Genomic DNA, 288,358 nt, shown 5'->3' with positions numbered 1-288,358 from the left:
TCTCAAATTCAGTGTTCAAAGCCTTAAGCCTAGGAGTACTTATATTCCTTTTTTTAAAAACTAAATCAAACACAGAACTGTAGATTCAGAGATTAAGAAGCCGAATAGAATAAATAATTCATCAGATTTAGCTAATAATTTTTCTATTTTATCTCTGAACTGAATCCCTGCTCAGGCCTGGAAGCAAATTGCTTCAGAGATTATGAGAAAGGAAATCTAGTTAGTAATATGGAATTGGACCAAACGTAGACTATGATGTCAAAAGGAGTTTTTCTTCAGAATCAATAGGTGATGAAAGACATAAAAATCATCCAGAGATTTATTTGATTGAAACCATATGCTTCCTTACCAAGGCAGCTTTATAGTAAAACTAGTCAAATTTTATACGGTCAGTGCTCAAAGCATGCCTTTTTCACCACAGAAGTAACTGCCTTTCAGTTTCCAAAATATAGCATGTTTATACTATTTCTTAAAATTTTGAATTGGTGATACATTCACATTGTTCAATATGAAAGCTATATTAGTGAAAATTCTTCCTACCATGGCTGTCTCTCACCAAGGTACAACTTTTATGAGTATCCTGTATATCCTCTCAGAGTTTCAAATAAAAGTATCCTTTCAGAGTTATCAGATATACTACCAAATGTAAAATAGATAGTTAGTGGGAAGCAGCCGCATAGCACAGGGAGATCAGCTCAGTGCTTTGTGACCACCTAGAGGGTGGGATAGGGAGGGTGGGAGGAAGACACAAGAGGGAGGAGATATGGGGATATATGTATATGTGTAGCTGATTCACTCTGTTATAAAGCAGAAATTAACACACCATTGTAAAGCAATTATACTCCATTAAGATGTTAAATAAATTAATTAAATTAAATTAAATGCTATTCCATAAAATGTAAAAAAAAAAAAGGTGAATATGAATATACAGTCTTGTTTTTTCTGCCTTTTACAAACCAAAAATTATATTTTTTTCAGTTCTTCACCTTGCTTTCATCAATAAACACATATCGTGATAATCTTTTCATACCAACAGCATTTTCATATATATGTGAATAAGTTTGGGGGAAAAATTAGTCTCTTATGAGTCATCTAATTTCCACTGTTCCTCAGAATACTTCTCCTTTATTTCCTGTGTTTTATATTTGTGCTTTTTCTTATTCTTGATAAAGTTAGATTGTGGTTTATCTGTTTTATGATTTATTGAAATAACACCAATAAGCACATATGTTGTATATACGTATGTATACATACATACATATATGTATATACCTATGTCTGTAAGGGTGTGTGTTGTGTGTATACATGATTTTGATGGGAATTAAACTATAAATTAATTTGGAAAACTGACTTCTTTATAATTTCAATCTTCTCATCCAAGAACAAAGACCTGATCCTTAATTTGCCAAATCTTCTGTTTTGTCACTTAGTAAAGTTTTTTTTTTTTTATATTTGTTCCTCACTTTTCTTATTTAAAATTTTAAGTTTTTTGGAGACTTTGACTAGAAGTCTAAAAGTTGAATGAATTTTTTAATATTTAGAATGACTCAAAACATCATTTATTTTTCTTTTCCTTTGTTTTTGCAAAACTCATCTGTTAAGTGAAAATGTTTTGGAGTCTACCAGGTTGTCTTTAGAGCCATATTTCACCATTTCCTAGCTGTATCCCTTGGGGCAAGTTATTTAACCTCTGTGGGCTTCATTTTCCTCATCTGTAACATAAGAATGCTTATAATAATAGTACCTATATCATACTTAACTGAGTAATAGATATAATGGGCTAGTAATATTACCTGGTATAATATGCACATGAAAATGCTGCTGCTACTGCTGATGCATTAGAACAGTAAGTTGACTTGATAACCCTGGCAAGGGATAGGCAAGGGAGGTGAGTGTATGTTTGCGTGTGTTTCAATAAACAACTGCTTAAGCAAATTTTATTTACTTCCTTTTAATTGTCTTAAATCTTGCTTATTATGATCAGTTATCCTGTTGCTCAGGCCAAAGATGAAGAATGCATCCCTGATTTATCTTTCTCACATACCTCACAACTCACCAGCAAGTCCTGTGGTTCCTCCTTTAAAATGTAACCCAATTCAGACCTCTGTGCACCATCCCCACTGCTAACGCCATGTTCCAAACCATCATCTCTGCCATGGTCTGTTTCAACAAGTCTTCCTGCTTCATCTCTTGCCCTTATAGAATCTGTTCATATAGCAGTCAAATGGTCTCCTTAAACTTAAATTAGATATCATCATTCCTCACCCAAAACTTTCTAATGGCTTTCCATCAAGTGAAACCCATATTATTTACCATGGCTTAAAGTAACCCTATGATCTGACTTCTGCCTCTATCTCCAACACAGCCAGCCATTCACTTCCTCCTCAATCCTACTCAGCCACATTGGCTTTCCTGCTGTTTCTTGAACAGTCTTGCTAATTCCTGCTACAAAACTTTGAACTTGCTGCTTCTTTTATCTTGAAATCTATCCCTTTGGATCCAATATATAGACAGTTTCCTCACTATTTTCAGATTTTGGCTTAAATGTAAGGTTGCAGATTAGAAAATAAAACTGCAAGATTCCCAGTTAAATCTGAGTTTCAGATAAACAATGAATTTTATACTCTAATTATGTCCCAAGTATTGCATGGGACATACTTATACTAAAATATTATTTGCCATTTATCTGAAGTTCAAATGTAATTGGTCATCCTGTATTTGATCTGCCAACCTTACTATTAGCTCTTCAGAGAGGTCCTCCTGGTACTCTCTGTCAAATAGACCCTTTTCTTCTTCTGTTGCTCTCTAATTTCCTACCCTACCTTGTTTTTCTTCATAACACTTATCACTCCCTGAAATATTACTTAATTGTTTAATTGTAATGTTTATGGAAAAATCTTTCTATCTAAAAATGTAGATTTCATAAGGACAAAATATTTCTCTTTTATTAAACCCTATTCCCAATGCCCAGCATGTAATTGATGCTAAAATATATGTATTGAATGGTTGAATGAAAGGCACACAGTTATGTTAAAATGAACATAACCTGTTTCTTCCTTACATTTTTTTAACTTTATTTTTTGGTCACGCCGCATGTGGGATCTTAGTTCTCCGACCAGGGATTGAACCCGTGCCCCTGCACTGGAAGCTCGGAGTCTTAACCACTGGACTGCCAGGGAAGTCCCTGTTTCTTACATTTTTTAAAAATATAGAATATCCTAGAGGACTACGAAGCTACTTCCATCATACTGTCTCAGACAATTTAAAAATAGATGAGACTCTTCTGTTTCTCAGGATACCTTCTCAAACAGATCACAACAAGAGGTTATTTTTTCCACTATATGTTATCCTTATGCAACATTCAGACTCTTAGATGATTAAAAAAATTAAAATTTAAATCAGAACATTAATTTATGGCTATAAAAATTAAAGCTCAACATACTAATCTTACACATAGAAAAACTGAGTCTCAGAAATATAAAATAATTTTCCCAAAGCCATGAAATTAATGTAAGTTAACATATTTGTTTGTATAGTTTACTACCTATTTTCTCCCCACTAGGTTATAGCTTCCTGAAAACAGAAACTTTATTTGGTTGACTAATTGCTTACATTCCTTGAAGAGTGCTTGACATATAGTAGGTACTCAATTAATATTGGTGGTTGTATGATGAGTCAATGAACTAAAAACTAGCTCTTGTGACTAGATCAGCCAAGTGATCTCCCCATAAGATATGGCAAACTGTTTTATTTAACCATGATGGACATTGACTGAATTACATCAATTCTTCCATTTAAAAAAACTAAAGAAAAATTCATTTACCATATTATAAAGAAACACCAAATTGTCAACATTTAATTAAGTCATAATATCCATGTATAAAAAGAGAACCCTGCCTTTAGAAAGTGTTAATTGACTCAAACTTCACAGAATGATACATGAGAAACTTAAAGCTTTAAATTTTCTTTAAGTTGTCCAAGAGTACATTTACAAGATAGAACACTCTAAATTATCCCTACTAATGAGAGTCGTTGGAATATATCAAATAATAACTGTCTTTCGTGGATATCAATGGTTGTAAAACTTGTTCTCACTGTTCTGTTAAAAGAACAACTACATTCCAAAAGGATTTGGTGACAGAAGAGGATTTACAGAAAAACAGAAAAACAGAAAAAATATTATTACCTTCAAAGATAAGCCCTGTGTCCAGAAGTATAAGTCAGAGGATTTCTGAGTGGACTGTAGTCTTATGAGTCACAGAGGGAGAATGTGGTATACCTAAATGCTTATAGGACCTGAAGGATAAATGAATAAAACAGGATAGCATTAGAATACATGTCCTATCTGAAATGTGCAATGTCTACTCACCAGGAAAAAATCACGGCCCCAGTATTGCCAGATCTTTCAATTTTTCAAAAGAAGCCAAAATTACTGATTTTTTAATAATGTGAAATATGTTGTTTTATAAATATCATACAAGGCAAACAAAATTGAGGGTCAGACTCAATATGTATGTCAAAGATAAAATAAACAAACAGAAGAAAGAAGTTGGAAGTCATGAATAATATAAAAAGAAAAATAATCACTTAAAAAATCTAATTAACATAAGTGGAAAGATAAGAAAAGTATTACGTCCATAAAAAGGAACAAGATGCTATTAAAAATTTTTTTAACATGAAAGAGCTTTTGAAATGAAAAATATTCAAAAAATGTAAAATTAATCATATGGGAAAAATTAATTAAATGAATGGAGGATAAGGTCAAAATAATCTTTCAGACATTATAATAAAAAGGCAATAGGAAAAAAGATAAAAGAATTAGAAGATTATTCAAAGATGTCTTTCTTCCATATTACTAGAGTTTCAGAAAAAGACAAAAGTGAAAATGGAACAGAAGATATTATCAAATAAATAATACATGATAATTTCCCAAAAGTGTTGGAAATGGGTTTCCAGTTTGAAAGGACCACCGAATGCCCAAGAGAATAAATTCTAAAAGATCTACATATCAATGTAAAATTTTAGAAGACAAGGAATTAAGAGAAGATCCTTAGATCTTCAAAAGAACTTCAGTCGCCCTTCATAGAGTTACAGGGCATAAACAGTGAAACAGATATCAGAATGATATCAGGTTTTTCAACTATAATCCTAGATCCTAAAATGCCTTCAAAATTCTGAGGAAAACTGATTTTCAGCCTATAATTCTAAACCAAGTCAAAATATCATGGTGGTAAAATAGTCATTTTCACACAAGCAAAGATTTAAAAATTCACTTTCCATGCTATTTTAAGAAAGAAGAATATATGTGATCCAAGAAACAGGAGATCCAACAAGAAGAAAGCAAGTAGAAATTCCAAGACAACAAGTGTCCTGGAGAGCAAATCAGTTCAGACTGGAGCAGAAGAAGAAAGGTTATGGGAGAAGGAGGTCTGAGGTACAGATGTGAGGAATGAAAAGAGTTTAGGTTTTACTAGAGTAGGGGTTTTGTTTTGCTAGACAACTAAGTTATCAAGAGAGAGACAGAGAGAAGAGTTGAGGTTCGGGGGTTATTTACAAGGAAGTTTTGATAATTATGAATCATAGAATCTTCAAAGGCAGAATAGAACTGAAGACCAGAAGTTGTCATACAAAGAAAATTTTTTAATTTTGTTTCTAGAATCCTCAACAACTCTCTCTCATAAATTCCAAATTGATTCTCTATTACCCTATTGGCATATCTATGTGGGTACTCTGTAGGTACCTTAGGCAACACTTCCAAGAAAGGAAATATGTTTACAGTCCAGAATCCTGCAAGTTATGATTCTTATCCTCCAACCAGAACATACTAAATATTTCCAAAGTATATTATTTCTCCCTTATCTTCCCAGATATTGCCTTAGTTGAGGTTTTCATCAATTCTCTACTGATCTCTTATAATAGCCTCCCACCTTTTCCCCCCTACTCCTAATTTCTCAATCCTTCACTATATCTCTACATTGATTTTATTATTCTCCAACAAAAATCCTTTAAGAGTTTTTTTGTTCCCATAGAATAATGTTCATCATATCTGGCAAAGTATTTAAACAGAATTTCAATCTATTTTTGAAGCTTCATTTCCAGTTGTTCTAATCACCCTAAAAGGTTTGACAATACCTAATATACTCTTTCTCAGCTCCATATCTAACTAAAATACCCCAAATGTGAAAAGGATTGAGAAAATGATTTGGAAAATGATTTATTCATTCTTAGCTAAAAAGAGCCAATTCTTTTGATTCACGTATTAAATAATTGAAATAATGGTTATTTGACCAGTGTCAGCACACGTATTCCTCACAGTAACTATGGATTTTGGAATTATTATTGTCATTTTACAAAGAAAATTATTCTCATGAAAGTTAATTGGTTTGATCAAGACAGTAAAACAATTAATGATACAGAACCCATGTTATCCAAAACTCCACGTGAATTAAAAGCCCATGTTTCACAGGTGGCAGAATCTTGTATATGGAAAATACTAAGGAATTCACTAATAAATGAATTCAGGAAAGTTGCAGGATAAATCAATATACAAAAATCAATTGTATTTCTATACACTCATAATAAACAATCCAAAAATGAAATTCAGAAAACACTTCTATTTTCAACAACATCAAAAAGAATAAAATATTCAGGAATAAATTTAACAGAAAGAGTGCCAAATTTATACACTGGATATAAAAAACATTATTGAAATTGATTAAAGAAGATCTAGATGAATGGAGAAGCCTGTCCATGTTCATGAAAAGACAGTAATATTAAGAGGACAATACTCCTCAAATTTATCTACAGATTCAGTGCAATCCCTACCAAAATCCTGACTGCCTTTTTTGCAGAAATTGAAAAGATGATACTAAAATTCATATGGAAAAGCAAATGACTCAGAATAGCCAAAACAATTTTGAAAAAAAAAACCCCTTCACACTTCAAGTTTTCAAAACTTACTATAAAGTAGTATCAGGACAGTATAATACCAGTATAAGTTTAGACATAGATCAATGGAATGGAATTGAGTATTCAGATAAATCCTCCTTTATTTATGACCAATTGATTTTCAGTAAGGATGCCAAGACAATTCAATCGGGAAATAATAGTGTTCTGAATAAATGGTCCTGGTACACTACCACATGCAAAATAATGAATAACTCTTACCTCATACATGTACAAAAATTAACTCAAAATTGATCAAAGACCTAAGTGTAAGAGCTAAAACTATAAAACACTTAGAAGAAAACATAAGCAAAATCATCATGGCCTTGGATTAGACAATGGTTTCTTAGATATGACACCAAAGGCACAAGCAACAAAAGAAAAATAAATTAGACTTTATCAAACTTTAAAAATTTTGTGAGTTGAAAGACACTATTGAAAAAGTAAAAAGACAATCCACAGAATCAGAGAATATTTGCAAATCATATATCTGATTAGCAATGTGTATTCAAAATATACGAAAAACTCTTACAACTCAATAATAAAAAAAACATTTTATAACCCAATTTAAAATTTAGCAAAGAATTTGAATATTTTCCAAAGAATATTTACAAATGGCCAATAAATACATGAAAAGATGCTCAATATGATTAGTCATTTAAAAAATGCAACTCAAAACCACAATGAGATATCACTTCACATCTGCTAGGATGACTGTAAAAAAAAAAAAAAAGATAGAAATAACAAGTGTCCATAGGATGTGGAGAAGTTGGAACCCTCATACATTTCTGGTGGGAATGTAAAATGATAGGGCTACTTGGAAAAACAGTTTGGCAATTCCTCAGAAAGTTAAACATAGAGTTACCATATGGCCCAGCATTTCCATTCCTAGGTGTATACCAGAGAGAATCAAAAACATATATCTTCACAAAAACTTGTACACAATGTTCATAACAACATTATTCATAATGGTCAAAGGCGGAAATAACCCAAATGTCTATCAATAGGAGAATGGATACACAAAATGTGGTATATCCACATACTTGAATATTATTTGCCAATTGAAGCAAATGAAATACTGATAATCCTACAACATGGATGACTCTTGAAAACATTATGCTAAGTGAAAGAGGCCATACAAAAAAAGGCCACATATTGTACAATTCCATTTATATGAACTGTCCGAATAGCAAATCCATGGAGACAAAAAGTAGATTAGTGGTTGTCAGAGGTTTTCAAGGTGGGGATGAGGAATGGGGAGTGATTTGCAATATATTAATATAAAATATATAAAATATAATATATTAATATAAATGGTTCTTTTGGGGATGATAAAAATGATAAATGATAAAAACCTTACCATTATCTGGAAATTAGATAATGGTAATGGTTTTACAAATTTGAGAATATACTAAAAACAAGTAAATTTTATACTTTAATAAAGTGAATTATATGGTGTATGAATTATATCTCAATTGGAAAGGAAATGATTCACTTGGTTCAGGGGATGAAAATCATCTTTGCTTTACCAGATGAGCCCAAAATTTAAAACTGCAAACTTTGTTGAGCCCAAAAACTGCAACTTTGTTGGAGATTACTAAAGGGGTATGAATCTGGGAAAGAAAATATTTTTTAACATCTGACTTCAACCAAAACAAACAAAAATTGGCCTCTATTCAAAGTTCAGAGGTGCACAAAGCACATCCATGAGAGAATGGAGCACTAGGAAACAAGGCAGGTGTTTTGCATGGTTGGAGTATAGGATACAAATGTGGGGGGGGGCAATACTTGAGGAAAGACATGGAAGTGAGTGAATGGTCTTTCATGAAAGGACAAGGAATTTAGTTGTTTTTTTTAACATAGACCAAGTAGTTCCAAAAACTAGCATTACTTAAGAATCACAGGAGAATTATGGTTTTCTCCGGGTATATGCCTAGGAGTGGGATTGCTGGGTCATATGGTAGCTCTATTTTTAGTTTCCTAAGTAACCTCCATACTGTTCTCCATAGTGGCTGTACAAATTTACATTCCCACCAACAGTGTAGGAGGGTTCCATTTTCTCCTCATCCTCTCCAGCACTTATTGTTTGTAAATTTTTTAATGATGGCCATTATAACTTGTGTGAGGTGATACCTCATTGTAGTTTTGACTTGCACTTCTCTAATAATTAGTGATGCTGAGCATATTTCATGTGCTTTTTGGCCATCTGTATGTCTTCTTTAGAGAAATGTCTATTTAGATCTTCTGCCCATTTTTTGATTGGGTCATTTGTTTTTTGATATTGAGCTGCATGAGCAGTTTGTATATTCTGGAGATTAATCCCTTGTCCATTGTTTCATTTGCAAATATTCTCTCCCATTCTGAGGGTTGTCTTTTTGTTTTGTTTACAGTTTCCTTTGCTGGGCAAAAGCTTTTAAGTTTAATTAGATCCCATTTGTTTTTTTGTTTTTATTTTCATTACTCTAGGAGGTGGATCAAAAAAGACCTTGCTGCGATTTATGCCAAAGAGTGTTCGAAAAGATACATACACCCCAATGTTCATTGCAGCACTATTTACAATAGCCAGGACATGGAAGCAACCTAAATGTCCATAACAGAGGAATGGATAAAGAAGATGTGGTACATATATACAATGGAGTATTACTCAGCCATAAAAAAGAACAAAATAATGCCATCTGCTGCAACATGGATGGACCTAGAGATTGTCATACTGAGTGAAGTAAGTCAGACAGAGAAAGACAAATATCATATGATGTTGCTTATATGTGGAATCTAAAAAAATGGTACAAATGAACTTATTTATAAAACAGAAGTAGAGTCACAGATGTAGAAAACAAACTTATGGTTACCAGCGGAAGTGGGGGAGAGATAAATTGGGAGATTGGGATTGACATATACACACTACTATATACAAAACAGATAACTAATAAGGACCTACTATATAGCACAGGGAACTCTACTCAATATTCTGTAATGGCCTATATGAGAAAAGAATCTAAAAAAGAGTGGATATATGTATATGTATACTGATTCACTTTGCTGTACAACTGAAACTAACACAACATTGTAAATCAACTATACTCCAATTTAAAAATTTTTTAAAAAAAGAATCATATGAGAAACTTTTGAACATAGTCCACTTTCCTCAATACTATCACTTCAGAGCTGCTAATCCTATATACCTCATAGAGGCCAGGAATCCATAGTTAAAATCTCCCCAGGTGATTCTAATGTATAGGCAGGTTTCAGAAATGCTTTTAGGCAATGGCTGCTTTGAGAAGATAGGTGATGAAGAAGTCCTGAATTAAAGCTGTGGCAATGAAGGTGTAAAGGAAGGGAAAGATTAGAGGAACTTTTAGAGACCTAGTAAAATTCATTCCACAAATTCATTTATTTCAACAATTTTTATAAAGTATGTACTCTGTATGAAACGCAGTGCCTAAAATGTTAAAATCAATCCTCTTCAAGCCTTTATTCTATTTAACAAAATACAGCACGTATGGAAGCGTAAGAATTTAAGTGATAACACTAAGCGAGATAAGTGGTTGATGTTGATATCATTTGTTGAGAGAGGGAATTAAATAATAGCATCAGCAAACCTTTATGTGCCAGGTAAAGACTTTACACATATTCATTCATTTACTTTCACAGTAACCATATCTGTGTCATCACCCTCATTTTAGAAATGTGGAACTGTGCCACGGTGAAGGGAGGGAAGCCCACTACCTCAAGTGTGACAGCTGAGGAATGGGGAAGGAGGCAAGATTTGAACCAAGTAGTCTGGCTCGAGAGAGAGGCTAGAGTGAAGTCAATGCTTTATTCAACCAAAGCCTGATTTTTATTGAATTACCTATCTTTCCTTGACTTCCATCTCCAGGTCCTGCCATATTTATTCTAGAGCAGACATTCTTTGCTTGGGGTCTACAGATGAGTTTCCGGAGGTCCACGAATCCTTGGCATGGTATGGAAATTTTTCATGTGTATGCCTAGTTACATTCTTCTTGGAGAGAGAATCTGTAACTTCAGTAAAATGATATATGTCAAAAAAAAAAAAAAAAAGATTAAAAATCTCAGGGGCATTCCCTGGTGATCCAGTGGTTAGGACTCGGCACTTTCACTGCAGGGGTCCAGGATTTGATCACTGGTCAGGGAAATAAAATCCCGCAAGCCATGCAGCTCAGCCAAAAAAAAAAAAAGACAAAACAAAACAAAAAAATCTCTCTTCTGACACTCATTTAACTCATGTCATCACATGTATGATGAAGTCTGTAGTAGAAAACTTTCTGTGCAAACACATATGATCATGATGCTTTAGAGTAGAATTCTCTCCTTCCCCACTCTCAGACACACTGCTGGGTACCAATCAGCTAGAAGTCTCCTTGCACACTGTTTCCAACCTCAGTGCTACAACTGGGTCCACCTTAATACAGGAGGGGAAAGCTTGGATCTGTTCCTTTATCATGTACTAAAGTTTTGCTTGTCTCTAAACAAATTATTATAAAATTTCATTAATTAACTAATTTATTGGATGTGCCTGAATGTGACTTTTCTGATCCCCTCTGGTCACACCTCCCACACTCACATTGCTCTCTGGCACAGTTCCAACTGACTTCAAAGAGGGCTCTCCCCCTGAATGAGCACCAGGCTTAAGGAAGCAGCATTAGTTGGTCCTTGAGTATTTCAGTGGTGTCGGCTTTTCCCAGGAGAGACATGTTCCTTCCGATAATAGCCCAGTCTTCCAAGGCAAATCTCTAATTTCAGAACATGACCAGTTAAGTTTAATTTTTAAAGAGAATTTCTCAGCAGTTATTCAAAAGCAGCATCTATTATTTGCTGCATGTCTTGGGAGTTCGGAAAAAGAAAGGAAGAGAAAGACGACAGCAGTCCTGGTACTTAGAGCATGTTTTTTAAAATGTAGTTCCTGGACCTCCTGCATTAGAATAGCTCAGGATGCTTGTTGAAAATTGCTGATTCCTGGGCCTCATACAAGTGCTCTGAACCAGACTGTTCCAGGAATCTGTACTGTTAACAGGCACTCCAGGTGATTCTTACGCAATCTTAAGGTGACTAAGATGGCTGGGAATGTCTGAAGCTAGTGCTTCACAGTGAAGTACGAAAAACATGGGACTCCATATCACATTGCTAGAGATTATTCAGCCAGACTGCTAGTTCCCCTTAGCTCCAATACAACCTTGGGGGCAGAGGGAATGATGCAGACAGGAGGCATGCGCTGAGGTGTCCCCTGTTGCCACATGCCTTTCAGAGTCACTGACTAAATCCTGCTTTGAAGCAAAGGCTGGAGAGTGCCAGCTTACACTTTTTCACACTCCTGCCTTCCTTGCAGTAGGTTTGGCAGTAGAAGCTATTCAAACCAAGAGACTCCATTGGAACAACATTATTTCAAGAGCTTATGGAGAAAAAAAGGTTTCAGGGCATAGAGATGAAAGAAAGAACTGTTTGTAAATCCTCTTCCTTGCACCACTTCACTCACTGTTATTTACCTTGGACTGAACACAAAAATGAAAGTGAACAGGAGAGATGCAGACAATTTGGACAGTTAAGTAACGTGGAAATATCCTCTCCTATTTTCCCCAATTGCCAAATATTATTTTGATCTCCTTAGTTTTCAGTCAATTTCTCAGAAACTCTTCTAAAGCAATCTTTTCGGTCATCCGACTCTCAGAGACTTAACCTCCTGCTTACCTCCAGAGGCCCCCATATCTTGCTCAACTCCAGAACCACCCACAATCCCCATTTTAATAACCCATCCCAATGTGCCCAATTTCCCACAGTGTCAGCCTTTAGTCTCTCTTCATCCCCAATGAACAGCTGTCTCTGAGTCTTCCTTTGTTCTTGAATCTTCTGCAGCAATTAAAGAGGGAACTAAAGAGCCATTTTGCGTATGGAATAGTACTGATCAGGGGCAGGCAAGCCAGAAGAGAGTGCTTACTTTTCTCTAACTTGCTTTGATAGAGCTGCCATAGAGCTGCATATGTTAGTCACAGCCTCTTAATAATAACCAAAATAAACTCTAATTAAAAAATAGCTAACTTCGGCTGTGTGTTCACCATGTGGCCAGCATTCTGTTAACTCCCTTAAATGCAGTGTGCCATTTAATCCTCTCAAGAATCCAGTGAGCTGGACTCTATTATCATCTTCATTTTAGAGATGAGAAAGCTGAGACTCAAAAAGGTAAAGTATGATCTCTAAAGGTCATACAAATATTTATTGATAAAGCTATTATTCAAATTCAGGACTGCTTGATTCCATGGTGAACACACATTAACAGGATTGGGTCACTTTTGTATCAGATAGTATAGTTTTGCCTTCAAATAACAAAAAAACCTTAGATGAGATGGGTTAACTATTTCAAATAACAAGAAGACTGGACTTAACATGTTTCCAGGGTTAGTTAAATCATGAGCTCTCCAATGACAGGGCTCTGGGTTATATTATCTGAGATGTTTTGGCTTTTCTCCTCATGATCATAAGATGGCTGCCATGGTGCCAAATATCATCTCTTCATATGACAACATCCAAAGACAGAAAAGAAATGGGGAGAGTGCTCTTCCTACCTGTGTCTATTTTTATCAGGAAGAAAAATGTTCCCCAGAATACCCCAGCAAACACCCTTTCCTAAGTCATGAGTCAGAACTGGGTCACATGCCCCATCTCCACCCCAATCAATCACCGGCAAAGGACTACTCTGCCTTGTTTAGTCTAACCATAATTCAGCCCATGGAGCCTGAGAAGGAACCCACCTACCCTGAGGACATTGCCACGCACCTGAATTCTGGAACAAAATCAGGATCAGTTAATAGGGAAGAGCAGGGTATAGGCTGTTGTGTAGACAACCAACAGTGTCTCCTACACATTATCATTGAACTTTGTGCTTCACCTCTCCTCGATTTTCCAGGATTTCCTTCACCTACCCAGACTGCTGACTCTCCAGTGCCAGTATGAAAATACATCATATATTCTGTACTATTGTAACCAATGAGGAGAAAAAAATTTAAGTATGAAAATTTTAGTGTATTTTAATCAGGTAGAAAATGTGAGTCAAATGATAAATATATTTATCATCCATATTTTTAGGTTAAGGGGAATATCAGAAGTGACCTTGCCAATCTCTTCCATTTTGTACACTAGGAAACTTGGTCCTGGATGGAATGAGGCTGCTTGTTCATGGTCATGCATCTCCTTAATGCTTCAAGAGGGTTTCTGCCCCACCAAACCAGATAAGAGTGGGGATAGGAGGAGGGTGTAAGAGAAACGGGTGGGGGCAGCAGTGAAGGAGGAGAGTAACAATCTGGAGTGTCTGGGAGTCCCAGGAGGGGAGTGGGGAGAGAACTTCCATCTGGGGGCCAATGAAACTGGGTTGCGTGGACTCAGTGTTTACTTCCCCTTGAGTGTAGACCTTCCTCTCACCAACCTGTGGATAATTTGCCAGCAAATAGCACTCAACACTTTGAACCTCCACCATTCCCAATTTAGTGTTGCTAGCTAATTTATTACTAAATCCTGCAGGGTAAGCAATTTTGTTTTCTGCCAAACTCATCTCAAGAAAAATAAAGCTATGTTGGAGATTCCATTACTTGAGTCTCCTTTGGTTGCAAGTGAGTAAAACTCATATTTCAATCGCATGTTCAGCAATCAGGCTCAGGTAACCAAAAATATCGGCAGGATTCTCACTCACTATCATTTATCTCTTCTCTGTATACCAGCCTCCTTATCTCATACTGCTGATGAACTTGGTAAGAACCTCACAGCTTCATCAGCAGAGGGAGACTACCTTCTCTAGGTCCAACTTCAAAACTCTCCAGGCCTAGTGAGAATCATGGGCACACTCATCCACCAGGAAAAAAAAAAAAAAATACAAGAAGTTGGAGAGGACCTAGGTTGTGCAAGACCTCAGCAGCTTCCATTCCACTCCTGGGGACCTTCTTAGTAAGGATAGTAGGTGGGGTGCTGAGCAAATAAAGTAGGGCTGAAAAAAAAGTCAAACTACCTTTCAACTTACAGCATTAAAAGTATTGTCCACTACAGGCTTGTATTTGGGAGAAAATGAGGAGAGGGTTCCATTCAGTAACTATTTCTTTAATTTCATGGGACTATGACAGTTTTTCAGGGCTTCAAAATATATAAGTATATATAAATAGATATCAGATTACATTAACCAATTGATAACAAATCTGATATAGAGAACCAAATATAACAAATGTAAAATTAGAACAATAAAATCTTATGAGTCTTTTCATTTCAGCATAGACATGTCACATTTTAAAGTTGTGACATTCACAAGATGAACTTTGAATTCCTATAGGATGTCAACAGTAACTTAAATAAATATAAGTAGTTGTATTTATATAAGTTGCATTTAGATGAGTTGCATTTGACATAATCTTCCAGGATTTTGAATATGGATATACACTTAACAATTTATCATTATAAATTTTAAAATTTGTTTTTGTAATTATTAGAAATCCTGACTCAAAATAACAAACCAAAAGAAAGTGTTTATCATAAATAGCCATGAGTCCTAGAGGTAGTGGCAGCTCTAGCCTTGAGTGGTTTAAATTTTTCCTGACTGGTTTGGACTTTGACTGAAATAGAAATAAATTTCCCTTCCTCCTCTACTTCATGCTACCTGTATAACAGTTTAATCTCTATATTTCCCATTTGTTTACTATTTACATGGGTATATCTAAATTTTTACATATCTTTATACTGAAAATGAAACAGAAAGGGCTATTTCTTTTTACAGTCATAGATCATACATTATTGGCTAAGGTTCTTAGTAACTGAAAATGGTATCAAATATAGCTTGTTTAAGCAAAAGGGGATTTATTAGGGAGCATTAAATACTGTACAGAATTTCTGGCAAAGCCACAGAGACAGATTTGTATTATATGCAGCCCAAAATAAAGGGAGCCAGGAGAAAGGCTCGTCTACACTGCAGACTATTCTAGCAGAAAGTCTACAGCTGAGACTACACAACTGGGCAGCCAGAACACTGGGACTTGATACTTGAACCTATACCAGAGCTGCTCCAAAAGAGCCAAATGTCTCCAACATCATGCATTAGAGAAGAGCTGACCTTCCCACATACCTGAGCCTGTGTCTCACCTTGCTCTTCCTTATCTCATTATGTCAGCCCAGGAGAACCTTGCCACATCTGGAACTTAAGCTTCACAGGAGCTTGGAAAGTACAGTTTCTGCCTTCCCAGTCTCAGAAGTGCACAGAGGCATGCCAAAAGAAAGTCAGAATCGAACTTAAACAAGCCAACCCAAAGTACTTGCCTCACATTTTGTACAATTTGTTGGCAATTTTCTCTTTCTGCTTAACAACATGACGTTTTTCTAAGTCAGTACACATAGATCTATGTGATGGTTAATTTTATATGTCAACTTAGCTAGGCTAGAGTACCCAGTTGTTTAATCAAACACCACTAATCAAGATGTTGCTGTGAAAGATGTTGCTGTGAAAGTATTTTGTACATCTACAATCAGTTGACTTTAAGTAAAGGCTATTACTCTTGATATTGTGGGTGGGACTCATCCAATCAGTTAAAGATTTTAAAGCAAAAATGACAAGTATCTATTATAACAAATAAACTCCAAAATCTCAGGTGCATAACCCAATAAATTATTTCTTGATGGTGTAAATGCGACCCAGATCAGGCAGCTCTCCTCCATGTTGTAACTAGGCCATCTGGGACACATGGCCTCCAAGGCCCACTCGGCAGAGGGAGAGAAGGATGGGAGGAGTCACACCTCTCCTAGCTGCCTCTATGGACTGTCCTTTTGCGTATATCCATTGGCCAGAGGTAGCCATGTGGTCCCAAGCTAATGCAAGGGAGTTTAGGAAATGTAGAAGAGAATATGGGTATTTGAAAGCACTAACAGTTTCTACCAAACAACCTTTCATTGCTAAAGGACATTTAACTAAACCATGTTAAACGCATGTTTCTTTTTTAAAAATTGTTAACAGGAAGGAAGTAAGGGAGGAAGGGAGGGTCGGAGGAAGGAAGGAAAGAAGAGATATCCTTCCCAGTTTAATTATTTTATTCCTATAGGATATATTTCTAAGTGGAATTATGGGACAAACTATATTCACATTTTAAACTTAATAGATACTTGAAAAGTAATGTCTGAAAATATGTAGTTTTACTTCTACCAACAGTAAGTAGAAAAGCACTTGTTTTTGCACACCCTCATCATCACTAGATGTTACTAATATTTTTAAAGTTTTCCATTCTGATGATGATACTTTCAAGGTCTAAATTTTTCTATTATTTAGTTTTAACATGTCTTCATATACTTATTATTTATATTTCCCCTTCTCAAATTGCCTATACATACAAGTTGCCCATTTCTGTTTGATGATATGACTTTTTCTTATTTTTAGGGAATAGCTTTATTTTATAGTAATTAATCCTCTGTGTATTATTTTGTTGCAGATACATTCTTGCTGTCCTGTGTCTTTGTTTTGTTTGTTAATTCTTGCAATCCAAACTTTTTTATCTGCTCAAATCCAGTACATTTTTTCTTTATGACATGTCCTGTCTTATTTAGGATATACAATCGAAACCAAAGTTATAGAAAAATAGTCCATTATAGTTTCTTCAGATCCATTATATTTTATTTTTCTAGTTTTTTCATTAGTCTGTAATTTATCTTTGTATCATATGAGTTGAATATCAACTTTATTTTCTTCCAAATCAATGGTTAAAAAATAGTTTAAAACTTTTATCAAATAAGTCATTCTTTCCTCTACATAATGGAATAGAATCTCTAATATATATTCAGTTCCCATACATACTCAAGCTTATTTTGGACTCTCTGTTCAACTTTGTTGCTTTGCTTGCTTTTTGCTTTTCTCAGTCAGTGCATTTATTGAAAATTTTAAGATCTGGGATAGGACAAGTCCTCTTTTATTACATGCAGTTTTCAATATTTTCTTAGCAAAGTTATACATGATTCTTTAATATAGTCCTGGACATCTGTACTTGCCTCTCCAGAATCACTTGCCTCTTTATCTTGGGAGACTGGCGTCTGTGGATTGCCTCACCCTGAATCTCTTGCCTCTTGTTTCCATTTGAGTTTGGCTATGAGAGGCACCAACGGATATGACATTCATTCACTCAGCTCCTTCCCAGCAGGGCTATGGTCCACGATCTTCCGTCCTCAGTGGGCCATAGTTCTCACTGGGTGGTCCTCTCCTACAGCTAGAGTTGGAACTCTCTGTTCTCGACTCCCTCCCCTTTCCATTTGTTTAGGACTCAGGATGGTGATATGAGTCCCGGGGGCCTTCACCATCTCCTGTAGTTTTTCAGTTCACCCTACCAAAACCTCTGTAAATCATCTCTTAATTAAACTTTCCTCAATTACTCCATTTGAATGTGCCATCTGCTTTCTGCCAGAAAGCTAATGATATACAAAGGAACTGTGGAATTGAACACAGGAGATAGCATTGGGACTATTATTAGAAACATGTTAACCGCAAATACTAATTTAGGAAGGATTTATATGTTTTTTAGTAAATCTTCCCCTCAGGAACATCATCACTCTTTATTTGTCCTTCAATGAATGTTTTTATTTAAACAATTTTTTAACATTCTAGTTTGTTAGTTTATTCCTAACGAGTTTATGATTAATGCTGCTATTGAGATTAGCATATTTTTAAAATTTCCATTCTAACAGGTTTCTGTTACTATAAAGGAAAGTCATTAAATTGTATCTTTATCATGTATCCAGGTAACTTACTGTATCCTCTTATTATTGATAACAGTCTTTTTTCTGACTTTTCTGAATTTTCTAGGTATGCAAATTATATGAAAATCATGGTAATTTTATTTCTTGTTTTGAAATACTGATACCACTTACTTTATTCCCATGTTATGTTACATGAACTAGAAACACAAGATAAAATTGAAAATAGTGATTTATAGGAAGCATCCTTCCCTTGTATTTTATTTTAACATCAATGACTTTACTATTTTATCATTCATTAGAATGTTTTCTTTCTTTTTTTTTTTTTTTTTGGAAAACAGTACCTCCCATTTTTATTCCCAATTTATTTTTCCCAATTTATTTTTACTTTAAATCAGTTATTTTAATTAAATTATTTCACAGAATCTATTGATAATGAGAGCATTTTCTCCTCTAATTTAATATTACAAATTGTATAGCTAGATCTTAATTTTGAAACATTCTTGCATTCCTGGAATAAACTACTTGGCCCACAGCATATTATTATTATTATTTTAAAACACTGCTGCAATTCTATTTATAGTTGGGATATTTATGTCTATATTCACAGGTGACCTAGACTAAATTTTGTACTATCCTTTCAAGTTTTTGTGTGAGGGATTATGTTCTCTTTATAAAATAAATTTTTAAAGCTGTTTTTTCCCATGCTCTAGAAAAGTCTGAATACATAGAAAAATGCCTGGTTTTTTGAAGGTTAATTAGAACTTAACTATAAAACCAGCCAAACCTTATATATTTTAATGTTAGATTGTTAATAATCTTTTACACACACAACACAAAAACGGGTCTGTTCAAATACTTTATCTCTTCCTGCATAAATTTTTTTATTTTATAGATTGCTAAAATCACTTATTTCTCCATTTGCTTTTGCTTTTATTTAGTGTTTCATTCTAGTTTTTAGTTATTATTTTGTTTTTAATCCTTTATTTTAGATTAACTTTATAAATTTTATTATTTTATTGGGTTTTCTTTATTTTTTCTTAAGTTGAACACTTAAATATATATATGTTGCCTCTCTTTTGCTAAAAATAAAAACTTTTAGGTTATATATTGTTATATTTATGCTATAGCCTATCGATTTTGATAATGTGTTATTTCTACCAACTTCTAGATTATAATTTCACTTTTGTTTTTCTAATTGATCCAGATATTTTAAAACTTTAATTTCAACTGAAATTGTTTTAAGACTTGGTTAAACTTTATTTTAGTTACCTCATTTTTGTGGTGTTGTTTTTGTTTATTTTTGTTTGTATCCAAATAATGAGACCTTTAAATAGCCACATTTTGGAATTTTTAAGATTTATTTTTGTTGTCAAGTACATGATAATTTTGTTTTAATTTTTACATTTTTGTCTGAAATCTTTTTAATTTTATCACATTTAATGTAATGTATCAAACTCTGAAAGAGGGATACTAAAATCCCATTCTTTCAACTCTTTTTAATCGAGTTCTCCTTGAATACTCTGCCATTATCAAGTTATTTTCTCTCAGCTCTAAATCTACCCTTCATTAGCCTATTTGTGATGCTGGAGCTTGAACAAGTTGTTTTTGTGCTCTATTTATTTTGTTTTGCATTTCAATTGCCCCCTACCAATAGTTTGGATATAGTAATATGTTTCTCTATTTGCTTGAATAGTTCATCAGCCTGTATTTTCAACAGTCATATTAAAACCCATATTTCTCTGCTGTTTTATTAAAATTAGTAGTACTTTTACCATTCTCCACAATGGCAGAACCTTAAGAATATTTTACTGTCTCACTCATTCATACCATTTCCATATCCTAGATTCTTCTGAACTCTGTACTTCAGAAATGTAATTCCGTATTATTTTTCACTTTTTTCCTTGGAGTATGCCTCTTCTCAGTGTACTTATTCATCAGTGATATTACAATTTGCAATCACTTTATCCTCATCCACTTAGGGTTACCTACATATTTTACTAGATTCATTGCTCACTACTATTTATTATATTTTTTATTTTCTGTTTGCTTTAGATCTCTATTAACATTTACTATCATTTATGCTGGAGTACATCCTTGAGTAATTTTGAATGAGAACATGAGTAGAATACTTTGAGTTCCTACATACCCAAAAAAGTCACAGATGTAGAGAATGGACTTGAGGACACAGGGAGGGGGAAGAGTAAGCTGGGACAAAGTGAGAGAGTGGCATGGACATATATACACTACCAAATGTAAAACAGATAGCTATTGGGAAGCAGCCACATGGCACAGGGAGATCAGCTTGGTGCTTTGTGACCACCTAGAGGGGTGGAATAGGGAGGGTGGGAGGGAGATGCAAGAGGGAGGCGATATGGGGAAATATGTATATGTATAGCTGATTCACTTTGTTATACAGCAGAAACTAACACACCATTGTAAAGCAATTATACTCCAATAAAGATGTTAAAAAAAAAAAAAGTCCTTTTTTGTCCTCATATGAATAACTTTTCCAAGAGTAGGATTTTTATACAACAGTGCTTTCTCTCTCAAAACTGTATAACCATTATTGCACTAGCTTCTGGTGTGGCCTATAAGAAGTCAAAGTCAAACACTCCTTTTCCATTATATTTGAACTTCTTTTAATCTGTTTGAAAAATGTATATATTTTTTCTCTTTCCACAGACACCAGAAATTTCACGAAGATATGTCTAGATGTATGCCTGTTTCATCACTCCTGCCTGACATTTGGTAAGCCCTTTTGATCTTTCTTCAGATCAGGGCGCTGAAGATTATTGCTTTGATCATTGATTCTACCTCCATCTGCTCCTGGAATGCTGGTTATTTGCATATTATTTCCCCTGGGACTGTCCTCCATGTCTCATATATTTTCAGTCAGGATTTCCATTTCTTAGTGTTTCTCCTTTGTGTTGAAAGGTTGTTCTTCCATTTTAAACTTCTGATCACAAACTCCCTTTTCAGCAGTATTAATTCTGTGTTTCACTTTTAATGGTGCAACCTCTCCATCAGAGCCTCCAGTTTCCATTTTTCAGCTTTGTCTCCTTCTTGAGCTTTCTTTGCCTGCTCCCATCAGAAAGTGAGTCTCCTCAGCGTGAGATTTCACCTCAGCAATTCAGCATTAGCGCATGGTCAGGCAGTGAAACATATGATGATTTTTCTCCACCAGCAGATAGGAGGTGACAGAGCTAAATCAAGTCCTCTCCACTGAGGCTTAGCCAAGAGGTTTCTTCAGTATAGAGAACTATCCTCTCCCAGCTAAATGGAAAAGTGGTAATCCTACTCTACCTGGATGTTTCTCTCAGACAACTAGTGTCAGCAGGAAAAGTATTTCTTCCACGGATGCATGAAGCAAGACGACAGGTCATTCTTCTCCCTGTGTTAACTTAGGTGTTCCATCTTAGCCATGAGTCAGATTCTCACCATGGGCTTTTCCAAAGAGGCAGAGCCACATTGTAATGACTGGGTCCTTGGTCATCTCAGCATTGACAATAGTGGTGTCCTGACCATGCATCTTCTCGTCAATAAATCTGAGGCCTCATATGTAACATTTGGGATCTCCTCTGTGTTTTCCAGTTCTATGCTAGGCTTCACCTAGTAGTTCAGTGCCCCAGTAGGAGGAAGGTCATGATGAATATGCTCAGGCCATTCCCCATGTTAATGCTAATCTTTGTTGTGTTTGGAAGGATCTATTTCTTACTACAAAGGAATTATTTTTGTAAGAAATTCAAACATTTGAGAAATATACAATGTACTAGGGGAATATTGCTATAATCCCACATCCCCATTCCACTCCATGCCACCCCAGCCCCAAATCACAATTAACAATTTGGTATGATCTTTCTTCAGGTTCTCTTTCTGTGTATATACTGATATAATAAGTATAAAATTTATAGTCAAAATTCTAAACAAATTTCCTTCATTTTTATAATCAATTTATACCTGTCTCTGAAATCCTAGCTACCTAATATGAACATTTTACTCCAATCAATTTCAGTATTTCCCTCAACCCAATACAATGATTTCTTTTTTTTTTTTTTAATATGGTTACTGGTTTCTCAGGAAGCCCAAGGAACTTTTTTATTTTTTATAAATTTATTTATTTATTTTTGGCTGTGTCGGGTCTTCGTTGCTGTGCGTGGGCTTTCTTTAGTTGCGGTGAGCGGGGGCTACTCTTCGTTGCGGTGCACAGGCGTTTCATTGCGGCAGCTTCTCTTGTTTTGGAGCACTGGTTCTAGGCACGCAGGCTTCAGTAGTTGTGGCACACGGGCTCAGTAGTTGTGGCTCACGGGCTCTAGAGCGCAGGCTCAGTAGTTGTGGCACACGGGCTTAGTTGTTCCATGGCATGTGGGATCTTCCAGGACCAGGGATCGAACCCGTGTCCTCTGCATTGGCAGGCGGATTCTTAACCACTGCGCCACCAGGGAAGTCCCTACAATGATTTCTTAACAGATTTAGGTTTGTGATACAGTCACATCCTAGCTTAACATTAATCCCCAGGTTTTTCTTTATATCCACTCGCTCTCTGACATATCTGTATTCTTATGGGCTTGCTAGCCTACTTCCCAATAGGGTTAGTAAGTGCATTAGTCAGGCTTCTCCAGAGGGACAGAACAAAGAGTCTATATATATATATATATATATATATATATATATATATATATATATGAATAGTTATTATAGGAATTGGCTCAAGCAGTTATGGAGGCTGAGAAATCCCAGATCTGCTGTCTGCAAGCTGGAGAATTAGGAAAGCTGGTGGTATGATTCAGTCTAAGTCTGAAGGCCTAAGAACCGGGCAGGGGGCAGGGACAGGGGTGATTATGTTGGTCTTGATCTGAATCTAAAAGTCCAAGAACCACGAAGGCTGATGTTTGAGATAGGAGAAGATGGATGTCTCAGCTCGAGCACAGAAACTGAATTCAACTTTCCTTCATCTTTTTGTTCTATTCGGGCCCTCAACAGATTGGATGATGCCTATTCACATTGGGGAGAACTATCTGCTTTACCAGTTCAAATACTAATCTCTTCCAGAAATACCTTCACAGACTCACTCAGAAATAATGTTTTACCAGCTATCTGGGTATCCTTTAGCCCAGTCAAATGGACACATAAAATTAACCATCTCAGTAAGAAAAAAAGAGATCATTTTTTGACTTGGGTCCTTGTTAAGCAACTTGGGCCATTGTTAGGTCATTGTTGGGACACTATGGATACGCCCTTCCCATCTGTTCCCATGTCCTAGAGCTTCCTCAGCTTTCAGCTCAGCTGGTGTTCCCTGGAGGAGGGCTTCTTAGAGATTTCCACCACAAATTCTGACTGTCTATGACTTGGGGTATCTACTCCTCACCACTGCTATGGGACTGTGATTTTCCCCTCACCTTATGTTTCTTCAAATACTTGGCAGGCATCCTGGTCCTGCCTCTCCACTACTTCTATACCCCACTCAAGCAGTGTGGCTCTCTCCACTCCTTTCAGAATCCAGAGAAAATGCTCCCTTATCTCCCCCTTCTCTTACCTCCACAGGCCATACAGCCATTTCTTCTGTTCTTTCATAACTTTGGTCTGTGAGAACTTCAACTAGCTTCCCACTTGAAGAATTATACAGATTCTCCTATGCTTAGATATTTAAGTCTTCTCAAATAACAAAGGAAAATCTGGTTTCCTTCTCTCCCTTATCCCATTGTGTGTGTGTGTGTGTGTGTGTGTGTGTGTGTGTGTGTGTGTGTGTGTGTGTGTTGGGGGAATGGAAGACAAGAAAAAGCAACCCACTAAACACTCCATTTTATCTCAGTTCCTCTTTATTTTGCCAAATTCAGCCATCCTTTTTTCAAGTGTTACAAATGCACCTTTCCTTTCATACTAGGAAAGAAGAGCAAAACTAGCAATTGTCATAAAAAATTATTGCTATCAAAGTATTAGTCTACCACAAATTAAAAGCTCACATGGCGGGGCTTTCCTGGTGGCGCAGTGGTTGAGAATCTGCCTGCCAATGCAGGGGACACGGGTTCGAGCCCTGGTCTGGGAAGATCCCACATGCCGCGGAGCAACTAGGCCCGTGAGACACAGTTGCTGAGCCTGCGCGTCTGGAGCCTGTGCTCCGCAACAAGAGAGGCCGCGATAGTGAGAGGCCCGCGCACCGCGATGAAGAGTGGCCCCCACTTGCCGCAACTAGAGAAAGCCCTCGCACAGAAACGAAGACCCAACACAGCCATAAATAAATAAATAAATAAATAAATAAATAAATAAAAATTTTAAAAACCTCACATGGCAATAAAGTATATCAACATTTTATTGTTGAACACCCAGATGCGCTGGTCTCCTGTGGATATTAGCATTTTCCTTCATTCACCTTAAACCAAATATTGCATGGGACATACTCATACTGAAAACTTGTTCATCATTTATCTGAAATTCAGATTTACCTGAGCATCCTGTATTTTATATGGCATCTCTCCACCAATCCCTTTGAAAAGGGCTCGTCAGCCTCTTGACCTGTCTACCTTCTCAATAATCAGTACATTACCCCACAGGATAAAACATCCCCAAATGCCAGATGTTCTTTCCCTACGTTTCTGTCCTCCTCAGGTTTCTGGTTTGGTAATTCATCATTAGATTGTACCTTTGTTTGTTTTCAGTACCTTTAAGCACATTTTTTAAATATATATATTTTTTGTCTGTTATCTAGTTGAGTTCAGTGAGAGAGCTGACATGAACTGCCCACCGTATCTGGAAACAAAAGCCCCCTTATTTATTTTTGACCCTGTCCTGTACTGTGGTCCACAAGGTGCTGAACGGTTGCTGCCCAGGTGAAAGCAGGTGGTTTAGTTTTGACCAAAATCACCATCCTGGAAGCAAAGTAAGGTGTGGGCCCCATCCACAGCTCAGGACTGGCTATGGAAGTCTTCTAACTGGGGGAGGTAACTCCCAGGACCTACTTGGTGTGCCTGTCAATCTCAAAGGGGTGATCACCTCTGGACTACTTTTCAGCAACTCAAGTGAGCTCTGAAGCTTCAAAGACCAAACCCATTACACAGTTTTGATGCCCAGAATAATCAGTAACACCTCTCACTCTCTCTCTCTGTCCTTCTCTCACAGTGTTTCATTAATAGTGAGAATTTGAGGACTCCTTCATTTTCTGGGAAAGCACAAATTTTTCCAATAAAGCTCTGATCTGCTCTAACCAGACCTAAATCTCCAAGTCACACCCATATACTTAGACAAATGACTCCATACAGAGTCCTACTGATATATGATATAGTTAAGGTGGGCAGTCTCCCACTTTATCATATATACTTGAAGAAAGGATAGGCATTCAGCCTCAGAAACAAAGGAATACGATGTTATAAAGCCATGTCTAACTTCCAAAGTTGCAGCCTGTAGAATTCTATCTAATGCCCATGGACTGGTAACACTCCAGGGGTATGTTTTAACCACAACTTATTTACAAAAGAGAGAACTTATTGCACGTACTATGTTGCAATTGCATTTAATATCACTATGAAATCCTCCTATGTAAGAACATATAGTCCTTCCTATCTTATTCCTTTTTAATATGCACAGTGTTCAATTGCATTGATATGTCATGGTTTATTTGATATTATTTTAAAATTCAAAATTAACAAAGATTTTCTTACGGTCTTGTAGAAAAAGAGTCTTATTATATATATTTAATTTAATAGAGTGGTATGAATGAGAAAATGGCACTTTGTTAGCCTCCAAAATTAATATCTGGGCATAGTTCAGAATTGGTAGCTCAGAGGCAGCTTTATCAGCATTCATCCTGAAATAACATATTGGCCATATTGCAAACCTGCAGAGGCTACATGGGTCTGGGGGGCTTGTGAATTACTTATTATCGCTTACCTTGTCCCTAGTCAGCCCCCTCCACATTCCCTGTAGCAGCTGTTCTAAGATGTTATGATCCCTTTTAAGCTTGCTTTCCCAGCTCTTCACCGTAAGTCATAATACTGCCTCGTGTTCCACAGAGAAAATTGAAATATTTGAGTGGAATTCTTCTCACCTTTCTATACTACAACCTCTGACTGACCTAAAACATTCTCATCCTGCCTTCTAGCATCTTGCCTCATGCAACGATATTTCTCTTCTCCACCTGGACTCCACGAGATGGTCAGATGCCTTGTGAGTACCCAAATAGCAATGCATTCAGCATTTAGGGGATTAAACCACATGAACGTGTAACATGTGTGCCTGACCTAAGAGGTATGAAATAGAAGAAAACTGAACATTGAAAGGAGAAAGGAGATAAAATGTGCAATATATTAAAGCTTGGTATTAAATATGAAGCTTCATGATATTGTAGATTAAAATAAAGTTACAGAACAGTACATTGGGTAAAAATTCAAGCATAGCACTCTCAATGCCTATTAATACTTAGCATAACATTCCTGACAAAGTTGTATGACATTGGCAGTAATCTTACAAATCTGAGACAATTGGAGTTGTCAGCAAGAAAATCCCAAATTTCAAATTCTCATTTAGCCTGAATCAGATTAATAAGCATATAAATTTTATATTATTTGGGATTAAAATAATTTTTGTAGGATTGAAAATAAATGGGTCCTAGAGAGAAGGGAAAATGTAGAAACATAAACTTGGAAAGAATCATTATTTTCAAATACATCAAAAATCATTTTTAAAAAATTTTGCCAATGTGTATCACTCCTTTTTATTATAAATCAATTTTATGGTCTCATAATAATTGTTTCATGTTCCCTTTTGGCCATTAGCTACTCCCTAATGACTGTCAATGGTCATTATTATGCTATTGCAGGAAAAATATCTCCTTTTTATAACTACTTGTTTCAATTTACTAAAGAGTATTTCTCCTTTTAAATTGACGTGGAATATTTTTAAATGACATTGATTATCCAAATAAGGCACAGGTAAACATTTTGTAAATTTTAGCCAAACATATGATTACAAAATCATGTGTATTTTTGAATATACAGACTATATATTACAATCTTTATATATGAAAAGACTGGATTTCATGAAAGCATCAAGTATTTAATACCTAGAAAGTTCCATCAAACAGGTAAAATTATGAATTATAGAAAAATTGAGCAAAGGGTATTAAAATAAATAAAGTTTTAACTTTATTCAGTGACTGTCTAGGCAAAATGTAGTTGTGTACTTAGGAACTTGAACAGTTTCTAAGAAATCTCTTTGGGAACTTCCCTGGCGGTCCAGTGGCTAAGACTCCACACTTCCACTGCAGGGGGCACAGGTTCGATCCCTGGTTGGGGAAATAAGATCCCATGCCACTCTTCGGGGCCAAAAAATAACAACAAAAACAAACAAACAAACAAACAAAAGAAATCTCTTTGTAGATTCTTAGGGAACCTTTGTGAGGAGTCATTTGAGCTTAGTGTTCAAGAAACAGAACTTTGTAGTTAGTCCAACCTGGATTCTAATCCAAGTTAGAGCACTATATAATCTTCTGTGGATTACCTGAATCACTTAATTTACTTCTGCAAGCCTAAGTTTTCTCATACATAAACAGGGATGAGAATACCGATATCATAGCATTGGCGTTGATAAAATGAAATAAACACATATATGCCACATAGCTTCACATATAATTCCTTTAATAAAGAGTAGTTATTATGGTTAGTATCATAAATTATCATTTAAAACTAACGTTATTCCTATATACTTCATTTACATGTGTTCCAACATATTTAAAAATTTGTTTAAATTAAAGGAAGCTCTTGAAATATTAAACATGCTTATACTTGCTTCATTTGCTAAATGTAAAATGTATATTTTAGCCCTATCCCACCTGGATGATGAAAATTTATAAATTTATTCATTTATTTTTATTTTGGATTTTTATGTAAAAATCCTGCACTGTAGATGCAGAGAGCTCTGGAAGCCCCAGAAGTTAGCAACAGAAGGTAAGAGGAGCTGGAGGAAGAATAGGAGCACCCTAGAATAGCACAAGCCATGCCAAGGCTGAAGGAACATTCATTTGGAGGCAATTATGTTTCCTCTCATTTTGTTTTACTTTTTCATGCTGCCATCCCTGGAAGTATAAAGAGCTAATAAGGCTTTCTAAATGGCTGGTGCTGGTAAGTAGTCAAATATTTAGAAGCCAAGGGTCTTTAATCACCTAAGTGCTTTACAATGAATACTGATGTGACAACGGTTCATATTTAATTGATTCCAAAGTGACTTTACGCTAAGTAATGGTTCACTAAAGAACTTGAAAACGTAGCTACTTTCAATTAAAAAGTATACATCCTTTTTGTCAGAGTTGTTACCAGATGTGGCAGAGCAAGTCACCAGGTCACAGAGACTCTGTGGACAGAAATAGTAAATAGCAGCATGTGTGTGTGCACTTGTGCACCTGTGGGAGGAAAGATGGAGGAGGAGGGACTTGCAATAATTTTAAATTTGTCTTATAAATATAAGTGAATTTCCCTTAAAGAGCTCTAAAGACACAGCTAGTAGACCTGATCAAAATACAGCGTTTTGAGAAGGAATACAAGAACACCAGAGCAAGCTAAGTTTACCAATTGCCAGTACTGGAAATACATGTTTTTTTGCAGCTAAATATATCTCAACAAGGCTTGTGTAGATCTCTAATTTTGCTAGAAATCACATCTGTATGTCAAATATTCATAAATATTTCTTCAACTATTAGAACTTTTTTTATTATTTTAAGAGCTAATGTAAATCTAAGAAGCTCGATGAGCATTAATGTATAAAATTACCACCTGCTCACATAGACTTATCACTGCAATCATTATTCTAACTAGAAGCATGCTAGAATAGTTTGAAAGCCAGAAGAGGGTAATCAGTGATTTAAATCACTGGTCTTATTACCTATTAACAGAAGTCACCAAGAGAAGTTGATTTTTAGGAGAATCAGAACAGCTGGAAAGAAAGATAAGGGGGAAGGGAACTTGCAGTGAAAGCCTATTTTCACTGAGCCCTTCTGTGAAGTTTAATGAGAAGAATGATGTATTTATTCTTTAAAGACATTTTAATTCTGCTTTCATAAAGGAAGAGAGCATTTACAATGACATCCCTTTAACAAACACTGTTTATTTATGATAAATATTAAGTTCAGCCAGTGTTGCTAAGAAATCATCCACATCGGTGATGCATTACTATTGCACTAAGCAAAGTTAAGAGATTTAATTTTCTTGGATAATAATGGATTTAAATTATCTTGAATCACATACCTGTTGTATGTTTCTCATCTAAGTATTGCTTTGATAATTACAGTAAGGAAATTTCTCCTCTCACCTCCCCACACACATATAAACCAAACACAGACAGAAGAACGTGTATGTACACCCCAGAAGCACACTACCATAGCTACAAAGTTTGGTTTGCTGTTTACATATGAATAGAGTAGTTTTTGAAATGCATTATTCTAAAAAAGACAATGCATGATACCAAGATGGCAATCATATATTTTGAGGACCAACTGCATAAAAAAAAAGTGCTCACTTTCTTTAGTCTTATTACATTTTCTAACTATACAGAAAAAAAATAAATAGGTATGAGACAGCTGGAACTGATAAAGTCAGTTTCTCTGTTAAGAAAAATGTTTTTATTTCATTCAGTCCAATATATGAGTTTCATGCACTTAAAATGTACTTGACAATACAGTAGTCTCCCTTTACCTGTGGGGTCTGTGTTCCAAGACCCCCAGTGGATGCCTGAAACCAAGGATAGTACTGAACCGTATAGATGCTATGTTTTTTCCTATACATACATAATTATGACAAAGTTGATTTTATGCATTATGCACAGTAAGAGATTAACAAAAATAGGTAATAATAAAATAGAACAATTATAACAATATACTGTAATAAAAGTTATACCAATGTAGTTTCTCTCTCTCTTATTGCACAAATTTAACTCCTGTTCTGTCTTAACTAAGCACATGTCACACACTGTGGCGGTAACTTTTGAAGTGTGACAGCAAAACTAGCATGAATTTCTTTTTCCTTCTTCACAATTTCACAAATGGAAGATTCGTTCGTACCGCAGATCTTAGCAACCTCACCACACAATTTTTTTTCCTTATTAATTCGAGAACTTGAAACTTTTAACTTAAAGGAAGCACTTTACAGTTTCTTTGGCATATCCAAATTGCCAGCATCACTATTCTTGTGTTCTGAGGCCATTATTAAAGTAAAATAAGAGTGACTTGAACACAAGAACTGCTATAACACGGCAATAATCTGATAACTCAGATGGCCATTGAGTGACTAATGGGCAGGAAATGCTGGACAAAGGGATGATTTATGTCCCAGGTGGGACTGAGTGGGACAGTGAGAGATTTCATCACTCTACTCAGAATGGCCACAATTTAAAGCTTACAAATTGTTTATTTCCGGAATTTCTATGTCATATTTTTCAGACCACAGCTGACCATGGGTAACTGAAACCACGGATAAGGAGGGACTGCTGTTTTCTCACTGGTGCACAGGGTACTAAAGATCTCAGCCTTTAAGAGCCCCATAAAAAAAATGTAATAATTGAAGCACAATAGAAAACACAGTATTCAGGCACCAAAATAATCCCAAATGCCTTACAATTAGAAATAAGAAAGGTTACCATGAAAACTGAGTATGTTAGAACTCTTTAAGGAAAGGGCTGGCTTCAAACAGTGCCGTGAAGAAGATTTAGGATTAAAAAGTCAGAAAGAAAAGATGACATACTTCCTTCCCTTAAAATTACTCTTTGTAAGATATTTTCCATTTCTCATCAAACTTATATTCACAATATCAGTATCAACTAGAAATAATATACCCTTGACATCTGAAAGAGATACACCAGAGAAGTTTCTAATTCTCAATTCACAAATGCTGCACTATCATAAAAATTTTCCCATGAAATAAAACTGATTAAACATTTTAAGTTGCCCCTTCTGACCCTTAATAAGATTTACTATATACGAGAAAACTCTGGGAGATACTTCTGGGGGCAAGAAGAGTACCTAGACTCTCTTCTTAGAACGCAGAGAATGGAGTATAGTGACACCAGTGAGATGACAAATAGCTGGCCTTTGAGGGTGATGGACAGTTCAGGAAAATCTCTACTTCCTGAGGGTTTACTACATAACTCAAGGTGAGGAAACTTTTGTGCACCCCTGAATCACATCTAGAGCTTTTTGAACATACAAATGCTGTGACTCTCTCCTGTATATTTTAAGGAACACCAAGACATCTGCAGTTTTTGTTTCCTTTAGGATTCTGATGTACACCTCTTACTGGAACCACCTACTAGAAAACATACCAGCCCAAAATGTCTCATTAAGTCATATTAAAAATCTGTAACTCCACTCCCAACATGTCAGAATTTCCTTCTGTAAATATTTCTGAAACATAGAGAAATAAAGTTTAATGTTTACATTGAAATAGTAACTTGATTATCAAAAAAGGACAATAAAAAAAGCAAATGCTAACCAGAGAAGATGAGTATATATAAAATGCCAGAAACCTCAGAGTTATGACGTCTTGGTGAAAAACATGATTTCAGTCTTTAAGAATTATTTTGGGTATACTCTGACGCAGTGTTGGAGAAAAATGTTGTATTTTAGAAAGATAATGCAGCTTTATATTTCCATTTATTCATCATCTATAATCATACAGTGAACAAAACCTGCTTACAGAAGAACCTTCCAAAAGAATAATTTGGGGAAAATTGTAAGTTTATTTCTTTATCCTAATCTCTTTTAAGGAACCAAATTGTTGCTCCTTACATAATATTATACAAATTGACCTGTTAAATGCCCAGCTCCTGCCAATCTTAATGACACTCATTTTCCCTCTATGTTTACCCTCCAGAAAATTTCTTTATAAAAAATACACCGCTGGGCTTCCCTGGTGGCGCAGTGGTTGAGAATCTGCCTGCCAATGCAGGGGACACGGGTTCGAGCCCTGGTCTGGGAGGATCCCACGTGCCGCGGAGCAACTGGGCCCGTGAGCCACAACTACTGAGCCTGCGCATCTGGAGCCTGTGCTCCCAACAAGAGAGGCCGCGATAGTGAGAGGCCCGCGCACCGCGATGAAGAGTGGCCCCCGCTCGCCGCAACTAGAGAAAGCCCTCGCACAGAAACGAAGACCCAACACACCCAAAAATAAAAATAAATAAATTTATTTAAAAAAAATATATATATATATATACTGCTGATTCTCTGAAAAACAAAAATCTTTTTCATTGGAAATATCAGTGCAAGACACTTCCCCAAAAGCCATATATTTTACTAAAAAATAAAAGATATATTTTCTTGGAAGGGAATATTGAATATTTAAATATGTCAATTATTCAAATATTAATGGATGACATTAATAAAAATTCACAAACATCTCAAGCATTTTTTATTAAATTGATATATTAGTTTCCTATGGCTGCTGTAATAAGTTACCACTTGATGGTTTAAAAGAACACACATTTATTCTCATACAATTCTGGAGGTAGAAGTCCACAATAAGTTTCACTGCACTGAAATCAAGGTGTAGGAAAGGCCATGCTCCCTTGGGAAGGCCTAGGGGAGAATCCTCTTCCTTGCATTTCCAGCTTCTAGACCTGCATTCTTTGTCTTCCTTGGTTCATGGCCTCTTGCTCCATCTTCAAGGCCAGCAGATAGAATCTTCAAATCTCTCTTTGCTCCGTCTTCACATGGCTTTCTTCTCTGTAGTTAAATTCCCCTCTGTCTCCCACTTTTAAAGACTCTCATGATTACATCTAGACTTGTCTAGATAATTCAGGAAATTTTTCTCATCTCAAGGGCCTTAATTTAATTATATCTGTAAGGACTCCTTTTCCATGCAAAGTAACATTCACTGGTTATAGGGATTAGGACCTTGATACCTTTGAGGGCCATTATTCAACCTACCATAACTGACAATATGGTTATTTATTCATTGGAAGTATAATATAAACAAGTAATAGAAGGTGAAAAAAATTTTGGAAAAGGAGAGTAAGGAGGGGAAAATTTTCTTACTAGATACTAAATTACAATTTAAACCTACAGTAAGTACAGAAAAAAACAGCACCAGTGTAGGTATCCAGCTAGCCTTCTTGTATACATGCGAACAGAATATGTGATAAAACATCATCAGCCAATGAAGAGGAAACTGATTATTCAGAAAATATGGTTATTTTTCTTTTAAAAAAAAGACAAATTAGAATATATCATGTGACATCACACCCCAGGATAGAAGGTCTAAAGAGCTAAAATCATAAATGAAAAAAATTAAAATATATTTTGAGAAAATAATAGATATTTAACTGATCTTGTCATAGGTAAGGACCTTCTAAATATGAAGAGTGAAAAAAGAACATAAAGGTAAAGTTCAGTCAACTTGAGTGTGTAAAAATTTTTAAAGCATATCTATCAAAAATATAAACAAAATTAAAAATCAAGCAAGAAATTGGAAAAATATTTGCAATAATAATGTAGACAACTGGTTAATATTCTTAATATAAAATTGGCTGTATTAATAAGAAAAACATAAAGCTAAAATGGAAGAATGAATAAAAAGCCCATTTCTAGAGAAGAAATACAAATGTCTAATAAACATGAAAACCTGATTACTCCTGAGTAATCAAATAAATACACGTTAAAATAAGGAAATGCTATTTCTTGCCTGTAAAATTGCCTTATTTATGAAGATTAACATTCAGTGGTGCTCACAGTATGTAAAACAGGTGTTCTCAAACACTGTCACAGGATATAAATCATTATAATCTCTACAGAAAGAAACTTAGCACAAAGGTTTAAATAGAGACTTAAGTACAAACATAGCAATGTTTCTTAAAATAGTTTTTAAAAAGTGAAAAGAACATGTACAATAAAACAAAAGTGAACAAATAGGCCAGTGTTATCCATGTGACCAAATAAAACACAAACATTAAAAACTTATGTTATAAGCATATTTTAATCACCGGAAATTATCCACAGCAAAATGCTAAGTTATTAAAGCAGAATGAAAAATTAGATATACATATATTCAAACACAAACCTACACTATATACAGTTCTCAGAATATTGCTGGGAAAATCTTATGTGGACAAGTGAATCAAATCAGTCAGTAATAAAAACGTAATAAACTGCGATATTGGCTATGAAGAAGCAGAGACTAGTAATAGGAGATAATTGGAGGATAAGGGGGGTGGTCTCCTTAGATGGGGTAGGCATGAAAGGCCTCTGTGAGATGGTGACATTTAACCTGAGACCAGAAAGGAGGAAAGAAGAATGGAAGGAAGGAAGGAAGGAAGGACCCAACAAAGAGCCTGTTAGGCAGCATTCTGGACTGAGGGACCAGCCTCTGCAAAGGCTCTGTGGAAGGGAAAGAGCTTAGCAGTTTCAAAGCTCTGAAAAAAGAGGCTAATAGGGTTGGGAGGTAGAGGGTAACAGGCAGAGAGGCTTGGGCTGTGGTTGGTGGAGAATATAAGTGCTCAGATGGTAGTCACAGTGGTGCTTATACCTAATGTTTATGTCCCCAGTTATTTATTTATTTAATATGCCATACTTGTAAATATCTGTATTCTTCAATTACAATTATGACTAATAGTTTCATCCTGATGTAAAAAAAAAAATCTCATTTAATTATTATTATTTCCCCTTTTAAAAGTGAGGAAACTGAGGCTTTGAGAGTACCTTGGCCAAAATCATACAGTTAGTGAGAGGCAGAGTGGGATTTGAACTGGGGCCACTGCACTCAGAGCCTGCACTGTTAGCCATTCTTTTATACTGCTTTTCTGGAATATTATTAATTAGCACATAATTTACAAATTGGGAATTCATGATAAAAAGGGATAAGTACTTGTCTTGGCACAGCTGTTTACTAATTATGTAATCTCAAACTAACATTTTTCTAGGCCTCACTTTTTTCATCTCTAATATAGGGCCAATTACACAGTCCTTCCTACTTTATAAGAAAATAATAATAGACAAATCTATTTAATTCTTCTTTGTAAGCTGTGTGTAGGACCTATGATATTCCTCTAAATGAAACCAGATCTATTCAGTGTCCAGTCACTATATGAAAAAGCTCACAGATGAAACAACATACATGAATGACATAAAAATTCAAGAAATAAGTTAGTAATAATAACTCTAAAACTTGTTTCAAATTACAGAGCTCCATTAAATCAATTGTAACATTTCTGTTATTACCACATTATATGACTATAATGAAGATAATAAATACCTGGCATTTACAGGGTTTCTCTCATCTAAATATTCCCATTGAGCTCAATCAACATTATGTGCAAATTGATTATGAGCTCTATACAGGTGAGAGAGAGCAGGCAGTGTAAATCACACTAACACTGCGGCTCTCTCTTCTTTCCACCAGCTCTTTTACCCAAGCTTACTAACTGGTGCAAGAACAAGACCCAAATGCTTTTAAAGATAATGAAAATGGAAGATAATTCCAAGAAGCCTCTTATCAATGGTCCACAGTCTAGCAAAAGGACTTAGAAAATAGGGGGAATAATTTGATAATATAGGTCTCATCACTTGCATTTAAATGCTTAAGGTGGGGCTATACTTTTAGAAGAGTGGTCAGCTTTATAAATCATCTGAATATGAGAGAAAAACACAGAAACTTTCTTTGTGACAGATTATGGCTATGCTGTTATAGGTATGTCTCCTGGCACTTTCCCAAACAACAAGAATCAGATGCTCCACTCTCATGCCTTCGTGGTTTTATTTCCCAAAGGGAAGAGTCCAATTCTCACTTCTTAATCTCAATAAAATACTACATAAATTCCCAATAATGGTCAATAACCACTTAATAACATTAGCAATTACTCAATGTGCTGGGCCGTGCTGCCCGATGCAGCAGCCACTGGCCACAAGTGGCTACTGGGAACTTGAACATAGCTACGAGACTGAGAAACTAAATTTTTAATTTTATTTCATTTTAATGAATATAAATTTAAACTTTAGAACTTCTAAAATTTTAATTATGTTTGGAACAACCCGGATATGTGAATCTACTTTTTCAGCAGTGAATTATATGAAATCTAAGTACACGGCAAGTATTTCTAATAAAAATTTAGCATACAGATTGAGATGTGCCGAAAACAAATAATACACACAAGATTTGAAAGACTTAGAAAAAAAGAATATAACATATCTGAATAATAATTTTTATACTGATTATGAGTTGAAATGATAATGTTTTAGATATGTTGGGGTAAATAAAATGTTCTTTACACATGCTTCAATTTATTTTTATTGTGACCATTAGAACAATTTTAAAGTATCTATGAAATCTACATTATGTTTCTATTGGACAGCTGTTGTGGGAATCTGAATATCTATTTGTACCTCTCTGCATTTCCCCTTAATGGCAGGAGTCACTGAGATAATTCAAAGAGCTGAATGAAAAAGCACAAAATATTTCTAATGTTGACTTCAAGAGTGGAATGAAGTCCTAGACTTTCATTACTTTCCCACTCTTTAAGCACAGTTAAGTCCATCCCTTCAGCTTCTGGACCTTGACCTTCTCCATCTCTTGGCCCTTTCCCAGCCTCCATCAACTTCCTCAGCTACCCTCACTAGCATTTCACATTCCTAGCTCTTTGCTCACATACCTAGCTCTAGGAATTTCACATTCCTAGCTCTTTGCTCATGAGTCCTGATAACCCACTTATAAGCACACCATTGAATGTCCCACAGAAACTGTTGAAAACATTTTTCAGTTCTTTCCAAGTTCCCAAACCCTTACCCACATCAACAGTTTGAGAGAAATTCAAAGCCAATGGTTCCCTTAGCTCCCGCTCCCTTCCTTTCAACCTCAAAATTTTCCTAAATCATCCCTTTGTATCTTCTTTCCATTTGTTCTGCTTCATTCCAAATCCAATAGCTTTCTCTTTACCCATATTTTTGACTGAACCTTCTAAGTAGCCTGGCTTAATCAGCCATCTCCCTTTGGTCTCTCATAACTTCCACTTCTCCCCAACTGTTGATTACCTCTCCTCCATCCCCTTCAGATGGATAAGCCCCAACCCTCCTGGACTCTGAGTCAGAGCAGGGAGAGTGCCCTAAGCAGGCTTTTGTGGCTTCTCTGAGCCAGATCCCCTGTCCAGGCTGCCTGGAGAGTCCCATGTCCCCATCCTTTGGTTCAAGGTTTACTCCAGTCAGTAATGCTGATGAGTAAAACAGTGAGTAACCTGGTTCACAATTATATAATGTCTAATTTAATACTGATTTAGACTAAAATCAGAGAGTGAGGTGACAGGCCTGCAATACCAGATCATCTCAGAATACCAGCTTGGATTTATGTACTTTGGCAAAATTCCAGACCACTCCCTCCTTTGTTCTCTCTTTACTCCATCTAGGCTCCTACCCAGGACTTCCTCCAAGTTCCTGCGCTGGAGCAAAATCAGGCCACACTTCCTGTCATTATCATGTCATCATAGTCTGGGGAGTGGCTAGTGCCCAGGCTCCCTTGTTCATCCCTCCTTAGTTCTTCCTTGGAGATAACCCTATTGTTAGTTGGTTCCCCTCCAAATGTGTGCACACCATATGTGACCAAAATCACTGTGATCAAAACTGCTTAAGAGGGGCTTCCCTGGTGGCGCAGTGGTTGAGAATCTTCCTGCCAATGCAGGGGACACGGGTTCGAGCCCTGGTCTGGGAAGATCCCACATGCCACGGAGCAACTAGGCCCGTGAGTCACAATTACTGAGCCTGCGCGTCTGGAGCCTGTGCTCCACAACAAGAGAGGCCGCGATAGTGAGAGGCCCGCGCACTGCGATGAAGAGTGGCCCCCGCTTGCCGCAACTAGAGAAAGCCCTCGCACAGAAACAAAGACCCAACACAGCCATAAATAAATAAAACAAATACTTAAAAAAAAAAAAAAAACTGCTGAAGAGCCAAATATCCCTTTCCTGCAGAGCTCTCTGATACCCCCTGGTATTAAATTGACCTATTTTCCACTGTTCTTATCCTTTGGTCTGTTTTCTGGCAGAGGCCTACTTTCATTTGCTTCTATCTACGTATTTCTACAACATGATTAGAATTAACTTTAAGTGTAGCTTATTCCCTGTGATGATTCTTTCATTCCTTCTCCTTCACCTACAAACACATTCAAAGCATATTCCAAGAATCAGCCCTCTTCCTTTTCCTCCTCAAGCTCCTATTCCATCTCTTCCCTTTTATGAACTCCTCAACGTCTTGCAGTCTGAGTTCCACCCCTCCCTGTTTCCTCTAGGGAAATTACGTTTTTAGATCATTCATATCTGCCTGATTAGCAAATTCAAATCTTCACATTCTTCATCTACTCATTCTGTCTGCTTTTCATAACTCCGTCTCCTGGCTTCCCTGGTAGGGTATTTTCCTGGTTTCATGATTGGGCTTAGTCAGCATCTTTTCTTCAGCCAGAGTCTCCACGGGTATTTGTAAGGATCTGAGGCTCTTTGCCTTCCACTCTCCATGACTTATGTAGTAATGATTCCCAAATAAGCTCTCCATTCCTGATTCAGATTATGCATCTTTAATCACCTGTGGGAACCCCTTTCATGGAAAACCTACAGGCATTTGAAATTTAATATATGCACCACTAAAGGTACCATCTTTCCCCACTAGTTCTTCCTCTCTACCCCCAAGTTTCCTTTATCCGTTATATTCTTTATCTCAATAAATAGAATCACTATCTCCCCAGTATTTTAAGCTCAAGACTTCGTAGACATCTTCGAGTACTTTATCCTTCTATTTAAATATTTTCTTTCTCTATCCCATCCAAGGGGTATCAAATCCTGTCAGTTGGTTCTTGAGGTATCTCTCACCCTCAGTCCTTCAATCTGGTCTCCTTGACATTGCCTGAGGTCTAGTCATCATTAAAGCTTGTCAGGAGCATTCCAACAGTTTTCTAAGTGTTTTTTCCTCTTGTCTTGTCACCAAAATTAACTCCAAACCCAAGCCTTATCATATCATTCCCCTTCTCAAAACATTCAGTGGCCCCCAGCTGCACATAAAATCAAATCAAGTATCCTGTATGAAACTGGTTGTAGCAAATTTTCCATGTTACATCTTATATGCCACCCCCGTTGTAACTGGTGCTGTGGTCACACATGCAATTCACTGCATCACAAACATTTTCTACAATTTCCTGACTCTGTGCCTTTCCCATGATGTCCCCTGAGCCTTCAATACTCTGACCTCATTTCCCCCTATTGAATTTCTGCACAGTCTTTAGGCAGTGCTTCCTCTATCAGGTCTGCTAGGGATCCCTTCAGACAAAACCAACCTCTCCCCCCTCTATTTGCTATTACACTTTCTACCTCGACTCTAATTCTTACCATAGGCTGCAGTGTTTCTTCTCCTTGTGATGGTCTCTTCACTAAAATGTGAGTTACTAGAAGCAGAAATCATGCCTCATTCTACTTCATTTCCCTTATACTTTTCAGAGTAGGTAGATGCACAGTAAATGTTTACTCAGTTGTTGGAACAGAAGATACTAGATTATAACAAAAGGCAACCTTTCCTTAGAAATTATAAAATTCTAAGAAGAGCTCTAATATTTGCCATACTAGTCAGGTGTCTTTACTTAAGGCTAAACAGACACTCAGGAGTCCTGAGTGTGGCATAACTCTTAGAGATTAAAATTGCTTTCCATTGAAGGAAACTACAGTCGGCCCTCCATATCTGCAGGGTCTGCAACTGTGGATTCAAACAACTGCAGATCAAAAATATTTTTTTTTAATTCCAGAAAGTTACAAAAAGCAAAACTTGAACTTGCTGCGCAATGGTAATTACTTACATAGCATTTACAATGTATTCAAAACTATTTGCATAGCATTTGCACTGTATTAGGTATTATAAGTAATCTAGAGATGATTTAAAGTATAAAGTATAGAGGAGGATGTGCATAGGTTATATGCAAATACTATGCCACCTTATATAAGGGACTTGAGCATCTCAGATTTTGATATCTGTGGGGGGTCCCGGAACCAATTCCCAGGGATACTGAGGGATGAATGTATTTAGCTTTTCCCTTTCCAATTCTTTCTATTCTTTCATGAAATGAAATTGTATAAAATCTCCAAAAATAAGATTGAAAAATGAGAATCTGTATGCTTCCTATAGCTGAACTCACAGGGGTTTTCCTTCAGATAACTGCTCAGTTTCTTTCATATTTTGTCCTTTTACATACTCATTCAGTCAACAAATATCCACTAAGGATACTACATGAAATGAGTTATGCGCAACATTTTAATTAAAAGAAAACAATTATAGACTCAGGTGAGAGTTACTAAGGAAGCTTCCATGGAACTGAACCTTGGAGGAGGGATCTTCTATGAGCAGATACATGGTAGATAGGGAAACTGTATAGCACTTTCCAAGTTGGAAGAAGGAAAGAGAAACAGTGAGCCAAGGCACACAAACAATTGCGACATATATTACTGAGGAGTGGAAACAATCAAGGTGAGCAGTCTAACTAGAAGAGATGGTTTAACCTATAATCAAAATTTTCAAGAGGTATTAGTCACTAACTCCTTCCAATGAAATCAGATGAAGGGGCATAATATGTAAAATAAACAAAACTACTACAGTAAAAAGTGGAGGGGAGTGAAAGATGGGAGCCCTGCCTGCTGAGTTGCCTCTTGACAACACCCTCCCCACAGTCCCAGAGTTCCCTCCCTGGAGTTCCTCCCAGTAAATGTGGAAAATTACTAGCCAAGTGAAAAACAGACAATAAGATCAAATAGAATGGAGACCAAGTTATGGAGCACGATGTTACCTGATCTCAACGCACACTTATTAATTGAGGCTTCTTTCTCACAGTGTATAGCCCACTGCACATGTAGGTCCTTTATAATTTGGAAGCTAAATAAATCATTTTTTATGTCCACATGCTAGTTCCATGCTTGGCACATAACTGGTGTCGAAAAATATTTTAGAAATTTTGAAACGAACTGACAAATTGATGGCTAAGTTAGTGCCAGCCTCCGCTGAAATAAACAATGTCTTCCCAAAGGCTTTGTCAGTAGTTCTCGGCAACCCAGTTTATCCCCACCCACTTCCAGCAGAGAATTAAGTTTTGAACATAAATGCACAGCCTCAGGCTAAACCAGCCTTAACCGGAAGACTTCATTGTGACTCCATCTATATCAGAGCTTAAGATTGCATATCCAAAGCCTTCATGATGATTCTTAAAAGAAAAGAAACATCCCAAAGCAGACTTCTTTCTCATTGCCTTAATTAATAATTCACAGACTTCCTTAAGGTGCAGAGGCTTGTGCCGGCTATTTTGCAGATCTCAGAGGAAATGCAGATCCTTTATTTAGAGTGAGTAATACTAAAAGGCACAATGTGGTCCAAGGTTCAGCCAAAATCTTATCACATGCAAATAACCTTAGTGCATGGAAAAGACATCTGGGAATGGGCTTGAAAGGATGACAATGGGCTGTTTTCTATTATGTTCTTGTAACCTGTTGGCCCATAGACATACAAACACTTGTGTTCTTTTAACATGGGGATAATACAAGTAGAGAAACATCACGATTAAGGGAGCATTAATGCATATGGACAGGGCCAATTAAAAACAACAGATTCTGTATTTCATCCAAATAGAAAAACTGAAAAACCTCTTGGGTTTATAGGATAGGGGGAAATAAAAGCAGTAGTTTGATTATTTTTGATTGAAGATATTTTTTTAATTGCCATTATTTTTAAGATCCCTGAATCTTCCCCTAAGCAGCTGTTACCTCCCTATATGTTCCTTAAGTGTGAGAAGAAAAAGAAAACACTATGCGTCTAAAATGACAGCTTTCTCTTTCTTCCCTCATTTTATCTTTTGCATTATATCTAATTGCCAGTTAGAGTTCTCCGACTATGTATCTCATAAGCCCCTAACTTTTGATTTCTGACTAATAAATCTCATTATTCTCTAGGACAAAGAATTTATTCAACACTTTTTTATGAGGCATCTAGTTGGTTCCAGACAGTGTGTTAGTTGCTGAGGATGTACTGATTTAAAATAAATGAATACAGAAATAAATGAACAAACATGCAAACCCCTCCTCAAACTTAGAACCTACTGTGGGAAACAGACATCAATCAAATAATCATAAAAACAAATGTAACGTTACAACTTTCACATAAGATATATGGTATCATGCAAGGATAACAGGAGAACCCACCTGTTTGGTGAGCTCAGGGGAATCTTCCCTAATGTATATCTTTTGTGCTTACAGTGGAAGGATGCATGGGAACAAACTAGGCAAAGGAAGTGGGGTGAAGTGGAGCTTGGTGGGGATGAAGATCAGAATTAGCAGAAGAAATGGAACGTCATAAAAAGTGTTTTCAAGATTCTCAATAGGACCAGTGGGGTTAGTGCAGAGAGTACAGAGGCATGATTCCAGATGAGCCTGAAGAAGTAAGTAGGGGACAGCCATACAAAATATTGTAGGTCATGACAAAAATATCTGGTTTTATCTAAACACAATGTGAAACTATTAGGAAGTTTCCACCAAGTTTTGGGGATGATTTGACGTGATCAGATTTGTTTTTGGAAAAGATAGCTGTGGTTGCATTATTTAGGAGGCAAGAGAGCTTTGAGGGAATCTAGAGGTAATAGATTGGACTAGGGTAGCAGCTATGAAGATGGGAGTGGATAAAGTGGAAAGATATGTAAAAGGAAAATCTGCAAAAGAGATTGCTGATAAGAGCTAAGGGAGAGAAAGGTGTCAAAGAGGGCTAAAGATTCTGCTTTGTAAAAGTAGATGGATGGGGGGGTGGAGTCAAGACGGGCATACTAGGAGGACAGGGGATTTGCATCTCCACACAACTAGGGCACCTACGAGGCACCGGTGGGGGACCACAGACACCTAAGGGGATGGGAGGAACCCCCAGCTAGCGGGCAGGATGTGAGGCTTGGGGGGGTGAGGGGGGAGGAGAAGTGGAGGCGGGATGGGACTGGTGCCCCTGAGGGGTGGCTGGGGGAGGGGAAGAGATCCCACGCCCAAAGGGGGAAATTGGAGAACCACTGGGAGGGCAGAGGATCAAAAGGGAGCATGGCCAACTTTCTCCTGCCCACTTGGACCCCCAGGAACCTGTTGAGATCTCAGGCCTGATCCTCTGCCCACCTAGGTCCCCTGAAGCCACACGGGTCCTGAGGAAGTGGGAGGGAGGGAAGGGGGAGCAAAAGTAAAGGTGGGACCTATGGGACCGGCACCCCTGAGGGGTGGCTGGGGGAGGGGAGTTCCTACACCCAGAGGGACCCACCCATGGTTAGGAGTCCAGCGGTGACAGGGGAGACCCTGGAGGAGACCCTGGGAAGGGTCCCGAAGGAATGGAAGGGAACATGGCCAGTGCTTTCCCTGTCCACTTAGGTACCAGGGAGACTACTGGGCTCCTGGGTCTAATCCTCTGCCCTCAGAAACTCCCTCCTGCCATGCAGGCCCAAGCCCTGCCCCTACACCCCCACCCAGGGCCCCACCTCTACACTCAGAGACCCCCCCCAACAATGCGCTGGGCTTAAAGCCCATCCACACACCCTCACTCAGGGCCCTACTTCCAAACTTCGGAACCACACACTACAGACACCCTTCTTTCCACCTGATGCCTCTCCCCTTCCCCGCAGGTCCTAAGCAGAGGCCCCGCCCCACACTTGAACGTCGCCCCGCCTAGGCCCCGCCCCCAGGGCCTTTTCTGGCTACATGGGTCCTAAGCCTAGGCCCCACCCCATGCTCAAATATCACCCACCCACCTGCCTAGCTCCCACCCCACCCAACCCGCCCCCAGCCTAAGGACCACCCCCTGCCTAAATTCCGCCCCCATAGCCAAGGCTTTTTTTTTTCCCCCTTTTCTTTTTCCCTCTTTTAGACTGGGGTTCTGTTTTACCTTGTTGATTCATTGTTGTTGATTCTTTTATATTTTTGTTTTTCCTAATAAATCTCTTATTTTTCTAATTTTATTTTATTCTTTATACTTCGTCAGTGATCTCTCCTTCTGGCTTGTTCCCTCCCCATCCCCCTTTTTTTTCTTTTTTCTGTCTTGCTTTTATTTTACCTGGTTGCAGTTTTTCCTAATATATTTTTTACCTTTCATTTTGTTTATCCTTTGATATTTTACTGCTCCTTTTTTTCTTTCTTTCTTCCCTCTTTTTTTTTTTTTTTCATGCCACGAAGCTTGTGGGATCTGGGTTTCCAGGCCGGAGGTCAGGCCCAAGATCCTGTGGTGGGAGCTCCGAGTCCAAACCACTGGACTAAGAGAAAACCTCAAACCCCAGGGAATATCAAATGGAGTGAGGCCTCCTGGAGGTCCTCATCTCAGCACCAAGACCAGGCTCTATCCAACTGCCTGCAAACTACAGTGCTGGACGTCTCAGGTCAAACAACCACTAAGACAGGAATACAGCACCACCCATCAAAAAATAAAATGAAATGACAAAAGCATTTCTTACAGATGAAGGAGCAAGGTAAAAACGTACAAGACCAAATAAATGAGGACGAATAGGCAACCTACTTGAAAAAGAATTCAGAGTAATGATAGTAAAGATGATCCAAAATCTCGGAAACAGAATGAGAAAAATACAAGAAACATTTAACAAGGATCTAAAAGAACGAAAGAGCAAACAAACAGTGATTAACAAAACAATGACTGAAATTAAAATACTCTAGAAGAAATCAATAACAGAATAACTGAGGCAGAAGAATGGATAAGTGAGCTGGAACGTAAAATGGTGGAAATAACTGCCAGGGGGCAGAACAAAGGAAAAAGAATGAAAAGAATTGAGGAGAGTCTCACAGACCTCTGGGACAACATTAAATGTACCAACATCACAATTACAGGGGTCCCAGAAGAAGAAGAGAAAAAGAAGGAGTCTGAGAAAATACTTTAAGAGATTATAGTCAAAAACTTGCCTAACATGGGAAATGAAATGGTCAATCAAATCCAGGAAGCACAGAGAGTACCATACAGGATAAACCCAAAGAGAAACACACCAAGACACATATTAATCAAACTATCCAAAATTAAATAAAAAGAAAAAATATTAAAAGCAGAAACGGAAAAGCAGCAAATAACATACAAGGGACTCCCCATAAGGTTAACAGCTGATCTATCAACAGAAACACTGCAAGCCAGAAAGGAGTGGCAGGACATATTTAAAGTAATGAAAGGGAAAAACCTACAACCAAAATGACTCTACCCAGCAAGGATATCATTCAGATTCAATGGAGAAATTAAAACCTTTACAAACAAGCAAAAGCTAAGAGAATACAGCACCACAAAACCATCTTTACAACAAATGCTAAAGGAACTTCTCCAGACAGGAAACACAAGAGAAGGAAAACATCTACAATAACAAACCCAAAACAATTAAGAAAATGGTAATAGGAACATACATATTGCTAATTACCTTAAATGCAAATGGATTAAATGCTCCAACCAAAAGACATAGAGTTGCTGAATGGATACAAAAACAAGACCCGTGCATATGCTGTCTACAAGAAACCCACTTCAGACCTACATACAGACTGAAATACAGACTGAAAGTGAGGGGATGGAGAAAAATATTCCACGCAAATGGAAATGAAAAGAAAGCTGCAGTAGCAATTCTCATATCAGACAAAAGAGACTTTAAAATAAAGACTATTACAAGAGACAAAGAAGGACACTAAATAATGATCAAGGGATCAATCCAAGAAGAAGATATAACAATTGTAAATATTTATGCACCCAACATAGGAGCACCTCAATACATACGGCAAATGTTAACAGCCATAAAAGGGGAAATGGACAGTAACACAATCATAGTAGGGGACTTTAACACCTCAGTTTCACCAATGGACAGATCATCCAAAATGAAAATAAATATGGAAACACAAGCTTTAAATGACACATTAAACAAGATGGACTTAACTGATATTTGTAGGACATTCCATCCAAAAACAACAGAATACACTTTCTTCCCAAGTGCTCATAGAACATTCTCCAGAATAGACCATAACTTGGGACACAAATCAAGCCTTGGTAAATTTAAGAAAATTGAAATCGTATCAAGTATCTTTTCCGACCACAATGCTATGACACTAGATATCAATTACAGGAAAAAATCTGTAAAAAATACAAACACGTGGAGGCTAAACAATACGCTACTAAAAACCAAGAGATCACTGAAGAAATCAAAGAGGTAATCAAAAAATACCTAGAAACAAATGACAATGAAAACACGACGACCCAAAACTTTGAGATGCAGCAAAAGCTGTTCTAAGAGGGAAGTTTATAGCAATACAATCCTACCTTAAGAAACAAGAAACATCTCAAATAAACAACCTAACTTTACACCTAAAGTAATTAGAGAAAGGAGAACAAAAAAACCCAAAGTTTGCAGAAGGAAAGAAATCTTAAAAATCAGATCAGAAATACATGAAAAAGAAATGAAGGAAACGATAGCAAAGATCAATAAAACTAAAAACTGGATCTTTGAGAAGATAAACAAAATTGATAAACCATTAGCCAGACTCATCAGAAAAAAAGGGAGAAGACTCAGGCCAACAGAATTAGAAATGTAAAAGAAGAAGTAACAACTGTCACTGCAGAAATACAAAGGATCATGAGAGATCACTACAAGAAACTATATGCCAATAAAATGGACAACCTGGAAGAAATGGACAAATTCTTAGAAAAGCACAACCTTCCGAGATTGAACCAGGAAGAAACAGAAAATATGAACAGACGAATCACAAATAATGAAATTGAAACTGTGATTAAAAATCTTCCAGCAAACAAAAGCCCAGGACCAGATGGCTTCACAGGCGAATTCTACCAAACATTTACAGAAAAGCTAACACCTATCCTCAAACTCTTCCAAAATATAGCAGAGGAAGGAACACTCCCAAGCTTATTCTACAAGGCCACCATCACCTTGATACCAAAACGAGACAAAGATGTCACAAAGAAAGAAAGCTACAGGCCAATATCTCTGATGAATACAGATGCAAAAATCCTCAGCAAAATACTAGCAAACAGAAACCAACAGCACATTAAAAGGATCATACACCATGATCAAGTGGGGTTTATCCCAGGAATGCAAGGATTCTTCAATATACGCAATCAATCAATGTGATACACCATATTAATAAATTGAAGGATAAAAATCATACAATAATCCCAATAGATGCAGAAAAATCTTTTGACAAGATTCAGCAGCCATTTATGATAAAAACTCTCCAGAAAGTAGGCATTGAGGGAACCTACCTCAACATAATAAAGGCCATATATGACAAACCTAGAGCCAACATCATTCTCAATGGTGAAAAACTGAAACCATTTCCACTAAGATCAGGAACAAGACAAGGTTGCCCACTCTCACCACTATTATTCAACATAGTTTGGGAAGTTTTAGCCACAGCAATCAGAGAAGAAAAAGAGGTAAAAGGAATCCAAATCAGAAAAGAAGAAGTAAAACTGTCACTGTTTGCAGATGACATGATACTATACATAGAGAATCCTAAAGATGCCACCAGAAAACTACGAGAGCTAATCAATGAATCTGTTAGAGTAGCAGGATATAAAATTAATGCACAGAAATCTCTTGCATTCCTATACACTAATGATGAAAAATCTGAAAGAGAAATTAAGGAAACATTCCCATTTACCACTGCAACAAAAAGAATAAAATACCTAGGAATAAACCTACCTAAGGAGACAAAAGACCTGTATGCAGAAAACTACAAGACACTGATGAAAGAAATTAAAGGTGATAAAAACAGATGGAGAGATATACCATGTTCTTGGATTGGAAGAATCAACATTGTGAAAATGACTCTACTACCCAAAGCAATTTACAGACTCAATGCAATCCCTATCAAACTACCACTGGCATTTTTCACAGAACTAGAACAAAAAATTTCACAACCTGTATGGAAACACAAAAGACCCTGAATAGCCAAAGCAATCTTGAGAAATAAAAACGGAGCTGGAGGAATCAGGCTCCCTGACTTAAGACTATACTACAAAGCTACAGTAATCAAGACAGTATGGTACTGACACAAAAACAGAAATATAGATCAATGGAACAGGAGAGAAAGCCCAGAGATAAACCCATGCAAATATGGTCACCTTATCTTTGATAAAGGTGGCAAGAATATACAGTGGAGAAAAGACAGCCTCTTCAATAAGTGGTGCTGAGAAAACTGTAAACATTTTACAGCTACATGTAAAAGAATGAAATTAGAACACTTCCTAACACCATACACACAAAAAAACTCAAAATGAATTAAAGACCTAAATGTAAGGCCAGACACTATAAAACTCTTAGAGCAAAACATAGGCATAACACTCTATCACATAAATCACAGCAAGATCCTTTTTGACCCACCTCCTAGAGAAATGGAAATAAAAACAAAAATAAACAAATGGGACCTAAGGAAACTTAAAAGCTTTTGCACAGCAAAGGAAACCATAAACAAGGCGAAAAGACAACCTTCAGAATGCAAGAAAATACTTGCAAAGGAAGCAACTGATAAAGGATTAATCTCCAAAATATACAAGCACCTCCTGCAGCTCAATATCAAAAAAACAAACAACCCAATCAAAAAATGGGCAGAAGACCTAAATAGACATTTGTCCAAAGAAGATATACAGATTGCCAACAAACACATGAAAAGATGCTCAACATCACTAATCATTAGAGGTATGCAAATCAAAACTACAATGAGATACAGAGTGAAGTAAGTCAGAAAGAGAAAAACAAATATCGTATATTAACACATGTATGTGGAACCTAGAAAAATGGTACAGATGAACCGGTTTGCAGGGCAGAAGTTGAGACACAGATGTAGAGAACAAACATATGGACACCAAGGGGGGAAAGACTCGGGGGGGTAGGGATGTTGGTGTGCTGAATTGGGCAATTGGGATTGACATGTATACACTGATGTGTATAAAATTGATGACTAATAAGAACCTGCTGTATAAAAAAATAAATTAAAGTCAAAAATTAAAAAAAAAAACTACAATGAGGTATCACCTCACACCAGTCAGAATGGCCAACATCAAAAAATCTACAAACAATAAATGCTGGAGAGGGTGTGGAGAAAAGGGAACCCTCCTGCACTGTTGGTGGGAATGTAAACTCGTACAACCACTATGGAGAACATTATGGAGGTTCCTTACAAAACTAAACATAGAACTACCATATCATCCAGCAATCCCACTCCTGCGCATATACCCTGAGAAAACCATAATTCAAAAAGAGTCATGTACCACCATGTTCACTGCAGCACTCTTTATAACAGCCAGGACATGGAAGCAACGTAAGTGTCCATCGACAGATGAATGGATAAAGAAGATGTGGCACATATATACAATGGAATATTTCTCAGCCATAAAAAGAAACAAAATTGAATTATTTGCAGTGAGGTGGATGGACCTAGAGTCTGTCATACAGAGTGAAGTAAGTCAGAAAGAGAAATACAAATACCATATGCTAACACATATATATGGCATCTAAAAAAAAAAAATGGTTCTGACGAACCTAGGGGCAGGACAGGAATAAAGACACAGACGTCAAGAATGGACTTGAGGACACGGGGAGGGGGAAGGGAAAGCTGGGAGGAAGTGAGAGAGTGGCATTGACATATATACACTACCAAATATAAAATAGATAGCTAGTGGGAAGCAGCTGCATGGCACAGGGAGATCAGCTTGGTCCTTTGCTACCACCTAGAGGGGTGGGATAGGGAGGGTGGGAGGGAGATGCAAGAGGGAGGGGATATGTGGATATACGTATGCATACAGCTGATTCACCTTATTAACTAACACAACACTGTAAAGCAATTATACTCCAATAAAGATGTTAAAAAAAAGAAAAAAACGTAGATGGATGTCAACAGTGAGATTACCACTGCACACCTACTAGAATGGCTAAAATTCAATATATGGCAACACCAAAAGCTAGAAAGAATGTGGAGCAACAGGAACTCTCATTTATTGCTGATAGGAATGCAAATGACACAGCCACTTTGGCAGACAGTTTGGCAGTTTCTAGCAAAGCTAAACCTAGTCTTAACATTAGATCTAGCAACTGTGTTCCTAGGTATTTATCCAAATGAGTTGAACAATTATGTCCACATAGAAACCTGCACACTAATATTTATAATTTTATAAGCTTTATTTATAATTACCGAAACTAGAAGCAACCAAGCTGTCCTTCAATAGGTGAATGGCTAAACAAACTGTGGTACTTCCATACAACAGAATATTATTTTAACAATAAAAAGAAATGATCTATCAAGCTACAAAAAAGACATGAGGGAACCTTAAATGCATATTGCTGAGTGAAAGAAGCCAATCCAAAAAAGCAACATACTTTTCATATCTTTCATCCCCATTATATGACATTCTGGAAAAGGTTAAGACTATGGAGACAGTAAAAAGATTAAATCAGTGGTTGCGGGAGGTGGGAAGGAGGAGACGGGATGGAGGGATACATAAGCAGAGCATAGGGAATTTTCAGGGCAGTGTAAGTATTCCGTATGATACCGCAACGGCGGATACATGGTATCATACATTTAGCAAAACCCGTGGATTTATACAATACAAAGAGTCAACCCTAATGTAAACTATGAAATTTAGTTAATAATAATGTATCGATATTAGTTCATCAGCTGTAACAAATGTAACACATCATTGCAATATATTAGTAACAGGATAAACTGAGGGCAGGAGAAAAGGGAATATGTGGGAACTCTCTGTATTTTTCTGTTCAGTTTTTCCTTAAATCAAACACTGCTCTAAGAAATAAAGTCTACTAATATTTTTAAAACGTCAAATACATTTTTAAAAAGGGAATGGGCAATAATGATATCTATTTAAACATGAATGACTGGAAAAGAGTGAGGTTTGGGAAAAGATTATTTTGGTTTTAGATATGTAGAGTTTAAAGTACCTGTGGAATACCTAAAGGATATGTCAAGGAATAGATGAAGATACAGGTCTTTAGTTCAGAGGAGAAGTCTAACCTGGAGATACAAATGTTAATCATTTGCAAAATAGGCAGTAATTTATGTTAAAAGCAACAGTGGACTCTCCCAGATGAGATTATACTAAAGCATTGGATGCTTCAGCTTCTATCCATGCTTTGGCGCTGGCTACTAAAAACATTCAGACAAGAAAGGAAATAAATGAGAATGGTTGCGTTTTGTATTAGGGTTTTTTGTTTGTTTGCCTGCTAGCTTGCTTTGTTTCTTGTTTGATTTTGTAATATGTGGATGCTAGAGAAGTTTTGGAAGTAAGGGTCTCAGAGAACTGGCCAAAAAATAAAGAGCAGATGATAGTGGGGACCAGAAATGTCTTTTTTGGGTTAAGTAAAAGTCATAGAGGAGAGAGAAACAAGGTGGTAAAGGCCAGTAAGAGAAATAGTTGCCCTCTCTTCTGATAAAATTAAATAGAATGTTGGTGATTTATTTAAAACCAGAGTGGGCAAGCAGTGACTACTGTGTTATCTATGAATTCTTAGAATGAAAAAAAAAAACATTGAGAGTTCTATAAGCCAGTGGGGAGTTAGACTCAGTGATAGTAGAAAGGAGAGCAAGAAGGTTAACTGGTATAGATTTCAGTGGATATTCCTACGCTAAGATTTATTACATATATGAAGGCTAGCCCTGAAATAGTTGTGCTACATGTTCCTTTGAGGATGTATTCAGTTAGACTTCTGAGGGGAACAGAAGTCAGTGCACATAAAGGGATCTTTGGAAATTTGGGAAGATGGGCAGCCTGGAAACATAAACACATTGCACCTCCTAGTCTGACATACCAGCTTAAGAGGGCTTACATAATCACTTCAAGGTGAGGTGAGTTAAGCTTAAAGTCTCTGATTTCCAGGAATTCTCAAGTATCTAGATGCAGACTATAGCACTTGTATCTTATATCTAAGTTTTTAATATGAGAATAAAATATTAATATAACTCTTGGTAAGAGTATGCCGAGTATTTCACATATTCCTAGGTATACTAATAAAGGGACTATGACACTCTGGGAAAGCCCATAAAATAAATTATCTGGGCAAAAAAATTATATATACATAATCATTGAGACAGCCACCTCTGGTAATAGCATACTAAGTAATTCAAACCAACTTTCCCACTTGGAATAGTTGAAAAAAATAGACATCAGAGAGGTAATGAAATAGTGAACCATGAGGACTTGACATGGGAGAGTACAGACACCCAGGAAAGTGAATCCAGCTTTTAAAGCTCCTTTTCTTTGGTAACACTTGTCAACTTCAGAGAACATGGCTGAGAAGGTGAGAAGTGTTTAGATCATCCTTGGGGGCTAAAGGGATAGAGATCAGAAACTGTAACCTACTAATGGAAGCCCTGGTCATTCTTCCTTCCTTTGGATTGGAACCACAAAAGGGTTACAACTAGGAGTAAGAGTGAACTAGAAGGAGAAAGTAGACAGGTCTTCACAGGGACTACAGCTCAGTTTCAAATCATTTTAATCTCTAACGCTGGATTAAAATGTTCCTAAATTGGCAGTACCCTCAGGTATTCAGCAGCAGCAAACTATAAATCCTTCTCTGGAAGGAGATAACATTATCTTAGGTCACACATTATTTCTACAAACAATTTTGCAAATATAATGTCTGGTATATAATCATAAATGACAAGCCATCTGAGGATGAAGAGATAGGACACCATGAACAAAAACAACAGAAAAAACAGAGAACAGAAAAAGACCCACAAGAGCTCAATATACTCAAATCATCATAGACAGACTTTTAAAAAACTACACTTACTGTGTTCAAGACATAAAAGACTAGATTTAAAATTTTAGTGTAAAATTTAAAACTATTGAAAGAGCACCAAATGTAAATTTTAGAACTGAAAAAAAAATAACCAAAATAAGGAATCAATGCATGGGTTTAATAGCCAGATTAAACATAGCTGAAGAGATAATTGGTTAACTAGAACATAGATCAGGAAAAAAAATACTTCAAAGGAAATATAAAGAGAGCAGAGCACTTAAAAAATAAAAAAAGAAATAGACATACAGCATATAATTATAAGGTCTAATGTACATATATTTGGAGTGGCAGAGAAGAGAGGGTGAGACAGAAGAAGCAGTGAAGAGATTATAGCTGAAATTTTTCCAAAAATAATGAAAAACATAAAGTCACAGAATCAAGAAACACTGAGAACTTCAAGCAAGATAAAATAATAAAATAAAAATAAATATAGACAATCATATCAAAATTACTGAATACCAAAAAGTAAATCTTAAAAACAGCTTAAAAGAGATGAAAGAACAAGAAAGAGAGACAGACAGAGAGACAAAGAGATTATCTTGTAAGGAGCAACAATTAGAGTACCCACTGACTCCTCAACAAAAACTATAAAATTCAGAAGACATAGAATATCTTCAAAATGCTGGGCAGGGAGAACTTAGATAATGTAAAATTCTAGTCCAAGTGAAAATATTAAGGTTACCATAAATAGAATTTAGACAAACAAATATGAATTTATCTTCATCAAACCCACACTATAATAAATACCAAAGATATTTTATAGGCAGAAAAATAATGATCCCATATGGAAGATCAGAGATGGAAAAAGGAAAAAGAAATATTAAAGTAACAAGTTTTCAGGAAAATATAAATTCATATTGACTAACTAAATCAGTATTAATAATGCCTTGAGATTAAAATATAAAATGAAATAAAACACAAGAAAACGATAACATATAAGTTGGAAGAGGATAGAGAAAATTAAAGTGTTCCAGTGCATTTTCTGGGTAAAGGTGCCAAATAACATGCCATTGATAAATTAAGGATGCATACTATACTCTCTACGTAACCACTGAGAGGATGGTAAAAGAATGTACATCTTACAAGCACACAGAAGAAAAATAATAGAGTATATAAATAAATAAGAAAGAAAAGGAAAAATAACATAGAACACTAAGATTGCGAATTGAGACCAAAATACATCAGTGATTACCTTGTGAATGAACTAATGTTCCAATTCAAAGACATATATTGCCAGATTGCATTTTAAAATAACTTTATATGTTGTTCATAAATCAAAAAGGATATAGTCAACTTGAAAGCAAAGAATAGAAGATCTTGAAAACACTAACTGAAAGAAAGCAGGGGTCACTACATTAATGTCAAAGCAAATTTTAAAGAAAAAAAGCATTCCTGGCGAGAAGGAAGTACATATCATAAAGATAAAATATTAGATTTACCAAGAAGATACAAAAATTTTATACTTTTGCCCTTAATAAAGTAGCTGCAAACTTTTAAAGCAAAATCTTCACAGGAGTAAAAGAAGAAATAAACAACCACAATCACATTAGAAGTCTTTTAAAACACATTTCTCTCAGTAATTGTTATAAGACGCAGACAAAAATTCAGTAAGAATATAAAATATCTCAATAGCACAATTAATTTTACGTATTGAATATACAGAGAACAATTTACCCAACAATTGCAGAGTAAACATCCTTAAAAACACACAGAACATTTATAAAATGTAACCATATTCTGGGTAATAAGCAAGCATCAACAAATTTCAATAAATTAAATTTGTGTAGTATATGGTCTCTGACAACAATGCCATTTAGCTAGAAATTAATAACAAGAAGATAACTAGAAAATCATCATAGCCTGAAATTCTAAAATATAGTTCCAAATAACCCATGGTGATAAAACTATCATCATTTTCATTAGAAAAATATTTTGAAATGAATGGTAATGACAAATACACTATATATCAAAACCTGCATAATATAACTAATTGTTAGTGTAGAGAATAATTTAGAGCTTTAAATGTATATATTAAATGGAGTAAAAAATATGAATAAATCTCACACAAAATATATATTGAAAAATCCTAAACAAGATATATGCAAATTAAATTCAGTAATATTTTAAAAAGAAAATAACATACCAGACCAAACTGCTTTATTTTAGGAACTCAACAGAACTTAACATTCAAACTGCTATTAGCGTAACTCAAACATCTACAGAATCAAAGACAGAAATCACATGATGGTCTCAATCACTGCAGAAAACGGTTTGATAACATTCAGTATCCATTCATGATAAAAATGTATATAGCAAATTAGGAATAGAAGGGAGCATCCCTAATCTGATAAATCATGTCTGTTAAAAAAAAAAAAACCCTCAGCAAGCATCATATTTAATCATGAAATGTTAAGAATCTTTTCACTAAGACTGCTAATACCATGCCTATTAAACATTCTACAGGGGTTTTGTGTCATTCAGATTCCTGACAGGAAACAGAGCAAATGCAAGCAGTTTAACTGAACAGAGGTGAATAAAGAGGTGTCAGCAGGGAGAGGGGAACCAAAAAGGAATGGTGAAGGCTCAGATATGGAAACAGTGGCGCCCCATCACCATCCTGAGCCAGAATAACAAAGGGAGCAAACAGTGATGGGGGCATTGAATGGGGGGGAGGGGCGGTCACAAGTTTCCTTTCTGGAATTCTGTCAATGTTCTACTTCTTGCACTGTGTGGGGTTCCATGGATGGCTGCTTTGTGACAAATTCATTGACGCATACGTTTTTGCTCTTCACACAATAAGGTTAAATAATTAAAATAAAATTGCTGATGCAGATGTTGCATCTACATGCCAGTGAAAGCCAGTGGATGTGACAAGCAGAGAAAAATGATTAGAATGAAGATAATTATATATTCACAAACAAGTTAATTCAAGCAATTATAAGGTGAGCCATGGAAGCAATTTCCTAGGACTTCTTAAGGAACCAAAAAAAATTTTAAAAGAAAAAAAATGTCACGAAAGTGAAAACAAAAGAAGTTTTGATTTATCCCTTAAGATCTTATTCACAGTTTTAATTCTTCCCTCTCCCTCAGGAGTGTTTAAGTGTACTCCCCTGAAGCCCATGGATTTTGCAGCAGAATTTCAAAGGCTGAGACAGGATTTAAGAGAAAGACTCAGTGGCAGGGTTTGGGGATGACCCTCTGCCTAATTTTAAGCAGAGTAGATCTGCTTTCATCGGTCCAAATATATGAGGTTTCTCTATAAGATTAGATTCGAAGAAAGAAATTATTCTTTAAAAAAAAAAAAAAGCACCAATTTTGTGAATAAGTACACCAAGCCCCAAGGATGGAGTAACTAACTAACCCAAGGTTATTATAAAGAAATATTAGCAGAGTCATTTATAACTAAACCAGGTCTTTTGAATCCCAGCACATGCTAGTTCTATTGATCTTACAGAAAAACTTGAACGAACTTTTTGGTCAACCCAATAGAACCAGCATGTGCTGAGATTCAAAAGACCGATACTACAAGACAGATCACTCATAATGTTCTCTCAGGGTATGAAAGTCATCCTGAAATGAAATAAACCAACAAGGGAAACAAAAAACCATTCTGTTAATTACCATGACTTGTGCCTATTTTAGTATGCTACACTTTTTGTCAGGAAGATCTCCACAGTTTTACCTCATCAAGTCTATAGCGATTGCCTGTGTTCCCACAACTTGATCCCTAATCTCCCTAAACCTGTTGGACCTCCAGGAAGCCCAACTAGCCAGCTGAAATTTGCTGATCATTCCTCTCTGACTCAGAAACTAAAGAAACGAAATACTATCCTATTCTACGGACTTTTGGAAAGATCAACCACATAATCAAATAGCTGAATACCATATACAGACGGTTCCTGACTTACCATGGTTCAATTTATGATTTTTCAACTTTATGATGGTGCAAAAGTGATATGTGTTCAGTAAAAACCATCCTTTGAATTTTGATCTTTTCCCTCGGCTAGCGGTGTGCAGTAGGATGCTGTCTGGTGATGCTGGGCAGTGGCAGGAAGGCACAGCTCCCAGTCAGCCTCGTGATCATGGGGGTGAACAACGGATTCTCTGTGGTGCACTGTGTTTGAGCACGTTTAAGGTAGGCTAGACTATGCTATGACGATGTAGGTTAAGTGTATCAAATGCATGTTCAACTTATATTTTCAACTTACGATAGGTTTAGTTGGACATAACCCCATTAAGTCGAGGAGCATCTGTAATTAAATCGTTAAAAAAGCATGTGGAGGCATTTACAATTTAAAAGGTAAGAAACATCTATGAACTAAATAACAGCTTGTGAAAGTGTACATTGTAACAGAATAACTAAATATATTGCACCTCTATAGTTTTCTGGTAGCAAATAGTTTGCTGAAAAACACTATCATATATGTAATGGTCCAAAGAGGCCAGCCTAATATACATTTCCACTTTGTTGAAAGGGAAGGTCAATGGATTGATATTTTAACGCCAACTGCTGATGGATGAGAGCTTGTTGCCTAAAGCATGGCTAGATAACAAAATCAAACTCATAGAAATCAATATTTTAAACACAGTTGCTAACACAACCCATCCACCTATTCTTTCTGGCAGATCTGTACACAGACATATTTGTTGCCATTTACATTCTAAGATTTACCAATGGGAATGTTAGGGAGATGGCATTTTAAGAATATATAAACACAACAGCTCATGTTTACCATCAGATAGTTAAAGCACCCTTTACACAAATTCCACGGAAGCTAACTCATGTTAGGACCTGTCATAGACACTCTTAGCTCATAAATCAGTATCTATTTCCTTCTTCTTTCTTAAGACCCTTTTGTTCAGGGCAGGAATGTGACTGGGTCCATGCGAGAGCCGGCTTTCCCAGCCTCCTTAAGAGACTGGGTTGACTATTCTAAAAGGGGACATGAGCAAAGATATACTGGTGTGGCCTCTGGGAAGGCACAGACACCCCTGATAAAGGGGATAAATACTCTTAGCAAGGTTCTTTCCCCTTCTTATTGCATTTAAAAACAAGAAATTGCTAGAATTGGAGTAGTTTACAACTACAAGGCAACAAGCATTAGGAGACCAAGGGAAGGAATTCCATAGCTGCCTACCTCCAGACCATTTGTTATATAAGAAAAACAGATTCATAAGTTTAAGCTTGTGTAAGTTGAACATGCCATTACTTATAGCTGATATCATTGCTAACTAAAAGGCTTTTATAATTTTATTTTTATCTGATAGAAATATTTCTAAACTATGACATTTCCTCCCTTATTAAAAATAATAGGTTAGATTTTTTTACATTTGTTCCTTAATGACTCAGCATCACATTAAGATGTGAGGTTAAGTTTTTTCTAAATCATACCAGCCAGAAAATAACATTTCTACTGTCACATCCTGTGCTGGGACTAGGGTAAGGCAAATGAGGTACTCACCTTGGCTGCAAAATTTAAGGAAGGATCAAAAAATTCAGTAATCCAGATAAATAATATTTTAATAAAATATCTTTAAAAATCAAAGTTAATGAATAAAATCCATGATGAACAAAATATCAAATTTTTTCTAAAAAATCAGAAGCAATATTACTAATTTTTCCTTTTTTCTCAGCCTCCAACATGGCTCAGCACAGCACTGTTCTCCCACTACTACCATTTATTTCTTAATAGAACAAATATCTTTTCTTCCCTTGAACCAAAAGAAGTGAAGATTAAGAGAGAAACTAAAGACCAAGTTCTTTAAGTCAGTGATTTTAACACCTTGTACCTCTCCTCTGATGTGCACAGTCTTAGTGACAGCTTTTTCCCCTTTCTGCTGTTATTTAGAAGTCTTTGTTCATTTACATAAGGAATTCTGGTTGTGCTTCCAGATGGATTTAGTCACCATAATTCTCTACTCCATGGAATAATTTATTAATTCAGTGGTGTCCTAATCAGACTCCCCCAAATTCATGAAGTTATCTAAATATAAATATGCTTTTAAAACCCACAAATATTTACAAATATTTTTGGAATGACAATCACTTAAGATTTTGCTTTGGTTCAGTAAATACTTATTGAGCACTTACAGTCATCAGGTGCTGCAGGCTTTGAGGATGCAAAAATTGAGGGGAAAAAAGATCCTTATGTTGTTTACAATATTTTAAACACTCATTTCTCAATTGCCTCTGGGACTGAAAGGTAAAACTGTCTTATGATTAAATATCAGGTGAACTGACGATGGAATAGCTAATATATCCAAACCAAAGAGAACTTTTGCAGTAAATGTGGAGTTTACACCACGGTTAGTTAAGTCTTCTAACAGTCCAATGGAATAGCAACTGAGAGCAGGTGCAAATGTGGAACAAATGTCTGGAAGGATAATGATGGAGCATGGTGTCTGGGTATTCTCCAATCCATCAGTAATAAAAATTGACTGGATTAAAGCTTTTGTAGGAAGGAGGTTCAGAGAACAAAGCCATTTTCCTTTCTGTCCCTAAGCAAGCCCATCCAGTTCAGAAAGGGCAGAGTCAAGCTCTATGTATCAGATGTAGGCCTTTTCATGACACCAATCAGTGAGATAAGAGGCTCTTTATGTTCCCTGTAGGATATCAATGGAATTAGTGATGAGAGGCAACATGCATCAGGGAAAACTCATTATGACTCTTCCGCTTTTCAATTATCTAAGAGTCTCCCTCTGTGATAAAGGAATCATCAAAGACTGAGGACTTGAGTGATTTTAAATGTTTTTTTTTTTAAGTCATAAAGAATGGTAGGTTCCATAAAGTTGAATCTCACTGAAGATGAGTCGCTTGTCTGTATCGCTGACAAGCCTGTTTTCCTGTCAGTGGAATCAGAGGATCACATTTCTCTGGCTCTGAAATGGTAAACGCAGGCAGAGCAAAAATAATCACCACCTGGATTTCAAATGCGGGTAAACGCTGTATTGGAATCCCCAGAGAAGGCTCAGCTAATGTTCTGTAGATTGGAAAGAGCTGTACAATCATTAATTTAATTTAGAAGCAGCCTGATAATATGGAAAAGCATGGACTTTGGTGTCTGAAGACCTATTTTTTTGTTCTGTTTTGTTTTGGGATTTCTCCCCCACTGCCCTACTTCTTATCTTCCTGCCTACCTTCCTGCCCTTCATTATTTTTCCCAAAAGACCAAGGAATTTTTAAAGAGCTAGTTTACTTCATCCTAGAAGCCCTGTAGGGATTGTGTCCATGGTATCCAGACAATGCCTCTTTCATCTTCACCTATTATTTCAGATTTTTCCAGTCCATCCATTATCAACACCCATTAAGAAGTTTACATATCTATTTTAATGGTGCCTCAATTCTCCAATTAACTATGATTCCCCAATTTTTATAGTCAATTAGGATTATATCAAGAACCTATTGTGCACACTGCAGTGATGAGAGCACCTAAGAAAGCTGCTGACCGTGGTCCTAAACCTGCATATAGACTTGTATGTGTTTGGCCTATACCATGTTTTACTAAAAATCAAGTAACTTACCTTTTTTTTTTTAAGTCAGGAGATTAAACAAAATTTAAGCTTCTACCTTCTTGAGAAATTGGACAGTGTGGCAAGACTAGGACTGTATTCCTATATTCCTACATGGCAACACTGCCTGGGGCTGAGGAGGAGCTGCTGGCTTTAGAGGTGCAAGCTATTCAGTTTGCCACAGTTGCCCCCGTCACGTTGTATTCATTTATATTACAGCTGGATGACTTTAGAATTGGAGTTCATACCACTTAAGGTTGATAAATCATTGGAACTACTGTAAAAGGGTACTAGGAACTAATACATTTATAATCGCCAAACCACTAAGAGGGAATAATAACCAAAATGGTAATTATAACAAACAACTATGACAACACGATTACTAAATGTCTTACATAGGTTAATTCATTTAATCTTCACACAACTCTTCGAACAAAGTATTAATATGATCCCCATTTTTCAGATAAGGAAACTGGGGCACAGAGAGGTTGAGTGACTTGCCTGGTTATGCAGCAAATAAGTGGCATTGCTGGAATAAAGTGAGATAACTGTGAAGCTGCTCTGAAAAAAATGGAATGCTATGCAAATTTAAAATGTATTATCATCGTTATTATTGATGTTATAACATATCTGTTCCATCAATTTATCCAGCAGGAAGACACAATTCTTGTTACAAGAAAAACTAAGATTGCCAGGTAGATGCCTACTACTAAATTTCTTCCTATGATTGAATAAAGGAAGATATACAAACAGAAAAAATGAGAATTATGGAAAAAGGAATAACTTTGGAAGGAAATAAAAATATAATTATGATAATAGATTCGAACTGTTAGATTGTTGATTTAACCTTAAAACTTAAAGTTATCACATTAATTGTAATTTTCAATTTACTCAGTTTTTGCTTTGTTTCTAAAATAAAGCTGAACATTTTCTGAAACCTGACAATAGTTCTTTCCAAGCTATTCTGATGTCGACATAATGGTTGATGGTAAATTAATACCAATACATCCAGCCCTTATGCTTAGCTCACTACCTTTCCCTGGGTCTTAAAGTCTTTTTACTCCTGCTGCAGCATAAGGCCATTTTTCAACAACAACAAAAAAGTTAAAAAAGCAATATGTATGATTTCTTCAAGTAAAATCTCCTCCTTCCCCATTTGCATTCCTTGGTTACTGACTTATTTGATATCCCAAAAGCCATATAGTAAAAGCAGAATCTGGATGATAGTAACGGATGTAATACTTCAGTGTCTACATGTTACTAATGACTGACAGTATTTCACTTTACAGTTTGTGAATTTCTTTCACATTTTCTCTTTTAATCTTCACAATAGCCCTGTAAGATATTAATGCCCGAGTGATTGGTAACCTCTCAACAATATAAATGTGACTTATCTTGACATAGAGTATTATGGGCATATTAAAAAAAAGGGCATCAGCTGTGAATTTCTGAATTATTTAGATTGTTATTATGATTTCATTACTTGGATTCAGAAGGGACTTTATGGATCCTCTGGACCAACTACTTCATTTTCCAGCGAGGAAACCAATTCCCAGTGAGTTAGTGGCAGAGCCGGGGCAAGAAACACAGTGTCCTGATTCCCATTTCAGATTTCTTTACACTCTAACATACCTTATCTTCTGAAAATAAAAAGGTAAAATAACATACCATTTCCCTCTGTTTGAAAAATAGGTCCTATTTACAGAGATAGGCTGTAAGGGAACAATTTTAAACAACAATGAAATATAATGAGGACAGCAATATGGATGAAAAGCAAATTTTTTTTTCTTTGGTAGAAGAGATGGGGATTGGGAGGAGGTAATAACCCCCATTACACAGACTGTAGTTTTCAATAAAGGAATCTCACTCCTGAAAGGGCAAGTCACACTGAATATCCATTTAGTAGGTTACCACACAGATTTTTAATTGTCACAGTTTATTAACATTGCTCATTCAGCTATTCAGTCATGTTCTCCTTGAGAGCAGAAGGGCAATTCCACTGGATAGTCTCCATGTTCAATGTCATTAACCATTACTTACTGGAATTTACACAATGTTGAGTAGTATCTGGTATGTGCAGATCCAGAATAAATAGAGTGAAGTAAGTCAGAAAGAGAAAAACAAATATCGTATGCTAACACACATATATGGAATCTAAAAAAAAAAAAAAAACAAATGGTTCTGAAGAACCTAGGGGCAGGACAGGAATAAAGACACAGACGTAGAGAATGGACTTGAGGACACAGGGAGGGGGAAGGGTAAGCTGGAACAAAGTGAGAGTGGCATGGACATATATACACTACCAAATATAAAATAGATAGCTAGTAGGAAGCAGCTGCATAGCACAGGGAGATCAGCTCGGTGCTTTGTGACTACCTAGAGGGGTGGGATAGGGAGGGTAGGGGGGAGACACAAGAGGGAGAAGATATGGGAGTATATGTATATGTATAGCTGATTCACTTTGTTATAAAGCAGAAACTAACACACCATCGTAAAGCAATTACACTCCAATAAAGATGTTAAAAATAAATAAATATATGTTATATATATTCCAAAAACAACCAGAATAAACAGTGCCTCTGCCACCAATCAGCTAGCATTCTAGCCTCTTAACTTTAGAGTTGCAGCATGGATGGACTGCTTGTGCTCCCCAAAACAACCTCTCCACCTGTACCTGTATCTCATCTCCTCTCACTTATTTCTCAGCAATGCTCCAACGATTGTCCCTCTCTCTCCTGAATCATCAATTTCTTCTTCTCTGCTGGTTAGCTTCCAACAACCTACAAAGATGCTGCAAATTTTTCCACCTTAAACACTAAAAATTCATTTTGATCCCACATCTTTCCCCAACTGTCATTATATTTCCGCTCTGTTTCATAGAAAAACTAGGAAGGTATGTTGATATTCACCTTCTCCATTTCATTTCCTCCCTTCTCTATTGAACCATCGCCAACCAGGCTGCTCTATCACAGCTGCTAATTACCTACCCATTGCTAAATCCAACGGCCAGTTCTCAATCTTCATTTTCCTTTAGTCCTCAGCAATATTTGACTCAATTGATAATTCCTCCATCTTGAAACACATGCTTCACATGGCATCACTCTTTTGGTTCTCCTCCTTTTCCTCTGGTCACTTTTTCTCAGTCTCTTTGCTGGATTTTTCTCATATCCTGATCTTTTAGTAGGGTCCCTGCACAGAGTCATCTGAGTATTTCATGTCTTTACTTATCCTCTCGTCCTTAATGATCCCATTCATTTTATGCATCATCTATATAATTCTCAAATTTATATATCTAGCCCAGGTTTCTGATTTCTCTATGAAATCCAGAATCTTACATTCAATCTTTACTTAATACTCGTTTCTTCTCTTGATGTTTGATGAGCATCTCAGAATTAACTGGTCAAAAGTCTAACTCCTTATTCTCAGACCCTAACAAAATTTGACACCTCTCACACACTCTTCTCCATCTCTGTAAATGATCACTCAATCTTTTTGGCCACACTGGTTCCTCACTTGTTCCTGACCACCCTTTATAGCAATTACACCCCTTCCCTGAAAATACCTATTCTCCTTCCCAGCTTAATTTTTCTCTTAGGTACTTATCACTGCCTGTCATATAGACACTAGAATGTAAACTTCTGAGGGAAGCAAGTTTGTCTGTTTTGCCCACTGCTACACCTGACAGCCTGGAACTCTGCCTATCTTATAGCAGGGACATAAATATCTGTAGAGTGAAAACTATCATTCAAAAATAAACATCCCTCAAGACACAGTTCTTGGAATCCACCATCACTTCTTAACTTCTCATAAGATCCTGAGTCCTTCATTTCCTCTCTGCTTCATCCACTCCAGCCACTCAAACCAATGGCCACAACTTGAACCCTGTCATCACTCAAGACATATACCACCTCAGAAACCTCTAGCATCCTGTCCTCTACTCATAATCTCCTCTTCCTGTAGAGATGTTGTGCCTTCATCCCCTTTACAACTTCTGAAGTATTGGCCCAGACATGGACCTTCAGTTCCTTGGTCCTCCGAGTGTTACCAGTAGGCCATCCTTCCTGGCCTCACTTCCTTTTTCAGCCTAGCTGCATGGCCATTCCCATGAACAGATCTTAAAACCCAAAAGAACGGTTCAATCCCCTTGCATTACTGAAATTTCTTGTTGTTTATGGCCTTTAACCAGAGAAGTTTCTGATTTAAAACAATACTCCTCCAAACCTAAGCAGCCCAGCATGAGCTCAGTCTCTAGTTCAGACTGCCTGGGTTCAATTAATATTGGTTTTAACACAATGGGCAAATTTCTTAGCCTCAAAGCCTTTGTTTCCTCACTGAAATAGCAGTTATGTTTATTTCAGAGGCTACCTATGAAGATGAAATAAGCTAATCTAAGTAAAGTGCTTATCACAATGAAGTATTACTATTGTTATTATATCCAAATTGTTGGGCACAGCAAAAGAATATCATAAAACCACCACACATATTAGGGCACCTACAAAGTGTGAGCCCTCCAGTCTTGCTCAGCAATGTATTTATTGATCCTTAGTTATCTGCCCCTCTCATTTTGTTAACCCTTTTTCCAAATCACCACCCTTCCCTCAAGCACTTGACCTCAAAAGTACCCATGTATTTACCCACATTTTCCTCCTCCTTCCGTCTCGAGGATGAAGAATCATCATTTTATTCCAGGACAACTTGTATGTCTTTGCTGTTGACCCACTCTGATCAATTACTCCTTCTCTCTCCTAATCTTCAGTCTCTTCTTCATTACTGATACTATTCCTCAGCTTATTAAAATAATCATGCATATCCTTCCTATAGGCTTTTTTTAAAATTCCCTTTACTCTGTGATTCCATTTACATACTGTCCTTGTGATCTCATTCTTTTCAGCCAAGCTTCTTGAAAGAGTAGTGGCATATCACGTTATCAATTCTTGATTCCCTACTAAATTTTTAATTGTTTAAACTTATATTTTGAGTGTTTCCCATAAATAATATTCTGAACACATGATTTAAAGGTTACATAAAATTTTCCAAATTTCCATATTGTTTTGAAATTACTCACACAATAGAGATATTTTTTGGTGTAACAAACTACTAATTATTTCCCTTGATAAGGACAGTGGAGTCAGTGATTATAGTTTTTCTAGTCTCATTTTGGTGACTTCTTTTCACTTGAAAATTTTTACTTTTATTTTCTACTTTAATTTCAACGAAATAAGGCCAGCTATTTTCTTTTGCATTTTTGTCACAGTATTATTTCTACCCACTTTAGCTATTTATTGAGTATTTGTTTAGTTTAACAAATTAGTTTATAAATAAATGTGGAATCTAGAAAAATGGTACAGATGAACCAATTTGCAAGGCAGGAATATTGACGCAGATGTAGAGAACGGACGTGTGGACACAGAGGGGGAAAGGGAGGGTGGGATGAATTGGGAGATTAGGTTTGTCATAAATACACTACCATGTGTAAAATAGTTAGCTAGTGGAAAGCTGCGGTATAACACAGGGACCTCAGCTCAGTACTCTGTGATGACCTAGATGGGTGGGATGGGGCGTGGGGGAGGGAGGTCCAAGAGGGAGGGGATAAATGTACACATGTGGCTGATTCACTTCATTGTACAACAGAAACTAACACAACATTGTAAAGCAATTATACTCCAATAAAAAAAAAAAAGAAATCCTAATTAGGAAGCCCTTATGAACAGATTCAAATAAAACTTGTGAAGATTTATAATACATTTGATTTTTGTTTATTGGCAATGCTGTTCTGTGGGACTGTATTTCATTAAACAAAAGAACTCCAAGACAGTCATCATGAAGATTCCTTTTTGGGCAGCTATGGAGTACTAAACCCATCAGTCAATTTAGCCAAGTCAAACTCATCAAGTAGTTAATTGGCACAATGAAAAAAGATTGATTGATTTCCCACCTTCTCAATAAGTTAATTTTTCTTTGCAAAATCACCTTTTAAAGAGTGCTTTCTGAAGCTTCAGACATTGGCTTCAGACTGTTCATCATTCAACAGTTTCTAAGTTAGAAGTGGAGGCTACAAGAGACTCTTTTGGCAGGAAGGGAAATTACTTGGAGGAGTGGAGTGTGCCAGTCAATTTGTCACATGCTTTCTCATTAAGGACTTCAGAGATAAGGGTCAGTCTTTGAGCTGGGAACAAATTCTAAATACACACATTCCTATTAAATGGTTTCACAAAAAGCTATATTCCAAACCATTGGGAACTTTGAAGATAAGGATACACACATTGCCAAGTTCCTATCAACTGAGCTGCCATTGTTATTAATTACTGTAATAATGGCTCACACACAAGAGGCATTATCTGATATGCATTGACTCAGTGCATCATCCACCACAAAGGGAGAAACTACAATAATAACAGATGTTGGGAAAATGTAGAAGTCCCTTTCATCAAATGACTTTTACAATGAATAATTAAAATTTTATTCAGTCCAGTTCAGTCCAATTGATTTAGGTCTGAAGTTTTTTCCTTAGCTAAAATGACTGTTCAACATTGTTAAAATTCATTAGATCAAACTTCTGTATATTTCTAAGAAGGAGTCCATGGGAAATGCAAAGATGCACAAATCAGGGCTCCATCCTCTAAGTATTTAATAGTCAATAGGGAAGCTACTTATAAATGCCATGATACAATGTAGTATATGATTGACTTGAGAAGTAGAGAGCAACTTTGTGGATTAGAAGAAGATGGGATCTCTTTCAGCTGAGGAAACCAAGGAAAGCCAAAGATGTCTTACTGGATGGTTAGAACTTCAGGATAGATTGTTAGAACTGCAAGAGGAAAGTGCATTCAAGTGAGAACAACTTTGAGCATAAGGTCCTTTTTGTGCATATTTAGCAGGTGGTGAGTAGACCAATTTTCCTGGAGGACAGATTTGTTTAACTGAGTGGGAAATGAAAATGGAGAGGTAATTTTGGAATATATAAGGTAAAAGAAACTAGAACTAGTGAATTGGTGGTAAAAATCGAAATAAAACTCTATTTTCACACATGTGAAAGACAATTCTCAAACTTGTAGTATGTTCCCAAGCCAATGTAAAACCAAAGTGTTCATAGTCATTCCACAATTTTGTAGATTTTTCCATCTTGATATTTTTCTGTCTTCCTTTGCCTTTGAGTTAATACTATCACAATTACTTCCTAAACATTTTATGTCCTAGATTCAGGTTATACTCACATGCACACTTGTTTTTTGTTTCTTTGTTTTTAAAATAAGTGTTTCTTTTTAGGCTTGTTTTAGATTTACAGAAAAGTTTGCAAAGATAGTACAGAAAGTTCCCACATACACAGCAACCAGTTTCCTCTAACGTTAAGATCTTATGTTAGTGTGGTACGTTTGTCACAACAAATGTCACAACTAATACTAACTCATTATTACTAACTGAAGTCCATACATTTTTCAGATTTATTTAGTTTTAACCTAATATCATTTTTCTATTCTAGAATCCCATCCAGGGCACCACATTATATTTAGCTGTCATGTCTACTTAGGCTCCTCTATGTTGTGACAGTTTCTCAGACTTTGCTTGTTTTCGATGACTTCAAGGAGTAGTAGTCAGACATTTTGTACAATAGAATGTCCCTCAATTTATGTCTGTCTGACAGTTTTCTCATGATTAGACTGGGGTTATGAGTTTTGGAAAGAAAGAGCACAGAAGTAAAGTGCCATTTTTATCACATCATATCAAAGGTACATACTATCCACTATTGACATTAAGCTTGATCACATGGCTGAGGTAGTGTTTCTCACATTTCCGTACTGTAAAGTTCTTGCTCTTCACCTGTTTTCATACCATATACTTTGGAAGGAAGTCACTATGTTTAGATCATGCTTAAGAGATCGTTGGGAGAGGGGACAGAGTTATGCTTTACCTTTTTAAGAGTAAAGTAGCTAAACAAATTATTTGGAATTCTGCAGAGGAGATTTGTCTATTTCCCCTCAATTATTTATTCAATCAAATCTTTATATCAGAATAGACTCATGGCTACTCATTTTATATTTTGGATTATAATCCAATACTATTTATTTATTTTGTTGCTCAAATTGTTCCAATTTTAGCCATTTGGGAGCTCTTTTGGTTGGTTCTTGCACACCTTTGAAATACTCCCATCAGATTTTTTTATGAGCACTTTTTTACTTTTTGGCACTACAGTGTGGTCCAAGCTCATCTTGTGTATTCACTGCACCTGCCCTAGACTTAGCCATTTCTCCAAGAAGCCCTGATTCCTTTTACTGGAGAATGTTATTAGAAATCAATATATGGACCCTGGGTGTGCTCATTGCTACTGGGGTGTCATTGCTTCCAGGCCCTCTCAGCAAACAGAGCTTAGAAATATATGTATATATACTAACCCATGTATACACACATATCTATAATTATTTCTATATTTAGCCACCTGTATTTATATTAAACTGAACATGAGTCCATATTGATGAATCCCCCTATAAACCAGTACTAAATGATTTATTCTAGCCTTCTCCTTCTGCATATCTATAACCTCCTACTCCATCAGTAGCTCCCACAATCCATACATTCATTTACGAGTTTGTTCAGTACTAGTATATATGCATAGTGACTGTTTTAATTTGCAGTTCCCTAACAACAAATGATGTTGGGCATTTTCTCATACACTTATTTTCCATCTATATATCATCTTAGCTGAGGTGTCTATTCAGATCTTTGCCCATTTTTCCTTGGGTTGTTTGTTTTCTTTTTGTTCAGTTGCTAAAGTTTTTTTGTGTGTGTTCTGGATATGTATGTTCTGGATATTCTGGATATTTATCAAATATATGATTTGCAAATATTTTCTCCCAGTCACTTGTCTTTTCTTCTCTTAACAGTGTTTTGCAGACTTCACTTGTTTTTAAAACTTTGAGTTTAATAACTCAACACCAGTGAATTCAGCCTTGTTGTTGTACTGGTCTAAGTGTAAAATTACTCTTTGTTCACATCTTTCAATCACCAAATTTTTAAAAGTCTGTTCAGATGGAGTTAGTGTCTTAACAATATCTTTAACTCAGATTGGTTCAAAATTCAGGGAAGTGAGGACTTCATTGTGGAAGACTACAATATTCTGTGATTCCCCAGCAATGTCCCCATTCCTTTCCTCCTACTGCTCATTTGGGAGTACATTAAAGCAGAAAACTTGCTTTTTCTGAGGATCATCTCCAACCACAATTCCATCAAAGAAAAACAAGAAGCCAGTGAAGTGAAAAAAAAATAGATTCCAGGACTTCCCTGGTGGCGCAGTGGTTAAGAATCTGCCTGCCAGTGCAGGGAACACACGTTCGAGCCCTGGTCCGGGAAGATTCCACATGCTGCGGAGCAACTAAGCCCGTGTGCCACAACTACTGAGCCTGCGCTCTAGAGCCTGCAAGCCGCAAGGACTGAAACCCGCGCGCCTAGAGCCCGAGCTCCGCAACAAGAGAAGCCACCGCAATGAGAAGCCCGCGCACCGCAACGAAGAGTAGCCCCCGCTCACCGCAACTAGAGAAAAGCCCGCGCGCAGCAACGAAGACCCAATGCAACCAAAAATAATAAATAAATAAATAGATAGATTCCATACCATTTGAAATGATTCCACTAATTTTATGTCGTGGTAAACATCAATTTATTCAGCAGTAGATTTCAATTATGTTTCTAATTTGCAAATGTTGCCCTCCAGTAGATCTCAAATTAGAGGGCTAAGCACTAAGGAAAGGCAAGACGATGACATTACAATCAGAAATTCTTCTAAAATATTCAGTTAACTATTTGGAAAAGTAGTAAATGGTTCACCTTATTTATTGGTAAAAGGCATATATGAAATTTCATTTAGATTGGATTCATAACTGTGTTTCTTAGACTGGTTATGATCTATTTTTAATTTGGGGGATATCTGGTTATATCTGGATCTGCTCTGGGATGGTTGGGATTTGGATAAGTTTGAAGACTGCCATGGAAAAGTAACTGTTTGACTACTCTAAAAGATACTAGAGGAAAGTGCCTAATTTTTATTATAATGGGATTTGTTGTTTGCAATAGAACACTAGAAATAAGAAAGTCATTTCTATCATATTCCTAGCATTATGAGATGATACACAAAAGAGATCCTTGTCTAATCTTTTTTTTTCCAGATTCCCCTATCACCTTTTGTAACTTCCCTAATCCCAAAGAAATGTGAGAGTCAGACAGACCTGTGTTTACAGTCACAGTCTAATTTAGACAATGTGTAAATCTTTCCCTAAGCCTTCATTTCTACCACTGAAAAGAAATATGGAAAATGCATGCCTTTTAGGGTTATTGCGAGAGCTAACTGAAATAATAAAGATGAAATTTGCACAGCCCTTAACACAAAGTTAGCTTCTCCTCTTTTGTATGTTGAATTTCTTTCCTTTGAAATATACTCAACATAAGCCTTCTTAGTCCATACAGGATGCCAGAGTCATGAACTTAGCATTCCTTTTCATTTCTTTGTTAAGAATACCCTACGTCATGCACACAGAATGTCCAGCTGCTCCCTTGCCCACACTCTCCATGTGCCCAACCTTGAGGTTAGAGCTCTTTCACCAGGTGTTCCCACCCCCTCAACTGCCCTCTCTACAAGCCCCAGTGCACATGAAGGACAGAACACATTCTGGTCTCATCTGAATGTTCATTTGCATCATTGTTTCCATGAAGGCAGGGATTGTCTCCCATATACCTCAGATCATCTAACAACTTCACAATAGGTTCTTGGAAAATGTTTAGGAATGAATGAAAGGCAGGAAAGGAGACAGGAAGAGAAAAGGGGAAGGAAGGGGGAAGGAAGGAAGGGAAGGTTGTAGCTAGAAGACAGACATGAAAAGCCTTTTCTCTCTTTTACAAGCACCTACCTGGAGAATAAAGCAGACTCATGTTTCTTGATTAAGTCAGCAGAGATTTTAAGAAATCTGGAGCACATTAGTGTAGTGTATAGTGTAGTGCACACAAGTCCTGTACTGCTGTCTCTGCTCTACATAAATGCTTCCTCCTCATTTGTCTTGTTATCTCCCTAAGTGAGATTTGAAGGCAAAACTTTGAAGGCTTCAGGTTTTTTAAGCCCTCAAATTTCATCTACCATTCCTCGAATCCAAAGATCCTTAGGTTCTTTTACACCCTCCCTTATAAAACCTGTAAATGATCTCATAAGCATCACTTATGCATGTGGCTGCAATGAAACAATACAGCCTTCACTCCACCCAGGCAAGTTTGTTTTTGCCAGATCTTTAACTTTCATGAAGTCCTACTGAATAAAATTTAAATGCCAGAGAAAAGTTTTTCAAAATTGCAGACATTTGGGGACCTTGCTGGAAAACTCCCCCTTGAGCCTGAAATCTTATTTTTCCCAAGCCAATGCTGAAGTTCAGGCATTGTGGGGGTTGGTAGATTAAGTAAGATCCCAAAATTGATTTTACCATCAGAAAGCTCAGGGCTTAAAGAGGGCTCTTCGGGATGAAATGGGGCCAAAGGACCATCTATGTGCTGGAGCTACTGGGCATCACGTCTTCAAGAGGCATCTTGTTTCACACCATGAGGTTCTTGGACCTGAGCCACCTCACCAAAAAACAAACCTCCTGGAACACCTTGCTTCCTGTATACTCCCTGCCCTTGACCTTCTTTCCCTGTTTGACCTCAGTTCCATTGCACCCTGTAATCTCCTTCCCAACTCTCTTTTGGCATGTGAAAAGAATTTGTTCTGGAAGTTCCCCTAAGCAAGTAAAACGTCATTAACACTTTGGAATGCATTTTATTCATTCAAAAAGTATTTATTGAATACACACCAAAGGCTAGCACTGTGGAACGTAAGAAGAGCTTAGATATAATTCCTGTTTTTGGAATACTTGTATTCATAAAAGATCTTGCAATTAAATGGAGATTTTTTTTTTCATTTAGTAGTTCATTACTTTTCTTGATAAAGGCATTTTCTATTTCCCATGTGTTATTTATGTGGGACAACAAAAAAGGATTTTCTCTTTCCTCTATCTTTTGTCAAATGTTTGCTTTGTTCAAAGCTAGTACAATGCCATTTTAGTTAAATCACATTTGCTTCTATACAATATAACTGTCATGTCAAAGTTATTGTATTATTACAGAAGTTAGTAAACATAAACAAAATTTTGTTTTCAGACTAAAATGACATAAAACTCATTTCCATTTTATCTTTCTACTTTCCCTAAGAAAGTATGGATCTCCCAACAAAGCACTACGTTCTGAGTGGGGGAACCCTTAATTTTTCTCGCCATATTGCCTGTCTCTCCCTTCCCTATACACAAGGACAGATACATGCCAAAGGCAGACACAGAGGCCTATCTGGAATCAAAGGCAATCCAGTTGTGGACACTTTCACAGGAAACCTCAAGGTTCAGGACCATGTATGTCTTCTGCTCCTTCTCCAGAGATAGTGAGTGATATGGGGATGACACACAGTGTGAAATCCCTAGAAATGGAGAAGCTGTGCATCGCTTAATCATCACACTCTAGATGCCATGGCTTCTTTTCAATGAACTTTTTTCTAGAACATGGAATTGCATGGTTGCATTGTGGGAGGGGTACAGTGCTAGGTGTTCACTAGGGTATGTATTATCCTGCTATTGATGGGCTCACACCAAGTACATGATGTGATATCCTCCCAATACCAACTTGACCCTTCATGCTAGAGTCTTCTCTAACCCAAAGCTTATATATTTCAGAAAGCAATTCATCTATGGGCATTTGCTATGTAAACATTAAAAAGTACTGAAAACAACTCCCCTTCCCCAGTCTGTAGATCTACATTGTGTTTGAAATAAAACCTAAAAATTTAGTTCAGCAGGATCTTTATTGGATTGGTCAGCATTGTCTAAAATAAATGTTTCTCTTATCAATTTTTCAGTGAACTTGTCAAAACCAAATAAAGGGATTTTCAGTGATCTTCATTCTGTGTGTAAACACAGTGTTATTTATTCACCAACGAAAACTGTTTCATGAAAACCAAATTATTACTGTGCCAACTCATTTTTTCAAAGCTCTCTTTGGGTCCATAAAAGTTTTTGCAGTGCATTTTGTTTTTAGAAAGATGACAATGATTCTTTCCTGCAGGTGATATGGACGTCACAGACTCTGATCTATGTGACTACCAGGAGACATAAAGCACAGTTTGACTGTTCCCGGCCACCTCTAACTCCCACCAATATTGCAACTATAACCAAACATAATCAAATCATTTGGAGTGTGAAGACCCAGAGGATTGTGAAGGGCTCTGTAGGGGGTATGAGGGCTCTTCTGATTCTCTCAGATTGACTGGGGAGCTGCCTCATCTTAATGCCTGTAATTTCAACTGAAACGGCTCCAAGAGGAGAGAAATGGGATATTAAGAGGCAGATGACCTTTGAATCTATTTACACCTCTGGGCAAACACAGCAGTGAGGCTGAGAGGAGCTGTGAAGGCTATTCTTTAATAGGAATCTTGTGTCACTTGCACCTGCTTAAAAGAGAGGAAGAGCCACAGGAAAGTTTTCACAAAGTTGGCCTTCTATCTTCCAGACCAACTCTGCCCCGAAACAGACAAACAAAAGATTGTTTACTTGGCTCTGTTTTCTTCCATTTTTCAAGAACAAAATCTTCCTATCCTCTTGTTGTATTATTGTCTCCAGTAATTAGACCCAGTATCTGAGGCCTGTCGAGAGCACTGTGCTAGTTAGCCATCAAGTCACTTTGATTAAATTCAATAAATAAGGCAGTAAACATGGTTTATGGCTTATTAAAAGTACAATTGATTGCATACTAAAATATTCAGAGACCTCTGAATAAATCAACTAGTTAGCAAATTCAATATTTTCACACAGGGCAAATTTATCCTTTAAGTACACTGCAAAACTAAAAACTCTCTCCTTGAAGTTTTAATATGTTCAGCCCTATGGGATAAGAGCCAAAGACTTAAAGAGGAATTCAGAGGCATTTCTCATTCATGTAAGACTAACTTATTCCAGTTTAAAATAGCTACATCTTTACTCTTAAAACTTTCTTACAATGAGAGATTCAAAAACCCCATTAACCTATTCCTATGTCTCTTAAAAACAATTAATATATTCTTCTTATTTAACTTGAATCCTTTCTCATGTAATTGTCTGTAACCTTTGAAAATGAAGGGAGTTTGAGCCAGGACAAATGAAAATGAAAATGCTGTGTATCGATTTAGCCCTCTATTTCTGCAGTGCCTGTTCTTTTACATAAAGCCCTCCACCTCTCCACTGGAATGACTCTTGCTAAGGTCACCCATGACCTGATTACTGTCATTCACCATAGCTGCTTTTAAAGCCTCATCTGATTTGATGTCACTGCAGAATTTAACCACCTCACCACACCTCCTTACCCAGCTTCCCCATACCACTCTACATTTGCTTCTCTGATAGTTTCTTCTTATTTCCTACTGCCTCTACTGTCTTCTATTCCTACTGAACTCAGGTGTCAGTCCTGTCTTCTCTGATTTTCTTAGGTGATCTCACTACCTCCATTGGCTTCATCAGTCAAGTGACATTAACTCTTAGATCAGTACCTTGGACTTTAATTTCTCTTCTAAGATCCACACAGCCTTCCTGCTACCTACTGGAAGTATGAAAAGCCTAACAACTCTCTCACACCTAACGAGTTCATTTTCCCCTCCAAACCCACTATGTCTTGATTAGTGGCATCACCTTCTGCCTAGGTGCCCAAGCCAAGGACCCAGAAGTCACTTTTGGCATCTTCTACTTCCTCACCCTCCACATTAACTGGTAACAGATTACACCAATTCTGCTTCTAAAATGCCTCTCAATATATCAACTCTTCTCTTTCCACTGCCAATGGTGTAGCACAGGCCTTTAGAGTCTCTCACTTGGTCTACTTTAATAGCTGATCATCCCATCATCATTCTTATGCTCATTCACACTCATTGCATTTCTACCTCAGAGATCAGTTAAAAGTAAAAATTCACTTTGCAGAACAAATACAGAACAGAGAAAATCTCTTTGATGGCTCGCTTTTGCCTACAGATACAAATTCAACCAACCTGTTGAGTACATCAGACTCGTTAGACATTCTAGTGGGTCTAAAGAGCATCACATTGGAAGTTAGGAAAATTAGGTTCTCATCCCATATATAGGTCCATAAAGTTTCTCTCGGGTCCTAAATTTCACCATCTGTAAATGTGAGTGTTGCATTATTAGATTATTTCTCAGGATCTTTCAATTTCTGGCAACTTTTTCAGGACAGTTAAATATAATAAGATAATGTCAAAAGACCAGTTAGGCTGCTTTGGGATATCATTACAGACATTACAGACAGCTTAATTCTTATTTTAGTTCTATTAATTAACAAGTGTCTATTTGAGGGGCGTCATCTTTTCTGTGTCAGGCAATTAGAGAGACAGATAGGAACAAGAATCAGTTCTGCTCCCTTAGGAATGTTCAATCTAGTTGTGAAAAAAAATAGTAGATTGGATAAAAGTGGAAAACACACATAAATCCATATCATTTAAGTAAATTACTGAATAAAGAAATAAATGAGGATAACAGATAATTCTCTCACGCAGGAGAATTTCAAATTCCTTCATACTTACCCTCAAGGAGGTAGGCATAGCTCTCCACCCCTTAAGTGTGGGCTATACACAGTGACTTCCTTCCAAAGAGTACAGTATGAAAAGATGAGGCTGAAAAGAGTAACTTTACAGTGGAGAAACCTGACAAACACTATCTCAAACAGATTATCAGGGTCAACATCAAGTGATAAGTCATGTTGACACTGTGTTGTCATGATGTGATGAAAAATGGTACTTAATCTTTGTGGTCTTCCTCTCAGAAGCCCATAACCCTAGACTAACCACAAGTGAAAGAGAAGACAAACCAAAATTGAGGGTCATTCTACAAAATACCTGACAGGTACTCCTCAAAGTCCTCAAGGTCATAAAAAGCAAGGAAAGTCTGAGAAACCATCAGAGTCAAGAGGAGCCTAAGCAGACATGATGAGTGTATGTAATGTGGTATCTTGGGTGGGATTTTAGAACAGAAAAAGGACATTAGATAAAAACTAAAGACATCTGAATAAAGTATGGACTTTTACTAATAATTATCTATTGCTATCATTTCATTAAGTGTGACAAATGTAACATATTAATGTAAGATATCAATAATAGCAGAAACTGGGTGCTGGTATACGGTCTTTCTGAACTGTCTTCTCAATTTTTCTGTAGATCTAAAAGGAAAAGCTTATTTTAAAAACAGACTATTCATTCATTCACTCATTCAACAGACATTTATTAAATGCTCACATTGTTCCAGCCACTATGCCAGGCACTGAGAACCCAAAGATGAATAATGCACATGGAAGACCCTACACAATTTAAACTGCTGACTGAGTGCAATGGTAATTCAGAGGAACCTGAAGTTTCTCCTGGCTGGCTGCTGCAGGAGAATGTTGGAGATGAAGGAGTTGAAAGCAGGCTACATCTACTTTACAATATATGGCTGAGTTTTACTCATGCCTACAAGGCAGTGAAATTTCCCTGGGAGCAGAGAAGTAATAAAAATAGAATAATCACCAGAACAAAATCTGCACAGATCATGCAAGTGGGAAAACAATATCAAGCATCCCTATTGGAACTGCTCAGCAGCTGGGGTATGACTCAGCTGATGAATGATTTAGATCAGTCAGCTGCCTACCTGCAATGCCCAGCACGGAGTCCCTGTGCATAAGTGGCTGGGTTGGTAAGTCAGTCAGTGGAAGTTGAGAGACAGTGTTCCTCACGTCCCCAGTGAAGGCCTTTCAACTCATAATATACCCATAGTATAGTATTGCCTGAATAGTACTACAGAACAAAATCATGTTTGTCACTCTCTCCAAACATGGTAAGGCAATTAGATAAGTATCATGTTTGCAGCTAATGAGAGCAGCTTTGCAAGTGAGGGGCTCACCCACTATATGCCCAGGGTTCCTTATTATTCAGTAGAAGACATGAGATAAGAACCTACTTTTCCTAGCTCCACTGTGATGCTCTCTAGATAAAATCACTTGTTGTATTTCTTCCCCTTTCTTATCAACACCAGCCTGTCCACAACTGAGCTCATCCTAGACACTGAGGCAAGATCAGATGTGTGCACAAAAAAATATCGAAGAATTAGTAAAGCTAGGAGGATTTGCCCTCCAGGTACACTGGGATGTCAGAGTTTGAAAACAGGAAGAAGGGCAGACCATGTATGATCAGCCTGAAGAGGTGAGTAAGAGGGTCATCCACCAGCCCAACATACTTGGCTGAGTGTGGGTGAGCTTGGACTCCACAAAGTTTGGCATCAAAATCTAAGTCAATTCAATTTGATGCACAAAGTTCAAAGGCTCAAACATAGGTTCCAAGCAATTTTTGAAGACAGTTGGGATGAAAGCATCATCATTCAGTGCAGGGCAGACAGGAGGTGGAGATCAATTCACTGAGCTCTGGATTAGGTGATGCTGAGGACAGAGGTCAGGCTCCTCACTGAGACAATCACTAGAGAAAGTAAGAGCTCCAGCTAAGCAAACTAGAGCTGAACCAGGCTTCCAATCCCTGCAGGGGAACTGAGATACTAAACCAAAACCTGAGTCCGGACCAACAAGCCCGGGCTTAGGGAAAGGCTGAGACCCCATGAAGTTTTAGCTGTGAGCTTATATCGATCACACTGAACACCAGTCTGAATAAACATATCTAACTTAGACCCTACTCACTGCTGGAGAATGAGACTCCCCAGGTGAACTTTGGTGTGTTCAGCACCAGATCAGATGCTGGGGAGGGCTGAGCCTAAGCAAAGGAGCTGTCTCTGTCCACAGCTGGGCAGGGCTAGAGAGGTCAGGTTCTGCCAAGCAGGGTCCATAGCCACACAAGAGAAGGGTGGGTACAAAGCAGAAACAGCGAGTTAGATTAGAGAGTTTCTGTGGCCACCCCAACTATAATTATTCCTAAGTACCCACTCACATGGAAGAGATCTACATGAAATGAATATACAGTAAGATTTGGGCAAACAAAGATATAAGCTAGCTTTCCAAATAATGTGTCCTGGGTCTTTCTTGCTAAAGGACAGGATCATCTTCAAAACATTCATCTTGTAAGGAGGGAAGAGGGAAAACTGATCCTCTCATCATATAAAAGGAACTATAGAAAACTGGGATAGGATACACAGTTGCACTCTAATTTTGCAAACCTAGCCTTGTTGTTTAGAACACTTGTTTAAAACAAAAATTGCCCTCAAGAAAGAAAGAGATTTTCCAACCATATATCTTATAGATTGTATCCTGTGTTAAAGTATCAAATGAATCCAAACAATCTGAGGGCTCATTCAGTCCTTTTAAAATCAAGCCAGTCAAATTATTTTTCAGGGTCTCAGAGTGATTTATCCAGGAGGAATATTCTCTTGAGTGAAAGTAAAATGTTCACCCCTGTGTCTAATTAGGTTTTCCAGGGCACCCAGCAGACAGTGGCAAGAGTCACGCTGTGAAAGTGACTCATTTTCTAGCAAGTGAGGTCACGCTGTGAAAGTCACATCATTTTTTGGCAAGTGAGGAGTGTAACTGGCCAACCCAGAGAGTGACCTTGTTCCCACAAGTTCTAAAATCTTCAGCAGACAATATCCATTTTATGCCCTAAAGGAAAATTCCCTGTTATGTATGACTGCGGTGGCTGTGTGATCAAAGGGATGGAGAGGCTGCTGGTAGTGCAAGACAAGCATGAGCAAGACATTCCTTCTTCATCAGTCCCCCTGGGTGAGGGGCAATGATGGCAGCTGCCAGCACATGTCCCTTCTACTGAAAGTGCCTGGGAGGTACAGGGGGGACACAGGTGACAGCAGCTTTCACCTCAAAACAGACCAGTTGTGAACTCTGTCCTAAGGTACCCTGGATGAGTCGCTTAGCATCTAAAGTTCTTTCTCTTCTTTTCTTTCACTGTGAAAGACAATTTTTTTTTTATTAATTCATCTCAAAGATCAAAGATTTGTGTGGTGCTAGTGGGGACACTGAGGACGGCAAATGCCCTACTGCTGATTCCCTCCATCCTACTCCCCAGTGTATAGTCATCAACTGTGTTCACATTTCCCAAAAGGAGTGCTTCCTGGAAAGGGGTTGGAGAGGAATGATTTCCTGAGAGCGGCTAAAATAATTCGAGGCACATGGATTTATCCCAGAAGAACATCTGCTTTACAGATCCTCAAAGTGGTACATAAGAATAGAAAGCTAGAGAGTCTTTGAAAGTAAGCATACAAACTCTCAATAGGATCAAGAAGATGATGAGACTCAAGCAGCCATAGCTTGGGTGTGGGTGGTTTTTCGTTTGTTTGTTTGGTTTGGTTTGGTTTTTTCTCAATGGATCTGGAGAGTAAATATGAAAGCTAATGTATTCTTCAACAAAGGAAACATTTACTGATTTACCTGCTGCTTAAAACATAGTTTTGTAGCTCTCCAGTTACGTGTGAATATTGCATGTTTACTTCTTTCCCCTCTGATCTTTAAGAACTAGAGCTCCTCTAAGGGAGAGATTAAGATGTTTCTGATTCTGAGGAATATATGCCAGCTCCCCAGCTAGGGACCCTGAAAGAACACACTAACCATTAGCTCAGTAACAGCATATCCCTTGCAATTGTTGTCCCCCAGAAATTAAAGACTTATATGCCCTCATGAACATACGAAGCCTTGGATTTTATTTCCTTGTACTAGGATTTTTGGATATGGGAAAAACTAACATTTATTTCAAAAGAATGTTTAATTCCAATGTTCACATAACAACTAATAAACATAATAATTTTGACATAAGCAAATATGATTTTTACTTTGAAAGAGGTCTTAAAAGCCACAGGAATGAATTAATGCAAGTTCTTAGAATATGTAATAGAGCTGTGGATAATATGCATTTTCATAAATTTGTATTACAGCATGTCCTTTTTCTTTAACCTATTTATATTCTCATTTCCTCAGTAGTTCACTCTAGAGAGATCAGTTAGCAAATCTCATCTTCTAAAATTAAATTTCCGTTTCCATCTCTTTAAGGGAAGAAGATTGTGAATAATATAGATATTAATTTTCAAATTTGTTGATTTCTAGCAGAATGAAATGCAGAGAGGATCTTAATTTTCACATAATTGATTTTTAAACCACCCATTTCTACAAATAATTCTTCGAGAAAAGATTCATTGCAATTATATGGAAATAATACTGACTCATCAGCATAAAAATATGGTGTATACCATATTTTGCACTCTTACATAAGTGTTATTCTCTTCAAGATAAAAAATTTTAAAACTACAGGTTCGATACACAATTGTAGAGTCAAATAACTATGATCCAATGAACACAGACTCAGAGCTCTACATTGTGCTTTAGGAGGATGGGTTGTTGATCATGGGGCTTTTTTTCCTAGCCAGAGTTCACATTAAGAAAGTAGCATGAGAGGGGCTTCCCTGGTGGCGCAGTGGTTGAGAATCTGCCTGCCAATGCAGGGGACACGGGTTCGAGCCCTGGTCCGGGAGGATCCCACATGCCGCGGAGCAACTCGGCCCGTGAGCCACAATTACTGAGCTTGCGCGTCTGGAGCCTGTGCTCCGCAACAAGAGAGACCGCGATAGTGAGAGGCCCGCACACCGCGATGAAGAGTGGCCCCCGCACCACGATGAAGAGTGGTCGCCGCTTGCCACAACTAGAGAAAGCCCTCGCACAGAAACGAAGACCCAACAAAGCCATACATACATACATACATACATACATACATACATACATACATACATAAAAAGAATGTAAGCAGACAAGAATAGCATTAAAAAAAAAAAAAAAAAGCATGAGAAAGGAAGTGTATTCTATTATGAAGAATAATAGGATACCTCTTGAAATATCATATTTACTCTAAGACACTGGTTTTTGATTTGTGACAATGGAGATGAAAAGTGCTTTGGACGAGGATTCGGGAGAAGTAACTTGATGAAGTATAGGGAAGATCAAATTGGCAATATACGTTAGCCCCTTGCTGAATCCACTTTATGTTTGTACTGCATTTTTCAGCTTGTTAAGGAAAATAACTAAAGAGTGAATTTTATCATTAATCACATATGCAAAACTATGGAATATCTGCTAAAATATTTCAAAAGAATGTACATCTAATCTTCTAAATGCTGATTTGGCAGGGCGGGGGCGGGGGTGGAATTTTTGCCCAGTTGGTCTAGAAAAAGTAGTGTCCTTCTGCTACTCACTAACTATGTGAAAAAGGCGGGGGGAAGTTTTGGACCTGGAAGAGACAGGATCAGGAGAGGGGAGTCTTCCCTGGGTTGCTGTAGGACCAGTCTCCTTTTAAACTGAAAAGCTAATGTTTCTCTTCAATGCATGTAGTGGCCTTTTTTGGATCATCCACATTTTAAGCCTGCCCCTCCTCGGTAACCCTCCAAGCTTTAAAGTAATGTCTTTTTTCTGATTCTTTCTACCTGTAAGCACTGTTGTGGATTTCCAGTGTAACAGTAAAGGATCTGATGTATCTTCTTCCATTAAGAGCTACAAATTGGTTTCTTGGTTCATCAGTGGTAACTAGCTTTAAAAAAAAAAAAAAAAAAAAGGACTCCCTAAATCTAAAGAAATATCACTGGGATTCCAAGCACTATGGAGGTGAGATGTGTCTTCATGGAAGTGTTGATGGGGGATGAAGTTTCAGAGGAATATTAGCTTCCACTTTTGGTATTTCCCATCCACCCCAAGTAGATGGCAGCCTATTTTACTTACACTCAACACTGACCCTCAATGCCACCTTGCTATGACCCTGGAACAAGAATTTCCCCCAAAACAACTAGAATTTTCTTTTACCATTTGCTAACTACTTTTTAGGACTTCTGAGGCACACGTCCACAGTTAGCTATTTAAGTAACTATAGAGAACAGAATACTAATCTTTTCATAAGAAGAACCAAATTATTCCTATTACCAACTGCATGACCTTGGGGAGTTACTTAAATCCTTCTGAGTCACAGCATTTCCTCCTATAAAATCCTTAAAATAATACCTACCTCGTAGGTTATATGTACTATAGCATCTGTGAGATGGGAGGTCATTAGGCATATACAATGACCTTGTCTAAAGCAAAGAAGGCAAATTGATTTCAACTTAAGTAACACATCCAGTTAAGCTATAGTGACTAACTGTAATGCTTAGAAGGAGTGTGGGACCATATCCAGGTTCAAACAGGAAAGAATGATCTGGTTGATTAGTGATGTCTATCATGAGAGCCAAGTGCAGCAGTGGAAGTAGGAACAACACATAAATGACTTCCCTGATATAAGGTATTATTTATTACTTAACTTTCAAGAGAACATCTTGGGTGTCATCACTTTCCTCCATGAAGCCTTGACTGATTGAACCTAACCAATCTGCTCCCTTAATTTGAAGGAGAAGTCAGTTCTGTAAATTTACCCACTCAATGAGAAGTTATTTGAATAAAAACATCAATCAATAAGTACAAACAGCACTATACATCATTATCCTTCTTATTCTTCAAAGGGAGATAGTCTACCATAAAGCCACACAGATCAAAGACATCCAGCAAAACTCTTTTCTTAAAATGAGAAAAACATTTTAATACTTTTATCTGTGGGGTTTTTTGTTATTTATGAGGAGAGGGCAACATCTGACACTGTTTTCCTTTTTTCATAATCAATGTGACTATTTGATTCAAAAGAAGGATTCAAGTGCAGTAATGATGCTATAGAAATAAAGAAGGAAGTTTCAAATTAAAGAAGAATGGAGTGGAAATTGTAAGGAAATGCAGATCAAAGTGATTGGGTTGAGGGGCGAAGAAGGGACAAAAGAAATGGCAGATAAGAGCAGGAAGACCAAAGACAGGGCGAAGAGCAGTTAGAAGGAAGGAAGTCAGAGGAAAGTATGTTTTCATTTATACTACTCCGGAAGGATATTTTAAAAGGAACATGATGTCACTTCCATGTCAGTAGAGCAAAGATATTTCATAAAACATAGCTGTACTCCTTTTACCATCAGGACCAGATCACTGCCCCCTACAGATTTAATTTTTCTTCTTTCTTTTTTCATTTTTTATTTTTTAGCATGAGTTTCACAGAGAAATGCTGAAGTGATTTTGTTTAAAAAGAATCATGGCTTACTTAGAACACCCTTAAGAAGATTCCCAGGATAAAAATAAACTAATCCAAACTTACTTTCATGATATGTGTCACATGAAGATATTTACTTCCAACTTAAGTTCAGTCTCTGAAATATATGCATCATATAGTGGGGAATCAGTGCCACTTCTGATCTCACACTTTTAAGCACCATAAATCTTTAATTTTTTTAATGAGCATCCAAGCAATGATGACATCCCTGACACAGAAGCAACGTCACTTTAACATATTGCTTTCCTTCATGAATTTGCAAATCTGAACATAACGCTTCTGGATCTCATTAAAGATATAAAAGGAATTTCCATTTACTTTTATTTTTATCTTCATTTCCATTTCAATATTCCAGCCTTAAATTTATACAGTGATGTATGTCAATTATTTCTCAATAAAACTGGAAAAAATTTTGGAATTTTCTTGAATTATAAAATTTTACTTAGAAAAGTATAGATGTGTGTTTTCCATGCACCAAAGAACGGATCCCCACCATACTTTGTAAGATTACATCCCCCAAATGGATCTCCATAGAGGAAGCCTTCCAGACGCGATGCATATGCTTATGTTTGCACACACCCAGCCTAAGTCCTCGGTCTGCCTCCCAAAATGTGATCCAATACAGAGCACAGTTCCTTAGAGCACCTTGCAGCCAACTCTGGCCTCAACTAATAAAAAGTTTTACTGGGTTAATTCATTTTCTCAGAGTGGGATCTGACATAACCCATGATATGGATTACGTAATGGGTCTAAAAACATTTATATGAACATATGACTTGTGAAACAATGCAAATGTTCATAGTAGGTGAATGCCTGAGGAAACATGTGTATCCATGAACTGGAATACTACACAGCCATGACAGGTTGTATTCAAAAGTGTTTTTAAAGATATAATCATAATAAATGAAAAAGTCAGAATTAAAAATTGCATATATATATATATATATATATATATATATATATATATATACACATATACATACAGTGAGGAAAAATAAAATTAGGACCAAAAAGTACCAAAAAGATATAATACCAATAACTGAGACTGAGTGGCTTGATTACAGATGATTTTTTCTTCTATTTTTCTATTTATTTTCAACATCTGCTTTAATAAGATTATGCTATTTTAATAGAGTATGCTCGTATTTTAAAGTATTTAACAAGAAGGCTGATTTTACTTTTTTTCATCTTTTACTTTTTTTCAAATGAGAGAGGACAAAGGCAAAGCATAGCAGTGTTAAAAAAAAAAATAGGAAGCAGAGATTTGAGTTGGGGACCTGGGATTAGGTATGGAAACTACTGTAAAGAGGTAAGAAATCAACAAGGCACAGTTGTAGGTTTATTGTTAGAGGTCAAATTTACAAACTGGGACTGGTCCACTTAGAAAAGGAAAGAGGAACAGAAACTCAGATTTAAAGCCAGAAAAAAGGAGACAGGGATAGGCAGCAATACGCTGACATATCATGGGCCATCTCATGTGTAACTACTGGAGTTCCCCATACTCTCTGACTCTGGAGTGAACTAAGCACCACCCAAGACCTATAGCCACAGAGGGGGTTAGCACCATAGCCTACCCTCACCTCCTTGAGGAAGGACATCTGGCAGCAGGGCCATGTTACAGTTATTACGGGATTCAAGTCATGGGACAGCCATACCTGAATCTCATCCCTCACTTTATCATGCAGTGGAAGCCTGACTGCTCTCAGCCCTCACTCAATCCAACTTAGATGTGAGGGTGCCTCCAGGTCAAAGTGGAAGGAATAGAGGAAAGGGCAATTGAACCAAAGTAACAATTACAAAGCACAACAGTTATTTTGACTGTATCTAGAAGCTAGATACAATCTGGGTATGAAGACCAGAAGGGAGTTAACTTTTCTGTAGTGAGTGGTATGGTGGTCCATAACATTAACCTATTCTATTAGCTCATTCCATCAATTTCTTATTCAATATAAATTCTTTGAGAGCCTACTTTGGGCAGAGCACCATCTCAGACACTGAGGATGCAGCAGTGAATAAAAGAGGAAGTTCTCATACTTGTGCAGTTTACAGTCTCAACTGGGAAAGATGATTTTAATAATAATAATAAACTAGATAACTAGAGCATTTTGGGTGTTGATAAGGGTATGAAGACAATAAAATAGGATGGCATGACCAGGAAGTCTACTTCAGACAGTCAGAAAAGTACTCTTTGAAGAGGTTACATCTGAGCTGAGGCATAATGACACTAAAGCCAGCAAAGGGAAGCTATACCTTTAGAGCACAATCTCACATAAAGCCAGAACCTGCAGAAAGCAACACCTTCATGAAAGGAGATAAACTAGGAAAGAAATCTCTGGTGAAGGAGACAGTGAAAACACTTGGCATCTCATCTTGTCTCTGAATGGAGGAGAGGGAGAGGTAGAACTGTCCACCTGGGAATTTATAATTATGAGCCTAAACTCACATGGTTACAGCCAGAATTTACACTACTCACATGGGGGAGGGATGTGGAGCCTAAAAATTAGTTTAGAATGAGTGTTTACTTCTCATAAGCAAATGAAAATCCTCTTTAGAGGAAAACATCTTAAAACTTGTCCTCAAAAGAATTTCCACAAATTATGCTCCATAAAATATGTGCTCATAATTAAAAAAAAGAAACAGACCCAGAAAGACTGCAAATATTAGAAGTATCAAATGTTTAGCCTAAAATAATTATGTTTAATATGGTTACAGAAATAAGAGTATTTGTCTAAATATTAAAAAGAGACAGGAGACTGTGAAAATAATGAGATATACTTGGGTAAGAATTAAATAGAGTTCATAGAAAAAATTTTTTTTAAATTTTAATAATGAAATTAGAAAGTCAACTATTGGATTAAACAGCAGATGAGACACAATTGGGAAAACACATGTAAAAGACTTTGCTGGACTAAATGCAAAGTACTTGATAAAGTTAGAGGTCTATAGATTATGCATATAAAGCCAGCTGCCCCTAATTACTGCCAATGGAGTGTTAGAGAAAAGAGAGGTGACCCTATCAAGCATTCTCTCAGGGCAGAAATTCTCCCTTCAGCCTTCTACTCAGAGACAAGTGTGAGCTCCAAGAAAGAAGGACCCAGTGTAACTTATTCACCAGCGGATCTACAGAATTTGAAATAATCCTTGGTAAGGGCTCAATACACATGTGTTAACTGACTTAATGAATGAATAATGGTGTATCTAATAATAGTTGGTAGAAATCCTGCAATGCTATTTGGAGGTGTTAGTCGAACTCTGGGTCTACACAACTCTAAAGAATCTGAAAAAATAAATACAAAATTCAGTTCATTAGAAAATATTTTGTGCCCAGTGCCAAATGCCCAGATGTTGCCATCTAAAGAGAGATTTGAGTTTCTGTACAACATTGGATGGTTGGCAATGGTTCTCTCTTAGCATCCTCTTATTTGGATGTTGTGCTGACAAAACCCAAGCAATACTCCCATCTCTACAATCTCTGTTCCATTCTCTATTCTCCCTGAACATTTTGAGATAGTGAATTTAAAACTTTAAAATGCCAGCCAATGAGGTGCTGATGTAGTCTTCAGAATTTCAAAACTCTTTATTAATCCTCGCAGATTATCCCAAGCTTATCTTTAATGCAGTATATCAATTGAGGAAGTGGCAGGGGAAAAACATAAGTAAATAATTTTCACTGCTGAATCTCTTTCAGCCTGTGCCACATTGCATATCACATGTGTATTCTCCCCTGTCCACAATGACTTTTTTCTGGCTCTCAGGCAGATGTGATTCCATCAATGAAAAAGTCAGCTGAAAAAGCAGCCATTTCATCTACAAGGCAATCTACAAATCCACAGATATTATGCCATCCTCACAGGATCAAATTCAAACTGGGCATTTCATCTACGAGGCCATCTACAAGTTGTGAAACAGACAATATGGTGGCTCCACGCACACGTCTCACTGGGGTCTCTGTGCTGCTCCTTTTAAGCAGGGTCATTTCTGTTCGCAGGAGTGAAATAGATTTTCTAAAACGGATGGAAGCCTAGCAAAACAAGATAATGACTAGAATCTGCCAGTCAGCTATAATCTTTATACCCTGAAAGCCTAATTGAACTAGAAAACTCAGAGCAATAATCAGAAGTCACATGTGAATGACAAGCTTGTAACTAAATTACTAAAAGGTTAGTATTGCTATAAGCTTTCATCTCCAGTTATAAAAGCCTATGCAAGAAACCTACACAATGTCTCATCCTTTTCTAGATACTATAGGCAGGAGAATGTTCTCTTTCCTGCATAGCATGTTTTGGAAGAAAGAACAGATATTCTAGAATCCAAGTGATAGTTCTTCAAAGACCTCTGAGGTTGAAACCAGTTCCTGCAGAATGTTTACTAAATTCTAATCCCTCACTCATCTCCAGCCCAGTTGCCTTATGCAGTTTGCAATTTGATTGCAAGTGAAGCGAAGCCTCAGTACATTTGTATTTGGCTCACAGACACTTATTTTTAATAACAATTATAATCACAAACCCTGTGTGAACAAAAACCCTATGCCAACATGTGGCACTTTGTTATCAGAAAATGCCTGCAGGCTTAAGGGTAAAATATCCCCTCTTGAAAGCGACAGATAAGGGCAGTGGGGAGATCTCTCAACCAGCTTCCCAGTGTTAGATTACGAAGCAAATAAGAGACCTAGTTTGCAAGCACAAGTTTCCAAGCATCTCTCATAGCTCATCTCTCACAAAGTTCCATCATGTGGTATAAGAATGTGCCATTTGAAATATAAATGACTCCATAGGTGCATGCAAAGGTATATACATATTGGAGATAAGTTGACCAGATAAGCAGATGCATGCCTTATTTCTGATGGCACTTACGCTTGTATTGCAGCAAGTTCTTGAGGCAAATGTATTCAAAGACTTGAAAATTGCTTAGATGCAATAGATATTGGGTCCTGATAACAAAGGGAACAGCTTATTACTAAACTCTACTGGGCCTAAAATTATGCTGGAAAGAGATACAAATACGTATGAGATTCATAAAGCTGTATTAAGAGAACTCTTGTGTATATCTGAACAACAAGCATGACAAATGTTGAGTCCCAAGTTTGCCAGAAAATAAATTATTATAGACAGAGGACCATGTACGACATGGCAGAGATGCACAAAATTTTCTACAAATACCTTTAACCATGAAGGATTATCTCCATCCCTGACACCTCCTCAACCAGTGCAATATGTTCCACTGGAATTGATACAGTGTTCTAAAATTCCTTAAACCTGCCTCAGCACCCTCGAGGTTGGCATGGGTAAGATTCATTTTCTTAAGGTATACAGAGTACTTAGGGAAAGTGGAAAAGGGGGCATGGCTTGGGATTTGGCAGCATGATACTAAAGTAATGGAAAAGGAGGAGCAAATTCTGTCAATCATCTATGTATTGGATATATTCTAGAAAACCCAAACCTCTAGACATTCAGACACTTTTTTTTCATTATGAAGGCAAAAGATCCAGTCTCTAGTCCTGAATTTGTTATTTTGGAGAGGCATAAACCCAGAGCTAAATTAAAGCCTGGAAATACATTTCAAAAATCATAGACGAAGAATTTGCAACTATTTTTCTCTACATTAAAAATCGTGGCTAGGTTCTAAGCTCATAGAAGTGAGTGACTTCACTCAGTATATTATTCACCTCTGAAGAGAAAAAAAGTGACTATTTTAGCATCATCTATAGTTTCACGCTTGAGACATCACCTAAGGTATATTCATGAACCAGAAAAGGCCTTATTACTGTTATACAATTCCATTTTGGCATCTACTCAACCACGAAAGCAGTTTCATTTTTATGCGAAATATGCCAGATGGCATATGCATTGCATGGTTAAAACAAACATGCAGAACTCAATTCTGCTGCAGGCACTTTACTGGAGGGAACATTTGGTCATGTGGTTATATTATCAGCACATGGTGCTTTAAAAGTAACCGAAGCCCTAAGTTAGGAGATGCCTTTGTTAGTGTTTTGTTTTTGTTTTTTTAAATTTGATTTGGCAAGGGAGGGGTGTAGCTGGGGGAGCTTTTGAGAATCACTCTGCTGATAACTGAAACTGCCAATTGGTGGTGATGTCTGAAGTCTGGCCCAAGCAAAGCTTTTGAAGAACTCAGATTGCTATTAAAAAAATTCTATATCAGCTAATGCAGATAGAAAGAGCTGGAAAAGACACAGCAGATCATCTCAGGATGGAGAATGAAGTCTCTTGAGTATTCAATTAAATCACATAGGATTAAGTGCTGGGAGAGTTCTCTGAATACAGTTATTGAAACAAAAGGAGATGGAGATTCAAATATAACTTCCTTAACAGAAAAATAAATGTTAAAATAATGATATTGTGATCTTTACAAGTGATACCAACATTAATAGTATACAACATGAGGGTCACATATGTATGTGAAAGAAATAGACCCTGCATGTGAGAGAATTCAATTAAAGTGAGCAAATACTGACCACCTTCCTTGCATTATGTTGGGTGAAATGGGAGATACATGACCTCAATTATAATCTTAGTTGAAGGAATCAAATTTTAAATGCATAAAACAGAGCTAAAATTGAACAGTGTATTGCCAAAATGTGAAATAATTGGGGTAATCTCAGCAACTCTATCCAAATAAGTTGTAACAAATCCTTATGGAGATTTGAGGCAAGGCTTGCCTCTCTCACTATCAGCCCCCTTTTGCCAAACCTTGGAATAGGGTCAGAGAGGATCTGGTCTTTGTCCTTAGATCAAAGGTTACCATTCTTTGGAGCTAAACTTTGAGCTTACCTGTCCTGGCTCATCTGTCCTAAATTCATGTCCAATATGCCCACATCTCTGCCTACTTATTAAGAACTCAAGTCTTGCTTGTGCCTTACCAGTTGCACATTCCCTGTAGAGGACTATTGTTTCAAATTGTCACTAGTCATTCCCACACTGTAAAAACAGGATTCAGGTCCCACCCTATGGGTAAGGGAGCCCAAGAGCACCTGGAGCTTCAAAGAGCTGGGAAGATGGACCATAAATAAGAAAAAGGAGGACGCGATAAACAGGATAGGGCAACTAAAAACAAACATCACTCAGATCCTCGTTGCCCAGGGCAGTCTTCTACTCTGTCCCAACAACTAATCAAGAACCTACTGAGTAAAATCACCAGTGAGGAAATATCTTAGCCCCAGAACCACGTGGCTGAAAAGAACATCAGAGATCATCTGGCTATTTTGATTTTTTATAGTCAAGAGAAACTCACTCAAAGATGTGAGCTTGAGTCCCAGGTGGTCTTCCTAATGTCACATGATGCTTCCTGGGACAGATCTGTGCTGAAAGCTGGTGGGGGATGCCTTTCCTGATGGAGGAAAGAAAGAAAAAAGGTAAACTTGGCAGCTCTACTAATGAATCAGTTCTCTTTTTTTCTGGCTTTTTATTAATCCCACATTTGGTACAAATACAATACTGGCTAATTTTCTAATGGGACACATGTGAACATCTCCTAAACCAGCCTGTAGCCTTTCAACAGGGCCAGGACAAGGTGAGGTAGGAGAGACGCCTGACACAATCCTGAGAGTGTCTCCTTGCATTTTGCACCCTTACCGCCTCACTCATCTCACTTTAGACCCAGCCCTGCATTTCAACAACTCCAACAATGTTGACTGTGTTGCCTGATTTATTTATAATACAGGTCAAGATAGAGAATCAGGGAGCCTGTTATTCAGATAATGAGCCAAAAAAAATAGACACTTATAAAATGAATGGCTAACTGAATTCATGATCTTTTCCTGCATAATGATTACATTAGCAAAACACAGATGGAGCACCTATAACTATGAAATACATATAGTTAATGTTAGTGTGTTAAAGGATTCCAAACCCAAAATAATCACAATATCTTCAGCAGACTGATTTTAGATGTGTCCAGACATCAGTATCTCTCCTATGGGTTTTTTTTTGTTTTTTGGTGGTTTTTTTTGGCTACGTTGGGTCTTCATTGCTGCACGCGGGCTTTCTCTAGTTGCAGCAAGCAGGGGCTACTCTTCGTTGCTGTGCATGGACTTCTCATTGAAGTGGCTTCCCTTGTTGCGGACCACAGGCTCTAGGTGCACGGGCTTCAGTAGTTGTGTCATGCAGGCTCAGTATCTGTGACTTGCGGGCTCAGTAGTTGTGGCTCGTGGGCTCTAGAGCGCAGGCTCAGTAGTTGTTGCGCATGGGCTTGGCTGCTCCGCGGCATGTGGGATCTTCCCAGACCAGGGCTCAAACCCATGTCCCCTGCATTGGCAGGTGGATTCTTAACCACTGCACCACCAGGGAAGTCCCCTCTCCTATGGGTTTTTAATTTAATTCAAAATACAATTTGCTCTCTGAGTTATAGAAGTTGTAATTGTCTTAAAAAAGAGAAAAGCTGCTCAGTGTTATTGCCACATGACAAATGGAGGAGTGTAATAAGTAAGTGGGAGAACTGGCATAAATAAGTAGGACACATGTCACATATGATCATTTGCTAGAACATGCAGTTTTTCAGCTTTTGAAATACAGACTAGATTAAAATGCACCTTCTCTTTTGGATAAATAATGGTGTTTATATTAGGGCACTTAACTCTGCCAGCACCAAGGGCTGATCAGTGGTACCCATCTTATGTTACAATGAAATGATGCTCAGGCTGAGACTGTCGGGTCTAATGCTTGGCACAGTAAGTACAGCCCATCTGATGGACAATTCTGAGTCTCTCAAGAGCTTGCATGACTATGAGAAGTCAGAGAGGACAGTAACGGTGAGAAGTCAGAACTTACTTTATTGCACTATTGGAAACCCAAGGCAAACCCAAACCAGCTTAAACGTCAAAGAGAAGCTGATTGGCTCAAGAAATCCAACTTCCAGTTGAATCATCATAAAAACAAAAGGTCAAGGATGTAAATAAGCCTCAGGAAGAACTAGGGCTAGGACCCAGGTGATGAATCTTTCTCTCTCTCTTTCTCTCTCACTCTCTCTCTCTCCCTCCCTCCCTTTCTCTTTCTCCCTTTTCTTTGTGTTCTTCTCATTCTGGATTCCTTCTCTCCCCCACAGACCACCTTTCTCCAAATAGTAAGAAATTTAGCCAGGAGGACAGAGTCAGGTGAGAAAAAGACTGCCCCTGCAACAGCCATATGGAATCACATGGAGAAGAGAGTAGACAAGAGAGGGTGTTGTTCCATACACAAAAATAAACTCAAAATGGATTAGAGACCTACATGTAAGACCAGACACTATGAAACTCTTAGAGGAAAACATAGGAAGAACACTCTTTGACATAAATCACAGCAAGATATTTTTTGATCCACCTCCTACAGTAATTGAAATAAAAACAAAAATAAACAAATGGGACCTAATGAAACTTAAAAGTTTTTGCAAAGCAAAGGAAACTACAAACAAGATGAAAAGACAGCCCTCAGAATGGGAGAAAATATTTGCAAATGAATCAATGGACAAGGATGAATCTCCAAAACATATAAACAGCTCATGTAGCTCAATATTAAAAAAAACAAACAACCCAATCAAAAAATGGGCAGAAGACCTAAATAGACATTTCTCCAAAGAAGACATACAGATGGCTAAGAAGTACATGAAAAGCTGCTCAACATCACTAATTATTAGAGAAATGCAAATCAAAACTACAATGAGATATCACCTCACACCAGTTAGAATGGGCATCATCAGAAAATCTACAAACAACAAGTTCTGGAGAGGGTGTGGAGAAAAGGGAACCCTCTTGCACTGTGGGTGGGAATGTAAATTGATACAGCCACCATGGAGAACAGTGTGGAAGTTCCTTAAAAAAATAAAAATAGAATTACCATATGACCCAGCAATCCCACTACTGGGCATATACCCAGAGAAAACCACAATTCAAAAAGACACATGCACCCCAATGTTCATTGCAGCACTATTTACAATAGCCAGGTCATGGAAGCAACCTAAATGCCCATCGACAGAAGAATGGAGAAAGAAGATGTGGTACATATATACAATGGAATATTACTCAGCCATAAAAAGGAACGAAATTGGGTCATTTGTAGAGACGTGGATGGATCTAGAGACTGTCATACAGAGTGAAGTAAGTCAGAAAGAGAAAAACAAATATCGTATATTAATGCATATACATGGAACCTAGAAAAATGGTACAGATGAACTGGTTTGCAGGGCAGAAATAGAGACACAGATGTAGAGAACAAACGTATGGGGAGTGGTGGTGGTGGGATGAACTGGGAGATTGGGATTGACATGTATACACTAATATGTATAAAATGGATAACTAATAAGAACCTGCTGTATAAAAAATAAATAAAATAAAATTTAAATGATAAAACAGACACAATGCACAGTCAGGAAGATTAATTCAATATGTGAAACAATAAAAAAAAAAAAGAGAGGGGGTTGCTGAAGAGACAATTCCATAGATGTCCTTTCAGCATTCACTCTAAATGTCACCTAGCACCAAAGACCGCTTTACCCCTTAAAGAGGAGGACAACCCCAACAGATGTGTATTAAAGACACAGCATTCCCTTATTTTATATAATTTAAAAGTTAGAGGGAAAAGAATGAGGACATTTGAACCACTTTTAGAGACAACACAACACACCTGTGTTTATATGGCCTTTCTTTCTTGACTTGGTGAGCCTCACTTTATCTTGTCAGGAGGGCAAAGCAGGAACAGGGACAGGTTGGGTCACTGATCTCTGCTTGGCCACAATTCTGGAAAGATAGACTAGGAGAGAGAGTGTGGAGCCCCCTTGGTCACACCATCCAGAGAAGCGTCATTCATGCTTCAACAACCAGTACAGGAATCAGCATTTGAGACAGTCTTGTGCTGTTGTTGTTGTTTCTGTTGTTTTGTTTTGGGAAGTGAAAGAGCAGAAGAGACCTATTGTGTGGATCTCAACGTAATGAAATTTCCTAGAACAGTGTTCAACAGATATTTCCTGCCCTCATTTGAAGAAGTTTCCTGACCTGCAGGAGTTTGTATCAGTCAGCAATTCTCTGAAAAGGTGGAAGAGAAAAGTTGACTCTATTTTCCTGATTGTAGTAATAATAGCAATAATAATAAAACAGCCATAGCAACATCAAAACAAGTATTATTACTTTTATATAAAAACAGCTTAACATTTGTTAAGAGTTTGCAATAGACAGGTACAGCTCTAGAAGTTTTATGTGCATACGGTCACTCCACTTTCATTATAAAATAACGATGAGAATCCAGTTTCCAAATGAGGTATGTATTCTTAAGACCCTTAAAATCCAGCAAGGCTCATTTACTAAAATTAAGTATGCCAATTAACCCAACAGTTGGACAGGTGATAGACGTTTAAAATCTGGTATTTAAACAAATGAGACTCCCTATACTAGATCACAACTCCTAGAAACTCTGTTACCAAATGTTGTCATTGGAAAGAAGGCAACTATTTCTTTGCTCTCTCAAAAACTTTAGGGATTTCTGGAGTGGTAGTGATAGTCGAGTGGTAGCAACTTATAGGAATAAATTCATCAATTTTGTCATGAGGTATTCTTGACAAATGCACCAGTCTGTAGCTAATATCACATAAAATGAAAAAAAAATGCTGACTTAATCCCATTCCCATAGAATCTATCAATACTTTTTGATAAAGAGAGTAAGTTCTCTTTGCATTCCTTTCCAATCTGGAAAATGAGTCTTGCCCTGTTGGGTCCTTTATGGATTTAAAAACGTAATTCAATAATACTTATTTTGCATCCATATGGATATATCCCCTTAATGACATGACCAAATAAATGCTTCATTTAAATTTGACTACACTTTGCCTGTAGCTGCTCTTAAGATTTTTTCCCCCTGAATTAATAAAACATACAAAATGCAGATGGTAGCATATGGTACCTTCCATGGGAACATTTCATTTAAATTATTGAGAATTCTGCAATCTGATTCCACTTTAATGAACACATGAAAAGTACCTCTTACATTATAAATGTGTAAATAGCCAGATTAAGTATTTTCATATGCTTTGCTGATTTTTCCAATACCTTCAGGAGTTATAATAAATATTTTATGTTTAATCAAAGGATATGATACATGCTATTTATCATCTATTAAGCATCTGCTTAAATATTTCTAAAATATCAATGGGAGTGACAATCTACATCCAGCTATTGCAAACAGCCTGATCTGACATTTAATACATTCCAGTGCCATTGCACATTCACAGAACTTATTAATCAAACAATCCATTAAGACATCATCCTCTAAATCTCAAGATTGACCTATACATAGGAAAGAGGGGAATGTAAATTATACAAACCTCCTGGGAGACAATTTGAAAATATTCATTAACATCCTTAAAATTGTTTACAACTTTTTGACCTAGAAATTCTACTTCTGGGAATTCATCTTAAGGAAGCAAATAAATATGTGAAAGAATTTATGTTTATCACAGCGTGATTTATATCAGTATAGTTAGCATGCCCCAGCTTATGATTTTATAATAAGGTAAAATATTCACTAAATACTCAATGGCAATCATATGCCATTTTGTCCTTAGTTGCCTAAACCAGAAATAAGCTGACCTCAGATTTTCATTCTATTGTTTCTGAGGAAAAAAAAAAAGTTTTATCTGGGAAAATATTCTTGTACACTTTAAAAAAGAAGGCAGGTTATAAAGTCCTATGTACGTACAGGATTATGCCATTCAGTGCATGGGGGGAAAAACTGTCTATATATATATATATATATATACACCAAAATGTTGATAGTGGTTACCACTGGATGGTTAGATTACAAATGATTTTTATTTTCTTTTTAACACTTATTCTGCAATTTCCAAATTTCCAACACAAGTGATTATTTTTATTTTCTAACCAATTGATACAGTACATATTATAAAAGCTATCAAGGTCCTAAGCATGGGTGCCGCTCAGCCTCCCACTGATGATGATCACCTCCTCCTCCAGAATATTCTCGCTTCTAAGGGCTCAGTTTTCTGCTTGCCTATGAAAGTTCCTGGGAAGCCTCTGACACCTGCTTCTTGTGCTGTGCAAAGCCCCTCAGTTGCAATATTGTGACATGCTCACAAATTCCACTCACATCCCTCCTACTCGTTCATTTTATGAATGAAAACACAGATGAGATTGCTGGCAAGGGTCACAAAGGCATATCATCTAAGGTGGAATTTGCACATGTGTCATTTAGTTACTGACCCTGTTCATTCAGGAGTCCAAATTTGCAGATTCCATTTCTCTCCATAGTGGAAAGCTCCACAAATCAAAAATGGAGGCTTTGAAAGGACTGGGGTCAGGACAAACCCATATATCTAGTATCCTATCCGCACATCTACCTGTATGTACAAGGAGCAGCTCAAACTAACTTTGTAGAAACTCTTCCAATAGCACCTTATTGCCTACTGAATCATGTTCAGACCCCTTACTCTGGCATTTCAGATCTTCTGTGCTCTGTCCTCAAAACTATTTCTGCCCATATTGCTTTCTATTTCCAGACATATAATTTCCTTTTTATCCAAACATTTTCATTCACAATAATTTAAATGTATAATGTGTTTTTCAATTTTTATGCATTTGTTTATGCTGTTCCCTGTTCCGTTTATACTTAAAATTCCCTGCTCTGTATGGATTATGCCTACCCATCAAATAGTGCATCTTAATTTTCCCTGCATCTATATCAGACCGACTAGCCTAATGTAATTTCTGGTTCTGCCCTAACCCAGACCGGGGAAAGCAATACATTGCCTAAATTCTTTTTAAACTTTTCAAGTTTTAAAATACGTTTCTTCATTTGCTAGAAAAGCAATGCTTGCATATTAATACTGACATTATACTAACACAAACAAACATTTGAGTGTAAACTGTGCTATAACATCAATAGATTCCAAGACAGAAAAGATAGGATTTGAGAAGGGAGAATGGGCAGGTAAATTCTCCTATCTACTTAATTACGGAACACTCACGTAAAATTTCCTTTGGCTGCCTCCATTAATATAGCAATGATTTTCATGCCACTTTAACAGGGCAATTTCATCGACTTGGCAAAGCAAAAAGAAAAATAAAATATCATTAATCCCTTTGATTTGATTTCTCTCTGCTTTCATTTTTAGCTTATTAGATTTTATGCATTTCTAAGTGCTACCAAAATATAATGGTATAAAAATATAAATAAACCAATCAGAGGAAGGCAGGTTGTGGTCAGATGATGAGTATCATGCTATGAAGTTCACAATGTATCCTACAGGCAAAGGGGATCCTCGTGAGTATTTCAGGCAGGAGACTAACGTTATCATATTTGTTTCTTAGAAAGTTACCTGGTCAATAAAGGAAGGTGGATTAGTATTGAAAGAGGGGTGAGGTATAAGGAGCTATAGCAACAATCAGACAAATACTGAACTAAGATACTGAGATGTTGGGAACAAAGGGGTAAAGATGGAGACTAGAGGTCAGATTGTAAAGTGTTTTTGAAAGGCAGCATGTTGATGGCTTGAATTTAGGGAGTGATGCCCTGTGTATATTGTAAGAAATTAGATTTCAAGGAATCTTTTTGAAAGCAAACATTTATTAGAATTTTTCATGGTGTGTGTCTGTTACCGCATATGGAAAAGCAGTAGATACAAACCACAGCTAGATCATTCTTAATGCCAGGAGAGAAAGTGAGCCCTACAAATTGTTCCCTTGACTCTGAATCTGCCCGTCTGTAAATTTGAAATAATGAAGAAGCAAAAACAAAGTCTCCTCCAGACATGAAAAATTGGTAGAAATGTTTTCCTAATAGAAACAATATCAATACACAAAAAGAGGAAAATATAAAGCAGAGAGTTAAGGATATAGTTAAATCCAAACGCCTAATGTTGAGTTGCTAAAATAGAGGAGAGTCACTGGAATTTATCCTGAAAGGAAGCTTTCGGAGTGTTTGTCAGTTCCTCCAATAGCAGTTTATCACAACATAGGCCGACAGATCACACCATATTTTTAACATTAACTTATCCACAGCTCCAGACTCAGGTGCTGCAAAGAGTCCAAAGTCCGTAGATGTGGTAAACAGGTTTAGCTGCCCAGGTTTTCTCAGCCTTGCAGATTATCTCCCAGGCCTTTGATTCATTCTCAGGACGTGCAGAGGAGAGGAAAAGGAATTGCCAGAGCCGGTTTCTTGGTAAGCCCCTTTCTATACAAATAAGATAGTAATTGTCAAAAAATTGAAGGCTGGGCACTTTAATTTTCTGCCATCTGTAATCGTATGCAAGCTGTGGCAAAGCCAGAAATGAAATCAAGGTACTAAGGCATCTAATATGTCATTTCTTATGTCATTTTTTTGGACTATGGATCTGGAGAAAATAAGCTGTTTGCAACAGGGTAATTTAGTTATATGATGCACTCATGCAAAATCCCATTTTAAGTGACAAGGCATCATTATGGAGTAACCACATGATATGGATAGGGGCTGGCACAGATTCCAGTGAACAGCCACACTCCTTTATTTGAGCTGTTACATCATGAATCGGAATGGACCAAAATGAAGATGTACCCTCTTTAAGAGTAGAAACTCCATGCTGACATGAGAGCAGAGAGCTGCTCAGGCGAGCTGACAGTTTCTGCAGGACATGATGGGGCCATCAAGTTTCCACTAGATGGGAATTTCTGATGGAACAAAATATATCTAGAACAATAACTAAACAAATATTCCCCCCAATAATGCCTTTAAAACGTATGAAAGTTCTGTAGAATAATCATTAAGTCTAGAGACACAGGAAAAAAGAATGTTCAAGTTTATGTGGGTTAGCAAAATTATGCAAGATATAGTGCAATTTAACTGTTTATCTAATAATGAGTAAGCCTAGTGCATTGGGTCAAACATACATAAAAAGGATAGGTAGAACTACTCTAGGCTCAAACTGGACCTGGAAAATTACCTGTTCAATGTTATTAGTAACTCCAATTATTTAAGGAAGAAATTCTAAGCATGTAGTTTCTCAGGGAAGCAGCAAGAGGCAGCGGAATAAACACACGCTTAAGAGACAGATGCAAGTTCAAATCCTGCCTTTACCACTTAGCAGCAATGTGACTTCACTGATTGTAAATTTTGGGTAATACTACTGGCTTCATTGGCTAGAGTACAGGTAACAGGTGAGAAACACCTGACATAATTCATGCTAACTTATGTCTCCCTTCCTTCCCCTTTTCCCTCTGAAGTCAAGGCTCTTTCAGCCTCCAAAGGGATCAATTATGGCAGCAGTTAGTCCTGAGCACAGCTGTGTTATCAGGCATCCCACACAGTTCCTTGTTCATTTCATTCAAGCCACCTTCATTGCAGCTTCCTTCCATTTTCTGACTCTTTAGAGACGAATATATGTGTCTGCCTGGAATACAAATGGCTTGAGTCATGCTTGTGTCCTGGGCCTGACAACTAAGATAAAAGTTTCATGGAGAAGTGGGTTGTTCTCAAGCAACAGCACAGAAAATACAACCCCTTAAATTGGCTTAATTTTACCATTTTCAAAAATTGTTGAAAATTCTTCCTCCTCTGTTTCATTTCTTAAAGGCTTGATAAAACAAAAACCTCTTGTTAGTCTCCTAATCCATACTTGCACAGAAGAAATCTAGATGGATTTCTTTAGGATATATTTTGGCTATTGAGCTCTACAATGATTTCATTAAAATATTAGGCATGAAAGAAATATCAATGGTGGACTCTCCCAGAGAGAAGCAAAGTTCTGCTCGCCTCTGCAGTCTGCGCTCCAATATGATACTAAGGTTATGCCTGATTTGGGGGAATGAAAACAACCACACTCAGGCACAAGGCACAAAGGAAGGGTATCTCCCTCCCCAGTTCCTCCTCCCACAAATTCCTGATACCTGGGGGGCCCAGGAGATGGCAGACAGGTGATCAGGGAGCTCTTTGCTCAAGTGCTCATTGAGGCCGCTTCATCCTATAACTGAGATCTCCTCTTTTACTGGCACAGAGAGTGTTTATCTTAGCCTCAGCTAAAAAAAAAAAGAGCTTCATTTTATCTAGTTAACTCTTCTGGTCCCCTGATTCTGCAGGAGGGAAGCCAAAGGAAAATTTTCTCCCTTTCTTGGTCACAGATATTAACAATAAAAGAAACAATAAATTAATAGACTCTGTTAGATATGCTTCCTGAGATTAAGTGTGAACATGGTGAGTGTATTTGTTCTTTGCTCCAAGGTGGTTTCTTCCTCCTATATTTTGAATATTGGAACAGAATAATAGAGTATGCCCACAACTTGTGTTCATGGCTCTGATGAAGGTATGATATATCACAAAAGGAGGAAAATTTACTTCCACAGTTCAAAGTATAAGACAAAAGTGTCTGTACAGGGGGAGAAGCACAGGTGAAAGGAGAGGAAGAAAGGAAGTCATAGCATATGAAACATTGCAAATGCTCAACAAATATTAACTGATTCTGTCGTCATTGTCGTGGTCATTGTTGGACTGTCATCATTTCCAAGGGCAAATATTGGATAAACTGGATGGGTGGAAGTCAAAACGAAATGGATAGAGAAGATAAATAAACAAATGTAAGGAATGATTTTTAGAAAAATTTTAAAAGGTAGAGAAGGAATAAACAAGTAAGGGAACATAAAGAAATAGAAATTAGGAATGCTTTGGAACTTTATTAGATAGGTATATATAGATCACTGTCAGCCACAAAGCCTAAAGTGCTTTAGAAGAACGTGTACTGCATAAATAAGAGGTTTTTCTTTTTTTTTTTCCCTAAAAGGACCAAAAACACAGAAAATTCACAGGGTGCATGAAAATTCAGCCTATCATTCTAAATGGACCTCTCCCAGGACGCCTTTCTCATTTTTTTCTGAGCTGTACAAAACACATTTAAGTACAGGATTTCAAGTATGCTGACTTTTAAAGAAGAATGTTACTTCAAGAGTTCTTCAGGGACAAGAAACAGAACCTGGGTGCTTTCTATCTTCTTCTGAACACTCTTCTTTCACTGTCACAAACATACGGTGACCATTTTTCAGACACTACAGTTTCATATCCATTGTAGCTGACATCTAGAAGAGAATCAAACACTTTAAGAGTCTTTTCTGAGGCTTTGGTTGACAGTCTAACTGTGAAACTTTCCAACAACATCTTAGGTTTCTCAGAATTTATTCATAATTGTCCATGCCTAATATTTTTAACTACAATCTTATTATAATAAAGTGTCAACAACTGTATGAAATTGAGCCTTTAGTTTCAATTGCCAGATCAGCCCTCCATTTTCTCTCACCACATGCCTCAGTCCCACTGTCATGTTAATAGCAGGCCTTGAGTCTGTAGGGACCATTTCAACACATATTTGAAATTCACCCAGTTATGGAATGCCAAGAGTGTCTTACTGTCCAAGGTGTACCCACCATTTCACTGAACCATTTTCAAACAACTTCAAGGTTATTGTCAGCTAGTGTGCTGCTTATTGTTCAGTAAATTAGTTCTTTCTTATACATGAATCAATTCAACTCCCTAAACAGACGGGAAGGTCCATACTTGTTCATCTGCTGGCTTCTAGTGAGAAAACATACACACAACATTGGCAGATTGGCACACTGGTGAATTTAATTGTGGCCACAATACAGGTTCAGGTCATTCATGTGGATAATGCCTCACTACATGCTAAAGAGTCATTATCTGTTTGGAGAATGAAACCCACCAACTCACTAAAGCTTCATTATTAAGGTACTGACAGTGTTCTAGACCATGTGGTATGTATTTTATTCTCAGAAACAGCACAAGGAAGCAAGTACTATCACTTGGCACAATTTGCAGATGAGGAAACTGTTGCTGAGAGACTGAAGGCATTTCGAAGCCCACACAGCTAGCTGGTGGCAGTCACATTGAATCCAGGTCTTTCTGTCTCCAGAGCCATGCTCAGAAATACTCTTCACTGACTTAGTGCACATAATCATACCCGGAAGGCTTGTTAAAGCCACAGAATTCCACTCACAGAGATTCCAATTCTGATCCAGAAAGTCTGGAATGAGGCTCAGATCTCCACATATTAAAAAGCACCCCCTCTCTCCAGGTGATTCTAATGTGGGTGGTCTGTGGATCACCCTTTAGGAGAAGCACTGGAATCCTTGCAGTGTCCCCCTGGTTCTGCTCTGTGGCCTACTGCATATTTTAAAGATGATAGCAGCAGTATCACCGACACATGCTCCTTTCTTTCCATATTCCCACCAGGAGGGTGGAATTTATTTCTCTATCCTCTTGAATCTAGTAGGCCTTGTGTCTGTTTGACCAATAGAATACAGAACTGACTCTGTGCCATGTGCAGGTATAACCCTTAAGTAGGAATTATTTGCTTCCTGCCTCTTTAAACCAAGAGACTACCCTGACATCACCATGCTGTAAGAAGTCCAAGTCACGTGGAAAGACTCTGAAGGATGAGACACCATGTAATGAAAGAGAGAGACAGAAAGAAGTTGAGAATGAGAGAGAGGTGCTAAGGCACACCAGACATGAGTGAAGATGCCACCTTGGAAGTGGAGCCTCCAGCCCCTGCCACCCTAGTGGACAACACACTCAGCAGAGATAAACCATATAGCAGAGTCCTTCCTGAATTCCTGACCCACAAAGTCATGAGCAAAATAAATGCTTATGTCAAGCCCTAAGTTTTAGACTCGTTTGTTACAGAGTAGTAGAAAACTGAAATATACTACCATACAAAACTATAATTATATATATAATTATAAAATTATATATATAAAATAAAGCATTGAAACCCTTATGCAGAAAGGAGTTCTAACCAAAACTCAATGTAATTGAGTAAAGTTTCTTTTCCTGTAATTATCCGAGAATTTTCTTGAATTCTCATTTTTACTTTGAATGTGTAAACATGGCCATACCATTCTTACTCTGTGGGAAAATTTTTATTATTGTTTACATATTTTAAACTTTAAAATATTTTATATAGTGAAATTATTGATACATTTTCTTTAATTTTGTATTTCCCCTTACCTTTATTTTATTTTCCAGCTTTATTGAGGTATACTTGACAAATAAAAATTGTATATATTTAAGGTATACAATGTGATGTTCTAATATATGTATATATTGTGAAATGATTACCACATCAAGTTATTAACACATGCATCACCTCACAAAGTTATCATTTTTGTGTGTGTGACATGAGAATACTTAAGATCTACCCTCTTAGCAAATTTCAAGTATACAATACAGTATTATTAGTTACCATGCTGTACATTAGATCTTCCTTACATTTAGAACAACTCCCAAATTGTGCTGTCTTCTGCAAAAGCAATGTGAAGAAAGGCACACACAAAGATCTACATTCCACTTTTTTGCACCTGATTCACCTGTTCAGAGATAAAAGTCAGTCTGGGTTATTCACTGGATTTGTATGTGTTCTTCCTCTAGAGAGCCAAATTGGGACTGAAAGGCTTCATTTTCATAAGTTCCCAGATGAACACAAATCCAGAGTGAAATTTAACAGACTTTTAACTTGCATAAGCAATTGTTAAGTTTTCAGCACTATCCATTTCTGTGCTAGAGATAAGACATTTTATCCTTTTAACCTCATGCCTAGACACTCTGCACAGAAAATCCTGTTTTGATGATGAAGATTGATGCATATACCAAATCATTGAGTAACTACACTCATTCCCATCTGCTAGGAAGGCACGGTACCACATAAGGGTGCCTGGCCAGGACTTTGGAGGCATAACAATCAACCGAAGATGGGATCAAACATAAACCATGCTGATTGCAACAATGGTTCTGCCCAGTCTGACTTTCTGTTTAGCTCTGGGCAAAATGCTTCAATGGAAATCTTTATGGCCATCATATGTGAACATAATCAATTATAAAAGCTTAGTGTTTTGGACAACCTGATGGAAGCTGTATCTAACTTTCCTAAAATCGTTCACCATGTGTTGAAGACCTTCCTCTTCACTCTCAGGGCCACCTTGCTATCATCAAACTTGGAACACAATCTTTCCCTCAACATAAATTGGAGTTCTGCTTCATCCTAACCCACAAATGCCCCCTACTTGGCTTTTTTGTTGCTGTTGTTTATTCTTGAGTTTTTTACAGAATCTGTGTCAAACCCATCTCACATCCCTCAAATATTCATCTCTACTTTCTATCCAACTCCCTCACCCAGTCTCATGGTTTAGCAATAGGCTGTAGCTGATTACCTCTCTCCAGAATTCAGACTCAGATACCCAACTATTTGTGGGGCACCTCCACCTGGACACCTAAGTCTTAACACATCAAACTGAATTAACTATCTTCAGCCCACCGTTTCCCATTTTAATGAATGGCAATAACACCCATCCACTTCCGCAAATCCACTCCCTTGCTCCAATCTAGTTACCAAGTCTCCCCATGTTTAGCTCCTCAAACGTCGCAAATTTAACCCCTTGTTAGTACAACAATGTAGCCCCTTACCAAAACCTTTGTTCAAGTGTTCATTGCCTTTCACTTTAACTACTGAAAAAGCTTTTCAGCCCTCTATACAGTAGCCCATCAAAAATGATAATAATCAACATTTATCGAGTGTTACCATGAGTCAGGCATTTTCCAGGGTTCTTATGTGTATAAATTCATTTAAACATTTGGTAGGTGTTTTTATGATACCTTATTTTAAAGGTAAAGAATCAAGGCAGAGAGATCAAGTTGCTTTCCCAATATCACATCTAAATAGAACAGAACCAGAACAGGAATTCAAGCATCCTGACTTCTTAGCCCAAGCTCTTAACCACTCCATTCCATTACCTAAATACGACCTTCATCTGTTTCAAGTGGCTGCCAGTCAGTTATAGACTTAAAACCAGGCTCCCCAAAAAAGCACTCAGAGCACTTTAATGTAATCCCACCTCCTGCTTTCTTGCATCTTCAGCCTTTCCCCTTTTACTTGTCTCTGATTTCTGTGTGCAGATCTACTGTATGTAGATTCTACCACTCTAGAAAAGATTTTTCTGTCAAACCTGCCACCCTTCCAGGTTCCTGGTATTAGAGACCAAGATGCAGGCTCTTGATGTTCCCCTTGCTATAGTGGGGGTTGCTGCTCCATGACCTTTCCCCTGAAGAGAGCTAGGGAATGAATCTGTGTACACAAACACACACACACACTTACACCAAATATGGACAGCTTGTAAGAGAATATTGGCTGCGAAAGGAAGAAGAGATAACAAAAAATGATTGATAAAAACAATACAATTGGCTTCCCTGGTGGCGCAGTGGTTGAGAATCTGCCTGCCAATGCAGGGGACACGGGTTCGAACCCTGGTCTGGGAAGATCCCACATGCCGCGGAGCAACTGGGCCCGTGAGCCACAACTACTGAGCCTGTGCGTCTGGAGCCTGTGCTCCACAACAAGAGAGGCCGCGATAGTGAGAGGCCCGCGCACCGCGATGAAGAGTGGCCCCCGCTTGCCGCAACTGGGGAAGGCCCTCACACAGAAACGAAGACCTAACACAGCCAAAATTAAATAAATAAATTAAAAAAAAAAAAATACAATTGTTTTCTCCCAATTGGGAGATTGGGATTGACATATATACACTAATATGTATAAAATGGATAACTAATAAGAACCTGCTGTATAAAAAAATAAAATAAAATTTAAAAATTAAAAAAAAAAACAATACAATTATTTCTTTTCCTTTTCCCTTACCCTTCCTAATAACTCAATCCTAAAGCCATTGGGTGGGGCAAAGCAAGAGAGCTGTCCACATGGATGGCTGGCCTGGTTTGGATGTCAGACGCCAAATAGGATGAACAAAGAGCGTGTCCACACTGGGGAAAGCCCGGTTTGAGATGTCACATATTTGATCAGTCTTCCTGTGTGTAACCAATAGACCAGCACCATGGCCATCTTCTCCTCTCTATGACACCCTCCTCATATGCCAGATCACTCTGTGTTCCTACACCACATGCTGAGCCTTCCCCAGTGTAGACACTCTGCTCCTCCTGCTTGGGCTCTGATCCCCCTCATAAGCCACTTCTCTGTGTGGACAGCATGTTCACCCTGCCATGCTGTGACGCTTATACCAGACTGCCCCCATTAATGGATGCCCTTCTCACCTCATTTGGTTCTAGCACCTCACACCAGGACTTCTTTCCCTGCCCCCTCACGTAGATACAATCCTCACCCAACTTGGACTTTCAAATTCCAGCCAGAACACCCTCATATACTGACACTGTGATGTTAATTTTATGTATCAACTTGACTGGGCCATGGGGTGCCTGGATACTTGTTTAAACGTTATTTCTGTGTGTGTCTGTGACGGAGTTTCTGGATGAGATTAATATTTGAATTCATTTATTGAGTAAAGCAGATTGCTCTTCTCTGTGTGGGTGGGCCTCACCAATTTGTTGAAGGCCTGAATAGAATAAAAGGCTGAGTAAGAAAGAATTCTTGCTCTCTGCCTCACTGTCTTCGAGCTGGAACATAAGACTTCTCCTGGATGTGCATTCAAACTTGGCCTGGAACTTACACCATTGGCTCTTCCAGTTGTTAGGTCTTTGGACTCAGATTGGAACTTACACCAATTGGCTCTCCTGGGTCTCCAGCTTGCCAATTGCATGTCTTGGACTTCTCAGTCTCCATAATCACAAGCCAATTCCTTATAGTAAATATTTCTCAGCTGTTTTATCTACCTATCTATCTCCTATTGATTTGGTTTTTCCGGAGAATCCAGACTAAGATGCCCACTTAACCTTGCTCAGTTTCCAATAGCCCATGCAGCCCACTTTTCAGCAAAGTCGTCCTGTTCAGCCCCATCTTCCCCCTTGTACTTAGGACATCAAACTGGGTCCCCACACACACACAGTGTGGATGCACTCCTCACCCTGCCTGGGCTCCAGCATCTCCCACCAGCCATCCACGCATGTGGACAACTCTCATGCTTTACCCCACCCAATGCCTTTAAAAATGATTTATTCAGGAAGGAAAACGGGAAAAGAAAATGAAAGTGTTGTAGTATTATTTTTATTGATCTTATTTTTTGTTATCTCTTCTTCCATTCACAGCCAATATTCTTACAAGTGGTTCATATTTGCTGTCTACATTTTCTCAACCCACTCCCATCTGGCTTCAGCCTTCATCACTTTCTGATGCTACTAGGTCATCAGTGACTTTCTTATTTCTAAATCTAAGAGAGTTTTTCAGTCTTCATGCTGCTTGATCTGTTTGAGGCATTTGACACTTTGACCTCTGAAAATAGTCTATTCCCTCAGCCTTCATGGCACAGCACTCCTGTGATATTCCTCTTCTCTCACTGGCTACTTCTCCTTTACAGTCTCCTCTTCCTCTGCCTAGTGCTTGAACGTTGGCACTGCCCAAGGCTCAGGCCCAAGCGTTCTGCTCTTCTCACTCATCACACTCCCACATCTCAGTACTGCTTTGGCTCTGGTTGTCATCTACATGCTATTATTTTAGAAATCATCTCTCTGCAAGCCTGACTCTGAGCTCCAAACACATACACCCCACTGTCAACCATACATTCATTCAACTCAGTAATATTTATTGAGTACCTACTGTGCACTATGTGCACTGATGTAGGTCTTAACATCTTCATTCAGGTGTCTGAGGCACCTAACACTCAGCACACAGAGAGAATGCAATTATCTTCACCTCTCCTCCATGGTCTCTGCATACATCCAGGGTTCTTTATCTCAGGAATTGGCATGAGCATCTTCCTCTCGTCCAGAGCCAGAATCAACTGACCCTCAACTCCTCATCCTCACACCCAGTCGTTTACTAAGTCCAACTGATTCTACCTCTTATCTATCTCTTAAGTCTGCCCAATTCTCTACATTTCCACTAACGTTCTAGACCTGACCTGACCACCATCATTACTGTACTACAGCCTCCTAACTGGCCTCCCTGACTAAAGACCTGCCCCTTCACACACACGAGCTTTCTATTTACTCTCCACGTGGTAGCCAGAATATTCTTTCTCTAATGCAAATCTAATCACGTCACTCCCCAGATGTTAACTGTTTCATGGGAGTTCCTTTTGCCTTTGAGATAAAGAGGAAACTCTCTAACATGGCTTCAGAGCCATCCATGATCTGGCCTGCTCTGCTCTTCAGCCTCACTTCTGCTGTTTCTGCACACGGAACCTTCTCTGCAGGCTCCAAATGGAGCCTGGAGCCTGGAGACTGGCTTATAACCTCCCCCAACGCCTGCTACCTACACCTAGAAATACCTCTGCTATTGCCTCTTGCTTGACTTACTTCTAACTCATCCTTCAGGTGTCAGTGGGAATGTTACCTCCTCAAAGAAGCTCTCCCTGAGGCATAGACATGGCTAAGTCGTCTGTCCCCTGGAACACCCCTGTCATATCACACACATCATGCTACTCCCCTGCAACCACTCATTAAAAAGTCGGTGTTCCTTAACAGGCTGAATGTTCCATGAGATCAGGGATCCTATCTATTTACACCATCTATGCTTCACACAGCAACAAGCACACAGCAGGAGCTCAATAAATATTTGTTCAATGGATGAATGATTTATTGGTGCTATAACAATAAACTAGATCCTATTAGGTTTATCCTTTTACAATCTGGAAACATCATGAACTGCTTTTAATGTTTTCAATTGTTACATTCATTACTATGTGATGCTATATGATGTAACAGTTGAGGAGAGAGTCCAAAGGATGCCTGCCTTGTTTCAAATCCAGCCTCTCCCCTTATTCACTGCATGCTTTGGGCAGCCACTACCTTCCCTGTACCTCTCTTTCTCCATCTGTCGTATGCTGTGTTGAGGATGAGTCAATATGTATAAATCTCTTAGAATGGCACCTGACACAACTTACAGAAATACTACGTAAGACTTATTATTATTTTGTGATATTTTTATTTAAACAAGAACCCTGCGGTTATAAAATCCCTTGATCATTAGGGAGAGATTCCAAAGATAAGGAATTTCAAGTACAATGGAAACATCAAGTGTGGACCATATTGTTTAAAAGCTTATTAAAAAATTATGTGGCACAGTGTTTAATGCATAAATAAAGATATTTAAATTTTTTAATGACCAAAACAAAATGAAAAGTAACATATAGAAAAATGGTTAAAAATGTTTGTAATGGAACAGAGATTTAATGATTTGTATTTTTTTTAATTATGACAAAAATCTAGTTTTAAAATACAGAAGCTTGCCCACAAAGAGGTTTTTTTTAAAAAAAAAAACAATCTGTAAATAATACATAGAAATACAAAGAAAAGTATTTGGAAAATAACATGTATTTCTAAAAAGAGAATCAAGATTTTTTTAAATGATAGAAAATGCATTTTCCAAACTAAAACTAAGCATTATTTACAAGCCCATGCAGCAAAGCTACTCGATTAATGGGAGAATTAGCATGGAAGACATTCTCCCTTATTTCCAGAAGATACAAGGGAAGTCTGGATTAGAAACCAGATTTCACTCCCCCTAGGCTAAATCAATACATAATTTCTGCCAGCATCCAAAATATGGCACAGATTCAGAACCTGGCAAGATATTAATTAAGGAAGGGAATGACTAAAACTAAAATCACTGTATCATCTAAGGGTGAAGATGAGTCCTTTGATGACACAGAATCAACTCAAAACCCAAGGATTCCCCCACTTACTAAATGTGGATGTTGTGAGAGTGACCCAATTATCTACATCTCAATTTTCTCATCTGTAATTTGGGTATAAAAACATACTTACCTCAAGGGATTTTGTGCATAAGTTAGTTAATATCTGTAATGTGCTACACAATGCTTAGCTCATAATAAACCCTCAAAAAAATGTTCACTATTACTGTATTTTATCCCACTGATGTCCACTGCACCCTAAGTGGTGCTTTCCTATATACTTGTAATCATGTACATCATTTGTGGAATTGTTTAACATTTGGATTTATCTGTATTTACATCAGGAAGGAGTTTCAGCATTAGAGTTAACAAACCTGAGAATCAATTCTAGCTGCTTCATGTACAGGTAGTGAAACTTTAAGTGGACAGTTGTAAATTCCTTGGCTTCAGTTTCCTCATCTTTAAGATGGAATAAGACCTACATTGCTGGGTTGTAATAAAGGTTAAGTGAAATAATCTGTGCAAAGCACCAGACACAAAATGATGTTTCATAAACAGCAACAATCTTATAGGAACTAAAGAGAGAGGAGACAAGTGTTCTACTGATCACTTACTGGTATATATTAAAATGGAAATTCAGGTGAAGAAAGAATATTTCTAATTGATACCAGTTCACCAGCAGACAAAAAATCCCTGATGAATTGATTCTAGGTTGTCATTCCCAGTGACTTGAGATAACCTTGTGTGTTAATTAGAAAATATTTTAATACTTGAAAAAACAGGCATTTGTGTATTTCAGCAGCATAGAAAAGAAGCCCTACTTGGTACGATTTGCCATAATGATATATTTATCAAAAGCAGTTCACTTTATCTGCTGCAAAATACTCTTTGATGTCATTAACCTACAGAAATAATTATAGGCAACTCTTTGCTAGCTGTCACAAGGGCCAAGATTGCTGGTCTGGGTTTTCCACTGACCTCTGCTGTTGAAGCCATTTGACACAACGCACACCAAATCGCCGTGTGGATGACAGGCTCTTGGTGCTCCAGCCAGGCGTCAGGGCTGTGCCTCTGAGGTGGGAGAGCCAAGTCCAGGACAGTGGTCCACAAGAGACCTCTCCGCTACACGTAATATCAAATGGCGAAAATCTCCCTGAGATCTCCATCTTAATGCCAAGACCCAGATCCACTCAACGACCAGCAAGCTACAGTGCTGGACACCCTATGCCAACCAACTAGCAAGACTGGAACACAACCCCATCCATTAGAAGAGATGCTGCCTAAGATCATAATAAGGCCACAGACAACCCAAAACACACCACCAGATGTGGACATGCCCACCAGAAAGACAAGGTCCAGCCTTATCCACCAGAACACAGGCACTAGTCCCCTCCACCAGGAAGCCTACACAACCCACTGAACAAACCTTACCCACTGGGGGCAGACACCAAAAACAACGGGAAATACGAACCTGCAGCCTGCAAAAAGAAGACCCCAAACACAGTAAGTTAAGCAAAATGAGAAGACAGAGAAACATACAGCAGAAGAAGGACCAAAACAAAAACCCACCAGACCTAACAAATGAAGAGGAAATAGGCAGTCTACCTGAAAAAGAATTTAGAATAATGATAGTAAAGATGATCCAAAATCTTGGAAATAAAATGGAGAAAATACAAGAAACATTTAACAAGGACCTAGAAGAACTAAAGAGCAAACAAACAGTGATGAACAACACAATAAATGAAATTAAAAATTCTCTAGAAGGGATCAATAGCAGAATAACTGAGGCAGAAGAATGGATAAGTGACCTGGAAGATAAAATACTGGAAATAACTACTGCAGAGCAGAATAAAGAAACAAGAATGAAAAGAACTGAGGACAGTCTCAGAGACTTCTGGGACAACATTAAACGCACCAACATTCGAATTATAGGGGTCCTAGAAGAAGAAGGGAAAAAGAAAGGGACTGAGAAAATATTTGAAGAGATTATAGTTGAAAACTTCCCTAACATGGAAAAGGATGTAGTCAATCAAGTCCAGGAAGCACAGAGAGTCCCATACAGGATAAATCCAAGGAGAAACATGCCAAGACACATATTAATCAAACTATCAAAAACAAAATACAAAGAAAAAATATTAAAAGCAGTAAGGGAAAAACAACAAATAACACTCAAGGGAATCCCCATAAGGTAAACAGCTGATCTTTCAGCAGAAACTCTGTAAACCAGAAGGGACTGGCAGGACATGTTTAAAGTGATGAAGGAGAAAAACCTACAACCAAGATTACTCTACCCAGCAAGGATCTCATTCAGATTTGACAGAGAAATTAAAACCTTTACACACAAGCAAAAGCTAAGAGAATTCAGCACCACCAAACCGGCTTTAAAACAAATGCTAAAGGAACTTCTCTAGGCAGGAAACACAAGAGAAGGAAAACCTACAATAACAAACCCAAAACAATTAAGAAAATGGTAATAGGAACATACATATCGATAATTACCTTAAATGTAAATGGATTAAATGCTCCAACTAAAAGACACAGACTGGCTGAATGGATCCATAAACAAGACCGTATATATGCTGTCTATAAGAAACCCACTTGAGACCTAGAGACACATACAGACTGAAAGTGAGGGGATGGAGAAAAATATTCCATGCAAATGGAAATCAAAAGAAAGCTCGAGTAGCAATTCTCATATCAGACAAAATAGACTTTAAAACAAAGACTATTACAAGAGACAAAGAAGGACACTACATAATGATCAAGGGATCAATCCAAGAACAAGATATAACAATTGTAAATATTTATGCACCCAACATAGGAGCACCTCAGTACATAAGGCAAATACTAACAGCCATAAAAGGGGAAATAGACAGTAACACAATCATCGTAGGGGACTTTAACACCCCACTTTCACCAATGGACAGATCATCCAAAATGAAAATAAATAAGGAAACACAAGCTTTAAATGATACATTAAACAAGATGGACTTAATTGATATTTATAGGACATTCCATCCAAAAAAAACAGAATACACATTCTTCTCAAGTGCTCACAGAACATTCTCCAGGATAGATCATATCTTGGGTCACAAATCAAGCCTTGGTAAATTTAAGAAAACTGAAATCATATCAAGTATCTTTTCTGACCACAGCGCTATAAGACTAGATATCAATTACAGGGGAAAATCTGTAAAAAATACAAACACATGGAGGCTAAACAATACACTACTTAATAACCAACCGATCAGTGAAGAAATCAAAGAGGAAATCAAAAAATACCTAGAAACAAATGACAATGAAAACACGACGACCCCAAATTTACGGGATGCAGCAAAAGCAGTTCTAAGAGGGAAGTTTATAGCAATACAATCCTACCACAAGAAACAAGAAACATCTCAAATAAACAACCTAACCTTACACCTAAAGCAATTAGACAAAGAAGAACAAAAAAACCCAAAGTTAGCAGAAGGAAAGAAATCATAAAGATCAGATCAGAAATAAATGAAAAAGAAATGAAGGAAACAATAGCAAAAATCAATGAAACTAAAAGCTGGTTCTTTGAGAAGATAACCAAAATTGATAAACCATTAGCCAGACTTATCAACAAAAAAAGGGAGAAGACTCAAGTCAATAGAATTAGAAATGAAAAAGGAGAAGTAACAACTGACACTGCAGAAATACAAAGGATCATGAGAGATTACTACAGGCAACTCTATGCCAATAAAATGGACAACCTGGAAGAAATGGACAAATTCTTACAAATGCACAACCTTCCAAGACTGAACCAAGAAGAAATAGAAAATATGAACAGACCAATCACAAGCACTGAAATTGAAACTGTGATTAAAAATCTTCCAACAAACAAAAGCCCAGGACCAGATGGCTTCACAGGCGAATTCTATCAAATATTTAGAGAAGAGCTAACATCTATCATCCTTCTCAAACTCTTCCAAAATATAGCAGAGAGAGGAACACTCCCAAACTCATTCTACGAGGCCACCATCACCCTGATACCAAAACCAGACAAAGATGTCACAGAGAAAGAAAACTACAGGCCAATATCACTGATGAACATAGATGCAAAAATCCTCAACAAAATACTAGCAAACAGAATCCAATAGCAGATTAAAAGGATCATACACCATGATCAAGTGGGGTTTATCTCAGGAATGCAAGGATTCTTCAATATATGCAAATCAATCAATGTGATACACCATGTTAAAAAATTGAAGGAGAAATACCATATGATCATCTCAATAGATGCAGAGAAAGCTTTCAACAAAATTCAACACCCATTTATATAAAAACCCTCCAGAAAGTAGGCATAGAGGGAACTTACCTCAACATAATAAAGACCATATATGACAAACCCACAGCCAACATCGTCCTCAATGGTGAAAAACTGAAACCATTTCCACTAAGATAAGGAACAAGACAAGTTTTCCCACACTCACCACTATTACTCAACATAGTTTGGAAGTTTTAGCCACAGCAATCAGAGATGAAAAAGAAATAAAAGGAATCCAAATGGAAAAGAAGAAGTAAAGCTGTCACTGTTTGTAGATGACATGATACTATACATAGAGAATCCTAAAGATGCTACCAGAAAACTACTAGAGCGAATCAATGAATTTGGTGAAGTAGCAAGATACAAAATTAATGCACAGAAATCTCTTGCATTCCTATACACTAATGATGAATAATCTGAAAGTGAAATTAAGAAAACACTCCCATTTACCACTGCAACAAAAAGAATAAAAATATCTAGGAATAAACCTACCTGAGGAGACAGAAGACCTGTATGCAGAAAATTATAAGATACTGATGAAAGAAATTAAAGATGATACAGACATATGGAGAGATATACCATGTTCTTGGATTGGAAGAATCAACATTGTGAAAATGACTATATTACCCAAAGCAATCTACAGATTCAATTCAATCCCTATCAAACTACCACTGGCATTTTTCACAGAACTAGAACAAAAAATTTCACAATTTGTAGGGAAACACAAAAGACCCCTATTACCCAAAGCAATCTTGAGAAAGAAAAACGGAGCTGGAGGAATCAGGCTCCCTGACTTAAGACTATACTACAAAGCTACAGTAATCAAGACAGTATGGTACTGGCACAAAAACAAAAATATGGATCAATGGAACAGGATCGAAAGCCCAGAGATAAACCCACGCACATATGGTCACCTTATCTTTGATAAAGGAGGCAAGAATATACCGTGGAGAAAAGACAGCCTCTTCAGTAAGTGGTGCTGGGAAAACTGGACAGCTACATGTAAAAGAATGAAATTAGAACACTCCCTAACACCATACACACAAATAAACTCAAAATGGATTCGAGACCTAAATGTAAGACCGGACACTATAAAACTCTTAGAGGAAAACATAGGAAGAACACTCTTTGACATAAATCACAGCAAGACCCGTTTTGACCTACCTCCTAGAGAAATGGAAATAAAAACAAAAATAAACAAATGGGACCTAATGAAACTTCAAAGCTTTTGCACAGCAAAGGAAACCATAAACAAGATGAAAAGACAACCCTCAGAATGGGAGAAAATATTTGCAAATGAAGCAACTGACAAAGGATTAATCTCCAAAATTTACAAGTAGCTCATGCAGCTCAATAACAAAAAAACAAACAACCTAATCCAAAAATGGGCAAAAGACCTAAATAGACATTTCTCCAAAGAAGATATACAGATTGCCAACAAACACATGAAAGAATGTTCAACATCATTAATCATTAGAGAAATGCAAATCAAAACTACAATGAGATATCATCTCACACCTGTCAGAATAGCCATCATCCAAAAATCTACAAACAATAGATGCTGGAGAGGGTGTGGAGAAAAGGGAACCCTCTTGCACTGTCGGTCGCAATGTAAATTGATACAGCCACTATGGAGAACAGTATGGATGCTCCTTAAAAAAAAAAGAACAGAACTACCATATGACCCAGCAATCCCATTACTGGGCACATACCCTGAGAAAACCATAATTCAACAAGAGTCATGTAGCACAATGTTCATTGCAGCTCTGTTTACAATAGCCAGGACATGGAAGCAACCTAAGTGTCCATCAACAGATGAATGGATAAAGAAGAAGCGGCACATATATACAATGGAATATTACTCAGCCATAAAAAAGAAATGAAATTGAGTTATTTGTAGTGAGGTGGATGGACCTAGAGTCTGTCATACAGAGTGAAATAAGTCAGAAAGAGAAAAACAAATACCGTATGCTAACACATATATATGGAATCTAAAAAAGAAAAAAAAAATGGTCATGAAGAACCTAGAGGCAAGACGGGAATAAAGACACAGACCTACTAGAGAATGGACTTGAGGATACAGGGAGGGGGAAGGGTAAGCTGGGACAAAGTGAGAGAGTGGCATGGACATATATACACTACCAAACGTAAAATAGATAGCTAGTGGGAAGCAGCCGCATAGCACAGGGAGATCAGCTTGGTGCTTTGTGACCATCTAGAGGGGTGGGAAGGAGGGAGACGCAAGAGGGAAGAGATATGGGGACATATGTATATGTATAACTGATTCACTTTGTTATAAAGCAGAAACTAACACACCATTGTAAAGCAATTATATTCCAATAAAGATGTTAAAAAATTAAAAAACAAAAAATGGAAAAAAAAAGAAATAATTATAGGAAAGTAATACAAGACTATCCAAAGTGTAAGGTAACAAAGGGCTTTCCTTCACTCCTGAAGACTACATCAATTAATGCAGCAAACGTCAGTCCTCCGGCATCTAGGAAGTAAGTAATCAGAGAGCACCTGACACAAAGGCATTCAAAAATTCTTCTCATCATTTACATTAATCACATTAATATTGATGCATAGAAAGAAGACACAGGGCAATTATTTAATAATGCAACTTTTCTGCAAATCTACAAAATCCATAGATCTAAAAATCTAAGTGATATTATAAACATAATCAATGTGTTCCTTGTTGACTCTGAAGGAGATAGTTTGGGTTTAAGAAGAAAAATATTGTACTTGGATTCAGGCCACCCAATTTCAAAACTCCAGTCTGCCACTTAGAGCTGAATGAACACTGCAGCTCACCAGTCTTCCCAGGTCTCAATTTCCTCCCCATAGAATGAGAATGCAATGACCTCAGCATGTTGTGAAGATTACATGAGAAAAAGTATATTCATTACTGGGTCAAAATAGAAGCTACAATTAGTTGAATATTAGTTCAATGAATTATTAATGAATCAAAGATTACTTTTAACAAAATAATAATAATTACAATAGTTAACATTGTTTATTTACTATGTACCAGCTGCTGTACTAAACATTTTAAATTAATTATTTCATTTTTTTCTTACCATATGATCTAGCAATCCCACTTCTGGGTATATATTCAAAGGAATTAAAATCAGGATCTCAGAGAAATATCTGCACTTCCATGTTCACTGCAAAACTATTTCACACTAACCAGGATATGGAAACAACCTAAATGTTCATCAACAAATGCATGGATAAATAAAATATGGCATAAATATACAATAGAATATTATTCAGCCTTTAAAAAGAAGGAAATTCTGCCATATGCAACAACCTGGGTGAACCTGGAGGACATTATGCTAAGTGAAATAAACCAGTCACAGAAGACATACACTGCATGATTCCACTTAAATGAGGTATCTAAAATAGTCAAACTCATAGAAACAGAGAGTAGAATGGTGGTTGCCAGAGGCTATGGGGAGAGAGAAAAGGGGAATCTCTGTTCAATGGGTATAACATTTCACACATACAAGATGAATAAGTTCTAGAGATTCTTTGTACGGCATAGCATCTAAAGTCAACAATACCGTATTGTGCACTTAAAAGTTTGTTAAAAAGGTAGATCTCATGCTAAGCGTTCTTAACACAACAAAAAGAAAAAAATAAAAAGACCTATGAGGAAAGTTTTATTATTATCCCTTTTCTCATTTGAGAACTAGGTTTAGAGAGGTTAAGTAAACAGTCTAAGTTTACATAGAATATAAGTGCCCAAACCAGGGTAAGACAAGTTTTTCTCACACCAAAGCCTGTATGTCTCCAAATGATCAATTTTCATATTATTTATTAACAGCAGAACACTTTATTCAAACAAAATATGTGTAGAGAGCCCAGATACATATAACAGATAAAAACTGAGCCACCTGGATTTGATCAGGGACTGAGAACTTTACCCTCATGGTGGCCTTAGAAACACCTCACAGGAACCCTAGGACTCAACAAAACACAGCATGAAAGTCTTTGCTACAATGATCACATCTTCTTCACATTTATGATTGTGACAGTTTGCAACCCACTGAAAGGTCTATGACAAGTAATAATTTGTCATGTTCTAAGGTATTAATTTGAATCTTGCATTGCAAAACTGTCAGGAACAAGTCATTTAGCTGGTAAGTGAGCTTTTTAGAAGCATGAGAATATGTTCAGGTTATACATGATTTATGATACACATATGATCTGGGAGAAAGCCAGGTACCTGGGCAAACATTTCCATGCTCATGAATCAGGGGACACCTGAAGAATTGGGACATACTATTGGCAAAATATCTAGATTCTACAGTACCTGATTACTGCAAACTGACAAAGTATGTCTTTGATTTTACTGTAAGGAATGTCACATTACGCAGCATGGTACTCCTTAACATTTCCTAGGGTTGCCGGATTTACCAAATAAAAATACAAAATACCCAGTTTAATTGGAATTTCAGATAAACAACGAATGCCTTTCTTTTTATAAATATGTTCCAGATATTTCATGGCTCAATACTAAAAAAGTATTCGTTGTCAGTTCCTTAAAATATTTTTTATTTTATATGCTTACTTAGGCAGCCAGATTATTAATAGTTGATAATAACATAGTCCATACACACAGACTTTTTGAATAAATTGGTTCAGGCAAATGGCAAGACAAGATAAAACATAAATTATAAATTATACATAAGTGAAGAATAAAATATAATAATTAAGAATAAAATTGTGCAGACAGATTAGCACATGACACACAGTTGAGAAAATAATTGGTGTCCCAGAAGATAGATGTTAAGAAATTATCCACAAAGAGTTGGGAAATATGAAAGAGGAGTTAAAAGACCTAAGGGGCAGATGAAAATGTTCTATGCTTATTTAATCAGAGTTCCAGAAGGATAGAACATAAATAATAATAAAGAAGCAATATTTGAAGGCATAATAGCTGATAGTTTTTCAGAGCTGATGGGAGATATCAATAATTAGATGGAACAACTCACATACTCACAAGAAGGGTAAATGGAAAGAATTCATACCAGTGTTATATCAGACATATAGTACTGAAACTACAGAACACCCAAGACATTATCATACCATCTTGGAATATATTATAGTAAAAAAAATGTAAATTTTGATTTGAGTCACAGGTGAATTCTAGGACTTAGAAAAATAAAACTTCCGAAGAAGGGAAAATTATAATTTTGTGGCTAGAAAACCAAAAATTGAAAATATTTACCAAACTGGAATATTGCTAATTTTTTTTAAGCATCACTCCAATCACAAAGAACATAATTGAAAAGAAAAGGGTAAGATATTTAAAAGGAAAACATATCAGTGAAGATTAAGAACTCCTTCATGAACTCAGAGTTTAAAACATGTAGTTTTATATAAATGAGCAGACACCTGGCCCTTTAGAAAGGCTGATTTCTTTACAAAGATTTATTTTTTTGTTAGACTTGAGTGAGTTTCTCATATCCCAACGGTAAAATAATTTCTAATTATCCCCATAATCAACATGAAAACATTGAAAAGCTTGCTGATTTTTCACCTAGTTTTGAAAGAAGGACTGGAAAAGCATGGGTTCTTGAAGAATATTACTTGCTCCACAACTAAATATATTTTTATTCTTTGTGGCATGTAGCTTTGAGATTGCTTTTGTTTTCCTTTTTTTCCCTAAAACCAAAAGCATTCTCATATTTCCTTTTTTTGCATATAAGTACTTTGTTTCTTACCACCACACGACTCTGTCTTTAAAGCTTAGAAATAATACGGTTTTGAGGTAAATTTTCCTACAAAGTGAAGGCAGGTACAGAGATGGAATAATGAGGATGGGAGTATGTTTACATCAACAGGCATTTACTCAGCTTCAGTCATGTGAAAGGTTCAGTGTTAAACACAGGAAGGCAGACAAAAATATACAACCCCCATAAATCAATCCTGCAATAGCTGAGCCATTGGTAAATTTACTTCACTGGTTTACATTTTTGGATCCTACCTTCACCTCTGATGGAAAATGATTATGTGCAACATTCACATGAAATTCTTTTCTGTACTGTGTAAAAGTGCTATCAGTGACATTGTCTGTTTCATTGCTCCATGTTCCTTTTGGGGACCCCCATATAAAACATCTTCCAGAATTTAGTATCAAGAAATATTAAGTGCCTAAATGTCCAACAATAGGGAAATGTGTAAGTAAATTATGGCATTTTCACATGACAGAGTATCATACAGGCATTAAAATGATAACTTTGAAGACTATAGAAATAGGGAAAATGTTTATGACGTTAAGTGAATAAATCAATACAAAATGACACTTACACTGTGATTGCAGATATATAAAATATATATTCAAACAGGATAAGAAAGAACATTCAAAGGTAATTTAAGAGTGGAATTATAGGTGCCTTTTTCCCCTCTTTCAAAATACAGGCTTAGAGTGGTGCAAAATATATATATACATATATATTGGTGGAAAACTTTGTCTTCATGAAGTTTGGTGTTTATTTCTTGTGATTCTCTTTTTACCTTGGGAGCAAGGAAGCTCAGAGCTGCATGTCATATTCAAAAACTAGTATTATATTAGCACTTATGGCTGACATATTTTTTCTTTTTTGAAGCTTTGACTATATTCCATTTTATTTCCTTTTTAGGGCTGAAAATGAAAAAAAATAAACACATTCGACATCCTTATCTTCAAATAGCTTGTAATATGCTTAGATATACATTTTATGTAGTTAGAGATGCTAAGAAATGCACTATGATTTGATTGAGGTCATGTTCTACTTGGAAGAATACCACTGAGGAGGGGGTACTCCCTTCAGTGCATCGTATCAGGGACTACACGATGTTGATAAACATTACTGGAGATCACTTGGCTAAGGTGGTTTTTCCAGATTTCTCCACTCTAAAGTTACTAGTTTTCCCTTTTAAATAATAAATATTTAGAGGAAGACATACTTTGAGATGTTATAAATATTCTGTTTCTCCTCAAACTTTCATTCACTGATTTTTTGCACCCATCAGTGGAACTTGACTGTAGCAATTTTTATTGTGATTTTTATTGTATTCTAATGGTGACTTTTCTACTTCCCTCATTTCTTCAACATTTATTATTTGGAATTGTTCTAAAAGGACAATTTATCACTCTTCCCTTTATATATTTATTCAGTTATTTATTTGTATCAGTATAGACTCATGGATATTTACTTCATTCTCTGGGTTATAATCCAATACTATCATTATTTATTTCATTGCTCAAATTATTACAAATTTGGCCAAAAGGAGCTCTTTTGGCTCTTGTGCCCTTCTGAAATGAAACTAATTATTTTTTTTCACTTCTTTGCTTTTTGACACCTCAAAATGCTCCATGATCATCCTGTATTTTCCTTGCTTCAGTCCCGAAATGGACCACTTTTCTAAGGAACCTTGACTTCTTTTATTGAAGAATGGTATTTAAAAACCAGTATCTGAACATTAGCATTAAGTACACTGTTACTGGGGTGTCATGGCTTCTAGTTACTCTCAGCAAACTAAGCTTCTCAGGGATATGGTCATCTCAGTGCTTCTGCTCCTCCCCTGGCGTAGTTACGGGCCCAACATATCTCTTATTTCTGCCCCTCCCCTAATGGCATAGTGTTTTTACCTAGTTCCCTTCCCCCAGCTGCAATGGGTTCTCACTAGTGTACTATAAACAACTCTGTTTTTTGCCCTTCCCCATACAGATTAAAGTTTTCATTCCCTAGTAAAATTTGGTGAGAGGGGTCCAGGTTGAATCCTGGGGCCATTCTTCAGCAGCTCCTGTTTACCCCACCATATTAGGACACTTTCTTAGGATTCTCTCCAACCTTTTCTGCAAGTGCTTAGTAGGTTTGTGGAGAAAAGATTGCGGGTTCATCCGATTTCTGCGGCCCCTAGGGGCTTCACATTCTCTCACAGTGTGAACTTGGCCTCTACCAATCCTCTATTTCCCTAGTGGAACTCTTCTAACCAGTGTCCACTTGTGTCTATACCAGGTAAGTGCCCATGTCTTGTCTCTCCCTGTCGTGGCCTCTCTCTCCTTATATGTTGAGCCAGGTGACCGATTCTTTAACAGGTTCAAAAAAGTCACGGACTTAAAATTTGTGTAGTTTTTGTTTTTCATTGTAAGAATGTGAGAGATGCTCTTTCTAGCTCTTTACATTTCTGAGTGGGAACTAGAAGAGTTTTATTTGTGAAATCAGCCCTGGCTTACTTATCCAATCTTATCTCAATACAACTGATCTCTCATTTTTTAGACATTTAACACATATTACTTCATAATATATGTTATCTCCTTTTTAATGTCTGAAATACTCCCCATCTGAATTGTCAGCTTTGTAGAAGTTAAAAGTTTTCATGGATTAATGGAAAGAGCATGAACTTTAGAGACAGCAAAAAACAAACTAAAATCCTACTTCTATGACCTATGTGGCCATGAACAAGATAGTATGTGAGCCTCAGTTTCCTCTTCCATAAAATGTAGACAATACTCAACTAAAATACTGACTGAGAATTAAATGAGATGGTGTGCATAAGCCCGTGAAATATGTAAGCTTTCAGAAGATGTTGGTTTTTCCCATTTTCTCCTCTTTGATCTGAGTATCTCACAGAATCTCTAGATAAGCAATGAATATGGAGCAGCAACAAAACTTAATATATTCAGTTGAAGTGTTCCAGTCTTGTTTCCTTTTAATTCTCACAATACATTACAAACCAACTTTTAGTGCTCCGATACAAACCAGAATAAATTCACCAGCAAACACTATGAAAAACCATAAAGCTCAGAAAACAACCATGCCCTTTTTTCCTCCTAGAAAAACATAATATCTTAATGAAGGACCAAGGAACTTAAAATTCTGGCTGGTAGGATATTCCTTTTGAGGAGGAACTAGGACAAGTTAACAACTTCTTTCATCAAGTTTGAGAAATGAAAGTGTTGGCCTAATTATGTCTAACCTGTGGGTTAGGGCATAGAAGGGCTCAGTTAAAGTGAAGACGTTTTCCAGAAGAAATGTCAACTTTAATTCATGAACATCTTAGCAAAAATTCTAAAGAGATTAACCCTAGTTCTGAGACACTACAACAAACACATAGAGGTATGCTTTTGGAGGAAAATAGTAGTCCAAAGCCAGCACATAGGGGAAATAGCTCATCAAGAACTGGGCTCCTGAGGAAGGTGAGGTTGAAAGGGAAGAGATCCCTGGAGAAAGGGAACAAAGGGACTTGGCAAGCAAACACACAATGCCCACTCCACAAATCCACTCCACAATGTTGCAGAGAACAAGCATAGAGAATGCCCTCCTGAAAGCTGTTGCTGAGAATCTCCAATAATTCAAGTTCTAAGGGAAGTATCTTAGTCTATTTGGGTGCTATATAAAAAACATCAGAGACACGGTAGTTTATAAACAACAGAAATTTATTGTTCATGGTTCTGGAGGTTGGAAGTCCAAGATCAGGGGGTACCAGCAATGGTTGGGTAGGGATCCTCCCCCGGGTCACACACTCTCATTGTGTCCTCAGATGGCAGAAGGGGTTAGGGATCTCTCTGGAGTCTCTTTTATAAGGCACTACTCCCATTCATGAGGGTTTCACTTAAGCACCTCCCAAAGGCCCCATCTGCTAATACCATCACCTTTGGGGGTTAGGATTTCAACATGAATTTTGGTGGTATACAAACATTCAGGTCATAGCAGAAAGGGAAAAATTTTTTTTTTAGTTATATTTGCTGACTGCAAAGCAAAAACTACACTCATGTAGGACAGGATAGAACCAGTTGAGAATAGGTTTGTCTGTTTTAATTTGGATCATAGACTTATGATTTATAAATGCCACACAAATGGTTTGGGAGAATGACTGAGTCCACAGTGCAGAAGGAGGGGCATGAAATGTTGAGTGTTCACTTATTAAAAGTGTGATTGCACATAACCAGCACCTACGCTGAGGTTCTCATATCAATTTCTAATCTTCCTTCACTACATAATTGGAGGAAACCTCTTAGCCCAGAAAGCTAAGAGAAGATGTCTTTGTTCTGGTCTCTTCCACCTAGGTTTATTTTCTTCTTGCCTTTATTGTTCCAATTCTCTTCCCAAGGTCCCATCATTTCCATGGTTTTATTCCACAACAGCTGGGACTGAAAAGGTTTTTATGTTTCCATCATGGCACATGAAAAATTCTCAGTCTTTCTTCATTCACTTATTTTCAGGTCTAAGATACAATTAACAATAATGCTAAGTGGAATGGCTCCCTTCAATAGAATCTTTAAAATTCATGCTTCCAATTACTTGAGAACACAGGAATGGCAGCTTTTTCTATGTGCCTAGTCCTACAGCTTTCTCTCTCTGATCTTGGCATTCTGAATTCTAGCCAGCTGTTTCAGAGTTAGTGATCAGCAATATGTCCACCATATCATTTATTTTAGTCAGAGGAGTAACTCTCTGATTCAAGTGTGAACTGAAAATAGATTCCTTGTGGGAAAGAACCAATAGACAGCTATCAAACATTACTAAACATACTCCTGAATATAGTGGGATTCAAGAGTTTACCATCTCATAACCACATAAAGATAGGGCTTGAAAAAAATTAAATTGCCACCCTTCCCATGAGGCAAGAGACTCTGTGGAAACCTTCACCAATCTTCAGACACCCCAACAATTAGGTAGGACTTAGTTACTCCATAGTTCAGGTAGAAATAGTTTCTTTGCCACAGTGAGATGCTAGGAAAAATACATTTTGGTTAAATCCTCTATAACAGTGCTTCTCCAATTGCAGGTTAAAAACCCAATCATTAGTGAGTTCTGAAATCATTTTAGTGGTTTGTAACCAGCATTTTCTTTTTTAAATAGAGTGGAATGGAAGAGAAAAAGAGAAGAGAGGAAAGGAAAGGAGACAATGCACATGTATGGGTAGCTATTACTTCATGAACATTTTACTTCAGTTATAAAGAATAGCCAAGCACTTCCCTCTTTTATTCAGTAAGCATACTTTAAGCAACTTCTCTAGACAGTTTAACGCACATACAGATACAGCCTAGGTCTGAGTTCTGTATTCATTCATATTTCACAAGGCAATATTTCCTGCTTTCCTCCTGCCTGTAAATACCTTTCCTATGAATACTGTGGGTCCCAAAGTTCAGCAAGGTCTGATTATATCACATGGCCAGATCCAAATTCAAAGTCAAGTTTTCCAAATCTATCCATGGCAGCTAAATATCTTGAGCCATTGTCTCAGCTCAGGGCTGGCATGTATTGAATGGAAAAAGAAAAAGCAAACAAAACAGAGAAGTTAGTTAAAAAGAAATGCCCACTACTTATACTATCACACAATGAAAATTCACCATCTCTGTTGAACAACATTTTGGGTTCTTTTTCAAAGCAGGAGAAAACTCTAAAGGAAGCAAGATGAAAAAGTGAATACAAATTACTTGGAGTTGGGCAAAGAGTGTAAATAGACTGACAAAAACAGCCAAGCACTGTCAGTGACACGAACTACAGAGATCCCTGGAGGGGCCTGGCTCTCAGTCAGGGATAATTAACATCCATGGGCCCCTGAGAGCTCCACCTCATGCTGGCTGCCTTACAGACCCACCCAACACAGAGTGCAGTCTTTCCATTCATCCAACAAAACCAGAGCAGACAGCAATCTCTGTCCAAGGATCAGCGACCCCTGAAATTGGGTCATGTCATCTCCCTATTTGAAGCCCTCAGTGTCTCTCTAATGCTCTGAGAGGGGGAAAAAAATCCAAATTCCTTAACGTGGTCTACAGGCTCAACTTATAATGACCCTGAAATAGCTTTTCAGCCTTGCCTCCTTCTAACATCTATGATCAACTCCAACGAACTTCTTTTCCAGGAGTTCTCTTAAGAGCAGGCCTTTGCACATGCTATGCATTCTACCTGAACCACATTTCCTTCCCACTTCATCTGCCAATTCCTATTCATCCTTCAGTTCTTAACTCACGGGTCACTTCCTCTGTGAAACCTTCATTGCCCTGTTCCCTCCCCAGCCTGTGATGCTTGCCCCTTCTCTGGGTCCCCATGGAACCCTGTACTTCCCAATCATAATGCTTTTCAAACTAAAGCCTAGTCATCTGTACTCTGTCCTATGCCCACAGCCCCACAGCCCATAGGGTACAGACACCATGACAGCAACTAAGTCTCTCTAGTTCACAGTGCTTCCTTCTTGATCTTCAGTTCGCATTCATCCCCAGCACCTGATTCAGTGACAGGCAATAAAAAACATTTTATGATCTTTGTTGCCACCATAGCTGTGTTCTCAATGTGTCTTGAACTCTATGTCTCCTCTGGGGCTTGTTTCCCACTCACTACAGGTATAACTTCTTTTTTGCATAAATGTTCTCATCTGTGAAATGAGGGTTAGGGTTGGGAATTATATAAAATAATGAATGGAAAACCCCCAGTGCAGTTCCTGGCACCTAGGCATTTAATTTATGGTAATTATTTTACCCCTGACTCTGTTCTCTCATGCCTGTGTAGTGACACCTGTCTCACCTAATTGCAACCGCTCCCTTGCCCATCCCCTTCACCTGTCTGTGGAGAACACCTGGGCACTGAGAGCTAAAGGCTCCAATTGATGCAATTTCCCCTTTATTATCCCTACAGACTGGGGTAAAATTCTGAGAGCCAAGTTTAGCTAGGATCTTTGGAAACCACTCCCCAAAATACCGTATGGATCGCTGGATTTTCAATACCTTCAGCCTCCTTACTGAGTCCCTTCCTGGAGCTGCTGATAACATTTTGGCCAGAAGCTGCTGTAGGTAGAAAAATCTCCCTACTGGCCAACTCACTGGGGCTAACTGTCCCAGACAGACACCTTCAGTGAACACCTATTGTGATGCCCAAGACCTTCTGCAGAGGACTCTGTTGTGGGTTCTGGCCCCCAACCTGTCACATAGTATCTGGTGACTTTGGGCAAATCCCTTGACATCTCTCCACCTCAGTTTCTTCATCAGTAAAATGAGAAAGATTGAATAGATCATGTCCATTATTTGCAGCTAATATATTATTTGATTCTATGATTCTGTGTTTAGGGTATACAGTTTACCCTTGAACAACCTGAGGAATAAGGACAGCAACCCTCCACACAGTAAAAAATGTCTGTATAATTTATAGTCAGCCCTTCATATACATGGTTCTATGGATTCAACCAATGGCAGATCATGCAGTACTGTAGTATTTACTATTGAAAAAAAATCCTTGTGTAAGTGGACCAGCACAGTTCAAACCTGTGTTTCCAGGGTCAACTGTATTTCAGTCTGGATCACAAAAGGTAACAGATGGCATGTTCAAAGTGGATAGTTAAGGAGAACTTAATAAAAGGACTGTTTACAAAGGTGTGGGCAGGATATAGAGAAACCACAAAGGATAATGTAGAGCAACCCCAAGACTGGTAACAACAGAAAACCACAACCATCCATGAAGTTTCCAGAATCCAGAGAGAAAGATGTGTGGAGAGGACCACTTAACAGGAGTATTGGCCTTTGCAGAGGAGATAACACAGGGAGGGACCTAAAAGAATATTCACTCTGCCCCACTCCATCTCCCACTGATGCCTTTCATGGACCAACCAACTGGAATCCAGAGGACAAGGGAGCTCACTGATGCAACTCTTACAGGTCAGCCTCACTGACCACAAAGCAGGGTGTAGAAGGATAGAGAGGGAATCCAAAGGGGCAAACAGAAAATGTCCAGCCCGCATGATGCTGATGACATTTAGATAGAACCTGAAATCAGAGAGCCTTTTTGTACACGATGAATCATAGCTATGCAGACAGAAACATTTTTATTGTCTAACAGAGTTTTGCTGGTCCCTTGACATTCTGGTTAGTGTAAATCATCTGCAGTCCTTTAAAGAAATGGCACTGTTACCACCAGCTCTATCAAACATTAAGACCAAAGCCACAGGTTAGTGAAATCTGAAAAAAGTTTTATGCTACTGGACACCGTTTCTGGAAAATAACTTATGGCAACATAAAATATTTAATGTCACCTAATAACCTATGTGCCTTATTTTAAAAATACTTTTGATTAGATGATCTACAGAGTATCCTTTTGAGAGCAGTCTAAATTATTATTATCCAATTCTTATGTAGATTTATAATTAACAACTATGATCTGACCATGAATATGACTTTGCCATCTGGTATCTTTACCCTGAATTTGATCATGAATAATACATAGCCATCTGACAGTTGAATCCAATCCATTATGCGGCCATACATGATGCAGATTCATCCATAGTGTGCTAATCTGCATTCTCCATCATTTTCCTCTAATTCCTCCCCAAAGCTTTTTCATTGAGTTGCAGGCACCCAGGGAACAATCTACCTACACACCAGGCCATATGGGATGCACTACATATTCTCCAGTGTCCTGGGCCTGATCCTAATTGTCACCAGCCAAGCCAAAATGTGTCACTCCAAACATGGGCAGGGGCGCTGTTGGGCATTCATAAGGTGCTTAATGGGGCTTTCAGTACAGTGTTGCTGATAGTGTGTGTTTTAATTAGACTTCTAAGTGCACGTTTATTTTTCCCACTAGACCAGTCTTACATGCAGGTGAAAGAGACAGCCGTGCGACTGTAGGTGTCAGACAGTAGCTGGTGAGCATGATCACCTTAAAAGAAGTGAAGTGTGAGCATTTAAAATTATACTCCAAATAAAATGTCACCCACCTGACCTCATCACCTGGCCTTCTCCTGCTTATACCTGCATTTCATCTCCTGCAAATTGGTACTTGTCTCTTTCTTCTTCTTTAGCTACACCCTTCTGGATTGGTGGAGACTGCTGAAATCCTACTTCACATGCCATTCAATTTCATATGTTTATGGTACACAGTGCTCATCAAAATGAAAAACATTTCTTGGCCTAATTTGGCTAGCAGGCCATGAGGTTATAAATTTTGTTTTATGTGGTTACTGAGATATTTCTCTCCATCAATCTTGACCCTGGGGCACTCTTAGTAAGTGGAGCCCAGAACACTTGCAATTCACAGCCATGATCCATTCCCCTTAACAATTAGTTCTATACTCCCTATAAAATTCCAACTACTATGGTTGGAAGTAGAGAAGTTTGGAGGGTAATTTAGTGTTGGTAGAAATCTATGAGTTAAATTTTTAGGTGCTGACTTTGAAGTGACAGTAGGCTCATGACCTTTATATTTGAAAATAGCATCACCTGAACTTGAAAGTGACCACAATCTATATGCATAAATGTGATGGAAAAGTTCTAAATGGTGAACAACATACTGTGTGCTCATCAAAGATGGCCTTTGATTTTTTTTTTTTTTTGACTGCAACTATGAGTAGCAGATCCTGTAGTTCCACTTTAATTGAACCTCCTTATTTCAGTATAGCCAGAGTCATTATAGAAAAGCCATTGCATTTGTTGCGAAGGCTGTGGTCCTATTCTATTTGCACGAATTCCCCTGCTCTGTGCTTATGACCACATCGTTCCTTCACAGCCAGCTGATGGGGAATGACCTGACTTGAAGCTATAGAGCAAGCAAACTACAAGTCAGCCAGTGACCCACAAATCCAAGTGGCCTAAGGGTTTGCCTATCAGGGAAGGAGCCATGCAACAAACTGATCAGATACCCAGTCTTGGGGAGTTTGAAAGGGAGATGTAGAGATATGGCAGTTAGTGATGCAGGAAGAATCTGAGAGAGGGCAGTAAACAGAAGCCAAGGGCAGGCAGAAGCCATAATGTCAGAAGAATGACACAAGCAGCTGAGCTGAGACAGTTTGATTCACCCCCTGGTGGATGATCAGAAACTGAGAATGGGCACATACTGCTTGATGAAGGGATAATATAGCCACAGTGCTGAGCTGCATGCATCCCGAATGACCTTGCAGCGTTAGAGGGGAGAGTGCTGGTTAAATCCCTGATTTACTATTTCCTGTTCTCTAACCCCTAATAGTACTTGAGATTACAATCCTGTAAAAAGGCCTATTTAACCATGTCATTTCTGATATAAATTGCAAAAGTTAATCAACTTAAAAATAGAACAGTATCTATTTCTAAATCATTTAATTAAATCTTGTTAATGACCCAGAATGATACATCCCTATAATTCTTATATTTGTTTTGTTCTCACCATTTGGAATCTACTCTCTCTGCCCCCTACGTATGTAGTTAGTGCTTCTAAATGGGAGCACTATTAAACTTTTGAGAGGGACAATTCTTCATTGAGTAGGTCTCTGGTGTTCATCTCAAGGCAATGCCTAACGTGACCCTCCCACCTCCCCACTGTACCATTTAAAAATCAACCTACACCTTTCCAAATGTCCGCTAGGGGGTAGTACTGGTTGGTTAAAAGCGACTGAGCTAAGCCTTCCCATTCTTCAAGGGGCAGCTCAAATTCAACCTTCTCTTAATTCTTTGATTATTCCAGACTGTATTGATTTCTGTACCTTCTTTGAATCCCAACTGCACTTGAGTCAGTAACGCATATTGACTTCTTAATTGTGTTTTAATTGCTTCATGTTGGTTTCTCATCTCAGTTTGATCATAAAGTCTTTAAGAGCAGCAAAAAGTCTAAGAAGTTTTTTGTATCCCACACAGTGGGACACAAAAAACTAACATAGTGCTGAGTACCTAATGAATTCTGGCTGTCTCCTCACCATCTACTCTCTGGTGACCTCTTCAGCTATGTTTCCTACCACATCTCCACCCTCACTCCAGCCCTTTTCCCCCTAGCAATTAAAAGAAGCTAATCTTTAGAGCTCCCTGAACATACCCTATTGGTTCACCATTATGCCTCTATATATGCTGTACTTTTTGCATAAATAATGTATACAAGTGCCCTCCTTGTAGGTGAAATCCTATCCAATCTTCAAGTTCCAGTGTCTCCGGTTAATTACTCCCTTCTCTGTAGTTTGTATGAACTTCTATTGATGTATCACTTCTCTGTTTACCTGTTTCTTGCTCTTAAAAGGGACAGGAAATGTGTCTAATTCATTTCCCTAACACTTAGCATGATTGGTATTCAGTAGAAGCTGAATAAATGTTGGTTGATTATACTTGGTTATACCATATTTTTAATATTTATAAGCATGAGCTGCACTGTGGGGAATGGAGAAGAATGTTAGTCATTAAATGGGAGCAGCCATTACCTTTTCCTGCACTGTAGCTTGTTTTTTGCCAAATAACTCTAAAGGAATAGACTATATGTGTCTCACTACTGTTCAGAGCTTGATTCCATCTTACATATATTAGACAGTTTCATTAAAGCACCTGAAACAGTCAACTTGGTTATGCCTTGTTTAATTTCTCTCATTTGGTGTGCTCCCTTTTACAGTTGTGCCAATGAAATACTCAAGACTCTACATCAGCTGTTATCAGCAAGAAATGAACTCAAGCTGAACAGTCGACTGGGAGGCAAAAGAAAATAACAGTCTGCATTTTATTAGAATAGATTGTTTTATTTCTATTTAACATTTGACTGAGAGAAGCTTCCTCCATTACTTACCTATGGTAAAGAACAATAATATTCATGTAAGTATAAAAAGCATTACGCAAATCGTCATCATCGTCATATGGGAAACCCTGTCAGCTAATACACTCTCAAAGAAAGACGCATTTGTGGATATAAATGAATCAACAAGACTAATGGATTCAGAGCTGCCTTTAAAATATAGGCCTGGTAAGAGAATGTGGAGATCAGCTATGATTTCTATTCAGCTCCACTGATAACTGATGGAGTTCTGGTTGGTGAGAAGAAGGCAAAGAGCCTTATTCAATGCTAATGGACCAAAGACCCTAGTCCAACTAGGTGTTGCTAAGGCTTTCACCAGGAAGTGAAAGAGCTGTTGCCTCAGTGTCACTCTGTGAGACCTCTTCTTATCAGGGACCATCAGGTGGGTCAAAGTAGACACTAAGAGACTCACAGGGACACTAAGAGAACAAAGAAACCACAGTCTCAACATCAAGGAGAAATGGAATGAATAATGGAAAGGTGAAGAAGTTGAATTGCAGTCCATTTCCTTCTTTATATTTCTACTAGGTTTGTAGCAACTAAATGTATTGTTGAAAAGGTCTCCAACTTAATAAGACATTTTGTTATAGGATACCTGGAAATGGCTGCACAAATGTATGAAATGGACTGGTGATAGAAATCCATTAGAAGAGACAAGTCTGCCTTTGGCAGTGCTGTTTAATATAAACATTTCTATACTAACTACTTCTTATACATTGTATTTGTTTTATATTTGACCTTGGAGGTATGGGACAGGTAAAAGGTCCTCGGTCTCCTCTTTTGTAAAATGCAAATATTTCCCTTCCAAAGATGTAGTGTGAAATAGAAATAATAAATGTAATATACTACTAGGCACAGAGGAAGGGTACAGTCAATGGTCAACATTATTATTATATAAGTTCGGGGTTGAAGCAACACAGAGTACCATGGTCTCACCAGATTAACATACCATTTAACTAAATATTTTGATCATGCAAAGAGTTACTAAAGGGAATAAAATAAACAATTTAAATCCTTTTTCCAAAGGACAAACCCTAAAATTACAGACAGAAAAGCCCATTTTACCTCAGGCTGACTCACTCAAGAACTGCAGCTCTTCAGAAATTCAGGGGCATAAATTACAATTCCCTGGTGCCCTGAGAAATATTTTATAATAAACCTTTGCCACTCAGCCGACTGCTTCTAGATATTCCTTCTCTCATCCTTCTCAGGGGCTTTCCCTCTCCTCTTCTCAGGGAGGAAAGCACCAGAGTATAATGGAAAGAGCTTGAGCTTTGCTATTAGATCGATGGAGGTTTCAATTCAGATTCTGCCAATTGTTGGCCGTGAAACTTTTACAGTTTAAGTAATTTATTGAGTCTCATTCTACTCATCTACAAGCCAGGAATAATGAAATTTACCTTCTAAGACTGTGGGCAGCATGTTGAGGAGGAAAGGGCAGGGTGTTTTTGTGTGTGCGTGTGTATATGCTGTGTGTGTATGTTTTGTGTGTGTGTATGTTGTGTGTGTGTGTGTGTGTGGTGTGTGTGTACGTTGTGTGTATGTTGTGTGTGTGTGTGTGTGTGTGTGTAGTGTATGGGGGGATTGTAGATAATGGATTAGGAATTAACCAGAAAATTTAAGATTAATAGTCTTAGGATGTGTTACATAAATGTATTATTGTGTTATTACTGCATCTATGACTGAATTCTCCCCTCTCTTCACAAAAAAAGGTCCCAGGAATAACGTGGGACAAGAGTATTGGATTAAGAGTAATAAACCCTTCATTTTGAGGCAGGTACTGTTTATTCTGTCTGAAATATTTGGCTATTTGATTTGTCTCTGCACTTTATTTTCCTCTTCCAAGTGCATTGGTAAATTGAGATGATCTAAAATATCTTTTCTACTCTTGACATTCTGTCTCTTATCATTGTTAACTTTGCTTCCCCACTCCTGCTATCATCTCATTTTTTTAGTTTTATTTATTTTAGCTATCATAATTAATTTTATATTTACAGAAAATTTCAAAAATAATAGAGTTTCCATACACCCTTCACTAAGATTCCTCTATTGTTAACATTTTGCATACCCACAGTACATTTATCCAAACTAGGAAATTAAGATGGTATAATACTATTAACTAAACTATAGGTTTTATTCAGATTTTTCTAGCTTATTCACTAATGTCATTTTTGTTTTCCAGGATCCAATCCAGGATCACATATTACATTTAGTTATCCTATCTTCTTGATCTCTTCCATCTGTGACAATTTCTCATTCTCCCCTTATCTTACACAACTCTGACACTTTTGAGGAGTAATGGTCAGGTATTTTTGTAGAATGTCTCTCAGTTGAGGTTTGTCTGCTTTTTTCTCATGATTATATTGGGGTAATAGATGTGGGGTGAGGGGGAACACAACAGAGGTGAAGTGCCCTTCTCATTACATCATTTCAGGGGAACATGACATTACTGATGATGTTAACACCTTGATCACTTGGTTAAGGTGGTATCTGTCAGATTTCTCTGCTGAAAAGTTATGATTTTTTTTCCTTTAAATACTTTATTCCTTAGGAACAAGTTAATTAGCCCAGCCTACAGTGAAGAGAAGGGGAATAAAACTTCCCTTCCTGGACAAAGCTCTATTAAAGAATTTATAGTCACCCAATTTTAAGCTATTTGGGTGGAGCTCTCAGACAGGAAGCAGAAACCCTCCAAATGCCTAGAGGCAATATCCAAATACATTACCCTGGGTTCCTTAATCGTCTGCCATGACAAAATAAATGTTTGACTTCAATCACCCAACCTATAAATACTCTTGGTACTTGATCAAATCACAGCTATGCCATATGCCTACCAGTAACAATACAGGAACAATTATTTTGAGTAGTTGTGATAGTAGACCATGGTTTATACTTAAGAGCATGAATATCCCTTTATCTCAGCACCAACTTTACAAATGGAATAATCACCATACAAGAAAAAAGCAATGCTATATAATCATGTTGTTTAAGATAAGGATATGTCTCTGACTGTATGGAGTATGGGGAGACAGCTCTGTGTTCACAAAACCCTGCTTTATTTTTGGCTTTTCCTCCCTGATACATGGGGAGATCAAACTTTCCATTCCACTATAGTTAGATGAGACCGCAAATTCCAGACCTGGCCTCTTAAAAACCTCCTGTGTGCTCCATCCATGCTGTCTTTCCTCCTTTCTGCCAGCTGGAGTTAGGGGTTGCACTGGAAGCCTCTGAAGCCTTATGGGATGCAGCCGGCACTAGATAGATGGAATCTGGGTCACTAAATTGTTGCATGGACTACAGCCAGCCCCTACCAACCCCTGCTAGACTGTGAAATAAATGACAAATGAAATTCTGTTGTGTTAACCCACTGGGATTTGGGGCTTATTTGTTATAGCCATCAGGTTCTCCTGATCAACACAGACATGAAGTCCCCAGAGGGCAGGATTTATTTCCATTAAATTGTTTGTCTAGGGTCTAGCACAGTCTCACATGCAGATGGGAAACTGAATGCTTTTGAAGATGGAGAAGAAGAGAATGAAAAATGGCATGGAGCTACAGGGCGGAAGTTAATTTGCAAGAATAGTACAACTAAATGCACCTGGTTTCCTACAAAGTTGTGACAAAGATTACCTGCAAAAATAAAGGGGTGGGGTGATAAAATTCTACCAGAAATGGTGGCAGAAGCAATAGGCTTGAAAACAGCCCAGATTAAGTGAAAGTTCCCAAGAGGTTTCTGGTTCACAATTTTAAGCCAATATAAGAACAATTATTCAAAGTATTCTGGAAACTAGACCACAGTGTACATTAGTAGCACAGAAATCCTTTTATCTCAGCACCAACTTTACTAATAGAAAGTTAGATGGGAAATAAAGCATAATCAAACTTAGTGAAAAATAAATAGGGGTACTTGATCAGGTTTCTATAGCTTTCTAAGAAATTGCCTCTCTGGTAATTGTAAAGGAATGAATTCCAGCATGTCTATCACTTATCAAGAATTGGTGCTTTTCCACTGCAATATATCCCCCAAAAGCCCCATTCTGCTATATTAACAATAGGACCTCAATTTTTATGATCAAACCTCAACATTTTATAACTCACTGAGTATATTCTTTTCCATACTTTCAGTGTATAGTGAGACTTATTTATGGAAAATCTATTTCTGTGAAGTTTCATGTGTGGACAACACAGAGATCCCTCCCAGCTTCCCTCTCCCCTTGTCTACTCAAGGGAGTCCCAAAGACACAAGCTTCCTGCTCTGGCCTTAAAAACTCATGGAGAATTTACTCAGCAAAGAAAATGGATTTGCCCATAACTTCTGGACCTACCAACTAAAATTCTCACATTTAGTAGCTCTGCATCTTACAACCACTGAGTGAGTAGTCTTTGGTGGGCCTGAGGAGAAATGTTACCATATTCACTATGGCAAGTTATGTAAGAAAGTCTGTGGCTTCCTGCCTTCTCTGGTCTGGCACCCAGGGGATGGGTAAGAAACGTTGAGCTTTACGGCCTAGAACATAGCTCACTGATTATCGAGAAGGGCTCATCTTCATCCACGTGTTTGTAGTCATTTTAAGGATGAAAAGGCAAAACACAGAGGATAGGTATAAATAAGGAAGGACTAACTCCTCCACAAGAGGTAATTTAATAATCAGTTCATTAATTTAGTAGCTGCCATACACAAATTTAGGGATGACTAACCTCACATGTGAACTCCCTCTGAGAATTAACATATTAACTTCGGTAAAATGAATTCAGGTTCACTGCAACAAGCTGGGAACAAATTTTAATAAATTAACCCACCTCATATCCCCCAATTCCTGACATTTAGGGCTGGGTTCTAATACCTGGATAGATAATAAAACTACCCAGACATGATTGGAATTCACCTCAAATTTTCTCTGAGGAAATCAGTCTTTTATCCTAGCTTTGCCTTTAACAGAGTAAGCGTGATGAAAATGCCCTCTTTGGAGTACTTTTTAACGGAATCTAATTATGCTGCCTACTTTGAGGATTCTGCTATTTTCTATTGGGTGTTTCTATTTTATTTTTTTCCTGGGTGTGAGGGATGTTACTCCTTAGTATTCCTCCTACAGAGCAAGTCCTCCTCAACCCCATCCCTCTCTTGTGTATATAAGAAATCATTAGCACAGCACTTCAGCTTTCTAGTGGGTTTAGTTTTGCCCAGGGATTAACCATTTGACTGTCAACATAGAGTGACTATATACTTTATCTTCCAAATTGGGACACTTGTTAAAGCACTCTTATTGATTACACCTTGACAGCCGGCATAAACCATAGCTATCTTGGACAAACTAGGACATATGATAACACTATTTGGGAATTGAAAACAGAGCAACGTGCTCCTGTGTCTCAGATACTATAAAATCTCCCACAGGACATTCATTTCTCTCAGAGGACTGACAAAATAGGCCCATTGATGCTGCATCAGCTGGAGGCGATATAGTGGTTGAGCACAAGGGCTCTGGCCTTCCTCCACTTCCTGCTCCCCATCTTTGAATGATAACTTACCGTCTTGCAACTGTAGAACCAGACCACCTGGGCTCAAATCCCAGCACTTCCCTTTTAGAAACATGCACCTTTGCAAAGACCCTTCTGGGTCTCAGTTTCCTCATCTATAAAATGATGATAATATTTGAAAATGATTCATAAGTTTCTATAGAATAAAATGACTTAATAGTTATAATTATGAGAGGGTCTGGTACATCATAAGCACTCAATTATCTGTTGGCTGTTTTAATAATAACCCTTTTCCTTCATGAGAATATACCCCCAGGAGCTCCGCCTTCCAGCCTTGCCTACTTGTTAATACTTGGCCATCCTATTTGCGTGTCATACATCTTTCTATCTAAGCACCCTTGGCTATTGTGACTGGTTTTTTTTATGCCCTGGTGATTGCCTAGGCATTTTTGTCCCCCCATTGTTCTTTATATGCTGGTTCCTTTTCATTGTCAGTATTTTCATAAGGTTGCCTCCGGCCAAATGCATTGAGGACCCTTTTCACTATTCAGAGTCACTTCCATACAACAGAGTGTTAAAGAGCAGACAAAATGAATCTGCAACTTCACTTTTACTGACACATTGCTCTGTCTCCATATCTTCTTGGGAGTTTGATGTCAGGCATTGGTTTCTCTTCTATTACTGCCTGAAGGTTACAAAAGAATGCATCTTGAGAATCATCATTAGTATCTTCTGCTAGAATATGCACGGGTCTCTGTGACAATTTAATAAATCTTGTATGAAAACTGACATGGAGCCACCTTTTGTTAAAGAAATTGTAGGAAAAGGGTATTTACCAGGTCTCATAAGGAACATGACCTTCATTCTTCCTGTGTATTGTGTCCTTGGATAAGGCATCTCACCCCGTCTGAAAGCAGAAAAAAACCTGCCCTAATCTCTTAGCAGGTTTTAGTAACTGTGAAGTTGAAATTATTTATATGAACCTTTATTAGAGGAAGAAAAGAAACAAACATGTTGTGCTGTGCTCATAAGCATTTGGTGTATTTACATTAACTGATTAAGATAGTTAGACTTAATTTCAATATCTTATTCTTAACTTCACAGGAATGGGAGGGAGGATAGAGGAGAAAGATCCCCACATCCATAGACCACATCCTGTCCTTGTGACCATGGTTACCACCATCTTATTGTCATCAACACTAACAATTACTGAACATTTGTTCTGATTCTGACATTTCACATGTCTATTCTCATTTAATCATCAAAATCATACAATCAGAGAGGTTCTGTCAGTAGTGTCACAGTACAGGCCACAGTAGAAGGAAAGAGAGGTGTATTAACGTTAAATGACTTTGCCAGTGTCAGTGAACTGGAGCATAAAACCATTAGGCTGGATCCAACACTCACCTTAACTGCTAGGTTATTATATCTGTGTCTTTCTGAGGGAAGGTATGAATTCATTGTGTCTGGGAAAAGTCCTCAAAGCACATGTTTACCAACAGTGAGTCAATAGAAACATTTTGAATTCATGGAGAGAGCACCATGTAAATATACACAAGGCTACGTCACCAAAGTGAGCTATTGGTGAGAATCCTACTATGATATATGTGCTCTGCAAGGCAGACATCTTGGAATTGGTAAGTTTAACCAGCTGGTAACCATCATCTCTCTTAAAGCTGTTTTATTCTTCTGTCCAGTGAAGCATATGCCAGAGTTCAAGACTAAGAATACTTCTTCACAAAAGTGGACCTTGCAGTTGTTTCTTTGATGAATGACTGCCATGTCAGAGAGACCACACTACCTGAGTGTTCTAGAGAGGGTCACTGCCCTTGTGCCTTAAATGTTTTATGATTGATTACATCTGTACTATAACCCTATTGAGGGAATTTTCTAAGGAGCAGATGGTATGTTCTGGAAGTTTCCATCTAAGAATAAGCATAAAAATAATTATAGTAATTAACATTTAAAGCACTTAATAGATCCTAAGTATTTTACATGTATTAATTTACTTAATTCTCATAATAACTATAAGAAATAGTGGCATTTTTAGTGCTTTCTTATAATTAAGGAAATTGAAAGGTAGTCAATCTTTCTAATTGATGGAGCCTGGATGTCTTAGGGGAAAAAAATCTCAGCAATAAACTCAGTGTCCTTGGTGCCAAGGACCAGGCAGGGCTAGGTCAGTACTGGAAATATGAACCAAGGCTGTACTAGCTGCCTTCTATTGAGCATTTACTATCCCCTGGCCTCATGCTAAACCCAATACTAACAGTATCTTATTTCATACCCACATCAATGCTTCCTGGTAGGCATTGTCATTCCTGTTTTACAGATAGGAAATCAATATTCACAGAGGTTATTTGCCTGTTGTCACACAATGATTACTGACACGATCAATGTTTGAACACAAGTTTTTTTTTTAATCTCTGTGTTTTAACCTCCATGACCTAGAGCAAATCCTTGTTTAGATAAAATTTTCCTCTGCCATTTGAACTTTATCCATTTTTCTTTAATCTTCTGAATATAATTCCTAATTTTTCAAAACTTATTGTTATGCTTAGTTTTCCCTCTCAGTGTTTAAACTGATCAACATCCATGTCTCCCAAACAAGGCAAAAACTTGAGCACACTTTTCCTTAAACACGCTTTGCTCTAGCCTTGGTGGTGTATCATCTAGAGTATTAATTCTTCGTCATTAAAATTATAAATTTTTTTAAATCATTGCTTCGTTAGACATTATAAACGTGATCTACTTCTTTGCAAATTTTTATTTCCCATTCTCATTTATCCCTCCATATTGATTTTTCCTTTTGCAGAGCACCTCTTGGGAGCATTTCAAAGATGATCTTTGAGTGGGAAACTGTTTAAACTTTGTAAGGCAAAGAATTTCTTTACTAAAATGGTAGTTTATCTGGATATAAAATTCTAAGCTCAAATTTCTTTGCCTTTAAAACTTTGAAGACATTATCCATTGCTGCTGTTAAGAACCCTGCCATCAGCCAGCACTTGCTCAGGTCTTTTCTTACTCTCTGGAATCTTTAAAATTATTCTTTCTGTCTTTATGTTCTTCAGTTAAACTATTAGCTGTCTGGCTATTGATTTTAGTTTTCTTATCTGTTCTGTTCAGCACTCCATTAGCCTTTTTATCCTGAGCTTTTATATCTTTCTTTAATTCTGGGAAATTTTTGTTCATATTTCCTCTTCTCTGTTGGTTCCTTTCTCACCTTCTGGGAATTCTCTTTTATAGATTTTGACACTTTTATTCCTGTGTTTCATGACTCTCAACATTTTTCATGGATTCCATCTCTTCCTGATGTCTTCTGGGAAAGTTCTGTGACACAACCTTTTGGTTCACTAGTTTGTACTTCAGCTGTACCCATTCTGTGATTCCAACTGTCTCACTAGTTGGTTGGGTTTTTTTTCAATCCCAACAGTTATGTTTTAATACCCCGAATTTTAAATTACTTCTTTTTCCTGCTCTGTGATTTCAAAAGCTTCCCTTATCCTTCTGTAAGAATATTTATTAAGACCATTTTAAAGTCATATTCTGTTTCATTAGCTCTGCTTCCTCTGGAAAGGCTTTTAATTTCCGTTCTCTTTCTCATTTGGAGCTTATGTTTCTCTAATATCTAATCTTTTTTCCCTGAGAGCACACTCTTTATTCCTTTAAGGGCAGTGGCCCCGGCCCCAGCCCCACTCTTCAGGGAGTGGAGAAAAATTCTACCTTGGGGCAGAAAAATTCTAGTGCTGCAGTCTATGCTCACCATTCCAGCCCCCCTACCTGAGTTCCCTGCTTGCTCCTAATCTTAGGGGACCTGTGCCCTGGGCACTGCTCTCAGTAGCAGTGGGGCAGTACCCTTGGCTATAATTGCCAAGTGCAGGAAGATTGGGGAGGAATGAAGGGCACACAGAAACTCCAGCTTGTCCACCCGTTCCCCTAGCCATTAGCTCTCCACCCCAGAAAACCACTGCCTGATCCCCATCCCCACAGGCTCCTGTTCACCTGGGCTGTGTGAGCAGGGGTGGTAAACTGCTGTGACCCACACATACTGAACTTCCAGTTTCAGACCCACCTGGAAAAAAATGTGGGGGAAAGAAAAGAGACAGAATTATAAAGTTTTCTCCCATCCATCCTTCTTTCTGTTTCCTGACTCTGCTCTCCCTCCAAAAACGAGACCAATCCCCTCTTCCCCTATAAGCAAATTTCAATTTTGTATCTGTTACTGAGACCCATCACTGTCTCTATGTCTCTATGGTCATGGCCGTCTTCATGGATGATGGTCCTGTGTAACTGCACAGGACCCCATGTTCAGAAGGGTCTCCCACATGATTCAATGCTCTGCTGTCACCATCTTGAAATTCTGAATTCTTTTTAAACAAGAGGCCCAGCGTTTTCAGCTTGCACGGGGCCCCACAAACCATGTAGCCAGTGCTGCTTGTGCCATCTCCACATCTGGCTTCAACATTGGGGTCAGATCACCAAGTCGTCCCAAACTAAGAAAAGCCAGATTTCTAGGCAACTCATTCCCACAGTTCTCTGCACATGGTCTTGTCCTGACTATACCTTGAGATTTAATAAAATTTCAATAAATTACTTTCGATGGGGAAGAGTGATGGTTCAGACCAGCATCTCATGTCTGCTATGGTAACTACAAAGAAGCAGGGCCTGTATAAATCTGCTCAAAACTTCAGAGAAGCTGGAGAGTCTGAACGTTATGTAGGTGGATTCTCACCTAGTAAATGTCCAGCACCCCCCTTTTTTACGCAGATCTGAATTTGGGAAACATAAACTTTGGTAGGAAAAACCTCATAGTTTGTTTTAACTTGAAAGATCTATAGATGCACGCAAAATCATGCACATGCCTCTAGAAACACGTTTTTCTTGGAATAAGGTCTATGGCTTCACAAGATTATCAAAGACATCCAGGAAAAGAAAAGGTTAAAAGTTACTACTAGATGGGTTCCGTGAGAGAGAGAGAATTCAGCTCCTTCTACACACACATACATACACATACAGCATAGCACATAAACGATTTCTCACTTGAGACTATACTCCCTCATTCTGAAGGTATGAATTACAAGTAATCACTAATTATTGATGAGGACTATTTGAGTTAAGAATATGCTTCATATTGTGTGATCTTAACGTCAATTTGAAAAAGGATCAGCAGACAAACAAATCCTGCTCAAAATGATCCAATCCCTATTAACCTTTTTTACCAGATTTACTTTCTGAATGCAAAATTCTAAATAATAATTTTTTTTTAATTTGCCCAATAGCATGGGGACAATGATAAAAATAACAATTTATTGTGCCAGTTTTCACTTATGCTAATTATACTCTGTTGGAGATGTCTATTACCAAACATTTCTTTAAAGTAAGGAAAGTACGTACACTTTTACTGTCACTGAATCCACTGTTGCACCTTGCAAATCAGCCTTCCCCACCCACCCAGCCCCAGCACAGTTCCACCTAAGCATCAGAAAGTCCCTACCACTTCAGTTAATTGCCTGCTTTCAACAAAGAGAAAAAATACAATGTGTGGCTCATATTTTTCTAGCCCACCTTGATAATTACCAGAATTGAAAGTTAGAGGTGTACAGTGATTGGCAATCTGATGCATTCATTCCCTAGCAATAGAGCCAATACAGAGCTTAGTAAAAGCTCAAAAGAAAGGAACAATAAACAATAGCTGACATTGATGGTGTGCTATTTTCCTGAAAATGTAAGTTCTTTACAGATACTCTCAAAACAACCCTACGCCTAAGAAGCTATCATCACCCCATTTGAGGAAACTGAGGCACAGAGAAAAAAAATTATTTGACCATAATCAAAAAACTAGTCAGTAGAGGAGCCGGGGACTTGACGCAGCAGATTGATTCTAGCAGTCAATACTGACAACCACTACGTGAATCAGAGCTCCTGGTGAGCATGACAACACCAGAGTTGCCACACATCTAGTTAATAGAATTCCAATGAATAGCAAATAAATTAGATCATGTAGTTAGTCTGTGTCAACTTATCATGGGAGAACATGGAGTCCTCTATAGGATTTTTTTTTAATTTTATTTATTTTTGGCTGCGTTGGGTCTTCGTTGCTGCGCGAGGGCTTTCTCTAGTTGCGGCAAGTGGGGGCTACTCTTCGTTGTGGTGCGCAGGCTTCTCATTGCAGTGGCTTCTCCTGTTGTGCAGCACAGGCTCTAGGCATGCAGGCTTCAGTAGTTGTAGCACGCAGACTCAGTAGTTGTGGCTTGCGGGTTCTAGAGCTCAGGCTCAGTAATTGTGGCACACAGGCTTAGCTGCTCCGCAGCATGTGGGATCTTCCTGGACCAGGGCTCAAACTCGTGCCCCTGCATTGGCAGGCGGATTCCTAACCACTGCGCCATCAGGGAAGCCCTTCTATAGGATTTTTGAAATAATGAAAATATCCTACAGAGCCCTGGGAGGTCTGCGAGGAGTTCAGGGAAAGGCAGGTTGAGGAAGAACAGATCTACTTCTTTCCACATGAGCAGGGCCCTCATCTCTGTGCCCCTGAGCTCAGAGGCAGAGTCCAACTCACAGCTGGGACTGAATAAACATTCACTGAATTGAACTAAATTAAGTATAACCTTGCACAAGTCAGGTTTCTAAACCTGAAAATGAAGAGGTGGATCTAGATTCGTAGTTTTCAACCCTGCCTGTACATGAGCATCACCCAGGGAGCTTGTCAAAAGCACTGATGTTCCAACTCCACCCTAGAGATTTTGGTCTGAAATAGGTTCCAAGCTTTGCTTCTCTCTCTCTCTCTCTCAATCTCTCTCTCTCTCTTGCTCTCTCTCTCTCTCTGTCTCTTTCGGTCTCTCTCTTTCTCCTTCTCACCTGCAATGATTCTAATGTAAAGCTGGAGTTGAAAACCATAGACCAGTGTTTCTCAAAAGTTTGCTGTCTGGACCAGCAGAATCAGTCTGTAACCAACTCAAGATCACACTGAAAATGGCCCTCCTCCATCTTACAGAGAGGTGCAGAGAGATGAGGAATACTTCACATATTTCCCCAGAACAATAGCCAGATTCATTAGCATATTTAATTTCTTATAAACCCTTTGACACAGACATTACAGTTGGTCCAAGTGCTACTGCCTGGTGGAAATCCCTGACCTAATTTCTCAAACCCCTTGCCATCTACTTCAACCAAATCCCCTGAGAGAAGGAGTTGATCAATCTGCTTAAACTGACTAGTTAAATGGCAGCTATTCTTTTTTCCCCTTCTTTACTTCCGGAGGCTTCTCTAGCAGCATCGCAACTGTCATCTCTAAAGACTCTTATGTAAGGAAAAATTAGAAAAGGGAGCTTCTAGTTGAAGTTAATGGAGAAAAGCTTAATTTCCTTTTCATCTGATTAGATACTCAGATTTGAAAATCTATAAATGTTTCCAGGTCTGCCGGCTCCAAAATACTTTTTAAAGGTCATTTACATAATCCTGTCAAGAATGCCATATGGGTAGTGGATCAAAGGCATAATCATTACTCCTGCGACTTTCATCCTGTCCTGAGATTAGCTTCCTTAGCATGTTTTGGGAGCTAATGGACACTTTCCTTTAAACCTAACACAGTGCTGGTAATGTTTTTCTCTGTGGATTTGGAATTTTAATTCAAGGATTATGCAACCACTTTTTAAGAAGCACTTTACTTTGAGGATAAAGTGCCTGTCTTAGGTTAAGCAGTTTCCTTTTCAGCTATTTTGCCAACAAGAAGAGATAAAGCTTTCAAGATCAAAAATGTGGGTATCTTCCATGTCACTGTGCCTTTCTGATGATATTGACTCAGATGGGATCCTCAGTCCCATTTCTGAACTAGTCCTTACGGAAGGTTTTAAATGTTTTTGAGAACAAACAAGTCTCTGGTGTCGTATTTGCATTTATGATATTTTTGCCCTTTGTGAAGAAAGAGAGAAACAGTCACCACAGTGGAGAGAAAAGAAGTATCTTTAAATCCATAAATGTATGTATAGATAAGAATGTGTTGCTGCGGAGCAACTAAGCCCATGCACCACAACTACTGAGCCTGCATGCCACAACTACTGAAGCCCGTGCACCTAGAGCCTGTGCTCCACAACAAGAGAAGCCACCGCAATGAGAAGCCCACGCACCACAACGAAGAGCAACCCCCGCTCGCCGCAACTAGAGAAAGCCCACGTGCAGCAACGAAGACCCAACGCAGCCATAAATAAATAAATAAATAAATTTATGAAAAAAAAAAAGAATGTGTCTGTGTGTATATTATGTGTCAGGAAGACAGTACAGCCTCACGATTGGAATCAGAGAAACCTGGGCACATGTTCAGGTTTTGTCACCTACCAGTTGTATGATTTTGGGTAGGTTATTTAACCCCTCATCAGTTTTGCTTCCTTGTCAGTAAAAATGATAGTAATAATAATAACTTCATGAACCGTCATCAGTATTAAATAAGTCATATAAAGTCCTTATTGTTGTGCTGCAATAAGTAATTTCTCAATCAGGTTTGTTAAAAGGATGGTAGTGGTGGTGGTTGTACCTGTGGGTTTTCTATGTCCCATAGTGGTACCATGTACCCCATGTACCACTATAAATCAGACTTCCCTTGATTTATTCATCTAATGATGGTGATACCTATTCACACTTATCTGGTGGTATGCTGATAAATAAATTTAACAACTGGCTCTTGGTCAGGGAGTGGAGTGGGGGGGGGAAACCCTGATTTGTAGCACTCCCTTGGTGTAAATACTACCCCCATGGCCAATTTCAATCTACCAACACAGAGTGATGTGACTGAACAATAAGCTGGGAAGAGATGCACAGGACTGGCTTTCGGGCACTGGCTCCAGCTCACGGCTGCAGTTATCAAACAGCTCTTGGAAACAGCGGCAAGGGATCACTCAGTGTGACACAGATTGCTGTCTCTCAGAAGAAGCTAAATGGTTCACAGGGATTGTGTCTATGTTTGCATTATACATGAAGTAGCTGAATAGAATATCTGACAACAATGGCTAAGGCTCACTTGGGAGTGTCTTGTTTGACAGAAGAACTGTATGATATTAGAGCAGGAAGGGAGCAAAGATATCATCCAGCCCCTGGTGCAATTCCTAATTTTGAAAAGGAAACTTGAACACCAAAGATTACGAAATTAGGCAATCACCCACCTTCCTCCTGCTGTTTTCTAATTAGTGCTAGGATTAGAAAGCACATCTCCTTGACTCCTGTCCTCATTCTGCTACTCCTGCCAGCAAAACTTATGCAGTCTCAGGCCATTCAGCAGTAAAACTCAATGACAGAGGCAGAATCTGTACTTACTTGCTGCAATTCATCTTTCTATTCACTTGAAAGAAACACAATGCAAAAATAATTTTTTTAATAAATCAAGATTTTTCCCAAATGCTCACATATTGACTTAGCTCCAAGACTGGCCTTGGCACTGCCCTATAGTTCAAGTAGACTTAAAGAGAAGCTCTAGGTATAAACAGAATGGAGTCCTCTTTAAAGATAAGCACACATAGAAGGGTCTTACAGGGAAGACCAAACTATGATAAGACTCCAATGTATTGATATTCTTTTTTAAAAATTAACTTGTTTTAATTCCACAAATATTACAGCATCTTTTTATGCCAGGCACCACTTTTCTAGATGCTGCAGATACAGATGGATAGGTAAAGCTGTTGCCTTCATGAACTTGCTTTCTGGGTTTGGGTGGGTGTGGAGAGTGAGAAGAACAGAAAATGACTAACAATACATCTTACAGTTGCAGCAGCAAATAAATGCTCTAAAAAAGAAAGAGAGAGAATCAAATTAAGGAGAAAGCACTGGCAGGAGGTGGGAAGTCTGCTATTTGATATAGAGGTCAGAAAAAAAAAAACGGCCTTTCTGACGAAATGACCTTCTTGGAAAGATCTGAAAGAAATGAGGATCTGGGGGAAAAGCATTCCTGTGAGGGAAAAAGTTAAGCATGATGGCCCAAAACAAGTTTGTTGTGTTTGAGGAGCATGAGAGGGGCTGAGGAAAGGATAGTAAAAAATGAGAATCATGAAGGACTAGCATCGTCATGGAAATTTGTTTTCGATTTTCTTCTAATTATGATGGGAAGCCTTAAATGGTTTTAAGCAAAGAAAGTGACTTGATTAAATTTTTTAAAAGATCATTCTAGCCACTGTATGAATACCAGACTTTAAAGCTAAGGGTAGAAGCAGGAAGGTAATTTGACCAGCTACAGCAGAGGTCCAGTTGAGAAATGATGGTGTCTTGGACAGTTGTTGTGGAGATGGTGAAAAGTGGTTGAATTCAGGATAGATTTTGGAGTATTGTTAGCAGGGAAAGTGGTTGAATTCAGCATAGATTTTGGAGTATTGTTAGCAGGGCTTTCTGGCAAACCAGATGTGGGGTATTAGTGAAAAGGAGGACTCAAAGATGACTCCTTATTCTTAGGCCTGAGTCCCCTTAGTTTATCATGCCTCTATTAATTGGATGAGGAAAACTGAGGAAGGGGTAGTTTATAAGAGGGCAAAAGTGCAGAGTACTTTTTTGGACATGCTAAGTTTGCAATGACTACTAAATATCTAAAGAAAGGAGGAATTTGAGTCTAGAAATATTAATTGTAACATCATTAGCATTTAATTGACATTTAAAGCCAAAGGATTTGTGAGACAATTATATATAGAATACAGAGAAGAGGTCTGAGGAACAAGTCCTGGGACTCTCCAATGTTTAGAGGTCTGGAAAAGAGGAAGGTCCAGCAAAGAGCCTGACAGAGATTATCCAGGGAGGCAGAACAATCAGGATACTGTGTAACCTAGAAGCCAAGTGAAGAAAGGGTTTCCAGAAGAATGGAGTAATTACTGATGTGAAAGTCTGCTGGAATTTTAATAAGTAGAGAACTCCGAACTGACCAATGGATTTTAATAGATGGAGGTCACCGGTAAAAGTGCCAAGAACAGTTTTGGTGCAGGAGTGGGGAAGAAAGCCTGACTGAAATGAATTTAAGAGGAGATGTGACGATAAGAAGTGACGATAGCAAATATTGACCACTCTATTAAGGAAGTGAACTTTTTTTTAAAGATGGAAAGTATTTCAACATGTTTGTGTGTGATGTAAGTAATCCAGTAGAGGGTTTCATGTTGAGGAAAGATATAACCACAGGAGCAATACCCTTGAGTTGATGAGGGTACATGGATCCAGCGTACCAGGTGGGACGTAGATAATAGCAGTAATAGTCCATCCACTGTGGCAGGAGGAAGACAGAACACATGTGGCAAAAATGTGGGTGGGTTGGAAAATGAGGTAAGGAAAAATGTTGAAGCTCTCTATCAATAGCTTCTATTTCTATAATTGAAATAAGATGCAAGATCATCAGCTAAGAGAGAATGAGTCAAGGAGTATGGGGGTTGGATAAGAGAGAATAACTCTGTGAGTATGGTGGTAACTGGATAACATAGGATGGAAGCAAGATTCTTGAAGGAGCATCTTGGGCAGAAGGTAGGGCATGGAAGTGCATTGTCCATGTCAATATTTTGTGTTATTGCCAAAAACTGATGACAGAATTAGTAGGAGAAAGAAGATATACCAGGTACTTACATCTTTGAGGAATTACAGAGAGTGTCTGGGAGGGGAACAGTTGGTTCCAACATGGAGGGTTAGTAGCAATGGTATAATCAAGGCAAGCATGCCAGAGACCCTGTGTCAGGGTGGTCACACTGTTTGCATAAAATAATGTAATAAAATGGCATGTAGTACACAAATACATACACATAAACACACATTACCCTCCACCCTTCCTATGCTCAGTATAAGAACAGATTTAAGAGCTCTGGCTCTTCAGATGACTTTAAAAATAGTGAATTGTCAATAATCTGACCGCATATTTATGTGAAGAAAGTTGGGAGACAACATAAAAGTAAATTTTCCTTCATCCCTTTCTTATCCACTTATCTTTTACCTTTTCTCTTTTCTCCTTGACATTCTTTTCACCATGTATAAAACAGAACCACATTCTACACATCCTGGATCCCTAAGAACGAGATGACATATCCTCAGTTGAGTGCTGCTGCATCTTAGTTCAATTTCAGGTGGTTGGGAAATTCGGAAGCAGCAGTAGCAGGGCTGCTGCTGCTCCCAACACCAGCCTGCTCAAAATCCTAGCTGATCCTTCCCTGCAGAGGGCAGGGGCATGACGACAAGAAAGAACACATGAGAGCTGGATCCACGGCGCGGTAGCTGTCACCTGCAGGTCATGCCTGATTCGTAGATTGTGAAATCAATTAAGTGAGTCTTGATCAGCACTTTTTTTTTAAATAAAGGATTTTTAAAATAGAGTAGAAAATTATCAGGGTTCATTAACTGTAATGGGGGTAAAATTGGGCCAGAAACATGAGTTTATATGAAGATTATATATAAATGTATATGGTGGGGGGGGCTTCCCTGGTGGCACAGTGGTTAAGAATCTGCCTGCCAGTGCAGGGGACATGGGTTCGAGCCCTGGTCCAGGAAGATCCTACATGCCATGGAGAAACTAAGCCTGTGTGCCACAACTACTGAGCCTGTGCTCTAGAGCCCGTGAGCTCCAACTATTGAGCCCGCGTGCCACAACTACTGAAGCCCACACACCTAGAGCCCGTGCCCCGCAACAAGAGAAGCCACTGCAATGAGAAGCCCGCACACAGCAACGAAAAGTAGCCCCCGCTCACTGCATCTAGAGAAAGCCTGTGTGCAGCAACCAAGACCCAGTGGAGCCAAAAATAAAATTAAATAATTAATTAATTAATTTAAAAAATATGTATATGGGTACACATCATGTAGAAATATGTATATTTATATACACACATATAACAAGTCATGATGTAAAATATATTATGGATCACAGTCAACAATGTTTGAAAGCAACTGCTCTAAGGACAGTTACTGAATTCTAAATTCTTTTTATAGGAAATAGATTCCAGAAACTGTACCTCCCCATCCTATCTCCCATGTCTCAGCCTGTATGCTCACCTGCCTACTGAATATCCCACTAACTCTTAAATTCAAGTTGCTCAAAACAACTAGCTATATGTTATATATGAAAATTGTTAAGAGAGTAAATCCTAAGAGTTCTCATCAGAAAAAAAAAGTTTCTATTTCTTTCATTTTTTATCTATATTTTTGTATGAGATGATGGATGTTCACTAAATTTACTGTGATAATCGCTTCATGATGTATGTAAGTCAAATCATTATGCTGTACACTTCAAACTTATACAGTGCTGTATGTCAATTACATCTCAATAAAACTGGAGGAGAAAAAAACAAATACAACCTTCACTCTGACCCAGAGTCTCTCCCGGACTTGACTATGTCTCTAAATTAATTCATCCATTCAATCAGATGCAAACCTTCAGAGGTAGCCAGTCAGCTGTCAGGTTATTTAGACTCTCCTCAAGTACATCTGTTTCTCTTTTACCCATGCTTCTAAATGCCACCATCCTCATCTGCCTCCAGTACCAATGTAACATCCTCACACAAGGTGCCCCAGTCTATCCCCTAAGTTGTGTAGTCCATATACCACAGTCAATTAAATTCTCTAGATCCCCATGTTGATGCCCTTGATCAAAAACATTTGTTAGGGGCTTCCCTCGTGGCACAGTGGTTGAGAATCTGCCTGCCAATGCAGGGGACACAGGTTCGAGCCCTGGTCTGGGAAGATCCCACATGTCGCGGAGTGACTAGGTCCATGAGCCACAATTGCTGAGCCTGCGCGTCTGGAGCCTGTGCTCCACAACAAGAGAGGCCGCGATAGTGAGAGGCCCGCGCACCGCGATGAAGAGTGGCCCCCACTCGCCACAACTAGAGAAAGCCCTCGCACAGAAACGAAGACCCAACACAGCCATAAATAAATAAATAAATAAAATTGTTCAATCTCATCAAAAAAAAAAAAAACAAAACAAAACATTTGTTAGTCCCCCAAAACTTATCAAATAAAACCCAAACATACCTTCACAGGCTGTTGAATCGTTGATGCCTGAACTCAGAGAATTTGTCATATATCTTAAGACCCCTCTTTCCACCTAACAGGGTGATTATAGATAGTAGGCACATAATAAATGTTTGAAGAATGAATAACAAATAAAAAACATTGTTACTAAACCATCAGTGTATAAAATAAAAATAAAGTTCTCCTTATTAATCAGAATTTCTTCAAGTGATCCAAAACTGCAGATTTTCAAAAAGACTAAGAATAGATCAGCTGAAATTATATGCTGAGCTACCTAAATAAATACCATCCTGTCAATGTAATATACATAGGAGCATGGCATTAAAAATGAATGAATGGATTAATTTGTATAAACAAATAAAATGACTTTTTGTCTGTGACATTAGCTAGCACTATATAGATTTTCATTAAATTATTTAACTTAAACCATGGTCAGTTCTAAAAAGGGTACAAAAGCAGGGGTTTTAAATATGTAAATAAGCTAGACTGCTTGAAACAGTTGGTTCAAGACTTTCCTTCTATATTTCTCATGTATGTGTCCAAACTGTGAGGAAATGATTGATAGGATGGCCACAAATTACTTCTACTCCCATAAAAAAAGCACATATTAAACAATAATGGGGAAATAATCTCCATGCACCAACTCTGCATGAAAACTAAGCTGAAATCAAAACTGACAGCTCAATCCCAAAATGCACATTTAATCTAACAGGACAGAATGTCAGCAGAAAATAATTCCCCATTACTCTCACCCTGTTTTTAGTAAAATTAACATGAAAACGTCTCAAGTTGTTGGAGGAAAATTCAACACACAGGTTAATCTTATCTTTAATTATAAAACAACAGTGCACACACTTTTTTTAACATGCAAATTCAATTTATATAACTCTGTGTGGGGAAGGTTTGCCACCATGGAAAAAAAATATCTTTCTTTCAGAACAATGGTACCAGGTGCTAACAAATGCATTTCTATTTTTGGTTGTAATTTAATTCTACCCACAAAGAAATGTGCAAGACAGAAACAATGATAAAAGGAAAATTGCATGTAAGTTTTGTTTAGTTTTAGCATTAGCTTACTAGATGGATACATAGGAATATTTGTATACAGAAGAATTCTAATTTTAAAAATAAGTTGTAATACAATGCATAATATTCACATAGCATTTTACAGTTTTTACAGGCATTTTAAAGATATTTCCACACTCCCTTTTCTGAACTTGCAAAAGTTTTAGGGTCTATTACACTGATGTGATACGTGATGATGTCATCAAAAATGATGCTGTAGAAAAATAGGACAGATATTGAAAATAAAGTCAATCATACAGAGGTTTAATACCAACTAGAGTAGGAATGACATTTAGAGTAGCAGAGAGCTCTCCAGTTTACTCTTTCTCGAATTTTCCTACTGCCTGCTTTGACACTGTCTCCTCTGAGCAGAACGGCTTGGTAACACAAGACAGTTGCAGAAGAATTTTGTTGTTGCTGTTGCTGCTGTTCCACAACTATAGCTTTTCATAGAATAAATTCTGTGATTTCTCCCAAAAATCACAATTTAGGTAACTGTCCCTTGAGAAGACAGTACAGCACAATGATCAAATATTCTGGCTACAGCCACACCGCCTGGGTTGAAACTTACCTCTACCACTTACTGTGTGACCCTGGGCAAGTTACTTAATCTCTTTCTATAAATGTTTGAAATGGGGATGAGAATATTTCCTTCCTCGGAGCATTGCTTTGAGGATTAAATAAAATGATGCACATAAAACATTTAGTGACTGACAAGCAGCAAATAGTCATTTGGGTTTTTTTTTTCCTTTCAAGTACAATATCAAATCTATTGGTGGCATCACAAATCATGGATTATAAAGGGAGACAGTGCTCTTGTGTTGAAGCAACAAGGAACCTCTCCTCGTGCCTTTCTTGTTCTGTGAGTGTTAGAAGAGGTACAAAGTCAAGAATATATTAAAGTGTTATGAACATTAAAGCTTGTGAAATCTTTGTGAAAGTTTCTGTCTTTCACAGGTGGACTGAGGTTTGGACCAAACCAAGGCTGGCAGAGCCTGCCTCCCATGATATGAAAAATGTCATATGGCCAGTACAATCTGAGATGCTGCTGACCGATCACTGTCTCCCTTTAAGTAGCCAAAGGACCTGAAAGATAATGTCTTAATATGCTGATGAGTAAAAAAAAGCTGGTGAACAAAAGTTATAGGGTTTAATCTCATTTTTATAAAGTATTAATAGCCATTTTCAAGCAATGGGATTATGTGAAAGGTACTTTGTTATTTCAAGACAACTTCAGATTTATAGAAACGTTGGAATGATAGAGAGAGCTCCCATGTACCTGTCATCCAGTTTCCCCTAAAGTCAACATTTTATATAACTATGGCACATTTGTTAAAATTGAGAGATTGATAGTACTACCTTACTATTAACTAAATTCCAGACTTTTTTAGATTCTACCAGTTTTTTCTAATGATGTCCTTTTTCTTTTCCAGGATTCCACTTTGCCCTAGGCATCATGTCTCCTGAGTGTCCCTGGTCTGTGACACTTTCTTAGTCTTTCTTTGTTTATCATCACCTTGACAGTTTTGAAGTACACTGGCCAGATATTTTGCACACTGTGCCTCAATTTGGATGCTTCTGATTTTATTTTTCATGCTTAGACTGAGGTTATAGGTTTTTGAGAAAAATACCACGGAGGTAAAAGTGCCTTTCTTGTTACATTAGATCAGGGTGTATATGACAACAACATGACATCACTGGTGATGTCAACCTTGACCTTTTGGTTAAAGTACAGTCTGCCAGGTATCTCCACTGTAGTTACTATTGGTCCCTTTTTGTACCAAAATCTGGGGATGGGGTGCTTGTTGCTATTGGGATGTCACTGCTTCTGGACCTGGTCAGAAGACAGAGCTAGGAAATAATACAAGGGACTTTTTTTTTTTTTTTTTTTTCTTGTCTGTATTTTCTAAATTTCCTGCTAACAATGTTATATTCATTTTCTATCGCTGCTGTGACAAATTATCACAAACTGAGTGCCTAAAACAACACGAATCTTTTATCTTACAGTTTGTAATTTACAAGTACCTAATGGGTCTCACTGGTCAAAGTCAAGGGGTCAAGAGGGCTGTGTTCCTTTCTGGAGACTCCAGGGGAGAGAATCCACTTTCTTGCTCTTTCTAGCTTCTAGAAAGTGTCCACATTCCTTGGCTTATTGCCTCCTTTCTCCATCTTCAAAGCCAGCAACAATGGGTAGGTTCCTGTCATGTTGCAACTCTGTGACCTCTGTTCTGCCTCCTTCTTCCTAAAAAGGATCTTTTAAGGATTCTTGTGATTACATTGGGCCCAGTTGGATAACCCAGGAAAATCTCCCTACTTTTAAGGACAGTTGATTAGCAACCTTAATTCCATCTGCAAACTTAATTCCCCTTTGCCATGTAAGGTAACACATCCACAGTTTCTGGGGACCTGGACATCTTTGAAGTGTTGAGGGAACACTAGTCTGCCTATTACAAATGTGAATTTCTTGGTAACAAGAAAAACACCTAAGTAATGATAAACTAGTTGTTCAGAAAATTTCATCTAACCAGTAACTGTATTCTGCTCTGCAAATTAGAAAAAGTACTGTTTTCTCAAGGAACTTTACTCCCATCTGATGAAACGTTGTCATAATATATCGATTTAGTTTAGTTAGTTACAACAAGACAGTAGTACATAAAAACCTATAATGTCTATTGTATGGTAATAAATATATATATAAATCCACAATGACTATTAAACAACTAGCATTCCCTGAAATGTGGTATCCTCATGCTGTGTATGACCTGCTCCAGCATCCACAGTGGCCACAGGAGAATTAAGTGGACTATTGCAAACCAGGCTGCATATTAGGTGCTTTTCATACATTAACTTATTCAAAGTTCTTAATACCCTGCTAGGTGAGCATTAATATCACACTTAATTTAGGTTAGACTTCAAGTAAATTGCCCAATGCCATATAGCTACTAAGTATCAAAATTAAAGTTAAAACCTGGTAGACCTAACACCAAAGTCTTTATTCTTTGTAGAGAGTAGGGGTGCTCTCTACAGCCATCACCCTGTATCCCTCAAAGACAAAAGGAAGAAAAGACCACTGGGTTCCTCCTATAAATGCTGGAAATGAAGGTTCAGGAAATTACTAGTCTTTCTGCTAAAACAAGGGGCTCAGCACCTCTCTTTCCATATCACCCACTCTGCCACCACCACAATCTTGATCTTATTCAAAATAAAGACTAGATTTTTTTTTTCCTATCACACCAACAGAGTAACTGTTCTAGTGACAAATGGAAGTAAATTAAAGAAACCAAAACTATAGGTGGTTCCTAAATAAGCCTTACTAAGGAAAAATTTAATAAACAGCATGAGGATAGATGTTTACTCTTACTATTTCAAATACATATAAATTACAGAAATATTTATGAAGATATTAGAATTTCAAAAAGTTGGGATTCTTTAAATAGCTCTCAACATTTTCCTGTGGATTTGGGATACTCATTTACTGCTAGTGGCAATGGGACAACATTTTTGGAAAGCAATGGAAAAATAGCAAGAACCATATGAATTTTCATGAATCTTTTGATCCAGACAATCCAAGAAGTGAGACAAATAAATTGCTCAACAGTGTAAAAAATCTACATGCATAAGGTAGTTATTATCAAAAACCTAGAAATACCCTAACTGCACAACAATAACAAAATGATTTAGTGAATTATAGTACATCAATCTGACAGAAAACAATGTAGTTATTAAAATGGTGAATTTAGAATTTTCTCAATTCTAAAAGGCACATTTTTAACATATCAACAGTTGTAAAATCAGGATGCACCTTTAATCAATACTGTCTTGCATTTCAATTAGAAGCCTCCCTTTTTTTAGAGGTACATAAAATAATGATAGATCTTAGATTAAATGAAAAGTGATACTATTAGAAACTATGCCAATATGAAACTACTGTGTTAACATTGAGAGATTCTAAGTGTTTCATTTTGTCTATGTTCACAATTAAACTATTTTTCAATAATAACTTTAAAAGAATAACAAATTACAAGAGCTTTGATGAATGATGGAAAATTCTAGGGTAGATACATTTATAAGGAATTTTCATATGCAATGAATAAGCCAGATTTTAAGAGGTGGAAGACTATGGAAGGAATTCTGAAGGAAAGAATCTATTTTTAGTAAATAAAGAATAATGAAGGGGAATAGCTTTTAGGTTTAATTAGGTACCATTCGTTTATTTTTGTTTTTGTTTCCATTTCTCTAGGACATGGGTCAAAAATGATCTTGTTGTGGTTTATGTTAAAGAGTGTTTTTCCTGTGTTTTCCCCTAAGAAGGGACAACTTCCCTGGGAGAACACACGGGGCGCCACAGGCTGTTGCAACGTCATGCCGGCCTCTGCCGCCACAGGTTCGCCCCACATTCTGTAGCCTTCCCTCCCCAAGCCTGAGTGAGCCAGAGGCCCCTAATCAGCTGCTCCTTTAACCCCATCCTATCTGGGTGGGAAACAGATGCCCTCAGGCTACCTACCTGCAGAGGTGGGGCCAAGTCCAAAGCTGAACCCCAGGATCTGTGAGAACAAAGAAGAGAAAGGGAAATTTCTCCGTGTAGCCTCAGGAGATTAAATCTCCACAATCAACTTGATGTACCCTGCATCTGTGGAATACCTGAATAGACAGCCAATCATCCCAAAATTGAGGCTATGGACTTTGGGAGCAACTGTAGACTTGGGGTTTGCTTTCTGCATCTAATCTGTTTCTGCTTTTATGTTTATCTTAGTTTAGTATTTAGAGCTTATTATCATTGGTAGATTTCCTTATTAATTTGGCTGCTCTCTTCCTTTGTTTTATTTATATATATATATATATATATATATATATATATATATACACTTTTTTTTTTCCTTTTTCTCTTTTTGTGGGTGTGTATGTGTGTATGCTTCTTTGTGTGATTTTGTCTGTAAAACTTTGCTTTTGCCATTTGTCCTAGGGTTCGGACTGTCCTTTTTTTTTTTTTTTCTTTTAGTATAGCTTTTAGCACTTGTTATCATAGGAGGATTTGTTTTTTGGTTTAGTTCCTCTCTTCTTTCTTTCTCTCTTTCTTTTTTTTATTACTTTTTTATTTTTTTATTTTTAATAATTCTTTTCTATTTTAATGACTTTCTTTTATTTTATTTATTTTTTCTTTCTTTCTTTCTAACTTTTTTCTCCATTTTCTTCAGAGCCGTGTGGCTGAAGGGGTCTTGGTGCTCTGACCAGGTGTCAGGCCTGAGCCTCTGAGGTGGGAGAGCCAAGCTCAGGACATTGCTCCAACAGAGACCTCCCGGCGCCACGTAACATCAAACAGCAAAAGCTCTCCCACAGATCTCCATCTCAACACTAAGACGCAGCTCCACTCAACGACCATAAAGCTACAGTGCTGGACATCCTATGCCAAACAACTAGCAAGACAGGAACACAAACCCACTCATTAGCAGAGAGGCTACCTAAAATCATAATAAAGTCACAGACACCCCAAAACACACCACCAGACTCGGTCCAGCCCAACAGAAAGACAAGATCCAGCCTCATCCACCAGAACACAGGCACCAGTCCCCTCCACAAGGAACCCTACACAACCCACTGAACAAACCTTACCAACTGGGGGTAGACATCAAATACAACAGGAACTACGAACCTGAAGCCTGTAAAAAGGAGACTCCAAACACAGTAAGTAGGCAAAATGAGAAGACAGAGAAATACACAGCAGATGATGCAGCAAGGTAAATACCCACCAGACCAAACAAATGAAGAGAAAGTAGGTAGTCTACCTGAAAATGAATTCAGAGTAATGATAGCAAAGATGATCCAAAATCTTGGAAATACAATGGAGAAAATACAAGAAACGTTTAACAAGGACCTAGAAGAACTAAAGAGCAAACAAACAATGATGAATAACACAATCAATGAAATTAAAAATTCTGTAGAAGGATTCAATAGCAGAATAACTGAGGCAGAAGAATGGATAAGTGACCTGGAAGATAAAATAGTGGAAATAACTACCGCAGAGCAGAATAAAGAGAAAAGAATGAAAAGAATTGAGGACAATCTCAGAGACCTCTGGGACAAAATTAAATGCATCAACATTCAAATTACAGGAGTCCCAAAAGAAGAAGAGGGAAAAAAAAAGGGACTGAGAAAATATTTGAAGACACTATAGTTGAAAACTTCCCTAATATGTATAAGGAAATAGTCAATCAACTCCAGGAAGTGCAGAGAGCTCCATACAGGATCAATCCAAGAGGAAACACACCAAGACACACATTAATCAAACTATCAAAAATTAAATACAAAGAAAAAATATTAAAAGCAGCAAGGGAAAAGACACAAATAACATACAAGGGAATCAGCATAAGGTTAACAGCTGATCTTTCAGCAGAATCTCTGCAAGCCAGAAGGGAGTGGCAGCACATATTTAAGGTGATGAAAGGGAAAAACCTACAACCAAGATTACACTACCCAGCAAGGATATCATTCAGATTTGATGGACAAATTAAAACCTTTAAAGATAAGCAAAAGCTAACAGAATTCAGCACCACCAAACCAGCTCTACAACAAATGCTAAAGGAACTTCTCTAGGCAGAAAACACAAAAGAAGGAAAAGAATTACAATAACAAACCCAAAACAATTAAGAAAATGGTAATAGGAACATACATATCAATAACTACCTTAAATGTAAATGGATTAAATACTCCAACCAAAAGACATAGACCAGTTGAATGGATACAAAACAAGACCCATACATATGCTGTCTACAAGAGTCCCAGTTCAGACCTAGGGACACATACAGACTGAAAGTGAGGGGATGGAAAAAGATATTCCATGCAAATGGAAATCAAAAGAAAGCTGGAGTAACAATTCTCAGGTCAGACAAAATAGACTTTAAAAGAAAGACTATTACAAGAGAAAAAGGACACTACATAATGATCAAGGGATAAATCCTAGAAGAAGATATAACAATTGTAAATATTTATGCACCCAACACAGGAGCACCTGAATACATAAGGCAAATGTTAACAGCCATAAAAGGGGAAAGCAACAGTAACACAAACATAGTAGGGGACTTTACACCCCACTTTCACCAATGGACAGATCATCCAAAATGAAAATAAATAAGGAAACACAAGCTTTAAATGATACATTAAACAAGATGGACTTAACTGATATTTATAGGACATTCTAACCAAAAAAACCAGAATACACTTTCTTCTCAAGTGCTTATGGAACATTCTCCAGGATAGATCATATCCTGGGTCACAAATCAAGCCTTGGTAAACTTAAGAAAATTGAAATCATATCAAGTATCTTTTCCGACCACAAACACTATGAGACCAGATATCAATTACAGGAAAAAATCTGTAAAAAATACAAACACATGGAGGCTACACAATACACTACTAAATAACCAAGAGATCACTGAAGAAATCAAAGAGGAAATCAAAAAATACCTAGAAACAAATGACAATGAAAACACGATGACCCAAAACCTATGGGATGCAGCAAAAGCAGTTCTAAGAGGGAAGTTTATAGCAATACAAGCCTACCTCAAGAAACAAGAAACATCTCAAATAAACAACTTAATCTTACACCTAAAGCAATTAGAGAAAGAAGAACAAAAAAACCCCAAAGTTAGCAGAAGGAAAGAAATCAAAGATCAGATCAGAAATAAATGAAAAAGAAATGAAGGAAAGAATAGCAAAGATCAATAAAACCAAAAGCTGGTTCTTTGAGAAGATAAACAAAATTGATAAACCATTAGCCAGACTCATCAATAAAAAAAGGGAGAAGACTCAAATCAATAGAATTAGAAATGAAAAAGGTGAAGTAACAATTGACACTGCAGAAATATAAAGGATCATGAGAGATTACTACAAGCAACTATATGGCAATAAAATGGATAATCTGGAAGAAATGGACAAATTCTTAGAAAAGCACAACCTTCTGAGACTGAACCAGGAAGAAATAGAAAATATAAACAGACAAATCACAAGCACTGAAATTGAGACTGTGATTAAAAATCTTCCAACAAACAAAAGCCCAGGACCAGATGGCTTCACAGGTGAATTCTATCAAACATTTAGAGAAGAGCTAACACCTATCCTTCTCAAACTCTCCCAAAATATAGCAGAGGGAGGAACACTCCCAAACTCATTCTACGAGGCCACCATCACCCTGATACCAAAACCAGACAAAGATGCCACAAAAAAAGAAAACTACAGGCCAATATCACTGATGAACACAGATACAAAAATCCTCAACAAAATACTAGCAAACAGAATCTAGCAGCACATTAAAAGGATCATAACCATGATCAAGTGGGGTTTATCCCAGGAATGCAAGGATTCTTCAATATATGCAAATCAATCAATGTGATAAACCATATTAACAAAATGAAGGAGAAAAACCATATGATCATCTCAACAGATGCAGAAAAAGCTTTTGACAAAATTCAACACCCATTTATGAGAAAAACCCTCCCGAAAGTAGTCACAGAGGGATTTTACCTCAACAAAATAAAGGTCATATATGACAAACCCACAGCCAAGATCATTCTTAATGGTGAAAAGCTGAAACCATTTCCACTAAGATCAGGAACAAGACAAGGTTGTGCACTCTCACCACTATTACTCAACATAGTTTTGGAAGTTTTAGCCACAGCATTCAGAGAAGAAAAAGAAATAAAAAGAATCCAAATCAGAAAAGAAGTAAAACTGTCACTGTTTACAGATGACATGATGCTATACATAGAGAATCCTAAAGATACTACCAGAAAACTACTAGAGCTACTCAATGAATTTGGTAGAGTAGCAAGATACAAAATTAATGCACAGAAATCTCTTGCGTTCCTATACACTAATGATGACAAATTTGAAAGAGAAATTAAGGAAACACTCCCATTTACCATTGCAACAAAAGAATAAAATAACTAGGAATATACCTACCTAAGGAGACAAAAGACCTGTATGCAGAAAACTATAAGATACTGACGATAGAAATTAAAGATGATACAAACAGATGGGGAGATGTACCATGTTCTTGGATTGGAATCATCAACATTGTGAAAATGACTATACTACCCAAAGCAACCTACAGGTTCAATGCAATCCCTATCAAACTACCAATGGCATTTTTCACAGAACTAGAACAAAAAATTTCACAATTTGTATGGAAACACAAAAGACCCCGAATAGCCAAAGCAATCTTGAAAAAGGAAAAAGGAGATGGAGAAATCAGGCTCTCTGACTTCAGACTATACTACAAAGCTACAGTAATCAATACACTGGCAATCAATATGGTACTAGCACAAAAACAGAAATACAGATCAATGGAACAGGATAGAAAGCCCAGAGATAAACTCACACACATATGGTCACCTTATCTTTGATAAAAGAGGCAAGAATATACAATGGAGAAAAGACAGCATCTTCAATAAGTGGGGCAGGGAAAACTGGACAGCTTCATGTAAAAGAATGTAATTAGAACACTCCCTAACACCATACACAAAAATCAACTCAAAATGGATTAAAGACCTAAATGTAAGGTCAGACACTATAAAACTCTTAGAGGAAAACATAGGAAGAACACTCTATGACATAAATCACAGCAAGATCCTTTTTGACCCACCTCCTAGAGAAATGGAAATAAAAACAAAAATAAACAAGTGGGACCTAATGAACTTAAAAGTTTTGCACAGCAACAGAAAACATAAACAAGATGAAAAGACAACCCTCAGAATGGGAGAATATTTTTGCAAATGAAGCAACTGACAAAGGATTAATCTCCAAAATTTACAAGCAGTTCATACTGCTCAATATCAAAAAACCAAAAAACCCAATCCAAAAAGGGGCAGAAGACCTAAACAGACATTTCTCCAAAGAAGATATACAGATTGCCAACAAACACATGAAAGAATGCTCAACATCATTAATCATTAGAGAAATGCAAATCAAAACTACGATGGGGTATCACCTCACACCAGTCAGAATGGCCATCATCAAAAAATCTACAAACAATAAATGCTGGAGAGGGTGTGGAGAAAAGGGAACCCTCTTGCACTGTTGGTGGGAATGTAAATTGATACAGCCACTATGGAGAACAGTATGGAAGTTCCTTTAAAAACTAAAAATAGAACTACCATATGACCCAGCAATCCCACTACTGGGCATATACCCTGAGAAAACCATAATTCAAAAAGAGACATGTACCAAAATGTTCATTGCAGCTCTATTTACAATAGCCAGGACATGGAAGCAACCTAAGTGTCCATCAACAGATGAATGGATAAAGAAGACGTGGCATTTATATACAATGGAATATTACTCAGCCATAAAAAGAAACGAAATTGAACTATTTGTAGTGAGGTGGTTGGACCTAGAGTCTGTCATACAAAGTGAAGTAAGTCAGAAAGAGAAAAACAAATACTATATGCTAACACACATATATAGAATCTAAAAAAAAGAAAAAATGGTTCTGAAGAACCTAGAGGCAGGACAGGAATAAAGATGCAGATGTAGAGAATGGACTTGAGGACACGGGGAGTGGGAAGGGTAAGCTGGGATGAAGTGAGAGAGTGGCATGGACATATATACACTACCAAATGTAAAATAGATAGCTAGTGGGAAGCAGCCACATAGCACAGGGAGATCAGCTCGGTGCTTTGTGACCACCCAGAGGGATGGGATAGGGAGGGTGGGAGGGAGACGCAAGAGGGAGGAGATATGGGGTATATGTATAGCTGATTCACTTTGTTATAAAGCAGAAACTAATGCGCCATTGTAAAGCAATTATACTCCAGTAAAGATGTTTTTAAAAAAAGGAAAATAACACACCATTGTAAAGCAATTATACTCCAATAAAGATGTTAAAAACAAAAAAAAAAGTCATGTACCATAATATTCATTGCAGCACTATTTACAATAGTCAGGACATGGAAGCAAGCTAGGTGTCCATCGACAGATGAATGGATAAAGAAAATGTGGCACATATATACAACGGAATATTACTCAGCCATAAAAAGAAACAAAATTGAGTTATTTGTAGTGAGGTGGATGGACCTAGAGACTGTCATACAGAGTGAAGTAAGCCAGAAAGAGAAAAACAAATACCATAAGCTAACACATATATATAGAATCTAAAAAAAAAAAAAAAAAAAGGTTCTGAAGAACCTAGGGGCAGGACAGGAATAAATACTTAGAGAATGGACTTGAGGATATGGGGAGGGTGAGGGGGAAGCTGGAGTGAAGTGAGAGTAGCATCGACATATATACACTACCGAATGTAAAATAGTTAGCTTGTGGGAAGCAGCAGCATAGCACAGGGAGATCAGCTCATTGTTTTGCGACCACCTAGAGGGGTGGGATAGGGAGGCTCAAGAGGGAGGGGATATGGGGATGTATGTATGCATGTGGCTGATTCACTTTGTTGCACAACAGAGGCTAGTGCAGTATTGTGAAGCAGTTATACTCCAATAAAGATCTATTAAAAAAATAAATAAGTAAATAAAAGAAAGGACTATTCTACAGTACGTGGATAGTATATTAATATGTAGCCTCACCATGGAGGTCTCAGATGAGAACATCATTGAAGTTCTTAATTTCCTTTGGGCCCAGGGTTACAGTGTCTCCCAGAAAAAGGCACAAATCTCAAAGCAACAAGTTAAATACCTGGGTTAATTATAAACTCTGGAAGAAGACAGCTGTCTCAAGATGGAACACAAGCTGTATTAGGCCTCAGTGTTTCAAAGACAAAGCAAAATCTCTGTACATTTTTAGGCATGGCAGGGTTTTGCAGACTCTGGATCCCAGGATTTGGGCTAATGGGTAAGCCCCTGTATGAAACCACTAAAAGCCCAGATACAGAACCATTACTTTGGACTGGGGAACAGGAAAAGGCTTTTAATAGTATCAAACAGGCCCTCACTAATGCTCCTGCTCTGGGTCTCCCCAGTTTTAAAAAGCCATTCATTTTGTACATGGCTGAAAAGAAGGTACAGCTCTGGGGATCCTAATACAGAAGGTAGGTTATTTTTCCAAACAACTAGATTCTGTGGCCCGAGGTTGTCCTGGCTGCCTTCGGGCAGTAGCTGCCACCACTTTATTAATGGAAGAAGCTAACAAGCTTACCTTTGGACAGTCACTGGAAGTCCGGATGCCCCAGCCCACATCAAGTTACAAGGGATTCTAGAGATCAAAGGCCACCACTGGCTAACTGGAGGCCGCATTACAAAGCACCACACTTTACTTCTTGACTTCCTAGAGGTAACCCTCAAAACTTGCCACACCCAGAGAAGGGAACCCTCTTACACTATTGGTGGGAATGTAAATTAGTGCAGCCACTATGAAAAACAGTATGGAGGTTCCTCACAAAACTCGAGTTGCCATAGGATCCAGCCATCCCACTCCTGGGCATATACCCAGACAAAACTATAATTCAAAAAGATACATGCACTCTTGTGTTCACAGCAGCACTAATTACATTAGCCAAGACATGGAAGCAACCTAAATGTCCATGAATGCATAAAGAAGATGTGGTACATATATACAATGGAATATTACTCAGCCATAAAAAAAGAACAAAATAATACCATTTGCAGCAGCATGGATGGACCTAGAGATACTAAGCAAGTAAGTCAGAAAGAGAAAGACAAATACCATATGATGTCACTTATATGTGGAATCTAAAATACAACACAAATGAGGATATCTGTGAAAAACAACAGACTCACAGACATAGAGAACAGACTTGTGTTTGCGTTGGGGAGGGAAAGATTGGGAGTTTGGGATTAGCAGATGCAAACTATTATGTATAGGATGGATAAACAACAAGGTCCTACTGTATAGCACAGAGAACTATTCAATATCCTGTGATAAACCTAATGAAAAAGAATATATATGTATAACTGAGTCACTTCGCTGTATAACAGAAATTAAACACAACATTGAGAATCAACTACATTTCAATAAAATTTTTTAAAGATTGCCACAAAAAAAAAATAGAAAACGAATGAAGGGGAAAGGGGTACAAAATGTTTCCTAATCTACATTATGATTTGCGGGATGCAGTTTTCTTTTATGTCTAACTTCAAAAGGATCAGGAATTCAGTGCCATGGAGTAAAATTTAGAAACTGAAAATAGCTAAATAGCTGTCTTTGTTACCATCTTTCATTAAAAGTGGTTCTGGGGACTCCCTGGTGGCGCATTGGTTAAGAATCCGCCTGCCAATGCAGGGGACATGGGTTCGAGCCCTGGTCCGGGAAGATTCCACATGCCGCAGAGCAACTAAGCCCATGCGGCACAACTACTGAGCCTGTGCTCTGGAGCCCGTGTGCCACAACTACTGAAGCCTGTATGCCTAGAGCCTGGGCTCTGCAACAAGAGAAGCCACCGCAATGACAAGCCCGCACATCGCAATGAAGGTTAGCCCCTGCTCACTGCAACTAGAGAAAGCCCGAGCACAGCAATGAAGACCCAAATGTAGCCATAAATAAATAAATAAATAAATAAATAATAAATAAATAAATAAAAAGTGGTCCTGAATTAAGACATAATTAAATTTGGCATGAATAATTTGAAGGTAAATTGTTTTAATCTTACACAAAAATTCTTGCCAAAAGCAAAAAAATGATATAAATTCACATGAGGCCAGAAAGAGTCCTCATTTTTTTAACTACAAGTAAATGGTGAAGACTATAAATGCAAAAAATGGGAAGCAATATTAGGAAAGAAATAAATATCATAATATTAAAAGTAAAATTTAGTATAAGCATTTTGAGATTTTTTAATCAACTATAGTTAGAGTTAACAAAAGAAATGAGATGTTAATCGGTTCTTTTTCTTTTATTTTTTCTGTAAGAACGTATGATATGAGATTTATTTAGACCTGAGATCAATAGTAGATGCAACCCAGAAAGAGTGACCTAAGTGAGAAATCAAATTGAGGTGGAAAAAAAAGTCTTAAACCTGTAATCATCAGAAACTAGAAATTCTAATGACAATAATTTATTGTGAATCATTTACGGCATCTTCCCTCTCTTACTCACATCAGTAGCAGAACTTCCACTTTCAGTGGGGCACATTGCCTCCAGAATGGTCTTAATTTTCCAGCTCCTCTGCAGGCCGTGGTCAAGCTCTCTGCAATGTGATGTAAATCAAAGCCTTATACTACCCAACTAGATCCCTCTTTAAGACCATTCTTTACAAAAAGAAATGAGCAGCCTTTCATCCTCCTTTAGTTCCCTCTGCTGCCGCCTTCATTGGATGTAATGAAGGCCTGGACCTTCAAAAACCATCTCAGTTCATAGTACAGAGAGACTAGCAGCCAGTGCTAAGACTGGTGAAGCAGGAAAAATCTTAGAACCTGATGACACCGTGGGTCTACTCTCCCAGCTTTGGATGGCCACCCCTAGATGTCCACTGTACATCTTCTATCCTGGTTAAGCTATAATTATTTCTGGTGTTGGACATTAACAGTCAAAGCCAAGTCATAACTGATATATCAAGTAAATGTATGTTACATCGTTCTTGCTTTGTCAGGAACTGTTGTAACATTCTCCATCGCATGGGTTTCTTTACCTCATCCCCCAAATTGAAGAATTAATCCATAATTACCAACACCCACTAGATGTTCTATCCTGTGCTCTACTTTTATGGATTGGCATGAAGAAAAAACAAGATGAGAAGGAACTGCCAAATAAAAATGACATAGCTGGGTAAGATGGTGAGGAGGAGGAGAGCTGGCAAGTGGAAGGTTTGCTCTTCCTTGTCTAACATTCAACAGTTTTAAAATATATCTTTAGCAGACTTGAAAGGCAGAAGACAGATCTCTTAAAGCTTTGGGTTTGAAGTCAGAAAACATTATTAGTCCTGGCCCTGTGAACCTGAGGTCTTTCTATAGCCACTCTGGGCTCTTTCCATAGATCGCTATATACTAGTCTCTACTAGGTGGGACAGCTTTGGATAAAATAAAATAATCTTCATAGAAATGTCCATTTTAATCATTTTTGTGGCCTTGAGCTTCTGGAAATAAGGTTAGAATTGCTTTCCCTACTGAATCTTTTCCCAAACACTACTCTTTGTCTAGAATATATTTTCTAACCATCCCTTCATCCTTACTTTAACATTTCCTGAAGTTTTACCTCATGGATACAATTCTTAGGACCATTATCCCATTGGCTTCCAAACTAGGTATTCCATGCTGATGCATTTGATTATGGAAAATTCTGTTTATCTCCGATGCATCTTTCATGCTTCCTTAATGGTCAATTTCCAAAGAGAAATAAACCTGGCGTTTACTTTCAACTGGCTGCTAGCGCAGTTAATTCAACTCATGTTCATTAATCACCAACTATGTGCATATTGCTGCGAGCATTAAAAAGATACTTTCTGAGGATGGCGGTGAGGTTGGTGGAGATAGTAATAATAAAATCATTCAGCATACAACGTGACTAAGGGCCAATCAATAATTAATAATGTATCCTCGATTAATAATGAAGAATCCCTCATGGGCTCATAAAAATGCAATCATGAACTCCATGCTTTTTACCTCATATCCAAAGCTCACTTGAAGAAGGAGCTATTTATGAAGGAATTTTTGATAGTCTTTCCATTTTTCCTAGCATTTCAGGTTTTACCCTCAAATCAAGCTAATCCCTCAGAAAGGTGCACAGTTGTCCTGAGGTATATTGGCCCTTGAGATGGGTCTTGTATAGAATTGTGCCTGGCATTTACTGAGGAATGATACTAATTTCACACAGTTTTATGTAGTGTTGAGAATTTCTTCCACTGCCCTTAATGGAAGTTCCATGTGAGCAGTTTAGTTTAGATTTTAATCTAGTGAAGTATTTGTTTCTCACCAAAACTGATGATTTTTTTTCTTAGACCTTAAAACTATGTTCCAGACCAACTTTTGTTTTCACATTGGTTGCCAAGGTGAGCCCAATTTCTTGTTCATCTCTAGCAACTATGAAGACTCAGATAATGTGAACACTTGTGGTTTCCTCATTCCTCTCATCTCCCAATCCCAGACTTAACTTTCTTCTGACTCCAATGCATATTTGCTCTGGTTTTATCATTTTTCTCTATTTATGTATCACTGTTTTGATATATGAGTTAACATAAGCAACTTAAAATGAGCTCTAGAAGAAGACAAAGAATAGATAATTAAATTAATAAATTAAATTAATAAATAAGGGTCCAAATTATATATAATTCAGGCAAAGTGTGGACGTCTGAAGTATTCTCAGGACCCTGAGTCTAAAGGCCATTTCATTCTACACCATACCTGCCTATCCAGATACAACAGTCCTGAAGGCATATGGTCTTCCCAAGCCACAGTAAATCAGATCCTGTACAAAAAACACTTTGTAGAATCTCCCTGACTCCATGGAGTTAGAAACATTGTCTGGAAAGAAAATCCTTTTTCTCTCAAGGAAACTGGAAGAATCCCATAGAGTTCTTGGAGGTCATTGACCTCTGGCTTCACCACGTCATTGCAGCAAGAAAACAAGCACACATTTGTTCCTGAGTCTATTCCAGGAAGATTGTCATATACAATGTAGGTACCAGATTATAAAGTCACTTGCTTAGTTTTCAGTTTGTTAAGACAATTGAAAAGTTGACAACTGAATTCAGGTCAGTTAATAGCTGACTAAGGCAAACTTTTCCATACAACTGTGTACTCAATCAGGTAATAATTAATTAAACATTAGATAAGCAACTACTATTTGTAAGGCACAGTGCTAGCTGCTATAGGGACATAAATATGAACTGGTCAATGTTGAAGGTCTTGAAAGCATTGAAAAGTCCAATGGTTGAGAAGCTTGCAATAAAGTGAGAAAGGCTAAATTAATAGTCAAAAGTCCACACATGCACACCAATGATCACAGCAGCACTATTTACAATTGCCAGCATATGGAAGCAACCCAAATATCCATCGACAGAGGAATGGATAAAGAAGATGTGGGGGGCTTCCCTGGTGGCGCAATGGTTGAGAATCTGCCTGCCAATGCAGGGGACACGGGTGCGAGCCCTGGTCTGGGAAGATCCCACATGCCGTGGAGCAACTAGGCCCGTGAGCCACAATTACTGAGCCTGCGCGTCTGGAGCCTGTGCTCTGCAACAAGAGAGGCCGCGATAGTGAGAGGCCCGCGCACGGCGGTGAAGAGCGGCCCCCACTTGCCACCAACTAGAGAAAGCCCTGGCACAGAAACGAAGACCCAACACAGCCATAAATAAATAAATAAATAAATAAATAATAATAATAATGAAAGCTTATTTTTAAAAAAAAAGAAGATGTGGTACATACATACAATGGAATATTACTCAGTCATAAAAAGGAACGAAATTGGGTCATTTGTAGAGATGTGGATGGACAGAGAGTGTCATACAGAGTGAAGTAAGTCAGAAAGAGAACAGCAAATATCGTATAATAATGCAAGTATGTGGAATCTAGAAAAATGGTATAGATGATCTTATTCGCAAAGCAGAAATAGAGACATAGACGTAGGGAACAAATGTATGGATACCAAGGGGAAAAGGGGTGGGGAGGGAGGAACTGGAAGACTGGGATTGACACATATACATTATTGATACTGTGTATAAAATAGACGACTGATGGGAACATACTGCATTAGCACTCTACCTAATGCACTGTGGTAACCTAAATGGGAGGGAAGTCTAAAAGGGAGGGGATTATCTGTATGTGTATGGCTGATTCATTTCGTTGTGCAGTAGAGGCTAACATGACATTGTAAAGCAACCATACTCCAATAAAAATTAATTTAAAAAAAAAATAAAAATAAATAAATTAAATTAAATACTCAAAAGTCCATCAATATTATGCCAATAACCCATTCTCTAAATGCTATAAAAGAAATACAAAGTGCTCCTATTGGGTGGAATTAAGAAAGGTTTCATGGAGGCCATGAATTTTGAGACAATTCCTGTAATGTCTAGATCATATTGGCAAGTAAACTGAACAGAAGTATGACTGGTTAGGAAAAAAGAATGAGCAAATGGTAAAAAATATTCAGGAACAGTGCCAAAGGTAAACCATTTGGACTGCCTCAATAAAGTTGGGATAAAAACAAAAGAAAACAAAAACAAAAACAAAACCACTTGGCCTGGCATACTGTAGAGTGGTGGGCAATAACACTAGGGAAGAACATTAGCATAGGCTGATAAATTTGTCTTTAATTCAGTGGAAAGGGAGTCATCCTTGAACACTTCCAAGAAGGGGAGTGATGGCATCATAGATTCCTTGACAGGCATAATCTGGAACCAAAATGAGGGATGGATTAGAGCTGGGGAGGAAGAGGTAGTTGAAAAACAAATAACTAATCCTGTTTTCTATTAGTTTAACATCTCCTTACTGAACAGCAAGTGTTGAATCTACATTGATTATGTACACTGCAGATACAATCACACACAGAATTACTGCTAATAACTCTTGGAATAAGTTACTAGTGAAACTTAGCTTTAATGATATGCAACCATAATGGGTTTCTGAGATATAAAAATCTTTGATCACATCATTATTTAACCATCTCAATGACTTCAGTTTAAAAGAAATCAAAGAGGATGTCCAGCAGTGTCTTTGGATTTCTTTACTCTAGCAATTGAAGCAGCAAGGGGTCTGGTTTTCTGAACATTATTGAGTGGAAATGTTTATTTCTGCAAATTTTGCCTTTGCTTTCAAAATTATACATTTATTGGTTCCCCTCTAACTCACTAAGTGCTTTTGCTCCACGCCCCCCATCTGAACAGCAGAAAAACCTTCAACAAGACTATTTCTGCCACAATTGGGACCAATCTGAAATCTAAACTTAATGAAAAAAAATAATTTATTTTCTGCTTATCAACTTCTTTTTCCAAGACACCAAAGAATAATTCTATTAAAAATGCAATTAGCTGTGATCATCATGCATATCCAATTCAGCAAGTGTTTACTTAAAACCTTCTTTGGGCACATTGTTTTTTTAAAAGCTTTGCTGTTCCAAATGAATTTGAATGTGTTTGCAAAGAGGTCACTTCTGGACACTGTTGCCCATTTGTAGCTTCATATTATATACACTTGCATGCCCTTATCCCAAATTCTACTGAAGCTAACCCTCTGACACCCTTTTCAGCTCAGGGTACCTCTATCACATGACATACAGGAAGGCAGATTTGCAATCTTTCAAATTCCTCCAGTTGGTAAGAATGGTGATCTTCTTCATTAGTGATGTTTTTTGAGAACTTTTGAAAAATCTCCAAGGGTAAAATAAAAACCCTATTCCTACCTCATACACACAAAAATTGATATGCTGACATTTTAAATTTGTGTTTTCTAGAGAAATAATACATTATTATAAGTCAAGTTAAAGTTCCCTTCATCTCCTACCCTCTGACCCAGTTTTCTCCCTCCTTCTCAGAAGCAATTCCTACCAGCACTTTGCTATTCAACCTTCCAATCCATTGTGATACTTGGATATATATACAACTATCCATAAATAATACACACTGTTATTTTTGTGTTGCTTTTCACATTTAAATAAATGGCATCATAAAATCATATAGTTCTGCAATATTTCCACCTAATATTATGTTTTTGAGATCTATCAACGTTTACTCTGATTGTGTTCATTTTTTACCACTGGATTGTGTTCCATTGTGTAAGCAAACCCCATTGTATTTATTCTGTTAGACTATTTCATTGTATTTTTTCATTTGGGTTGTTTCAAATATTTTACTTTCACAAACAATGCAGAATGAGAAGCAGTTTGCCCGGGTCTGCTTGTGCAGTTAGAAGAGTTACCTCTTTGGGCTTTAAATTTAGAAATGAAACGTGTGTGCACTGTTAGTTTTTTGGGAAACTGCCAAATTGCTCTCCAAAGTGGCTGTATCATTTATACCCCACTGGTTATTTCAGTCTTTTTCATTTTTGCTAATCTGTTGGGTGAAAATTGCGACTAATTGTTGTTTCCATCTGCGTCCCCAAGATTACGAGCAAGGAAGGCTGAGTGAAATTCTCCCGGCTGTGACACATGGGGGAGCTGGCCTCAGCTACAAAGAAGTGACAGCACTGTCGGCAGCCCTGTCTTGGCAGGGACTTTTGCTGTGGTAGTGCTGCAAACCGTCTCTCACAAGGCTCAAAGAGGGGTCAGAGTAAAATCATCAACTCCCCACAAAAGGCCTGCACAATACACCATGCTTCGCAAGCCTTCCAGTACTGCATAATAACACACAGCAAAATACTCCTTGCCTCTTATGTGACATGGTAAAGAGCAGCCTAAGTGTGATAGAATGTTTATCTAAGAGTCACATTTTTAAAAATAGAAATTTTCTATTCAAAGCAGTAAGGCCATATCATGCCCCACTGAATGGGTGTAGTCTATAATTAGGGGTCTTATAATTTTCTTTTGAGTTCCTCTCCTCTTACCCTTTTTTCTATCCACCTGAAAGCATCCTGAATCCTCCTCCATCCTTAGCCTAGCAATTCATGGTGAAGTAATAAAGCACAAACTGGAAATCAGAAGATGTCAACTCTGGGTCCAGCACTGCTGGTAAACTAACTAACACAACACTTTGGGCACATCATTTTTCTGCTGAGTCTTATCTTTCTTATAGGATGATAAGTGATGCCAAAGGCCATAATCTAGGATTTGAAGCCTCTCATGTTCTAGCTTTCCCTTCCTTAGTCTCTAGTGAAGCTTAGGATTTGGCTCTGTCTGACCTCCACCCCATCTCTCTATCTGTATCTCTGTGTCTCTGTGTCTCTGTCTCTGTCTCTCTGTCTCTCTCTCTCTCACACACTCACACACACACACACACACACACACACACACACACACACTACCACTCTAGAGACTGAGAAATCACTTGTTCCGAGTTGCCTGTTTCATTTTATTAGCACATCTCATGGGAGGGGGATGACCCACCAGAGGCAGCAGAGCCAGAACTCCATCCTCTCAGCCAGTGCCCTTTCCCACCCCAAACCTGCCTTCTCCTGTCTTTACAGCCAGGCTCCCTGTTCCTTCCTTGGTGTCAGTCTACCCACCTAATTGCTGATTCCCTTCTAAAGGGTGAACTAGAGAAAAACCCCTCCATCCCCTCGTCACTCACAATACTTGGTGCTCCATCTGTCATTCATTCCACAAGGAACCAGGCTAGGGGATTTCTACCAGAGGAATTTCACTTGCTATTGGGCTTCCATATTCCTCTTAGGTGGCAATAAAACCATATCCAGGGGTCTCTCTGACACAGTGAGTCATGTACAGCACAAAATTCACCCAGGCATTACACAGACAGTCCCTGAGTATATGTCTGTGAAGCTAGGGCATGGATAGCGTGGCAGACAGACTGGTTCCATGATCCTGGATTCTCGGTGTTCATGCCCTCATATAATTCCCTCGCTCTGAGTGTGGACAAGCAGGTACCTGTGACTTTATTCTAACCAATGGAATATGGCAAAGGTGATGTGATGTCACTCCCAGGATTATATTATGTTGCACAAGACTCTACTTTGCTAGCCAACTTGCTCTAGGGTTTTGCTTTCCTTGCTGGCTATGAAGAAGCAAGCTGCTGTAAGTCCTACAGCCACAAGAAAATTAATTATGCCAACAACCAGAATGAGCATGGAAGCGAGCCTTTCCTCAGTCAAGCTTTCACATGAGAATGCAGCCCTGGTCGACACCTTGATCAAAGTCTTGCAGAGGACTCAACTAAGCTGTGTTCAGACTCCTGACCTAAAAAAGCTGTGAGATAATAGATGTGTGTTGTTTTACATATACTGCTTTATATATGGTTATTTGGTACACAGCATGTAAAACTAACCCAGGCAGGTTCACTTCATATGTGGTATTTTATACATTCAGTATGGGAGAAATAATTTGAATCCTATGCACAGAAAACGTCTACACGAAGCCTATTCTTTCAGCTCCATGACAATAGTTCAGGTCATGGCCTCTCTCCTCTGCTGAGAGGAGATCAGAACCCTGGACACCTGAGCCTGCAGGGTATGAAACCAGACTAGCCAATGACAGACAAACTTCAGGGCTTTCCTGCCATTTTCAGCATCTGGACTTCACAGCAGAGGTAAGTGGGGAAAAAAGTCACAGTAGAGTATTTAGAGGGGCAAAGGACCAAAGCATGGTTCTACCCTTCAAGCTACAGAGACTCCAACCACTAGTCCCCAGCTACTCTTCCTGATTCTGATGCAACCCAATCAAGTTAGGCTACGGCAGGTGAGTCCTTTCTGTAACTAGAATAGACAGAATTTTCATTATGGGCTACATAAGACCTGCATAATCCAGTACCTGATCATTTTGGTCCATATTTCTACACTCCTGTCACAACCTTCTTTTAGTGCTGGAATTCACCGTGCTTCCTCTTGCCATGGGGCATTTGTACATATGCTGGCCCCTGACATATTATTTCCTCCAATTTTCACACAGTTAATTCCTTCTTCAGATCTCAGCTTAGGTGACATTGCCCCAGAGAAGCCTGTCCTTACCTTTGTAACTAGACCTAATGCCTGATGGCAGGCCCCCAGGGTATGATAGCTCTCAGCTACTCAACACTTGTCATAGCCTTAACTGTCCACTGGCCTCTGTGACTATTAGTTCAATGCAAGCCTCCTTCACTAGCCTCTTTCTGAGCCACAAGGGTAGGAACCAGAGCAGGTTTTGACTTTTTGTTAACTTGCCATTAACTTGCCAGCACTGAGCCTTGAACATAGTATGGTTCAATAAACATTCATTCAATAAAGAACTGAATAAAACATATTTGAGGGAAAAAATAAAATAATTGAGGGAAAAAATGAGCCCTGGCCTGAGAGTCAGGAGATCTGGTTGTGAACCAGCTTTCCACTCAATTTCAGTGTGACGTGGAGGGGGCAGTTCCAACTCCTAGTTTACCTGATGCCTTGTGAGTCTTTACATCTCTGATTCACTGACAATATCATCAGCACTACTAGCTGCTTGTTACTGACGTTGTCACCACTGTACTTTGCTTCACTTTGCCTCCTCAAGGAAGCAATAATGGGAAGACATTTGAAATCCTGCTTCATTTCCTCAGAGCTCCACAAATTCTCAACAAAAAATTATCAAAAGGACTACAGGCTGCATGTAAACCAGAGAGTCCATTGGGGCCTAAAGTTAAAAGGTCATATTGTGTGGAATGGTCCTCATAGTCATCTGGGAACAATAACTAAAACATATAAATTACAAAACCGGGATGGCCGGCTGCTGTATCCATGGAAACAGATGTTGGCTTGGCCAAAGTGCTTTATAATGATTATGATTAATCATCCTTGAAATCACTGTTATTTATTGGTGTATAACTGATGGAACCACGTTGGAAGGGCTATATCGTACAGTTTTACAAATTTCCAGTTGTCAGAGCTAGTGCCCTGGCCATAAAATAGCAAAAAATTCTTTAAAATGTGCTCATTAAATATCAGAACAGGAAAATATAAAAGCCATAGCTTGGAATAATAGCCAATAAAAACATTGTGCCAACACAAGTCACTAATGTTCAGAATAAATTTTCTTCCATGCTTCATATGAACTTAGTGCTAAAAAAAACACTTAAGTGCGAACATTTCTTTTGTACGTTTCTCCTTAACCTTGTTCACAACTCTGCTTTATCTGTGTTTAAATCAGAACCATGCATCTGGAAGAAGTTATGGTTCATTTACTGTTGCCCCATCCTTTAGCCAATCTTCCTTGTTACTAGTATTTTTCCACCTTATATTTTGTGTTTGGATAGACCGACTCCACCACTTAAGTGTGATTTATTTTAATTCGATCACATGTATGATTGAAGGATGATCAGAATTTGGAAAGAATCTTCACTCAAACATGTTTTGGATGGAGCTAGGGGGCACTTTATGGATACAGGGGGCATCTGGTTCTTTTAGAGCCATCTTAGCTTCCTCATATCCTCCCATCATTCCCCATCCCCAGTCTGATCAATAAGCCCAACTGGCATCTACTTAACAAAGCATGCACAAACTTACTCTCCCTCATATGAGACAGAGGAATACCAAGGGATGTGACAACAGACCCAGAGGCCACCATGGGCTTGGGTGTACTCCTAATGCATGTTTTCCCAGAACAGGTCCAACTCCTCAGATACATATGGCACTGTTTTCAGTGGAAACAGAAACAGAGGGCTGAGAGAGAGGCCAGAGCCTCAGGTGCTGTTGATATAAGTCTTTCCTAAGCACATCCACAAAGCTACTACCATATCATTCTTGATCTAGTGCCACAAATAAACAGCAACCCCTGGGCCCTGGGCTATGCTCTCTGAGCAGCTCTGGGATTGTTCTGCACAATGCTCTGATTGTCTGTGGGGCAGGGCAGCTGAGGAGCGCTGGAGTGGGTGCTGAGGGTTTGCTCCTGCAGCCGTGCTAGGATATGTTCCAAGCACCAGGTGTGTTAGCCACTGCCGATGTGCAGAGAGGCCCTGAGATGTGTGTACAGGCATAGTCACAGCAAACCTCCTGTCCTACTCTACTCAGTAGACCTAGAAAATGACCCAGAATGAATGCTTTGTGCCCCTGGGGAGGACAAGGCAAATATGGTAAATTGGAAACTGATGGACAGACAAAGCAAAAATGTTTTAAAGGAAGCCAGATTTGGAACTATTCTCCAGTAATTCTGACTGGAGAGTCTTTATATAATACATCACAGAAGGGCAAACATGAAGATCGTACACTAAGTATTTAAATAGGCACATAAGCAGGGCTGCCCCAGGGGCTTGTGGGACTTCCGCATCTTCACTTCAGAGAACCGAGAGCTACCTCAAAATGTTCCAACCCTATGCACATTCCAGAACTGAGAATTATCATTCTCTATTTTTAAATTGCCTCTGAAAGAAGACTCCATGGCCTTATTTCAAAGCATATTCCAGAAATTTATTATAAAATGTAATAAAGAGAAGAGATTATTTGTTATAATCTATCCCAGTGGTCTTCACCTGGGGACTATTCTGATGCCTGGGACACTTGTGGCAATGTCTGGAGACATGTTTTATGGTCACACCTGGTAAGAAAGGCAGGTGTTACTGGTGTCTAGTAGGTGGGGGTCAGGGATGCTGCTGAACACCCTACAATGCACAGGACACTGCCACACAACAAACAATTATCCGGCCCAAAATGTCAATAGCGCCAAGGTCGAAAAACCCTTATCTAGACAAATAGCCAGCGTGACTAAATTATTTCTTTCTGAAACAGTTGAGCAAGGGGAAAAGATTTGTCATTTGAATAGTTGGACTAATCATTAAAGGCATCTCTGTATACAATGCCTTGGTTTCAGACCACTGCATTAATTTCATTGAAAAGGATAATATTGATAATTATTCAAGTAAAATTAACAATTTCAAACTGCCTACCATGCAGGCAGACCCTGCCTTTACAAGGGTTACTATCTGAGAGGTGAGGAGTGGCAGGCCTGTAAAACACTATAGAGGTGTTACAGAGAAGGAAGTAATCCATTACACTTGGGTGTCAGAGAAAATTTAATATAGGAAGATGACTTCGAACTCTCAAGCTAATTGTGCTTTACTTTCTAGCACAACAACTTGGCCATAGTTTGGAACTCTTGATTTAAATAATACCAAGCACTCTTCTAAATACTTAACATTCATTATTTCATCATATTTTCCAAACAAGCCTATGAAGTAGGAGCTACTATTCTCATCTTAATTCTAGTGAGGACTTGCCTATCTCCAGAGTGAGTATGCATAACTGCCGTGCCATGTAGTCTCCGTGGGGATGGGGCTGAGTGTTTGGACCAGAGGTATCACCTCCCAATCACTGTCCCCTCATCTCCACAGGGAGGGGCTCACGATCTTTAAGGTCCTCACAGCACCGGTGTTCAATATTCTATCACCAACAGGACAATTATTTCACAGAACAAACATCTTGGGGTCGGCTCCACACTGTGGAGGGAAAACAGGTCTTCAAATACTCATAGAAATGGTAACATTTAAATAGATATCTGGGATATTAACTCTAAAAGGAATTTTACCTTAGACTATATTCTCTAAATGGGTCAAAAGTCAAGTCCCTGTCATTGCCTCCCCAAGGTCAAAGGAATTTCATCCTGATTGTACAAATACAGTCTAAGCCTCGCATTTCATTCATTCATTCATTCACTCACTCATTCATTCATTCAACAGATATGTACTGATCATCTATCATGTTCTGGTAAATGGGTTGAATCCCTGGGATATAGCAGTAATCAACTAGACACAAATTCCTTAACCTCATGGAACTAATCAATGAAAATGGAGCCTTGAGACTAGAAGATTTCCAGGTAAAGTAAGTAGGCATAATGTTTCTTAGCTTTAAATTATTTGAATTATTGCCATTATTATTCATCTGAATTTCCAATTTACACCTAATCTCACCAAAAAATGTTTAGTGTTTTCCCATGTTGTTTTTCAAACAGATGTAGGCATGACCTCTGGAAGGCATGAATAATGAAGAATGCCATCAGCTAACTCTTTCTGAAGTATTTAAATAACATAGGAAGATGTATTAAGTTAAAATATACTAATAGAATTTTCTTATCTCAATGCCCTTTATTTTCTCAGAGAGCTTCTAGGTTTCATTCCAGTGTATAGTGACTGAAATATTTCCACAAATTTATTCCTGAAATAAAATACATCAGGCTGAAAGAGATTTTAAAAGAAATTTCATTTTTATATCATGCATCTTTTATCCACGTTCTAGTTTAGAGATCTCAGTTAAGCAGCTTTGCTACATCACTTTAACTGTAATAAGGAAGATTTTTTATCAGATCCCTTGATAAAACCATTCACTCTACCTTTATATGTTTGTTCCTGTTTCTCTCTGCATCTGAAAACACCTATTTTCTCTCCACTAACCAATCTGTAACCCTCCTTCAAAACCCTATTTGAGATTATTTCATTTATGTATATGTATTTATTTTCATATTTTTCTCTATTCTTGAAAAGATTTGAAGCAGCCTATAACAAGACACATAGAAGATGACCTAATAGCAACAATTAAAAGTGAGTCAAGAGAAGAAAGTAAAACAAGAGGGGAGATGAGGCATAGCCAGGAATGAGTTTTAAAATGCATATCACAACAACCTGCATATGTGCAATAGGTGGGCATAAATCTGGCCCTAAATTTTCTGGCAGCCAACATGAAAAGAGAAACCTTATCAGTCACTCAATTCACAGTGTCCTTGAGATACTAACAATCCAAATTTCCTGGCAAAGTCTAATTGTTCTTGGTACTCAGACCAGACAGAAACTTTCCCTGGGATCTTCACAAATAGGTGGTGCAATGAGCAATCACTATAACTTTCTTACAATTCATACAACAAGATCCACAGGGCTGCTTATTAAAATGACTCGATGTAGGCTAGTGGCACATGCACAGACACAATACAGAGAAAAGGTGCCCTTCTGGGGAGGGAGAAAGAGAAGGCAGGGATGACCGACAGAACAAAAGCAGTGTTCCAGACTCTGCTGATCAGCTTTGACCCAGGGATTTAATTTAGAGTTTCAGGAGGTGGATGAACCTGGCAATCCTCTCTAAACATTGTTCCTCCTAGTTATTGATCAATCTTGTGTGGTGACAGCAAATGCACTGAGAGTAGTATTCTCTGTGCCATTGAGTTCATCCTCTAGTATCCAAGCAGAGCCCAGAGATGGGGCTAGAGTTCATTTCCTTTGCAGAAGGTGGGCACGTTGCAGACTTGCCATCAAGGCAAATGTCTGATGCACGGCCAGGCCACCCGCCCCCCCCGCCCCACAACAAGGTGAGCAGAGGAGGCACTAGCAAGAAAGGCCAGGATGATTCCTAGAAAATTATTTTGAACCCACTGTAGACACAGATGAACAGGCAGTTGAGGCCCTAATTCTACTCCGTTTAGCATGGGCAAAATAGTATTAGTCTGAATTAGCCGAAGATAACCAGACACCCACTTCAGGCAAAATAAAACAGCCACAAAGCCCTGAAAGCATTTTTAGCTTTGAGCAGACTACTTCCTACTGTGTATTCCAAGACAAAGCATTATGAAATGCACATCTAGGAAACAGCAACAAGTTGTAAGGGATTGTTATTTATTTATAAGCCAGCTAGAAGATACGAATATCTAGCAAAGACAATAACTTGTTTGGAAAAAGAAAAAAAGAAGAAAAGGCAAAAGGCTTATCGGTGGCCTTTCTTTTGGACAATAATTGGCCAGCGGGGTCAGAGGCTTGTTCAGGCCACTCCTTATTTGAAATAATAGAGCCATAATATTCATGTAAGAATGTTTGTGCTTTTTTTCTCTATAGCCAGGAGAAGGAGGGGTTGAAGTCAGCTCAACCAGATCATTAAGAGCCAAGTGTTAAAGAAGGGAAAGCTAAACACAATCCTTTATAACCCCAAAGGCTATGGTCTGCCATGTCAAAAGACTGTTACTATTGGCTCTAATCCGAGCAGAACCATAATAGGGCCAGTTTTGTAAGAACATCCATTCCCTGGGCTCTGTCTAGATTGAGCTCTTCAAACAGCTAAATCTTATATACAAGGATAAAGATCAAGGAATTTTCAAGAAGCGCAGCAACAATTTGATATCTCTAACTAACATATTCCTCTAGGAGAGAATGAAGAAGTTAGCAGTGGTCTTTAAAGGAATAAACTTTGCTTGATGTTTACTGTTCCACATATAAAACATTGGTCTATGAAAACTATACTCTTAATTTGATAATCAAATACCTGGCATACAGTTTAGGGCTATTGTCCAATAAAGGAAGGCTATAGTTTAGGATAGGAAGTATGTCCCTTTTAGAATACAGAATTAATTATACTATTCATCCAATCAAGTGAGGCTGTACCTGTAGTATAAATAATGGTGGGAAAGTTGGTGAGAGAGATCCTTGAATAGCTCTGGAGGGAAAAAAATACTTCCCTAGAATCTAACTACATTATGTAATACAGTAGCCTAACTCAGATTCTGATGCGAATTATGTTTTTAAGGTAGTGATAAATTTGAAATAAATTTTCAAGTGGATGAAGTTCTAAGTATTCACATGAGATTGTTTGTTTCATGTGATATCTCATTAACCATACTGTGGAGGGTTTAAGTTGTTCTACTCTCTGATATGCAGAAAGTAGATCCCCTCTTGAGAGTATATATAGTCCTTAGCTAAAAGGATGCCACCTCACACAACTGAAAACCATCATCAACCTGTGTTAGTTTCCTAGGACTGCCATAACAAAGTAACTTCATTGCCTCTGTAATGTCACTATTTACAAATAAGGTTATATTCTGAGATCCTGGGGGTTACAACTTCGACATATCTTTTTGGAGAGACACAATTCAGCCCATTACACAATCCTAACTGAACTTATTCTGCAGAATTGAAGGTTCTTCAGAACTGGCTGCTTTAAGCAGTAATGAGGGTACCTTGCCTGTCCAACTGTAAGTGACCTTGAAACTAAAGAAGTAAACTTTCTATTCCTCATCATGAGAAAGGGACAGTTCTCTTACTCTTTGAGGAGCCAGGACATAAACCGTAGCATATGCCCCTCTGTTGGTCTCCCCAGATGTGAGGCCGTATGGGGTGGTGCTTGACTGCACAGAACCTGGGGCCGCACTGCCTGGGTTCATATTCCAGCACCAGCCCCTGTAACTGTGGGACTGTAGACAAGTCTTTCACTGTCTCTGGTCTGCAGTTAACTAGCCTGTAAAATGGAGATAATAATAGAACTTCCTCATGGGAATGTTTTGAGATTGAAATGAGCCAATATGTATGAAGCACTTAGAACACGGCCAAGCACCCAGAAGCACTATGTTAATGTTAAGTATTTTAAGCTGTTTTACAGTTAGATATTTAAAATAAAGGTATTATTTTTAAGTATGAGGAGTAAAATGCTCACCATCTCAACAGGAGACTGATTATCAAGGAAGCTAGATTTTCCACAAGAACCCCCTTTATGACCCTAATTCCATATTCCCTCTGTCTAGTCGTAATTTCTTCTATTTTTAATGCCTTTCCTCAATTAATAATAATGTACCAAGAAGCCTCTCAGTCTAGTTTTGGCTCACTTTGATCATTGCCTCATGTTGTTCAATTTCACCAACGTATCAATAATAGAAGGCAATTGCTTCTCGGACTATCTTCATCTCTGGACAACTGACCTCCTCCAAGTTACTATAGGCAAGTTCCACGTTTTCCATTTCTTCTACATCCTATAAAACTCAGAACAATATAATGCACATAAGCAGGTGCTGGATAAACCCCAAATGGTTGAAAGGTAAATACAAAGTAAACCTAAACACTAAGAAGAGAATCCTTTATTGCAGGCAAGTTTGCACATCCAAGGATCGTTTTTGAGAACGATTATGGTTCACAAATGTTCAGAAAACTCCAGCAAAGGCATACAGTACACAACCTAAGGAAAGATTATGGCTGGGAAGAATTGGCTTCAGGCCTAACATTGCTTTATCGTGGTTCTGGCACGTAATCAATAGGAAACTCTGTTGCATAGACGTAAATCATAATTGAATTTTCATCGGTCTTGTGCCAAATCTGTGCCTGTATGAAATCCAGAATGTCGGTGCCAAGGTGCCTTATCAGTCCATATGCAAATATGCCTTTTGATGAAATCAAAGAATAGCAGAATTCAGAGGAGATCGCCACCTTGTGCTGCCAAAGCCAGGTAGACATTTAACTCTTCACATTGGCCAATGACTAAAAACTGCCTGCAAAGGAAGGCATTTCTCATGCAGTGCCGCTCCTTAGATGCTCAAGGGAATTTAGAAATGGGAAAAAAATCAACTCACAATGTTCATTCCCCCTAAGAGGCTATTCAAAAATTCTTTTACCAAAATCCCTGAAAACTTTATCAAAAATTAACCATTAACTAATAATAAAAATAAGATTTATATACAGTTTTCTCAAGGCAAAATGGGGAAAAAAATGGTATTGGAGACTACCTCCTCTAAATGTTAAAAAGAGGACAAAATTTCCAGACTTTTATCCTTCTCTCAAAGACAACACATCTGAAACTCAAGACGGTAAAATCGAATAAGTTTAATGCTATGCTCACTTATTTTGAGAACTGATGATTAGATTAAATCAGGCTTATAGATTTATAAGGATCTGTGCTTTTAAAATTCTTTGAACATCTTTTAAAATACTCTTTTTTTTTTTAGATCAACCACCAGAACTTTTTTTAAGACACTGAGGACTCAATTGCCTGAGAGAATATTTTACCTAGATATTTACTCAACAATACAAACTGTTACCCACTGCTTACAACATACACACAAAGAAAAAGATTCTCTAGATTAGCACTGTCCAGTACAGTAGACACTATCCACCTATGGCTATCTGAATTTAAATAATTCAAACATAATTCAAATTAAGAATTCAGTTCTACACTCATACTGGTTACATTTCAAAAGCTCAATACCATGGGTGGCTAGCAGCTACAATATCCTATGCCATAGGTATAAAACATTTCTATCATCACAGAAAGTTCTGTTGGACAGCTCTGCAAGTCTGCATCATTCCTTCTTTTTTTTTTTTTTTATAAATTTATTTATTTTATTATTTATTTTTGGCTGCGTTGGGTCTTCGCCACTGCGCGTGGGCTTTTCTCTAGTTTTGGCAAGCGGGGGCCACTCTTCGCTGCGGTGCGCAGGTCCCTCACCGCGGCAGCCTCTCCCGTTGCGGAGCACGGGCTCCAGGTGCGTGGGGTTCAGTAGTTGTGGCTTGCGGGCCCCAGAGCACAGGCTCAGCAGTTGTGGCGCACGGGCCCCGTTGCTCCACGGCATGTGGGACCCTCCCGGACCAGGGCTTGAACCCGTGTCCCCTGCGTTGGCAGGCGGATTCCTAACCACTGCGCCACCAGGGAAGCCCATCGTTCCTTCTTATGTCCAGAAAGTTCTACACTTTGTATCATCACAGAGGAAGGGGCCCCCTTTTCTCTCTGGGTTCTCCAGAGAATCTTGATCTCACTACAGCCACGTCTCTTAGAAAGAAGAAAGGTCCACAGTTTCCCACCCTGAGCCCACACACATGTGGGAAGAACTAACAGGCCTTTGATAAAGCCAGCAGTTCTCAACCAGTTTGGGAGAGGAGAAGTGTATCAAATTTGCTCTGGGGAAATACAAATGCAGGATGTCAGCAAGATGGCAGAATAGGAGGTTCAAGCTCTCATACCCCCACCAAAACATCAATTTTAACAACCATCCATGGACAGGAATACCCCTGTGGGAACCTGGAACTCGAGTGGAGAGTTTACAGCACTTCCTTTGAGAAGACAAACAAACAAACAAACAAGAATAGATGCATTATACACACTACTATATATAAAATAGATAACTAATAAGAACCTACTGTATAGCACAGGGAACTCTTTTCAATACTCTGTAATGACCTATATGGGAAAAGAATCTAAAAATGAGTGGATATATGTATATGTGTAACCGATTCAAAAACTAACACAACATTTTAAAACAACTATACTCCAGTAACAATTTTTTAAAAAAAGAATAGATGCATTGAAGAATATGAGTCTCACTTTACCTGTGTCACCCCTCCTCCACAGCAGCACAGCTCAATGCCAGGAGAGACCCCCTGAGCCCACAATTTTTCCCACAAGGGAAAGTGAGAACCGAGTGAGCGCTCAACTTCCCCAGCCTGGTGGGACATTGCCCCCAGCAGCCTGCTTCTGCCTTACCATATCCAGAGCAGTGGGGGGATCAGCATGGCTGAATAATCTGGAGGGGAGTAGGAGCAGGGCAAAAGGGCAGGGGTCACAGCAACCACTGTGCAGAACTCAAAAACTGGCCACAGATCCTACTAACTGGCTTGCAGACTTCACCAAGAGGCCTGCCCCCAAATCCCATGGGACACCTCACTGGTAGCCTCCCCCAACTGGATGGCATGTGCCCCCAGCACTCTACTTGTGAACTCCCAAGATGGTGCATGTGAGCCTTCACAGACAGCGTTTGGGAGCCTCTGCAGAGGGCAAGTACAAACCCCTGCAGACAGCACACACATATCCCCAGCTGGCTTGACCTGGCAGGATTGAGATCAACCTTGAATACTTCAGAGCACTGACCTGGGGGAAATAACAAAGCCAACCCACAGAATGGTAAATCACATACAGTATATGATAAAGTATATATCCAGAATCTATAAAGAACTCTTACAACTTAACAGTAAAAAGACTCATAACCCAAATGAAAAGAGAGAGAGTATTTGAACATACGTTTCTCAAAAAAATATATACAAATAACCAATAGCACATGAAGACATGCTCAACATTGTTAGCTGTAATGAAATTCAACTGAAAACCACGAGGAACCACTTCACACTCACTAAGATGGCTATCATCAAAAAGAGAGATAATTAGAAGTGTTGACAAGGACATCAGAAATTGGAACCCTCATACATTGCTGGTGGAATGTGGAAATGGTACAGTTTGGTAGTTCCCCAAAGTGTCAAACATGGAGTTAACATATGAAGCAGCAATTCAGTCCTAGGTATGTACCCAAGGGAAATTAAAACATACGTGCATCCAAATACTTGCACACAAATGTTCATGATAACATTACTCATAATATCCCCAAACTGGAAACAAGCCAATGTCTATCAACTGATGAATGGTTGAATGAAATGTGGTATATCCATACAGTGGAATCAGCAGTAAAAAATAATTAAGTATTGACACATGGTATAACATGGATGAATCTTGAAAACATTATGCTAAGTGAAAGAACCCAGTTAGAAAAGACCACATATTTTATGATTACATTTATATGAAATTTTCAGAATAGGCGCTCTTTATAGAGAGATAGAGAAATAGAATAGATTCGTGGGTGGGATGGGGAGACGTGAGGAGTGAACTGATAATGGATATGGGGTTTCCTTTTGGAGTGATGACGACGTTTTAAATTGATCGTGATGATGGCTACAAAACTCTGTGGATATATTAAAAATCATTAAATTGTATACTTTGGTGAACTTTATAGTATGTGAATTACATCACAATAAAGCTATTTTTTAAAATCTGGGACATTAAAAAAAATTTTTAAACCTTAGGATGTAAATTTTTTACACAACTTAAAAATACTTGTTCAAAGAAATGAACAAAATTTGTAGTAGTTTTGCAGAAGACCAAAGAAAGGAATATATATTGGCTTTATCTTTTGCAAACTGACCACAAAAATAAAACTTTTTTATTTCTTAAATATTTAAGCATATTTGATTCAGTGCATGAAAGGAGTTACATAATTCAAAGAAAATTGATCCCACAATGACACCAGCAAATAGCAGGTTAACAACAATGTCCGGTTTATGTCAAACTTCTTGTAGCTTCCTTATACCTCCATCTTGAGAAATGAATCACTTGGCCCCAGATAGTATAGTGAAAAGCAGGGCCTTTCAGAGTACAAGATCAGAAAGACCAGTTGGCCCATGATTAATGTTCTTAGAGGGCTTCAAAGTGAGAATTTTGACATTACTTCCAGGTGAGTTTATAACCCAGTCACAGAGGTACACAGGCATACTGTTAGGGTTTAAAAAAATGTTCATTGTGTATTTTGTGACCGTTAATTTTATGTGTCAGCTTGACTGGGCCATACGGTGCCCAGACATTTGGCCAAATAATATTGTGGGTGAGTCTGTGAGGGTGTTTCTGGATGAGATTCACATTTGAATCAGGGGTCTGAGTAAAGCAGATTTCCCTCCTTTAATGTGGGTGAGCCTCATCCAATCAATTGATGAGAAAACAACAAAAAGGCTGAATAAGAGGAACTTCCTCCTGCCTGATTCTTTTAGCTGGGACATTGGTCTTTTCCAGTCTTCAGACTCCAGCTGAAACATTGGCTTTTTGTGGGTCTCTAGCCTGCTGGCTTTTAGACTGGAACATATACCACCATCAGCTCTCCTGGTTCTAAGGCCTTTGGACTCAGACAGGAACTAAACCATTGGCTCCCTGGGTCTCCATCTTACCAGCTGCAGGTCTTGGCAATTCTCAGCCTCCATAATCATGTGAGCCTATTCCTTATAATAAATCATAGATGAGAGAGAGAGAGATACTAGATAGATAGATATTCCTGACTAATACACATCCTTAATTTTGTGCTGTTCTGTCAGACCACAATCCTTACAAATTATACACTACAATGTTTGTAACCTTACTTTGCCTTCCCTAGAAGTTTTAATCTATAGGGGTCTTACGCAATAGCAATGGTTCGATTTTTTCTCAAGCTTTGAGAAACTCTGATGGAAACACCTGCATATGTCAGAACACATATCTCCCCATTCACCTGTATGATCCTGGTTGAACCTTGACTCTGCTTGTGTCTCAGAGTAACCAAATGGACAATGATGGTGATAATTCCTAACTTTCCTTATTAATAAGATTCTTATGAGGATCAAGTGAGATAAGAGGAATGAAAAATGTTTTCAAAAATAAGGCAATATACAGTAGTGATAAAATTTTACAGTGTTTTTGTTGAATGTTATTAATATTTTAGTATTAATTGAAATCTCTCTAATGACAATAGAGAGAAAACCTTAATGGACAGCTGAATTAGAATAATATAGACAAGTTAGAATAAAATTTGAGCATATTAAAAGTGTATACTGCAAAGAATAATCACTAGATCATTTTCTGCTTCTTGAATTTACAGTGTAATGTGGGGTGAGGAGTAAACTTGTTATACTCATGGAACAGGTGAGCTATTAAATTAATTTCATGTAAACAAACCAGATAAGAGGCAGCATGTTTATTGACACGGAAAGCCACTCCACTGTTACATAAATAACTACCATACAGATGCTTATAAGTATAATGTTTTTCATGTATTACCACCAAAGAAAGCCTATCTCACAGAGAAGAATCACATCGTTGGAAATTGCCAAAAGCTTTGAAGCCCAGTGCCAGGTACAGCGTAAGTGCCTAGTTAATATTTGCAGACTGATTAGGGGAAAAAAGTATTTATGTATAAATAAGAATATTGACTATAGGAACATGCGGATAATTCTTTCACTCAGTATTTCAATACCATGTCCAGTTTGGAGCCTGAAACTTAAGTGAATGGAGAACTTGGAGTAGTTCCAGAGAAAAGCAATGAAAATGATTAAAGAGATGGAAAATGGGGCCTATAAATCATGACTACAAGAATTGGAGCTTATTTAACCTGAAAGAAAACGCTACATGACTGCACCAGATTCTTGTATCTGAAACTCAGAGATGGTGAGATTTGCCATCACCCATCCATACAGCCCTGCAAGCAGAAATCCAGAAACAGCAAAGATATTTTCAAAGTATTAGTATTATTTCTGTAAATATCAAACTCTCTTTTCTTGTGGTTTTCAAAACAACAACATGTAGTCAAGAGACTTTTTCTTGCCTCTTTGTTTCCTGGTGCACGAGGAGAGGGGATTCAGAGCGCCGCTTAAACGAGCTCCAGAGACGGGCGCGAGCTGCGGCTATCAGCGCGGACCCCAGAGATGGGCATGAGACGCTAAGGCTGCTGTTACAGCCACCAAGAAGCCTGTGTGCAAGAACAGGTCACTATCCACACCTCCCCTCCCAGGAGCCTGTGCAGCCCGCCACTGCCAGGGTCCCGTGATCCAGGGACAACTTCTCCGGGAGAACACACGGAGCACATCAGGCTAGTGCAATATCACGCTGGCCTCTGCCGCTGCAGGCTCACCCCACCTCCGTATCCCTCCCTCCCCCCAGCCTGAGTGAGCCAGAGCCCCCGAATCAGCTTCTCCTTTAACACTGTCCTGTCTGAGCGAAGAACAGATGCCCTCAGGTGACCTACACACAGAACAGAAGCAGGGCCAGATCCAAAGCTGAACCCCAGCAGCTGTGTGAACAAAGAAGAGAAAGGGAAATTTCTCCCAGCAGTCTCAGGAGCAGTGGATTAAATCTCCACAATCAACTTAATGTACCCTGCATCTGTGGAATACCTGAATAGACAACCAATCATCCCAAACTGAGGAGGGGGACTTTGGGAACAAGGATATATATATTGTTTTCCCTTTTCCTCTTTTTGTGAGTATGTACGTGTATGCTTCTGTATGCGATTTTGTCTGCATTGCTTTCCTTTTACCATTTGTCCTAGGGGTCTCTCTGTCCATTTTTTTGTTTGTTTGCTTTTTTGTATAGTTTTTGGCACTTGTTATCATTGCTGTATTTGTTTTTTGGTTGTGGAAATAGTGGTTACTCTCTTCCTTCTTTCATTCTTTTTTTTTTTTTTTACTACTTTAAAAAAATTCTTTTTAATTATTTTTTTAATAACTTTACTGTATTGTACTGTATTGTATTTTACCTTCTTCTTTCTTTCTCTTTTTTTCTCCCTTTTATTCTGAGCCATGTAAATGACAGGCTCTTGGTGCTCCAGCCAGGCATCAGGGCTGTGCCTCTGAGGTGGGAGAGCCAAGTTCAGGACATTGGTCCACAAGAGACCTCCCAGCTACATGTAATATCAAATGGTGAAAATCTCCCTGAGATCTCCATCTCAACGCCAAGACCCAGATCCACTCAATGATCAGCAAGCTACAGTGCTGGACACCTTATGCCAAACAACTAGCAAGACAGGAACACAACCCCACCCATTAGCAGAGAGGTTGCCTAAAATCATAATAAGGCGACAGACACCCCCAAAACACACCACCAGACATGGATCTGCCCATCAGAAAGACAAGATCCAGCCTCATCCACCACAACACAGGCACTAGTCCCCTCCACCAGGAAGCCTACGCAACCCACTGAACCAACCTTAGCCACTGAGGGCAGACACCAAAAACAATGGGAACTACGAACCTGCAGCCTGCAAAAAGGAGACCCCAAACACAGTAAGTTAAGCAATATGAGAAGACAGAGAAACACACAGCAGATGAAGGAGCAAGGCAAAAACCCACCAGACCTAACAAATGAAGAGGAAATAGGCAGTCTATCTGAAAAAGAATTCAGAATAATGATAGTAAAGATGATTCAAAATCTTGGAAACAGAATGGAGAAAATACGAGAAATGTTTAACAAGCACCTAGAAGAACTAAAGAGCAAACAAACAGTGATGAACAACACAATAAATGAAATTAAAAATTCTCTTGAAGGGATCAACAGGAGAATAACTGAGGCAGAAGAACGGATAAGTGACCTGGAAGATAAAATAGTGGAAATAACTACTGCAGAGAAGAATAAAGAAAAAAGAAAGAAAAGAATTGAGGACAATCTCAGAGACCTATGGGACAACATTAAACGCACCAACATTCAAACTACAGGGGTCCCAAAAGAAGAAGAGAAAAAGAAAGGGACTGAAAAAATATTTGAAGAGATTATAGTTGAAAACTTCCCTAATATGGGGAAGGAAAGAGTCAATCAAGTCCAGGAAGCACAGAGAGTCCCATACATGATAAAACCAAAGAGAAACACACCAAGACACATATTAATCAAACTATCAAAAATTAAATGCAAAGAAAAAATATTGAAAGCAGCAAGGGAAAAACGACAAATAACACACAAGGGAATCCCCATAAGGTTAACAGCTGATCTTTCAGCAGAAACTCTGCAAGCCAGAAGGAAGTGGCAGGACATCTTTAAAGTGATGAAGGGGAAAAACCTACAATCAAGATTACTCTACCCAGCAAGGATCTCATTCAGATTTGATGGACAAATTAAAACCTTTACAGAAAAGCTAAGAGAATTCAGCACCACCAAACCAGCTTTACAACAAATGCTAAAGTAACTCTTCTAGACAGGAGACACAAGAGAAGGAAAAGATCTACAATAACAAACCCAAAACAATTAAGAAAATGGTAACAGAAACATACATATCGATAACTACTTTAAATGTAAATAGATTAAATGCTCCAACCAAAAGACATAGATTGGCTGAATGGATACAAAACTAAGACCCATATATATGCTGTCTACTTCAGACCTAGGGACACAAACAGACTGAAAGTGAGGGGATGAAAAAAGATATTCCACGCAAATGGAAATCAAAAGAAAGCTGGAGGAGCAATTCTCATATCAGACAAAATAGACTTTAAAACAAAGACTATTACAAGAGACAAAGAAGGACACTACATAATGATCAAGGGATCAATCCAAGAACAAGATATAACAATTGTAAATATTTATGCACCCAACATAGGAGCACCTCAATACATAAGGCAAATACTAACAGCCATAAAAGGGGAAATCGACAGTAACACAATCACAGTAGGGGACTTTAACACCCCACTTTCACCAATGGACAGATCACCCAAAATGAAAATAAATAAGGAAATACAAGCTTTAACTGATACATTAAACAAGATGGACTTAATTGATATTTATAGGACATTCCATCCAAAAAAAACAGAATACACATTCTTCTCAAGTGCTCACAGAACATTCTCCAGGATAGATCTCCAGGATAGATCATATCTTGGGTCACAAATCAATCCTTGGAAAATTTAAGAAAATTGAAATCATATCAAGTATCTTTTCCAACCACAATGCTCTGAGACTAGATATCAATTACAGGAAAAAATCTGTAAAAAATACAAACACATGGAGGCTAAACAATACACTACTAAATAACCAAGAGATCACTGAAGAAATAAAAGAGGAAATCAAAAAATTCCTAGAAACAAATGACAATGAAAACAATGACCCAAAACCTATGGGATGCAGGAAAAGCAGTTCTAAGAGGGAAGATTATAGCAATACAATCCTACCTTAAGAAACAAGAAACATCTCAAATAAACAACTTAACCTTACACCTAAAGCAATTAGACAAAGAAGAACAAAAAATCCCCGAAGTTAGCAGAAGGAAAGAAATCATAAAGATCAGATCAGAAATAAATGAAAAAGAAATGAAGGAAACAATAGCAAAGATCAATAAAACTAAAAGCTGGTTCTTTGAGAAGATAAACAAAATTGATAAACCATTAGCCAGACTCATCAATAAAAAAAGGGAGAAGACTCAAATCAATAGAATTAGAAATGAAAAAGGAGAAGTAACAACTGACACTGCAGGAATACAAAGGATTATGAGAGATTACTACAAGCAACAATATGCCAATAAAATGGACAACCTGGAAGAAATGGACAAATTCTTAGAAAAGCACAACCTTCTGAGACTGAACCAGGCGGAAATAGAGAATATAAACAGACCAATCACAAGCACTGAAATTGAAACTGTGATTTAAAATCTTCCAACAAATAAAAGCCCAGAACCAGATGGCTTCACAGGCGAATTCTATCAAATATTTAGAGAAGAGCTAACACCTATCCTTCTCAAACTCTGCCAAAATATGGCAGAGGGAGCAACACTCCCAAACTCATTCTACGAGGCCACCATCACCCTGATACCAAAACCAGACAAAGATGCCACAAAAAAAGAAAACTACAGGCCAATATCACTGATGAACACAGATGCAAAAATCCTCAACAAAATAGTAGCAAACAGAATCAAGCACCACATTAAAAGGATCATATAACATGATCAAGTGGGGTTTACCCCAGGAATGCAGGATTCTTCAATATATGCAAATCAATCAATGTGATAAACCATATTAACAAAATGAAGGAGAAAAACCATATGATCATCTCAACAGATGCAGAAAAAGCTTTTGACAAAATTCAACACCCACTTATGATAAAAACCTTAAAGAAAGTAGGCATAGAGGGAACTCACCTCAACATAAAAAAGGCCATATATGACAAACCCACAGCCAATATCATCCTCAATGGTGAAAAACTGAAACCATTTCCACTAAGATCAGGAACAAGACAAGATTGCCCACTCTCACCACTATTATTCAACATAGTTTTGGAAGTTTTAGCCACAGCAATCAGAGAAGAAAAAGAAATAAAAGGAATCCAAATTGGAAAAGAAGAAGTAAAGCTGTCACTGTTTGCAGGTGACATGATACTATACATAGAGAATCCTAAAGATGCTACCAGAAAACTACAAGAGCTAATCAATGAATTTGGTAAAGTAGCAGGATATAAAATTAATGCACAGAAATCTCTAGCATTTCTATACACTAATGATGATAAATCTGAAAGTGAAATTAAGAAAACACTCCCATTTACCACTGCAACGAAATGAATAAAATATCTAGGAATAAACCTACCTAAGGAGACAAAAGACCTGTATGCAGAAAATTATAAGACACTGATGAAAGAAATTAAAGATGATACAAACAGATGGAGAGATATACCATGATCTTGGATTGGAAGAATCAACATTGTGAAAATGACTATACTACCCAAAGCAATCTACAGATTCAATGCAATCCCTATCAAACTACCAATGGCATTTTTCACAGAACTAGAACAAAAAAGTTCACAATTTGTATGGAAATACAAAAGACCCCGAATAGCCAACGTAATCTTGAGAAAGAAAAACGGAGCTGGAGGAATCAGGTTCCCTGACTTAACACTGTACTACAAAGCTACAGTAATCAAGACAGTATGGTACTGGCACAAAAACAGAAATATAGATCAATGGAACAGGATCGAAAGCCCAGAGATAAACCCACGCACATATGGTCACCTTATCTTTGATAAAGGAGGCAAGAATATACCGTGGAGAAAAGACAGCCTCTTCAATATGCGGTGCTGGGGAACCTGGACAGCTACATGTAAAAGAATGAAATTAGAACACTCCCTACCACCATACATAAAAATAAACTCAAAATGGATTAAAGACCTAAATGTAAGGCCAGACACTATAAAACTCTTAGAGGAAAACATAGGCAGAACATTCTATGACATACATCACAGCAAGATTCTTTTTGACTCAGCTCCTAGAGAAATAGAAATAAAAACACAAATAAACAAATGGGACCTAATGAAAGTTAAAAGTTTTTGCACAGCAAAGGAAACCATAAACAAGACGAAAAGACAACCCTCAGAATGAGAGAAAATATTTGCAAATGAAGCAACTGACAAAGGATTAATCTCCAAAATTTACAAGCAGCTCACGCAGCTCAATATCAAAAAAACAAACAACCCAATCCAAAAATGGGCAGAAGACCTAAATAGACATTTCTCCAAAGAAGATATACAGATTGCCAACAAACACATGAAAGAATGCTCAACATCATTAATCATTAGAGAAACGTGAATCAAAACTACGATGAGATATCATCTCACACCTGTCAGAATAGCCATCATCCAAAAATCTACAAACAGTAAATGCTGGAGAGGGTGTGGAGAAGAGGGAACCCTCTTGCACTGTTGGAGGGAATGTAAATTGATACTGCCACTATGGAGAACAGTATGGAGGTTCCTCAAAAAACTAAAAATAGAACTACCATACAACCCAACAATCGCACTACTGGGCATATACCCTGAGAAAACCATAATTCAAAAAGAATCATGTACCACAATGTTCATTGCGCTCTATTTACAATAGCCAGGACATGGAAGCAACTTAAGTGTCCATCGACAGGTGAATGGATAAAGAAGATGTGGCACATATATACAATGGAATATTACTCAGCCATAAAAAGAAACGAAATTGAGTTTTTTGTAGTGAGGTGGATGGACCTAGAGGCTGTCATACAGAGTGAAGTAAGTCAGAAAGAGAAAAACAAATACTGTATGCTAACACATATATATGGAATCTAAAAAACAAACAAAGAAAAATGGTCATGAAGAACCTAGGGGCAAGACGGGAATAAAGACGCAGACTTACTAGAGAATGGACTTGAGGATATGGGGAGGGGGAAGGGTAAGCTGGCACAAAGTGAGAGAGTGGCATGGACATATATACACTACCAAATGTAAAATAGCTAGCTAGTGTGAAGCAGCCACATAGCACAGGGAGATCAGTTCAGTGCTTTGTGACCACCTAGAGGGGTGAGACAGGGAGGGTGGGAGGGAGGGAGACACAAGAGGGAAGAGATATGGGGATATATGTATATGTATAACTGATTCACTTTGTTATAAAGCAGAAACTAACACACCATTGTAAAGCAATTATACTCCAATAAAGATGTTAAAAATAAATAAATAAAAGAAACTGAGGTTCAGTGGTCTCAGTGATTTGGGCAAGGTTAGCAGCAGTTAATGTCAGAGCTGAGACCTGAACCCGCAAATCCTGATCTCGACTCTGTTTTAGGGCTCTTTACAAATCCTTGTTACTCCTTTAGCAATCCTAACGTGCTGTGGTTTGTCAGATAAGTATTTCTTTCCATTAGAGCTGAAATTGTTATCAACAGAAAATCCATCTTGTTGAGTAATTTGCTGGGGGGAGGGAGAGATGATGTCATCATGGTCATATGGTACAAAGTCACTGAATTCTGTACACACACACACAGGAGTTATTTATAAATATAAAGAGTTTAATTTAGCCAAAGTGTCATTTAATAATGAATAAAGCATCTCATCTCTATTTGTTCGGTTACACTCCACGTAGTAAAGACAAGAGATATAAACTAGAATTAAACTATTTTCAATTTTTTATTTTAAATTGAAACAAAATGCACCACCATACCAGTGCTTTCTATTATCACCCCTGCTGCATCCTCACATCTTTTCTTTTTCTTGTGTTTTAAATGAAAATGTTTCACATGCTTTCAGTCAATCTAACAATAATCAAAAAATGATTCTGGATCAACACACACAAAACTGGGGGAAAGAAGTAGTTTATTGGTGTCTAGGCAAATCACAAGATAAAACAGAAGTCAGTGTATTGGCGAGTTAGCGATTTAGTTTATTTTATTATTTGATTTGGTTTCTCTATAGTCAGAGGCTAGCAAAATTACTTCTGAATTTCTGGATGTTAAGAATCTAGAATTGTTCAAATCTGAATTTTTCTGTCTCGATAACTGACTGAAAATGAAGCAAAAATATATTTCCCTTTATTTTTGTTTTGAAGGTTCAATGGAATAAATTTCACAGAAAACAAATATTGGAGAAACTAATACAATTCTTCAAGGCATCCTACTGTTTCTTAGAAGTTCCCAAACCTCACACCAATATTCCCACGTGATCACAGTTTCAAAATGACCTCCTTTTATCCTGTCCCATGACTGGAAATCACCTTAAAATTCAATATCGGAGGATGAACTTTCCTGGTTCAATTTCCCAAGTGTCTTAATTGTAATTTTATCCAATTTGTTGGTAGCGACTCCCAGGAGTTGCTCAAGGACACGAAAGCTGCCCTTTTTATCCCTGCCTGCTTGTTCCCCTCTCCTTGCACGGAAGCTCTGTAATAAATGAGGAACGCACAACTGTGCTGGGTGGTCACATCTCCTCGTGATTCCCTCTATGCGCTTGCTTTAGGAAGGCACTGGAGAGTCACTGAGATGCAGAGCAATTTCTTAGCCATTAGTTTGTAAGAATCCCCCTGCCCCGACATGATTTAAAACATGAGCATCATGACCTCAATGTTCTCAGAAGGTATTAGTCTCCCTGCCTCTCTTTCAGGGAAATCCTGAGTTACTTTCTTAGAAAGAGTGGATGCATCTAAAAGCTAATAGTTCTGAGTATAAGCTTGAGTACATGTCTGAACTCTTGACTTCAGGTCAAGCTAACCTAAAAAAATGAGAAATTCAATCTTGTCCTATTTGTGAGCCCTGATCGGGTCTGACACCACTGAGGAGAGTTTTTAAGTTCAGAGATTGGCACTAGCTGGTACCCATGCACTGGGAGGGAGTCCACACAAGCTGGTCGCCCAGGCTGATGGTTAGAGACAAAAGCCCCTCTCTACTAAAGCTGCAGGTGCATGAGCCAGAAGAGTAGTCTAAGCTCCTGTCCTAAGTAAAATGACTCAGGTTAAAACTAAAGAGATGCATCTGAATAGGTCATTGATGTAAGGAGATCCTGAGGTAGGAAGCAGAGCCTGGATTGAAAAGAGAGCAAGGTAAGCAGGACGGTGTTTGGAGAAATTGCATAGACAGGTTTTTATACATCCTCAGTAATATACTGGGTGGACGGGCAGGATTTATTTAAACGTCCATAGATGGAGCTGACCTCACCACATGAGAATGCCTCCCCTAGCAGGGCTGGGTCTGAGTTTGCCAAGGCTGGTGCACTCCTAAGTCAGAGGTACATCCTCATGACTGTTCTTCAGGCTCTACCCTTTACTGCTGATGCATGAAATGGGGCCAATGGAGCTGAGGAACTCTTTCAAGCATATTTGGGCTGTTTCAGGGAAATCAGCACTAATTATTAGGTTCTAGTGTAGTTGGTGGAATTTCAGCAAAGAGGCCAGGGCTGGTGTGGACACACATAAGACTGATGGAGTCGGCTGCCACAAGTTCATCCCATTGTTCTCCTCCCAGGCAGCTGGTATCCATAGGTCAGAAGAAAGAGGTCACAGGGCAAGCTGAAATTCTACCAACTACTAGAATAATGGTGGTACCAGGAGGTGCAGAAAGAAGTGACTCAGTGTTTTAGGTGGAGGAAAGCAGTGGAGTTTTATATGGGAAATCCACAAGCTACTGAGTAGAACAGTTGTGTGGTCTTTAAAAGATACAATTATGAGTGTACTTCTCTCAGACCAGAGTGACATGCTCACTCTGACCATCAGTCTATAAATTTTGGAAAGGTGAGTGGAACTATAGATGAACAGCCTCCTCCAAACTGGGATTTAAGTGGTCGGGTTATATTAGGCCCTAAAAGAGCTCCTTGATAAACAGGGAGGGTATCAGGGAATGGTGCCCTGGTGGGAAGGATCAGGATAGGGAGTAAGCCCTAAATTGGTTTCTTATGGAGGATGCCTATATCAGTCAGGGCAGGCTAGGTTATGCTGCAGTAAAAATTACCCCCAAATCTGAATGGCTTAAAAGAAGAAATTTCATTTATCATTCAGGGTGTTTGTCCCTTAGGGATCTGCTGGGGGCCCTACTCCATTTACTTTCACTCAGGAACCCACAGCAAGGGAGATTTAATCTGTGTGCTGCCATGTTTGCTCTGGCAGGAAAATGAGAACACAGCAAATCATGCACCAGCCCTTAAAACTCAGCCCACAGTTGACATTTGTCATTTCTGTTCTCATTTCATTGATCACAGCAAGTCATGTGGTCACACCTAACCCTAAGAGGGCAGAGAAGTGCAAGTTGTCCATGTGCCCAAAAGGAGGACTAAAAATATTTCATGATCAGCACTAATGATTACCAAAATGTCTACTTCACTAAGATGGTATCATGACCATGGGAAGGGAGGGGGCTGGTCTGAAATGATGGTGTGTCTGAACAGTTCACAGTTTGCTGGATATGTGGTGCTAGCTCAGCACTGCCACCATCACCACCCAACCCCCACCTCAGTCCTCTCCTTGACCTGGGTATTTTAGGTGTCAATTTCTGTAATAGGTGAATTAATGGTGCCCCAAACACACACATGCCCTAATTCCTAGAATCTATGAATATGTTACTTTATATGGCAAAAGTAACTTTGCAGATGTGATTAAGTTAAGGATCTTGGGATGGAGAGATGATCATGGATTACCCAGGTGGACCCAATGGAATCACAGGGGCCCCTATAAGAGGGAGACGGGAGTGTACGTCAGAGAAAAATAAGAGATTTGAGGATGTTACACTGCTGGGTTTGAAGATGGAGGACGGGGCCACAAGCCAAGGAATGCAGGCAGTCTCTAGGAGCTGGAAAGGGGAAAGAAATAGAGTCTCTACTAGAGCTTCCAGAGAGAACATGGTCCTACCTACACCTTGATTTTAGCACAGTGTGTCTCAGACTTCTGAACTCCAGAACAGTAAGAGAATAAAATTGTGTTGTTTAGATTACCACTAAATCTGTGGTAATATGTCTAGTAGCAAGAGGAAACTAATACAATGTCCCAGAAAATGTGATGTAAGAGGAAAGTCCTCAGACAGAGTTTGGAATGAGCAAAGTTAGATGACAGGAAGCATTGTTGCAAAGCTGTAGTGTTGGTACATGATGAGTGTGAATTTCGTGGCCACCACTCAAACCCACTGACCTGGGAGGGCAGGTGGCCCCAACTCCAAAGGTATCCCTAATAAAAGAACTTGGTCCTGTCACTTAATTATGTTTTAAATGAGTAAAACACAACCCCACATGTGCAGAAACATGAATTCCTTCTTGCTTTTCTTCCTCCTAACTTTTCCCTCTCCACACCTTCCCCGCTCTCAGCTTCAACTCCTTTCCATTTCAGCTGAACCAGCAGCAGATGCCAATACTGAGCAAGGTAGTCATGATTTTAAACACCTTCACTTGCAGAGCATAGCATCATTCCAGGACGATCATAGGGTCAACCACACACCCAAAACTTAAATCTGCTCTACAACTTCCGTTCCAGGTTAATGTCTGTATGTAAAACGGAGTTAGGTTTTAGACTGCAAAAACTATAAACAGTTTTACTATGTGCAGGGATGCCACTTACAGCTGTACAGATTGTGCACAACACAGTCCTATGGGGACACCATGCCAACAGGCCCATGTCAATCGTGCTTCCAAAAATTCTGCAGTCCACAACTCACACAACTGTATGTGGCAGCCTTACATTACACTCTACAAATACCCATTCAGATATCTGAAAAGTGGGTGAGATGTAGGACAATTCTTCACTGTGCAGAACCATCCCACCTATCTAGCATCTGTGGCCTCCACCCATTCTATAACAGTAGCACACCTCAATCATTCTGACAACACAAAACACTCCACAAACTTACCAACTGCTCCTGTGGAACAGCAGTCCATTCATGCTTCATTTCTCTGATCTCATCTTTTAAGCTCTCATTCTTGAACCAATCACACCAATCTTCTTGATATTCTTTTAACAGTCCATGTTTCCTCCTTCCTCAAGAGTCTTTGCAACTTATTTCTCTGGGATGAACACTCTGAGGCTTAACATCTCCAAACTCTCCTTCACTCCCTTCATACCCCTGCCCAAATGTCACCTTATCAAAAAGTCCTTCTCTGGCCACCCTATATAAGATAGAAATCCCACACCTACCCCAGCACTTCTTGTCCCTCTTATTTTGCTTTATTTTTCTAAACATCATGATCACTCTCTATAGCACTATATCTTTTACTGAGTTATTTATTTTCTGTGTCCCTTCACTAGCACTTAAGTTTCATGAGGCCAGGAACTTGACCTGTTTCATTCACTGTTATATCCCCAGCACCTAGGACAGTGCCTTCCTTGCCCTAGCCATTCAATAATTATTTGTGCCATGAATAGTACATGGTAACAACTTCACTCATGATAGCATATGCTCAGTAACACTCCTTTTCCCATTTATCCAAGTCAATGAATTCAATCATTTCACTTCCCTCCTCCCTATTCATAACTTGAGTTGCACTGCCCAAAGTAAAAAAAGATGAGATAGTCAGCAAGTCCTATCTTAGAACATTATATCACATTGATGTTTCTTGTATGAGGGGATGAATGCAGAGTAGTTTTCAGATAAGAAGTTGTGTGTTTTCACTAAGTTCATTTAACATAAGTATGCTCTCCATATAGGTCTGGAAGACAAAGATAAAGATAGAAATTGGGCATGGCATGACACAAGGAACTTGACAGGCATTATCACATTTAATCTGTACAGCCATCTTGCAAAATAGAGAAAACTAAAGCTATTTCACCTAAGAGAAAACTAAGGTTCAGTGATATTAAGTTAATACCAGAGTAGAATTAAAAACCATGCCTGTCTGACTGTAAAATTTATGGTCATTTTACCACATCACTGGAGTGAGACAATGAAATATGCTGAACACAAGTGCAATTTCCTCAAGATTTGAGCATCATTTTCAGGGTCACAATTTTTAAAAAAAATCCTAGATTCATTTCCAAGAGTATTTATTTTATGCTCATTTATGGACAATATCTGGAAACACTTGAGAAATGAGGTCAACTCTCCCTCATCTTTAGACAAATTATACAAGATTTTGGCTCACTCATGGCAAATTTTTGTTTAAAGCCAGTTTATTAACCAACAGCACCTACTCTGCTTAATGAATTGCTTTCTTGATATTATTGGCAGTCTGTACCCTACCTACTTAATTACTGTGTTCTAAAATAATCAATGTCTTTTGTCTTACCGAGGCCAAAGCCAAGACAAATTATGAGACAGAGAGATGCTTCTGTGCTCCTCCCATCCCTTCCTTGTTAGGATCTTCCTAGAGGAGAACAGAGAAACAAAAGGAAGATAGACTGCAAGGAGAACTGCTTACTCAACAGTAGGTCTGTCATGTAAAGGTCAATAACCAGAATCCTAGTAGGGCATCCCAATAGCCAATGTTCAGCTGGCTTTGGACATTGGCTATTGGGAATCTTAGAAGTCAAAGAAGTATTAATCACTTCCTTGTGCACCATACTGAGTGGTTTCTACATTATTATTTAGTGCTCACAATATGGAAATTTACTGTTAGCTCTAATTTACAAATGAGATGTTGAGAACCTTCACTAAGCTTAGATATAAAGGAACTAGAATCCCACCCAAGTCTATCTGACTCCAGGGCCCATGTCCTTCACCACTGAACTATGGTGCAGGACAGGAGCATTCCATGTCAGAGAAGGCAGGAGCATCTCAATTTCCAGTGCCAGTCTGTAGAAGCAGGACCTTTGGCTCATGGCTAGATAGAAAAGGGCTGTGATCTACACCCTGAGGTAAGAGTAGGACACAACCAAGTGCGCCCAGGCCTAGCTAAGTATACCACGCTAAGAGCATGGTAAACATATAATCTATGATCCACAGGTCAATGAGTCTCACTTCAGGTAAGGTGCTGCTCATGGCAGCTCAAAAGCTTTTGGATGAAACTGTACACAAGGACCTAACGGCAGATAAAATATTGCGGAAGAAGACCTCATAGTCCAACAAAAATTATCAAGACTCTTAAACATACAAAACATTATCTACTTCATTCATTCTACTAATATTTCTCTTTTTCTGAATAACCCCCAAATAAAATGGTTATTATATTCATTTTCTATGTGCAATACAGAAAATCATCTTAAACATATCCCTCTTCTAAACCTATAACCCTGAACTACAGATGAGTTAATCAGGTGCTTTCCTGTTAGCAATCAGCTTACACTATCACAAGATTTACCCCTCAACAGGATACTTCTCTGGTTACTTCTGCTTGGGTCCTCCTGTTCTGGCCCTTGCCTCACAGATACAGTTGAAACCAAGAGGATTTCAGGGAAAGCAAAGAAACACTGTGAGCCAGACAGCTCTAAGAATCAATCAAGTAATGCTCCCATGCCATTGTAAAGCAATTATACTCCAATAAAGATGTTTAAAAAAATAAAATAAAATAAAAAAATAAAAGCTGATGTAAAAAAAAAAAAAAGTAATGCTCCCATGGAGCAACATGACCCTCAGTCTGAACACTGAATGTACAGTCTAGTCAGTCCACAGGTCTTTTAAAAATATTTTATTTTATTAAAGGTCTTTACAGAGTAACATCCAGACTCCAGATCCAGCTGCCAAGGATACCCTATTATGCTATGAGTACTGGCTGGGGCATGGTAAGTGGCTCCAGCTTCCCACACTCCTCTTCAGAGATGGGAGTGGTGGGTGGTATCTCATTTTGGGGTTCCACAATGCTCACGAGGTCAGGAAGGGGCTTCTTAAGGCCAATCTTACCACTTGGGTCCCAAGGCAGCATGACCTTCACTTTGATGCCCAGCACACCCTGACTGAGTAGCACGTGGCACATGGCAGTGCCAACATAGTAGTTAACAGAGTCCCAGATCATCAGGCCATCCACAAACTTCATGGATTTAGCCCTATGTCCTCAGAGTTTCCCAGTACCATGACTATGCAGGCTTTAGCCCCACATTCCATGATGAACCGCAGCATACCATAGCAGGCCCTCCTCCACATAGCAAATCCTCCTAGGAATCTGTAATACAGAGACTCTTCCTGGGCAATAGCACACAGACCTCTTGTGGCCACCTTTTCAGTATAAAGCTCTACACTGCCCTCAGGGAAGCTAGATCTTTTCTGAACCACAGCAGTCAGTTTGCAGATCTGCTGGCCCTTCTCACCAGGAACATTCTGCATACTGGTGGCCAGGATAATGATTTCTGTCATGGCTGGTGTAACTCAGAACTCCATAATATCCATCTTCAGCCAGCTCCTGAGTGAGAAACTCATTCAGTTCAGCTTTGAAGATGTTATCGGTGACAAACTTCCTCTCCTTGGAAATTTGCACCACCATCTTGCCGCCGTGTGCTGCCATAAGGAAAAACTACTAACATATCTTGAGTTCATACTATGTACCAGACACTTTTTTGAGTTTAGACTTTTGAGATCCAAATTAGAGTAGTCTAAATATGTAGTTTTGTTTATCTCTATTTAACTACCCTATTCCTGAGTTGCGTTCCTGAAACTTGACTGTAGTAGAAGTTTTCCAGGTAAAGGAAAGAAAGGAAATTCAGGCCAGGATATAAGTGGCATGAATAAATGACAGGAAATGTGAAAGTCTTTACCTGATTTGGGGAAAGGTGAGAAGTATAAGATGGGTGAAATATAAGGTGATGGACATGGTGGGTGAAGATGACAAAATCGCCATCTTTATTGTACTCTGTGGGGAAAACTTCAGGAGGGAGAAGATGTAGAAATTATTGGAGGCAGATAAGACTTTTTGTTACCTTACATCACACTTCTTTCATCTCAGTCGCTTTAGCTCTCAGTCCATCTCATTCTCAGGAGGAATGTGCTTTGACATCCAAACATTTTGATTCAGGATCTGTTTCAAGGAAGGCTTGATTTCTGTGAGAAAAATCTGGATGGGTTCCCAGCTTCTCCTCTGTCCGGCCTTCATTCACAGCATGCTTTCTTCATTCTCTTTGATGTGAATTTTCAGAACATCATTGGGTGTAATCAGTATTCAAACATAATTTCAATAAACCCATCCAAAAGCAGGTTCAAATGTTTTCACAATACTTCTCACCAGCCTTGAGAGTGCTCTTTCTGGCCATCAGAGTCACCACCATAAAGTGTATGGGTTGGCCCTAAACAAGAATGGCCAACTAAGGGGACTAGTAGAGACAGAAATCTAGCACCAGTTCTGCTCCTGAAGTTGAGGAGCTCAACAGGAGGTGGCATCACCCCAAAAATAAAGCACTTGTTTTTTTCCCATACAAATAAACTGCTTAGGCTATTAGCTGCCTTTTGGCCCAACAGAAAAAACAGGCCTACATAACATATTACTATTTCAGCCAGAAAGAATAATAACAAAAGATAGATAATTTTGTCTAGAAGAAAATGAGTTGAACCCTCGGAGAATAACAAAATGTGACTTTATATAAAATAATACAATGCATGTAAATAAGTGCCTGTCATATAGTAAGGAGAACAATGATGTCTACTTATTACTAATATCGGTAATAATATTTCATTTTCATTATTTATTATTTTTAGTGTATTGAGAGTGTTTATGTAATTGATTTTTAAAGTTACCAAAAAAATCCATGGCTATCATTTCAGTGTAAATTGAATGTAGTTGTTCTGATCTATAAAAGAAGACAAAGCCTATCATGATATATATTTTAAAAGCTGATGAAAATATGGCAGTGTTTTAAGTTTTGACAGAATTGAGTGAGAAAGTACCCCAGAGTTACATTATTCTTGCTAATTTTCAGGATGCTTAAAATGTTTTATAATTTTATATAATATATAAATATTCTAATCTCCCCAAACAGAAAAGACAGCCTTGATACTAGAAGTGGGGGCAAGGAAACTCTAACACTAAGTCAAGTGGCTGAGATCTGGTCCTATTTACTTCCTACATGACCTTGAGCTGATCAATTTACTACCTCTCTAACCAAGCATTTTCTCACCTATAAAATACAAGAATTGGACTAGAAGATCTCTCAGGTTCTTTACTCAAATTTTATGACCAAGTCTACTCTTTGACAGATAAAAAAGATAGGGCTGATTTTAGTGCATACTGTCTGTCCCCATATCTTGAAATTAACTGATTGCCTAGAAGGGTCAAAGATGTGCCATCTGCTTCTATTACCAATTACATTGTGAAGCTGCCTCAAGTTTAAAAAAGAAAAATTTAGTGAAAAACAGAAGTTGGCAGGAAATGTGCTGTAAATAATATCACCCTCACACATTTACTGAATAATTCATAACCAGTATGTAGTAGAAGCATAATTTTTAAAATGACATTTTCCCCAAATACCTGAATGTTCTGACATCAGTAACAAATGATTTAGTTGGCATTACCTTAAAAATTACAGTGTTTAGAGATTGACATCTCACATTTAAATTTATTTTATTCTTATCAATTTCCTTTAAATCAACTTTGTTGTATTATATCAGAATGAAATATTTGCCATAGTTGACTATCCCTCATTATTTTTCACATATCCTTTTTTAATATTCTTTATCCAATGTTTTTTCTTTTGAAATATTCCATTTTTCCTCACCAGTGAGACCCTTCACTTTCATTCAAACTGCATAAAATAATCTTACAATTTGATAAATTAATATAAGAACATTTTATTTAATTATGTATAAGGAGAACTAGTATTACGTTAGTGATTTTTCAATCTGATACAATGAAAACATACTTGTTCCAATTTATTTTACTCACCACTATCTTCTTTTTTTTTAATTTATTTATTTTTGGCTGCGTTGGGTGTTCATTGCTGTGCGTGGGCTCTAGGTGCATGGGCTGCAGTAGTTGTGGCTCGCGGGCTATAGAGCACAGGCTCAGTAGTTGTGGCACATGGGCTTAGTTGCTCCGCGGCATGTGGGATCTTCCCTGACCAGGGCTCGAACCCATGTCCCTTGCCTGGCAGGCGGATTCTTAACCACTGCGCCACCAGGGAAACCCCTCACCATTATCTTTTATCCTCTCTACCATTTTATATTGGCCTCCTCAAACTGCAATTTGCTCCAATTTTTAACGAAATTGTATTGCTGTCCAAATTCTTTCTCAAATGGGATGAGATATACTTATGTCTTCTACTGCATCACCAAGTTACACCACAAAACACTAAAACAAAGTGAGATTATATGAGGAATTTTGCATAGCAGTACTCCTACACCAATTACAATTTACAAGGAGCATTAGTATCAGCTGTGTCTCAGAACTTCAATCCAATGTCAGCTGAGTCTCCCAAGTAAGCCAATCATAGCCCTTCCCACCTTTAATTGCAATCCCATAACTGCCTCCCTTTGAGAATTCAAGGTGCTTCCCTGAGAGTTCTCCAATCTGCCAACACAACCTCTAACCCATTCAGGTCATATACACTTTTTAGAAGAATGCAGGGGCATCTCCAGATTTTCTGAATAGGAAGGGCTTCTGGGCAGCTCTCTGATTTGAAGAAGTAGTTATATAACTTGAAGCCAGATACATAGAAAACTTGCTATTTTTCTTAGATTGTATGAACATTCAGATTGTTTTGGGGGTTCCCCTCGTCATAAGCCATCCCTTGGTTTCTCAGCTGCAACAGTGACTTGACTTTTCATTTGACCAGGAAGTCCAATTACAATCCAAGTCCCAGAGGGTGGGAGTTAAGTCCACTTCCTTATACAGGCTTTCAGATGTTAACTATGCTGTGGGATACTGTCTGGCTAGGGCAAATGGCTTTGTGTACAAAATGAAGTTTTCCTTTTACTCAGCGTGAAAATTTTCTATCTGTTGACAACTGTCATGATTAGCCATCCTGGAGAACTCTTTTTACTGGCTCAAAAGTATATGTGTTGAATTTTTTATATTTTTATTCATTCTTTAATTTATTCAATAAATATTTATTGAGAGCTCACTACTGTGTGTCAGGTATTGTTCTAGGCACTTTGTGAGTACTTGAAAATTGACTATAGATTGATAATAAAATAAAACCCAAAGTAGTGTTTTTGGTGGGGTTTTTGTGCTTATTTCAACCTATGAATTACAATGTTCTTCAACACTATAGCTTAAGAGTAAATAAAGAAGGGCTAAATGACAGACCTATGGATAAATAGACTAAATATCTACCTAAAAGTCTTCATTTGAGCTCACCACCCACATGTTTATTCTCTCTCTCTCGTTCTCTCTCTCATTCTCTCTCTCTCCCCCTATCACACGCCTAAGGTTCCCATTCATATTTCCAACTCTATGCTTAATGACAGATCCTTCCTGTCAGTGAATAATGTGTTACCACAGATGGGTAGCACACTACCCCCACTTAAACTCATCTTCTGCCTTGGATAGATCACCCACTCAGTTGTAGTACCAATGGGTCCCTTGGTAAGTGGGCACTGAGATGATGTTAGGAGTGCAAGAGGTTTATTGTGTTGTGACTGGAGAAAGGGTGGGTTAATGCTTGTGAGGAATAAAAAGGGAGAGGAAGCAGGATGGGATGGGGAAAAGATCAGATCACCACACAGATCTGACAAAGTCTTGCCAACACAATGAGGAGCAGTGGAACAACGCTTTATCAGGTAGAAATGGCCAGGTCCTAGTACCTCTGTGCTCAGTAGCTGGCTAGTCACTGCCCAGGAAGAGCATAGCTTCATCTGGAAAACTGAAGTGGATCCTGAAGGCATTAGCAGCTGGAGGCTGTCAACTGACCGCACTCCCCATAGCTGAACATCAAGTTCTATCTTGAAGGAAAATCCAAGCCCAGGCAACCACAGTGTTCTCGAGAACAGAGCCCTAAGGAAATGGAATAAGACACTCCTAAGAATTAGACCATGAACGGGAAGAGAAAGAGCTGCCTAAAAGGGATGTAGGAGGACTGAGAAGAGTGACCAAAGGAGATACCCAGAACATCTCTTGGGTACCTGCGTCACAGAGGACCCCAAAACTTTGTGACAACTGCAGGGAGTGAAGACATGAGCCTAGTGTTTTAATAATCTGACCCCGGACCAGGAATCACTCCTGGCTCCACCACGTAAGAACCTGGTGATACTGGTCATTACCCAACCTCTCCACATTGCAGCATCCTTATCTGTACAATGTATTAATGTAAGAGGAGTACTGAAAATTAAAGATAAAGATAAAATCACTATAACATATTAAGTCCTCAATATTTATTTACCATTACTATTGCCATTGTTGTTGTTGCCAGTTGTTTTTCTATTGAAGACCTTGTTAACCTACTTCAGATTTGCCCCAGACTCCCAGGGCAAGGCTGCTAGAATACAGTCTACTTGAGTGGATAAGGCAGACTCTGGAGATGAACTGCCTGACTTCAAATCCCAACTCTACTATCTAAGAGTTGTGAAGTCTTGAGTAATTATTGAACTTCTCAGTGCCTCAGTTTTCTAATCTGCAAGAGAAGGATAACAACAGTACATATTTCCTGAGTTTATTTCAGGAAATGTACTTAGTACGGAGCAAGCCACTTAGTAAGTGCTCAATAAATGGTAGCTGTTAGCACTTAAAAGTACTTTTGCTTTATTATAAAATAAATACATTTATTTTAAAACATTTCAAAAATAGTTTTAAACTAAAACAAAACCCAAAAAAATCCATTTGTTTCCTGTAAAAAAGACTAAATGCTTCTCAGTTTGTACAATCCCAAATAGTCTACATAGAGTCAGCCAAAATTCTATGTTGCTTTTTGCTAGTACCTAGTATGTTTTCAACATACTATTTAAATATTCTTTACTTATTCTTTAATGACTATCTTACAGGTCACTGTAAGGAAAAAAACCTCCATCATCTGCATAAATTCTGAACTTAACTTTCTCCTCGTTCCAGCTCAAAAAGCAAAAATGTATGCAATGGACTCAAGTGGAAAACTGTTGATGCATGTTATTCCTTGGTCTGTGTTTTTAGTTTTGATTCTAGGTACATCCACAGACTACATAACATCTGGTTGGAAATCTTTTCAATAATCGAGGTCTTTGGCATCATGTTGACAAAACTGGATGATTGATTGTTCCTGACATATTTTTTAATCCAGATGTTTGGATTTCCTGAAGGCCTGGCCCAAGTGTTGGTTTGTTCTTGGAATGATATTATGGTGCAAGCATCTTGAAATTCAGAACTCTATTTTATAAACCTACTTAGCAAAATGCCCTATACACTTAATCCCATAAATGCTACTTGACTTTTTATTCAACCAAATTGTTAATTGAAAAGGCATTGAGAGGATTCTAGAGATGCAATACTCAGGAAATGTATTAACAACAGAGCACAAAAATGAAGAAACAATCACTAAATGGCATCTATGAATTTTAGGTACAAACTCCAGACTTCCATAGACTTACCTCAAGGCCTGAAAAAGACACGGTTAAGTTACTCTTACCTCAAGGCCTGAAAAAGACATGGTTAAGTTACTCTATCTTACGGCTGGATTGTGTTCTGAATGCCTGTTGGTAGTCAGAATGAATTTACCCATTGTCAAAAGTTATAAAGATGGTAAAGTTCCAAGGTTAGTCCACAAAAATCTGTTTAACTGGCAACAAAGCTGCATATTATTAACCAACTCCCAGAGCTCTGCCTTGAGTCTTCTGGGTTCTGCATGTCCCAGGACTTTAAAGTACTTAGTTATAAATAATCCCTAAACTGCTCTAAACCAGGGAGGGCCTAAACTGTAACCCCTGATCTCAACAACTCCAGCCTTCAAGGGCTGACCAGTTGTGGAGAGTGGGCCTAGTGGTGTCTCTGTTGCTAAGCAGCTTCCACCTCAAGAAAGCAAGATTAAAACATGTGGACATACCAGTAATATTTACTGCCTTAATTTTCCCTCCAGTTTATACTTCCCAGAGTCTAATTTCATAACACCTGATATTTCCCACTTTTAATGTCTTTCTAGTCTTATTTTTTTCTTCTTAGTCTTTTGGTGGCTGGTCTTTTAAAGACCAATGTGAAGAATTTTAATATGCAATTATAAACCCACAATAGTCCATAAATTTGGTTCCTCCTTCCCTAACACCAACAAATTCAGTCCTGGAACCACCAATAATTGACCAAAAATATGAAAAATGTTGGTGATTCAATGTGAATTAAAGAAAACAAAAAGTAAACTCATATATATTGAATGTGATATCATCTTGAAAATGTATATATCTCATCTTTATTCATTATTTTCTGGCTCACTGTCAGCTCAGGCATTTATTCCCAGAGCCTTCCCTGATCCCACCTCCACCTCCAGCCTTGTTACATGTCTCTCCTCTGTGCTTCTAACTTCTTTATGTCTTTCTCTGTGATTGCCCTCACCACATTGCACTAAAAATGTCTATTTATATATCTTTGTCTCTGATTAGACTGTAACCTTCTGGAAGCAAGAACTTTGACTTATCTGTCCTCTCATCCCCCGTACTAGCAAACTGCCTGTATATAGTGTAGGTGCTCAAGAAGTTTTTAGGAATAAATTACCCTCTATCAGGCACCAAACAATATGCAAGATGTTTTTACAAATATTTGGATTTATAATGTAATACTATAAATATTTTTAAATTGTAGGTATTATCACATGTAATTCTAGCAAAAAAACCTTATGAGATAGGTAAGACTATTACCAGTTTAGAGGGGTTTAATCACACCATCAGAAAGGGTCAGAACTGGCACTGAAAGTCAGAGTAAAGGATCTCCAAAGCCCTGTGTCCACCACTCTTTCCCATTGCTTGTATGAGCTACTGGCACTGCAGAATGATGTGTTACTCACTTTTTTCCAAAATAAACCATCTACTTGTTCTCTTCCATTAATAGGTAATCAAGAATTAGTAAGATTTGCTTGCAATTATCTTGTCTTAGACATTACACTTAAGAGTCTAGTCAAGCACACATTTTTTTCTATCAATGTCCAAGTGACAGAATTAACCATGTAGCTTCATCATAATAATTGAGAGATAATTCCATCAGAAATCTCACAGGCCCTGGGTATGAGCTGCATGGGCTATATATGGAAAACCCAATCTTCTTTGTTAATTATAAGATCTGGTTTTTGTCAGCTGTTAAAAGGGCTTGGAGATGATGTGAAGATCCCTCTGGCCCTTGTGGGCACCATCATCATGAATTAATAGATGAAATACAGCCTGCACACACACTTGGAAAACACCACCAGCTTGTATTCTTCATAGTCTTACATTTTCCACTCACAGGTTCCAGGATCAGAGAGGAAGTCGGGAATCATTAAAAACAACAGCTGAAAAAAGGCAGAAAGGCAGAGCTCACTCATTTCCTAAGGGCAACAAAATGATCAGGAGAACAAGTTCAGGACCCCTATGTCTTGTTGCAGAGAGTGGCAAGATTAAAAAGCGTAAGATGTTGCTGCCAAGATGCTGAGGAGCCATCTCAGAGAACCTGGAAGGTGACCCCAAGACCTATGGTCAGAGCATGGACTTCCAGTCAATCCCCTAAATCATATTCAAGATGAGGCCTGCCCTCGGGGATCAACATGAAGGCTCCAGATCAGCATATGAGTGTGAAACACCTGGAAAAAGTAGGGCGAAAATCAAAGCTCATCTCTTAGTGAAGAGGAAATCTAGCATGATATTGGCTAGGGAAGGAAAGATACCCTGGATTGCTACCTAGGACAGAAGATGCTCTCATGGTGTCTGAGGTCAAACTAAGCACTTTTATCCTCAGAGACCTATAGGTTTCAGTATATTTGGGCCATTAGATCATTGTAAGAACAGGCTCATTCACGTCGACCAACTTTAATCCCTCTGAATTTTTGCCTCTAGCATTGTCTGTGGAATTTTACGTCCCATTTTGGGACTACATGAAGAAACCCATGTTCTCAGGTGACCTAGGGACCTCATCCAAATAAAAGAATGCCACCCTCCTTCTCAGATAGTTTAAACTCCATTGACAGTTGTCAACTCCATTGACAATTTCTCTGCTGGTCTATGTACAGATTCAGAGCTCAGTTAGGGAAGCTGTTTCTGTCTAGTTCCCCTGCCCCACTGTAAACCTAAAACCTTGCCCTACCAAAGAATAACTGGAAAATGAACTCTTCAGATAAACAAAAATTCTTTACCTAAAATCTGATTCTTTAATGAAGAGGAAATTTTTTCCTTTAGTCCAATAGTAGTCCAATAGTCTCTCTCCCCCCATCCCTGTTATTATTTTTGCTAAGTAATATTTCGTAAGTGACAACAGATTGCAGAACACTGTGCTTAGCATTATCACATATCTACAGCTTCAGACTGTATACATTCAAACAATAAGTTTTGTGACCACCAAGAGACACAGTTGAAAGACCTAAAAAATGCAACAAGATGTAGATTTTACTAAAATTTTCTGAGTGCCTATTATGTTATGCAAAGTGCTGACGCTCTGTGATAGTGAAAACTTTGAGTTGCAAAACATGGCAACCCAATTTAAACTAATATATGCAAAGTCAAGGGAATTCATTAGAAGACTTCTAGAGGGTTGCACCAAAGCCAGAGTGAAGATCAGCCTACACTCAGAAATGGAGCTGGGACTGGATGCACTATCCCAGACCGGACCAAAGAGTCCTTTAGTCCTTCTGTAAGGAGCCAGAACAGATTCTCCCTCTCTCAGTCTACTTTTCTTTCTCTATCTGCTTGACTCTTCTTTCTAACTGCAGTCCTTCTTCTGCTCTTAAGTTCATAGCACAGACCACCACAGGTCACCAATAGTCACTCAGTTTTATATTCTACCATACAAATACTCAGAGGGAGACATCTCCCTGTTTTCTGTCTCTACCTCTCTCCCCTCCTTTCTACCTGGGCCTTAAATGAGTCACTCAATTAAGGAGTCCCAAATTAGGCTTGAAGATAGTGAATTGCCAATAATATAATTTAACCGATTTCAGAAAAATATACAACAAAATTTCCATGTCATTAAGGATAAGATAGTGAAAGAAAACAAATATTACATTAAAACCACAGGGTTTACATCATTGAAAAGTACAAAGATTTGCAAACCCATGAACGGAGTAACAAAGATTATGAAAAATAAAGACAGCGAGAAAACAAAGCTCAGATCACTATGTAGATTTGACCAAGTCTTAGACAAACTAAAAGGCAGCTCCGAAGCAAAGAGTGCCTATTAGAGGAGGTCAGGGTTGGACAGAAATGGCCAGGCCCTAGTACCCCCTGCCATGCTCACTCATTGGCTGGAGGCTGCCCGAAAAGAGCAGAGCCATAGCTTGAAAGCTGAAGCCAATAACAGCAGGAAATTGTCTGCTAACTGCACTCCTTGCAGCTGAATAGCAAATTTTTTCTTGAAGAGAGATTTAAGTGACACAACTCCACTTCAGCAGTGTATAAAAGTAGAATGATAGCAAGGTGTATAAAAGCCTGCATTCCCATCAGCAGAGAGGACATGTTCATTTTCTTGTACCTTTACCAACCTTGAATATTATATGTGGTTGATTTTTTTTAGATTTTCAAGTTTTCTGTACATAGTATTTTCTTGCAATTTAAAAAAATAAAAATTAACTTCCATAAATATGGTTACAAAAATAAAATGTAGAATGATGTTTATCAGTTTTTAGCTGCTCCAAAGCCATTCCTCTTTGTAAGAGCAACCCAGTTTTTATTCTGGGAAAGTTACTTCTCCTGCACATTGTACTGTGTCAATGGAAGAGCAATGCCAGTGTTATAAGCTGAATTGTGCCCCTCCGACACACACCCACACAAATTCATGTGTTGATGTCTTAATTCCTAGTACTTTAGAATGTAACTATATTTGGAGATAGGGTCTTTAAAGATATAAATTAAAATAGCATGATTAGAGTGAGCCCTAATCCAATATGATGCTGTCTTTGTAAGAGGACATTTAGACACAGACACCTATAGAGGGGAGACTAAGTGAAGATACATGGAGAAGCTGGCCATCTACAAACCAAGGAAAGAGGCCTGGAAAAGATTCTTCCGTCACAGCCCTCAGAAGGAATCAACCCTCCTGACACCTCAATGTTGCATTTCTAGCCTCTAGAACTGCAAGAAAATAAATTTCTGTTGCTTAATCCACGCAGTCTGTGGTATTTTGTTACTGCAGCCCTGGAAAATTCATACAATCAGGCTTCTGTTTCCCACTATGAAAGAAAAGAGGAACAGATTCTTCTCCAGGATATAGCTGGGAGAAAGCTCATGATGTAAGCTTGGCCAATCAGAAGCCAACTCTCAAGACACTGAATCCCATCCTGAGGAGGGTGAGAAGACAGAGGTGCAGTTGGCGGTCATTCATGGCTGCTTCTGGTCACTCTGGCTGTGGACAGCTTGCTATGCCCCTGACTCTTCAGACAGCACCCCTACCTACCTACCACCTGCCCCCTTCTCATGAATATTTCCCTCCCCACTCGTATCATTCCAGTAAATTCCCCAGTCAGGGTCTGATCCTTCAACCAGGATTCCTAACTGACACAGAAAGTTTATCTATTACTAAATAAATTAATTTGGCAGCAAAACGCAGCATGGAGAAACTGTTCATTGTTCGGGTAACAAACATATAAATATATAATTTACCACCCTTCAAAAATAAATCACTCCAGAAGGCAGGTATAAAAATAGTCTTCTTGAATGGTTTAAGAAGCAAATTTTGAGACATTACTACTAAGAGAGATTTTCCCATAATTATTATGTTAGAGAAAATATGCCTGCTTTTTCAAATATTTAACCATTTTTTATAAACTAAAATTGTACTACATTTGCCCTTGCCTTCTTCCTAATTTGACTTTAGCAAGTCACAGGTAAAGATCTGTGAAACTAACTAGACTTTTCACAATTTGCTGTGGCATTTAAGTGGTTGTGTTTTTTGGTTCCAGGCCTTCTATTTTGAGAAAGAAGAACACAAATAGACCTCTTTCTGTACTAGCCTCAGACCAGAGGCCAGAAGCATAAAATCACATTATCTCAAAACCTGAGCCGATACAACTAACTGCATGGTACCCAGATTAGCCACTATTTAAATAATTGCATGTTAATAATATTGATGAATAATGCAGTACTACCTAAAGTAAATCTCTAACAGGGTAACAACCCTTGGTCTAATTCTGGTCAATATTTTTTGCAGTGACCTATGCAAAGAGTAGGAAAGTGTGCTTTTCAAATTTAACAAGCACAAAACTGAAAGAGATAACCAATATGTTAGACATACAAGTTAAAATTTTAAATGGTATTGATTTTTTTTAATTGGAGTATAGTTGCTTTATAATATTGTGTTAGTTCATACTGTACAGCAAAGTGAATCAGCTATTCATACACATATATCACCTCTTTTTTGGATTTCCTTCTCATTTAGGTCACCACAGAGCACTGAGTAGAGTTCCCTGTGCTACACAGTAGGTTCTCATTAGTTATCCATTTTATACACAGCATCAATAGTGTATATATGTCAATCCCAATCTCCCAGTTCATCCCATCCCTCCTTCCCCCTTGGTATCCATACATTTGTTCTCTACATCTGTCTCTGTTTCTGCTTTGTAAATAAGATCATCTATACCAATTTTTCAGATTCCACATATATGTGTTAATATATGATATTTGTTTTTCTCTTTCTGACTTACTTCAGTCTGTATGACAGTCTCCAGGTCCATCCATGTCTCTACAAATGACCCAATTTCATTCCTTTTTATGACTGAGTAACATCCCATTGTATATATGTACTACATCTTCTTTATCCATTACTCTATTGATGGACATTTAGGTTGCTTCCATGACCTGGTTATTGTTAAAAAAACATGGAACGCTTCAAGAATTTGTGTGTCATCCTTGCACAGGGGTCACGCTAATCTTCTCTGTATTGTTCCAATTTTAGTATATGTGCTGCCGAAGCAAGCACTAAATGGTATTCATTGACACAATATAAAAACATAAAAAGATGACACTTTTAAATGTCTTGCATTCAGTATCAAAATCTTGAATTTAGTAACAAAACTGCAATGGCAATATATGTGGTTTTAAAATGCTCCAGGCAAACCATTTAACTGAGAAAAGTACAAAGGAATAAATTGAGATGTAGAAAATACACAAAGCAATACCCTATTTTTATACAACTACAGATGTGTATATACATATATACACACACACACAAATATATATATGTGTGTGTGTATTTAAACACATAAAATAAGGGCCTAAATTTTTGAATGCTTAGTCTCTAGGGATGAGTGTTTAGGAGGGAGGGGTGAGAAGAAGGGTTTCTCTTATTTTATTTTACATATTCATCTATGGTGTGAAACTTTTACCAAAATAATGTATATTCATGTATTAATTGTATAATAAAAGATGAATTAGCCAAGTATATAAGGTGCAGGTTAAAAACTTTGAATTTCACCTTAGGCTTCAAGATAAAACTTTTACGCCCAAATTACAGAAAGGATTAGTTCCAGGCTTCACTGGTCTAGTCAAACTAGTCAGAAAAAATGTATTTGATCCTCAGAAGAATGTTTACCAAAATAAGGTATACACAGGGGAGGAAAAACATAACGGTTAGGAGCGGAGAATCCATTTCATATATTGGAAGAGACTGAACTGATTAACAAAGAAAAGAACAAGTTAAGGGGCAACTGAAGACTTTGAAAATATTTCAAACTACATCAAAAAAGGGGTCAAAAGTTTTAACTCGAGGGCACAACTAGAATCAGTGGAAGTATAGGAAGGCAGATGTTAGATCACTAACAAAAATTCTAACAATTAGAGCTTCCCCAAAATGCAGCCCTTCATCTCTGGATGGGGCTAGGTGACCATCTGACAAAAATGTTACAAAAAGAACGCTTCTACTTCAGCATAATACTAATTATATTTTGTCTAGATTCATCTAATAAATTTTATCTGGAGTACACTTTCTTCATAAGTTCAAATTATCATGTTCATGTTCTATATTAGTTTTCTAGGTGTCCTATATAAAACTACCACAAACTGAGTGGCTTAAAACAGAAATTGATTGGTCTCACAGTTCTAGAAGCCAGAAGTCTGAAATCAAGGCATCACCAGGACCATCATCCCTCCAAAGGCTCTAGGGAAGAATGATTCCTGTAGTTGCTGTCAATCCTTCATATTCCTTGACTTGTAGATCCATCACTCAGATCTCTGCCTCAGTCTTCACATGGCCTTCTCTCCAGTGTGTCTGTATCTCTGTTTATTCTTCTTATAAGGACCCCAGTCATTGAATTTATCCTAATCCAGTATGACTGCATGTTGATTTAACCAATTACACCTGCAAAGACTTTATTTCCAAATAAGGTTACAATCTGAGGTTCCAGGTAGACATTTGGGGGTTGGGGACACTCTTCAACCCAGTCCATGTTTAAATTATCATGAATTCTGAAACCCTTGACACAATGAGTTTGTTCTATACTTGAAGCCCAAGCCTGTGTCCATAATTCTGAAGGTAAATAGAAGAACCATACAGATTAGAAATGAAAAGGAAAGTGGAACTACTACATATACACAGTACAGAAGAGCCTGAGGTCTGGAGCAAGAATAAATGAATATAAAGGAAACAAAGTACAAAGACAAGGACCTTCTATAAAATTGGTATGATTTTTTTTTAACATCTTTATTGGAGTATAATTGCTTTACAATGGTGCACCAGTTTCTGCTTTAAAACCAAGTGAATCGGTTATACGTATACATATATCCCATATCTCCTCCCTCTTGCGTCTCCCTGCCACCCTCCCTGTCCCACCCCTCTAGGTGGTCACAAAGCACGGAGCTGGTCTCCCTGTGCTATGCGGCTGCTTCCCACTAGCTATCTATTTTACATTTGTTAGTGTATATATGTCCATGCCACTCTCTCACTTTGTCCCAGGTTACTCTTCCCCCTCCCCGTGTCCTCAAGTCCATTCTCTACATCTGTGTCTTTATTCCTGTCCTGCCCCTAGGTTCTTCAGAACCTTTTTTTTTTTTTTATTCCATGCATATGTGTTAGTATACGGTATTTGTTTTTCTCTTTCGGACTTACTTCACTCTGTATGACAGTCTCTAGGTCCATCCACCTCACTACAAATAACACAATTTCCTTTCTTTTTATGGCTGAGTAATATTCCACTGTATATATGTACCACATCTTCTTTATCCATTCATCTGTTGATGGACACTTAGGTTGCTTCCGTGTCCTGGCTATTGTAAATAGAGCTGCAATGAACATTGTGATACATGACTCTTTTTGAGTTCTGGTTTTCTCAGGGTATATGCCTAGTAGTGGGATTGCTGGGTCATATGGTAGTTCTACTTTTAGTTTTTTTAAGGAACCTCCATACTGTTCTCCATAGTGGCTGTATCAATTCTGTATCAATTTACATTCCCACCAACAGTGCAAGAGGGTTCCCTTTTCTCCACACCCTCTCCAGCATTTACTGTTTGTAGATTTTTTGAGGATGGCCATTCTGACTGGTGTCAGGTGATACCTCATTGTAGTTTTGATTTGCATTTCTCTAATGATTAGTGATGTTGAGCATTCTTTCATGTGTGTGTTGGCAATCTGTATATCTTCTTCGGAGAAATGTCTATTTAGGTCTTTTGCCCATTTTTGGATTGAGTTGTTTGGTTTTTTTTGATATTGAGCTGCATGAGCTGCTTGTAAATTTTGGAGATTAATCCTTTGTCAGTTGCTTCATTTGCAAATATTTTCTCCCATTCTGAGGGTTGTCTTTTCATCTTGTTTATGGTTTCCTTTGCTGTGCAAAAGCTTTGAAGTTTCATTAGGTCCCATTTGTTTATTTTTGTTTTTATTTCCATTTCTCTAGGAGGTGGGTCAAAAAGGATCTTGCTGTGATGTATGTCATAGAGTGTCCTGCCTATGTTTTCCTCTAAGAGATTGATGGTGTCTGGCCTTACATTTAGGTCTTTAATCCATTTTGAGTTTATTTTTGTGTATGGTGTTACGGAGTGTTCTAATTTCATTCTTTTTCATGTAGCTGTCCAGTTTTCCCAACACCACTTATTGAAGAGGCTGTCTCTTCTCCATTGTATATTCTTGCCTCCTTTATCAAAAATAAGGTGACCATATGTGCATTTATCTCTGGGCTTCCTATCCTGTTCCACTGATCTATATTTCTGTTTTTGTGCCAGTACCAGACTGCCTTGATTACTGTAGCTTTGTAGTATAGCCTTAAGTCAGGGAGCCTGATTCCTCCAGCTCCATTTTTCTTTCTCAAGATTGCTTTGGCTATTCGGGGTCTTTTGTGTTTCCATACAAATTGTGAAATTTTTTGTTCTAGTTCTGTGAAAAATGCCAGTGGTAGTTTGATAGGGATTGCATTGAATCTGTAGATTGCTTTGGGTAGTAGAGTCATTTTCACAATGTTGATTCTTCCAATCCAAGAACATGGTATATCTCTCCATCTGTTTGTATCATCTTTAGTTTCTTTCATCAGTGTCTTATAGTTTTCTGCATACAGGTCTTCTGTCTCCTTAGGCAGATTTATTCCTAGGTATTTCATTCTTTTTGTTGCAATGGTAAATGAGAGTGTTACCTTAATTTCTCTTTCAGAGTTTTCATCATTAGTGTATAGGAATGCAAGAGATTTCTGTGCATTAATTTTGTATCCTGCTACTTTACCAAATTCATTGATTAGCTCTTGTAGTTTTCTAGTAGAGTCTTTAGGATTCTCTATGTATAGTATCATGTCATCTGCAAACAGTGACAGCTTTACTTCTTATTTTCTGATTTGGATTCCTTTTATTTCCTTTTCTTCTCTGACTGCTGTGGCTAAAACTTCCAAAACTATGTTGAATAATAGTGGTGAGAGTGGGCAACCTTGTCTTGTTCCTGATCTTAGTGAAAATGGTTTCAGTTTTTCACCATTGAGGACGATGTTGGCTGTGGGTTTCTCATATATGGCCTTTATTATGTTGAGGTAAGTTCCCTCTATGCCTACTTTCTGGAAGGTTTTTATCATAAATGGGTGCTGAATTTTGTTGAAAGCTTTTTCTGCATCTATTGAGATGATCATATGGTTTTTCTCCTTCAATTTGTTAATATGGTGTATCACATTGATGATTTGCGTATATTGAAGAATCCTTGCATTCCTGGGATAAACCCCACTTGATCATGGTATATGATCCTTTAGGATTGGATCTGTTAGATCTGTGCTATTGGATTCTGTTTGCTAGTATTTTGTTGAGGATTTTTGCATCTATGTTCATCAGTGATATTCGCCTGTAGTTTTCTTTCTTTGTGACATCTTTGTCTGGTTTTGGTATCAGGGTGATGGTGGTCTCACAGAATGAGTTTGGGAGTGTTACTCCTTCTGCTATATTGGTATGATTTTTTATATTTGTAATTTTTATGTTCTTAGATGTCCTGGTAGCATGTACATGGTACGTGCATGATATATCTCTGCAAATATATATAACAACATTAGTTCACTTTCTTTGTAATCAAAGATAAGGCTACTGTGAAAGCAACCTATTTGTGTGTATAGATGTGGACTTTGGGCCATCTTTCTATGAACAGCCACTTCCTGGCATCCACTGCAACAGATTATTGAGAGCTGGAATGATTCCCAGGAAAGTATATTGGAATTTGCTTTATTTTCTCATTAAAGTCGGGCAATTGCAGCGTATAGTATAAATTACACCTCAACTTAAATTACATGTTTTCCTTTAGCCAAGGGAGAATTCTTTTCTATTGTAATCTTCATAAGTGTATCTATAAATCCATAAATGAAAGGGGAAACTTTCTTTATATTCCCAAATAAATATCAGTGTGAGATTTTGCAATATGCTAACATTTAATCTTGCCTCATTGAGAAATGACTGTTCCGTGTAAGTGATTTTTCTAGTTAATTGTCAGAAACTCCAGATAGAGTTCTTTATCCATGAAATTTTAACTATATTAATGAGACCACATCATAAATGTATTACATTTGTCTGCATTGGTGAATGGAGCATAATAAATTATATTTAGCTTTTTTCCCTTATGATTTCAATCAAAAGTTACACATTTGTAATGGGCTGAATGGTGGCCCCAAAAATATGTTTATGTATGGCATGGGCTGAATTGTGCCCCCCACATTAACACGTTGAAGCCTTAACTCCCAGTATGTCAGAATGTGACTGTATGTGGAGATAAGGTCTTTAAGGAGGAAATTAAGTTAAAATGAGGCCTTTAGGGTGAGCCAAACTGACTAGGAAATTTGGACACACAAAGAGACACCAGGGGCACATGTGCAGAGAGGAAAGAACACATGAGGACACAATGAGAAGGGGGTAGTCTACAAGCCAAAGACGGAGCCTTGGGAGACATCAAACCTGCCAACACCTTGATCTCAGGCTGCTAGCCTCCGGGACTGTGAAACAATAAACTTCTATTGTTTAAGTTACCAAATCTGTGGTATTTTGTAATGGCAGCACTAGCAAATCAATACGACGTCCTAATCCCTAAAATCTGTGAATAGTACCTTACATGGCAAAAGAGTGAATATTACTTTATAGGGCAAAAGGTGTGACTAAGTTAAGAATCTTGAATAAAGGAGGTTATCCTGGATTATCTGGGTAAACACCAAATGCCATCACAAGTATTCTCATAAGAGAGAGGCAGATGGCATTTAGAGACACACAGAGAAGGAGGTGATGTGAAATGATGCAGCCACAAGCCAAGGAATGACAATAGGCACTAGAAGCTGAAAGAGGCAAGGAACAGAATCTCTCCTAGCGGCTCTAGAGGGAGTTCAGCCCTGCCCAACTTCCAGCCTTCAGAACTGTGAGAAAATAAACTGTCCTTTTAAGTCACCAAGTTTGTGTTTAATTGTTATGGCAGTCTCAGAAAACAAATATGATAGCATACTTGGTTTTAATACAGTGATGTTCTCATGACTCTCGGCATATGGAGTTTCTAATTGACTATTCTGTATTTGTGATTGTATTGGAAGCACTTGCTCTTTTTCTGATGGTATCAGTATAAACATATTGTTTCCATTGATTCATTCATTTAACATAAAAACATGCACCACAAATTATTTTTGAGAGTCAAAGGCTATTATGAGCTTCCTTATCTCCCACTACCTTCCTTTCCTCAATTCTTTTAATCTATTTTTTCTAAAATTTATTAAATAACAGTCCATATGTTCAAAGTTTAAATTAAATTTGCTTTAAATTAATATTAGACCATTAAGAGCAACTCTATGTGCAAAGCTTATGGCTTCACAAGTATTTTCTTTTTCTGACATGACCTCCTTTAACTTTCAGATAAATACTATGTTGTTTACCATATTTTTGAGGTTTCCAGAACATCTCCACAAGTTTGATCACCAACTATGAACACATTAGTGTAAAATTATCAGATGACTTCCTTAAAAAAATAATTCTTATTTTATGTTTTCCCAAAAGGAAATTTTATCCTGTAAGTGTGCTATTTAGTATCTTTGTTGATTCTTTCAGACCTTGTTTAAGATCTTGAAAATCTAGTACAATCATTTTGATTCATTTAAAGCCAAAGAATGGAGTTTGGATTGCCAACATAAAAGTACATTTATTTTCATGAAAATAAACTTGCTTCAGTATAATTTTAGCTAAACACAGAATTACAATGCTTAACAAAGAAAACCTCATTTGGAAAAACATTATAATAGCTTAAAATTTTACTATGATAAATTAGTAACCAAGTTCATGATATAGTCAATCAACTTCAACCTTATAAGTATTTAATATGTGGCTACTTAATGTCATGCACTCTGCTAGAAGCTAAGTGCTACAGATTCATATATATATGGTTCCATATAATACACAAATTTTTGCATATTATATAAATATAATATATTAAAGAATTTCTGGTGCTTCAGAGTTCAGGAGTAGAAATTAGCAGAAGTAGCCAGTTGTCAGATTCTGGTGAATAAAAGAACAGAAGTGCCTCATGAGTGATAGACCAAACTAAGCCTCACTACTTAAAGCTGAGACTGGAATGAGGGTCCAATTAACTGTGAGAGGAGCCTGAAAAAAAAAAAAAAAAAAAAACCCTGCAGGTGAAAACTACCTGGGGCTATAATTTAAGTAAACCTGTGATCTAAAGGAGACAGACTTGACCTCTAGGTCTTGAACAGGAGCAAACTATACTCTGAAACAGACTCACTGATATAAAGAACAAACTAGTGGTTATCACTGGGGAGAAGGCAGGAAGGAGGGGCAAGATAGGGGTAAGGAACTAAAAGGTACAAACTCCTATGTGTAAAATAAATAAGCTACAAGGATATATTGTACAGCACAGGGAATATAGCCAATATTTTATAGTAACTTTAAATGGAATAAATCTATAAAAATTTTGAATCATGTTGTACACCTGAAACTAATATAATACTGTAAATACTGTAAATCAACTATACTTCAATAAAAATAAACAAATAATTTAAAATACAATGTTAATTTAAAAAATAAATTCATTTGATATTTTTATAACCTTCAAGGAATACAGCTATTTCCTACATTTTAGCATTTATGATATAGCTTAAACAAGTAACAATTCAAATATGCCTTCCCTGATTCTTTATTCCATTCCTCAAAGTTATCCATATGTTGATATTTCATTAATTAAAACAAAACTGGATGTTTAAAGCCTGCTGCCAAGTCTGATATCAATTCCATTAGATCAATCATTTTCTAATCTCTTGAAATCTTTTCCAATTTTATGCCTTAAAAATAGGTTCTTATCCAAATTCTAGATGGCACCAGGAGACAGAAGCATTGACCAAAACGAAATGAGCCCACCACAGAAAGTTCTTTTGCTCTCTTATGAAAACTGTGAGTTATAAATAACACTATTTGAAAAGTACAAATCAAATGGTAACATTAGACTAAGAGGGTATCATCATAGAAATTTTAATTACATCCTTAGTGCTGCTATTTTGACTTCTGCCCCCTTATTAGTAAGTTTTATGACTTAAAAGCTCATCACAAAAGATTTCAATCCCAATTTTCTTGACTTTAACATGCCCCAGAAGTATGAAGTTCTTTCTTTTTTATTCCTACTGGGGGAGTATAACAATTATATTATTCCTTGTGAGTTTTCCCAATGTTAGCATTCAATCTGAGTCAATTCAGATAACAAATCTTTGTGCTACATCTGCGCTCAAACTAGACATTTAATTTTCAGGATACCATATTTTAATCAGTCATCAGGGGACTCTTATCTGTCTTTAGTCTGGCTGTTTCAGAGGTAATTGGCATTAACAGAGCACTGAAGTTATTCCTGCTCTAATCTCAAAGTTAGCAAATCAGTGTATCTGAAACTGCAGATATAAAATGACCCTGAATGTCTAACCTAAGAGGTGGTGGGCCAAGACCCAGTTTGCATGCACTTATGAAAGGAACCCTTTCTAAGGATAGAAAGAAAAACAATGCTTCCACTTTTCATAGGAAAAATAATAAAGAGCCATTCATATCCTCTAGATAATCACTAATCCAAAAATTCCACCTGTGATGAAAATACTACCATCATGGTCAATTTCAAGCTTCTAACATGTCATCACATAGAGTTGGGAAGAGATGCTAACAAACAGCTCTTCTGCCATATGAGCTGGTTCCAGTATCCCAACTGTGACCAGGACACAAAAAAAGACAGTCAAAAAATATGTAAGGGGGCTTCCCTGGTGGCACAGTGGTTGAGGATCTGCCTGCCAAAGCAGGGGACACGGGTTCGAGTCCTGGCCTGGGAAGATCCCACATGCCGCGGAGCAACTGGGCCCGTGAGTCACAACTACTGAGCCTGCACGTCTGGAGCCTGTGCTCCGCAACAAGAGAGGCCGCAACAGTGAGAGGCCCGCGCACCGCGATGAAGAGTGGCCCCCGCTCGCCGCAACTAGAGAAAGCCCTCGCACAGAAACGAAGACCCAACACAGCCAAAAATAAATAAATTAACTAAAAAAAAAAAAAAAAAGTAAGTACCTGTGAGGTACCAGGTTACATCTTGACCATACTGACTAAAACAAGGACAAGAGACATGTCTCATTTGCTTCCGTTTTTTCCCATAATGTCAACTCTAGTGTGGCTTACACAACAGATGCACAAAACACATGTGTGAACAGAACTAGTAAATTCACTCAGAGTGAACGCTCAGTGTCTATTCTGCATGATTACTTCAAGATTCACCCCAGAGTTCACCCAAACCTCAGCCTACATTTCTCAACATACTAACATTGATACCCAACCAAAATTTCCATCTTCTTCTGGTCCTGCCAGATTATTACCTAATTCAATTCCTCTCAGCTTTCAATCTGGAGTCCTTTCCTGGCTACATTTTCACCTCTCTCCCAGTTTCCTGGCCCTCTGTGGCTTCCAGGTCTTTCTGTCTCATATGCTACCCTAGGTAGCTCCTACCAGGTCATCAATGCAAGCAGGACCCAGAGCCTTAGAACACACTTAATACATCTTCTTCTGATTCTTCTTGATTTTTGACTCTGTCTTCTTTGAGCATTGTTCTTTGGGACTAGTAAAATTCATCCAACTTTTCTTGATTCTAATCTCTGACCTTGAGTCTCACTCCCCAAGGCTCTTGCTGGTACCAACCACAGCTTCTTCCTGAATTCCCTTAGTGCTTCTAGCTCCTCAGGTGCATTCACTCTTTAATTTGGCGTTACGCTGAGCTACTCTTGGAAATTCCTTTTAATTAGTCATATTTGAATCTGATTTTATGTGAATATTCCCGTAGGTATGATACTGACTCTTTTTTTATGAGACAAATTAATAAAATGTCCACTGATTTGATTTGCCTGTGTTACTTAGTGAGCCATCCTCTTTTAAATGAGGCTCCAATCAAAGCCACATAGCTTCAAATCACTGGGTTACTTCACAATGTTACTTCTTTTTCTTAATTCAACCACTCTATTCCATTCTTTCCCAAAAATGTGAAGAGCAAGAATGTCATTCCATTCTGTAAATTAAAGCCTAGAAGAAGGACTTCCCTGGTGGCGGAATGGTTAAGAATCCGCCTGCCAATGCAGGGGACACGGGTTCAAGCCCTAGTCCAGGAAGATCCCACATGCTGTGGAGCAACCAAGCCTGTGCGCCACAACTACTGAGCTTGCGCTCTAGAGCCCGCCAGGCACAACTACTTAAGCCCACGTGCCTAGAGCCCGGGCTCCGCAACAAGAGAAGCCACGGCAATGAGAAGCCCATGCACCACAACGAACAGTAGCCCCCGCTCTCCACAACTATAGAAAGCCTGCGTGCAGCAACAAAGACCAACACAGACAAAAATAAACAAATAAATATATTTTTTAAATAAAAAAATAAAAATAAAGCCTAGAAAAAAATTAGGAAACAAGCTGCAATTTTCTTTAAGTAAACCCAGCAACTAATATTTAAAGACTAAGAAAACGTGTAGGTGTTATTGACTATACCAAAATTTTCACTCTAGGATACCTTTGGAACCTCTCTCTTCTGCTTTCCATAGCTCATTTCTGAAATTGCTAGACTGTTACTGTAAAGGGGTCAGTCCCTGCTCTCATGGAGTTTTACTGAAACTAGGACACAAAGCACAGCCAACTCCAAGCTTAGTCAAGTCAAGCAGTGACAAAAAAGAATTCAGGTACAGACACCTGCTGACTTGAGAAATCTAGCTTTAGCAATCTGAGGGGTAGCTGATGCAGCAGCTCAAAGACCAGTACAGGAATCCTAGAAGTCTGACAAATGTCACGAAGCCTAAGTCAGAAGTAAAGTCCAGGAATTAAGGGAAAACTCCAGGTCTAGCCTCAGAAAGAAGAAGGTAAAATTGGACAATCAAACCAACCACAGAGCAGGTACCTGAGGGTCTCAAAAACCTGCTGTGCCCCTCTGGTGGGGGCCTTTACAGCCATATACTCACGAATGGGTTAACACCTATTACCCATAGAGTCCTTGCAGAAACATGAATTTCTTGAGGCTAACTGTATTAATATTGTTTAACTTCAGCAATAAGGGTTTATATTTTCATGTATGAATTTACTGTTTAACATTTATTAATCAGTTCATTGTTTTTGTGTAGTAGAGGCTTACATGAAATGGTGAAGATCTGATGAAATCTGGCACTCTAAATAAATTTTAACAAGAAATAGTGGGAAATAATCTCAGTGAAATGATAAGAGATTGGCGATCTTCTAAACAGGATTTTTAGGTATACTTTTTTATTAAACAGTTTAATTTTTTGAAAAATCCATAAGATGTGAGGGACAATGTTTTAAGTTAAATAACTTTTAAAACATTATATTTTTTAGTGAATGATATTTTATAATCAAAATTTAGAACTTATAATCAAGTTCCAAAGTCAGGAACATTTTTTTAATGTACATTAATATTTAAGCTAAAGAGCTAAGTTTTGCCAAATGCCTGAAATGTACCACACAGATGTACCAGCAAACCAAAGGGAACCCCAACAAGAGGGTCTGATATTATAGGGTTCCTAAACCATCATTTATAGTCCCCATTTATGAAGTTCTTGGTTACCTCATTGTTCCTGCAGGTTACTATAACTACAGGGTTTTTAAGACTCTAGTTAGAAAATTATGAATTCTGGTTTTTAACCTGTTAGTTGGCATCAAAATACTACTTCCCAGAGAGTACATATTTTACAAGCAGATATCGAACACCAATAAATTAAAACTTAGAGGACAAAAACACCAAGTCTTTCGAGTTATAGAAATTACAAAATAGGGACTTCCCTGGTGGCACAGTGGTTAAGAATCCACCTGCCAACGCAGGGGACACGGGTTTGAGCCCTGGTCCAGGAAGATCTCACATGTCGCGGAGCAACTAAGCCCGTGTGCCACAACTACTGAGACCATGCGCCTAGAGCTCATGCTCCGCTACAAGAGAAGCCACCGTAATGAGAAGCCAGCACACCACAATGAAGAGTAGCCCCCGCTTGCTGCAACTAGATAAAGCCCACGTGCAGCAACAAAGACCAAACATAGCCAAAAAAAAAAAGAAATTACAAAATAAAACTTTCCCACTCGAGATGGCATTGCCAGCCTGTATTTTTAGTCATAAATATGTCACATTTCAGCTTTTCACACAAATGTCCATAACCGCCCTTTTTTTCATGCAAGAACAGAATTTGTCTGCTTTCCCTTTCTTGGGAATGTCCCTGAGAGGTCTACTGTAGTTAGGCAGTGGCAAACTGTGTCAGGAAAACAAGTACCCCAAGCTTCAGTCATGAACAAAGCATCAGGAGAGGTGAAACCAAGGATCACATGTCAAAGATGTTGCCATTTTCTACCAAGCCCACCGAAACACTCAACAAGTCAGCACATCCCTCGTTCACTCCCTGACTATGACAACAATTGCTTCAAGCAAATTCTACCAGGTGATCAGGCTTATCCCAGACTACCTTAGAGAAACTGGAGAAGGACAAAATAAATAAATCACATGGACAAGAGAAATCACCATTTCCATGACCATCCCTGGCTCAAAGAGGAGGATTTATCTCAATAAGTAGGGATAAAATATATTTAATAATGAGATATTGTGTTCATTTTTAAATACTTGGTCTACCTCTTTTCCCACAACCCCTTGCTTTTCAACACTCTTTAGCCACCAAGTGATAACATTAACAGTGGTAGGGCTGCAGCAATATTCTCAAATCTCAGTATCAAAGTATGTTTCTTGGGCATGTATTTGGTTGACTGTCGGTTTTACTTATCTGTGACTCTAGCTCTGGTTAGGAAGGTGTTCATTCTTGAAACAGATCTCCACTGGCCCCATGCTACCATGCAACAGACATCAGCTCTGTCTCGGGAATTTTTCTTGTTTTCAGTTTAACATCTATGAGACATTATTTTTAAGCAATTCACATATTTTGGGGCGGATTTCACATCACCACTTTGTGAAAATTTAATGAGCTTCTATTACTGAAAGTAATTTGGAGTCACAAAGTATCAAAAAAGGGCATGGTCCATTTATCCCAATCTGACTCTGTATCTCATTGACCCTTCTTCTTATATGCATTAGCCTTACTATCCATGGAGCAGACATAATGAACAAGTTCCCATGAGCCAACTTCAAGCAACCTGATGTTAGGTAGGCAGTGAGAAGCAGAAAGTCTCTCTAAATTCCATTCAGCAAGAAACCACTGAGTACTTAATTTCCCTACACTATGCTAAGCATCTTGAGGCAAATAAATTTCTAAAAAAGATTCTTTGACTTCAAGTTGCTTATAATCTTGTTGTGGTAATTCATACATCAATTGGTCAGACAACAAAGGAGGTAGAATATGATTGATAGAACCAAGAAATCCCCCTACACACACATGCTCCAGCTTCTGGAATGTGAAAGAATGCCAAGACTGTGAATTCCATCTTCCTTCTCTTCTTCCAAAAATGGCCCTATGCTTTCAAAATATACTGGACCTTCAAACTCTTAAGGAAAAATGCTTAACATTCCAAAGAATTATCCCCACTTTTCCTACACATCATTTGGCAGTTGGCATTTTTCTTCATATATGGAGGAATCAAGGAGGAAACTAGAAATGGGGTCAGTGTCATGGAGTGCAAGTGAAAGGACTTTGAGAAGGACGAATTCTATGCAAGTACTGTAGGAAACTGTTACATAACTGGTTGAGGGCAAAAACATGAAGACATCAGAAGGCTCGTTTTTCTGCTCAGAAAAGAAATCAAAGGAGCACCTATCTGATGAGACTGTAATGGAAAACTGGCCCATGGAGTTACAGGATTAGTGAAACACTGATGTGAAAAAAAATCCACCTCACCTATCAGTCATTCTATTTGAGCTGTATCCAACATAAACATAGCCAATACTAACTGACCATGCAAAGGGATCAAACATAGTTATCATTTAATCTGTAACAGTGTTCTTCAATTTAATTATAGTGGATAATCCTAGTATACATGAACAAATTATCAAGTTAAACTATTACATACATAAATGCGGCAAAAAACATGATATTTAAAGTCATGATTTTTAATTAAAGAAAAAGGTATCCATATGGAACCCTCTCCATAAGCTACATCACTCAATAACTGTAACCATTACTAACTTTAGTTGAGGGGAATTAATCAAAATCCAGTATCTTTAAATCACTCAGAAGCAGAATTTGGTTAATTGAAATGCTATGTTCAGGCTAACCTATCCAGATAATATGTGTTATGAATCTATCACATGGACAATATCTATGCAGGTAACTTAAGCATTTTATGCCAGCTTCATAACCTGATTCTGTGGAGAAGGGATGTAGATGGGGCAGTGGAAGAGAGGACTACTAATCTGTAGTAATAAGTTTCTAAAACTTAACTTCTTTGTACTCATCCAGGGCTCTGAATCCATCCATACACATCACAAGAAATGTGATATCCACACGCATATCATTAGATTCACTTTCCAAAATGTCAGCAACTACCAGGAATTGAACACTCACTGTAGGCTTAGTTTATAAACACTAACCCTAATCTTGCAACATCCCTGTAACGGGCTTCATTGTTGCACCCATTTTATAAATGAGGAAGTAGAGACCCAGAAGAGTTAAATGATTTGCCCAAGGTCACACAGCTAGTGAATGATCAAGCTAGGACTGGGATGTAGGCCTGAGAATAAAGTCTGTGTAACCCATCCACAAGGACAAGCTATACGGCAGGTAACAAAGAAGAAAAGGATACAGAAATAAGGTTTGTCTCTATCTGGGCAATTTGTCCTGGATTACAAACTCCTGGAGGGCAGGGTGGCATCTGTTCCCACCTTCTTCTCCTTGTACAGCCCTGAGCTGTGTAAGTAGGTGCTATGGGAAGTCATTTTGGTAATGAGAACAAGGAAGAAGCAAGAATGCCGATAATAGCAGGAGCCTAATTCCCTGTTTTGCCTCTGAATTTATAAAAGGTCCTACGAATGATATGCAGGAAACAGAAATATATAGTCTCTGAGTCTTGGTGACAACACACAACTCTCCATGCATCTGTCAACACTACTATGTTACTGGACAAATGTCCGAACAAAGGAGGCATTAAATCATTGCCAGAGACCACTTGTTCCAACTTTCATTGTATTGTAGGAGGAGAAAGGGCAGATGTCTGAGTGTCCCACCTTCCTCAAACCCAATGCTCCTCTATGTCTCCTCTGCAGCTCAGACCTCATCAGTCCCGGAATTTTCTGTGCAGCAAAAACCAAAGGTAAAATGAATGCCGAACAGCTATTGCTGTCACTGCCTTCCCCTCAGTCATTTCGCTATCAGCTGTTGGCAGAGCAGACCGTGTAGATTGACGAGATCTGAGGAAGGATGAGGGATGAGATGTCAAGTCAGGGAATGCAGCTGCCTGCGCCAGGCGGCTTTGACACGCGCAGCAGGCAGCACCCATCAGCTCTTTGGGTCGGAGACAGCGAGCAAACCCAACTGCAGCAACAGAGAGGAAGAGACAGTAGAGCGCGTGAAAAGATCAGCACACTCAGGCTGCCAAGGACCTCCCTCCCTCTCTAGCCCCAAATACACGTTCCTTCGTATTAAGAGCACCGGAAATTGCAGCAGTGATCAAGTTGTCAGGTCTAACATTCCTCTCCAAAGGAGAGCCTGGTGGGAAAGCAACGCCCTAGGCATTCCCCTCCGCTGTCTGCCAGGTCAGAAAATTCTCCGAGGTCAGCAGTCCTGCAGCAATGTCTTATCCTCAAGAAATGGGATTGACATTTCTGGTTTTCCAGTAAAGCAAAAGCGCATCCTGGGACTTTTTGAAGTATGAATACACACACACACACACACACACACACACACACACACACACACACACACTTAAAAGAAATAACTAGGCCTAGTCTATGGCTGGGTGACATTCTCTTATTCCTCTTGCTTGAATCCCTATGCCTGCTACCTAAACCTTGCTCACCATGACCCTCTACACAAATGCACTTAATCTCACCATCACATCTTTGACATGGTTAATATCAGTTTTGATATCAGAGAAATATGTGCCCAGGATATGCTGAAAGAGCTTGAATTCTTAAACTATTCTTGGTGAGTTATTTGTTTGTTTGCTTCACAATAAGGAGTCCTTTAGCCCATCTTTGAAGGAATATGACCACCACCACTCCCACCATTCCATTCCCTAGGTTAGCACTGAAACATTTCCCCAGCCGCTCTACAGGAGATAGAGACAAAGAGTTCCTTCTGAAGACTGATCCATCCTAACCTTAAGGTGGAGAGAAATAAATATTATGGCATTAAAACGTGAACCCCAGTCTACTGGCTATTAAACTCTTCCTGATGAGTCTTCCAGGGCTGCTATGAGCAAAAGGAAAGAACGATAATTGCAAGTTGGTAGATAAGTGTAGGCAGGATTGGAGGACAATAAATGAAGAATACTTGCTTAGACTCTAAGATCTCTAATATCACTGGACCATGATCAAAAGCGTTCTTTAATCCCAGAGATTTACAGCTCCAGGTCCAGGGGTGCCACGGTTAGGGCATGAGGACTGAGAGAGGACTGCTGCCGGGGCACCACGTGATTGCCCAGGACAGACCAGGGGTCTGGGCAGCCATTCAGAGTTGCAGGTCTAACTGTGAGTACCCAATACTTCTGCACCGAGAGCCCTGGTGGATGGGAACCCTCCTCTATGACTGCAGATTCGAACAGGCAGGCAGGAGAAAGAGCACTGGAAAACATTCAGAGCAATGTACTGCATGGGAAGGAAAGATTTGCTGGGATGTTCTGGAGAAAGCTTCCTGAGAAACTGGCATCTGAGGCAAACAGAAGCATGGAGAATGGAGGCCCCAGAAGGGCTAGCCTTTGAACATATTCTTCTCTATTTCTTACTGTGCTAAAAATAAGAGGAGAATCATGTTTCCACAGCAGTGGCTTCATTAACAGGTTAAAACATGAATTCTCAGAAATTTTGGCTGGAAGAAGCCTTATGCATTTTCCATTCCAGGGACTGTGAACTTTAACCTGCAGCAGAATCACCTGGATGCTTGTTAAACCACAGATTGCTGGGCCTTCCATAGGTCTAGGGTGGGGCTGAATAATCTGCATTTCTAACAAGTTCCCAGGTGATGCTGATTATAATGGTCTAAGGATTACACTGTAAGAACCACTGATCTAATCCAACCTTAAGTTTTTAAAGGAGACAACTAAATTTAACAATTATTTATTAAGTACCTACTATGAGTAAGATTTTGGACCAAACATTAAAGACAAAAAGAAAAAATTGTGAAAAAGAATTTGCAATCAATATGACAGATAAAATGCTATATTCTTAAAATGCGAAGAATCCATCAGGACACACAAACACGTCAGAGAAATGTTAACAAAGAAACAATTGGGCAATTTACAAAAAAATAAATACAAATGGCAAATTAGTATATTAAAATATTTACTTACAGTAATAAAGAAAATTAAACATTGTTTTTCAATAATGAATTTGGCATATAAAAATATTGAATGTTGGCACAGCTGACTTTCATATGGTGATAGGCATTTATATGTTGCTGTTATCATTCTTATGTTAGTTGAGTTTACACTAGCTGCTATTACAACAAACCTGAAAGTGAACAAAAGCTTAAACATAAATGCATGTATTTCTTGCCCACACTAAGTCCAAGGAAGCACTTCATAGTGGCAGTAGGCTCCTTTCCAGTGATTCGGAGACAGTCTACTTCCTTTTTTCCTTCCGTCTGGTGCCTCCACCACCTTCAACATAGTGGCTTATTAGCTCACAATCAAGCCAAAAATGGGAATAGCATGAAAAATAGCTTTACAAGTGGCTATGGGAGAGTCTTGGCATGCATAACTTTCATTCACATTCCACTGGCTAAAAATCATTCATATGGTATGTGAATGATATATCAATAAAGCTGTTATTTTTTTTTTTTTTAATGTAGAAGAGGATTTAGAGAGTATGTATGGTGCTATGAAAGCAAAGAGAGCTATCTGATATAGGGGGTTAACTGTATCATATATTGCAAGGAGGTTGAGGAAGACGAAGCCTAAGAAGAATGCATAGAACTAATTGAGAGATTATTGTCAATCCTGAAAAAAAAACTAAACAGTTTGAGTAGAATGATGAGCATTCAAGGCTAATGGAACTTCGTTAAGGGCGGGCTAGGTTAAAATTGTAAGGAATAGCAAGCAGTACTCAAAAGCTAGTCTACTGAGTTTTGCAATAAAAGGGAAGAGATATAAGACTACAATATTAAGTGATAAAGATAGAAAATGAAGGATTATTTTTTATAAGAGACCTGATGATACACGCAATGATATAGCACCTGACTCTGTAGCACTGTCTTATTGGAGGCTGGGGGATGAGATTCTATGCAAAAACAGAGGATTAGCCTTGCCAAGAAGAGATATTTCTTCCTCCAAAATCTTAGAGAAATAGAAAAATTTGGTCAAAATGTGAAGAAATATTAAACAGAGAGAGTTTATCAGATGGTTTTAATCGCTTCAGTAATATAATGCTTAATGATATCTGCTAAGGGAAAAGGAAGTAAAATGTGTTTGAGATATAGTGCAGGAAATGGGGCAAGTTTGGGATAACTGTCATTGGAAACACAATCAGAAAAGAAAATAAATTATCAGGGGTTGGTTTTTTTGGTAGCCTCCAAAATCTTAAGGTGAGTATCACATAGATGAATGGACAGGGATAAGAGAGTTTGGATGCAATAAATGTGAACTTAATTGACTGGTATTGCCTTTCTTTAAAGAGTTCAAATTATCAATTATCAGAAAGTCCTCAACAGCGGATGAATACATCTTTTTTAAAGTTGCCCAAATCTCACAATTATCTTTTCCTTTTCAAATGAAGAGGCTGCTTCTCAATTTAAAAAAAAAAAAAAAGGGACTTCCCTGGTGGCGCAGTGGTTAAGAATCCGCCTGCCAATGGAAGGGACACGGGTTTGAGCCCTGGTCCGGGAAGATCCCAAATGGCATGGAGCAACTAAGCCCGTGCACCACAACTACTGAAGCCCACGCACCTAGAGCCGGTGCTCCGCAACAAGAGAAGCCACCGCAATAAGAAGCCCACGCACCGCAACGAAGAGTAGCGCCCACTTGCTGCAAGTAGAGAAAGCCCACACACAGCAACCAGAACCCAACGCAGCCAAAAATACGTTAATTAAAAAAAATTTTTTTCTAAAAAAAAAAATAAAGGGCTGCTTCTATTCTTTGAAATATTTTCCACAAAAAAAAGTGTTTTATCATAAGTCATCAACCATGTTACTCAGATGCATCAATAGATTTAATAGCTTATACAAAGCCCAATATTTTTTTTCATTTGTTCTTGTTCCTATGTATTTTATTCAGAAGAACCCCACATAGTTCAATAACTTCTGGGGATGCTTTTATTTATCTTGGGGGTGTTTCAATACAATACATGAGACCTACAAAATTTTCAGTATGTATTAAATATTTATTGTCCAATTTCCCTGATCAATCCACGAGGTAGATGTAGAGACCATGGTCCTGAGGGGATGAAACAGAGGCAGGTGACTGGTCCAAGGGGAAAACTCTAGTCAATAGGGCAATAACATTAGTGTACACTGGAAGACCCTCAGTCTCTGAGAGCAGCATGGATAGCAAGTTCTTGTGGACAGAAGGAGTGGCTGAAATAAGAATAGAGGGATGCAAAAGGCTATTACATTCCAGGATGACCTTAGCTTGAAGCAGCTTGAACGTGATCTCATCTGCCTGTCTGCTTGTGGGACAAGGGAAGAACACAGGGACAAATTGTTCTGAAGCCACAGGACAAACTCAAACTAAGAACTAGCCTCCTATGAGCTGAAATGGTCCCAGCAGTAAAAATTCCAGTATCCAAAACAGCAGGGAAGTTGGATCTCATTTTTTACTGATATCAATATTAAAAAGTTCTGAGCTGGTTGAGACTCCAGTCACAAACATGGAAGCAGGAGCCTCCCTCAGACAATGATCATGGTCACACAAAAGGTTTTGTGATGGTTCCCAGGAGACATGATCAGTTTGAAATAGCTCTGCAATTGAGGGCTGGTGGTGGGGTTCCATGCTGGCTAGTGGGCTGGCAAGGCCTGGGAAGTTAGCAATGTCCCAGCAAACAAGATACATTTCAGGAGAAAATCCTAATACCAATTATGAACTCATCCATGAATCGGGAACTGAGTAACCATATCAGAGGTTAGAGAGAAACCAACATTTCAAGGAATGCTGGGCAACTGGGTTAGGCTGTAAGACTAGTATGGGGGTTTCTAATAATTATTCATTCATGCATTAAGCCATTATTATGTGCCTACTATCTTCTAGGTTCTGTGATAATTGCTGGTAATGCAAAGATAAATAGGGTATAGTCTCTAAGTAGTTTACTACGTCTAGAGGGAGAGACAGTGAAGAGCCAATGCACTATGATTTCGGTAGGGGATGCTTCTGAAGAGGAATGAGGGCCTTACAGAATTCCAAAAGGCCAGGGTACCTACAGTAAGCAGAAACTGACAACTCCTTATTTCCAAATCTTCCTTAAATCTACCCTACTCTGAATATAATTCTCCATTTGAAAAAAAAAATGGGGAAACTTCAAAGGAAATGTGAACCAGTAATTGTATTACACAAGTCAAACCCACAAATAGCAATATAAACATTTTTTTTAATTTCATAAACAGCCAAGCCCATCTGCATTTATCTTATCTCATCCAATAGCACATACAACTCTGTTTCCATGGCTCCAAAACAGTAAGTCAATTTGGTCAAGTCAGTCAAATAAAAGTCAAATGAGTTTTTAAAAAAAGACACAAACTGGAATAGTTAATATCTTCATCCTGTATAGGCATAGCCTAAAACTTGATATTTATTTCTATTCGTTGGCTTTTTGTTTTAATACTGATTCCCAAATCCCTTTTCACTACTATTTTATAAAATGCACAACTTTGCCTGAGTTAAATTGTATATAGTATCTTAATACATCATCTTCTAATCATTAATTTTCATCAGAGAATGTCAGCAGGGAATTATGTCAGATTACTTGGACCTGATATCTTCTCATAAATCCATTCTAACCTCTATATAGCCTTTCATTCTATCAAACATTTTCCATCTCTCTTGGAAACTTCTTAAATTTTTTTCTTGAAATTAAAGTTGAACTTATCCAAACTGTTCCTGTCTTTTTTAACAAATGTTTACTCAGTTCCAATTATTTGAAAAGCACTGAAAAAAAATTAAAAAAAAAAAAAGAAAGAAAAGCACTGAATAAAATGTTGAGATGGGGACAAGTATTTTCTCTAATTTATAGGTAATGTGGGATTTTCTGTGTTATTCTGAACAAAAGGCAAAAGTTATCCCCACTGACAAGGAACTGTCCTCAGTTGAAGCTGGAGCCAGCAAGCTCCCTGCAGGACTTGCTGAGAGGCACAGTGCAGAGTTTTCACCAAGTGGTCGATCCCCTACTAATCCTCACATCCAAAAAGAAGACCAGGGAGCCGTATGAGATGGATACTACAGTGTTTGTGAAGAAAAGATATTGAAATCAGGGATGTTTCCCCTCTGAAAAGTCAAGGTTACCATTTCTGAGGACTGAAGTTTCCAGAAAGAAAAAGTTAAAAACATCTAGTTCTCTGGCTGGAGGGCTGCTGAGCTGCAGAGCCCTCAGGCCCTTGCTGACAATACTCTGGGAAGGAGTATGCTAAGGGATTCTTGGGAGAGAGTTCTTTGGAGAACTCTAAAGGTTTGTTGTATTACAACTTTTGTTACATTTCCCCTACTGTGGAGGGAAGGAAGGAAGTGCTTCACAGATTTAAAGTTTAAAGCTCAATCTTGAACATAAAGAATGATGCCTCTTTCTGGCTTAGAGATTTATGAACGATGGAGACCACTGAAGCAGCCCATGCCAGTGGAGCTTAAGGTTTGATGTTCCTAGACACCTCGTCCCAACTCCCCACAACCCTCAGAGCATAAAGATAAATGTCTCAGCTCCATCCACAGAAAAGAGCACAGAGATGGGCTGAGAATGCCTGGACAGTTGCTGGGCCAGTTGATGGGATGTCCAGTCCAAAGAAGGAGTTGAAGTAGGTTCTGCTGGGGAAAAAGCAGAGGAGACACATCTGCTCCTCTAAGGGATGCTTCAGTGACAGAGCTGAGGTAAAGGTAAATACCACTCAAAGAAAACCAAGTACACCATCTGGGTAGAAACCTTTATACCAGCGGATACTACCAGCATCAGCTAAAACCAGACTAAGCCTAAGGGAAGACACTGATCCACCTCTGATACATGGGCAGTCATGACAAAAGACTTATGCCTCCCATATGCTTCCTTCTTGTCCACAACACCAGAGAAATTGGTTTGGTGGGGAGGGAAGACTCAGAGCCAGGTGTCAGCCTGCACCTCCTCCACATCCAGCTGCCATGGCCACAGCTGGGGAGAAGACGACATCCCATCAAGAGTAAGAGAAAAGCTTTAAAGTAAACACATATAAGTCTCCAATTGGAAGCCATTATTCAATAAAATAAAACAGGGCTTCCCTGGTGGCGCAGTGGTTGAGAACCTGCCTGCCAATGCAGGGGACACGGGTTCGAGCCCTGGTCTGGGAAGATCCCACATGCCGCGGAGCAACTGCGCCCGTGAGCCACAATTACTGAGCCTGCGCGTCTGGAGGCTGTGCTCCACAACAAGAGAGGCCGCGACAGTGAGAGGCCCGCGCACCGCGATGAAGAGTGGCCCCCGCTTGCTGCAACTAGAGAAAGCCCTCACACAGAAACAAAGACCCAACACAGCCATAAATAAATAAAAATAAAAATTAAAAAAAAAAAATAAAATAAAATAAAACAAGTTCTTGTATAGGTCAATGAGGTAATATCTATACACACAGAAACTTAAAAGTTGCATCAAATGTCTAGTTACTTCTATACATTTACAAAGCTGGTATTTTTTCCCCCTCTCATTAAATTGTTCATTACCATCCTCATTAACCACTGAATACGACTTGTAACTCAGAAAAGAGCATATAGCATATATTGGAATTACTAAAAATAAAAATTGATCATAGAAAATTGGTTTGGATCAAAATATACAAATGCATTTTATATTCAGTTTTCCAAAATTTTATGTCACTAACATATCCTTTAAAATTATTCACACTAATAATAAATGTTGTATATCAGGAAAAAAATGTATTTGCTGTAGAAGTAAAATGAAGCAATGAAATAAAGAATGTGAAAAACATCGCTTCTTGAACACATCCCTGCAAAAATTATTTGTGTTTAAGTAAAACTGATTACTCTAGTATGGTTAGTTTGGCTGCAAAGAGAAGAAATAAAATTGCAAGTAAAGTGAAATGTATTTTAAAAATACAATAATTATCTTGAATCTCAGGGCTAATGGTGTATTTTTAAGAGGTTTCTAGAAACTAGAAGCAGAGAAGACCTATAATCTCTCCCTTAGGGCATCTCAATTTCTCTATGGATGATTGTTCCATTCTCAGCTCTTCACTGAAGAGAAGCCCCCATGGTTTATACTGATTCATAAGTTTGCTCCAACTCTCAGGATCATGACCCTTTGACCTCAGATTCCACCACTAACTGGCAACTTCCCTTTATGTTTCTTAATTCAAATAAACAAGTGAGACAATTGTATTGGTTTCTGTTTTTGTTCCAAGCCATGTGATAATAGCCAAAGCAGATATGGACAATACTTAGGTCCCCATCCACCAGTCTTTTCCAGCAAGAGGGGGACACATAGTACTTGAAGAAACTGAGTTTCCAGTGAACTCCAGTCCTGGGTCCCCATGTGATATCTGATATAAAGGATTCTGATTCTTTAGTATATTATGCATAGTTTTATTGTTTACTGTATTTTTTACAAATAAATCAGCCTTTTAAAATCTTCTAACTTCACTTTAAGGCAGAAACTGAAGTCTTTTAAGAGAATATTTTTATTCGTATGTTGGACCATGGCATCATTCTCATCAAAGGTCTCAAAGAACTTATAGGTCATCTACCCGATCTGTTCTCACTTGCTAGTTCCCCAAATTTTACCACGGTTCTAAAATTTTTAAATTGCAAGTAAATTATTTATCCATAGTAGAACCCAGAATACAGACATTTTCATATTACAGATAAAACAGTCACCTGAAGAAAGAGTGTGCTGGTGGCTCTACACTCTGAAAACCACTTCCCTTGTGGAAAAGAGAGCGTATAACCACAAAAGAAATCCTAGCCAGAAGTAGACTCTTTCTGTCATTTAACCTAACCACATCCCCTCACTCTTTACTCAGTGGAGACGAAAAATAATCTTTCTTGAATGAGCAAAAAAAAGCACATCCCCTTTCTTACACAGTATGCGCTCAATAAGTGATAGCTAAGTTCAAACCTCTTTTGTTAAATATTGCTGGATTTGACTCAAAATATGGAGGTCCTCTTGAGCTCAATTCTTCCCTATCTTAAAAAGTGCTCAAGGTCAACTACTAGACATCTATGAGGCGAATCCAAAAAGCCTTTCCTTTTGGATGCAACACTTTTGTTTCATGTAGCACTGTTGACTTAACCTCATGAAACAACTCAATAATAGGAAGGCAAGAATTAGTGGCTTCTAAAATTAAATGTAAGTGCTTGGTTTCCATATGATTAGCCTGATTGTAACAGATCAACAAAAATATAAGAATGTATTTTTCTTCCTTCTAACTTTTCAGGGGAAAATGACCAAACTATCAATTACATTTAATTAGCAATGCCATGCTTATTCCATAATAATATTTACCAACTGACACACAAAATGAATATGCTGCAGGAGAATACTGAAGACAATTTATTTGCAATCTGTTTGCAGTAAGGAGGCTCAGTAGCAAAACACTCTGGGAATGAACATTAACATACATTCTAGAATTTCTCTACCAATAGGTAATTGTCTCCAAGGGAAGAAGAGACAGAGAGGGAAGACCACATTAAAGAGTGAAGAGGCAGGTTCTAGAGAAAGGCTAGAAGCCAATAAGCTAAATGAAGGTCACTAACTCAGTTTTAATCAATTTCTAAATGAAATATACCTAGAGGGCAGAACAATCCCAGGAAGAAATTGATTGATAGTTTGATTAATACGTATATAGACAACGCAAGATGTTTAGGTGTGTAACTGGAAGTTATAATTAAGAAAAAATATCCCAAAAAACCTCAACTGACAGAGGCTGCAACAATGCTTTCAAGAAACAAATTATCCACCTGTAGAACTGTCTTTGTCCAATATCTTATCATTAGATTCTGTAAGAATAAAATATGCTTCTAAATCATAATACCAAGTAATACCAAAGGAAAAAGAAGATATAAAAAAATAGAGTAAAATCAAGAGCAGAATTCAGACAACTAAAGCAATCTGCTCTTGCCTGGCTGAATTCATCCAGGACTCTGGCCCATCTCCTCCCATTCTTTTTCACTTCTGATGTCTCTGCCAACTCCCATCCCTATGTTAGCTACCTTTGCTCCTCAAAGTCCTTTCTGCATCGACATTTCTATCTCCTGCTTTCGATCCCTCTTTGCTACTGAGTCCTCAGTTTTGGATTCTTCCTTCTCTTCATATTCAGTTTCTAGTTCTTAGATTATAACAGTTTCTCTGCCCTCATTCTTAGAGGTCATCTTGGATTCTGGTTGATTTCTTGAGCCCAGAGGCCAAAATCAGGGTTCTACTTCAAGTGCTGCCTCCACGTAGCACTGTCCAGCCTGAGTCTCCCAGTTCTGTTTACACACACTCCCATCAAGGGAATTAAAATCCCCCTGTAAGCCCCTAACCTAGCTTCTCTTCACATACCAACCCACTGGCCAAGCAGCAGGCTTTGAATTTACTTTTTGCTAAATAAAAAAACAAATGCATTACAAAATTAAGACAGAAGTCACAGTGTATGACAGTCTCTAGGTCCATCCAGCTCACTGCAAATAACTCAATTTCGTTTCTTTTTATGGCTGAGTAATATTCCATTGTATATATATGCCACATCTTCTTTATCTATTCATCTGTTGATGGACACTTAGGTTGCTTCCATGTCCTGGCTAGTGTAAACAGTGCTGCCTAGAGACTGTCATACAGAGTGAAGTAAGTCAGAAAGAGAAAAACAAATACCATATGTTAACACATATATATGGAATCTAAAAGAGAAAAAAGAACCTGAAGAACCTAGAGGCAGGACAGGAATAAAGACACAGACGTAGAGAATGGACTTGAGGACACATGGAGGGGGAAGGGTAAGCTGGGACGAAGTGAGAGAGTGGCACGGACATATATACACTACCAAATGTAAAATAGATAGCTAGTGGGAAGCAGCCGCATAGCACAGGGAGATCAGCTCGGTGCTTTGTGTCCACCTACAGGGTTGGGATAGGGAGGGTGAGAGGGAGACACAAGAGGGAGGAAATATGGGGATATATGTATATTTATAGCTGATTCACTTTGTTACACAGCAGAAACTAACACACTATTGTAAAGCAATTATACTCCAATAAAGATGTTAAAAAAAAAGTTACAGTGTAATTACAACTATGGGTAGTAGAAAAGGGGGGGTCAAGTGACAGTCTGTATCCCCACTGTTCAGAATTAAGCTTTTATGTTTTGTTGCATTTTTAAGGCAGATTTAGAGTCCCACAGAAGCTCTTACATAGTTGAATAATACATCCTCAAGTTATTTCTTTGAAAAATTTACAGAATTTTTTGGCAACTTAGAGTCCTCCCTCTCTATATTCACCGCTAAATTAATCAAAAGGGCAAGTGGTCAAAATTTGGTGTCTTCCAGTTAGTTCCTTGCATCTCTCCAAAAATGAGGGCCTAAAACCTTGCAGTAACTTCCAGAGTGGTACTGATATTTATACTGGATTATTCTTTCTTGCAAGAGTGATTTTTTAAAAGGCACCAAATAGAAAGAATCTGCATCATTTAAGAGTCCCCTGTGTGGAAGAATCTGTCCTAGTTTATGTCTGTTGATTTGAAAGGGTGTTTGAGAAAGAATGGGAAAATGAGCCCAGGAGATCAATATTCTGAACAATTAACCTATAAACAAATAAATAACACAGTATATGGGCAACTTAATGTCACATCTCTATAGACAGACAACAATAAGTTTGCAGGCGAGGTTGACATGACAGATATCACCAGATTACTAGCACACTATGCCAGATTCAGAAACAAAAGCACATGCACTTTCTTTCATTGTCCCACATTGTAATGGATGCTTCCCCACTCTTTAATCCCCTCACCCTGATTTTCATCAATAATTTGGACATTTATATTTATTCTCAAAGGAATGGCATATAATAGCCTTGCAGATGAAAAGGCAGGGGCAAACTTAACCATTGTGAGGCCAGAGTTCAAGTCATCTCTTAGGACTCCAAGGGATATACCAAAAAAAAGGACACGTGTTGAGAAGCTGTGGTTTGCCTAGTGCCATGAAGATGCTTTTGCACCTGTATATATTTCCACAGTTTATCAATCTGATGATAAATCAATGGTTCACAATTCCAACTGCATATTAGAATCAACTCGGACGTTTTCTAAAATACTCCTTGCCACCTCCCCCAAAGCTAATTGAAATTAAATTTTTGAGAGTTAAGCTCTGTCATCTATAATTTTTGATGTGTTTGTAGGGGGAGGTGAGCTCAGAGTCCTTTTACTCCACCATCTTGATCCTCCCTCCTGGCATCTAGTTTTTATTTAAATCTCCAGATGGTTCTGAGGCACAGGGATAGTTGACACCAACTACACTAAATAAAGAATTTTTTTGTTATTCTGGTCCACAAACTACATCAACAAGGTCAAAATCTTACAAGTCACTAATATTACCTTTTCCCGTCTGCTAGAAAAGTCTTAACAAAATTAATATAAAGATGATTTGATTGGATCCTAGGAAGGTACAGAGTCAACAAGATATCCAGTCATGCCAGAAGCAAAAACCATCATTAAAACTAGAATAGAAGGAACTCCCTGGTGGCACAGTGGTTAGGAATCTGCCTGCCAATGCAGGGGACAGGGGTTCAAACGCTGGTGCAGGAAGATCCCATGTGCTGCGGAGCAGCTAAGCCCATGTGCCACAACTACTGAGCCTGCGCTCTAGAGCCCATGAGCCACAACTACTGAAGACCACACGCCCTAGAGCCCATGCGCCACAACTACCGAGCCCGAGTGCTGCAACTACTGAAGCCCGCGCGCCTAGAGCCCATGCTCCGCAACAAGAGAAGCCATCGCAATGAGAAGCCCGAGCACAACAAAGAGTAGCCCCCGCTCACCGCAACTAGAGAAAGTCCGCGCGCAGCAACGAAGACCCAATGCAGCCAAAAAAATAAAATTTAAAAAATTTTTTTAAAAAACTAGAAAATTTCACTGACCAAAATTTGCAGTTAACACATTGAACACATATCTCCTAGAGATAACCCCATTGTGACTTTCAAAACAGATATTTTTTAGATTTTAGGAAATACAGTCTAATATTATTACCTACTTAAGCACTTAAGGCTGGGAATCATATCAATATATAATTAAAGCATTTATATAAAATTTGAAATCTTACACAACTGTCCTAAAGAGAGAGTACAACAGGTGAAATGGTGTTCTCTTCCTCACTTTTGATCTTCCTCCATTCCTTATAATATTTTCCTTTTCTATGGGTGGTAAGAATTCACAAGATTCTAACACAGAACAAATCTTTAGAAGGGGATGACACTGCTTTTTAAATAACAAAAACTAGGACTTCCCTGTTAGCGCAGTGGTTAAGAATCCGCCTGCCAATGCAGGAGACATGGGTTCAAGCCCTGGTCCAGGAAGATCCCACATGCCACGGAGCGGCTAGGCCCATGTGCCACAACTACTGAGCCTGCGCTCTAGAGCCCGTGAGCCACAATTACTGAGCCTGTGTGCCACAACTGCTGAAGCCCATGTGCCTAGAGCCCATGCTCCGCAACAAGAGAAGCCACTACAATGAGAAGCCTGCTCACCGCAGCGAAGAGTGTCCCCCGCTCACCGCAGCTAGAGAAAGCCCATATGCAGCAACAAAGACCCAATGCAGCCAAAAATAAATAAATTAATAAATAAATTTTTTTAAAAAAACTAGATTAACTATTAAAGGGAAATATAAAGAAATTTACAAGAGAGACATTTCACATGAAATAGCTATCCTTTTTTTCTTTTTTTTTTGGCTGCCTTGGGTCTTAGTTGTGGCACGCACAATCTTTTGTTGCAGCGCGCGGGCTCTTTGTTGTGGCACGAGGGTTTTCTCTCTAGTTGTGGCATGTTAGTTTTTTTTCTTTTCTTCTCTCTCTCTCTCTTTAGTTGGGGCGTGCAGGCTCCAGAGTGCATGGGCTCTGTAGTTTGCAGCACTCGGGCTCTCTAGTTGAGACACTCAGGCTCAGTAGTTGTGGCACGCAGGCTTAGTTGCCCCGAGGCATGTGGGATCTTAGTTCCCTGACTAGGGATAGAACCTGAACCCACATCCCCTGCATTGGAAGACGGATTCTTTACCACTGGGCCACCAGGGAAGTCCCAGCTATCTGTTCTTTGAAAGAAAGAAAAGGTGTGGCATATTCTTTATCCACTAGTTTCTCCTCTGGGGTAAAACAGAGGTGAGTGCTTTGACAATATTTACACGAGCAGGATGAAATAAAGGAGACAATGCCAGCTGCCAACAAGATAAAATCCAAGGAAAACAAAAATACAAGTAGTAGGTATGGGGGGAAAAAAGAAAGACATTAAAAATTAAAAGCCAGACAATAAATGCAGCAGAGAATTTTACATCTGAAAAGACTTTTGAACTACAGGTAGTGCTAACAATGGAAGATGAATTTAGGGAAAGTAAGGTAAGAGAAAGAGCAATCTAAAAGTAGAATGAAGAGTAAAAATGAAAAGAAAAGAAAATAGCAGAATAAAAATTACCTCATCCGGTTTTATCATTTTAATGAACATAAGCCAAAGAGTAAGGTCACAGACAAGTTTTTTTTCATCTCTGTCCTTTCATCAGTTCCCAAGTCAACAAATATTCGGGCAGAGAATAAGAAAACCTTTAAAGCAAGAAACAGAAATGAGAAGAAAGCTAAGTGTGTATGTTGTTGTCAACATTTTTAACCTTTGCTTTCAGATTTATTTCAAAATATTTGCTTCTGGTGTCTTGTGTCCTAAGCTGTAATGTATTTTGACTCAGCAGTCAGTGGACCACATTTTTGCCCAGGCTTATCCTCAGCTTCTTCAGTTCCACATGGCAAGAGGACCATTTGGAGTATCCTTCCTTGTGAAGGACGGTCCAACACAGCAAAGTTTGCTGTTGCTTTCCAGGTTGCCTTGGGAAGGGGGGGGATGGTGGGAAGGTGTTGATGAAAAGAGAATAGAAACTTCAGTGGGGACCTCATTATTCTGCAAACCAATAATAAAGTAGAATGCTGCTTTCAGATGAAATAAAATTGTTGCTAAAATAAAATGATGCTAATAAATAGCATTAGCATCATACAGGAACTTGTCAGAAATGTAAATTCTTGGACCCCATCCCAGACTTACTCAGTTAGTAATCTGATGGTAGAACCCACCAGTCTGTGGTTTAACAATCCCTCCAGGTGAGTCTAACGGACGCCACTGACTTAATCCAAGCACTATGACACAATCACTATACTATAGATAACTAATGTTCTTAACTGCCTAGAAGCTAGTTCTGGGGGAAGAAAAGTGCTCTAGTGCTCTTGCAGAGGCAACTTTTGAGATCTGAAAGGTAAGGCAGGTGAAATGGAGGTTGCAGGCAAAAGCAACAGCATAAATAAAGACCTATAAAAATTATTTTGCACATCAGTTTTAAATGTTTGTTGTATACTATTTAAATGTGGTGTTTTTTTTACTACATCCTTAAATAAGCTGGTTTTTCGACTCTCAAGGCCTAAAACAATTTATGCTAGATGTGTGGTTGTTGCTAAAGGACTATGGGATATACCCTATAGAGCAGAAGGGCAAAGTCCAGGTAAGTTGCCTCCATGTGTTTTGCTCACTGGACAGTTTATCTGGGGCTGAGAACATTTCTAACTAATGAAAAGATTGTCATGAGCCTGACATGCCACTGATATGCAGGCATTATACCTCTGTTATTCCCATCTTTTGGCTTCTGTCTTTGGAAAAAAATATGATAAAGGACCTCAGAATATCTATTTTTATGTCATACTAAGTGGTCAAGTGCTAAAAGCAATATTCAGCCAAAGCCAAGGCTGATGCCAGATATCTTATCATAGCTCCTATATTTGAGAATAAATCCTGAATTCAATCAAAAAAATTACTACTGCAATTTTATTATTAACAGTTTAGGAGTCAAATTTTAAGCACTTGATATAGTGCATGAATAATCATTTCTTAGACTTGTCAACTGCTGAAATGTTCCTATGGTCACAATACTGCAAATTTATGATACCAAATAGATACTTAATTTCAACTGAGGTAAGTGAAAAAACAAGATATCTCTTGGGTATCTCATTTTTCTCTAGCACTTTCTTCTTTTCTTCACACTCTTTATATTCTTTACTATTCTGGATCAAAGATGATTTATTATAGATGTTGCACAAGATGAAGATGATTTCCTTCAAAAAATATCGAGATGGCAAAGTTGACACTCTGCCTTAATTCAATCTCAGGTGATGTGAAAAATAATCAAATAGAACTTTTTCTTAAAAGACTCAGAACTAATTTACACGGCTACAAAGCTACAAGAGAGCAGAAGTTTGTTGCCCTCACTGACATTCCCAAGTATGTAGAAAGTGCTAAGCACATAATAAGTGCTCAAGGAATATTAATGGGATAAATGGAAGATTAAATGGATTTCAATAACTACAAACTAAAAATAATTCTTAAAGCTTATTTCGCTTAATGTCATAATTACAAGTATACCAATGATTCCACAAGTATTCAAATTATGGTATATAGCCATGAGAACTCTGAAAGAGAAGAGGATGAGAATGGACCTCATTAAATTCAAGAATAGTCTAGAGCCACAATAATTAAAGCAGTGAAATAGCAGAAGATTATGTGGACCAACAGAACAGAACAGAAAAGCTAAGTATAGATCTAAATATGTGGGATTTTGATGCATAATAAAGATTGAACCTCCAATCAATGGAAGTAAAAATGGACTTTTTAATAAGTGACATTGGAGCCTCTGGGTAGCTATCTGGCCATTCACATACCAGGCCAAACTCCAATGGCTCAAAAATGTACTTGAAGAAAACATATCAAATCCCTTTATGATCTTGGAATGGGGAAGACATTTTAACTGACTTAAAATCTATAAGCTATAAAACAAATTATAAATTCAAATGCATAGTTGCATTTAAAAGAAAAAAATGGCATACTAAGTGGTCAAAAAAATCCAAGATGGAAAATAAGAAAAAATATATATTTACAACTCATAGTCAAGAGTTCATCTTCCTAATACATAAAAAGCTCCTAAAAATCTAAAAGAAAGCCATTGACAATCCAATAGAAAATGGGTAAACATATGATCAGAACCCTCACAGGGAAAAAAACCCACAAATGATCCTTAGACATATACAAATGTGCTCAGCCTCAACCATAAGAGATACCAGTTTTCATCTACCATATTGGCAAAAATTCAAAAATATGACAACACATTCTGTTGATAAGGCTTTAGGGTAACAGGAATTCACATATCTTGGCCAGTGGGAATGCAAAATAGTAGAATCTCTATGGAGGGAAATTTGACAGTGTACATAAAATTTACAAAAAATTTGACCAGGCAATCTCACTTCAGGGAATTTATCCTATAGATATACTTGAACACATGTGAAACATATAAGGTCATAGCAGTATCTAATTTTGAAAGTTAGGAAAAAGTCCAAGTGCCCATCAAAAGAAAACTGTTTAAATAAATGATGATTAAACACTACCCAACCATAAGTAATGAGGAAGCTCTCTTTATACTGATGTGGAAAGACCTCTAAGATATTGTTTAGTAAAGAAAGAAAGTATGAAAATGTGTTTATAGTATGCTACCCTCTGAGTAAGGAATTAGGGAAGGTAAGTATATATTTGCATTTGCTAATATCTGCAATAATACTTAAAGTATATGCAAAAAAATATAGGGGTAGGGAATAGACTAAAGAAGCACAGACGTAAAGTGACATCACAAAGTATACTTTTAAATATAGTTTTTTAATTTGAATCATGGACTTATTCTTTTTTTTTTTTCTTTTTTTAATTGAAGTTAGTTGATTTACAATGTTTCAGGTGTACAGCAAGGTGATTCAGTTATACATATAAATATATATATGTATTCGTTTTCAGATTCTTTTCCATTATAGGTTATTACAAGATATTGAATATAGTTTCCTCTGTTATACAGTTAAGTCCTTATTGTTTATAAAAACATATTCTTTTTATGTAAAGAATTGGAAACAATAAAAAAGAACTGTGACATAATCTAATCTATATAATTCTGCTTTGTACTATTATTTAAATGTTTCCAAACATCTGTTGGCTCAAAATGGCTATAACTTTTCTTAAAGTTATCCTGCTAATACACTCTTTTTAATGTGTCTTCACCATGATTTCCTCGATTTCAACTTTAAAACAAAAATCCTTTCATAATCATTATTAAGATTGTAGTGTGGGATGGATTGGGAGATTGGGATTGACATATATACACTAATATGTATAAAATAACTACTAAGAACATGCTGTATAGCACTGGGAACTCCAATTTACTTTGTCGTACAGTAGAAACTAACACAACATTGTAAAACAACTGTACTCCAATTCAAAAAAAAAAAAAAGATTGTAGTGTTTACTCTTTTAAAGGTTGTCAATGACCCCTATGACCCACCTCTCAGTTCTTAGCTTACTTGACTTGTCAATAGCATTTGGCAGAGTTGATCTCTCCCTCCTCCTTGAAACTCATTTTTTCATTAGGTTTCCAGGATACACTCTCTTTGTTTTCTTCTTACTTCACTAGTGGTTCCTCATGTTCTTTGCCAGTTCCACCTCTCCTGCCCAACTTCACAGTGTTGGTACACTTATGCTCGCTCATTTTGTGATCTCGTCAGGTCTCGTGGCTTTAAATACCCATCACATGCCAATAACTCCCAAATTTAAAACTGCAGCCCTGACCTCTTCTGAACTCTAGATTTATATTCCTCGCTGCCTAGCTGAAGTCTCCAGTTAGATATCTGACATCTCAAATTTAAGATATCCAAAACTGACCACGTAATCCTCCTTCCCAAACTGACTACCCACAGCCTTTCTCATTTTAACTGATGAGGAATTATCTTTGACTCCTCTCTTTTAAATCCCATCATCTACTGTTGGGAAATTCAGACAACTCCACTCTCAACCTCATCTGCTTGTTACCACCTTCACTACACACTCATTCAAGCCACCACCATCTCTGATCTGCATGATAATAATCTACTAACTGGATCTCCTCCTACAATCTCTTTTCAACACAGTACCTATTTGACATATAAATCAGATTGTGTCATTCTGCTGCTCAAAATCTCCAAGGGTTCCCCATCTCACTCAGAAGCCATAGTCGTTCAAATGTTCTACAAGGTCCCATATGATCTCGCTTTTCATTATTCATCTAACTTCATCTCCTATTACTCTTCTCTCATCCCTTAGTCCAACTACTCTGACTTTACACACTCCAGATATCTGCTTGGCTAACTCTCTCTTCTCCTTTAAATCTGTTCACAGATGTCACCTTCGCAATGAAATCTATCCTAATGATCCAGTTTAAACCTGTAGCATTCTCCTCATCTCCAGTGCTCCAAACACCCTTTGCCTTGCTCATTTTTTTCTAAACCACTTATTGACTTCCATATAATTTGTTTACTATATTTATTGTAAATTTTCTGTCTCCCTTCTCTGCAACATAAGTTCCATGAGGGAAGGAATTTTGTGTGCAAGCACCTCAAACGTTGCCTGCCATATGGTAAGTGTACAGTATAACACTTGTTATTTATTTATTTATTCATTCATTCGTTCATTCATTCATTCATTTTGGCTGTGCCGGGTCTTTGTTGCGGCATGCGGGATCTTTAGTTGCGGCATGCAGACTCTTAGTTGCAGCATGCATGCAGGATCTAGTTCCCCGACCAGGGGTCGAACCCGGGCCCCATGTATTGGGAGTGCAGAGTCTTACCCCCTGGACCACTGGGGAAGTCCCAACACTTGTTAAATGAATATATAAATTCATTTTAAGAATAGAGAAGACAAGTATCCTGTTTGGAAAGAGGAGAGTCAATTATCAAATAGGAGAAGTCATTATTTGTTATCAAATTTAATTAACCCACAAAACTAATATTGAAGGAGCAAGTCTGGGAAAAATTTAATTTGAGTTTTAAAATAGTACTAAAAAGAAATAGCTATTTTCTAGCAGACTTCTATTGGTAGACATTTAGGTTATCTACAGTTTAGCAATGTTTCTATTTTCATCTTATTCATACCTCTTTATCTGTACAAGCATGTCTCTAGGATGAATTACTGGTAACAGATTCACTGGGTCAAAAAGCAGATACATTATAAATTTTGAAACATGTTACCAAATTACATTTGATGAGTGTATATCAATTTATACTCACATATTCAGGGTATAGACATGTCTGTATATTACTAATTTTCTATAATATCCTCTTTATTATCACAATAAAATAAATACCTGCACATAGAAAACATGTCATTTTAATTATCGGTATTTTTACAAAATATTTCAATAAAGTATAAACACAATGTCCAAAAAGGAAGTGAAAGTTGAATGATGACTGATGACTGATTTAATTAATTGAAAAATGAACTAATAGCTAGATGGATTAATGGAGGAGTGGATGGATGGATGGATGGATGGGTGGATGGATGGATACTGAGTGAGTAGATATCTGGCGAGAAATGTTTAAGAGGAGCAAATGGGAAAACAAGGTTACCTGGTTCTATAAAATGATCAAGGCAACAACAGGAAAGTAACTCAGCTTTGAGAGTAAAAAAAAAAAAACAAAAGACTCATTCAGGGAAACAATTGGAAATCAAATTTTGTTTCTCTTCTAATTAATTTGAAGAGAATAAAATGAAATAGAATGTGGGAAGCATCAATAAAAGCTTCCCCTCTCACAAAACAAAACACTCATGACTGCTTGAATAAAACAAGTGTCCGTGTGAGGCTAACTGGGAATAAAATGGTAAAGTTTCTCAAATTAAACTGTAAACTATATTCTAACTTCCCACCTCACAGCATAGTTAGTGCTTCAAAGATGCAGAGTAACTTGGAAGATTTGAGCATGAAAAGTAATATCTAACCTTTAGCATAGTGAACTCTAAGTGGGGGAATGTTTCCAGACATCAGAGATGATGTTTCAAGTCCTTAATTCATTCTAGAACACGTCAGAACCCTCTAACACTAAATGATCACCCCCACCAGCACTTCTCAGATTCCTTCTCGTTCACAGATAATCTGACCCACGGCCTAGTGTGTTCTGACTGCGTACTACCTTCTTAAGGATATACGACAATATAAGATCCTCTTTGTTTCTCTTGTCTCTGTAAAAGCCCCAATTCTTTCTTTTCTTAATCAACGTCAATAATCTAAGGTAATTGAGAAGGACTTTCTTGAGTCCCTTGAATAGTATATCTCTTCAGAGAATTATGAGAAAATATTTCTTATACATTTACCAGAAAATTTTCATGGAACTATGCATGGCTGGTAGGGTAGGCAGGGATAAAAAGAACATGTGTTTTGAAATCAGAGAGACTTGAGTTTGAATATTGACTCTGCTATTTCCGGCTAAATGACCTTAGCATCTCTAAGCCTCTGGTTCTACAGCTTTAAATGGAAATAATATTTACTTTGATGGGTTGTAGATTAAGCTAGTCTGTAGAAGCACCAATTATCACACATTGCAGCCAACAATTTTTGAATAATGGTCTTCAAGATAAAACACAAAGGGGAAGATAAATGGGCCTGTGCAATCTGCCATTGTATATTGATTACTGACTTGGGGAGTTGAATAATTTGTAATTTATTATAAGAAATTTAAAGGTCAAGCAAGCAAAATACTTATATCAGTTATTGCATATGCCGAGAGCATCTAGGTGTTCCTTCACTGATGGGGAAGTGCAGGGCATCTTCTAAATTTATGAAACATCTGTTAAAGAAGCTGGTTCTTCATTAAATAAAAATAATTTCCTTGGCAATGCTGATAAATGAGAACAGGTGATGATCCCGGGTGAGATTATGATTATAAATGAACCTATTGAAATTCTTTGGTATTTTTATATAGACATCAAAATCAAAATATATGAGAAATGAAAATAGAGTTCGTGGAGCCCCTGAAATACACTGGGAACCACAGGAGAATGGCTCGCTCATGCCCCAGTCAACTTAGATTCCACATTCTAAACGGGAATTAAATAGGATCAAAACTGATACTTTCTGCTGGACTCCCTAAATCTACTACCTGAAATTTCCCAGCTGGTAACAATAGAATAATTTCTAAGATTCAAATTCAAATCATAACTACACATAAAGAAAAGGCAACATTCCCTGAAAGTCATGTTGAACAGTCTGCCTTTAACAAGTGGGCACCAAGCAATAATTTAGGACATTTTATCCGCATAACTTCTCTATGAGATAGGAAGAAGGACTATGCTAATTTAATAGATGAGGGAACACAAATTAAGTGACCTGTAGATCTACTAAGCATTTATACAAAAATGATCACATTTGGCCAAAAACGTAAGATTCAATCTCCAGCTTCCCATCAGTCAATGTCTTTTTATTAAAAAGGTACCTTAGAAATAAGAAAACAAATCAGGTCATCCAAAGTGGCAGTGAAACAGCTGGGAGACGATTTCCTGCTTTGTTCCTTATTCTTCACCTTACCAAGTGACCAATGAACTTTTCCAAAGCACACCACTCTCTAGCAGGTTCCCACCATAATCATGGAACTCAAAAATCCCAAAGCCCCAGAGGGTAAAGCAAGGTCAAGAGAAGTGACAACACTCTCATTGTGAGCCTGACTCAACAGAGTTGCTTTTAAAATTTAGGAGCGAGACATGCTCAACTGTTATGAGTTGCTGTGATGATGCATAATTAGACGGTGATTTAACACAGAGCTAAAAAAAATGACAGTAATCATGGGGGGGAAGGAAGAAAATGCCAATGAAAGCAGTTAAATGAGCTGAAGTGCCTGGCATTTTTGTGATGTGTATCTGTTAGTAATTTGTCAGACTCTAACAATAGAGGTAATTTCACAAATAACAGGGGTTCATCAATTCACAATAGCACTCACTGGTATTTAACATGGAAGAAAAGGATTTGTATTTGGCTTATCAACTTAAAGAAATAGTTATGGGACTTAGGCCTAGCGTACAATTACAAAGTGAAGTGGAGAACTGGTCGTTAATCAGGAAAATTCAAAGCTGTACAAATCTGACTTATGATGACTTCCAAGGTAGAAAATTGCTTTGGGAAAGATTTCACAAAATTAAGAAAAAGTTAATAATGGTGTTTCGTGGGTAGGGCAGACTGTTTCCCATCACCTTCAAACATTGTTTGGCTACTGTACTTCTCTCCAGTTTCACCTGCCACCCCTCAGAGGCATTCAAAGTTTTAGCCATGGGAAGCCATGCACATTATCCCCAATGAGCTTATCTTTTCCACACCTGTGCACGTGATTCTTCCTAACTGAAATATCCTTTCTCTTTGTTCCACTCAACTAGCAATTTATCCCCTAATGTTAAATTCAAATGACACTTCTCCCAAGACACTCCCCTGACTTGTCTCCTCAAACCCTACAATACTCATGTGCTGCTGCCCTGTACTCCATTCCACCCCATCATATTAATCACTCTATATTGTAATAACCGGTTTGCATACCTTTCTTTCTGGGAGTTCTACACGGGCAATGGTTGCATTTCTTTGCTATTCCCTCTTTCCTAGAAACATCATAGATATTCAACAAATATTGATGAATGAACAAATGAATGAACAGTAGACTTAAAGCATGGTCAGTGAGAAAGATATGTATTGAATCTCCTCTCTTCTCACCATTACTCTCTCCTCAGTACCCATGAAATGCACATAACAGGAGAGTCTGTAAGTTTCTCCTTATTCTTAACATTGCCTCTAACTCAAGGGATAATTTCAAACAAAAATATCAAAGAGAATATTAACTCAAAATATCCCTGCAACTAAAATGAATGAAAAATAGGAGAGTGAGAAACATGAAATATGACTTATTTAAATCTGGCATTTGAAAAGATTCAGATGATACTCCATGATAAAATGAGATAGCAAAGTAATCCTAGCTAGTCGTTTTCCTTTTTTTGTTATTCAGCTGTATTACAATAGGTCATAGTGTCTAATTAGGAGTTGCTATAGTTTAGAAAAAAATCTCAAATGGCTTAAAACACATAAAAATGTGAGACTTCCACTGTTCTATTTTTTCTAAACCTCAAGACATTTTTTATCTCTTTGTTGATTCACAAACCTGGACAGCTTCCCAGGTGAAATCTGAAACCAGCCCCCATACATGGAGGGCAAGGAGAAATCAAAGAAAAATTGAGACCACTCCAGATTGGTAGATGACCGTATTAATAAGCAAGGGAACTTACAGAGGAGGCATGTCTTGGGCGACCTCAAGATAAGGAGATCACTGCACCCGCCCACCAGAATCTCTCCAAGGTTTATATAGAGCTTTAACTGGGCTCAATCACATCAATCACACCGTCCAGATGGTCTCAACAACACATTACTCTCTCAAGGCTGCGTCCTTGAAAACAACTCCCACTGTAGGAATGAAAGTAGATTCTACGGACAGCGGAGGAGGTGAAGAGCCCCCAGCTACCCAGGTGCAGCTCAAGGATCAACGGGTAGTCACATCCCCTTGATGATAATTTCAATATTCCTGTAAACCAACACAACCTTGTGTTTCTCAAAGAAAACATAATGCGATGGAAACATAAGCAACATGTGTAATTAAAAATCAAAATACAAAATGATATAAGTAACCCCCTTACCTTTTAAAAAGTCATAAAATAGTGTGTTTACTTGAAGAGGAAAGGATATCTTATTGTGTCACTCTCAGAGGAAGTTCAATTTACGACTTATCAGTAAGAGCCCATAAAGAAAGATAAACAATCCTACACTGATGCAAAATGATTATGCAAATAGGAAAGCTTTTAAATTACTGCCTAACATCTTTCAACATACGATAATTGGCTTTTCCCCTTTGCCTAAGTCGTCTATGTTCAAGCAATTGTGTCCCAATTTTGTCCGTCTTAGTCATAATAAATTTATCTTTTCATGTTCCTTCTTAAGTACTATCATAATCTTTATACTCGTTTAACCCCAGGGGAATGATGGGATGATTACCCAGGTGAATCAGTTTGGGATCAAAGAAATCATTTAACACTTCCCGACATAAAGTGAGTAAGATTTTAGAGGCTAGGGTGAGGGAGGGCACAGATTATACTCGAACAAGGGGCTGAAGCCCTGGGGGTTCCTTATACACACAATAGGAAGTTCATAAAATCCATAGTCTTATAGAACAAACTGACAGTTTCTTGGTACAGTAAAATGACATTATACCACATTTACTATAACCAAGTTTCTTTTTTTTATAGGGATGGAGAACTACAGAAGGGAAATTATAATGTAGGAAGATAAAATGTTTTATGTGCCATAACCCAGAAAGTACAATTTATCCCAGACTGCAGTACACCAAGCGAGTACTTTATATTACTTTATTTTTTTAACACCTTTATTGGAGTATAATTGCTTTAGAATGGTGTGTTAGTTTCTGCTGTATAACAAAGTGAATCACCTGTGCATATACATTTATCCCCATTTCTCCTCCCTCTTGCATCTCCCTCCCACCCTCCCTATCCCACCCCTCTAGGTGGACACAAAGCACCGAGCTGATCTCCCTGTGCCATGCGGCTGTTTCCCACTAGCTATCTATTTTACATTTGGTAGTGTATATATGTACATGCCACTCTCTCATTTCGTCCCAGCTTACCCTTCCCCCTCCCCGTGTCCTCAAGTCCATTCTCTACATCTGCGTCTTTATTCCTGTCCTGCCCCTAGGTTCTTCAGAACCTTTTTTTTTTTTTAGAGTCCATATATATGTGTTAGCATACGCTATTTGTTTTTCTGACTTACTTCACTCTGTATGACAGTCTCTAGGTCCATCAACCTCACTGCAAATAACTCAATATCGTTTCTTTTTATGGCAGAGTAATATTCCATTGTATACATGTGCCACATCTTCTTTATCCATTCATCTGTTGATGGACACTTAGGTTGCTTCCATGTCCTGGCTATTGTAAATAGAGCTGCAATGAATACTGTGGTACGTGACTCTTTTTGAATTATGGTTTTCTCAGGGTTTATGCCCAGTAGTGGGATTGCTGGGTCATATGGTAGTTCTATTTTTAGTTTTTTAAGGAACCTCCATATGGTTCTCCATAGTGGCTGTATCAATTTACATTCCCACCAACAGTGCAAGAGGGTTCCCTTTTCTCCACACCCTCTCCAGCATTAATTGTTTGTAGATTTTTTGATGATGGCCATTCTGACTGGTGTGAGGTGATATCTCATGGTAGTTTTGATTTGCATTTCTCTAATGATTAGTGATGTTGAGCATCTTTTCATGTGTTTGTTGGCAATCTGTATATCTTCTTTGGAGAAATGTCTATTTAGGTCTTCTGCCCATTTTTGGATTGGGTTGTTTGGTTTTTTTTAATATTGAGCTGCATGAGCTGCTTGTATATTTTGAAGATTAATCCTTTGTCAGTTGTTTCATTTGCAAATATTTTCTTCCATTCTGAGGGCTGTCTTTTCATCTTGTTTATAGTTTCCTTTGCTGTGCAAAACTTTTAAGTTTCATTAGGTCTCATTTGTTTATTTTTGTTTTTATTTCCATTTCTCTAGGAGGTGGGTCAAAAAGGATCTTGCTGTGATTTATGTCATAGAGTGTTCTGCCTATGTTTTCCTCTAAGAGTTTTATAATACCTGGCCTTACAATTCGGTCTTTAATCCATTTTGAATTTATTTTTGTGTATGGTGTTAGGGAGTGTTCTAATTTCATTCTTTGACATGTAGCTGTCCAGTTTTCCCAGCACCACTTATTGAAGAAGCTGTCTTTTCTCCATTGTATATTCTTGCCTCTTTTATCAAAGATAAGGTGACCATATGTGCATGGGTTTATCTCTGGGCTTTCTATCCTGTTCCATTGATCTATTTTTCTGTTTTTGTGCCAGTACCATACTGTCTTGATTACTGTAGCTTTGTTATATTACTTTCTAGTGCTTAGACAAGTACTAAGGCAAGGCCTTCACAGTACTTTATGGTATTAAGGAAAATACTATGGGTGCTTATGTTCTATCCAAAACAAGATCAGGCAAACATTACCAAACCAGCAACGGCCTGTGGAGAGTGAATTGTTTTTTCTGTTTTTCCCAGCAAGTATGACATGGATACTTGCTATAGAATATGCCCACAAGCCCCTAATTCTTCCCACCCTGTTCCATTCACATGGGCCCCACAGGAGTTGCTATGCTCTTACATGGCCACTGTTGATTAGCCCAAGGATAGCCACCTGAGCAAGTTGGGCCAATGAGCACATTCCCTTGGATGTTTGGACTTGGAACCCAAGAGAGAGCCAAAGCACTCTCTCTTCAGGAGACAGAAACTGTCAGCACCATGTTTTCATCAATATGGGAATAACTGCCAATGATGAGATTAATAAATGTGAAATATACAGAAGAGACATTCCTTAGTTGTTCATCCACTAAAAGAGGAAAACCACAAGACAGGACTTGTCTATGTAGATCACTCTCTTTCAGATCTAAAGACAACAAAAGTGGCCTTCTTTTAGCATCATTCCATTCCTTGGTCAATAGCACCTCTGTTCATCCAGTAGTAGTAGTCAGGAATCTGGAAGTTCCTTGAACTTGCTTTTTTCTCATTTCCTGTATCCAATCCAATTACAAACTCAGCTGACCATAAATTATAATGATCTTTAGAGTCAAATTCCATCTCTATTGCTACCATTCTAATTCAAGCCACAGTCTACCTCTCCTTGACTTCAACAGTAACCTTCTAACTAGCTTCCCTCAACCAATATGCACACTTGAACCCCATACTCATTTGATTAACCACACACAGCCAAAGTGAGCTTTCCAAAGTATACATCTGAAATCATGGGACCTTCTGCCTCCACCTGATCACTATATCTAAAACACTCCAGTGGCATCTTGTTCCAATAATGTAAAGAAAAAAAATCCTTAATGTGGCCTACAAAATGCTAATTTTCTGAACCCTACCTACCTATTAGCACTATCTTGCACATCGACTCTACACTGCCCAAATCTATAGATACCAAGGAAAGCATTTCTATTAGTCAGCTTTTCCATATGAGGTAGCTATGGTTTTTGTGCTTTTCTAGTTCCCTTTACTTCAAAGAATTGTTTAGCTTGACCAGTACCACTGACTATAAAAGATACTCCAGTCCTGGTAACAAGTGGATCTGCCATACAGCTAGCTCTTCTGTTAGGTGCCATCTCCAAAACAAAGAAAAAAATATCATATAACACTTGACACCTACTCTGCTCTGTTTAAATGTAATTCTAAATCCAGGGTTTTCTAAAGTGTTATTAGTGCCAGTGATTTCTCTTAAAATTTTTGAATTTTATAAAATCTCTAGAAGACATAACAAATTGAGCAAAGCAAAGACATTTTTGCAGAAGAGACAGTAGACTAAATTCTGAGAACTACCTAAATCCACTCAGAGATGGGCGCTTGTTAAAAATGCAAACTCTTGTGTCTTCTCCTATACCTACTAAATCAGAATCTCTTTGGGAACACTCCAAAATATGCATTTTAATAAGTTCCTCAGGTGATACTTCTCCACATTAAAGGAGAGAGAGTCAAGTGAGGGAAGAGTTCCCAGGATCAGGCCGTCAGAAATATCAATTAGAAACTATGGAAGGAAGATGGAAAGGACAAAGGAGATTATGAAGAAGGGATCAGAGAAGCAGGAAAGAAACCATAACAGAAGTATCATGGAAACCAAGAAAGCAAGCTTTTCAAGGAGGGAGAAGCCAACTCAGCTGAATGGCAAAGTGAGGTCTTGTAACATGAGGACTGAGAAGTGTCCACTCACTTGGGCCTCACAGAAGTAATTAATGACTTACCGTCACCAGTTTCAGTCAAGTGCTGGGGATGGAAGTCATGGTAGAGTGAGCTAAACACTGAATAAAAAGAAAACCTGGGAACAACCCTGTATCTATCAAAAGGAGAAAGTACTTCTACATAACATTCCACGGTGTGAATTTATTTGTAAATAAAACTGAATAAATTACAGCTACATGCTGCAATATGGAGAAGTCTTAATAATATAATGTAAGTGAAAAAACTGAGTCCCAGAAGGCTATATTTAGGAAACAGTCTTTGTGTAATTTTAAAAATAATTAATGTCAAATATTACATATTTCAGGCCTGCATAATTATTTGGTAAAATGATTTTTAAAGATAAAGGGAACAATATAAAATTTTAAAATCTGGTCACTTTGAGGGGTGAGGAAAGCAGGGGATGGTATAAACAAAGAGCACATACAGATTGAATGAGTGTCAATGCTCTAGTTCTCATGTGTTTATATAATTTCTGTCACATGTGTCTATTATATCATTTAAAAATAAATATATGGGTTTCATTTCTGGCAGGAGAGCATGAAGAGATCCATGGATTCACCCTTCACCCACACCCAGAGAAACTGGTGGAAAATTATGTAAAAAGAACAAACATTTAAAGTCTCTGGAAATGGCCCTAAGAGCACACAGCAAATAAATTAACATCTATTCCACATATCTAAGAAGGGGTTAATATCCAAAATATGTAAGGAATTCATACAACTCAATATCAAAAAATAATAATAATAACCTGCTTAAAAATGAGCAAAAGACATGTCTCCAAAGAAGATATACAAGTGGCCAACAGGTATATGAAAAGATGCTCAACATCACTAGTCACCTGGGACATGCAAATCAAAACCTCAGTAAGATATCATCTCAGACCTGTTAGAATGGCTATTATCAAAAAAACAAAAGACAAAAAGTATTGGCAAGAATATGGAGAAATTGGAACTCTTGTACACATTGTTGGTGAGAATGTAAAATGGTGCAGCCACTATGCAAAGGAGTATGGAGGTTCCTCAAAAAATTAAAAAGGGAACTAACATATGAGCCAGAAATCCCACTTCTGGGTATATAGTATTCAAAAGAAGTGAAATCAGAACCTTCAGGAGATATCTGCACTCTCATGTTTATTGTAGCATTATTCACAATAGCTAAGATAGGAAACATCCTAAATGTCCATCAATGGGTAAAGGAGAACGAAAATGTGGTATACAATGGAATATTATTCAACCTTTAAAAAGGAGGAAATTCTGCCACATGGAGCAATATGGATGAACCTGGAGGACATTATGCTAAGTGAAAAAAACCAGTCACAAAAAGGATAAATACTGCATGATTCCAATTACATGAGGTATCGAAAATAGTCAAATTCATAGAAACAGAGAGTAGTACAGTGAGTTGCCAGGGAAGGGGACGAGGAGAATGGGAAGTAGCTGTTCAACAGGTAATAAAGTTTCAGTTATGCAAGATGAACAGTTCTAGAGAGCTGCTTTGCACCAGAGTGCTTATAGCCAACAATAATGTATTGTAAACTTAAAAACTTAAGAGGATACATCTCATGTTCAGTGTTCTGAATCCCAATTTAAAAAAAAAAAGAAAAGAAAGGAAATAAATTTAAGGATAAGGGCATTTGCTGAATCCAGGGGCGCTTGAGCTTTGATTTTTTTTCAAGGCCTCCGAGAGAGCTGAGTAGACAGAAGTCCACCAAAAGATGGGGAGACCCCTGTATAAAAAAGAGCCCTGTGTAAAGAACTATATCCTCAGATCTCAGAAAAAGAATGAAAGTAGAAATAAGTCTGTTCCCACTCTCAGCTCCAAGCAATAGCAAGTCAAACCACTCATCTTGAACCTTGGCACTGGGTGAAGAAGAACAAAAAGAAAAATTTCCTGGAAAATTCTCAACCAAAAATCAGCCCTTGTATGTGTTCCCAGCCTAAATCCATTCTTCCTGGATGATCCAAAACCCCTCAAGCCAAGAACTTAAATTCAAGTGGTATCAGACTTGAGGCTTTTAATGAGCATAGAATATAAAATAATTATGTTTAATTTATCTAAGGAAATTTTTTGTTTTGAAAATATGAACAAGCAAAAAACAAATGAACAATGAGATTTAAAAATAAATAAAATTTCAGGGGCTTCCCTGGTGGCACAGTGGTTGAGAATCTGCCTGCCAATGCAGGGGACACGGGTTCGAGCCCTGGTCTGAGAAGATCCCACATGCCGCGGAGCGACTAGGCCCGTGAGCCACAATTACTGAGCCTGTGCATCTGGAGCTTGTGCTCCGCAACAAGAGAGGCCGCGATAGTGAGAGGCCCGCGCACCGCGATGAAGAGTGGCCCCCACTTGCCGCAACTAGAGAAAGCCCTTGCACAGAAACGAAGACCCAACACAGCCATAAATAAATAAACAAATAAAATTTTTTTAAAAAAGTGTCCTTTAAAAAATAAATAAATAAATAAAATTTCAATAAAAGAAAAATTCAATAATGAAATCTGAAACAATGGATAATGGATAGGTTTAATAACATCTGACACAGCTAGAGAGATAGTCATTGAATTGGGAGATGAATAATAATATACAAACACTTAGATAATGTTTAAATACTTGCTTACTATTCCAAACACTTTAAAAATATTAATTCATTTAATCCTTAAAACAATCCTATGAGGTAGGCACCATTAATTTTCCCATTTCATATAAGAAGAAAAGAGGCATAGATTAAATAAATTGCCTAAAACTAACATTTGGAGGAGCCACCTCCCAAACAGGAGCAAAAGATTCCAGATAAATCATTTAACCTACCCTCAAAATTATTACTTAAACCCTTAGATTAACTGACAACAATTAGTCTGTTAGTCTGTTTTATATTTTAAACCATGTTCTAAAAGAATAGTTTGGGTATAATTATTGTTTTTATACTTATAATTACCAATTAGGTTATTTTTCTAGATAAGAAAAAACTTGAATGGCATCAGAAAGATCTGATCATTGAGACCTTAAGGCTATAATCCATACATCATCATATCTTATGCATGTATTATATATGTTAATATTTATTCATACAAAGATGTGAAGTGGCTTTCAGGAAATAAAGTCAACATATCAATAAAAAAATGTCAAGACCAAGAAAATCTAAATTAGAGTAAAAGATCAAGCCTCAAGAGAGGTAGAAGCTTCTAGGCTTCTTGGAGGGGTTACTTTGAACAGAGCCTTGGAGGATACATAGACCATCAGTAGCCACAGTATCAGAATAAATAAGGGTACACACTATAAAACCTCATCTTAATCAGATGTGCCAGTGTGTTTCGGGGGTTTGTTGTTAGGGGTTTTATTTGGAGACTTTTTCCAAACTTTTTGATGCAATTGTTAAGTTGTTTCTCATTGACCACTGATAGCTGGATTCACCATTTTAAGCTTCAGACTCGTTGTATCAGGTTTGCTTTTCTGAGAGTCTTTATGGAATCAATTATGACACTATCATTTCTCTGATTTAATATGCTTCTCAAAATATAATTTTTTTCTGTATTTTTAGTACATTTTCCCACTGTTTATTATCCTAGGGAAAACCAATCCTAAAGGCATTTCATACAAAATTGTCTGGTTTCTGGAACTCAATACATTTTATAGTGCTTGGAACATTTCATTGTCCATCCTTGTCACTTTGCTTTCCTCAAAAATAAATTTATATCGATTCATGATGTACCACACTTTTCCATTATTCTAGTGAGGCACATTTTCAGATTATTTCTCCAAAGTTTACTCTTTACAAAAGCATTAAATATAGTATGAGATGGAGTTTTGTGACTTCATCAAAAAAAGTAACAGTTTTCATCTAAAAATGTAGTTTTGGGTTTTATTACAGTACACAGTCTAAATATTATATTTGTAGATTTGTGTCAAATTTCCCCATGGAATTTTTTTTTTTTTTTTAGAAATGTGTTACACACGAGTGTTGGCAACTTGCAATTCTAAAATTGTAAATTGTAAAAAATATTTTTGAAGAAAAGAGGTATGTGTCACCTTGTATCATCCTTAAGTGGGGACTTGATAATAATATACCAATCAGTGAATTAAGCTTTAAACTTAAAGCTGAAGAACAAAGTGATAAGAATAGGAAAGAAGATATTTTTCCCAGGAAAGTAAATAATTTGACTTTAGGTCAGCCTTTTGGAGCACAGTCGGGAAAACCAAAATAAGAAAAGAGATGCAACTGGCAGGAAGACAAAAAAGACAGTAAAAAAGTGGCTCAGTGACTCCATAGTAAGAAGAGGATAAAGGAACACATTGCCCCTTTATTACATGGAGAGAAAAGCAATAACAGTGGATACCAAAAAGCCACAGGTTTAAAATTGTTTTGTTGAGGATATTATTTTTTTCCAAACTGAGTCAAAACTTCACAGCTGAGAGGACTAGAAGGTCTAGCACACTGAAGAAACTTTCAAATTGTTTTCAATACTGTGACTTCCTGTCATACTTATCATCTAAATATCATATTTTAAAACATAACCATATATTATGCTGTATTTTACCTAATTGTTTCATACAAACACACACACACACACACACAAACATACATACCCCTATCTATTAGTATATTCTAATTAGACTATAAACTTCTTGAGTAGAGAAACTGTTTTATACTTACTTCATAATGCCAGCTTCCAGCTTAGAATAAAGTGGATAGCAGATAGTCTAAAAAATATTTGTTAAATTGAATTAGGATTAATAAAATATCTGATAGAATTTATCAAAAGTTGTCTTTCAGGAGGTCTGACTTTCAGAAAAGTAAAATACAATACATTGTAGCAGCCTGAACTTAATCTTGATTATTCAGATGATGCCTTAGATATTTATTTTCATCATAGTGTGTGTCTCAGGATTTTGAGGTTTTAATTTTTATCAGTGTGAGAAAAAACACAAAAATACTTAGTAACAGAGACACTTTTAATTGAAACATTATAGACAACCCAGTTTAGATGGTATGCATTGTTTTAAAATCTACATTTATTGTGTAGCTCACACAATTCGTGGACATAAAATGATTGAAGCACAGAACCAAGAGCTGCTATGTGCAGACAAGGACTATAGCTGCATTCCACAAGAGCTGTGATGGCAGCCATTCATTTTCAGCTCTGGTCCAACCTAGGAGAGCCTCTCCCTTCAAAACATCCGCCCCAGCCCCTAAGGCAGGCAGAATGTTGACCACGAGGAATCCAAGGACAGCTAGCAGTGAGCTCAGATACAGAGAGAGATTTTTAGGACCTTGAAAACCAAAAAGAAGTCACTCCCAGGGTGGTAAGTGCTGGAGGCCAGGAGATAACAGAAAGAAAGCATAGAAGAGAAAGAGCTGCATCCCTTCAACAGGTTAGTGAACAGTATCTTTACATTCTGAATTTCAAGCTATTGTAGACCCAGAGAGTGGTCATTTTTTAATGACCACTTAGCAATTAGTAATGAGGGCCCTGATACAGAGAAGGGAGAAGCCTCATGAATTACAGCACAGAACAAGAATAGTTTAAGACACTGAAGACAGAGCTTCCCTGGTGGCGCAGTGGTTGAGAATCTGCCTGCCAATGCAGGGGATCTGGTCTGGGAAGATCCCACATGCCGCGGAGCAACTAGGCCCGTGAGCCACAACCACTGAGCCTGCGCGTCTGGAGCTTGTGCTCCGCAACAAGAGAGGCCGCGATAGTGAGAGGCCCGCGCACCACGATGAAGAGTGGCCCCCACTTGCCGCAACTAGAGAAAGCCCTCGCACAGAAACAAAGACCCAACACAGCCATAAATAAATAAATAAATAAATAAAATAAACCCCCCCCCAAAAAAAAAAAAAAGGACATTGAAGACAATCCTAGACAAGGTCACCTAAAACAGAGACACAAATTTGAACCCAACCAGAAAAGAGATGAAAATATAATTACAAGTGTATCATCGTACATCACATATAAGTATCCTGAAGTGGGGGTAGAATAAACTGAGCAGACACTTGGCTCGGATCCTGGCATTTTCTATCTATTTGATCCTGGGAATGAATGGGAAACTAACCATTCAGAGTCTCAGTAGCACTTACTTTTATGTTTTGTGAAAATGGCCCACCAAGTGGCTTTTGGGATCTTAGTTCCCCGACCAGGGATTGAACCCCGACGCTCGGCAGGGCAGTGAAAGCTCGGAGTCCTAATCACTGGATGCCAGGGAAATCCTGCGATTATTTTAAAAGCCCCTGCTCTGGCATTAGACAGGTTACAGGTGGACAGCAAGTAGTGCCTATTTTTATTATTTCTCTCACTTGTTGTTCTAGCTGTTCTTCTTTTAAGAAAAATGAATAGGACACTTTCATGATTCTCATTCTGTAGAGTCATTTCAATTACTTTTAAATAATGCTATGATTTCTCTATATATCCAGAGTTAAAGAAACTCCTTCAGTCAAGGACATGAAGCAAAACGGATAAACAATGCCAACTCCAGAAAGGAGGCCTAACAAGCCAGTGTCTGGGTTTTTTTTGGGGTGGGGGGGGTGGGGGGGAACTCTCAAAAATAGTGACAGGAGCTTTCACTATTTTTTTTTCAGCTTGTATCTTGATAATTATAAGTTCAGAAGTCAAGAGATGGTTGCTTGGAGGGGGAGCAAAGGTACTACTCTTTCCCCACAATTTTTAGATCTGAGAACATTGAGCATAGAAATCTTTAAAATGTACCTATTGAGGGTTCAACATAAAGTACGTAACCTTTAAAAGCAAAGGAAAAGTGACATAGATTAATCAATTTTACATTATCACATGTTAATTATTAAATGAAACCATGCACTTGTTTTTCTTCAGATGCTACTAAATGAATCTAAACCCAGACACTATAGAAAACAGTATAATATCAATTACAGCAAAACATTTAGGATCAGGATTTGACACTTTCAAGTCTCTCACTGACATACCATCATTTGATACATGAAGTTGCTGAATTATTGTTACTTTCCTTGACCTGGTGCTACTTTAGAAGACATAATTACCAGGAACTTTGATTGTCTCTATCACTAAGTATGAATGATTCACTTTTTAGAAGAAGGAGAGTTGGAGGATCTGGAGCAGAGATGACAGACAGCATTGTTGAACTCCTCTCCCACCTACACTCTATCTTCACCTGCTTCCACCTCACCCTCTTCCAGAAAGGAGTGATGTTGCTGCAGTGAGTCATTGGAGTTCAGTGCAGCACAAACCTAAGTTCCAGGGAGAGGCTTTTGTCCTCTTGATTCATTTGGACTAATATGTCCATCAAAAACAAAACAAAAATTAAATAAATAAATAGCATAAGGTCCAATAATTAAGACTAGACCACAGCTATCATAAAGAAGAGTTGTTTTCCACTGTGTGTGTGTGTGTGTGCATGTCTGTGTTTCTTATTGATGATTTCACTGCTCTGTCTCTAAGTACTATTCATTCAGATTAGCACAAGGTGTTCTACTCTGGGTTCAAATTTGTTTACACACAAAAACACGTGTGTTCAGATTTAATTTGTGATGTATTTTGATAAGCATTATCAAAATGATCACTAGGTTAAGTGCCAGTGGTATGATCACTTACTGCCCAGTTACTCATATTTTCAGCTATCCAAGGCAGGACTACCCTTTATGTTCCTCAAAATAGAGTTGGCTACACGATTTTTTTTTAATGTACCTATTTACAAAAACAAAGTGTATTTTTTTTACTATACCAAGAGTGATTTATTAGAATAATACTTGGTTTCAGAATTTCTCAAATCTAGCAAAAATATCCATAAAACCCTCCTAACAACTGGTTTAAGAGCAAAATTTCAAAAACACACAAAAAAAGGACTAAAATAAGTTACTTCCACACTTTCCACAGGTTTCTTGCTGAACTGTGAACTAAGAAGGTTTTCCCTGAAAATTATTCACTTGAGAAAGTTTAAACAATTGGGTGGAAATGATTGACAGAATGTTTTCTTCAAAATAAGTGACTGCCACCTGTAGCTCAGTGCCACTCACATGGAAAGTCCTTCATAAATGCCTGTTGATGGATGTGTATGCTTCAAGTACACACTCCATTAGCATCATTGATCCACATTCTTTGTACCATGATGCGTTAGTTAAACATGAAGTGCCAGTGTTTACAATTGTGGTTTAGGGTTCATTCAGTCAGCCAGTCAACAAACACTTATTAAGTTCCTGATATTCATTTTTTTATTCATTCATTCAACAAACTGTATTCAATGCCTACAATACGCCAGATACTGGCCTTATCTTGGGAGGTTCAGCAGTGAATCCAATTGACAGTTTCCATTTCCTTCAGGCACTTGCAGACCAGTGAGGAGAGAGGGAAAATAAACAAGGACGCAAATAAATATGTAAGAAAGACTGGTGCTAAGTACTTAAAACAGAGTAATGGGATAGAGTTTGACTTAAAGGAGAGGGAAGACCTATTTTAGAAACTAAAGACAAGAAAAGTCTCTCTGAAAGATTGGCTACTGAAATAAATCTAGTTAGCGAATGAAATACCCAAAGAAAGAAATATCTGGGCAAACAGAAGAGTCAGGGTAAAAGTACAGGAATGGGAATGAGTGTAGTAATTTTGAGGAACAAAGACTAATGTGATTGAAACAAGAATGATAAATATTTTGAGTTTATCTTAATTGTAATGAAAAGACATTTGGGCAGTTTTTAAAACCAGATTTATTGAAGAATAATTAATGCAAACAATTTGTGCAAAAAATTTGCCCATTTTAAGGATGTAGTTTAATGAGTTTGTCGAATGTGTACAATCATGTAACCATCACCCTACTAACGTAATTAAGATATAGAATATTTCCATCACTCCACAAATTACCTTTCAGTCAATCCCATTCCCCACCACAAACCACTGGGAATCACCATAAATTTGTCATATAAATGAAATCATATAGTATACAGTGTGCAGTTTTTTGTTTCTGACCTCTTATACTTAGCACAATGCTTTTGAGATTCATTCATGATGTTGCATGGTGATTTGAAATCCTATTCGATATCTAAGAAGCAATGTTGACTCGGCAATTAGATATACAAGTCTGGACTCAGGGAAAAGATCAGATCTATTGTCTCAACATCTAGATGATATTTAAAAGCATGGGATTAGATGATACCACCAAATGGGAGAATGAGGGAGTGAGTGACACCTGGGGCCCTGCAATGTTGAAAAGAGGCAAAGAAGCCACTTGACTGCAAAGAGATATCTAATGAAGTAGGAAGAAAATAAGTGATATCACAGAAGCCAAGAGGAGAAGACATTTCAAGAAGAAGAGAATGGTCAGCTGTGTCAAATATCAAGTAGGATGAGGTCTTAGTACTGATTTGTCAAGCTGGAAATTGTTGATTACCTTGATAACAGCTATTTTAATGGCTCTGTGCCAGACATTGAAAAATGCTTGGTATGACACGGTGAACAAAGCAGAAGTGATATTCTCTCTTAGAATTTACTGGCTAATATGTGTGTCTTCAGTTTGGTTCTTTATTAACTGTATGTTGAGACTGGGAATTTAACATGTAACTAGCTATTCAACAGATGAGTTTAGAACTTTGGAGAAAATCTGAATTCTTTGAGTTTTACTCTTCATCCTCTCAACAAAATTTTGATACAACTATACTAGAGAAGAATAAAACATTATAATTTTAATGCTAACCATGAGGGAAGGATATCATTTCTTCATCTTATATTTAAAGGAAAATATTTACTCTTTTATAAATTAATAATTCCTAATATGTTTGAAGACACAACCAATTAGCTGCAGTAATTTGCATTTTATGTTTTTTCATTAGTTTCCTAAGTCTTTTTCTGCTGTTTCTGTAATGAAAATGCCATCTTTCAAAGATGAATGACTGTTTTTGTATTTGCTTGGTAATGAGCTTTCTTTAATTATCAACTGGTTTATTTCACAGATTTCAAAGTAAACATAGCTGTTGGTGTTGACAGACTAGCAAACTCATGTAATATTAAGTTTGCTTCTTTAACTTGGTGCAAAATTATTTCGCAACTACAAATGTATTGGGTAGCTTTTTTGTTTCTATAATTTTGTTGTTGTTGTTACTTATTTTACTGTTTTTGCTGAGTTTTTTATATAAATTGGATTCAGACCAATATTCACCAAACATCAAATACAAACTCTACAAAGTACCGTATACTTGACTTGTTTAATCCAAACCTCAGTGGTATATTCCCCCCACAGCATTATAGGAAGACAAATGAGAAGTGAACATAAGACACCACACAAGTAAAAACCCTGCATCATAAATTATTTTTTCCTCCAAATGCATACAAATTTTTATTCTCAGGCCTAACCCACAAAGGATAAAAAGGACTGAGACAGATGTGTCTAGTATATTTTAAGTCTAACTGACTAGCTTTAAAAACGTAAGTCCAATATTATCATTAATAAATGTTAGGTACACTGAAACTCCATTAACCATCCGTGACTTAATTGTTTAATTGTTCAGTAGGTGAACTTTCACCCTGAGAGGTATCTTTAAGCAACTGAAAAGTCTGGTTATTTAAAACTGGTGAAGTCTAGTTGTACATCTTTATAGATTTATTGTGATCAAAATAAGTCTTATAGTTCTCTATAGCAGCATAAAGGAAAAGAAAAAAGAGAGAACTGATTGAAAAACAACGTACAAACCAAAATAAAACTTGAAACACATTTACGCAAGAGAAGATATGTTTGCTCTTCACAGGCCTGAGGAAAACAGTGATGAGTGAAGTTTGGTTTCTTAGACTCCTCCTCTTTTTATCATACTCCCTACTCCAGGTATAAAGACCAGATCCTTATTTCCACAAACTTCCACCACAGACCATATCAGTCAGGATAGATCATGCAATGCTGCAATTACAAGCAACAACAAAATCTCAATGGCTTAACCAACACAAAAGTCTCCTGCACAATCCAGGGCTGCAAGTCCTCAGTGGCACCTCCCTCCGTCTGTTGCATCTCTCTCTACGTGTTCCATGCTCTCTACAGCAGGGGAAGAGAGCACTGGAGAGTCAGAGACTTGAACTAGCAATCAAATGCCTCAGCAGAGAAGCCACAACCATCTTACAACCCAAAGGCCAGAACTAATCATATAAGCCTGCCTCACTGCAAGGAATGCAGCAAAGTGTAATTCTCCCAATGTGTGCAGAAAAAGAGGAGTGTCAAAAATGAACACTAGAAGTTTCTATATACTGGCTCTACTGAAACAATGCCCAAGCTCTCAATCTTTCCTACTCTGCAAAATTTGCTCAGAATTTGATTGGCAAAGTTGTCAGAAACCTTACTATCCTGACACTTCTGTCCCTCATGATACACATGAGCAATGCAATGGAGGGGAAAGGCCTTGTCCTGGGTCCCTCAACACACCAGACAGGACTTCTCTGACCATTCCTGTGATTTTTTCCACCAGGTCATGACTCTTCTACTCTGGGTTGAACTCCTCTCCTCCACTTCAGACTCGTTTATCAAATGCCTACTAGCATCTCCACTTGTGTGTCTAAAAGAGATCTCAAACCAACATGCCCCACAGGGAACCCCTGATCTTTATGCAAAAATCTGCTCCACCCAATCTCAGTGAATGGCAACTCCATTTTCCCAACTGCTCAGGCCAAAATCTTGGAGTCCTCCTTGACTCTTCTCTGTCATACCTCCATCTAATCCATCAGGAAATTCTTTCCCCTCTAACTTCAAAATACATCCATGACTGACATAAACTGGCTGAGTCATCCATTTGGTTGGTCAGTGCCTCTTCCACAGGGAGAACTCCCTGGTATATGTTAACAGGTGATACAAGTATCTTTACCCTCTGTGCCTACTCTGATAGGTCCATCTGCTCTCCTCTTGTCCAGACATATCTGTCCCCAATATGCTCATCTTGCTCCTTCCAGAACAAGATCAATCAGCTAAGCCGTTTTGCCATTGCCCATCGTCCACATTTATCTTTACCTCAGGCAATTTCTCTCTCCAAATAAAGTGGACTACCAAGTACAATATCCAAAGTTGTGTCCACTGGGAGAATTTCCCTTCACCATTGTCTTTCAGGGCCACCTCAGAATGGGGTTGTAGTGTACCAACAGTCAACGTGGATATTCACAGCAGTCAAAATTGATATTCACAAACATGCCAGGCCAACCCATTCATGAACCAAGCTTGGATTTTTTTCCCTCCTCTGTCAGCTAGTTATAAGGAACCCCAGCCCACACCATAAGACCTAGGTGTGAGCAAAATTCAAGGTACTGGTACAACTGTGATGGGTGATATGGGACTTGGGGCTTCCGTTCTTGTAGTTTACCTGTACCCTCTATACCTGCTCGAGCCCACTTCCAGATTTACTACTTCAAGCCCTACTAAGTTAGATTATTGATGGACCCAATTTGGTGGCTCGGACAGTATCTAGTTCATGATGGGCAGTTATGGCCATCCCATTCAGTCTGCTGGGGTAGTAGCATGACAGGATCTGATTTTCAAATAATATATAGTTATCTGCTGCAGATGGCACTACTTACTCCAGGAAGTTAGGACTTTACTCTCAGACTCTCCTATTGTGGCTTGGCACAAGTGCCATTGCAACATTCTTTCCTCCGACTGATATCTCCAGTACTGTGGGATTGGCCAAGTCATCTGGTCCAAGCCACAGGACTGCTTGCATCACAGTCTAGGTATGCTACAGAGTGCTTTCTGGGCCTCGCTTAAAGTTAGCAGTATTTTACAACGTCATTCAGCAAATGATTGGAGCAATATTTCCAAGTGCAAAGTATGCTGACCACCAAAAGTTGAGGAGGTTTACCAAGTTTTATTACTTCTTCTTTAGGCCTGTGGTGGGCCCCTGAATCTATAGGGTTTATCTCCTACCCTCTGGACCTCACTTCTCTTACTAAGGCTTTCAGAGTACTCGCCACTTGTAGCTCCTCACATGCAATTTATCAATATAAAATTATATTGATACAAAATATTGACGTTGACATATAAAAACATATTGATGTCATCAATATAAAAGAACAATGTGATGTTCCACAGAATATCTAAATGTTCCAGGTCCCTTTAGACCATATTATGATAGAGAAAGGAAGAATTCACATAACCCCAGGGCAATATCCTGATGGTATAATGTCATTGTACAAGGGAACTGCTTCTGATATTTCTTCCTGATGAATACGGAAAACACATTTGGCAGATCAATAACCACATACCACGTGCCCACGGTTTTGTTAATTTGCTCTAACAAAGATGCCACATCTAACACAACAATTGCAACTGGGCTTCCTACTTGGTTAAGTTTGTAATGGGCCTCTCTCACCGACCATGATCCATTTGGTTTTAGTAGAGACCAGATTATTGATTAAAATGGGGAAATAAGGGGACCACAATGCCTGCAACTGCTGTCAACTACTAGGTCCATTCCAATGTCATTTTTTGAACCTGGGGAATGACACAGTAGTCATGGACTTGGTGGGTCCATGAACCCAGTGGACCCAGGGAATAATGATCTGGGCTAGAATTGCAGGTATTACCTCACGCCCATATTCCTTTATCCTAAAAATGGAAATATAATGCAGAGAGAAAATGTCTTTGCAGCTTCTTCAGCTACATTTATAGCTTTGCCAGGTAGCTTAAAAGAAGGAAAGTGTAGTGGTTTTTGAAGCCACTTAATCAGCCATCATCTAAAAGTCAGTCATGAGATCAGCCAAGATGGCGGAGGAGAAAGGACCCTGAGTTCGTCTCCTCTCACGAGCACACCAAAACCTCAGCTATCTGCAGAACAACCATCTATGAAAAAGACCGAAACCTACCAGAAAAGATTTTCTGCAAGTGAAAACATAAAGACAGGTAAGAGGGGCGGACTCACGGTATAATCAAGTTCCATACCGCCGCCGGGGCGGGTGACCGACGTTCTCCCACAGGAGTGAGGGTTCTGAGCCACACATTGGGCTCCCCAGCCTGAGGGTCCTGCACCGGGAAAACGAGCCCCCAGAGCATCTGGCTTCCAAGGCCAGTGGGGCTTAATTTCGGGAGTCCCAACGGACTGAGGGAAACAGAAACTTCACTCTTAAAGGCACACACCAAATGTCACGCGCACCGAGACCCAGGGCAAAAGTAGTAATTTGATAGGAGCTGAGGCCAGACCTACCTGCTGGTCTTGGAGAGTCTCCTAAAGAGGCGGAGGGCAGCTTCGGCTCATGCTGGGGCAGAAATATCTAGGCGCTCGTTCTACCGCAACAAGCCGGCACCAGCTGGCGCCACTGGGGGGGGCTCCTCCCTCTCGCTCGTTTGCGCCAGACCTGGCCCCGCCCAGCAGCCTGCAGACCCCAGAGCTGGGACGCCCGCCTCAGGCCAAACGACTAAGCGGGCACGGGCACAGCCCCACTCAGCAGCTTCCAGAGCCCACAGTCACCTCTAGACAAACCGCTACACACGGCCCTGCCCACCGGCGGGCCAGACAACAGCTCCACCCACCAGTGGGCAGAAAACCACAATCCCACAGCCGGCCAGACCCTACCCTGGGACAAGCTGGACCCCAGCCCTGCCCACTAGCAGACCAACACAAGCTTTGGGACACCCCGGACCCCATACCCAGCTGTGTCGGGAACTCACACACACCCCAGCAATCTGACACCAGCTCTGGGATCCCTGGGCACTGCATCTGGATTCAGGACCTGGCCCTGCCTGCCCTTAGTCCGGCACTAACCCCAGGACCTGGCTTCACCCACCAGTGGGAGGGCAATAGCCCCAGAGTCTTCTGGACCCTGACTCCACCCACCAGTGAACCCGCACTAGCCCCGGGGCCCCCTAGGGTTCTGCAGCCAGCCAACTAGTGACCAGGCCCCACCAGCCAGCAAGGGCAGCAGCATCTGCACAAGGCAGGGCCTGGCAACCCACCAGACTAGAGGCCAGCCAAGTGTAACAGACCACACAGTCAACCTGCTGCAACAGAAGGGCCCACACAGCCTTCTTAGAGGAAATCCCTAGAACATATAGCTTGGGTGATGAGAGGGGAGTACACTGCTGGGACACATAGGACATCTCCTACAGAAGGCCACTTCTCCAAGGTCGAGAAATGTAAATAACCTACCACATACATAAAAATACAAAGAGCAACTTAGACAAAATGAGGCAGCAGAGGAGCATATTCCAGATGAAGGAACAAGATAAAACCCCAGAAGAAGAACTAAGTATAGTGGAGATAGGCACTGTACCTGAGAAGGAGTTAAGAGTAATGATCGTAAAGGTGATGAAAGAACTCAGGAGGAGAATGGCTGCAGAGAACGAGAACTTAGAAGCCTTTGGCAAAGAGTGAGAAAATATAAAGAACAACCAAATAGAGATGAAAAATATAATAGCTGAAATGAAAAATACATAGAAGGAATCAGTAGTAGACTAAATGACTCAGAAGAACGAATCAGGGAGCCGGAAAACAGAGTGGTAGAAATCACAACTGCTAAACAGAAAAAAAAGAAATGAGGACAGTTTAAGAAACCTCTGGGACAACATCAAGGGCACTAATATTCACATTATAGGGGTCCCAGAAGGAGAAGCATGAGAGAAGGGAGACCAAGAACATATTTGAAAACATAATAGCTGAAAACTTCCCTAACCTGGGAAAGGAAACAGTCATCCAAGTCCAGGAAGCACAGAGAGTCCCATACAGGATGAACCCAAAGAGGAACACGCCAAAGACACATTGTAATTAAAATTACAAAAATTAAAGATAAAGAGAGAATATTAAAAGCAGCAAGGGAAAAGCAACAAATAACATACAAGGGAACTCCCATAAGGCTATCAGCTGATTTTTCAGCAGAAACTCTGCAGGCCAGAAGGGAGTGGCATGATATTTAAAGTGATGAAAGGGAAAACCCTATGACCAAGAATATTCCACCCAGCAAGGCTCTCATTCAGATTCAACGGAGAAATCAAAAGCTTTACAGACAAAAGATAGATGAGTTCAGCACTACCAAACCAGCTTCACAAGAAGTGTTAAAGGAACTTCCCTAGGAGAAAAAGAAAAGGCCACAACTAGAACAAGAAAATTACAAAATGAAAAATTCACCAATAAAGGCAAACATATAGTAAAGGTAGGAAATCATCCACATACAAAGCTGGTAGGGAGATTAAAAGACAAAAGTAGTAAAATCATCTATATCCACAATAAGCACTTAAGGGATACACAAAACAATTAGATGTAAAATATGATATTGAAAACAGTAATCATGAGGGGAGGAGACTACAACTGCAGTGTATTTTAATGCATTTGAAATTAAGAGATCAGCAACTTAAAACAATCATGTATATATATAGACTGCTATATAAAAACCCCATGCTAACCACAAACCAAAAACCTATAATAGATATACACATAAAAAAGAAAAAGAAATCCACTCAACACTAAAGGTAGTTATCAAAAATATAAGAGAAGAGAACAAAAGAAGAAAGGGAAAAGAAAACCTACAAAAACAAACCCAAAACAATTAACAAAATGGCAATAAGAACCTACATATTGATAATAACCTTAAATGTAAATGTACTAAGTGCTCCAACAAAAAGACATAGAGTGGCTAAATGAATACAAAACAAGACTGGTATATATGCTGCCTACAAGAGGTTCAGTTCAGATCTAGAGACACACACATACTGAAAGTAAGGGAATGGAAAAAGGTATTCCATGCAAATGGAAATCAAAAGAAAGCCGCACATTTGATTTTAATTTGCAGCAGTTGATTATTGCTGAGTGAGAACATTTCTACTGTGTTCAGTTACTGGCTGTGAATTACCTTCTGGTGTCCTCTGCTTGTTTAGAACTAAATTGATGGGTTGACAATAATAAAGGTTGATGACCAATTTTTGTTACAAAAAAAATGAAAGCCAGAATAGCAAGACTTAGACAAAATAGATAGTCTTTAAAATAAAGACTGTTACAAGAGATAAAAATGGAATCATAATGGGATTTGGGGCTCCCAATTATCAGAATCAGTTTGGACTCTGGATTTAACAACACTTCAGAGTTCTAGGTATTTCTCTCTGCCCAGTACATGGTTACCAGAGTAAATGACCATAAATCCCTTTGGGGAAGGATCAAAGGAATTACTATACAACTTCTGTGTTTATTCAGGGTCCTTCATCATAGGAACTTTATCTCTGCTGATGAATCTGAGATTTGGTTTAGGTCTGGAAACAGAACAAGGAATTGTGACTTTTTCACTGAAGTGGCTGACCCCAGTCTTCTGCTCATTCTTGATCTCTTCTGACTATATATGCAGCAGCATTCTTTTCGCCTGCCCGTCTATTTCATTCTATAAGTACCAAGTTATATTAGCCGTGTCAACAGACCTCTCTGTCTCAGGACACCTGGCTGCCATTTCAAATTTTCTATCATAGTACTTAAGCCCACCTTATGTCTTGCCTTTAAGTGCTGCCACGTAGCCACTGCTATTCTGAGATCTTTGTCATTCCCACTGCTGCTCAACAGAGCCAGTTTCATGGACATTCAACCAGCAGAGCCCCACAGGGCCCTGCACTCAGAAGGGTCCCCATATTTGGAGTCCAATGCTCTGTTGTCACCATCTTGAATTTGCTTTTATAAGTGAAATTTGATGGGACCATGAAGCATACACTAGGGACTTGGAACCTTGGATCGTATGTGGTTCCAGCTCCCATCACTTCACTCACCCTAGGACAAGTTCTTGACCAAGCACTCTTCCTGCTTAGTGACCACTGCCCCCTTCCATGCCCAGCAGGGGCCTGAATACAGATGTGGGTGACTGGGGTCAGGCATGTGCACTGCACACCTGGAAGGGTCTACTATCACCCTGCAAGTACATATCTCATGCCCAAGGAATCACACTTTAAATAGCAAATAAAAACAACAACAAAATGACAGGCCAAGAAAGACCAAAGAGGAAAGGAAGAAGCTTTTTTCCTGATTTTTCCAGATTCATTGAGACATATTTGACATATAACATTGTTAAGTTTAAGGTGCACATGTGATTATTTGATACATTTACATTTTGAAAAATGATTACCACAATAAGTTTAGTTAATACATTTATCACCTCATATAATTACTATTCTTTGCCATGGTGGTAGTCATGAGAACATTTAAGATTTACTTTCTTAGCAACTTTCAAGTATATAATACAGTATGAAGTAGAGTAACCATGCTGTACATTAGATCTCCAAAACTTAATTCATCTTCTAACTGAAGTTTATACCCTTTGACCAACATCTCCTAACTTCCCCCAACACCTCCCTCCGCAACCCCTGAACCCCTGGCAATCATCAATTTACTCTCTGATTCTATGAGTTCCGCTTTCTAAAGATTCCACATATAAGTGATATCATACAGTATTTGTCTTTGTCTGACTTATTTCACTTAGCATAATGCCCCCAAATTGTTTCATCCATGTTGTTGCAAATGGCAAGATTTCCTTTTTTTATGGTTGAATTATATATATATATATATATATATATATATATATATATATATATATATATATATATATAATGTATACATCCATTATATATCCTTCTTTATCCATTCATCTGTCGAGAGACATTGAAGTTGATTCTATGTCTTGGCTATTGTGAATAATGCTGCAATGAACAGAAATCTCTTCAAGATAGTGATTTCATTTCCTCTGGCTATATACTCAGAAGTAGGATTGCTGAATCATATAGTAGTTCTATTTTCCATTTTTTCAGGACCCTTCATACTGTTTTTCACTGTGACTGCACAAATTTACATTCCCACCAACAGTACACAGGGTTCCCTTTCTCCACATCCTCCCAACGCTTATCTTTTTGGCAATAGGTATTCTCACAGGTGTGAGATGATATCATATTGTGGTTCTAACGTGCATTTCTCTGATGATTAGAGGTGCTGAACACCTTCTCATGTACCTGGTAGTGCTCTCAAGCATCTACATAGATATCCATCTCAAATCTGAGGGTACATCCTTTCCTTACCAAGACCTTACTTTGGCTTGGGGTTAAAAGTTTTAAAACCCTATAGAATGCAGTCAAATATCCACTTATTGGGACTTCCCTGGTGGCACAGTGGTTAAGAATCCACCTGCCAATGCAGGGGACAAAGGTTCGATCCCTGGTCCGGGAAGATCCCACGTGCTGCGGAGCAACTAAGCCCGTGCGGCATAACTACTGAGCCTGCGCTCTAGAGCCCATGCTCCGCAACAAGAGAAGCCACCACAATGAGAAGCCCACGCACTGCAACGAAGAGTAGCCCCCGCTCGCCACAACTAAAGAAAGCCCGCATGCAGCAACAAAGACCCAACACAGCCAAAAATTAAAAAATTAAAAAATCCACTTATTATCAAACTTTGTCAGAGGATTATCCAACAGAAAATTTTATCTGCATAACTATATATACAAAATTAACTTCATTTTCTACTCAAACTTCACTTCCCCAAAGGTCCAGAGCTGTGTGGATAACACCCCTGCCCTGGCAATAACCCAAACTCAAAACTCAAGCATCTCTTTTGACTCCTCAGGAAGTAACATCTCTCTCACAATTTTACACTTCCATGACTGCCATTCTTAATTTCTCACTTTCAGTTTTGCAATTCCTCATTGTCATCCTCAGTTTCATCACCCCATCACTCTAAGCTATGTTCCCTGTTACGGAGTTTAACTTCCTAACTGCTCTCCCTGCCTCTTGACAACCTTTGTATTCATCTTGTATATGGCTATCAGATTAGCTCTCCTGCGGCCCACCTATATCATATGACAAGGCTTTTCAAAAACTGTCAATCATAAAAACTAAAGTACAACCCCTTTAGATAGCTCCTCAATGTTCTCCATGGCCTGACTCTAAACTAACATTACATAGCCTACCTTTTTATTGTTTATGATTACCTCCCTTTATGTGCCATCCTCCCCATACCCTCCTTGTCCTTTCCTGCTGCTGCCTCTCTACTTGTTCTTCTAGCTCTGGTGGGAAACCACTCCTATCCATTCTTCCTGGCACAGGCTGGTGAATAGAGCTGCGGTTAAATGACCAGCCTCTAAAGCCAAACTGCAGGTCACTTGCTAGCAGGTTATTTAATCTCTATACCTTAGTTTCTTTTCCTGGAAAATATGCGGGGTGGGGGGGTGGATTGCATCTACCTCATAGAGTTGTTGTGAGCACTAAATAAGTTAATACATGCTTAAGGCCTGGTACCTGGTTAGCAATTAAAAGAGGTTAGCTCTTTTTTTTTTTTTTTTATAAATTTATTTATTTTATTTATTTATTTTTGGCTGTGTTGGGTCTTCGTTGCTGCACATGGGCTTTCTGGAGTTGCGATGAGCGGGGGCTACTCTTCGTTGCAGTGCGCGGGCTTCTCATTGCAGTGGCTTCTCCTGTTGCAGAGCACGGGCTCTAGGTGCGTGGGCTTCAGTAGTTGTGGCACGCGGGCTCAGTAGTTGTGACTCACGGGCTCTAGAGCACAGGCTCAGTAGTTGTGGTGCACAGGCTTAGTTGCTACGCGGCATGTGGGATCTTCCCAGACCAGGGCTCAAACCCGTGTCCCCTGCATTGGCAGGCGGATTCTCAACCGCTGCGCCACCAGGGAAGCCCAACAGGTTAGCTCTTAATGGTTATTATCACCTCCTTCGTGTAGACTCCCCTGATTCCTCCAGTGAAAATAACCTATTCCTCCTCTCAAATACTATGATGACTTCTCTGTCCTTCTCTAATGATTTTTATCATTTCTTACCATGGGATATTTATTTGTATAGACATCTTATTTTCTCTATAGAATATAAACTTCAGTTTATCTTTGTATATCCCAACTCAATAAATTTCACAAATTTAACATTAAATTTAATTAATGAATTGTTGGTTGTCAGATTGAATATAATTGTGGTGAGAGCAGTAGAATTTTTTTTTCACTCTCTCTTAGAGGTTATCATCACTGTCACAACCTGGAGAAAATATCAGTAAAATAAAGGAGTGTCTGCATACCCCAGCCCTGCCTACATCCTCTTTTGCATTGATTATTATTTCTCACCAAAAATGAGCTGTTTGTACAAAATGGCAGTGACAATGAACCATTGAAATATGGCTGACAAATTCTCTCTCTGGTTCCCCCTCCCCATAAACCACAGCAAAAAAAGCCAAACCTTGACCAAGATCCAAAGAGGAGAGGCTTCTGTGGTTGCCTTCTCCTTCACATAAATTCCTATCATGGATTATAATCTCAATAATGGTACTTTTATTCTGCCTCATATTGTAGACATTTGCATGCAGTTTTTCTCATGTTTATCCCTTTGCCATTAAAATGGAAGCTCCTAAGGTCAGAGGCCATGGCTCATGTATTTTTGTATCCCCTACAGTGCCTTGCACTGTGCTGCAAGTAGTATGGTCAATACTATATATTTGGAATACAGAAAAAGGAATCTTGATCTGTGCAGAGGTTGTGCTATCTTGATTTGTGCAGAGGCTGAACAATGTTGAAACTGACTGAGAGTGTAGGAAGGATAGCATTGCCTGGCAAGAAAGCCAGATAATATAAGAACAGTGTTGGCTTCTACATGAAATAATCCAGCACTCAATAGGCAAAGTTCTTATTCACCATAGCCTAGTGAAAGAGAATGGACTTTAGAGTTGAACTGAATTAGTTGTGAGTGTTGTGTGTACCACTCAGTAGATGTTTAACCTTGAGAACAGTATTTAAATTTTCTTGAGTTTCAGAATCTCCGATTGTAAATGAAGGAATATCTGCCTTGTGGGCTTGAGTCGAGAATTAAATGAAGTAACATATGTAAGGCTTACTGAACAGGGCTCAGTATATAGAGCATATACAGTAAGTGCTTGATAACGGTAGTTCTGTTGAGTATGACTTGATATGTGCTAGAAGGTAAAAAAGTAAAGAAGGCAAGTTTAGCTATCCTTTCAGGAATAGCCAAAAGAGATGACATCAGCAAGTAATTGAAAAAAAGAAGACAAGATAAATCAGTACAAGACATTATAAGCATGTGCCTTTGTGAATACGGAGGAAAGCCCAGACTTGTGTGTTAGATGTGATGCAACGCTTTTCAACCTCTTCTAGGTTGTACAAAATATTTAAGATATAAAACGGAAATCAATTTTATCAAATCAATTCGCAGAGTAAGTGAGCCAGCAAATACCCATTTTACTCTTGCAGAGATTATTTTTTAGAATGTTCATAGCTTATACAGAGTCCCTGGTGGAAGCAAAAGCCACCAAGGTAAAGTCTTTATCTATAACCACAGAAGGCGAGATTGGAGGAGGAGTGAGTGCCCATTCCAATTAGTAATGTCAAGGTAGTTATAAAAAAAAATATTCCCAAGTTCCTCTAGCACAGTGGGAGAGCAAATAGGGCACAGAGAAGACTCACTCTTCTACATGTTCCCTTAGCTTACCTCCTTCCTGCCCTATACTCCTATCTATTGATTCTTGGACCTCTCTGGTTATGGAAACTGGGGATTACATCCCCAAAAAACCTGTTATAGTCAGGAAATCACCAACACTCCATTTTCCCAGTTTGAGTGGTCTAACCACCCAGATTCCCACTGACACATCTCACTTACCTTGCCCAACTTCATTCCATGCCTACCCTCCCTCCCTATCAAGCCATGACTGCTGCAGCAGAGAGAGCCAGACCACAGAAACCACATCCGTGAAGACAGCACTGTTTCCATTCACTGCTTTTCCAATGACTTGGTGCTACTGCCCAAGTCCAAAAATCATAGACCTAGAAAATTTTTTTTAAAAAATGAAAGCCTATTAATAAATGTACAAAAAATAATATTAGAAACACCATTTTAATGATGCCAAATGAAACTATATTTACCTTGTACTCTTCTCTTTATTGCTTTAGACAGTAAGCAAATATTTATTCTAGAATGATGACTTAAATACAAGGGGGTCTTTGATTTTATTAAACATGTCCTTAATACATTTACTTTTAATATCCAGTGAATCCCTAATCAGTGTATAAGATAAGTTTATTCCAAAATTCAAATATTTGTTGGTTAAATTTCATTAGGTAGGCAACATAGTCTCTGCTTCATGCAATAATTGCAAAATGTAATAAGAGAACTATCCAGGTATAGCTCAGAACAGAGTTTAAATTTTGTTTGATTTTATTCTGTTTTTAGCTAATATTTATTGGGCGCTCACTCTGTGCTAGGCACTTCACATGCCTTATCCCACTTAATGTTGGAAACATCTCTCAGAGGCTGGTAATAAAATTGCCTCCATTTGACTGATGAGGAAACTGAGGCACAGAGAACTTAGGTAGCTTGCCCAAGGTCATGCACTAATAAATGAAAGAGTCAGGACCTGAGTAAAGACAGTGTGACTTCAGAGACCCACCCCCTATCCCTCCACCCCCACCCCCGCCTACCCTAATGCTCCCTCTGCTGGACTGAGTCAGAAAAGCTGGGCTATGCGCAAGTAACATGATCTCAGTTAAGTATTTCTCCTAAATCAGGCATTATTTCTGTATATTAAAATGTTAAATGAGTTGTATAAAATTCAAAAATATTTATGAAATCCAAACTGTTTCATTTATTAATGACTGGCTAATGGCTTGTAATTAAAGCACAATCTGTTAAGCCAAACAAACAAACAAAAAATTAGCTTATTGGTTTGGAATGTAAATAGAGAATTCATTAACTGACTACTGTCTTTCCCTGCTGCTATATTTGATCTTTCGTTAGCACTTGGAGTGTATAGCAGGAATAGAGTAGATTGGCTTTCCTGGTAGGAAAATGTATACTACCTTTCAACTTTGACCTTTATTAAACCCTCCAAATCTCTGATATTCCTGTCAGGTTGAGAAAATGGGCTCACTTCTTCTTAGGAGCAGAAATCTCACTGTTTTCCTTGACCACAAAAAATACCAGAAGATCTTGGCTATCTTTTTTGGCAGATGCCTGCTACTGATTACTAGTAAGATGAGGCAAGAGGCTATGAGTGACATTGCCCAAATACATCAGGACTAATGGAAAAACACTCAGAATGCATGTCGTGTCTAATGGTGGGTTAGTAATAGCATTTTTGCACACAAACAACAGACATTTGTTATATGACTTTTTATTCATTGATGACTTATTATAGGAAGCCACTAGATACACGTGAAAATAAATATTTGCTCTCAGCTACAGTCATTTCTTCTCGCTTTTGATTGCATTCTCTTCTAACATCTGTTTCTCAAACAAGGGTAGGTTTTAGAATTATAATACAAGAAATCCATTCCTTGGAGAAAAACAAAAATAAACCCAAGGGTTCCGATTAGCATTATTAGAGTACCCGGAAATAGGACTGCGTTACTGGAAAAGCACTTCGAATCACTGCTCTTTGAAGCAGAATTATTAGTATTTGAAAGAAGAGAAGTATGTTGTCCTCTAAATATGGACTCCAGAAATTTGCAGAAAATTGTAAGACCCAAACTCTGCAGTCTTCACAGAGATGCTGGGCTGTGAGTTCAAATATAGTGTTCCTTTTTTGGAAATGACCATTGTCATTGGATGTTAAACTCCAGCTAAATGTAAGACTCATAAGATTGATCTCCATTCAGTAATTTCCTTATCCATCTCATCATTATCATCATTATTATAGTCAGTGGCAAAGACATCTCCTGCTGCTTTTAGGAATGTACTCTGAAGTTGACACATCCTAGCAAGGAAGCTTGTCAAACTTCAGAAATGCCTCTACAGAAGCAATTATGGGATTTAAAAATTAAACACAAATTGCAATCCTTATCTTGCCTAGAAACAGCACTTACACACTATGCACTATGTGTTATTAACATTTATTCTGCATGGCAATATCACCAGGCTTGCTTGCTTGGATAGACGAACTGCCCCCCTCTGAGCTTGCTAAGAAATCCTTTCAGGTGCACCAGCTTGGCCAGTCTTGGCATCGGCAAAATAGGGAGCTGACTGCGTGCTTTGTGGGCTCCACTTTCTCTCCTGCCTTGTCCCCAAATCCTCTCTATTAAAGTAAATTGAAAGACTCAGATACAGAAGAGGAATGGCAATAGTAAGCTCCAAGGGGCTGTAATGCAGTCAACCCCTGGACTAAGTTAGCAGGTAGGTCCTAGAGGGGTGTCTCAGTGGAAGGCTGGGACAAGAGGGACCCATCTCAGAGTTGGGAAATGCATTTCAGGAGCCTGAGAGCTAGGTGGTGGAAGGAAAATATCTAGGAAGATAGCTTGAGTTACAGAGTAGCTATTATGCTATCAGAAAACTTGCAAACATGACGTCCTTGAAATAGAGTCGCCAGACTTACCAAATAAAAATGCAGGATACACAGGCACTCCAATTAATTTAATTTTCAGGTAAGCAACAAATATTTTTTTAAATTTAAGTCTGTCCCATGCAGTATTTGGGACATACTCTAAAAAGATTATTTGTTTACCTGAAATTCATATTTAACTAAGCATTCTTTATTTTTTCTGGTGATCCCTCCCCTCTTTACATGACCTATGTTTCAGCCTGAATTATATCCTTAAGCCCAAGAACTTTAAGCTACCAGAAAACAGTTCGCAAAGTGTGATCCCTGCCTCAGCAGCCTCAGCTGCACCTGGGAAGCTGTTAAAGTGCAAATTCTCATTCCCCACTGCAGACCTGCTCCAGCCCAGAAATTATACTGAGACCTCTAGGAGATTTTGCCACACACTCAAGGTAGAGAACCATTTCCCAGAGCATCTGAAGGCTGAGGGACTGTAGAGGTTTGGTGAGATAATGAATAAAAGAGGAGAACTTGATCTGGGGAGTCTACGAGAAAGAGGAACAATCCCAGGTACATCAACTGGGTTGAAAAACCTGAGATTCTTGACCACTTTGCAATGTGACTGTGTTCATTAAATTTGATTTCTACCATTTCCTAGTTCCTTTTATTGATGATTAATAAAAAAGGTTATAATGAAAAGAGTTTGTGTGCTTATCTTCAGGAACACTGAAGATGGGAATACCTGCTATTTTTTAAATTGAAGTATAGTTGATTTATAATTTTATATTAGTTTCAGGTATACAACATAGTGATTCAATATATTTATAGATTTAAATCATGCTTCAATTAAAGTTATTGCAAAATAATGGCTATATTTCTCTGTGCTGTATAGTGTATCCGCAGTGTCCACCGTTTTTGAAGGGAAAGTCATGTAATAGGGAAAAAAAGGGAGTTTTGGGCCCCGGGACTTCCAAGAAATGGCCTCCAAGGCCTGAGAAATGAGCTATGGGGGATTCCAAGCAGGAAGTTCCTTGTGTTTCCTGACAGGAGTATAGTGCTGAGCCTGAGAGACTTGTTTCCCTCACAGTTGTGCTTTTAGGGACTAAACACAGCACAGACCTGGTGCTTTCCCCATGATTCCCACAACACGCCAGCATGTTACAGTGCGATGGGAGAGGGCCTCTAACCACCATCCAGTCCAAACTACCTGATAACACTGCTCCAGGACCACATGCTGTTTGCCAGGCCTCTCTGTCCCCAACTCTCATCTGCCCGGAGGCCGGCCTGGCTCCAGACCTGTCCCTTCGTCCCAACTGGCAGAAGGATCATTCAAATGATCCTCATTTAAGCTCATTTAAGCTGAAGAGGTAAAGCCCTCTCACTTCAGACCTTCTCTGTGCTTGACAGTGGTGCCTACATTTTTTTTCTGTAAAATATAGATAATTATAATGTTTATCTTTGAGTATGGCTATGAGGATTAAAGAGTTAATGTACTTAACGTTTAGAACAATGCCTGACTCACAGGAAGGGCTTGGTAAATGTTGTTATTATTAGTATTAGTAGCAGTAGTACTACTACTACTACCACTACCACTACTACTACTACTAGAAATCATATTCCCTGGGCTCAGTGTTTGAGTTGGAAGGAAGAAAAGAGTTATATAACATCAGTACATCAACTGTGTATGGCAGGCTGTGCTTTCCCAGAGTTGGTCTATGAACAAAAGCTTCCCTGGCTCCTTAAAAATCAACTCAGGAGCTTATCATATATTCAGATTCTGGTTCTCCACCCCAGAGGTCTGATCTGGCAAGCAGGGAATGGATAACAAGCACCCCGGGAGCTTCTGGTGGTTTCTGAGGTTTAGGAAGCACTGCTCTAGGAGACAGCACCCCTCAAGCCACAGCTGCCCACAGCTTCAAGAAAGACCTTTCTGAAGTGACTCACTCTTCCATTCAATCAATTGCTTTCTTCTACTTCAAGTAACTCCTTGAAAGTTAATTGATGGAAAGTGTTAAATGATTTATTATGAGACTCAGTTCTGTTGGCGTCAGGAGAAGCTATTTCACCCCGGCGATGCATGACTAATAATAGTAGCTGTTACAGTTAAATGCTTACAATATGCGGTTCTTACACATGATGTCTAATCTTTCCAGGAAAATACTATTATTCTCGTTTTACAGATGAGGAAACCAGAACACCAAGAAGTTAAGTATTTACGTAAGGTCATACTATTACAAAATGACAGCGTCAAGGTTCAGGTCTGACAGACAATAAAGCTTAGGCCTCTTTCTCTACTCCAGTAGCTCTCAAACATTAGTATGGTAGGGAAATGGA

At 38.1% G+C, this 288,358-nt stretch overlaps 1 long non-coding RNA gene and 1 pseudogene across 2 annotated transcripts; both read right to left on the bottom strand.

The window, feature by feature from the left end:
* Nucleotides 1-87,040: 87,040 nt before the first annotated feature.
* Nucleotides 87,041-206,538, bottom strand: LOC309611851 (small ribosomal subunit protein uS3 pseudogene; annotated as a pseudogene). Its single transcript, XR_014249773.1, has 2 exons — nucleotides 196,749-206,538; nucleotides 87,041-92,431 (listed from the first exon to the last, which is right to left on the bottom strand). The product of XR_014249773.1 is annotated as a small ribosomal subunit protein uS3 pseudogene (transcript).
* On the bottom strand, nucleotides 87,041-275,106 carry LOC309611888. Its single transcript, XR_014234817.1, has 2 exons — nucleotides 274,961-275,106; nucleotides 87,041-91,464 (listed from the first exon to the last, which is right to left on the bottom strand). It is a non-coding gene; the product is annotated as an uncharacterized lncRNA (long non-coding RNA).
* Nucleotides 275,107-288,358: the final 13,252 nt, after the last annotated feature.

Source organism: Balaenoptera borealis, assembly GCF_965194805.1.
Source record: "Balaenoptera borealis genome assembly, chromosome: 15".
Classification (NCBI taxonomy): Eukaryota; Metazoa; Chordata; class Mammalia; order Artiodactyla; family Balaenopteridae; genus Balaenoptera; species Balaenoptera borealis.
Note: the sequence above shows the minus strand (reverse complement) of the source record. Positions and strands in the feature narration are given on the sequence as shown.